Genomic DNA, 202482 nt, shown 5'->3' on the forward strand with positions numbered 1-202482 from the left:
TAATTTAGAAGTTAAGACAGACATATCAGATAGCAGCTAGTAGCAACTAACACTGGAACTAACTTTTCTGGTTTTCCTTGGTTTTGCTTACGTGAGTCTCATTTCTTTCTGATGTATAGGACACACCTTTCGCTCTCCAACAATGCATCACTGACGCATCAATCAGCCTATTCGAACTGCTTTATACGTGGAACCTATTTTAAGACACAAAAAGAGAATCAGATTCTCCATGTAATAAGGATAATGTCTTCTTTTTAAAGGTGTGTCTAAAAGTCAAACTGTCAAAACAGTTTTGTCTGCATTTCCAAAAAGAAAACATATTAAGGGAAATTCTGTTCAAATTATAGAAGAATAATTGCTCCAGATTTATTGTTTATGACCACTGTTTAGAAAGTTCCATCACAATGTCACTTCTATCTCATCTGAAATTCTCTATTACTGTAATAGCACTTTGAGCTGAGATTTGGAAATTATAGTTAGGCTAAATAATATATATTTTTAAATATGTATGAATATTTTTAAATAATATGAACAATAATATCAACACAAATAATTTTCCATGAATAATACACTTTTCCACAATTATTTGCTAAACAGCTTAATTTCAATTTTCTAATCTAGTGGATAATTTTCACAATTGTTGCAACCTGTTGCAAATAATCAGAAAAAAATAAGAAAAAAGTTCTACACTCAAATTATTAACAATAAATCTAATTTTACAAAATAAACATCAATTGATACAAATAGATATTACAAAAAATGTCATTAAACATCTTCTATTCCAACAAAAACATGAAGTAAAACAAATAAACAAACAAATAAACAAAAAAATGTATTGAAAAGGATTATATTTATTTGACTATCCTGTTCCTTTAGATCATAAATATGTTAAACATCCGATAATTCATATTTTTGTAGGCCTTTTTTCACAGTTTAATTGACTGTCTAAAGGTAAAACGATTAAAATAAAACACAGTAGGCCTACAGCATAACAGCTAGTAGACATCTTCATATAAGCCAGTAGGCCTATTTCTTGGAACAAAGCGATTTGAGATGGACATTATTTATTATCATTTGTTGATAAGCATTGTCCTACACATATATTTTAGCTCATATTCGCCTTCATACATCCAAAAGAGCAGGTGTCGCTGTGCTTTCCTCCTCACAGTACTGTTTTGCCCCGCTGTCGATGGTATTTACCGAGCATGCGCAAATCATTCTTTCTTTTCCAGTGCAGCGGAGTCAAAACTCCCTAGTTTGACTCCAGGCTCCGGCTTAGGAGACTGAAAAGTCTACAAAATGGTCAGTACGCGCCGAAATACTTCTGTTATTGTGTTCCGTAAAGGTTAATGGTCTGTGTGGTGCGTTTACGTTACAGTGTGATGACAGTTAATAAAAGGATGGCATGAGATTTTGTCGGATAGACGACTTCAAACGTGGCCTTCTGAATGATTGCAACCCTTTCCCACATGAGTTTCAGAGAGAGCTGCACACTGTAGTGAATATTGACACTATTGCTAATGTTTTTCCGCAACCTTACACGCTCTCAAAAAACATAATATGAAAATTAAATACCTAATCTCGTTCCCGAGGTGTTGAATGTTGGCATGTAGGCTAATGCCTGAATGTTGTTGCAGGCCTTTCACCCTTTTGTAGTCCTATCACTTCAGTTTTCATTGTAGTAGACATTTCGATTTGTTTGCGTCTGCTGATTGATTCTCTGATGTGATTGGCTCTAAAACTGCTTTGTTGTCCTTTAGGGATTTGTTAAAGTAGTGAAGAACAAGGCCTACTTCAAGAGGTACCAGGTGAAGTTCAGGAGAAGGAGAGGTAAATGCAGAACTTAGAATAGTTATATAAAATCATGCAGACAGGTCTGATTGTCATTGCATTCTCCTTTTGCTTTTCAGAGGGAAAAACTGATTACTTTGCCCGAAAGCGCCTGGTTATTCAAGACAAGAACAAGTACAACACACCCAAGTATAGGATGATTGTCCGCTCCTCCAACAGGGACATCATCTGCCAGGTGGGTGTAAAGCTGCTCACCGTTTGCCCCATGACCATATGAAGTGTTCATGAAGCAGGATATCCTATATGCTGAAAATCAGTACTTAAATAGGATGGGAGATTATGGGGGAAAGTTTAATTTTCACTTGACAAACTGTTTTGTTTAGCGCTAAAAGCAATATATGGTCACACTTTGTATTAGATGACCTTATTGAACTATACATTATACTTATTAAACGTTTACATGTAGGTGCCTAGCAGTTACAAATTACGTACTTATTTATGTATTTAATTAACATTTATAACCCATGCTGGCTAAATTTAGTCACAATGGGCAAATTTTCAAAATGAGTTAGTCTGTTTGTGTGAATACTCATACTTGGTATATAGTATATTATATAGTATATTTATCATATTTGAATTAATGTAATTCTGTACGTGTAGACTGGGATAGCGGACTGTCGTTGTGCTCACGCTTTAGATGCGTTGGTCAGTGCAGTGCGATTTAAGATCGTTTTGTTTACATCAGCATGAGTTTGAAATCAGTGAGTTTGAATCAACATGAGTTTGAAAATCGCACTTCATTGATTCAGACTCATGCCAACTGGAATTCGCTTTGAATATTCACAAAGGTGAAATGCTGTGCTTTTTAAAACGATGCCAAACTTGTGCTGAGGGGAAGTGAGCAGAGAAAAATGGCATTTTACATGGACAAAGGACAGTTACTCTTCAGAAAACACACAAATAGATACTTTTTAGATGTTTAATTGAAGAGTTCAGATGCAAAAGCCTCTAAATGCCATTTGAAATTTTCTTCTTTAATGATCATTTTTATCAAGCTTGTATATTTAAGTTCAGTAATTTCACTTAAATGGCAATGATAATTACCTATTAATTGTTATTTAAGTGAAATTACTGAACTTATACAAGTTTGATAAAAATCATCATTAAAGAAGAAAATTTCAAATGGCATTTAGAGGCTTTTGCATCTGAACTCTTCAATTGCTGTTTGGAGCATTGGGGTCGATAGACGTGCAAGCAATCTCAATTTAGTGTTCATCAAATTCATTGACATTTTTCACTTGTTGTGCCTGTAGATCGTTAATAGACCGTGCGCATTCTGACAATCTGACTCATTTTGCCAGTGTTGTATTGGTATTGGCAGCGCAGCGTTTTTCCCATTGAGACGTTTCGTTGCTATGATACAGAATATCCACAGCAGTTTGAATGTTGACAGTTGGTCGGTGTGGTATTAGTCCTGCCCCTCCTCCACTGTGATTGGATGGCTGGGTAAAAAGTGACAGTGATGAGCGCTGCGTTTTATCCAAGGTTGAACATTTTCCAACTCCCAGCGACCAGTAAAAACGCCGGGCGCTTCAGCGTGAAAAAAAAACGCTCAGCGCCTCGGTACGCTCATGGCATTTAAAAAACGCGGCGCTACCATTGAAAACAATTGAAAACATACGCCAGGCGCGTGGAAAAAAGCTTTGGTGGACACACGGCCTATGTGACGTGTTTGTGTATGATTTCACAATAAGGGACAGACTATACAAATCAAAATCGGGCTGACTCCCTTTATGCATTTAATGCCTTGTTCACACTACATGATTTTAACATGATTGATCCACAACAGGAGGTAACTCACTACACAAGTTGACAACGCACTACATAGAGATACAACCACAATTGGATGATAAGAGCAAATCATTTTTGACTCTAATGAGAGCTGTTTCAGTACTATGGTACTGTCTAAAACCTTAAAAAAATAATCAAACAACGAGTTGACAACTCTCTCACCCAACAATTCCATCTTGTCTACAAACCATATTTTGTTTGTTTCAAACTAACAGATTGGCTAGTTTCTAACTAGATAACTAACTAGTTCATCGTTCGCTAATCCCCCGCGATTTGCACGCGATAGCACCCTGACCTGTTGGCGAGCTCAACGATTTGCAAATCGAGCATAAATCGGGTTTAAAATCCTGTAGCGTGAACTTGGCTTAAAAATGTTGGGAGGGGCACGCAACACTTCGTAATCGTAATTCCGTAATTCGAGCCGCGACCATATGGGCATCAACGATTTCCACACAATTTTTCACTTGCGAGCTTGTATGACAACAAAATTCATACAATGTATGCTGGCGTAACCCTTCCTTCAAGCCCCAACCATACCTCAAACTCATTTGCAATAAATGTAAGAATTTTATAGAATGAATGTGTAGTTACACAATAAATCAATAGTCTTGTGGGTGTTCCTTAGCCACTTTTCCACGGTCGGGTCTGTGACTATCAGTTTCTCTGTAGCTGGCTAAGTGTGCTATTTGAGCGACGTAAACAAATTAATAGAATTAAAAGAAATATCTGATCATCCTCCATAACATGGTTGCTATTTACATCTCACATCACCTGTAAACTCTTGCATTACTTAGGCAACAATTGTATTTATATTACATTCCAAAGAGCTCCATTATCTGCCCCACTATGGAAAATGAAATCCGTTATCAGCCCCACAGTGGAAAATGGAACCATATTTGTACCGCCTGGGCCGGATCGGCATGGAACGGAACAAGCAAACAGAACGATTTGGCCCGACTGTGGAAAAGTGGCTAATGTTAGTATAAAGTAGTTATATTTTATGCATTAAATGTAGATTTTGAAAACCGTATTCTAAAAATGTTTGACATTCAAGTTCTCATTATTGTGCATCATGAGATGAATCAAGCTTTCTGAAGAAAAATCACTGAGGAAATATCCCTGTAGTGTCAAATGTGATTTTAATATTTGTTTGTTTTTCCAGATTGCCTATGCAAAAATTGAAGGGGATATGATCGTGTGTGCGGCCTACTCCCATGAGCTCCCCAAGTATGGCATCAGTGTGGGTTTGACAAATTATGCTGCGGCCTACTGCACTGGGCTGTTGCTCGCCCGCAGGGTGAGTCTTGCACTTGCTTCTTATTTTGACTTATTTCCTCATTGAAATTGATTTATGAAACTTTACCTTGCAGATCTGTCTCAAGAACTAGAGTAGTTGCATCAAAGGTATTAACTTATTAAGAAATATGTTTGTAAAGAGTAATTTCAGTTGCAGAAGATCAAATTTATCCAAGATGGATTGTTACTCATAATTGAAACTGCAAAAGGGGTAGCACTCTTATTTGTAGTCCTACATGTACTATTTTTATTAGCCATGAAAAGGGATTGTTCTAGTTTTCATACTTTCCTCATTTGTGTTAAATTAGAAGTGTGACCCAAATTGTAGTGCGTTGAAATGAGTATCCCATGATACCCAAATGGTCTACTGTTTCCAGTGGAAATTTGAAGTACAAATCCACGCACATATCAAACTCTGCTCTTGGAGAGCCACTATCCTGCAGGGTGTAGCTCCAACAAGCTCAAAACACCTGCTGGGAAGTTTCTAGTAATCCCAAAGACCTTGAGTATCTGGTCCAGTAAATGGGTCCTTAAGCAGTTCTTTGTCACTTGAATGAATTTGATTCTGGATAATTGATATGTGGGTGCAGGTACTGGTTCTAACTGGACAATTGTGCTTGCTTCCAGCTGCTGAACAAGTTTGGCCTTGACAAGGTGTATGATGGCCAGGTGGAGATCACCGGTGACGAGTTTAATGTGGAGAGCATTGATGGACAGCCTGGAGCTTTCACCTGCTACCTGGATGCAGGCCTGGCTAGAACCACCACCGGCAATAAGGTATTCGGAGCCCTGAAGGGAGCGGTGGATGGAGGTCTCTCCATTCCTCACAGGTAGATCTCCCTCTTACTGTTTGTTCTAGGTTTTCATATTCTGTCTACTTGATGACAAATCTTGAAACTGAACAGCTTGTTGTTGTGATTGCAATTCAAGACGGGACTGATTTTAAGACATGTTTACATTGGAATCATCAAAACTGCTTGAGCTCTGTTCATTAATACTGTGCATTTTGTCTTAGCACCAAGCGATTCCCAGGCTATGACACTGAGAGCAAGGAGTTCAATGCAGAGGTCCACCGTAAGCACATCCTGGGCCTGAACATCTCCGAGTACATGAGATACTTGATGGAGGAGGATGAGGACGCGTACAAGAAACAGTTCTCTCGCTTTATCAAGAATGGCGTTACCCCTGATTCAGTATGTATTGGTGTTGGAGACACAAACACATGCCTATCTCCATAATTCTAGTTTTGACTTCTGAAGTTTTAACTTTCATTGCCATAATGTGTGCTGGTTAACTAAAATTAAAAAACTCCTAAAAAAACTGTAAAAAACTACAAATAGATGTGTACATGGTAGTGCTACTTAATTTATTTTTCCATTGCAATAGCCAAATATGATGCTAAATCCTACAGAAAAAAAGGGCTTTAATTTGTGACAGGCTGTCTTTGCATTTGAACATTGCACATTTTAAATGGGACACGTTTTAGCTAATTAAACGTTAGCCAATACATGCTTACAGAAAACAGTTGACAATGAGTAGACAGGAGTACTAATGGTGCTTTTAATCCATGAGTAACTAACGCGCTAGTTCATACAAAAATAAATATGTAACCTAATTTGGTACTTTTAGTTATTTAACACTATAACGTAACACATGCAGGCTACGTTTCTCAACACTGAGAATTAATAAATGCTTGTTTCTCCAGACTTGCGCTTTAGTAATCCACAAATCGCAGAACTTTCATAATCACTAAGCAATAGTGATTTATTCTTCAGAATTACTTAAGCATTTTACAATTTGCATGGCCATATGATGTTTTCCCCTTTTCTATGTGACCTTGAATGACGGAGTATTTTAAGATAACCAAATCCAGATTAAGTTAACTAAAAACAATTTCAACTTTCCACATCCACCCCAGCCAGTTAACCTTCAGGAGTCAGAAGTACAGTTACTACTGTATATTACATTCTAAAACGCTTAATGTAAAAAGCTTTTAAAATGTTTAAAAGGCACTTTTACGTGGCTTAATGTATAAATATCATGAAATGAAAAGCTGTTGTACACATTTAAATATAGAAGGATCTTTTTGAAAAGTTACAAAAGGTAGCACATTTAGTCAAGAGCAGTGAGTAATTTATTTTTCCAGTGTTTGATTAACATTAAAACACCGCAAAAGGTTCATTAGACTGCTACCCCCTTAAGACCGAACATGTACTGTCTTACAAATGAATGAATGAATATACTGTCTACGTTCACTTGAGATATAACTGACTTTCTTTACTAGGATACTTGCCAAGACTTGAGTTTTACATAATTTTGTTTTAATTCATCTGTACAAGCGCAATACGTGAAAGAATTCAATTCAGTATTCAATCGCTGTCTGAGACGCTGGTTTTCACGGCAAGCATGCTTTGGATGTTTGTGTTCATGAAACTTTGTGACCTGCAAACATCCTGTAATGTAGGGAAACACTCGTAAGACATAAATCAGGTAACCGTTCTTGTTTTACTTGCGTATACGATTTAATTTTTTAACCAAGTGACACATGTGCTGAATGAACGGTCAGGAGCTTTCAACAGAACTGTGCGCTCTCTCGTCAGTTAACGTTAATAAGCTACATGCCTCATTTTACTCGGCACATCTGTGCTAATGCTCGCTCAATCCACTGCGCATTTCTCTTATCAGCTTGCCCACCACAGCTATATAATCGTTACTATATTTTGTTTAATATTCCACTAATTGGATGAACTTACTTCATAGACAGCCTTTTATATCCCCATTATACCCTCCGTTGTCTGTGTCCAAATAAAAAAACAAAAAAAACACTAACACTGTATACACGCTGCCTGGTATTGGTTGTTGTTGTTATCAGATAATTTTTTATGAGTACAGGAACATGAGGGTACTGCAGTGCAGTATCGGTGCATCCCTAGTTTATAGTTTAAAATTGTATTTTCCCTTGCATACACCCATACGTTTTGGGAGGGAGTTTCCCTTTAAAAATTACAAATCCATGACTTGGTTTCACATTTATGCAAGTTCAGTATTTCATTGACCCAAGATTAATAACATCACTATTCATAAGTTGTGTATCAGCCTGCTTTACTGTAATATCTTGTGACAGTTTTGCTATATTCTAATGTGTCTCTCTTCCTCAGATGGAGGAAATGTACAAAAAGGCACACTCAGCCATCCGGGAGAACCCAGTGCATGAAAAGAAGCCCAAGCGGGAAGTCAAGAAGAAGAGGTACAGATCTTTTGTTTGGTTGCTTCATGTCTTGTGCTCTTTTGTTGTTCATGAGCATATCACAGCCTTACCCTCGGTTTCACAGAAAAGGCTTAAGATGCATGTTTTAACTGAAAGCAACTTGCACTGGCATATCTTAAAATTAGGGCTGTCAAACGATTAATTGCATCCAAAATAAAAGTTTGTTTACATAATATACACTGTGCACTGTGTATAATTATTTTGTGTATATATATAAATACACACATGCATGTATATTTAAGACTGAAATATTATATATAATATAGATTATATATAAATATATATAGATGACTATATATATATATATATATATACACACACACACACACACAAACTTGTATTTTTGATGCGATTAATCGTTTGACAGCCCTACTTAAAATAAATCGGTGCCGTTGTTTTGTCTCGAGATGCACACCAGTAATGTTTTCTTAAGGCACATTTATAAAAGCTACTAAATGTCCTCAATAACTCTTCTGCTGCTTGATGATGATACCCTTTCAGACTGAGCAAGTTGTGGTTGGTCCTACATTTGCACAGTTGATGCATATTTCAAGACGGGGCTGAGAGCAACTTTGTTTAATATTTGGACATTTTATTGTCAGTAGAGCCATTAGAGGAAGTTTCATTGTTTTAAACTCTACTGTGGATTTTTTTTCAGAACAGGCATGAATTGTTAGACTACAAAGAACATTGATGAATTATACTTTGGACTAAAGCCGCGTTTCCACCGCAATAGGGGATTATCACGCTTCCGGGTTTCATGGGCGGGATTTGTCAACTTTGTGCATGTCCACTTCCGACGCAGTTCAACAATGGCTGAGAGGAAGGCTATATATGTCACTGCTCTGTTCCACTTTGTAAATATAACCAACAACGCCACCCCTACTTGAGTTTTCATGGATTCCTGACTGAATTGAGTCTAAGGAAGAAGTGGATTAACACTTTAAAATAAAACAAGGCAGCATGTTTATTTGCAGCCGGCACTTTAGTGAATCAGACTAATTTACCAGGGATGACGTACGCATAATTAAACTTAGTATAGTCTGTCATCAGTTCGCCAGTGAGATCGGTAATTCAACGGAAGTGCCAGTGCACAAAGATCACTGAATCCGGAAGTATCAGCGTGATAATCCCCTATTACCAGGAACTATTTGTCCCAAGAACTTTTTTCACAGGAACTTTTTTTTTTTTTTTTTTTTTTTACCCCAGACTGCCTGCTTACTGCGTTTACACCGCGTACTAAAGTACCGGGGCGGGAAGATTATGTAGTGACGTTGAACTGCGTTCGACTGCTCTTCCTAGCCTGCACATTTGTATGGAGGAGATTGAAGCCTTGCTGCTTTTGTGTGCGATTGGTTTACTAACGATGTAATTAACAAAACGGCAGAAAAGAGACGAGCACCCAAAGCGTATTCAGAAAGCTCGTAATGTTAGATCTAAAAGTAGAGGTTTGTTATCAGCGGACATTGACCGTGAGATGGATGGGACGAACGCATGCCATCGGGCAGAAAGAATAGCGTTGAGAACCAATCAGCATGTTCAGCACACAAATCCCACCCCGAAAGTTCCTGAACTCTGAAAAAGTACTACCTCACCAGCAGGGACTTTCTGGGGGGGGGGGGGATTTTTACCCGGAACTTCATTTAGACCCTGGTTCCTGCGGTGTAAACACACCGAGTACGACCCCAAAGTGCCTAGTTCCTGGGGAAAGTTTGTGCAGTGGAAACGCGGCTTAAGTAAATCAATGATCTTGACTAATGCTTGTCTGGTCAGGGAAAATTGGTTAGTCTCACCTAAATGACTGTTTAATTGAAATGTTGTGCTGTTTTAAAGTTGTTTTTCTGGGAGAAATTGCTTGCTACTTTTCTTTGCTAAGATTGAGTGGTTCTCTTTCTAGATGGAACCGTGCCAAGCTCACACTGGCTCAAAGAAAAGACCGTGTTGCCCAAAAGAAGGCCAGCTTCCTTCGGGCTCAAGCTGCAGAGGAGGACTAAACCACGATCCTTTTTGTCTCCTCATATTTGTGCAGAAATCTTTTGTTCTAATAAATATTTCAGAAAAGACTTTTTTCAGTCTGATTGCTTGTAACATTTAAAGTTGGTGTATTTTCAAATGTTGAATATGGTTTGTGTGTTTCCATGCTTAAACACCTGACTTAATGGAAACCTTTTGCATTTACATAAGGAAATGGCGAACAATGCCAATTTAATCTTTCGCTGTTGTAGTGAACACTTTTCTGAATAAGTGAATAAACTGAAGGCACACTGTCAGACCAGGAGTTCAAAACATGTGACCTGTTCTCAGACAGCGTGTGATCCAGATATACACAGAATTACAATATTACTAAATAACTGTCTTGGCGATTATGCAAGCAAACATTAGATCCTAGTGGTACAGGAATTTAATATATTGGCTGTCTGTTTCATTAATTTTAATTAAAATAATTGTGGTATCATGGGAAAAGTATTTTTTTCATTAGATATTTAGTGTTATTATGCTGGATTTTATGGTATGGCTGCTTGGTGATTTTGTTTTGGGACTTTCAGAAAACCTGGCATTTTTCCAGCTCGAGTCTCGTATACTTAAAAGGTTAGTTCACCCAAAAATGAAAATTAAGTCATTAATTACTCACCCCCATGCTGTACCAACCCCGTAAGACCTTCGTTCGTCTTCGGAACACAAATGAAGATATTTTTGATTAAATTTGAGAGCTGTATAACTACCACATTGGCTCCTAAGGGACTGCCTCTTGACGGCCCAGTAAGTCAATGAAGAAAATGTTTAAATATCCCAAGTGACTACCGTGGCTCAACTATATGTTTATCAAGCGACGCGAATACTTTTTGTGCGAAAAAACAAACAAAAATAACGAGTTTATTCGACTATTTCTTTTCTTCCTTGTAGGCCAGAACGAGAATTCCTTAGATTTCCACGACGCATGCGCGAGATTTGCGATCTGCTTACGCCAGCTTACACTACTTTAGATCGCAATTCTCGCGCATGCGTCGTGGAAATCTATAAGGAAGTCTCGTTCTGGCCTACAAGCCGGAAGAAAAGAAATAGTCGAATAAACTCGTTATTTTTGTTTGTTTTTTCGCACAAAAATTATTCGCGTCGCTTGATAAACATATAGTTGAGCCACGGTAGTCACTTGGGATATTTAAACATTTTCTTCATTGACTTTTTGGGCCATCAAGAGGCAGTCCCTTAGGAGCCAATGTGGTAGTTATACAGCTCTCAAATTTAATCAAAAATATCTTCATTTGTGTTCCGAAGACGAACGAAGGTCTTACGGGGTTGGTACAGCATGGGGGTGAGTAATTAATGACTTAATTTTCATTTTTGGGTGAACTAACCCTTTAATTTTGTGCAGGATTCTGCGTCCTAACTTTATAAGGGTGCTAGCTTATTTACCAATACACATTTAAAACAAAGATGAAATGAAAAGCTTGGCATTTATTAAAATGAAACTAGTTGAAAAATAGTTAAACATTTCTGCACACATCTTGTCTCTAAAATGAATAAGTAAAATTAATTTTGTTTCAGTTTGACTTTTAAGAAAATGAGCAACAACATAATCGTTCTATTGTATTGAGTTATTATTCAGTCTGAAAATTATGAATCATGCAAATAATTTCAGATATTTAGTAGTTAAAATTGGAGTCATGGAAATGTTCTGAAATTTAAATGTTTTGTCTTCGGCAGATTTGAACAGGGGTTCCGCAATTTCTGATGCCAAGGCCCCCTTAAAGGGTTAGTTCACCCATAAATGAAAAGTCTGTCATTAATTACTCCAGAAAAGTCTGTTGTTCCAAATCCCACAAGATTTTCGTTCGTTTTTGGAACATGTAGATCTTTTTGATGAAATCTGAGAGCTTTCTGTACTCTCCATTGACGGCTACGCAACCGCTTTGATGCTTCAAAAAGTTCATAAAGAGATTGTAGAACTAATCCATATGATTCAAATGGTTAGGTTTAAATGTTCTGAAGAGAATTGCTTTATATGATGAACAGATTTATTCTAGGCTTTTATTCACATTTAAACAAACAAGCTCAAACGAACCTGCTTGACAGGAGAACGAACCGCTTGCTGTGTAACATGAGAATGAACTTGATTTGTTTTTGTTGAAGCTCAAAACGTGCTGTCTAACACATGAAAAATGACCTCATTGGTTCTTGTATGTCAAGCGAACATGCTTGAGCTTATGTTTACCACAACTGATGAGTAAGTTGATGTTTATTTGTGAACAAAAGCCTAAAGTCAATCTGTTCATCATATTAAGTGCATGTGTGTCTTCTTGAATCATCAAAGTGTCAGTTGCATAGTTGTCAATGGAGGGACAGAAATCTCTGATTTAATCAAAAAGATCTTCATTTGTGTTCCAAAGATGAACAAAACTCTTATGGGTTTGGAACGACATGGGGGTGAGTAAATTACTTTTTTTAATTATCCCTGAGATAAAGTAATAAGGTCTATTATAGTACTCACCTGAAGGATTATTAGGAACACCTGTTCAATTTCTCATTAATGCAATTATCTAATCAACCAATCACATGGCAGCTGCTTCAATGAATTTAGGGGTGTGGCTCTGGTCAAGACAATCTCCCGAACTCCAAACTGAATGTCAGAATGGGAAAGAAAGGTGATTTAAGCAATGCTTAAAAAAAAGCGTGGCATGGTTGTTGGTGCCAGATGGGCAGGTCTGAGTATTTCACGATCTGCTCAGTTACTGGCATTTTTACACACCACCATTTCTAGGGTTTACAAAGAATGGTGTGAAAAGGGAAAAACATCCAGTATGCGGCAGTCCTGTGGGTGAAAATGCCTTGTTGATGCTAGAGGTCAGAGGAAAATGGGCCGACTGATTCAAGCTGATAGAAGAGCAACTTTGACTGAAATAACCACTTGTTACAACCGAGGTATGCAGCAAAGCATTTGTGAAGCCACAACACGCACAACCTTGAGGCGGATGGGCTACAGCAGCAGAATACCCCACCGGGTACCACTCTCCACTACAAATAGGAAAAAGAGGCTATAATTTGCAAGTGCTCACCAAAATTGGACAGATGAGTCTCGATTTCTGTTGAGTCATTTCTACCCTATCTCACGACCAATTCGTACGAATTCGTACGAGTGATTAAAAAGTGGCTAATTCGTACGACCTCACTCGTACGAATTCATACGATTTGTCTAAACCCACGTGACGGTTATGTTTAGGGGCGGGGTCAGGGGTAGGTCATTCGTACGAATTCATACGAATTGGCCAATTCGTAAAATATGTACGATTTAGCAAAAATCGTACTAATTTGTACGACTGAGGTCGTATGAATTGTTACGAATTAGCCACCTCGTAAAATTCGTACGAATTCCCGTGAGATCGGGTTGGTCATTCAGATGGTAGAGTCAGAATTTGGCGTAAACAGAATGAGAACATGGATCCATCATCCCTTGTTACTACTGTGCAGGCTGGTGGTGGTGGTGTAATGGTGTGGGGGATGTTTTCTTGCCACACTTTAGGCCCCTTAGTGCCAATTGGGCATCGTTTAAATGCCACATCCTACCTGAGCATTGTTTCTGACTTTACTAGACTTTAAATTAGGTGAACTGCTATCTTATTTTTACCCACTATACCTTTAGTAAAACCCAGATTTGAATCCAGAGCTGTCACTATAATACAATTATTTATCTTTAATCAGAAATAAAAGATTAATTCAAAATTTTTAATTTGTAATATATATATATATATATATACATATATATATATATATATATATATATATATTAATTGTAACCCATTTATGTTAACAAGGTAACTTTGTCTGCAATAAAATTATCTTTTTTTTTCTGTAAAATGGGGTGCACCGGCCTCAGTTTGAAAACCCCTGAACAAGACAGATTGTCACAGTTTTTCTGAACAGGAATCTGCAGTAAGATTAACAATTTGGCTTTTTCACTTTGCACTGGAGAGGGCATGCATTAGCAGAAGAATTTCTATGCTGCCTACACTTTTAGAATTTGAGACCGAGTCAAGACTGAGTTATGTAACAAAACAAGGTGCCATGAAGAGTATATTGACAGTACTCCACAAATCCAGGCTAAAAATAAAATATGTAATTATATTAGGCAAAATATGGTTGGTCGATATCATTCAGACAGTCCCAGTCTGTTGTTCATAAATTCTGTGTTCTGTATATAAGACCAATAACTTAGTAGTATGTATTATTATGAGTCTTTAGTGTGAGATATCTTCTTCCAGAGCAGAGTTTTGAGGTTGTTGAGAATCAGGGAGTGCTCCATTTCCATCTGTTCGCTGGCGCCTTTGAGAGCAATGCAGGCGTACAACTGTTTCTCCAGTTCGTCTTTAATGTCTGATGGCGCACCATACAGAAGATAGTCCTTCAGTGTGCTACATACTTTAGCCAGATTCGGCCTTGTGACCTCCGTAGTGCAGCGGCGTTTAGTGAGATCACAGGAAGTGAGACAGTCCCTTCCGTACACACAGTCACTGTCCTCTTCACACCGCCTGTCACGCATTGCTTCCTGAAAAGCACCTTCGGGCACAATACGCTTTGCGTCTACCACCTTTATATCATGGCGCTCTGTGTAACCAAACCCCGTGACACTAACATCACACATGAGGAAGCTTCCGAACGTGCCGTGGAAGACATCCTCGATGAACTCGAGCAGACCGATTGCTATCTTAGCCTTGCGGGGCCAGGAGGGAGCAGCCCATTGGTCGATGCTTCGCCGCAGGCTGGCTGGAATCCACAGCTCTACCATCCATGGTAGGTTGATGCCATAGAGTGGTACGTAAGGAACCTTCTCCATCACATACAAGTCCCCACAGAAGCCCATCAATCTGGGGGTGTGCTCTCGGTCCTGCAGCACGACGGACAGCAGGAATTCATTCAGCTGCAGTAAAGCCCAGGCTGAATGTGCTTCTGACAGGGAGATCTGGCCATCCTTGTTGCTGTCAGCGACTCCAAGCACAAGGGTCACCAAATCTGCTAAGTTGGCTTGGTCTCCTACTTTTGCCTGTCAGGGGAAAAGTGTCTTTGAAAAGGGGTAATAACAGCTGTCTGTCAGCTGTCAAAGAGTAAAAATATCGCTTTTTATTTTACTAAACAGGCATATTCATGGAGTATTCAAGTAATGTATTCATAAATTTGTAAAAAATAGGGGTAGCTGAAAGTAAATGAGGGGTTCAATAGGGGGTTAAGTATAACAGTTTCAGTCAAGTCCTTCAGTGCACTATAGCACAGAGGTTTTCGTTCATTTATTTATTTACAGAGAAATCATACTGTTAATAAATATAATTATTATTATTACTTCCATTAATATTATATTAGGCTCAAAACAGTGACATCTGATGAGTGGTTTGGAGAATGGATGGTTATAAATGTCACAAGTTTACTAGTTCAATCATTAAAACTACAATGCTGAAAATGTTAAAGAGCAGAATGAATAAGTATGTTCAATTTATGTTACAAAACTGCATGGGATTTGGGACCTTTAGATGGCTGAAGACCATTTCTTTGAACTTCTCCATTGATGTCCCTCTGGTCGGCCTGTTAAAGGATGCAGACTCTTTCCGGGGCTCCAGTTCTGCACCCAGATCATAATGAGGGTCCTCCTCCATCTGGCACTTTATGATCCCTTCCAAATCCCCCCAACTCCCAGAATATACCTAAACAAGACGGTGTCAAGTGTGAGAGCACAAGTAAATTGAAAGTTTTATTTTTATCTTTCATAAGTCTTGTATTCATTAGCCACACTTGTCCCAGTTGTCTTTAAATACAATGTTAGTCGTCAAAGCAATTATAGATACCATTACAATGGCGAGCAGCACACACTCAGTATTAGATAATACAGTATTAGAAAAAGTGAATGGATGCATTTTGGATGGATCCATCCTTACTTTATAACTTTGCCAGCAAACTCATACCCGTGCAGATCCAGATCACCAAAAACACGCACTCAATGAAAGATCAGGATAAGAATTACTGTTATATTAAGGAGCAACTAGTTTGATGTGCCTGACCTGATTGCTGGGTTTGGCAGAGAGACATTTTCCCAAGTAAAGATTGTCCTTTTCACACAAGCTGTTGCAGGCTGAACCATCAATCACCCCCTTCCGGAATTTATCGCACTGGAAAGACATGGAGATACACATACGTCAGAGTCTACACTGCATTATTCATTTTATTCCATTACATTGTACTCCCCAAAGATTGCCTGATCCATTTAATAAGTCAGTATCTTTACAACTACTCTCCTCTAGATGGCTCCCTTTTGTATAAAATGTTTGCAAAACATCTGTGGAGGTGCACTTATCCCTTATTTAATAAAACCATAAAACTTGATCTATATAATTTAACAGTACATTTTTGCAGTGGTATCAGTATTGAAACATTTTACTTTTGCATCAAACTATTGCTTTTGTTTTACTGCATCCAATCTGCTAGGTGTCAGTGGAAGTACTGTCTAGTATAGAATGATTACCATATTGGTCAGCAAATATTTCATGTAAGAACTGAAAACTCACAATAGAGTTCTTGCACTCATGTCCACGACACAGCTCTGTGTATGAAGAGTATTCTACATACACCACCCAGCTTCCCACGAAAACAGCCAACCAGGAGAAAAAAAGGTACTTCATGTGTAGGTAGGAGAACCGGGCCTGTGCACCAACAGAGAGGGACAAAGAAACACCTTTGATAACATCTCACAAAATGAAAACTGAACTGTTTTGGACTGTAATTAAGCTTTGATTTCAGCTCTAGGCAGTTTTGAAGACATTTGTGTGCTGATGTACGCTGATTATGAGCTGATATAATTTGCTGGAGATTGTACTGCAGTGGTAGCGATAAGTGCCAGGACTGGACCAAATCACAGCTCATCCAAAAAGAAATGGGAAAGATTTGATTCTTTCTCGAATAGAGGATGAAATTATTAGCATTATTAGGTTTTATACTTAGAAGAAATGGTTATTTAGAACCAGAAATGGTTCTATCCCCCACTTTATATATGGAACTCCAAAATGGTTCTATATAGAACCATTTTTTTTTTTACATTTTTTGGTAAAAGGTTCTATTGGCCAAGTACGGAACCCCATGGTTCTATATAGAACCCAGAGGAACCCTTTTTTAAGAGTGTAGAACCTTTTAGGGGTTCCAAATACGTAGCGCTGATAGAACCGTTCCTTCTAAGTGTGTGTGTGTGTATATATATATATATATATATATATATGAAGAGTTCAGATGCAAAAGCCTCTAAATGTCATTTGAAATTTTCTTCTTGAATGATGATTTTTATCAAGCTTGTATATTTAAGTTCAGTAATTTCACTTAAATGGCAATGAAGATTACCTATTAATTGTCATTTAAGTGAAATTACTGAACTTAAATATACAAGCTTGATAAAAATGGTCATTTTAGAAGAAAATTTCAAATGGCATTTAGAGGCTTTTGCATCTGAACTCTTCATATATAAGAACATTTATTTTCAACTATTTTATTATTATTATTATTATTATTATTATTATTATTATTTATTAGCTTTCTAGTTTCATACACTTAAAATGTACTGCTAAAATGAATGTATTACTTATGAGGACAAACAATTGGACAAACAATATCCTTAATTTCGTCCATCATTTAACCGTTTAACCATGATAGAGGTATTAAACCCAGAAAAAATCCTCTCATCTTTTATTTATGTGTGACCTTTTAAAGCTCAGAGCAGTGGGAAACTATCTTCCTGACAGCCACACAGGATGTGTGATCCATTATAAATAGATCTGACATCCACTGAACGCACTTCCTTCATGAAATATCATTTTTATCTAGATTACTAAAAACAAAAGAGGTCAGAATTGATCTCAAATGCAACAGGGAAATGTTTCAAATCAAAATCATTTAGAACATTTCCGTGTTCCTCAGACAGATTTCTTGAGTCTTATACGGTCAATTTACTATATTTTCCTCTAGGTAGAATTTCCTTATAGGACATGAGGAGCAAAGTGTATCTAATGTATGTTACAGCTTCATCTTCCTTCAATATATTTACAGGTGCTTGAGAGAGATCGACTGTCAGGACGTAGAAAGAGAGATTTCAAATGAGGAGCTGGAGGCAAAGCTCGCCTGAATCTACAAGCAAACGTTTGAGTGAGCGGGGTAGCACACAGATGGCTAATTTCAGCACCATTTCCTTATCTGCAAAATCTGAGCTGACACAACTTCTCCTGCAGCATGAGGAGGAATGGCCTCGTGGCTGAAAGTGTGTAGATCTGGTGTCTGTATTTTTTTTTTTTTTTTTTTTGTATTTTGTATTTTAAGAGGAACTTTGTGTGGTAGCAGTGGTTTGCTGAGTACTTTACCTCCTGTATGCAGAGTTTGTTTAAAGGGATACTCCCCTTTTTTTGGAAATAGGCTGATTTTACAACTTCCCCAGAGTTAAACTGTTTAACCTTGGAGAAGTTGTAAAATCAGCCTATTTCCAAAAAAAAAAAAAAATGGAGTATCCCTTTAAGCTGATCATCATGCAAACACATCCACAGATATAGCAAAAGTAGCAAAAAGAAATAACTAAAGAAAGTGGAAGTATGTGATAACATGACAGTTGTGAAATGTGTCGGAAATCGCACTTTATACGGTGTTTTGTTTGGAACTTTGTGAGCGCAAAAAATTCTGCCTGTCCTTCGGATGAGACGTTAAACCGAGGTACTGACTCTCTGTGGTCAATAAAAATCCCATTGCCCATTGGCTTCTGTCCTTCATGGACTCTATCAGACTCCATACCCCCCTGAATGTGTGTAGTATGAATGAAATGACAATGTTGTCACTGTCATGTGATGTAGTAAAGTGTCCATTGGATGTACACTTCAAAGTCTCATCAGAAATAGGTCATACAGGAACTATTCGCATATACTATGAATTCAAACATACTGCTTGACTCACATACTCTTTTTGTCTACTATATGGAAGTATTCGGATGCAAGGATAATCTGCACAAACAGATCAGATCTATAGAAAATACTGTAGTTTATAATAATATGTTGTTGTTTTTGACATGTACCAAAATGAAGTGCAATGTTAATGGTTTTAATAAACCAAGTATGAAAGTGCAATTACTAAAGTGAAAATGAGTATAGTGAAGGTGGTGGAGTGATATAAAAAAAATATTTAAAGGAGATTTCTAAATCTTATTTGTTGTAACAGGAAAGCACACATTGTTTTTCAGTGCAAATCAAACCTCAGAGGAACAGTTTTCTGAACTTGACAAGTGCAAACTGCTTACAAAATTTATAAGAAATGCTGAATTATTAATTACAACGATTGCAGCCTTGCAATCTCTATATCAAAGTAGCTAGTGTTTAAATGTTGTGAGTATGATAGCCCTGACCGGCAAAATAAAATGAAGTAGAGAGGGTCGCATGATGAGTTTTTTTTTAGATTTAATCCCAAATAGAGATGTTCTGCTTGATGCAACATTTAAACAGTTTTTACCATAAAATCATTCATTATTTATTCTGCCTGCGTGTGAATGAGGCCAAGCATACGAAAAGCGTTTGCTTATGAGTTTTCTAAAACAGCATATTACACCATACTGGTGGTACTTTGAGTATAGGATAGAGTTCAACATTGTATTATTCACCTACAAAGCTTTTAACAATCTGGCACCGCAATACTTAACTGATCTCTTGGTCCCGTATGCCCCATCTAGAAACCTAAGATCCAGTGACCATGGCCTTCTGAATTTATTTCACTGTCCCAAAAGTAAAATTTAAAAAAAACATGGTGACTGCGCCTTTGTCGCCGCTGTGTGTGTGTGTGTGTGTGTGTTTTAATCTTTGTAAAGTACTTTGGTCAACCTTGGTTGTGTCGTAAATGTGCTCTATAAATAAATGATTGATTGATTGATTACTTTGGGATTTAATCCAGTGTAAACATCAAATTGCAAAACTTATAATGAACAATAAATTATGAGCCAAATGTTGGCCATTTTGAGATGATCAGCATTAGTCGGTAACAATGCTGACCGACATAAGTGTTAGCACTATCTTTTCTCAGTTCCAAAGTCTAAGCATATTTTCTGTTATAAATTCTGGCATGAAACTCTACAGGCTGGTGGGTCCTTAATGCAACCTGATGACATTTACATTGTTTACTACATGGCACTAGCTGATTGACTCGTGTCACTCATGCCAATGAGCTTGCAGCTTTACATTTAAATACCTGCTTAGCATTTGCTATAGCAGTTCCTCTGAAACCCTCCAACTTCCCCAGCTCCATATAAATCTGGGATGGGTAATATTATATATGCTCTTTGTGCAGCAGCAGTATGTCGTAGATGCCACAGCAGCATATCAATGTTTGTATTGGCAGTAGCAAGTCCCTCTACTTGCTATGCTGAGGCAGCATCTGCTGAGACCAAATACATTTACATTGTCATACTAAATAAGTCAAATGAATGCTGCATAAGTATCCATTTGCCCTGCAATCTTTAAATACTCCAGAGTGAATGATCTCATTACATATTCAAAGATAGTTGCCTATTATACATACTGCAAGAGATTAGCAGACAAATAACAGACCTGATGGAGCCTCTTCTCTCTATTAATGATGAAGGGACGTCAGTTGGACAGTGATGGACTTTCTTCTTCTTCAGTCTATTTTGCTTATGACTCAGTGCTTATGGCTCAGCTTTCTAGTTTCTCTCTCACAATGACATTTTATCTCAGAGAACATCCCCATTTCTAACTGACAGTAAGCTTCTTTTAATCAGCCTCCTATTTCATGGTACAAGCCTGAGTAAGAATTTATCTGTACTCTATTTTGTTAAAGCAAATCCAGTTATTTTCAGAGCCTGGAGATACAAACCAATATCCTAGACCAAGCTGATCTAAACCAATAACCAAAATGCCAATAATGTAAAGTAGATTGATTTCAAGCCCCAACTGATTGGACTAAACCTCACAATCTGAACTACCCATCCAGTTTCCAATGCTAAAATTGGTCAGGTCCAGAGAGCCTGGTCTACAGTCAACAGAAGTGAGATGATATGTGTTTTTCTAGACATATTTTGAAAGGAGGTTTTAGTCACCCTCTCATTGGACTCATATTTTAGTTTGTCTACAATTTAATTCTCTTACACTGTTTCTTTCTTCAGTGGCTTCCCTAATGACAGGCCATCACTCCCTCTCCTCAACGGACACTTCTTACAATTCTGCCATTTCCATCTGAGCATCCATCTTACTCTACTCTTTAAATCTCAGGCCCTTCAGGGTCTCTCCCCCCACGTCTCATACTCACTGCCTCACTAAGTCAGGATGACAGGCGTTGGAGAGTTGTGGCAGGCTAGCGTCCTGTACAGCCTTTCATACCTCACAAGGCCCAGAGGAGCTGTCGCCATGGCAATGGGGTGACAGAATGCTCAGTTTTGTAGGCAGACGTCTCCCTGGGTCCAAAGTCAAGGTTTGGGAGAAGAGGTTCATTCATCAATCCTAAATCAGTTTTCTGAATTCCGCCCACTGTCATCCTCTCCTTCCTGTTCAGCTTATGTCTGCGGGCTTAAATGTTCTAAATGATTTAAAAAAAACTTTACAATTCTAATACCTAAACCATATCTTGGGCATTCTGATGAAATGGTGCTATTTGTCTGCTATGAACGTCTCCATGACATACTCCGGGTAATTAAAAGATATATACTAATATTTAGCAGAAGATTGAACACCGGAAGTATGTGATAACATGAGTTCATACTTACAAATAATCAGATAAGAATGTGTATTTGGCGTTCTGTCCGAGGGGAGGGCTCCGAATTTGGCCCGAACCCAGAGTACTCCCCCCATATCTCTGGCTAGGATAGTAACTATGAAAGACCGGGTGGTGGAGCGATACATAAAACTGACATGATCATTTGACGTAAATAATCCAGCAGCTGCAGACTGATCTCATGAAGTAGCGTGTGAATGACACGACAATTCGTATTTCCATTTTTGGCGTGCTATCAAGACGCATATTTTCAGAGTGTTTATGAACGCAGTTGACTTAACGTTATTACTGTATATATAAATATATGACTTACCTCAATCCCGTACCTAAACCTACCCGTCACTGGAGTTAATGGCATTTATGACTGTTCCCTTGCTATCCTAGGGAAAAAAAAAGATCGCTCCCCAGATGTAGATCTACATTTTTCTTCGTTTCGCGCGGACATTTGACGGCGTGTTCAGACACGCGGAATCACTCGGACGTTAATGGCGTAGACATACACGCATACACGCGGATACACGCAGATAGCTCAAAATGCGTATAGATAACACACCACTTGACTCGAAAGTGGCGCGTATGTTTACGCAAAAGTCATGATGTCATGTTGGCAGCTGTATCATGTTGACATCCCAACGTACAGCATAGGTGGTGGTATTCCACCTTAACTCTGGTTGACACCGTGCGCAGCTGCTACTGCCGCGTAATGTTGTCAGATATGACAGACAAGACAACTCTACCCACACTCCAAGAAAGTTAGCTTGCCAGTGCGGAAGTTTTTTGGATTCCAAAACAACCAGTGTTGTTTGGATTTTAGATTTGAAAAATGACTCGTTAATCACCCCAGTCTGCAGGACTTGCTGATCAACAGTGAGAGCAAAGGGGCAACACCACTGATTCGTTCACCCGCCTCCGTCTCTGTTACCTTGCAGATTTGGACAATGTACAGAGAGTAAATTGCAATAGAGCGGTGCAGGGAGGATGTACATTTGTAGGCTAACCTGGATATTAGCATCACATACCTCTTTTCGACCAAAAAAGAACTGGCTCGGAACTGGTGCTGGTTCAAAGTTGGTTCAACTTGTAACCCCTTCTCAGAACCTGTTTGTTTTTCCACTGACTATAGCAGAGTGAATGAAGTTGTTACATCACCATACGTCTTAGCTTTCCCTGAAATGCTTGCGACAACTTTAAGCAGCACAATTACATTGGAAATACAATACATTACAAATACAATACTACATCATCTTTCTGCAAATATTTCTCCTGGCTTTGCTATCCAACATTTGGGTCAGACTGTCTTTCTACTTGCACTTTGTTTTTAGCAATGGCGGTCAAAACCTTTCCCATAGTGTTGTTGGTGACCCAGCCCCCGATGTAAGGGTGATGTGGTAAAAGAACAGTTCTCTGGTTCTAGTCCAGCAAAGAGTTGGTGCCGCTTTGGTACCAATTTTCCTGGCCGAGAACTAGTTCTTTGGCTGTCAAAACACAAAGAACTGGTTTGTGAGTAGGCACTGGCTCCAAATTGGCTCTCATAATGCTTTGGGGAGAAAAAGGGTAATAGTGGTTCCGTCAACTGGTTCCTTCAACAAAAACCTAAATTCCGTTTTTGGATTATTGCAGAAAATAAGCTTTGTGATCAACAAAAGTGTACGATACTAACACATTTTTTCTATCAAGATCATTTTCACCAATGGATAGAAATTTAATGAATTTTGAAGCCTAAATACAATCAGCATAAGTAAACATTTAAAGGTAGACAATAGACGAAGTAACAAACTACACCACGGTCCCACGTCTTCAACGTCACCACCACTAAGCATCCAACAATTCTTTCAGTTTTATCTAAAAACATTTTCCCTGAAAGTTTGAGTTTGAATAGTTTGTAATAGTGCGATTATACGTGCAATGAGACTGTAAAAGTGGACTGAGCTTACTGTTTAATCTTCCCGACAGCAACTGTTTCAAGACATGCAACTTTAAAAAACGACGTGTGGGGTAACACACTCTATTGCTCTATTGCTGCGTCCCAATTCAGGGTCTGGAATTCATGCCAGTGACGACAGTTTTGTTTTGAGAGAAATTGCTAAATTACAATTTTAAACGCAAGTATTGGGTTTCAATTTGCTTAAATATCTAAAGATACAAACCTTTAAAGTTCAAATCTTGACTTACCTTACCAAGATGTGATTATATATTTTATACTCTTTATATTATACAGAAATTGACATATTTGGTCATTGACATTATGTTCACCATAAATATGGTGAACATATTTAGACAGTTTGTACAGTTTGTGAACCCTGTTTTGTTTTCAGACAGTTCAACATAACTTTCAAAAAAGTCCAGTACAAATGTTACTCCCACTCATCAATGGTAGCAGTCACAGTTGCTAGGCAACAAGCTCAATCCTCCGTGGGCTAGACCTAGATTTAACATCGCTCGGTCCGATCTTTGTGGACTTCGAAGGTGTTTCCTATCCAGTCTGAGTCCTTCAAAGGATGCGGCCTCTGAATTGGGACACAGCTAATTACTTTGCCTAAACGAGGAAATATTGCATTAACTTGTTAACTGTTGTGTTTTATTAAATTGACATCCCTCCACTGGTTTCTAGTCCAAAAGTATGCTTATTCAGATAAAAAACATGTATGGATTGTCTTATGTTTACTTCAAATATCTTTAGAGATCAGTATTTTTATCTATTATTATTCAAAATAGGGTGATGAGAGCATTGTGGAATGTAAACTCTCTCATGTAATTTATGTTTCATTCATACTCGACACCGGAGTGCACAATAAGATCAGGAAAATTCTCTAATATGGACAAAGATATCGCTGCAGCTGAAATAAATTCAGAAAGAGACATTTTGACTGAATAAACAGTATATTATGACGCGCCGCATAGAATTTAAATCAAACTTCGCTTAGCAATACATACATAACACACGTGCATATACACCTGTAAATTATATACATGTATACTATTGGATGTTCAAAATACATATTTGAAATACACGTGCACACTAATATGAAATCCATACCAATACATATTATGTCAGTAATGAATGTATATAAACTTATCTCGCGTTCACTACAGCGAAGATGGCGAGTCTGCATCGTCAACTTTATCAATTTATCAACAATTCAAATGTTTAATGCATAATCATTACTTTCGCCAGTTCTTTGCATAAAAGAAAGGTTCTTTGTGGCAAGCTTTATTTCAGTTGTTGTGTGATATCTCTGCGCCCCCTGTGTTGATGCTTCACACTCCTGGCCAGTTGGTGGCGGTAAATGCACCTTTTAGCTGGTGTGCCAACTGCCATAAAACTCCAAAAGAAGAAGAAGAATAAATGACTTCCTTTTAAACTGAAACGACTTCCTTTTGCACTGAAAAGTTCACACACATCCACATATGAAATCACTCACATATACATACATACATACACAACTAAAGCATGCATCCACATTTTATTTTGTATGTATGCGAGAGTGTTTTATGGATGTGTATGTGTGCATCGGGTTTATATGTATGTGCGAGTGTTTATAGGTGTATATGCATGGAAGTTTATATGTATATGCGATTGTGTATAGTCTGTCTGCGTGCAGCAAGTGTATTATGTGCGAGTGTTTATAGGTGTATGTGCATGGAAGTTTATGTATATGCGAGTATTTATAGGTGTATGCGTGCATCAAGTTTATATGTATATGCAAGTTATTTACAAGTTTATATGCATTCATTACTAACATAATATGTATTGGTATAGATTTCATATTAGTGTGCACGTGTATTTCATATATGTATTTTGAACATCCAATAGTATACATGTATATGCAAGTAATTTATAGGTGTATATGCACGTGTGTTAATTATGTATTGATAAGTGAAGGTTGATTTAAACCCTACTTTTTAAGTTTTTAAGATTATATATAAGAAATTTTAAGATTTTTAAACGTTTTTGAAAAATCTCTTATGCTCACCTGCATTTATTTGATCAAAAATACAGTAAAAACAATAATATAATTAAATATTATAGCAAATAAAATGTTTTGTATTTTTTTGAATAAACTTGGAAAATCTAATGGCAAAGCTGAATTTGAATGAACAGGACCCATTACAGAGACACTATTTCCTCGGTATGACCCATCTCTCTCCAGGATGATTCACAAAACTCAGCTGCAGCTGCAAGTAATTCATTTAATGTTTCCAGCTAGCACTGGGCATATTTCTAATGATTTCACGTGATCACTGTTTTCGCATACATAACTGTAAAATGTGAATGCATACTCGCATCTTGCATAATGAGAGAGGAGCTGAGAAAGCCTAACAAAGACTTTCCAAAGATAAAAAGATGGAGAGGATCAAATCAGTCAGTCCACAAACAAAATTACCACAATTAATCTGATCAAGTCTTATCATCCAGGAATCCATAACCTTGTTGCTACGACAGACAGGCATTACCCATAATGCTTGGAATGCATGTAAACCATTTCATTGTTTTTAAACAAGACAACACGAACAGCAACGCTCTGCTTCTTGGGTATCAAGCAGTCGCTCATGAATCAAATAGAGTGAGTTTGACTTCAATAGCTTTGTAGTTTGTCACTCGGGATGACGGGTCCCCCCCTTGTGACAGGAAGTGTTTCCATGGCAGCACTTTGAATTAACAGAGGATTGCAGTGTCAGTGCAGCTCTCATCGTTTAGTACACTGGGATCATGCTGGTCAGTGGACCGTCTGTATGTATGTGTCAAACAGCATTTAGATGTTCCGCTGCTGTGAATACAATGTGACAACAGACAGTGTGAAAAATTCAGCAGCGGCCCCCACATCACTCTCGGCTCTCAGCCGAACTGAAGACTGCCGTGTGGAATTTCAATCACAACTCGGAGAGAAAAGTCCACACAAGACTCCGTACCACATGCGCCTGTGGCTTGGCCTTTCATGGGGGTATAGAAAAGGCATAGAGGGGCAAATAGTTTTGGGAGTTTTTGCAAGACTTTATTAAGCGAGCCAAGAATGAAAGCCGCATTTTGGAAAATGCACTTCATAAGAACTTTATTTATTTTTTATTTTTTTTTTGAGAGCTCTATCAGCTCCTCTTACAATTATGGGCTTTAAGGACAGGGTCTGTCTGTCAGCACTTTGATATGAACTGTCTTTAGGCGGTGCTTAGTCTTGTGTAGCCAGACCTTCAGACTAACTTTATCGCTGCTTTCAATTGGCTAAGGGCCGCCCAGAAGTCACCTGACTGGCATGTAAAGCAACCAATTACAATTTGTTTAGTTCAGTATCATGTTTACGGGTGTGAAAAAAATAATGCCAATGTCCCTACAATAACAGATCGGCGTATAAAACTCTTGGACGTATTTTAGTCTATGCTGCAAATTTCACATACTTCACATACTTTTGAAAATCCTGCATTTAGATGATCCTGACAAGCACTTCCCAGGTGGACCTATTAAGAACGCAATACATGTGTCTCCTGGAATTCAACCAATCGGATGAAGATTTTTAAACTACAGAAGTGTTTCCAATTCTGTGTGCCATATGCATCGTATTTAACCAATGGTCCGTGGTCATGACGTCTGATGCTAAGACTAGCTGGAGCTCTGAGCAATAGAGTCTTAACAGGTTTATATTTTGATGATTTGTTAGTGGGACATCATCACAGAAATCGGTAAATGGCAAATAAGTGTGTCCAATAATAAAAAAAGCAAAAATCTTTCCTAAAAATTAAAAAATTTTAATCATGTTTTGCAACAATTTCAAAATATCAAAAAAAAAAATAAAAATAAAAATTTTGCACCATATGTCCTTTCAACTCATTCTCATCCTAGGGCACCATATAGAGATGCTTTTGACAATGCGTATACATCCAACGCACATGGCAGCCTTTAGCGTCAATATAATGCCTGGTTCAGATTACACAATATTTTTTTTCTGTTACGATAGTCACTGTGTCAGATTGCGCGATTTTAACTCCTAAAATCTTGTCCTGTCGTGGACAAGACACATGATTAATCGTATTTATGTTAAAACATTTTGTTAAAATAAATAGTATCGGCAAACGATAGCACGCAATTAAAATTCACCATGTCTATTTTCTAAATGCGTGTTATTGATTTTGAATTGATCATTAATGATTAATCCATCCAAGTTTTGGTTACTGGACTTCTGGACCTCCGACTCCTGACAGAATTTGCATTTTAGGTGAACTATCCCATAATGTATTAATTGTAATATGGACTCATGCACTTTCTGTAAAGCTGCTTTGAAATGATGTGTATTGTGAAAAGCACTATACAAATAAACGTCAATTGAATTAATGGCTACTCATAGCTGTCTCTGCATATTTAAATGCACAGCTTTACATTAAATACAAATGAAAGCCTACCATCTGCATGTGATTTATCTTCTTTGCTGCCCTCCCATGAGGTTAAATCTGTTTGCACTCAAGCATGTATGCATACTAGTCGGTTTAAACTAATAAGTACTTCGCTTGGCTCACTGAGACATGCTGTAATGCTCATTGCCATGGTGTCTCAGATCGATCCTTGCTCCATTACAAGTGCAGTTCTCCACAAACAAAGCAAACCCACACCTGACCTTTTCAATCAATGCACAGAGACATTAATTTCAACTCAGCTAATGTGGCATGTTCATCCTCAGGACAACATCGTTCCTCACTACAGGCAAAGCCAAACAGAAGTATATAATGAGAGGTTATTGATTGAGGCTTTGTGTCCGCTTTTCATTAGTGGCTGAGTGAGTGAAGAGCAGTGGCTGTGGAAAAGGTGGGCAGAAACAGTGGTATCCCAATGACCCTCAAAGGCTTTCATCTAACGTTTTAATCAAAACTGATCTAAAGACATACAGGCAAAAGGGAGTGTGTGTGTTAACTGTTAAGTGAGGTGGTCTGCATCTTAAAAGATCTTCCGCTATTCTCAAAGCTACATTTAACCTGCTGCTGCTGACCAGCCTGTGAAGAAGTGCATGAAAGAGATCTTCACTTTTTTTTCTTAATGTTTCGTATAATGTTATACAATGTTATTGTAGTTTTTTTCTTTATATACACCACCGTTCATAAGTTTGATTTAGAGTCTCTTATGCTAACCAATGCTGCATTTACTTGATCAAAATACAGAAAAATTACAATATTATTACAATTTTAAAAAACTAATTTATTGGAATACATTTTAAATGGAATTCAGTCCTGTAATGGCAAAGCTGAATTTTCAGCAGTCATTATTCCAGTCTTTAGTGTCACATATAGTGCCATTTTAATATACTTTTCATGAATTTAATGCATCCTTATTAAATACAAGTGTTAATTTATTTTCTTTTTTTAAATATATAACACTGAAATAACAATATTATTTTTTTATTTTAACTAAAAAATATTATTCGCATGACCTCATTTTGCTCCACGCGTAAATCTATCTTTTTTGTCACATATTTTTATTAATAAACAAACCAACAATATTGGGAAGAAAAAAATAGGCCTTCTGAAAAGAAAAAAAAAATTCCGCTTCTTCCTCCTTAGCGCTTCATTGTGACCATGCAGGACATGTTTGCAAATACCAGGCATCACTACATGCAAATGTGGGCAGACATATGTTAATGTATTCCTCTACATTAGATGAAAGTTATTAAAGTTACGAGCCATTCTTGCAGCTTAGTTTCAATAGACATTCTAAATTAACAGTGAGACATTTGAGTTCTAAAACTATACCTTCAAAAGCAGAACAAGGAAAATTCATGATCTGAAGTGTCCCTTTAAACCATTTTTATTACAAGATATAAAACAAAATGGACTTACTATCAATTTCTTAAACCCTCTAAATAAGAATAAAACATTTGGTTTCTGTAATATGACTGGAAATTCTATCTGCCGAAGGCATAAATCTAAACGAAAAGGTAAAATATTGCACTCCCTTAGGCTGTGACAGTTTGTTAGGTATGACAGCAGTGTCTCTATTGAGATAAACTGCAGACAGACAGCTATCTTAAAAGGTCCGCAAAAGCTTACAATTTATTCAACCTCCTAGTGCCGACAGCTTCGATCACAAGCTTTACTCTTTGCTCTTTCAAAGCCTAGCCTTCGATTTCAGGTACTCTGCGGGAAAAAAAATGTCCATACATATAGGAATATGGAGCATTATAATCCTCAAACCCCTCAGTGGCTCGGTGAAAGATGATCGGATAGAAGAAGCGGATCAAGTGGGGGAGAATTTTTGCACTGACACTTGTTTTCAAGCTTGCCCTCAACTCATCCATAATTCATGTTCATAAAGCGATTTCTTGCTGCTTCTCCCTAATGCCCCCCTCCCCTTCAGACAAATGAGCGACGGATGGAGAAAGCAACAAAAAGAGCAAGGAAATGTGACAATGACACGCATGAACTCAAAAACAAAAGGGTTTTTAGTGTCCTGGACTGTAGAGAAAACAAGAATATTCTCTCGCTAAAAGAAATATAAGGCAGAAGGAACAAGAAAAAGCTTCTCTGGTGCATTATAAGTGTGATGGATGGGAGATAGTGTTAGTAGTTCCCACTCTCTCTCTCTCTTCCTCCCTGTTTCTCTGGTCCCAAGCGGCGGCGTTCTGATGGAAGCAGACGTCACACAGGCACTGCAGGTCTAATTTGACTCATCTCTGTGAGAACAACCAGCAATCAGGCTCCCCAGCCCGTTTCTCTCACTCCTGTTTCCCCATGGGACACATCCATCTACACACTGACTCAATGCTGCAACAGTCCAAAGTGTTTACATAAACCTAACCACTGAAGCTCAGGAAGGTTGCGATTCAGGAAGGTTGTGATTCAACACATATTCACATGAAAAAAAGCACATGATTAATGAGGAATGACAATCAGTTGCTCCTTGTTCCACATGCGGTGATGTGTGTGACTCCAACAGCAACAAATAATGTAGTCATAGCCACATCTTGTTCGCTGTTTCACAAATGTCATTTCAAAAAGCATGCTATATAAAGACTTACGTCACAAAAGAATTTTCACAAGACATTGTGCCTAGGGCCCTCTGAATTCTTAATCCGGCCTTGTATGTGTATTAAAAGATTACTTCTCTGAGAGAATCCGAGATTTGGTATATTTAGCTACTTTTATCTAAAATTTTCAAGATGATTTTATCTTAATAAAAACCCTAAAATAACACACTATATTCTAGACTCGATCCAGCTTCCTGCTGTCCTCATGATATATATTTGATATATTTAAATGTGCACCATATAACCTCATTTAGCATGTGACACAGTTATTCTGGGCTGCACTGGAAGCAAAGAGGGCCAACCTGACACTCATAGTAAATAGGAGACCTGGTTTTTTTATTCCCACAGGGACAAAATAGAGGAGATTGGTCGTCTGACTGTGACAGATCCCTAAACTACGCTGAAATATGGCTGAAATGAGAATCAAGTTTTTTTTAATTCTAATTCTAAACTCTAAACATACTGGACAGTAGTTTAGCCACACAAGACGCAGGACAATAACTAGGACAACAGAAGAATTAAAACAGTGATCATGCTTTTTATAAGCATCCAGATTTAGTTTCATTGAATGATAGAGATAAAGCATTCCTGTGCTATCACACGGTTTTAAACAAAATAATTGAATGCTTTTGGCTGAAAGAGGACTGTATGGATTTTGAGTCATAGTGAGTCAGCCAAATAAGAAACATAGACATATCTTCAAGCATTTTTTTCTGCTGTGGCTTGATAAAACTGCTTCACCAAATCTCTGCTTAATTGGAATTCATGGAACAGCATTGCAGTATATTTGGACTCTTATGACTAACACCAAAACAGCTGATACTTGTCATACACTTGCATATGAAAAGTGTAATGGAACCTATATAGGGTGAGAATTGCGTGAAGAAATGTACCGACCTATGGGACCAGAAACAATACACTGCACTGGGGTAACTGTGTCATTTTGTATTTGGCTGCTTATATTACCTTCCCTTTTGTCCTTGATAACTGAAAGTTTGTCTGGACTTGTTTTCTGAAGGTTCCCTGTGGAATTTTTTTTTTTCTTCTTTGGAATGCCCTCTTTCCCTCATGGGCGGATGGTCACAGTGTTTTGGTCCCCAACATTTGCAAAAAAGAGGAACCTTAAAACGAACCTCTGGAACCTGGCCCAGGAGGAGCCTATTAAAGAAGAGTTTAGACATCTGGGTTTATGACAAATAAGAGTGTGCAAAGAAGGGGAAAATAATTTAATAATTGTTTGATATTTCATCCTTATATACAAGTTGGTTTCATGTGGTTTTGAAAAGCTATTTTCAACAAAAGTCTAAATCGAATCCAAGTCTGATAATGTCTTATAACTACAAAGTACATTTTTTTATAATATAAATCATAAAGACAAAAAAAAAATATTTAATGATTTTTTAATGGTTACATTTTTTTACAAATACCATGAATTAATATTGCCATGTCATTAAAAGTTGAAATTATCTGATATTTTATACATTTATGAAGGTCTTCAGGGATCCTCTCTATGATATAATTTCCTTATTTATGATTATTTAAATTAATGTTATTTGAATGAATTTATGATTTATTTACTCAGTAACAAAAATATCAAGACATGAACTGTCAGAACTGTCTGAACTGTGCTCGTTATAGAAAAGATGTATCCAAGTCATCAGATGCACTGGAGTCACCTATTGTATCCGTTGGCATTCCAACTCTTCTTCTGCTCTGGAAGTCTATGGCAGCCCATAGAACCGCTTAAGAGAAAGTTATGAAATTTGACACACAGACAGAATCCAGTCTTTTTTTTTTCAGCCAATTTTCAGCAAAAAAAAAAACAAAAAAAAACGTACTTTTTCTAACTCCTCCTATAGGCCATTGCTCTGGTTTTCAAGAAAATTCAACCAGATCATCTTCAGACCAATGCCGACAAAGATATGGAAATTGATTAGTCAAACCATTCGCGAATAATATGCAAACAAATTTGATGAAGAGCATGCCAAAATGTACGTATAGTGTGGGAATTAAAGATTGGATTTTTATTCATTTTAGTTATATTTATATATATATATTACTTAATTACACGACAAAAAAAATGACCGTTCAGGTCATATCAGACAGATCATTTTTAAGTTGAATGCACATGAATGCCAACAAATAAACTTTTATTTTGCCTAAAATAGTAATATGTTTTTAATTGCTCATTGTTGCAGTTGGTCTGATGCGCCCAGCCGTGATGGCATGACTTATCGTGCCTTCTTTGTGCTTGGCACCTTCATCGCTGCTTGCAGCTGGGTTTTTTTTTATTATTATTATTATTAAATGTATTTCTGAATAAATTAATAAATTTCGACAAATAGCATCAAGTCCCTGACCTATCTATTTCAGTAAAAATGCAGATGTCTATATTTAATTAACTTGAGAATCCTAATAAACACAGCCAAAAATGTGTTCACTTATATTATATTCAGCTGTTATCACTACGGCTTTGTACAAATGCTGTATCTGAAATATGTGAATCATGCCTCTGGCTGAGAGAATTGTAGAACATTACAGAGAAACTCACCTCCTGAACAAGCCTACTATTGTGTCCTGAAGCATTTAGTCTCAGTAACCTTGTGAATTTTATGAGGCAAGTTCTACTAATTCCTTCCATATAATGTTTAAGAGCATAAAGCTGATATTTTATAATAAAGTCTCTGAGTACATGACCTCTAAACAGAATGCGTTATGTAGATAAAATGATGATTTCTAGTTTGTCCATTTAGAGAGAATAGTGGCTCCAGAGGTCTAAGTATTACATCAGATCCTTTGGGCATATGAACAGATTTATAATATAATATGGCTCTTACATTTTCCAAAAAAATTAAATCTGCCCCTGCAGAGTAAAGAAGAAAATGTAGGTGAAGTCTTGTTCACAGGGGACAGCCACCTTTCCTTCAAACTAAAATAGTGTACAAGGACCAGTGCAAAGTGGTTAATATCTACTTCTAAGATTCACTTTGCTCACTAAAAAGCACATATCTCACATTCATGTTCTCTCCATCAATCTTTTACTTTGAGCAAGCAAACACCAGACAGTAAGCCAGACTTCGAAGCATGCAGGATTACAGTCTTCAGAAAATAAACAAAATGCTCAAAGTAGAGCTGCCGTCAGTCTGAACCACTCATCCCTCCAACCACAACACTGATGCCATTGCCTTCATTTTGAGGAATGTACAGTAAAAGAACTAAATCAAGGATTAGCCTACCTGCCACCACAGGTTTCACCTTATAGACCTTATGCGCCAGAGAAACAAGCGTGCAGACATCTTTAGAATATTGTCTTTGAACTTCCGTTTTTGTGGTCGCTCTGTAGGCTATATCTCTATATGGCATTGCTGTCCAGGAGTAATTAAGTGGATTTACTTAATGAAATTAATTAAGAAAAAAAAATGGATTTAGTTAACGAAAGTTATTGTGAGGATTGTAATGTTTAAAGCAGATATCTTAACAAATGTCAGTAGACTGGAAAGATTTTAAAATGATCGCTGTAAAAATACAGACTGGAAGATAAAAGACAACGAGCGCAGCGCTGAAAATGGGCGGAGCTACAAGACTTCTTAACTTATTTCACACAAACAAAACAGAATTTGTCTGCGTTATGAGCTATTCGCACACTGAAGTGTGAGGTAACCAAGGAATGAGAAAGAAAACCCCAAAAATAAAATGTGTTAAAGTTTGTGTTCATTTTTTTCTGATTAGTAATGACGACACTCATAGTGCCACACTGTGTTCTCCAAACAAAGGATCTACATGATTTAAAAGACTTTGCTGTCAATAAAAGAAATAAAGAAAAAAAATCTAACTTAATGAAGCAAAAATAAGTTGGTTTTATGATGCAGTGAAAGCGATACCATTTCTTAAGTAAAATACTTAACACAGCCAACTCTGCTCATTTTAAATCTGTGGTATTGGTCCAATTTATGTAGGCCTACAATTCTGCATTGGTGTACAATGCATAAAAAGCTCTTAGCTTATAGGCACATGGGCCTATATGGGAACAGCTCTGTATTATCAAATATAAAAAGAATGCTTTGAATGTTTTGGATCACAGACTTAAGTTTGGTCTCTTTTTAAAGAAAACACATGGCTGATTATTGCTGATGTGAATGAAATTTATTATGATGAAAAATGCATAAAAAATAATTTAAAAAAATATATGAAATTTAATTGTATATATCAAATTAAAACAAGTTTTACTCTAAAACTGTGAGAAAATCAAAGCCATTTTCTAAACAAGTTCCACAGTTTCACAGACAAGGCTTAAGCTTAGAGACTAAAATGCATGTTTGAGCTATTTTAACTGAAAGCTAACTGACAATATTGAAATATGTCAGTGCCATTGTTTTGGCTCAAGATGCACATATAATGTTTCTCTACCTTAGGCATGTTTATAAAAGCTATTATATAAACTCGGGCCTGGCTTAATCTAAGCCGCCCTGTTTGTGAAAGCTGTTGTGTTCCAAATAGAGGTTGATATCTCAAAAATATTAGCTTTCAGTAAGATTTTGTTTGGGTGCAGTAACGTTTCCATTTATGAATTCACTTGGCATTCGTTTCCACTGTGGTTGTTTTTTACAAGTGCAAGCCTAAGAGTGACTGTTTTGTGACCTTTACCAAGTTTTATACCACTGAAGTAAAAAATTGGTGGAAAATGACCGAACAGCACCAGTGTGTTATTTATTTTTAATAGTCTATTTCAGGGGAACATAACTTTGCAGAAGCATTGAAGACTCCCAAATAAAAATAAAAAATCCCTGAAAAAGTCTGTAGTAATGAAACTAGGTTTATTATTCTCTTGAGTTGAATATATATGAGCTTGTATCGACGTTGCTCATTATTAATAGAAGTGTAAAATGAGGTCGTCAATCTTTGACGCATGGCGCTCAATGAGTTTGGGAATTCATGGTTTAGCTATATTTTGAATTACGTTTCTGACAGGTAGGAGAAATGTTTTCAGCAGGACTATAAAAATGTTATACAGCAGCACGGTTGCTACAGCAACGACCGACCAGATGATGAATAAAACGCAGCAACATCCGTTTAATCCATCATTTTCATTAAATCACAGGAGAAAACGCAACGGATTCAGTTGCGGAAATTCCATTTCGCTGTTTTAGTAAGATATTACAGTGAGGTTAATGGATAAAGGTCGAAGAAAATGGTTGAAAAGAGTCGCGGATGTGCCGCTCGATTAGTCGCTAGATTAAAGCTAGTTCGATAGAGTGACGCTTAAGAGATGAAACTTCAGAGTCCAAACGGGATAACAGCGTCCACCTCGTCCCTTCAAATCTCTCACACACTATTTATTCCAAGTACACAAATGGCTAGTAAAACAAAACACTCGGTACGATTTATAAACAAGTTACATGCGATGCTTATTTGTCGTCTTACCTGGATATAGACGGGTCGCTTCAGCCAGATCCATGGTATCAGACCCCTTGCCATGATTGAAACACCACATCTCACAGCGCTAACCTACGACATACATCATTAGTGCACGGTCAAAGCCATTTAAATTATACAAAGCACAAATTAAAACGACAAATATCCTTTACCAAGCCAAGGTCTTTCTCGCCATGAAGGAAAGAGGATGGTGAAGAGTATGTGATGCTCCTCACTCACTCAGGCGCCGCACCTCACGCGCGATGAGCAACATGCGCGCACATCAACTGGACGAGCTCGCGTTCATCAACAACTATTCTGTTATTTTATCACAACAATCTGTTGAAGCCTGAGGAAGTTTGTGGACATCTAGATTGGTGCTTAGGTGATTTCAGTGTCGTTTCCCTTATCTCCGGATAATGTGCACGCATGTGGACTCGTGATTAGAAACAGACCAGTGTGTGAAACTCTGTTTGCTGCACTAAAAGCTCGGTTTTCTAAACATTTTACAATGGATAAACACGAGCTGGTATGACACTAAATAGAATAGGCTACTCTTGGGAATTTACTTTTGGGGCTTGTCACCGACTGTAATAAAAAATAAATTCAAATATCTAATCCTAATTAGAACCATAGTAATCATTTAATTGTGGCATTGGTTAACCAATTGTAGTAACCAACCTCTTACCATAAAAAGTTGTGATTTTTTTTTATAAAATATATTTTTAGATGTAAAAAGTATGAATTAGCTTGTTTTATATTTCAAATTATTAACACTGGATTATATATATTAAAATTGAAACAAATTTGTTAACATCATCTCATACATCTTCATCATCATCTCCCAACACTCAACTGTGTTATTTGTATAGAGTAACAAAGATAGCTCCAGTTAGTACATTAACATTCTAATGACAGACAATTAAAATGATTGAACTCAGACTGAAGTTCAGGCCATAGTATTTACTTGTAAATTAAAAAAAATTAATAAAATCAGAGTGCAAAGTTAAAACCATGTCTGACTAAAGCAATATTACTATAGCTTCTAATGCAATGTTGCATGTTAAGAAAAGTGGTAACCAGAACACATTTAGAAACTTGAACTAAAATACCAATAGATTTAATCTCAATATGAAGCATCCACACATATTCTAACAATTCTAATAATAGTACATTTTTACAAGGGCAGATCTCACCAATCTTGGGATGCTCATACTCGTGGTGCATACGGACTTTACACATTTTCATTTTCACTTCCATGACAGAGAAAAAATGAAAAAAAAAGAGAAAAGAGAAAAGAAATAGAGCACATGGTGAATCCCTGTAGACAGAGTTTTTTTATTTGGTTGTCATTTCTGCTGCTATATACACAGTACTCGGCTGAGACCGAGAGGCACCGCATTACCACAGACAGAACCTATGGCCCTTTTGCTAAGACTGTTAGAGCTTATATATATATATATTATGTACAAATTATCAAAGAGAAAGAAAAACAAAGCCTTAATAATAAGAAAAACGTAACCTAGTTCCAAAAAAAGTCAAACATTTATTCTGGGATCTATCTGCTTGTTGTATGCTTGATAATAACTATTACAATGCAAATTATTCTGTTTATGTACAAGTGTATACAGAAGCTTACATATCATGTAAATCAAGCATATTCACACATACACAGCATGCACTGACTCTCACACTCACACATACACAGACAGACACCTGTAAGAAGGGGGATGTCAGCAAACTCGAGAGTCTTTTAAGCTTATTTTAATTTACATTTTACATCAAAAATAAATGAGCACTTTTTACATCATCACACAAGGTGCATTTGACAACACAAAAGAATAAGCCTGCCCTTATTCATATTCCTTTTACTGCCAAGTCACTATGATGCAGTCGACAGATCTGAGAAATTGTGTCTCATTCCACCTCTGCCACATGGGCCACCTCCACTTCCATGGTCTGGATGATCTCTGGTGCATCTTCCACCTTGACTGTAGCTTGCTGTGCCAGGACGTAGTTCACCACCTGCATTATACTCTGATCGGACAACGTGGCCACGGAGCCGTCACTCACAGCCTGCACGGCCTCCACGGTTTCCTCAGTGATGAGCACGGTCTCTATCTCCTCTGTGGCAGGAGGCTGTGGAGGCTGGAGTTCAGGGGGCAGCTCAGAGCTGAGGATGCTGACGGCGTGCTCCACCTGCGTGCCCTGGTTGTGGAACTGCAGAGTGTCCTTCTCCAGCATGATCTTGCCGGGCAACTGATCTCCGTGGAACTTGGTTATGTGCTTCCGTAGTGTTCTGGCGTCTATGTGGGCCTCCTGGCACAACGGGCACACGTAAGGGCGCTCGCCTGTGTGAGTGCGAACGTGCCGCTTCAGTGAACGAGCATCAGCCCATGCGACGCCACAGGTCAGACACTCAAAGGGCTTCACTCCTGAAAAAAAAAAAAAAAGACCAGCATGACATCTGTTTTACTCAGCTATTTATATGCAGTTGCCTGTAAAACCAAATACAAGCATGAAAATGTGTAGGATGTCTTTTAGGCTGAACATATCAACAAGACTGACATGCAGCACCACCTACAGCCACATTGCAGATGTGCAGATTAGAGAAATCTTTTCAAAACTGAGCCTATACCATGATGGTAGTTGAACAAACCGGATTAAAGGGTTACAGGATTCATTTCAAGTTGACAAAACTATACCAATTCAATCAGGAGTAGAATCTTGAGTTCACCTAAACCGGCTTAATGGTATAGGCTACAGGTTTCACAGATAACGCTTAGATTATTTACTTAGGACATTTTAGTGGCTTTTAGTGCTTTTGAAGAAAACATTGGTGTGCATCTTGAGACACAAAAATGGCACTGATTTTAAGATACGTTAGCGCAAGTTGCTTTCAATTTCAAAGTCTGGGACTATAGGCTTGTTTTTGTTTTTTGACAAAAATAAATTTGTTATAAAAGAAGAATCCTTTTTTATCTTCCTGAAGTAGCTATGCATGCACACACACACGGATATATAAGTATGTATGTGTGTATGTCACAGCGTGACATATTAGTATTACAAATAGTGGAGAAATGAATGTTATATTTGTGGTGGGGAACTAAGAAAACCAATGAAGTCATGCTTCATTATGCCACGCCCCTTCCCGCACCCAAAACAAGGCTTCTGTGGATGAGAGTCTGAAACAAGAACTGGTGAGATGCTGTCCTGATCCACTTCACAGACAACGAGTGGAAGGAGAATTTTAGAATGACACGACAGTCATTTATGACACAACTACAAGAGCTCGTTCCTCCCATCATACGTCTCTACGTTTCAGTTTTAAATCAGATGCATGTCCTCTCAATCAGATTAGAAAAGATTTAAACCCCTCTCACAGTCCGAATGAAATTTTATTCGGATTTGGGTAATTCATTCCGACTTACATGTGACTATTTTATTCCGACTGTGCTAATAATCTGATCACAATGAGATTATTAGGGTCCATGTAATCGCAGCTATCGATAAAGTCATACTGTTGCCAGAGTTATTGTGGTGAAACTACATTTCTGTTTTGGGTGAAACAGTTCCTGAATCTGCATATAAATGATTTATTATCACTCTAGGTGTTTTTATGTACGAGTCTCCACTAACCCTGGTGATTATTCATGTGGCGGCGGTACTCTCTGAGCTGTGTGAACTTCCTCCCACAGTGTTCACACTCTCTCTCCAAGTTCTGCTTCACTCTGCCCTTCTTTCCATGAGTGGCTTTCTTGACATGCCGTCTGAAAAGCGCCTTCTCAAAGAACTCCTTCCCACACACATTACACCTGCCAAAAGGTCAAAACACACAATATAGTTCACCGTCTACTTCTAACAAGTGCTTGAGCCACAGAGTACAGATATCATATAATAGATTAATATAATTACTATAACAGGCCCTTTTTGCAGTGTAGAAACTAGATCAGAGATATTTGTTGAGCAATTTTTTAAATACGTTTCTTCAAAAAGCACAAAAAACCCTCACCTGAAGGGCTCTGCAACAGTGTGCGATTTGACGTGCGAGTACCAGTCTTTCTTCCAGCTGTAACATTTCCCACAGACCTGACACTGGAAGGGCTTTAGGCCTAAGTGCTTATTCATGTGCTGCTGCAGGTCTTTCGCTTCAAAGAAACTCTTATCACAGCTATAATGAAAGAACAAAAGGTGTCAAACCATTATGTGGGAAGATACGTGAATAAAAGTTTAATCAGGGGTTCACAGAAAGCAGTTGTGTGCATGCATCGAGGGAAAAGGCACTCACTGAGTACAGTGGAATGAGCGGACATCAGGTTTGGGTTGATGTTTCTTGAGGTGTTTGCTCAGTCCGGATGCACGGTGAAAAGATGCTCCACAGGTTGTGCATAAGTACTTTGATTCACCTGTCAAACAAACTGCTATTATGGACTGTTCATTTAGCACTATCATAATGTTAATGACAACATTAATACTAAAACAGTAAATATTTGCTTAGAGAATTTACAATAGTCAAAAAAAGAAGTGGATCAAAACCTTTTATCAAAGTTATACATTATCTTAGGACAACTTTGATTACTTTTTTTTATATACTTCAAATGTTGACTACTGAATCCACTAATTCGATTCATACTATCAAAACCACACAGACCAGTAATTGGACCAAATGAAAGTGTTTATGCTGGAATCTAGATTTAGTAGACTTTTACAAAAAAAAAAATATGTAAAAAATATATATCTTACTATAAGAACATTTATTATATATATATATATATATATATGGTAAATGGACAGCATTTATATAGCATGCAATGTATATAGCAAATAAATAAATAGCAGAATTTTCTCTCTCTCTCTCTCTCTCTCTCTCTCTCTCTCTATATATATATATATAGCAGAATTTTCTAAAGCAACTTGAGCTTTGGATTTGATATCTGTACTTGTGTGGCTAGACCATATTTTACCACCAGACATTAGTCCAAATTACCAACTTTTTTCCTAGTAAAACATTATTCTTTAAACGCTATTTCTGTAACACAGGCGGTTATCAATTATTACATCAGAAAATAATTTTATAATGCAAATGCTTCATCATAACTCCTATAGTTAATACTAATCACATAATACCAGTTTAAATGCCTGCATATTTAAGGATTCGTCTTGGCCTGGCACAAGCAAAATGTGTGTGTACCTGTGTGAATGCTTGTATGCTCCTCTAGGCTTCTTTTGGTGACAAAAGACTTTTCACACACAGTGCACTGAAATCTCTTGAGGGAGTCGTGCAGCGCCCTGTGCATCTTCAGGCTGTGCTTGGTGGCAAAGCTTTTCCCACAAACCTTACAGGTGTGCGGCCTCACCCCTGTATGGTTCAGCATGTGAATGCGGAGGGAGTACAATTTGGGCAGAGTCTTGCCACAGATATCGCACACAAACTCCCGTTTGGTGCGGTACTTCGCCTGTTCTTCGGACCCCTGAGAATCTTCTGTGGCAATGGCCCGTGTCATGCTGACTCTCTGACTCTTCTGATGCTTGTGACGGGCCAAATGTGCACGGAGTGAGGCTGCGTACTGGAACTCCTTATTACAAATCTGCGAGGACAAAAGAAAGGTAAGGAAAAATAACCAAAATGCATAAAGATCAGGCAAGAATTCCTTTTTATTTAGCCCAAGGATACATACACTGCACTTGAAGCTGCGAGCCTTCTCATGTTTCAGAGCGTGCATGATGAGGGCGTACCGCCTCTGGAACACCATGCCACACTCATTACACGCATGTTCACCTTCCACAACATCTCCTGGGTCTCCCGGCAGTGTGCCCTCCTCCTCCAGAGTCTCTGGCTGGTCGACAACAGGCTCCAGTTCCTCTGCTAAAGGTGCTACGCCATCAGGAGCAGCCTCTGTGTTTGACTCTGAAATCTCATCAGGATTTTTCTTCACAGACTGAACCGGTCGACCTCTCCTGGCAAGTCTCTGAGGTGTCTGGGGATACAGTACGATTTTAATAAGACAATCAGGGTGAATTTTATTTTGTATCCAATCGTTGGCTCATTGAACAATTACAGCATATTGGCTGTCAATGACAAATAATAGTGTGCATGATTTTTTTAAAATCTAGTTTAAAATGCATGTGCCAACATTTTGGCTGTACTCTTCCATTTTTAATGTATTCATGCTGATTTTATGGGATTTTGAAAAATATTTATACCATTTTTAAGTAAGGTTTACATTTGTGGTGTAAATGTAATGTGTAAAAAGTACTAACATTTTACTTCTATGAACATGATATCAAGAAACCAATACATGCTTCACACAAGGGTGCATCAAGGCCACATAGTAGGCACACTTTTGAGCCAGATGGGCGACCCTGTGGTGGGTGGGCCTTACAAATGTGCCATGTTCAAAAGGGCATCATCTGGGACAAGGCCATCGTCACATTTACAGATGAATTATGTGGAGTGAATGGGAGTGCCTACCTTTGCAGGGGGTGAGGTGCTTCTCTCTTCCTCCTCGGTCTCAAGCCCCATATGAAGACGAATGTACCCTCCTTCTTTCACGGATCGTTTTCTGAGGTATCTCTTGTTGGGATCTTTGCATTCCTCTTCTTTTCTCTCTTCATCTGCACCGGATCCATCCTCAACCCCCTCCATCTCTATGGGCTCCTCCTCTGAAGGAAGAGGTGGTGGTGGTTCCGGCTGCTTCACTTTAGGGGGTCTTCCTGGCCTCCTCCTGACCGGAGCAGGGGCTGGCTGTGGTGCTGCTGCGGCCGGCTCAGGTTGGCATGTGGGCTCAGTAGCTTGGGGCTCATCCTGCACAGCAGGTGGCGCTGCCGCTGCTAGATGCACAATATCAGAAGCCTCCAATTTGCCAGGATCCACACTAATTAGATAGGCTCCCGTTTGAATACACTCTGCAACAGGAGTGTCACCAACCAGTGGCTCCTCTACAGACCAACAAGCCTGTACTACAGCCAGGGACTCACCTGAACCCGCTTGCCCGGAGTGAGTGACCAAAGTCATGGTCTCACCTTCCTCTGTCTGGCCGCTGTGAGCCACCATGGCGAGAGACTCAGCTGAGCCAGCCTGTCCACTATGAGTAACTACAGTCATTGTTTCGCCATCGATGGTCGCGCCAGCAAGCAAAGCCAGCGATTCAGCTGTCCCGATTTCACTTGCAAGTACAGCTAGAGACTGTCCTGCTTCAGGTGTGTCATCACTCTGCATAGTTACCACATAAGTTTCGGAAGCGGTGGGTGTGACTGGCTGAGGGGGCGCAGGCGGGCTGGCCACCACAGTGTGGATGTCTCCTCTCTGATAGACCATCAGCTTCTGTTCTTCTACTTTCTTATGCACAGATTCACAGATCTGAAGCACTTCAGCCATCAGTAAGTGCCGTGCCAGTGTGGCTACCTCTGCCATCACACAAAAGTTAAAGGTCAGATTGGAGGTGTAGGCAAAATCCATTAAGGGAAGAAAACTGGCCTTGCTGAAGCCTGGTAGGTAAAACAACACAAAAGAAACCATTACGATTTGAATAAATAAAATATGCATATATATTCAGTCAATACATCATCAATCCTTCTTCCAAAACATGTTTTTGTCTTATCCTGATTGACTATAATAAGTGTTTATAGTTAACCAACTTGACATGGTTGTTAAGGAAAATTGCATGCATGTGTTTTGAAATACGATGTTTTGAGTAAATGCGATGCCGAGATTACGTTTTTATTTCTCAACAGGCAAGTAAGTTATTTATTAAACAGATAAATTGCCATTCGCAGAGTTCATTGTAAAAGGTGATATTCATCCGCAGTCACACAGAGCCGAAGCACAAACAAAAACAATGTTCTTCAAGTTACAAACTAGTAGGAAGCTGCCTATCTAGGCAACAGTTTAGACATTAGCGCTTGACTGAAATATATTTTTTTGATTCTAAATATATCTTATCTTAGAGAGTATTATCTTAGAGAGCAAGGTGGGTGATGGATGATATAAAGCCGAAATATATAATATCATATAATTTAATTTAAGGATAGTAAATTACACACGTGCTTCAATCAAATGCATTTCATTTTACATAATTTTCTAAATTTAGAAAATAAATTGAAGATCAATTAATACAAAAAAAAAAAGATTTATACTTTAGACAGCAACTTATTATTTATATAACCATCATTACAGTATTTTTCACAAATAAAAAAATGGTTAAAACAAGGAATAAATAATACAAAGGATTTGGTATTTGATCTGGATTCAACAGAGGATTTGTTATTATCTGTGAGGTTTATGGAATTAAAAACTTTTTTATATTATTAGATATTAAAATAACTTATTTAAATGATATGAATGAGTATTTGCTGATTTCTAGCTGTATTTGTTTAACAGTTCTGTAAAATAATTTATTTGCTATGACAGGCGATATATGATATATATATATATATATATATATTATTATTATTTGCATTTATTGTTAATTACTAAAAAGAATTTGCAAGAATTTATGGTGTTTTTTTATTTTGGGAGTATTTTTGAATGTATTTACTTTAAGTTTTTTTTTTTAATTTTTAACTACATTAAAATATCATTCCAATACGTATTTAGAGCTAAAGATGAAGTGACTTTGCTGTCACCTGATGTCTTATTTTGGCTTATTTTAGAATGCTCTAAATTACAGTTTTTTCCCATTCATTTCTATGGGTGCCCATTTTTGACCCAAATACAAGATTGAGGATTTTTTTTTCACCCACTTAACATTGTAGAATTGAGTCAAAAAAATTGTGTGTTCAGGGGGAAAACTTAGGAAAAGTAGCCAAGTCTTGTACCACTCAGATCAAGGGAAGTATTTTTAAAAAAATAAATCAAAACTACTTTTAAGGTTACATTTTGGTTTGGATGCTGTCTATGGAGACAGGACTGTGAAAATAGCCCACTAGGGTTTGGGACAGAGAATAAAATGAAACCTCAATAAATTGTTCATGTTTTTAGGGGTGGCACGGTACATGAAAAAACACCCGAACCGTTCGGTTCGCTTGTCTCGGTTCGGAGCGTGTGTGCGTCTCACGGTTCGACGCATGCGCAATGTAACCTCGTGCCCGTATGTGACGTGTGTTTTCTTTTCGCGCGACATAAACTTGTTCGACGTGGACCGGCGCTGCACAGAGCGACCGGTGAATAACATCAATCTAGCGTGAGTCGGCTCCGTATGCATTCATCACTTTCGCGGTATTTGATGTCATTACCGATCGCTCTGTGCAGCGCCGGTTCAAGTTAGTAAACAAGCCAGTAAAAGTGGAGTATGGAGCGCTGCAGGTCACGGCACGCGGAGAAATGGCAAGTGGGAGAGATGAGGGAGTTGGAGGATGCGCCAGCGTCGTATAAGTCTATGGTATAAGTCCAGTGTGTGGGAACATTTTGGATTTCATGTTATGATATTTTAATTTAACTACAGTGGCACTTTATGTATAGATAAGAGCTTCAGTCATACGTTTCCAAACCCTGCACTTTAATTTTAAGTTGAAAAAAGTACCCTCACATTTTGGGAATAGAAGCATTGTTGATAGTACTGTTTTTGTGTTGAGGTTGAACTTAAATTTCACTTTATGTTTATGGCCTTTGCTATAGCTAAATTATCTATAGGCAATGAGGTTTCATGTATATTGACATTTAAAAGACAGTGTTTTAAGAGTTCCTCTCTTTTTCTTTTAAAAGATAGAATTTTGGTAAGAGCTACAAAAGTTAGCAGTTGATACATGAAAGTTAATTTCTTTGTGTAAATAAGATTTATGTGATAAAAATGCACAAGTTCTTGTAGAGATAGTGATACACATTCTCCTTTTTTTTGCCAAATAAACAAAAAGCATGTCAATTTCTTCTCTCTTGCTGTATCTAAATCTCACCTAGCTTTCCTCTGAGATAGTCCAAAAATGTGCTTAAAGTTAAAGAGTCAAATTCAGTTTGTGCATGATTGCATGAATATAATATATATATATATATTAATACTGTATCCTAAAGTGTGGATAATTAAGCTATATATCACATGCTGAAGTACATTTCTGGAGTGTTAAAGATTAAAAGAAAAAATAACAAGAACCGTACAGAACCGAAAACCGTGACCCTAAAACCGTGATACAAACCGAACCGTGGGTTTTGTGAACCGTGCCACCCCTATGTTTCATCATTTCAATCAACAGCATCCTGCATTCTTCTCACCAGAGAGGTCAACGACAGCTTCATGACTGGTCACAGCACCCTTTTCCACAAAGAGCTCGTAGAAATAATCACTGCAGGAGGCCAGTACAGCTTTATGTGCCCGATGCTCCTCACCCTCAATGATCAGGGTGATATCACAAAACTCATTTCTCAGTCGCTGCTGGTTCAACCTGTCCAGCATCGTCTGCCCATGCTTTGGTAAGAACTGCTTGACAACTCCCTTACTATCCACCTATAACCATGCATGAAAGAATATATCCATCAACTTATCTACAAATATATTTATAAATAATTGTATAGATATATTCAGTGACACAAATGGCATTCTGTACTTACAAACACCAGTTCGTGTTTATCAGCTGAATTGGACTGTTCCTCATCCAAATCATCATTTGCCTCATCATCCTCTTCCTCGCTGGCATAGACAGAGGTCTTTCGTCTAACTTGTCGGACAGCTTGTTTCGTGGCATCTTCAGCATTGCCTCTCCCCTTCTCCTGCTTGCTTTGGCAGTGACTGCACTCTTTTATGCAATCCTTCACTTGCTTCAGTACACCTGTGATAAGAAGACTAGGTTTAGGCTACATATAATAACAGAATTTGTCTCAAAGATCTTATTAATCTTGTTAAAGTCTTATTAATATCTAAACATACAAGGATTCTTAAAGTTGGCATTAAACAGAAGTTGCAATTTGTCCTTCCCTATTATGAAGTACATCTGAGTGAAACTGCAGCTTAAACAAGGAAATATGTACAAATGTATACAACTCTGTTAACAACTACAACATAAAAAAGTGACAAAAGTAAAAAATAAAGAAAATAAGAATAATATATATATATATATATATATATGGTGGGAGATGATTTTGTTTATCGGGAACTGTTTGGATTGTTTGATCATTGTGGTTTAGCCTGCTATGGCTGTTTGATGTAATGAGTGAGTTTGTCCATCCCTCGCGCCAGTAAACACGTCATAAAATATAATCTTTTCTATGATGTTTATTATTGACACTTATCCACTGTATCCAGCTGTAGCGTCCTTTCCTGTCACCTGCTGTGACAGACTAACAAGAAACATTTAAGCGATACCAGCTGTCACACAGCATCACAGAGTTGGAAAGCTTTGCGGTCATTAAAGTTGTGATTAGTGTACCTCTCCACCAGTATTTCTGGGAGATGATCTCCCATGTCTGCTGCTGGTTGAGGTGTTCCCCTCCGGACGTGATGTGCGCCTCAGTGATGAGTTCCTTCCGCCTCTCGGCCTGCAGCACCACTTCCAGCTCCGTGAATTCATCCAGACCTTTCTGTCGCCTCTGGTAATAAAGAATCCCATTGCGCACTATGTAACAAGTAGCTGCTTTTCGGATCTTTCTCTTGGTGTTGCCGTGCGTGCCCGGTGCGTAAGGCTCCCGTTCATCAGTCAAGTAGCGCTGGATGGCTAGATAACTCTCCTCGCTCGACATAACCCCGATTAATGACGCTCACTCAAAAAAAACAAGACACATCAGCCTTCGAGAGGTATTCTCGAGCGTAGAATTCAATAAGGTATTTTTTCAGCCCGTTTCCACTTCCGTATATAACATGGAAAAGTGTCGGCTGTGATATTTCTGAAATATTTTCCAAGGGGGAACGTCAGTTCTTGACCGTGTGGGGTGGACTTGCCTGAACAGACAAAATGGCTGCTGCACAACCGGATGTTGCGTTTGAAATGGCGGAAGCAGCACCGAGCACTTCACATGTAGGATTGTCTTGAAACCAGCTGATGGCGCTGTTCACCAGAAAATAATTTCACCAAACATTCTGCGTTTTACATACCTTTATTGTTGACCTTTATTGCATCGTATTAAATCATTGGCACTCTAAACATAGTGCATGATAAATATTTGGAGGAAATATATTATATACTCTAAGAAACACTATAATTTGGTTTTAATCATTAATCAATCAACACATATTCACTAACATTTGTTGTTTTCTTTATCTCTTATTTAAGTCCCTCATGCAGGCGACACACCTACTAAAGATAAAGCAAAAGTGTTGAAGGTAAATGCTATCAAAGGTACAAATAACAACTAGTTTGCAAAATACAAATTGTCTAATTATAGATGCTATTCACAATTGAAAAGCAATGTGTTATTTGTACTAGCATAGGAGTAAGGTAAAATGTAGTAGGCCAGTGGACGGTTGGCTATTTGCATTTGATGTAAATGCACATTGAATCTCAACCTACTGGTCTGTAATAATCTTACAGGTGGTTGCATTGATGTAATTAAAGAGCAAAGCTTTAATCACCCCCGGGCATTCATGATGGGTCTCTTTCCCTCCTAAGAAGAGCTGGAAACATGGGGCTGGATCGCCATTTGTTCACAATATATGATTTTTTTTAACTATTTATTTGAAAGGGCTACAGGGAAATTGCCAAGCAGCTTGGTGAAAAAAGGTCCACTTGTTGGAGCAATCATTAGAAAATGGAAGAAGCTAAACTGTCAATCTCCCTCAGACTGGGGCTCCATGCAAGATCTCACCTCGTGGGGTCTCAATGATCATAACAAAGTTGAGAAATCAGCCATTTTTAAATCAGACACTGTCAGAAAAGCCTCATGGGCTGCAAATGTGATGAAGATTGGACACTTAAAAAGATTTTTAAAAAGTTGGATAAGCCCCAAAAATGTTGCTTTAAAACTTTGAATAAAATATGTCTTTTAAGATACCTTATGTGGCCGCCTTTGGAGACACTGATATGAAAGCCATTTACGCTATGTGTGTGAAAGTGTGGCATCTTAACACACTGCAGAGTGTCAGTGAGTCCAAATAGATGGAGGTTCTGGGGCCAGGTGAATCCCCTAAAGGATGCCGGAGGTCCCTGTATAAGCTACCCATTGAGCTAAAGATTATAGCTGATTATAGCTAAAGACACAGAGCACACCTTGATCCAGAGGTAGGGGTGGGTTGTCCATTTTGCAGTGAGGATGACATTTGTTTTTAAAGTGTGAAAGACTTAAATCCTTATTTGGAATCTTAGAGTGGGTTCAAAAGTTAGGGGGAGTTTTTACGTCAGTATGGACCAACGTATATTAAAGTAGGAGGGAAGAACATGTTAAACTTTCTTTTGCAGGCAAAATTGGCGATATGGCTGTCAAGAAAACATCGCTTGATCGATGCTGGGTCAACTGATGTTGTGTCTGTTTTAAAAGGGTTATTAAAGTCCTGTATTGAAATTGAGTTTATATTATAAATTGGTCAATGATATGGAGAAATCATTGTATTGGTGATGTTGATGTTGAGTGTTTACTGTTCATTTTCTAAAGAGAAAAAAAACACCAGCAATAACATATGTAATGTATAATGTATAAGTAGGCTCATATGTTTTTTTTTCTGTTTTTTTTTTTTTATGAGGCTTTTCTGTATTTATTGATTGATTAAAGAAGACCTAAAAGTCAAACTATCTCTCTCTCTGCCTCTCTCTCTTTCTGCTTCTCTCTCTCTCACTCTCTCTCTGCCCCCCTGTCTCTCTCTCTGCTGGAACATCATCTGACAGAGATAACTGAAAAGCCTGCACCTCTATAGCCAGGCAACCAAAATGACTCATCACATACTCTTCTGTGAAGGCTTGGGTTGTTCACAGCATCAGTTTGTCCGCACAGCCGAGTCCATCCTTATCATTGATACATTCCTTCCACTGAGAAGACCCATTTAGTCCCCTGCACACTTCTGACCTGCTGCACTGATAAAGTCACTCTTCATAATGGCTGATACATGCACAATCACAGATGGAAAGCTGTTTGCTAGTAATCATGTACATTATAAGAGTCAATTTTAGAAAATAATATTAGGCTATGAATTCAAATGTCTATGAATATACAGTTCTTTTAATTTGTGGATTTTTTTCATGCCAATAAAGCTATCTGAATAGAGAGAGAGAGAGAGAGAGAGAGAGAGAGAGAGAGAGAGAGAGAGAGAGAGAGAGAGAGAGAGAGAGAGAGAGAGAGAGAGAGAGATCAGCTCATCCTTCTTGTCTTCCTGTTGTCTGCAGAAGGGGGGCGCTGTTATAGCGCATGCCAGGACCTACAGTCCGTCCTTGTTCAGGGATAAATTACCAAAAAAGGAAAATTCTGTCATGAATTACACACCCTCAAGTCTCTCCGAACAAATAATCCATAATAATCCATAAATAATCCAATCCATCTATCTACCTAGATGACCCTGCATAGCAACATCAGCAACGTAGCAACACTTCCATCCATATAGCAGCATAACCACCTAGCTATGGTACAAGCAACCGCCTAACAGTTTCTCTTTTAAACTGTTCAATCTAGTTTAAAAAGATAATTTTCCACCATTAATAGAAACAATGAAAAGTAATAGTAAACATAGTAGCCTATGCTGTAAAATTGTATAGGCTACACATGGATAGTGGGTAGTACATTCACTCAAAGTGAGCATTAATACAGTTTGATGTGGTGGTGGTTGAATGCTCTGCTAAAAACAATATTCGACTGATGCATACCTATCTAGCCTAAGTCAAGGTGTGTTACAATTTAAAATGACACTAATTTTATATTCTCTCTCTATCTCAATAACATTTACTTTTAATGCTTTGCGAAACATATGCACTGCAAAATATGACAAGACTATCTTTCACCACCAGCTTCTTGTTAAAGATGCATTTTCTCATTTTTTTTATTACCGTTTATTCAAAACAGGGCATAATTTCAGATTTTATGGACCTTGAAAGGTCATTCCAGTAATATACAGGTCTATGAAACAGACCAGCATCTTTGCTCTGGATTAATAATACCGCTGTGCTGACATAAACAGTCAAACCTGAAGTGCAAATACAGAGCAGAGATGAGCCTGAAGAAAAAGAACAGAACTGACTCTGAAACATGAGAGAGGGGAGGTAAAGAAAGAAAGAGAGCAGAAATGGCTCACTTGTGTCAGCACAGTGTGACGGCACCTGGAAGTCAACGCACAATGGATGTTCCCCAAATTCAGGGATTTGTTTTGTATTTAATATTCTGAGATTTGTGTATTAATACATATTGAATTGTGCGTAAAACACACACAAGGCCAAAGCAATCACAATAGTTAGGTGTAGTTGTAGTTGATCCCCTGTGTTTTCTCTTAAAGAACAGAGGGTTCTTTGTCAATCTGGCCCCAAATTAACAATAATTAGCAATAATTGAGAGCTGGGAACATTTTTGTCTGCCGTTCTCACACCCAATCTTTTGGAATGGAAAGTGATTCTGATGGTAAAAAAAAAAAAAGTGTGTAAAAAAAAAAAATTAAAGACTTTCTCCTATCAGCGTAATATCCTGGAGAAACTTAGTTGCTTTAGGTGAGCTTCACAGAAATTAAAGATTGCATCTTTAAATTAGCCAAAGCCAAAGCTTTTTTATTTGTTTGTCAAGTGAGGTGGCTTGCAATAATTACCGGGTATGTGACTAACACTTCCTTTCACTGGAATGAACTGGTTTTCTGAGATCAGACTTTTATGTTTCCTCAGCTTTAACACAATGTCAGCTTGACAATACAGGCATAAGAAGAGAAGAGCTGCATTAAACACAAAGACTGCACTGACAGGGATTTAGAAATGGGAAGAAGTACTTCATATTTCTAGAGTTGCAGTTTCATTGTAATAATGAAATATGCCTAGATGAAGGACAAAGTAGTAGAAGAAGGGAAGTAAAGGGAAACAAAGAAAGGGACCCTAAAGGAAAATGTTGGTTACAAGTTGTTCTTTAAGATTGAATGGAATTAAATTTACTTTAAAGGGATAGTTCGCACAAAAGTGGAAATTCTCTCATCATTTAATCACATGTGACTCAACCTCCAAACATTATTTACTCACCCTCATGTCATTCCAAACCTGTAAGACCTTCATTCATAATTGCAACACAATGATGATAGCCTATTTTTGATGAAACCGAGAGCTTTCTGACCCCCCTAGACAGCAACATTGTAAGGCCCAGAAAGGCAGTAAAGACATTGTTAAAATAGTCCATATGACTAATGGTTCAACCTTATTGTTATAAAGCGACGGGAATACTGTTTGTGCTGAAAAAAAAGACTTTATTCAACAATTTCTTCTCTGACACAGTTCACATAGTAAACACACTGCAGCGCTTCTGGGTATATTTGGGCAGAAGGCACCCCCTAGTGGTCTAACCCTTACCCTACACCATACCTAAACTTAACCATAACCGAAGCGTCTCATTAGACGTTAAAGGGTGCCATGTGCGTTGGATATTTACGCTTTTGCAAAAGCGTTGTATATGGCGCATTGGGATGAGAATGCGTTGAAATATCTTAATTTGTGTTCCAAAGATGAATGAAGGTCATCTTTGGAGCGACTTGAGAGTGAATAATTACTGACAGAAATGTCCTTCTTCGTGAACAAACCCTTTAGGTTCCAACTTTGTCTCCAATATTTCTAAAATTATCTAGAAATAAAAAAAGACGCCAAAGAAACTACTCATGTGAGATTATTGGCGCATGGTTTTACAGGAGAAAAATCAGAAAAGCAGAATACCTCAGCTAAAATCTCCATTATTTCCCATTGCAGCTAAAGAGATCACATTTGTCACACTTGATTCTATGGGTATGTCTGACTGAGCAGACATAGTTTTCCATCAGGGGTCACCTGTGAAAGAGTGAGTGCATCTGCCAAGATATCTCTCTTCTTTTTCTTTTTTCCTGCGGTACAGTCAGACTTATGCCACAAACACTGTAAATTGACTTTAACTTTTATACTGAATTAGGAAAGTTCCTTTAATTCAAGGCACAATAGATGATAATTTGGTTTCTGTTTTCCTGTGGGGAAGTAAGAGGATATGGGGGTTCTGTGAGGTCGAACAGGAAGACAAACTGTTTTAACTGCTTCAGAGGAAGTACAGACTGAACTGGGGTCTTGAATCAACACAGATCACCCTGATGTTCACCAGAAGTTCCTGATAATGTGGACCCATCTTATAAAAGGTAGACTTTTTAAACTATACAGCTGTCCGGATATGTCAAATGATCCAAAAGTTTTTGCACATGCAGCATGTTGATAGAAGACATTAACATCATATGTCTCTCTCAGGCTACCCTGTGTTTAAAGGGTTACATAAGGCTACAAAAGGTCACATGAAGCAGTTTTGAGCATTAAAGAGAACATAATGTCCAAGTGCCCTATTCAAACTGTGTCCAGGAGAGGACGATGCATGCTACAAGGTGACTTTCTTTATTCTACTGCTGGAAAAATCCCAGAGGCACAAGGAGTTTACGAGCCTGTAAGTGACCTTGAAACACCAGCAAGACCTCCCGAAAGCATATTCAACCTATACAAACTAATTAAAACCTAATCATTAACACAAATCATTTTTGAGCTTTGCTTTAAAAGTCAGTTTTATATTGGAATATGAACTGCTCATGTGTAACCTAAAATTTCCAGATTTAATATAGGATACATGGACTTGATTGGTTGTTTGGTCAGGAAAATTTCATGTTGCTTTGGAAAACGTAGAGGGATGAGTTTAGTTTAAGAACATGCTGGGAAAATGGAGATGCTGTCTTTCCATGGGCTCATAGCCAAAGCATAGGATTAGTAACACCCTGAAATTCCCCCACACCCCCCTACTCCATTACGCAAGCCAGTCATGCCTTGAGAGTGAAGTTTTAATAAAGTGTTGCACGATCTACAGCAAGTATTTCCACTGTTTCCATTGACTTCACCGGCTCTCACACCTAACACAAGTGTTTTCAAACTGGAGTCTGCGGATCCCAATAGGATCCAGAGGAAGAAATAAGAACTGAGAAATCAACCACAGTTTTGTGGTTAAACATTAATCAAAATGTTGGATGATGTATCTATATGGAGCTTTGCATCATTAATGTGATCATTTTGCCCAATGATTGTATTATGAAAATCAGTACACTGATAAAACACAACCGTTCAAAAGTTTGGGGTGCAAGGTTGGATTGAATAAAAAAACTGAAAAGATTTATGCTCAAAATAAATGCTGTTATTTCTATTCATCAAACAATATAGAAAAAAAATGTATCATGTTTTTTTTTTTTTTTAGAAATATTAAACGGCACGCGGCGTTTTTAACATTTTAATGATTTCTAAAGTATCACTGATGACTGGAGTAATGATGCTGAAAATTCAACCTTTGCCATCAGAGGAATAAATGACCACTTCCAATAAATTAAAATAGAAAACTGATATTTTAAAGTGTAATAAAATGTCACAATATTACTGTTTTTACTATATTTTGGATCAAATAAATGCAGCCTTGGTGAGAAAAAGGCATTTGAATGGATGTCTTTAATATTTACATTAATGGGTATGATTCTGTATAAGAAAAAAAACACTCAATATAGTGTTAATTTTTCCCACAAATAATTTAATTATTTGTATTGGCTTTAGTACAATGTTGACATAAAAGCCATTTATATACTGTAATTTTGCTGTCTTTAGATAATAAAACGCTTCCTATTTTTCGCAGACAGTATAACTAAATTTTAAAATAGAATATTGATAGAATGTTATACATTCACGCTGATTAAAAATATATATTGTATTAAAATGCGGTTTAAATTCTTACCTGACAGCATAAATAAATCAGGAGGTTATAACTGTTTTTCTTTAGTGACAACACAATACCTAAAGTGGGGTAATGAGGATTTGTTTAGTCACAGCATCTCATTTGGTTATATCACAGGCTGTAAAACTGTGATTCATGCACTTCAAACTAGCAGCCATGCAGTCACTACTACACAATGTAGCCCCTAATAATAAGCCCTTTGTCAGATGACTCTCAAATCACACTGAAGCAAACAGGCGGCACTGGTTCATCTTATAACTAGGGGCCTCTCTGTTTCCCAGAATGCAACAGCAGGCTGCTTCCCGAAGGACCACAATAGACGTGACCCAATGTTGACATTGCTTGGATAGATGCGATGGGGAATGAAACATTCACAAACCACTCATTTGGAAACAACCCATTGATATGCAAAGCTCCATCAAAGGACCGAAATCAGCATACTTTACGCGTTCTGTTCCCTTTAAAACATCGTAAATAGGCTGCAATAAAATTCAAATATGCCGTTCACAGAAAATAACCTTGCATTCAAGGGGAAAGCAATTCCTGGAGACTCCCAGTGTATCCACGTGCTCCTATAGTAATTATGAAAAGAATTGTGGACAGATTTCTCAGAAAAGGTTCAGTTACCTGCAGTCCTGCCTACTCTCGTGAACACGCTCCTTGAATTACAGAACATTTCTTAAAGTCAGTGAACTTTGTCAAGGTCTCAGCTCACTTATATGATCAAAAATGAACATTTAAAGGAAGAATTAGCACAGTGTAGGAGGAGAAATGACAAAGAGCAAAGATCAGAAACGTTGTTTCTTGTGTCCATTTGAAATTTGACCTTGAAGCGTAGAGGTCGCAGTCTGGTGTGTGGCGTTTTCTTGTGTACTCAGCATGTACCTTGCGTTGTTGTACAGGTATGAGCGTAAGGCAATGAAAACTCGATGACAGCTTGGAAATGAAACATTATTAGGCAGGATTCTGGCTTTCACCTTTCCTGTACTACTGATGTGTCTTGTGACTGGACACAAAGAACAATGGAGTAAGGAGGTGAGGGAGGAAGGAGGGTGTAATGGAGGAAAAAGGAGGGAACAAGCAGGTTGTGGAGTATGTAAGGTCAGCAGAGTCAGGTTTCCTGGTTGAGCTTAAATCTGCTCTATAACTGTTAACACAACAGACTCAGGCATCCAGCTTTCTCCCACTTCTAAACACAGAGGTTACCAAAGAGGTCACGAAGGTCGATTCTCAGGGCCCAGCAGATCTCAACAATGCTATATCTGTTTTATTTTTTATTTTAATTTATTAGTGAAATATTATCATTGTCCTGACAGAGGTCATTGGCAAAACTTTGGAATGGAAGCTGCTACACTTCAGGAGTATGTGTGTTTATGCAAGTGTTCACACATTGAAGTGGTTAGGGGTGTAGTATTTTTGAGAGGTAACCTAGACCCTTAGAGTTGAAAGTGGATATATACTCCTGCAGAAAGAATGGTACGGTGGTATTTACACTGACCTATACCACAGTAGGAGCTTGGAAAGGTCCTGTTTCCTTTTCAGCCATTTAGATCTTCATTTTGTCCGGCTGAACAACAGAGAGAAAAGAATCCAGATCAACCTGTGCTCAGCTAATGCATACTGTACACGGTTACTGTAAAGGGATAGTTCACATTCTGTCATTGTTTGCTCACCCTCGTGTGATGGCCCAAACCCGCAGTTGTGCTTCTTACATCGAACACACAAACTGAATATTTCTATCTACAGTACTTCAACTGCCAAAATCTACAGAACTGCCAAAATTTACCGATAACAACCAAGAGGTAAAACAGAAAGCCACATGATATATACAATTGTCCGTAAACCATGGCTATTACTTCATTTAATGATATATATTTTATTTAAATTGTTTTGTTTCTTATCTGTTATCAGTAATGTACATGCACGTTGACCTAATTTTGTTTATGTCCCTGTGCAACATCTATATATATATAAGTAATAGCCATGATTTACGGAAAATTGTTATGTGTTGCTCAGTCTGGAAATGTCTTTTTACTGTTTTTCACCATAAATGATATGGTCGTTCATAGATTTCACCACATATGATGTATTTTACAATACAATTACATATAATGTGACGTTTAATGTTCAATATGTGATACATATAATGAAAACATGTACTATTTTTTCGCTGAATATTGAATATTAACTTAGTCTTCCGTAAAAATTACAAACATCTTCACATGTATGCAGACCAGGGGCTGTGCTTTATTTATACAAATACAAAGACATTTTTAGTGTTCATTTTTTAAAATTATTGGTTAATGTTTTATAAACCAACAATGACTAAATAATTGTGTTTTTGTTGTTGTTTATTGTTAATTCACCTATTGCTCCAATGCTAACAATTCTTTTGCAAAATGTTAAATGTTTGTTATTATTACTGTTATATTTTATTTTATATTGATTGTACTGGTGTTGGATAATTGGCACAACTACATATAATTTTACATGAATTAATTTAAGAAATATTTTGAGACACTAAATGTATCTTTTCTTTTCTTCTTTTTATTTATCAGTGATATTTAACCAAAAAATAGCTCCAATCAACCATTGGCTCCCCTATGTGGCTTCATGTTTTGTTTGCTTTTTTTGGATGATATTATTGTCACGCTCGCCAGAGTAATGTCCTGCATCACTACTTCAATCAAGGACTGTATAAACTCATCCTCAAATCACCCCTATTGTCTTGTCTCGTCTGAGTATGACCCGCATGCTTCGCATGCAGTCCTTTTCTTCTTTTAAGAGATCGGCAAGGAAAGATTATTATTAGAGGAGTTGTTCATAGCTTAATGTTACTGTGATCTACTCTCCTTCTTCATCAACAACCTTTGAATGTATTACATCTGATTCTAATAAAGCGCATTCACTGCAACTGGCCCCATCATCTTGCTTATTACATTATGAAGTTATTATGAAGTTTATGACCTAATAAAAAGAAAGACAGAGAGTTCCTTTCATTGTCTTTTTAAAATCCATTTTAAACATGTAATTTACAGTACACAAATGCAAATCAATCTAAATGTCAACCTCTTCTGGAACATCCTATTGGCTAAATCTGTTTGTCTTAAAAGTAAACCCTCAGTCTCCTTTTTTCTCAAAGCTTTCATCGGATTTAGCGTCTGTTTATTTTCGCCTGCTCTTAAATCTGGCGTCTCATCGAATTTATCCCATAATTACAGCTGAGCGTAAGTTCCAAAACCCATCACCACTCTAACAAAGTTTTATTCTCGTTCCTGCAAACAACCATAATTACAACATTGCCATTCAAGCAGAATTTGGCTATTGATAATGCATGCATGTAACCCTGTGTAATTAAAACTCAGGAAGAGGCCGAGCGAAAACAGCAAAGCAGCCTGAATGAAAGTGTGGCCTGACTTGCTGAACCCTCTGCATTGGTCTGGTCCTGTAGAAGTGCACAGTAAGTCACAGACAGTGTCGGCTGTCCCCAAAGAGAAGGCTTGACTTTGGTACAGCCATGTCATTTTGTGATGCTTGGCTCCATGCCTGAAGTCGGCAGCTGCCATAAATAAACAGTGTTGAGAGCCACTGGCTTACACCCAACCACGTCTACAGTAGAGGGGAGTAGAAAGACTGCTGCACAGAATCTGGCTCAGTGACCCTCTCCTTAACCCTGCAAGTGCTCAACCAAAATGGCTGAGAAATGTGTGTATATACAGTGGGGAGAACAAGTAATTGATACACTGTAGATTTTGCAGGTTTTCCAACTTACAAAGCATGTAGAAGTCTGTAATTTGTATCATAGGTAGCCTATCTTCAACTGTGAATGACGGGATCTAAAAAAAATCAAGAAAATCACATTGTATGTTTTTTGAGTACTTAATTAGCATTGTATTGCATGACACAAGTATTTGATACATCAGAAAAGCAGACCTTTGGTAAAGAAACCTTTATTTGCAGTTACAGAGATCGTACATTTCCAGTAGTTCTTGACCAGGTTTGCTCACACACTGCAGCAGGGATTTTGGCCCACTCCTCCAGACCCTCTCCAGATTCTTCAGGTTTCGGGGCTGTCGCTGGGCAATACGGACTATCAGCTCCCTCCAAAGATTTTCTATTGGGTTCAGGTCTGGTGACTGGCTAGGCCACTCCAGGACCTTGAGATGCTTCTTACATAGCCACTCCATAGTTGCCTTGGCTGTGTGTTTCGGGTCGTTGTCATGCTGGAAGACCCAACCACGACCCATTATCAATGCTCTTACTGAGGGAAGGAGGTTATTGGGATCATCTATCGCAAGATCTTGGCCATCCATCCTCACCACAATACGGCGCAGTCGTCTTGTCTCTGCCCTGTCCCCCTCACAGTTGAAATGGTGTTCTTGGGGTTGTACTCATCCTTCTTCCTCTTCTAGAATATTCTAGAATGATATTTTAATAAGCTTGTATATTTATGTTCAGTAATTTCACTTAAATGACAATAAAAGTTACCTATTAATTGTATACAGTATATACAGTATGTATATGTGTGTACATGCATGCAAAGTTTCAACACACTGATTTGACATGTACACACTACACACATAATTACTATTATGCTTGTAATGTTGCAGCTTCATGGGTCAATTCCACCCATATATTTTAATGTTCTAAGGCAACTGTACAGACCCAAAATAATAACATTTCTTGGGATTTCTCCTTTTGTAAAATATATATTTTACAAAACATGTTCAACTCTAAAACTTCAAGGCTATCAAAGCATTTGAACAAGTTCCGGGTCGAATTTTAGGTTGATATCTCAATAAATGAGCTTTCAGTAAATTTTTTTAGGTGAAGTACCAAACTTTTCCAGACACCATTGGTGACCATATAAGTACTCTTCCATTTCCAAATATAATTTTCTAAACATTTATGAAGTTGGCATTCTATTTAGAAGTAGTTTTGGCAGTAATGTTAATGTTTTATATAAATTTAACCTCTAAAACCCACATAAACAAAAATAAAACTACAAATGGACAAGCATGCTATGTATGCTCCAGCATTTCTTTTGAAAATCAGTTACCAAATATGAAATTTAGAGTCTGAAAGCTTTCAATTGATATGTAGTTTGTCAAGATTACTATATAGTTTAAAATACCCAGAAATCGAAATTGTCTCGGGTACAATCTCAATCCCCAACACGCTTATCCAACATTAATTTTCTCACTCATTAAGAAAGACACACCCAGGCCAAGCACAAAGACACATCACAAACACACAGTGTTACCTGAACCTCCTTTAAGCATCGAGGGATCTTCAGTAAAAGACACATGATATTTGTCTTTAGTTGTGAATGTGAGTGCCATATTTATTGGATGTGATGCAATTGCGTACTGTGCCAAAATGGTAGCAAATTTACTGAGATGACCTTGCGGGCTCCACGCAAAACACATACAGTGTGGTCAGTGTTCTCCGATTCATGAACAAATTATTCTTATGAGCTGGTGTTTTTTAGTGAATCAAAAACATAGCTGGACAAGAGTAGTCCGATTCCTGAACGAATGACTCTTATGAGTTGGTTCTTTTATGAATAGTTCAAAAAGACGAATTGTCTGCTTGAATCAGTCAAACAAATCCTTGAATGAACTGAATTAACATCTGACTCAATTAATGAACTACGCTATTGTTATTTTTAGTGATGTCTGCTTCGAAAATATTATACGCATTACCATTCCAAAGAATGTGCTCAGTAAGATTGTTTTTTTAAAAGTACCAAAAATACAGATTTGATCTTTGGAACATTATATATATACACAAAGAAATGCAAAAACATCATTCTGTAGGGATTACTGCAGGAAATTCTCAAATACTCTCTTTGCTCAATAAGAGACAGATGATGAATTAAGTAGGCTGTTTATAAACACCTACAAATACATCTGTGCACATTTATACACAGAGATCCAATGTAATCTGGCCACATCCGCTAGAGAATTAAGTAATTTGTTCAAGGAAAGCAGAAAACAGACGTCATGAGAGTTGCACAAGAATGCAGGAAAAAAAAAAAAAAAAAACAAGCAGAACATGGGAGAAACCTGTGCTTTATTTGTTTTTTTGTTTTTTGTTTTTAAAAAATTCAGTATGTTATAGGCTTCATCTGAGTGGTTGAGAGACCTTGATTTAAAAGTTTAATAAAATAGTCAACCATTCAACAACCATTCAAAAATACATTGCAAATTTTATAGCAACATTTTTAATTGTCAGCAAAGGTGTTTTTAGTGTGGTAAGGTGATGTAAATGGTCACACTGTTATATAATAGTGTTGATCGATATACTCAAAGTGTTAAAACTCTTACCTTCATGCAGTTTTTATAATATGGTTGCATAAATGTATGTATGTATGCAGCTTATTCATAAAACACAACAATATAAAAATGTTTTTGTTCCTTTTTGCTGGATATTTTATATTTTAAAAGGATTACAAATTATTTGTAAACATAGAAATAACCGCAAAATATGAGAAAATGGCAGTCCATGCTCACTTACAGACAGATTAAAACAATAATTTGTAAACTGGTAAGCTAATAAAAAAAAATGTCATATGTTTTCTGTGAGTGCTATTAAATGCTCTTGTGGTGACGTTCATGTGGTCGTGTCGATAAGAACATTAAGCGATAAATGCAGTTTAGAAGTTTTCAAACTGACAATCAAAGTCTGTCATTCGGCACAAGATGTACTTCCACTGCCGATCTCTGCAAAGAATTGGAAAAAATAAAATGAATTAACAACCAATAAATGATGCATGCATCTGGTATAAAATGGATGTTTTTTTGACATAAAGGCATTACAGACAAAACCTCCAGCTCCAAGTCCAAAATAAAATCATGTGTTCACAAACCTCAGCACACCACTGAAAGTAGTTTGAGCCCCCCTTATGAAGTAGCCGTAACTGGGAATTACCATCTCTCCCTCTTCTCTGTGGTACTCTGGAACATCAGATGTCTTCCTGTGCATAAACCATAAAAATGCAATTAAAAGGAAGTTTGTAAAAGACAATTTAGACTAATTACCAAAGAACACATAATCTTAATATCTGTAGTGAATAACCTAAGGTGTGTACGTGTAGAGTTATTTTAGTAACCATGATTTTGCCTGTCCTGTAAATCTTGTTCTGGATCAACATATTTTGTTGATCCTGGAACAATTTGTCCGAAAATTGAGTCTTGAAAAATTGAGTTGAAAATTGAGTCCATACGTCAACATCCGCCTTTTTAGGGTACCCTTAAACGTCGGTTAGATGACGTTATCGGATCCTAACCCTACCCCAGACCTAAACCTACCCCTAAACCTACCCCGTCACCTAACCGACGTTAAAGGTAAAGCGTCAGTTGTATGACGGCCCGGGATCGTCATGTAACCGACGTTTAGTACCCTAAAAAGGCGGATGTTGACGTATGGTCAAAACACGTCCCAAGACGTCAGTTATATGACTTCTTGGGATGAGACTGTGTTACAGCATCTTATCCCTACCCCTAAACCTAACCATACCCATAACTTATCCCTACAACCAGAGGGAAATGATTGGTGAATAACACTGATGTAGAAATATCTGGTTGTAAGCCTAAACTTGACATAAACTGTAAAAAAAAAAAAAAAAAAAAAATCTGATTGGTTGACTGGAAAGTTGTTCCAACAGGGATTTGATCCATGAACATGCTGTATTTGGTGAAATCACATTCACCTTACTTATATGATCAGATCACCATTTGAATTAGATCACTCACCAGCAGGAATACGGGCATCTGCGGGCATATCGACAGCAGTAGAACTGCCATTCTCGATCCAGAACCGCTTCAAAGTACTGACTTTGAATGCCAGCAACAAGCCCATTGTTAGTGCAAACTGAGGACCTGTAGACAGTACAAATATGGATTTTACTGTATATATAGAGAAAAGGCAGAACAATAGACGTTTTTGATCCTTTAAAACAAATCTTTGGAATACTTGTGTATTCCGTAGATTCAAATAAACTGTCTCACATGTGGCATGTGGTCTTGTGAGGTGTGCCTGCTGTTATATTGACCTTGTATTGTGTGCATCTTCCTGTTTATACCAAAGGGCTGACTAAAACAGCAAGAGCAACATGCGCCTGACAAACATGCATGTAGTTATGCCTTTTGTCTCCATTTGTTCCATTTTGCCATTGCAGGGTTTTTAAATGAGGATCTTAAAATGAATATGAAGTTATTTGACTGCAGGCCATGCAGATATTCGGGGGGGAGGGGGACAGCACGACTGCAAGTGAGATATTACTATTGAACAATGGTTAAATAATTGGAAAGTTAATTGCAAGTAATCTTTGCTAATGAAATTAATGAAAAATCCCATTAGTGATCAACACACTCCTCATGCATTGCATCAAATCGTTAGAGTGAATGACTTAATGACTCATTCATAGAAACAATTCACTTGTTTCATTCCAGAAAGAATCAGCATTGTTGATTGTCACTCTGCTGAATCACCCATCCATCCATTTTCCAAACCACTGGTCCAATGTGGCTACAGCATAATATCATACCAGGTAAAAATTCTTTTTTATTGATTATTAAATTGTTTAATTAAGATTTAAACATGCTAGTTTCAATGACAGTTTAAGATGAATATTTTCATTACTACTGGATTTAAAATGATTATTGAACAGCAAGCTCAAATGCAAAAGTGGGATTTCTTACATACATACTGTTTTATACTATATTACCCTATTACATACTACTCAAGGGAGTATGTGATTTTGAACGCAGCCCCAGTCTATCGGGGTCCTATATCAGCACTTATTAATTGTCCGTGAATCTACTGTGTCCTTCTTATCTCGTGTCATTGTTATTGTGTGTCTGTGCGTGGTCACTGATCACTATCAGTGGCGCCAGCTGCACATCATCTGCATCTGATCAGCAGTGCCTGGCTACTCACTGTTTGTGTCTTTGTCAGATTGTTGTGATATGTTCCGGTGTTGTTCCTGTTGTTTGTTGGATTGTTCGTCGTGTTTTCCCACCTGTTTCATCATCTGCATTCTCTGGATCTGGATCCGTCTCATCATCACTCATCGCCTTCAGTCCGGTTCCATCGAAGTCCCTGCGTCACTTGCCTGTCCATGTGTTTGTCATTCTTGGTGTGGACCTGACCTGGATTGTTTATTATTTAATAAACGGGATTATACCTGGTCTTGCCTTCTCTCTATTTCGACAGAATGATCTGAGCAGGTGGATTCAAGATCAGTCTCAATGATTTCATCCCCCGCTGTACAGTCGAATAGATTTGCAGGAGAAATGCGTCGCAAACAAAGGATGGCACTGGAGGGAAAGGTGGTGTGGGAGAACCAGGCACTCACCGAAAAAATTAAGCGAGTATTCGATTCATGTGTGTGGCCCCTCAAATAAAGTGGTGACTAGGTCCTTTGAAACACTGATGAACAATGTGCTATTAATGATGGCATAAATGTGAACAAAGAAAACATCATACTCATGCGTGATAAATCATAATTCATGATGATGTGCCCATCTTAGTTAATGTTTTAATCAATTTTGTTCATCCATGAAGTCATGAATGAAAAATGTTGAAGTTGTGTTAGTTTGAAGAAATTAAGCGATTATTGGATCGGTCGATGGCGGGATGTGAGGCGGCCAGAGTTCTCGCCAATTTGCACCATGGGGATCGATCAGTTTCAGACTATTCCATTGACCTGGCTCTCAGGGTGTACGCACGTCTTGCCATGATAGAACATTGTGTTCTTCCAGTCTTTTTTCCAGGAGGCACAGGGGATCCCAAAACTAGCGACAGGGACACGGTCAGCCCTGCATTTGGTCACGAGCCCATGCAGATGGGTAGGGCTCGGCTTTCCTGGGAGGAGCAGGAGAGGCGGAGATCCTTCAGACTCTGCCTTTACTGTGGGGAGGGGGCCTTTTGCTACACCCATGTTCAAACCCATGACATTCATCACATCAGGCAATCATTCTGAAACTTTGTCATTTCTTCTCTTGGACTCACCTTTTGGCACCCGTAGTCCTTGGTCATCCCTGGCTCACTTTACATAATCCCAGAGTAGACTGGCGCCAACACTCCATCACCGAGTGGACCACTCAGTGTTATGAGTCTTTTCTTACTGTTCGTTCCTTTTTCTGTGTTTCAGGAGGAGACAGTTGATTTACTTAACGTGCCGGTTGAGTACCTGGACCTGAATGAAGTGTTCAGTAAGTCCCGCACTGCTTCTCTCCCTCCGCACCGTCCCTACAACTGCTATAGATTTACTGCCAGGTAAGTCTCCGCCTAAGGGAAAACTTTATTCGCTTTCTGTACCAGAAAGGGAGGCTATGGAGAAATAAATTTCTGATTCTCTAGCTTCCAAATTCATCCAGACTTCCTCTTCACCTGACGGGGTGGGGTTCTTTTTTGTTGGCATGAAGGATGGTTCTCTACGACTATGCATTGATTACCGGGGGTTGAACAACATCACAGTAAAGAAAATTTATCCTTTGCTGTTGATTTCTTCCGCCTTCAAGGGGTTACAGGAAACATCAATCTGCACAAAACTGGATTAACGTAATGCCTATGATTTGGTTCACATTAGGGAGGGGGATGAATGGAAAACCACTTTTAACACCCCCAGGGGGCACTTTGAATATTTGGTTATGCTGTTTTGGCTGTCCAACTCCCCAGCGGTTTTCCAGGCACTCATCAACGACGTGCTGAGAGATATGATAGATCAGTTACATGTCTACCTGGATGACATATTGATTTTTTTATCCTCTCTCCAGGAACACATGGACTTTTGTCAAGGCGGAGACATGCGATTTTCATGCAAAGTCTGTTTCTAGGATATATATCGCCTCAAATGAGGGAGTGCATATGGATCCTGATAAGGTTAAGGCTATGGTAGAGTGGCCAGGTCTAGATTCCCATAAAGCCCTACAGAGGTTTCTGGGGTTTGCTAACTTCTACTGGCGTTTCATTAGCAATTTCCGCCAACTAGCTGTTCCTCTGACTACCTTGACCTCCCCCAAAACTACTATTCACCAATCTGAAAAGTCGCTTCTTTTTGTCTCCCATCTTGATATACATTTTATCGTCTGAACCGATCACAAGAATTTACAATACATCAGCACTGCCAAAAGACTCACCTCCAGACAGGCTCGGTGGGCTCTTTTTTTCAGTAGTTTTGATTTTTCTCAATCGTTCTTCCCGTGTTCCAAAAACATCAAACCTGATTCTTTATCTCAGTTTTTGACCATTCCAAACGCCCGTCCACTCCCGAATGCATTTTACCAGAGAACCTATTCATCTCTACACATGGGAGATCGAGTCGAAGGTCAAGACGACCTTAGAAGGGGTAACGCCTCTGCCCGGTAGCCTACCGAATCAATTAGTTGTGCCGGAGGGATTACGGTCAGACGTTATTCGATGGGGGCTTTGTTCTAACGTGTCTTGTCATCCAGGGGTTAATCACACCAGTTTTTTGATTAAGCAACGATTCTGGTGGCCATTAATGGCTCACGACATTCGCACTTTTATCGTGGCTTGCTCAGTTTGTGCCACTGGTAAGACTCAACCTCCAGATGGGTTACTCCAACCGCTGTCTGTCCCTTAGAGACCCTGGTACCACATTGCGCTAGATTTTATCACCACCCACCTACCTTCCCAGGGCAAGACAGTCGTTTGACCATAGTGGGCATAGTGGTTCTCAAAGGGGGCTCATTGATGTGGTCTCCAACAGGAGAACTTTGGCAAGAATTTTTTTTTAATTACTGGGAGCGACTGTCAGTCTATCCTCTGGGTTTCATCCCCAGAGCAATGGCCAAACCGAGAGAGCCAACCAGGATGTGGAAAGAACGTTGCAATGTTTGGTATCCAAGAATCCTTCCTCCTGGAGTTAGCAGCTCTCAATGGTTGAGTACGCTCATAACTCACTACCAGTGTCATCCACGGGCCACCCATCTCCGTTTGAGGGTAGTTTAGGTTACCAGCCACCAATTTTTCCTAGTCTGGAATCTGAAGTCGCGGTCCCCTCCGCTCACGCCTTCGTCCAGAGGTGCCACCGCACTTAGACCAGAGCCCAAGAGACTCCACTCCAGGTGGGGGTGTGCACCAAGGCTAAGGCCAATCGCCAATGGTCAAGGCCTCCCATATACATTGTTGGTCAAAAAAGTGTGGCTTTCAACCAAGAACATTCCACTCCACTTCGTTTCTAATAAATTAGCTTCTAAATTTATCGGCCCACTTACTGTCTCCAAGGTCATTAGTACGACTGAAACTTCCTCCTGTGTACAGGATAATTCATCCCGCCTTTCATGTGTCTAAATTAAAAGTGCTTCATTCTCACTTTAATCCGCATACCCCGGTTCCTTCCCTGCTGCGACTCGTGGATAGGGAACCTACATATTCGGTTAATCACATTCTGGACTCTAGGTGGGGGGGATGCAGATACCAGTATCTAGTGGACTGGGAGGGTTACGGTCCAGAGGAGAGAAGTTAGAGTACCTGCTAGGGACATCCTGGACCACTCCCTTATCAATGATTACAGTCGACTGGTGAGGACGTCTGGTAACGCCAGGAGGCATTCCTAGGAGGGAGCGTACTGTCACGGTTCATGAATCTACAGTGTCCTTCTTATCTCGTTTCATTGTTATTGTGTGTGTGTGTGTGGGCGTAGTCACTGATCACTACCGCTGATCAGTGGCACCAGCTGCACATCATCCACAGAGCTAGCTGCATCTTATCAGCAGTGCCTATATACTCACTGTTTGCATCTTTTCTATGTCAGATCGTTGTTATAGTTCCGGTGTTGTTCCTGTCTGGTCTTCGCTTGTGGTCTCCGTTTCCGTCTTGGATTGTTTGTTGTGTCTTCCCACCTGTTTCATCATCTTAATTGTCTGGATCTGGATTCGTCTCGTCATCACTCATCACCTTCAGTCCGGTTCCATCGAAGTCCCTGCGTCACTTGCCCGTCCCTGTGTTTGTCATTCTTGGTGTGGACCTGACCTGGATTGTTGATTTTTTAATAAACTTGATTATACCTGCTCTTTCCTTCTCTATTTCTCCGCGTGCCGTAATACTCTCGTCTAATCTTATTCAAGGACCGGAACTAACCATTTTTATAACTTTTCATGCATCAGCCATCATTTTGCAGCCCGTTCTCATCCTTTAGCGTCATATGTGACGCTTTATGACAAAACGGCGAAATACTACGCACATGGCACCCTTTATCGTTAATATAACACGCGAACCCAAGGCGTCATAAATCCTTTAGTGTAATATGAGACTACCCTACCCTACCCCACACCTAAACCAACCCATCACAGCACGTGTTATATTAACGATAATGGGTGCCATGTGCGTAGTATAGCGCCGTTTTGTCATATGACGCTAAAGGATGAGAATGCGTTGCATATTGTTATAGCACATTTAACCTTTGTAATTAAACTTCCACAGGTATGATACACTTTGAGTATTGACTATATGAATAGCAAATTAAATAGCACTTTTTTTTGTTACAGTAGATGATTACCTGTCATGGCTAGTGAGTGAGCTAAAGGAGTTTTTACATATAATTACAAGCAATTCTAAATTGATTTAACCAATCAATAATTAGAAGACTTAAGTTGATTTTCGTTTCAAGTTTGTTAACTCAGCAAACGTCACCCCTGAATAGACAGCAAGATTTTAAGGTTGAAAATACAGGTTTGTAAATACTACTTGTTTGTGGTTCATAAAAACTGTTGTCATCACAACAGGGACACAATCATGAGCTCTGCACTGTTTCCCAGCCACCAGCAGTGCCAGACTTTTGTCATAGCAACACTAATGCAATGGGCAACCGTTCCACCAATAAGAAGTAGGCCAGAGCATTCTCCCTGTAGTGCAAATCAGATGTGAAGAGGGAGAAAGGAAAGAAGATACTCTTAAAGGGCAGTACTTGATTTAGAGGCATACAGTATGTCCAAATGATGTAATGTAAACAACTGATTCTCCATTCAGACAAATGTCTAAGTTACAGGGTAATGCCTGCTAAAACTTTGTATATAGCAAAAATAAATATTTTATTTAATTTATATTTTGTAAACTGTGCAGCATATATACTGTATATATATATATATTGTCAAAATTTACTTTTTTATATATATTTTGGGCAACATAAATATATTTATATATTTTTAATTGTAAACTATATTTAAAATAGCCAAAAGATATCAATAAATATAGGTAGCCTAACTAAAGCTTATTGAAAGTAAATGCATGTAAACATATTTTATCTTTATCACTGCCTAATACGATTTCTTGATTGTAAATTCCCAGCATGCAGTAAGACTGGCAGACAGTATTCCCTCACAAAATGCTAGCAGTGAGCAGCAGACACACTGCTGAGGGAGCTGAGGTCACTGGCACTGGCTCTAAGGAAATCTCACAAGGTGGGCAGTATCAGGGAAAACGTCTCGGGTTATGACTATAACCCTTGTTCCCTGAGAAGGGAACGAGACACTGCGTCGATAAAATCGACTCTTTGGGGACGCTCCCTAAGCGTGCGCCTCTGAAGTATGAATGAAACTAATCCAATCCTGATTGGTGTTGCGTCGTGACGTAACATGTGACGGCATACCCGGAAGTATAAAAGTGACGCTGTCACAACACACACTAGCCTCGCGATGAAGCAAGACGCTCAAGGGTCTGAAAAGGGGGCGTGGCAACACGACGCAGTGTCTCGTTCCCTTCTCAGGGAACAAGGGTTATAGTCATAACCCGAGACGTTCCCTATCGAGGGAACTCAACACTGCGTCGATAAAATCGACTCTTTGGGGAACGAGTACCCACTAGGCCACGCACCGAACAGACCCGCCCCAGAGTGAAACTGATTAGGCACTCAGCAAGGGCCGAGTACGTGTGCACCGGGCGTACTGGGAAGGCTGAGACTGTAAAACCTGATGAAAGTATGCGGGGTAGCCCAGCCGGCTGCCTCACAAATCTCCTGCAGAGGTACTCCCGACAGAAGGGCCCTAGAGGAAGCCATGCCTCTAGTCGAGTGAGCCCTTAAGGCCAAAGGTGAAGGAACCCCACGCACCTTGTAAGCCTCAGTAATAGCCTGGACAATCCAGTTACTTAAAGTTTGTTTGGTCGCCGGGAGCCCCCTCTTAGGTGACCCAAAGCATACTAACAACTGGTCAGATCTTCTCCAAAAAGCAGACTTTTCCAAGTATACACTCAAAGCTCTGACGGGGCAGAGCAAGTGAAGCCTCTCTTCTCCCGCCGACACATGAGGTGGAGGATGGAATGCCTGAAGGACTACAGAGCGAGCCGTACTCGAAGGAACTTTAGGCACGTAGCCCGGACTCGGGTGCAAAAAGGCCTTTACTTTGCCAGGGGCAAACTCCAAGCAAGCTGGCGTTACCGCCAGGGCCTGGAGATCTCCCACCCTCTTAAGAGAGGTAATCGCTAAGAGAAAGACCATTTTCAGCGTTAAGTCCTTAGGCGAAGCCGACTCTAAAGGTTCGAAGGGAGCGAGGGACAACCCTTCCAGAACTATTGCCAGATCCCAGGCAGGCACCCTGGACCTGATCGCCGGCCTCATCCTCCAAGCACCACGGAGAAACCTAATGACCAATTGGTGCCTCCCCAGAGGTCCACCATCTACTGGCGCGTGGAAAGCCGAAACGGCAGCCACGTACACCTTAAGAGTGGACGGGGAGAGACCCGCAGAGAAACGATCCTGAAGGAATTCCAGAACTGAAGCCACTGGGCAGTTTACTGGATCCAACCTTCGTTCTCCACACCAAGTGTGAAACACCTTCCACTTGAGGCCATATAATCTCCTGGTAGATGGGGCCCTAGAGCTAAGTATGGTTTCAACCACCTCAGCTGATAAGCCAGCATTTAGATACTGAACCCCCTCAGAGGCCAGACCCACAGCTTCCACAACTCTGGGCGAGGGTGGAAGATTGTGCCCTCCGCCTGAGACAATAGATCCCTCCTCAGAGGAATCGGCCATGGCGGAGCTATGAGGAGTGATATTATATCGGAGAACCATACTCGTGTCGGCCATCTCGGGGCAACCAGAAGTAGACTGATGCCCTCTTGACGGACCCTCTCCAGGACCCCTGGGAGCAGAGCGATCGGGGGGGAAGCATACAGGCGAAGCCTCGGCCAAGCCTGTACCATGGCATCCAACCCCAGCAGGGCTGGATGTGAGAGGGAGAACCAAAGTGGACAGTGGGACGTCTCTCGAGACGCAACAGATCCACTTCCATCGGTCCGAACCTCTCCCATATTGACTTCACCACATCCGGATGAAGTCTCCATTCCCCGGGCCTCAGCCCCTGCCTCGACAGGATGTCTGCTCCCCGATTCTGAACCCCTGGGATATACATTGCCCTTATTGACAATATCTTTCCCTGGGACCAAAGGATAATCTGATGCGCCAGTTTGCACAGAGGGCGCGATCTGAGTCCCCCCTGTCGGTTCAGATAGGCCACCACTGACGTATTGTCCGTCCGTATAAGGACGTGGCGACCCTCGATGTCTGGGAGGAAGCTCCTCAAAGCCTTGAATACCGCCATCATCTCCAGGCAATTTATATGCCAAGTGCGATGATGGTCCTGCCACAGACCCCTGGTAAAGCGGCCGTCCATGACCGCGCCCCAGCCCGTAAGGGAGGCGTCTGTCGAAACGGTTTCCCGGCGACATGACACCCCCAACACTGGCCCTTGGGATAGGAACCAAGGCTTCTTCCATATTTGCAGAGACTGAAGGCACTTGCGCGTTACTCTGATCATACGGAACGGATTTCCTTTGGGTGAGAACCCCTTGGTCTTCAACCACCACTGGAGGGGCCTCATGTGAAGGAGGCCCAGAGGAATAATGTTGGATGCCGCTGCCATGAGGCCCAGCATCCTTTGAAAGTGTTTCACTGTGACGGCCTGACCTAGCCTCACCCTGGACACCATCACCAGAATTGACTCGATACGTGCGGGAGACATACGTGCCTGCATTGTAATCGAGTTCCACACGACTCCCAAAAAGGTCGTGCCCTGGGACGGTTCTAGCACACTCTTCTTCAAATTGAGTCTTAACCCCAATTTTTGAATATGGCCAAGAACGACATCTCGATGCCGAACTGCCATCTCCCGAGACTGGGCCAAAATAAGCCAGTCGTCGAGATAATTCAATACGCGAATCCCCTGAAGTCTCAGTGGAGCAAGGGCCACGTCCATACACTTGGTAAATGTGCGGGGAGAGAGTGCTAGGCCGAACGGAAGAACCCGATATTGGTATGCTTCGCCCCCGAAAGCGAACCTCAGGTACCTCCTGTGACAAGGAAGGATGGAGATGTGAAAATAGGCGTCTTTCAGATCTATCGTGACAAACCAGTCCTCGGATCTGATTTGACTCACGATTGTTGGAATGGTCAACATTCTGAATTTGAACCTTCTCAGAGACCGGTTCAACACCCTGAGATCCAAAATTGGCCTTAACCCCCCATCCTTCTTTGGAACTATAAAGTACCGGCTGTAAAACCCGGACTCCCTGTCTACCGGAAGAACACGTTCTATGGCTCCTTTCGACAGCAGAGTCTGTACTTCTTGTTCCAACACCTGAGCCTGCTCTGGGACCACCGCAGTGAGCACCACCCCAGAGAACTTGGGGGGGCGGTGCGCGAACTGCAGTCTGTACCCAACTCGTATTATCTGCAGGACCCATGGAGATATGTTGGGAAGATGATACCATCCCTCTACAAAATCTGCTAAGGGTACCAGCCTCTCGAGGCTGGCCTCTGGTGTCTTTTCGCTGGAAATTGATGCGGCCCGAAGCGCTGTTAACGGCGGACCTGCATCTTTTCCTAGAGGGCCCCGTTGTGAGAACAACCTCGGTTGTCTCACTGCGGAGGGGGCAGCCCTCTGAAGTCCTGCCTTGGCTAGGACCTCTTTTCCGAAGTCCTCTTAGCCTGAATGACGTCCCTCAGGTCGCCCCTCTGGCTGGAGGACTTCGGTTTTTGGGAGCGTTTCCTCTGTTGCCAAGACCCCGGAGGGGGGGCTCTAGAGGAAACGCTCTCCTTCTGCTCTGCCCTGTGGGAGGAGCTGGCTGATGGCTGGGGCTGATTGCTTTGCCCCCCCCTACTAGATTTGGCCTTCGCTTTCCGGGGGAGGTACTGCTGGAACGCCGCAGATTGTTTTCTCGACTCCTGAAACCTGTCGAAAACCGAATTAACGGCGTCGCCGAACAGGCCAGAAGCCGAAAGCGGCGCATCCAGCAGGAAGGACCTATCCTTTTCTTTAATACCGGATAAGTTCAGCCACAGATGCCTCTCCGTGGCCACCATGGCCGCGACATCTTCAGGAGTAGGCCCCTCCCCCTCATCCAAATCTTTCAGGAGGTCGGCCTGGTATGCCTGCAAAATCGCCATTGAGTGCAGACACGAACCAGCCCGACCCGCCGCCATGTAAGCCCTGCCCACCAATGCAGATGTCTCTCTGCAGGGCTTACTAGGCAACACCGGGGTCTTTAGGGAAGACGCCGATTCGGGAGAGAGATAGCTCGCTAAAGCCTCCTCCACCTTCGGCATCTTCCCATATCCCATATCTCGAGCCCCCATAACATTGCTGTAATCTATTACATTGGGACTCGAAATACGGGACGAATGCGGTCTTTCCCACGTTCTCGAGATCTCTTTATGGAGATCAGGGAAAAACGGCAGACCCCGGCGGTGAGGCTGTGACCTGCGCTGCAGGTAACGCTCGTCCATTTTACTGGTGACTTGCGTTTCCTGCTCATGTTGTGGCCAGCTGATGTTTAGTCTGGCCACAGCGCGTGTCACAACCTCCACCAGCTCCTCATAACCCAGGCCGCGTGATGGCGTGCTGAGATCACGGTCGTCCGCATCGATGCTGAGCACGCCCCCTTCCTCAGAAGTAGACAGCTCAAGCACCGGGACCTGATCGCGGGTAGGAGAAACCGCAGCGCGGGCTCCCACACCACTCTCAGAGGCTGCGGGATCAGCCGATGGCGAGCGAGAAAATGCCTCAGCATTCTCACTCTCCTCCGCCAGATCCCGCTGCGAACCCCAGGATCTCAGTCGCCGCATCGCCTCGACATATGCGGGACCGGAACCCTGGGGAACGCGAGCCTGACCGTGCTCGTCAAAGCACGCCAGCCGGGAGCGCAGCACTCTAATAGGCAAAGCCTCACACATTTCACAAGCAGCCCCCTCGAGAGCTGCCCGTGCGTGCTGCACTCCCAAACAATACACACAGAGAGAGTGTGCGTCCCCACCCGTGATGAAACGAGGGCAGGGATGCACACACCTCTTGAATTGTTCACTGGCCATACTTTCTTTCAATAATAAGACAAACAACACCAAATAAGACAGACAGTTTCAACATAAAGCGCTTGCTGAAGAGCGAAAGCTAGTGTGTGTTGTGACAGCGTCACTTTTATACTTCCGGGTATGCCGTCACATGTTACGTCACGACGCAACACCAATCAGGATTGGATTAGTTTCATTCATACTTCAGAGGCGCACGCTTAGGGAGCGTCCCCAAAGAGTCGATTTTATCGACGCAGTGTTGAGTTCCCTCGATAGGGAACTATACTGATTAATTAACCTACTGGAAAAAATTATCCCATTGCTTTTGGAGTAGGGAGAGAGAACTTGGAACACTGAATGGCCCTTGGCACTGTTTCCCCCAGATGCCCTCAAAGACTGATCGCAGTAACCACACTTTTATAACAAGCTGGAGAAGTGGTAAAATAAGGTCACCTTTGTTATGAGAATCACATGGATTGTAAGTAGTAAGGGTCTTTCTAGCCATGATATGAAGTTAGGTACTGTGAAATTTATGGTGTTACACCATACATCACATAATTAGAACAAAATAGAGAAAGAAATAAAGCAACCATCTCACATCAAGACATTATGCTTATTGTATTAGAGGGGAAAACATGAGAGGGCTCTGAATCATTTTTCTGGGCAAACATTCACGTTCCTTTGGCCAACCAGAGTCTAGATGCAGGAAAGACTATTGGCATTGTCAAACATATGAGTCAGCTTTAGACAAAAATATCTTTTCTTAATAGTTATTGTTTCAAAGCAGCATGTCAAAGGTGTGTGACAAGGAAAGTAGTCACTATAATGTTTAAACTACTGCACAACATGCTGTTGTTTGTGTTTACCTTCTGTTTGAGCTTTATGTTTTTAAATCAAGGCAGCAGCTATTAAATATCAAAATATCCATTCAGTGTCCTGGCATTGCAGCACAGTGAGTACAGAATGAGCTTATTATTTCAGGAAAAGTTCAATCCTAAATCTGTTCAAAACAACAAAGCTACTGTTCAGTACCGTTCAAGCAACAGGGTGAAATAATTGGTCATACTTCAACCCGAGAAGTAAACGAGAGAATACTGCATCGGGCGTTTCGTTGCTGTAATCGACGGTCAGAACTGCACGTACTACGAGAGACCGTGATGTTGTAATGTTTGCGATATCCTGAATATTATTTTGACGTCAATGTGACAGCTGTCTAGCTTTAATGGCAAGATGTGACAAGAACATCAAAATTACAGTTTATCATCGCAATTACTTTTTATTATGGCTGTGCTCATGTGCATTTAGTCTAATTTCTCCATTTCAAGTGTTTGTGCTTCCTGGATGAAAGCTGGCTGAAGACATTTTGTTGTTTCATTTATATGATCAAGTTAAATGACAATTCAACATTCATATTCCTTTGGAATGCTTTTGTGTCTGTCTGTATAGTTTATCTCAGAAAGGTGTCAGATATTGGCACTATAATTGAGATAGCGTGTTTGTTTGGACCCCACGAGAAGAGAAGAAGAAATAATAACATGCCAGATCTGGATGAGTCCAAGATGTTCTGCTATGATGGGAACAGAAAACCCAACTTACAACATTTAATACAACATATACAGTACCACAACTTAAATTTGGTGATTTTATAAATAAGATGTTAGTACTGAAGTGATTCCTAAATGTGCATTCAAACATTTGTGGCAGATTGTTATAAGTTTCATTTTGGTAGTAAACAAGGCTCTTAAACTTAAGTGTTGCCATTATATCTCTTCTGTGGCTCGTGGTTTTTTGAGAACAGCTGACCCGAGGCAAGGATTAAATGATACTTATGAAATCTGGATTTGCCCAAACATCGACTTGTCTCTTTCCAGTCCTATTTAAGAAACTTTCATTGTTTCCTCCTTGACAAACAAATTATCATGATGTTGTCAAAGCAAACACTCAACACTGAAAGCTAGCATTAGCTAGTGCTTTCAGTAAACATTCACATCTGAGTCTAATCATACATGCAAGTGTAACGGTTACCAGCTGGAGTGCCCTATTTATCCACCAGAGGGCACTCCAGATAAGACTAGGTTTCACACAAACTCCATTTCCCATAAGCCCCGTACCTAGCACTGATCACCGGCACAGGTGTTCCTCATTTACCTCTCCATATAAGCTGCTCTCTGACTCTCTATCAGTGCGAAGTCTTGTTTTGCCCCGGCGACATTACTGAGCGTTTTCCCTGTGTTTATCTGGATTCTCTGTGTATCGACCCTCGACTGTTCCTGGACTTTATTCTCTGTTTGCTGCCTGCCCTGACCCTTGCCTGTCTCCTCTGGATTACGATTGTTGCCGCCTGTCCTGACCTCTGCCTGGTATTGTTTATGCCCTGGATTACCTGCTCTACATTGTATGCCGATCGTTGACTTCTGCCTGTCTGATTACTCTTAATAAATATAACTGCACATGGATCTGCACGCTTCTGACTCTTCATGACAGAAGACTTCGCCGACACAAGATCCAGCAGCCATCATCGTCATGAATCCAGCAGTCAAGCTTATGCGTCTCCGTCAAGGAGATCATTCCATTGAGAATTATGTTGCTGACTTTTTAGAGCTGGCTCACCTGACCTGCCTAGATGAGGTATGCTTAATGATCTTTTTTCGTGGAGGACTATCTGAACCGCTCAGTTCGTTCATGCCCTTGCATGATCCTCACGGGACTTTAGAGCAATACATTGACCTGGCTCTTCTGTTGAGCGGATCATCATTTACTGTGGGCTTTGAGGAGAAGGCCGAGGGGGCGTTCCCAGAGACCGTCCAGCCAGAGACCGTCCAGCCAGAGACCGTCCAGACAGAGACCGTCCAACCAGTGACCGTCCAGCCAGTGACCGTCCAGCCAGTGACCGTCCAGCCAGAGACCGTCCAGCCAGAGACCGTCCAGTCCGAGACCGTCAGCCCTGCCGAGCCTGCACTTCACTCAAGCCTCGCGAGTGATGAATCTCCAGTTCAAGTGAGTCATCATGAGTCTTCAGTTCATGTGATTGAATCTTCAGTTCAAGTGAAACGCCGCCGCAGGAGGAGAAGGAGGGTTCGTTCAGTTCGCCAGGCTTCGGTGAGCTTACCAGGACTCCTCGCCCTGCCGGTCCCGCCTCTGCGCTTCGCCCTGCCGGCCCCGCCTCTGCGCCTCGCCCTGCCGGCCCCGCCTCTGCGCCTCGCCCTGCCGGCCCCGCCTCTGCGCCTCGCCCTGCCGGCCCCGCCTCTGCGCCTCGCCCTGCCGGCCCCGCCTCTGCGCCTCGCCCTGCCGGCCCCGCCTCTGCGCCTCGCCCTGCCGGCCCCGCCTCTGCGCCTCGCCCTGCCGGCCCCGCCTCTGCGCCTCGCCCTGCCGGCCCCGCCTCTGCGCCTCGCCCTGCCGACCCCGCCTCTGCGCCTCACCCTGCCGGTGTCCTTCAAGCTCTGTTCAAGCTGTGCCCTTCAACTCCCTGTGGACTTCTCCAAGTATTTTTTGGGGGGGGGCAGTAGGTACCTTGTGAGGGCCATGGAGGCGATACAGACATGGCCTTTATCTCATCCTGCTCCGCCGTGGGCAGCCGAGGGGTTCTCACCGCCGTGGGCAGCCGAGGGGTTCTCACCGCCGTGGGCAGCCGAGGGGTCTTCACCGCCGTGGCCGCCTGAGGGGTCTTCACCGCCGTGGCCGCCTGAGGGGTCTTCACCGCCGTGGCCGCCTGAGGGGTCTTCACCGCCGTGGCCGCCTGAGGGGTCTTCACCGCCGTGGCCGCCTGAGGGGTCTTCACCGCCGTGGCCGCCTGAGGGGTCTTCACCGCCGGGGACGCCCGAGGGTCCCACAACTCCGCCCTGGTCACGTCCACAGCCTGCTCTGCCCTGGCCATGCTCACATTTTGCTTCGCCTTGGAAGCTCGAGGGTCCGACAGCGCCGCCCTGGTCTTCGACTGCTCCGACCTGGTCGTCTCCACAGCCAGCTCCGCCACAGTCTCCAGGTCCTCTTCCGCTCCACGGGCCTGGTCCTCCAGATCTCTCCTGGACATTGTAAGGAGCGTCTGGAATCCGCTCCTTAAAGGGGGGGCTATGTAACGGTTACCAGCTGGAGTGCCCTATTTATCCACCAGAGGGCACTCCAGATAAGACTAGGTTTCACACAAACTCCATTTCCCATAAGCCCCGTACCTAGCACTGATCACCGGCACAGGTGTTCCTCATTTACCTCTCCATATAAGCTGCTCTCTGACTCTCTATCAGTGCGAAGTCTTGTTTTGCCCCGGCGACATTACTGAGCGTTTTCCCTGTGTTTATCTGGATTCTCTGTGTATCGACCCTCGACTGTTCCTGGACTTTATTCTCTGTTTGCTGCCTGCCCTGACCCTTGCCTGTCTCCTCTGGATTACGATTGTTGCCGCCTGTCCTGACCTCTGCCTGGTATTGTTTATGCCCTGGATTACCTGCTCTACATTGTATGCCGATCGTTGACTTCTGCCTGTCTGATTACTCTTAATAAATATAACTGCACATGGATCTGCACGCTTCTGACTCTTCATGACAGCAAGAGAGCTCTCCACTTTATAAACCAAGCATACAAAACAAAACTTTTTTAGGAGTCATCAGAAAAATATTTGCAAAACAAGGAATATCTGTGTAGCGTAATTTTTTTTTTCCAAATAACTGTCCAAAAACTGATTTCTCATTAATCCATCTTTCATTCATTTATGTTTACTCATACTTGAAACTGGACACTGTGCAGAAAAAAAACTACATTAAATTAAACACATTTTAAATTTTTAAATTATATTAACTGACCACATCATTTCATTGTCTTTTCTAAATGTTATTATACACGAAACAACATATTTGAGATATCTGTGTAGCAGAATATCAAAAATGGTTACAATCAAAAACTAAAATAAACTGCTTAACTGATACACTGTTCCTTAAAGTCTTTCATTCATTTATAAGTTTTGACTGGGACAATTGAAACTGTGCAAAGTTCTAAAATAATCATTTTAATTCATAAAGATGCATTTTTGCATTATTACAGTTTTTTTTTTTTGCAAACACGCAAAAAAAAATTCTGTTTAGTTTCATGTACTTTATATATGTAACACATTTTAAAAATGAAACTGACTGGTGAATGTTATTAAAACATACTCACAAATGTTTGTACAATGGCATTCAAATGCATATAGAAGTACATAGACCTGTGTTTGACAGAACACTGGTATCCAAATACATATACATACCATTCCATCCCGGCTCTGTTGATATCGTCCCACCAGCATTCGCTAGGCTCTCCCCAGTCGTAGGGAGTTCTCTGGCACTCAAAGTTCCACAGGCGGTCCGAGCCTTCTTTCTCACTGAAGTAACTCTTGATTGCCACTAAGAGCTCACCATGGGGACACTGAAAGTTGAAGCCCTGGCGCCAGGTATTCACCCAATCCTCACCGGTTTCATACATGTAGCCCTGCTGAGAATTGACCGTGGAGAAAAGCATCAGCAGGCACAGAGCCTTCAGAACATGTGCTGAAGTCATCCTGAAGTGAAACTCTGTGGAAGCTCTCAACGCTTCCTCGGTTTTTAAGGCTCTTTGGGATGTGCTGTCCAGATGTTCTATGTCCGGATCCAGCGGTGATAATTTTCAAAATGAGCAGACAGTTATGGTCAGGGATTGAATGTTTCAAGCCTCCTCCCAAACTCTGCTGTAGACCCTGAGCTGTCTTAAAGTAGTAAAATCGTACTTTATGGCCAAATGATGGTAAAACCAAATGATGTTTTTTTCCCCCAAACTATTATTCGTTGTGTTAAACAGTGTGATGGAATGAGGAACTTTTCCATTAAATTTGGACTAAGAAAATTAGTTATTTTCAATGATATATATTGTAAAAAGTAAATATATGGATAGCTTACCCAAATAACTATTTCTGATCTGAATCTTAAAGAATTACTTCATTATAGGCTATAACCAAATTTATTCAGATTCATGTATCATTTTAAATAATATATTTGACCAGTTAATTTAATTTAAAGGCATTAACGCATTTTATAATTTTTTTAACAAAATTTATTTCACACTCACAAACTGTAACCACAACTGTAACAATATGGTTACAACCATAGGGTTACAGTTACAAAATTGAATTGAGAATTATCTTCGCCCGACCTGAACCCGAGTGGTGTTCAGTTATTGGACTTCTGTGCTAGTTACAGTTTGTCCATAACGAACACCATGTTCAAGCATAAGGGTGTCCACCAGTGCACGTGGCACCAGGACACCCTAGGGCGTAAGTCGATGATCGACTTTGTGGTCGTTTCATCTGACCTGTGGCCGTATGTCTTGGACACTCGGGTGAAGAGAGGGGCGGAGCTGTCAACTGATCACCACCTGGTGGTGAGTTGGATCCGATGGCGGGGGAGGAGGCTGGACAGACTCGGCAGACCCAAGTGTACTGTAAGGATTTGCTGGGAACGTTTGGCCAAATCTCCTGTCAGAGAGATCTTCAACTCTCACCTCCGGCAGAGCTACGACCAAATCCCGAGGGAGGCTGGAGATATTGAGTCTGAGTGGACCATGTTCTCCACCTCCATTGTCGAAGCGGCTGCTCGGAGCTGTGGCCGTAAGGTCTCCGGTGCCTGTCGAGGCGGCAATCCGGTACAGTTTTTAGCGGTACAGTTCTGGCAACCACAGCTGCCGTTTTTTTTACCGTAAAATTTACGGTTTATTTTTTACAGTGTATGCAGTTGTACTATATCCATTATAAAATATCACTGAGTAATAATGTCAGATTTTGCGATGATATAATAAATCAAGAAAGTTAAGTAAAGTAGAAGACCCACAGGAACCATATTCAACATGACTTATAAAGTTGTATATCATGAATATGATTTAAAGATTTTATCAGTCCTTAAAGTATAAGTAAGAATTGCAGGTTATAGGTTTTAGGTTATCTAGCAAAACACTTATACAAAGTATGCTCATATTAAATAGCAATAACCCTTCAGAATGGGGAATACTGGTAGTGGCATACCTCACAAGTTACTCAAGGTCACTAATATCAGAGGAACTTTTTTCAGCTCAGTCGACTGCAGAGCAGTCCAGTTCATCCTCTCCTTATTTCAAAATCCACCATATTGCTGTAAGTATTATTTAGTAACAATAAAGTAATATTTAGTGACAATAAAAACAGATTATTTAGTATGTCAGGCCACATAAGTTGCTGTAAGCCTTTGATCCCCTAAAACTTTATCTAAGAGATAAGTCTTGGGCACAATCTTGTAAAACACAAACATGTATCTCTGGAGCTCAGATAATGATCAGTGTTTAGGGCTTCTGCAGAGTTTTTTAAGCTATCATAGTGTTCTGTTTAAACATTAACTTGTCTTATCAATGATTGGATGCAAAGCAAACTTTGAACTAGCATAGCGACTAACAGAGCTACAAAGCCATGGCTGGTTGGATTGTTGAACATTCGAAGACCTAAGCCAAAGTCAAAGTCAATATATTTACATTGTACATGAGGAAACTACATAGGGGTTTTTGTTTCACATAAACCAATGTGCAAACATGTAACACTACACCTAAAGCAGAAATGTAACATTAAACAGTCCAGGCATGGCAGTAGTTATTACAACAAATATTGACAGTATAAGTTAACACTGTTGGAGTATTGCTTACTTTGGGCCTGATAAAAAAAAAGAATATATATATATATATATATATATATATATATATATAATGTAGTTTGAATGTATCTAGTATGAATGAAAATCAAATGTACTACATCTACCATGTTGTTACTCATGTGACCATATGGCATCAGTTGGGTTGCTTCACTGCCATTCACAAATCCTCTCCCATGGCCTCGTGGGATAAAGTGTCTAGTGGATGCACACTTCACAATCTCGATGGAAGCTGAAGGTCAGTTTTAGCAGGTCATCCATTCAGTTCTCCAAGTGTTGTTATTTTTGTATTAATAAAAGTATTGCTTGTGGTTAGACCCTCTACTCTCCCTGTGTGAATCAAGCTGTGACAATTCTATAATGCAAAAGACCAATAATGACAGTTTAGATTTTAATTTTAGTATAAGCAGCAGAATTTACGTAGGCCCTTATTTGCACCTCATCCATTCCCTGAAGTTTCCAGTGACAGAAGATGTAAACTTCCCCCACATGGACAGTCAAAATAATAAAATAAGTCTTATTAGCCTGAAAATCATAACTGTATAGTAATGTAATCTCACTATCATAGATGCCTTAACATTTGCAGAAATCAGCTAAAGTACATTTTGAGTAAGCACATGATAAATGACTTCTGATCTGTAATGTGGGGCTGCAGTGGTAGAGCACAAGGACATGTGTTCAAGCCTGGCAACTGATGTAGAGTACATTTCAAATAGCAAATAATGCGATATACATTGCAAGTGCTGTGTATTAGGCCTTTCACCAAAATGCAAACAAATCATTAATAGCCCATAATACTCTGAAACAAGAGTATATCAGGCTAGTTCCTGTATTAATGCACAATAAAAGTATCCCAAAATGTTTGCAGGTATAGACCATTTTGCAAGATGTAAACAACACTGGTCCAGAAACACTTCCTGTTTCTGTTTGTAACTGTTTTCTTTATTTCTCATGTAAAGAAAAAATCTTAAAGATGTTTGTTTAACTTTTTGATTCAGTTTAATATGTTCTGTTGGTTGTATTTTATTCCAGCTTTCATGTAGTGTTAAAAAACTGAAACAGGAAGTGCTTCTGGACCAGTTTTGTTTTCGTTTTGCAAAATGGTCTGTGATTTAATCGGTGTATATATTATAATTTATCTTTACTTGCAAAAAACAACATATTACTGTAAAATTACATTCAACGTTCTGGTTTTATTTCAATTACAATTACAAAAATCACAATGAGAAACGTTGAGACATCTGGATGAAAAAACATGAATATCAATAAGTGTTTCTCCACATTTTGGTCTTCAAATCTGTGTTACAGATTAATTTTGCCTGTCCTCATCTGGCACAGTGACTTTGATCTGTTTGGAGAAGCGCCACTCAAAAATAAATAACTTCACATGTTCAGAAATAGTGTGAGTCACTTCTGGGGTTTCATATCAGTTTAAATGGGGCATATCACAGAGATGTGTATTTTTAGATGGATCATTCCATTAAAAGCACCTTTATTTGGGACAGTTGGATTCAAACTTGTGTGTTCATTCACTCATTCATTATCTCCTGTTCTTTTGTCCTGTAGTTTTACTGGGCACCATGTAAGTAATGTTTCAAGCTCAAGGCACGAATAAAAAACTCAAAAAACAACATCAACTGCCATTTCCCCTGTTATAGTAAAGGAAGCCATTGTTCACCTCTGCTTTGGACATCACTGAAGCAACATGGATTTGTACTAGACTTCCTTATAGTTTACATTGGGCACAAAATGTTTTGTCAGAAAGCAAATGTGTTTGAGAACTGTACATCTGTAGACAAGAGGGAACACTCTTAGAAGAAATAGTTCTATTTAGAACCAAATTGTTCCATCCCCTGCTTCATATATGGAACTTCTATAGAACCTTTTTTTTGGTAAAAGTTTCTATTGGCCAAGTATGGAACCCCGGGGTTCTATATAGAACCCAGAGGAACCCTTTTTAAAGAACCTTTTACCAAAAAATGGTTCTATATAGAACCATTTTGGAGTTCCAAATACGTAGCGCTGATAGAACCTTTTAAGGTTCTATATAGAACCTTTTCTTCTAAGAGTGAATGATCTAATTTAAACTCTTGCAGCACAGACATTTTGTATTAAATGTAGTTTAGAACTGATCAGTCTTTGTACAAGTATGTTCAAACTTTCAAAAAATTTGATTTCCCCAATGTTCCATAATGGAGAATGACTGATCACTCGATTTGCAAAGCTGCATTTTTTCTTTTACAGTGGATTGGTGAGAGAAATTGGGGACTCAGAAAAGGTACTGAATGCAACGGTAACCTAAAAAGTTGTTAATGGCCAAACATTTACCCCTAATCATCTTCACAACTGAGCCATCTCATTTACAAACCATAACACCAAAACTGCTCTACAATTGAGGAGATTTGAGTGAACAATAAGAGAAGAATAAAGAAAGAAACGGTGATAACGGTTATGATTTTGCACCATAAAGTGGCAATGTAAGGTGTCAGAGTTTAAATATTTGGGTCAAATATGGACAAACCCAACCAAAAATGTAATTCATACATTTAAACTTCCAGTTGTTTGACCCTTGTTTTTACACTGTTTTTGATTTGTTTTTTGTTTTGCATCTGTGATTCATTTATTGTCTTCATGATGAAATTGTGTGTGTCCTGTTCTTGCAAAAAAATAGAATGGAAATGTGCAAACAAAAGAAATGCACACTGATACGTGCTCTTTCATTAATTTGTTTTCTATATCATTTTTTACTCACAACAAAGCTGCACATCACTCAAGAGATGCATTTACATCGCTGCAAATGATAATCTCCACCACAACAAAACTGAATTCTTATTTCTCTTTTCAATGATTGTCATGTGTCCCTGATGACAATTGTCAAACGTCTGCTATTGCAGCATTTGAAACCTGACCAATAGTTGCAAATAAGGTATATGTGGCTGCGGAAACCCATTTTGCAGAGTGTCTGTGGTTATGATTACACTGTCTCTGCAGCGCACGCTTTCAGGAAGAGAATAAACGGCAGCTTCTCCCTATTGTGTGGCTTTATCTACACAACCATCACCACCCCTTTGACCCAAATACACACCAGCACTGCTCCTGCTTGCCTAGTTTATCTTGTTTTGTATACATAGTAAGATTTAAGAAAAAGAAGAAAATAAATGAATACTTTAAATTGACATCATAACAGTTTTCAAAGTTGATAAAACACCAATGCATTAAATTAGAATGATTTCTGAGGATCATGTGCACTGAAGACTGGGGTAAAAAAAAAAACAGCTTTTCCATTGCAGGAATAAATAACATTTTAAAATATGCAATGAAAACCAGTTAGCCTATTTTAAATTGTAATATTTTTCACAATATTACTGTTTTTACTGTACACTCTTAGAAAAAATGGTTAATTGCGGTTTTATATATGAAGCATAGGGTTCTTTACTCAACTCCAAAGAACCTTTTGCTAAAAAAAAAAAAGGTTCTATAATAACAAGAAAGAACCCGTTTGGCACAAAGTTTCTTTGTAGGCTATGATTCATTCATATATATTACATTATTCTGCAACATTTTGTAGTTGTAATTAAATTATTGTTTAATAACCTGTTGTAGTAACTTAATATCACATTTTAATTATGCTGATTTTTGGAGGAGAAAAACTGAAATGGCACTCTTCGTGTGATATTGATAAACTGCATAAAATGATATAACCCATCTTGAATTTTGTGATCATTCACATGCATTCATAAATACATTTTAGGGTTTGATGTGTGTCAATAATATGAAATATTTAATCCGGAAAGGACAAAACAAATGATAATATATGTACCCAAAAGGTTCCATATAGAACCTTTTTCCTGGTTACAAAGAGTGCTAAAGGGTTCTTATTATTGAACCCAAAAAAGGCTTTTGTATAGAACCTTTTAGGGGTTCCAAATAAGTAGCGCTGATACACTCTTAGAAGAAAAGCTTCTATATAGAACCTTAAAATGTTCTATCAGCGCTGCGTATTTGGAACCCCTAAAAGGTTCTGTACACTATTAAAAAATGGGTTCCTCTGGGTTCTATATATAACCCTGGGGTTCCATACTTGGTCAATATACCTTTTACCAAAAAAAAAGGAGTTCCATATATGAAGTGGGGGATGGGACCATTTCTGGTTCTAAATAGAACCATTTCTTCTAAGAGTGTAGAACCTTTTAAGGTTCCATATAGAACCTTTTTTTAAGAGTGTATCTTTCAAATGCCTTGTGGTGAGCATAAGAGACTTCTTTCAAAACTTAACAGGGCTTCATCCACTCATCACACACCTGATGCTCCCATGATCCAGCTTTAAATGTTAGCTATTTCTGCAACATCTTACCAATTGCGCAGAGCTTTTCTGATAGCTTCATTAAAAAACAAACACTTATTTGGTTTTCAATATCCATCATGTACAATAGCTTGTTTAAGAAGGAGTGGCTGACTTCATGAATATAAGTACTGTAAATAATCTGATATCTGCCATTGCAACAGGCACATTTAAATGTTTCCGTAACTTCAGTCTTGTGTTTATGAATACTCAACTCATTGCATAATACGGGAAATTACTCTAGTGTCATGTGAAATAATGTCACGTCACTGAGGAAATTTTTCAGAAATTAATGTATATCTTTCATGTGATGTAGAAGTTGGCCTAGAATTTTTACTAAATCATATTTAATATTTATAATATAATCTAGCAAATAACAATTAAATCTCAAGAGTTTTTTAGGTACACAAAATTCACTGTAAGAATTTAGTGTGTCAGTACCGTACAAATAGTTCAGTGCAGTTTAATAGAGCAAGGGCTTGTTTTTCTTAGATGTGTTTTGATCAAGAGAGATTCACTGATGTATTAAAAGAAAAGAGTTAAAAGGCCACCATGCATTAAAGGGTTCTTAAAAAAAAAGAGGCACTTGCCTGACTCCAGGGCACCCACCTCATTAGAGCAATGGATCACGGTTTCTTGGAAGAAGTGTCAAGAGCCTTTGTGAAGGCGGTGGGCATTTTACTGTAAGCTGCCTTGACAGGGGAATAAAGGGAGAGAAGAGCATGATGGGTTAGAAACTAATCACATCTCAGAAGACTTTTAGAAGGCTCTCGCCATTTCTCTTTCTCTTTTGTTAAAACTAAAACCTATTTGCAAATAAAGAGTCATCAACCTCAAGATCACCACCTCTTGAAGACATCCTGCACTCAAAAACCTCAAACCAAAGGCACTCACTATAGAAAATATGAGTATTGCTGGTTCTGTGATGAAATTACTTTTAAAAGTTCCTCATAAGTCACATGGGGGGAAATGACTGCTGATGAATAAATGTAAATGTTCCTACCATCCACATGAAGTCACATGCAGCTATTGTGAATCAGGAGCCCTGATATCCAGCTATATTTCTTATTTTGACTTTCAGTACAGTACTCCTTCTCTTTTTATGGACATTAAAGGTGCACCCAGTCACCCATATTATTGTTGTTCTGACAGATATGTCATCTTGGTGTGGATACAGCATCATTCAAAATGCACTAGTCAAACATGATTATTTTATTTTTGTGTATGGTGCTGAATTCGGAATAGCAAACTAATCTAATTATTTTCGCAATCATAACTAGGTAGAATTCATGTGAACATATCTGATAATAGAGGTCTTATAAAATGAGTAGTATTCGACTGGTCATGTGACCCCAACATGGCTGCCACCATGCGGCGTCAGGATGCAAACCAGCTTTTATGACAACAGCTTCTAGGCCGCTGATATGACTGGATGCCATCTAACGTAAGTGTACACAATTTTAATTACACTACATCCACTACCATTTGGGGTTTGTACGATAGCTAATATAATATAATGGTAAACAACCATTTTATTCAGCAAGGACTCAATAAATTGTTTAAAAGTCAGTAAAGACATAAAGATGTAACAATATTCATAAAATCAATAATCGCTGTTCTTTCGAACACTCAAAGAAATCACAGTTAGTACAAAACTATTAGGCAGCACAAAGCTTTCAACATTACTAATTATAAGAAATGTTTCTTAAGCTCCAAATCAGCCTATTAGAATGATTTCTGAAAGATCATGTGACACTGGAGACTGGAGTAATGACTCCGCTTTGCCATCACACAGTAATACATTTTCTTTTAAGTTTAAAACAGAAAACCCTTCATTTCAATTGCATTAATATTTCACAATTGTACTGTATTTTTTTTTCTCCAAAACCTTACAGAATGTCAGTATAAAGTATATTAATAGCATAAAGTATATATTTATAAATGTTTGTAGTGTGCCAATATATTTGATGGCATTTCAAATACACACAATTCACTCTTCTCCATTGATTACTATGACCTTGTGACATCCTCTGTCTCACTGACCTTTAGTGAGCACATAATAACCACTAGGGTTCTCACATGGCTTGCTGAATAGAAAGCTTCATTAAAACAGCAACCACTCAAGGGCGGAGTCTAAGTGTTCTCCACCTATCGTTGGCTTTCACCACAGAGGGGTGTGGGTTATCTTCATGTCAAGACCAATTGTAGTACTTTCTCTTTTGAAAGCACAATATTGACTTTTGTTTCTCTCACATGTCACAGTGGAGCAGTCTACGAGCCTGTTATGTTAAGTGAGCCTATCTGCCATAGCAGAGGATTTTTTGTTTAGGCTCCAGTGATGTCTGTGTTCTGTTAACGAATACGATAGGGTGATGCACCCTTGATTAAGTTAGCGTTGTATGAATTACTCTCTTCGCTGACACACAGTACATCAGATGGTGGATGATCTATGAGAGACAAGGAGTGCCTGTATTTTCCATTGCACTCATTTCATTATGCTCTGAATGGATATCTTCAAAAACAGATTATTAAACTGGCAACAGTGTAATCTATGCATTTACTAATATAGTGGGCACAATGTATTCCCATAACAGAGGGTTAATCACATCAGGATCAACTGCAAACTCACATAATATTTGAATATATACAGTAAGTAATGGTAAATCAGCGCATAAAGTAAATAGCGTGCCATTTTTTTCAGAGCAGGAGGGTTATTGATTTTGCTGTCAGTCTGGCCCATGCTTCCCTCAGGCTGTGTCCCACACTGTGTTGGCTGTCTCTTCAACGCTTCCTAGATAGCTCGTCTAATTGTGTGTGGGGAGATGAGTTCAGGCACCCCGCTGACCTGCTGGCTCCAGTAAGACCTGACAGAAACATGAGGCGAGAGAGAAGAATAAACGTACGTGATGGAAACTACATCTTAGTAGCATCTAACAGCTTCCTGCTATGCTCAGCTTGCACAACATCGAGTTGTGTTGTTATAGCAGTGAGAATACTGATATACACTGCCGTTCAAAAGTTTTGGACCGTTAAGATTTTTAATGTTTTCAAAAGAAATTTCTTCTGCTCACCATCTATTTCATTAAAAAGACCCCCCCCCCCCCCACCAGTAATATTAGGAAATATTTACTCCAGTCTTATATGATAAGATATGATGCTCAAAAACAACATTCATTATTGTTATCAATATTGAAAACAGCTGTGCTGAGAAATGCTTTTCTTATAAATATTTCAGATAAATGTTGTTCTTTTGAACTTTCTGTTCATGAAAAAATCCTTAACAAAATGTAAATGCCTGTTTTCAACATTGATAATAATGAAAAATGTTTCTTGAGTTCTGAAGAATCATGAGACACTGAAGTGAAGACTGGAGTAATGATGCTAAAAAATTCAGCTTTGATCACAATAAATTACACATAATCACACAGGAAATAGGTGTTTTAAATTGTAATGCTATTTCACAATGGGGTTTTTTGTTTTGTTTTTTTCCTTCTCTTCTTCTCTCCCCACACCTGTTGTTTCTCATTATAAAGGCCATGACTGTAGGGCTGTACTCATACACAACAATAAATGCTGTTCTTTTTAACATTCATCAAAGAATCCTGAGGGGGGAAAATGCATATTAGTTTCCTTAAAAATAATATTATGCAGCACAACTGTTTTTAACTTATTAACAAATGTTTCTTAAACACCATAAGGATTTCTGAGAACAAAATAGCTTTGTTATTTTAATATGGTTTGTAAACCACATTAAAATAAAAGATAAAATAGTTATTAGGTAGCTGAATCACTGCCAGGATCTTCATATAACCCTACTGACATTAATAATGAGAACTTGTAAAAATAGCTTTACAAAAATAAGGTCCTTGACCTTTTTTAATGTAAATGTAAATTTAACATATCATTGTAAATAATTGTGAATAAATAATTTTAACCATGCTCTGTTGCTTATCATGTGTTGAGAAAATACCCTCACTGTTTTACCCTGGACACAAATGTTTTTCAGCTCACTTGGATGAACCCTACTCATCCGTGAAGCAAGAAGTGGCCTAAACACTACAGATGTGTAACTCTGTTTACACTGAGAGGACAAAATGTGGTCATTTTATTATTCTTAGTCATTAAAATGGCCCACCTTCCACCCAGAAGTTGCATTCCAGAGCAAAGGCTCTATGTAAATATGACACAGAGGTGGCATGAGAAGTACAGCTCCACCAAAATCATGATGCAACGTTTTACACGAAGAAATTTTCAAAGTACAAGTAAAAAGTATGCTAAATTCAGAAGTTGTTGAGACAGTAATTAACCAATTATGCAAATGAATACCTTTATCATTTCATTTAGAAACATCACAATGTTCTGTCACCCTCTCTTTTGTTATTTAGAGTAGCTTTTATACACATCTACACTGCATTTTGACACTGCTGTCACTGCAGCGCACACTGCTGTCAGCTGAGGTTGAGAGATATCCATCCCACGGCACATTAGAGGCCAGGGGGAAAACCCCTTATCACCATCCATACTCTCTACTGGCAATGTGAGCCAGTGTCATTAAGATAAACACAAAAGAGGCCACGAACTTCATGCTTTCTAAAACGTCTAGAGCTCCAGGCATTCTTTGAAACTATCAGGCTAGATTTATTTAATTGGATCACAACTGTGTTCCACACAGATCAAGAAAACACTGTTGATACTCGACAATGCACTGGCTAGGAGGGAAAGGGCACCGAAAAAAGCCACCTCTAAGAATAGTTCAGGCATCAAAGGGCTCAACACACTATCTACAGTTCAGCTTGTCAGCTAAAGAGTTGTTTTGAAGCTGAAAGTAATGGCAGAGTTTACTTAGTGTCAAAGGAAGGGGGAACAGACGAGTGTGTTCAAGAAGATGCCGTGTTTCCGTGCCATTGCACAGGTATGGCATTGTTGATGAACTGGGATCTGGCAGTTCATGCACTTGCCACATTCAATCAGCAAACCTATACTGGAATGCAGAACCTCCCAGAGGAATTGCCAATAGCCTGATCTATGTAAATACTAAGCCCTTGCCTTCTCAGCAGGACTTCAGAAATGTGTTGATGTTTATGTCACATAAATGATCTTCTCACATGAACCTTTGCAGATAGTTTACTCATGTCATTCCAAACCATTGCAAGAAATATGTTGTTTTTCATGTTCCTGCAGAATGGCATCCAGTGTTATTTTGGAGCCAACTGACTTTCATTGTACAGAAAAAAGTCGTAACATTCTTCAAATATCTTATTTTTTTGTTCCACAGAAGGAAACAATGCATAAAATGTTGTTTGTTGATAAGTATGTTGATTGATTTTTTTTTTTGGTGAAATATCACTTTAAAATTACAAATATATGTTTTTTTTAGAAGAATAAGGATTTTAGGCCCCACTTTGGTGTGTTTATTAAGTGTCTTTAACTATGTAGTATATCTGAATTAATATGATACAATACATTGTTTACATGTTTTTACATTGTACTTTTACAAAAAATCCTGCATGTAATTACAGCTGTAATTATTTTTTTGTTATAATTACACTATTGACCCTTCCCTTATGCCTTAACTACACACACCACCAAACCAGTCCCTAACCATACTTACATCCCACCTCAATAGCAGAAATATAGTTTTGCAATGCAACATGAACACAATAAGGTACGTTGTACCCAACATTTTTAATAAAAGTTTTACTGATTTTATATATCAATCCTTTTAGATCATTCACAACATTTACCACTTTAATAGGGATTCATTGATGCATTCATTCATTTCTCAATGAAAGTTCCTTGGGCTTCAAAACAAAAGAAACAAACGTATTGCAGTGGGAGGAATTAAATGGATTATACAGCTCATACTTGGCCTATAGTGGAAGCACCTGTGTGTACATGTTTGAAGCTCCACACCCACAATAACAATCCACGCACCTATTTACTGATAAATTTACTAAGAGATGCAGCAGTTTAAGCATACGGTGTTCTAACATCATGTTCTTGAATCACTCAAATGCCAAACACATTCATATTTACATTTAACTGATTCATTAAATGTAACTGTAATGGACTCTATGGGGCGCTGGGGGGGTCAAACAGACCCCCCACACTTAAAGAAAGAACCAGTAATCCCAGTGTGCAGGAAGGAACTAATACCTGCACTTGTTACACTTGTTAAAGCCTGTGGTTTATGAGAAAGAAAAATGAGTGAAATGAAAAAAAGAAAAAGTAATACCCTATTGAGAGATTGAAACTCATATGGCTCAGTGCATGTGTATACTTCTGCTGCCTCCCACAAATGACCTTGAATGGAGCGTAGATCACATACTTGAACTTGAGTATTCCAAAACAGGTCACTGGAAAAAATGTTTCCTCCCCTTAACAACAGACACATTTTATCTCTGTAATGAAGACAAAGAGGAGAAAGTGTGCTTTGTATCATAGCGCCATCTGTACTTTCATAAATGCCACTTGAGTAAATTATATGATTAGCAAAACATTCCAAATTTTATTCAGCCACTAAATTGTTTTCTAATCAGTTGATCTGCAGCAACAGTCTATCCCCTTTAAAAAAATAAATAGGCAGTAGGCCTACCATGGTACAGTGATCGTATCAGATGGTACAGTGATGGTCAGTACCATGGTATTCTGACATAAAATACTGTATAATGCTATTTATAATATATGGTTGTCTACTCTCCAAGAATAACATGGTACCACCATTATGCATGCCCATAAAACCCTGACAGTAAAAGTACTTCTGATGGGCCTACATGTTCAAAAAAGCACTTTTGTACTTTTTCTGTCGTTCAAAAAATCTAAATATACCTGTGGGTTTACGTAGGACATTTAACATGGGATCAGGAAAGGAGATAATCTATGATTTTGAATAAAGCACACAAGTTTAGAGTTTGAAAGAAACAGCACTGAACTGTTCAAGCGAGTATGAATTCCACCCCCGTTTACGCGTTATTACGCAAAAGCACAGCGGCTTGTGATTGGTCGAAATCTGCCCTCCCTCTTTTGAAGGTAACTTATTAAAAGAGCCGATGGGCGGAGTCTCGCCTCGACTATATATCTAGTGGGTACAACCAAAGGTACCGGGTACGACTTTGTCCTTTTTTACAACATTAAGGAAGGGGACAACATCGCTGTAAAGTCCACAAGGCCCGCTCAAACACCACCAAAAAGGGAACTAAATACCGAAAATGTCTGCAAAAAAAGAAGGTGACGGTGGATGGAAGAGCTTTATCTGGAATTCTGACAAAAAGGAATTTTTGGGACGCACAGGCGGCAGTTGGTGTAAGTGTTCTCAAGACTGTTTCATCAGCGCATCTTCTCTTGGATTAAACTAGTTTTTCTCATTTATTAGATGTTAATATTGATGTGTACCTACGTTAAAGAGAGGAGAATCAGCTACAGCGTGTTTCCAGACTTGGGAAAAGTTCAGCACCTGTTTGATCTGACTGACTGCGTCGTGACTTTCGTTTTCAAAGGGGAAAAACGCCTCGAGATGGCGCCTTGCTGTTAGAACTAGATTATCATATTTGAGGTAACGTTATTCGTATAAACGAAGCTGATAGATGAACAGTGTTCTAGTGCGTTGAGTGTGCCGAAATAATCGCGTTATAGCCATGTAACGACAATAATTGGACTGATCAGTGAATCATGCGCGTGATGAACCACAAGGCGGTGAAATGGCATCGACGGATGAATGGAAAAAATATGAAAACAGTGCTTCACATAATATATTTTTATATTTGTTCAATTGTTTACTTAAATGTTAACGTTTAGGTCCATGATGGGGTTGTTTGAAAAGAAACAATGTTATTTTGAAGGTCGTTACTATATGGATGTTATTACTGTGCAGGAAATATGTCAGTCATCTATATCTGAAATGGCCAGCAAGGACAATTTGCAATTTTCCAACCAATAAAACAGAAAATGTAATTGGATCGTAGGTTTGTAAGCATTAAAATGAGTTCAAAGCTAACGTACAACCTTCAGTGATCAGTTCATTTTGCTTAGGCTATATCAACTACTAAGAAAATCGAGTATTGTGGCATGGATGGAAACAACATTTTCACAGTGAAGAGTAAAAAAAATAGATAATTTCAGTCATAGACAAATGACAAGAGAGTGTTTGTGCTGGTGACTATTTTCTTTCGTCAAGGTGACTCCCAAGTAATTTGGCTTGTTTAGATCATGGCCTACAGTTAGTAATATTGTCATAATAATAATAATAGCTTATTTAGTACTGTTTCTTCTTCCTGCCTTCATTTCATATCAGCTGAGTTTGCCTGTTTTAATATCTCCATGCATTTAAAGCTGGAGACTGTAGTTGACAGTTTATTTTTTATTTTTATCAGTTAACATTTGTGTATCTCTGCCCTCTTGATAGATTGACTTGTGTGTAAGTTACATATGCTGCACTTGTAAATGGCTGTTAAGTTATTAAAAAGTTACTTTATCCACTAACCACGCGTTATAATGAAGAGCTTTTAATATGTAATAAGACTCAATAAGTTGTTTAAAACACATAGTTAACCAATGAAACGGGTGGAAAGATCATGAAACACTGGTTTGAGTTGAGTCTGACACATGTGGGAGTCCGTCACATGTAGCTTAGCCAGCTAGGCTCTCTCGCTGTGTTTTGAAGTTTTATTTAAAAATGAATAGAAATGTCTGCGAAACGTTTCGTAAATTTGTCGTAATATCGTAGACTTTAAATGAACGTGTTTATAATTTGGTTAAATGCATTTGGAAAATGCGATACAAACAAACCGAACGGTTTGAGAGAGCAAGGAGATGCTAGCGGTAGAGGAAGTAACGTTATAACTCATATGTTTTCATTAAAGCCCGTATTATTCATTTAAAGAGGAGTTTTTTTTTTACTTTATTCTATCGATTTAACACCTTTTTTATTCTCTATTGCCATCGGCGATAATTGTTTATGGAAAGTTTTTTCACTCTGGCGGCTGCCCTCAAAATACTGTAACTGGAGACTACATGAAAATAAAAAGTATTGTTACATGATTATTGGTTTTTGTGAAGCCTTAGGGAAACCAATGAGAAGTGTGAGAGACTGAATGACATAGTTAACAGCCAATAGAGGCGTTGCGTTCACTATTTGCATGTGATTACTCTTACTCTTCGTGAAAGTGGTTTAAAATCAGACATCCTATTAAAACAGTAATCCTATTATTTGTACCCTCAGGGACAAGCTTCTATCTCTGCCCACACTGAGAGTATGACACATAAAACTACTGTTTGTGGGACTGGATTCAAACTCGAATGTGTTTCCTGTAACTGTTAGTTTTTTTTTTTGAGGCGGCAAAGGTTTTAGTGCCAGGGCTGAAGGAAAGGAAGTATAACCCCATCATCCACACACAGAAAAAAAACGAACCTTGTGTTTGGTGGTAACTGGTTTGAAGTGGCTGTTGGGGCTCGCTTTCAATGAAGCCCACAGACTGGCACAGTAACTGACAGACAGGAATGCTATTCTGTTGTTGCGTCACACAGACACTGGGATTTCTGTTGTCGCAGTTACAGGAAAGTTTGGTTTGTTTTATGATTACTGGCAACTTTGCATAAAATGGCTGAGCTTAGAAGGCAGCTGGCTACCTTAGTTTGGAAAATTAGAATGGCCCAAGACCCACATTTTTGGCATGTTTGTGTTGGTATTTTGTATATTATTGGAAAAAATATATATTTGTATGATTATTAAAACTGAATTAAAGACTCAATCAATGCAAATCAGATAAATGTTCTAAGAATTCTCAATTATGATAATATTATTTTAAAATAATATCTTAATTTAGCGCTTTTCGAGTCATTTCGGATTTTGTTTCTCTTTATTCTTAATAGTTTAGATACTGTAAAGAAGCCTGTTTCTGTTACAGAATATAAAAAAGGTAATTGTTTGAGTCACAAAAATGTCACAATTCTTACTTTTTCTCGCAATTGTGAGATATAAACTCGCAATTGCAAGTAGGAAAATTATAAAGATTCTATAAAGTCGCAATTGGAGATATTAACTTGTAGGGGGATCTTTTGGTACCTTATGATTCCATTCTTGAAGCCACGATTGAATTAAAAAAAAAACGATTATAGATTTTGACTTAAATTTTGATTTGATATGTGCATGCGTAGACTTGATTTTAGTTTCCCACTAAATTAAATATGAACATGTTTTTCTTCCCATTTTAGTCAACCCAATATTATAAAACCAATGCCATTTAAGCTGACTGCAATCATTACACACATGACTTGCAGTCTCTATAATAAAGCAAGACATTTTATTTTATTTTTATTATTAAAAATAGGATATAGGAACAATGAAGCAAATTACCAAAAATAGGACATATAGGGCTACAATTAAATAAATAAATAAACAAACAAAATCAGACTGCAACAGTTTATGAGGCTGCTGTCCCTTTAATGGAAATCATTAGTTACACATCCAATTTTCTCCTAGCTGTTTACGTTCATGTAGGACACAACAGACTGTGTTTACGTGAATATTCCAAAAGATGTGCATTTTGATATAATTGTGTGTGTGTATTTGACCATGCTCAATAAGCTGTGAAACAAAACTGAATTTGGGATTGTGTCCATCAGCGTGAGCACTGCATTGAGTCCTTTTTCGGGGGTTATTGTGATTAATGACACTCTAACGTATCAATCATTTTAAGTAGTACTGCGAAGTACATAAAGAAATGTCACACTTTAAGAATCAATACAAATCAGTGGAAGATAAAATCACGATTCATATGTGAATCGATTCCCCCCCCCACCCCTATTAACTCGTAATTCTGAGAAAAAGAATCAGAATAGTGGAATATAGACTTGCAAACAGAAATGTGTGATATATAAACTCATATAAACTTTATTTCTTGCAATCGTAAGTTTATATCTTGCGATTCTGACTTTTTTCTCAGTATTGAGAACTCACAGTTGCAAGTTATAAAATCAGAATTGTGTGAGAGAGAAAACTTTCAATTGCGAGAAAAAAAAAGAGCCGGTCAGGGATGCGTTTCCCCGAAAGCATTGTTAGCCAACTATTGTCGCCAACTATGGTAAGTTCCGTCGTTACCAATAAAGTTCAATGGAAATTGCGACCATAGTTGGATAACGATGCTATCGGGAAACGCACCCCAGAATTGTTACCAAGCTTCCATAGTTTAATGCTTGGTGTTTGTCGCTTTAAAGCCACGATGAAATGGAAGTAGCGACAGATCTTATCTTCTGAATGTGAGTTTGCAGTGGCTTAGGCGGTCCAGCATTTCACCGGAAGTTATGGCATTTTGATTTAAAAGTACATGTTCAAAACAAATTTTTAAAAATGCAATGTGTGCATTGATGAGTCATTCACTGAAAAAACTAGAACATGTAAAGAAAATGCTAGATGAGGTGAATTTTTTGTCATGCCAACTTTGAGTGCTCATTTTATGCCTCATCAAGCATTGGGTAAAACTAAATGCTTTGTCAAAATAATGTGGACTGAATGTCGATACATTTTAAACAGACTGTGTTTACATTTGGTTTTGTGTTTGTGGAAACTGGAAACTGAATGTGCTCTACAACATCCTATTGATTTCATGCTATATATTTTTCTTTGCAGTCAAAATCTTCAGCTTCTACGTTATCTTCTATGGCTGCTTGGCTGGAATTTTCATCGGCACCATCCAGGCCATGCTTCTGACTCTCAGCAACTACAAGCCCACATACCAGGACAGGGTTGCACCCCCAGGTAACAAACCAAATTGGTTGATGTTGAATATATGACATGCCCAAAAGTGTTCAGAGGTTGGGTACTATTTGTACATAAAAGCTCTGAGAGTGAATCACCAAACTGAAGAGATACAGAATGATCTATATGTACTTTAACGCTAATAGTTGTTTTGACTGGCATGATTTGATAAGTAAGAATAAGAATGTTGTTGTGTAGTTGATAATTTTGACTAACTTTTGAAAGATGTTTTTATGTCTTGTTCTACATTTCCAGTTTTGTTGTAAATCATTGTATTTTAAAGTAAAAATACCAGAAGCGTTTGTTTGTCACCTGGTTGACAAGATTTTTAAGAGGCCTTTTCGTCACATGCTTTTAAAAGTAACTGAGGCAACAGGGACATTCCTCTTTGTCTTTGTCACTGATATGGAAAAATGTAAAGAACAATCTGTTTTTGGGACATTCTCATGTACACACATTCAAACTGTTCCATAACGCTGGAAGTTAATTTTGCTTCTGTAAACCCTGACATTTCGGCGCCTCTAAAGGTCTGCCTGACCTCGGAGAGAATGAGCGGAGGTGGAGTGTGAGGGAGTAGAAGGAGAGACGCACACAGAAAGCCATTTTGACCTTCACACTCCCGGACAGACTGACGAGGCTTCCCGTTTGGGATCTGACAGCATTGTTGTTCCTCATCCACACACTTAGCATGTCTTTGAACTGGTATGTCTCGTAGTATTTGAGTCGAGGTTGACGTTATCAGCATTTGTGAGTAAACATACTTCACAACAGGCACAAAAAAGATCGTCTTAATATTGAAAATAGGCTGAAAACGGGGAAAAGAAACAGTGGCGAGCATTGTTGTGCAGTTTCCATAATCTCTGTTAGGTGGCCCGTTGCTCCGCTGCCAGCCATTCGCCACACCAGCCATGCCAGTGAATGTTTGCACAGGGGCACACTCCCGCCTTGGCATTATATTTAGCTGTATTCGTGAAGGCTCTGAACATAAATGCCTCTGCCAGGAAGAGCCTTTTCCCCTTTGAGAGAGGCGGCATTTGAACGGCAAAGGAATGAAGTGGAGATCACCATGGTGTGCAGCTATTTGCTGCAAAGAAGGCCGGACATAGAAATGACATGATGCCTGCGTTCAAGTCCCGCCTCCCTCTTAGGGGCTAAAAGTTTCCATTGTGTGACAGGAGCACGTGAAGCAGTGGAGAGGAGGAGGGGGAAGGTTGGGAGACTTTCGCGAGCTCTAACTAAAGTCTTAAAAATGAGTTAAACAATGTCTATGTTACTCTCTCATGTGCAATAAGCCAGAAGCTCCTCTTTTACACCCGAGGCAGCACATGCATGGAAGGGTCATTCATCACCAGGCTGTTGAAACATAAATTTGCATCACAGAAAATATAAGGTTTCCGTTTGCTTGTTCTCGTCTGCTTGCTCTGTTCACGCCACGCCCCGTTGTGGCCGTACGCTCGTGGTGGAAAATTACTGCCAAGCTGGGAATCTGAATAGCAAACTTCAATGACAATGAATGGACCTGGCATTCACTGCTCTCATAGTTGGAGGGAAAATCACTCTTCTAAATGTTCACAACACCAGTTGCTTGGGCCACATTTAACCTCTGTTTTATTTACACTTACAGGCTTATCACACTCCCCACGCCCGGAAAAGGCGGAGCTCAGCTTTTCTATGTCAGATGAAAGTAGTTACTCTGAATATGTGAAAAATATAGACGCCTTGCTGAAATCCTACAATAAAGAGAACCAGGAGGATAATATCAAATTTGAAGACTGTGGAGGTACGATCAGTTTTATACATCTCAATAAACCCAAGCTTTTAGTTCTATTATTAAAGGGTTAGTTCAAATCAAAAAATGAAATTAATGTCATTCATTACTCACACTCATGTCATTTCAAACCTGTAAAACCTTTGTTCATCTAAGGTATTTTTGATGAAATCTGAGAGCTTTCTGATCCCCCACCAAAGACTGCAATGTTATCACCACTTTCAAGGCCCAGAAAGGCAGTAAAGACTGTTAAAATTGTCCATGTGACTTACAGTGGTTCAACCTTATTTTTATGAAACGAAACGACGGCCAACCAGAATACTTTTTGTGTCCAAACCCAACCCCCAAAATAACAACTTTGTTCAACAATTTCTTCTCGGTATTGGCCGGTTCCTGCGTCAGCATCACGCGCATGTGTCGTGGTGCTCACATGAAGAGAAGACATTGTTGAAAAAAGTCATTATCTTTGTTTTTTGTGCACAAAAAGTATTACTGTCGCTTCGTAAACTTAAGGTTGAACCACTGTAGTCACATGGACATTTCAACAATGTCTTTACTACCTTTCTGGGATGTCATTGAAAATAACTTCATTTGTGTGGCGAAGATGAAGGTCCTTACGGGTTTGGATTGACCTGAATGCAGTGCTGTGTAACGCATTACAAAGTAAAAAGTTATATTCTTGTAAAAAATTGTGTAAAAAGTAGCTTCTACTGAAAATTTGGTAACGAAACGTAGTTCCTTTTTCAGTTCGGCGCATCGTTACTTTTCCCAGGGACAAATTTGACAGCGATCTCCGTCATTTGACAGCGGATTCGCCATCTCCGTAGTGAACGCCCACAGAGAGAAATGTATTGTTTCATTTAAAGACATTTCAAGCTTCATATACTGTATATGGATACGCTGCAAACGAGGCATACGTTGAGTTTCGGTTAATTTATGATGAGGTGCTCCAGTTCACACGCAACAAGTGACCGCGCTGGCGCCTCATGTCATAATTATATTTTCTGCTATATTTGCTTCTTATTAAATCCAGGCAATTAGTTGATATAAAAAAATGATTACAATTAAGATACAGTTTATACAAAACGAAATTCACTTCCTTAATAAAGTGGTCAGAATCATGTCTGACCCACTCAATATTGCGCAGCCATCTTACTCATGCTGTTCACTTTTCATAATCAACCTAGATAGAAAAAAAGTGACATAATAATATTTTAACAAATATGAAACTAAATGCGCTTATTTAATGGCTACAACACATATAGTAGGCCTGGACTCTATATTTGTACAAATTGCCGCACATTCTTTTTATTCTAAATTTTGCACACACAAGTTGAAAGGCATTGGTCTACGTGTATAGTAAAACATATCTGCGACATTTATGAAGTTCACGGATAATTGTGCGTGCATTTATTAATCATTATGATACTAAAATCATAATAAACTAGGCTATACTGTGTACAAAAAAATCAGATGAGCCCGCAATATGAACGCAACGCATTGAGTTACACGTTAAGCATTTTCCTCCTATAGAAAACCATTATAAGAAGTGCTTTGGTCTTTCTTGGGGGCTTTCTTTCTAGTGCCGCCCATGTACATGCCTATTCATTAACGGGCATTTCTTCATAAATATCCAAAATTTTTGATAAATACATTATGCATAGTAGAACTTTATGTAGGCCTACACTAGGGGTGTAACGGTACACAAAAATCACGGTTCGGTACGTACCTCGGTTTTTAAAGTCACGGTTTGGTACGTTTTCGATACAGCAAAAAGAAAGAAATGCCAGAGAAATTTCCTATTTGTTTAAAGAAAAAATATATTTTTAAATAAGTGCGAGTTTTCATAGATTGAAACCTTGAAATTTCAGGTTTATAAATGGGGGTCATCTTTGAAGGATGAACAAATAATGTTTTGGTCATCACATTAAAAATAACATTTAAATATATATTTATTTATATAATATTTGAATTTTGAAGTGCTGGAAAAAGATGTGTGAAGTACTTGAAAGCATTTCACCATTCCAGGCAAACTGGTTCCAGTTTGTGTTATTATGTTAAATCCATGGTGAATGTTGCTGGTCTGTGGATGTAGAGTATTGCCAGTTCATTCACGGCACAATGTTTCTCCTGGTTTCCACGACAGCGCTGTTTGATCTTATAGAGATCTACGGTTAATAACGGAGAAAAGTGAACGCTTCTCACTAGAGTGTGTACCGAACCGGAAGCCTCGAACCGAAACGGTTCAATACGAATACATGTACCGTTACACCCTTAGCCCACACATTTAGGAATAGATATTGGGTTCTGCCCAAAGTCAAGCAACATAAATGTAACAAGTAACGTAAAATGTTACTTTATGGGGTAACCAAGTAAAGTAATAAATTACTTTTTTTTTTAAAAAGCAACGAGTAACGAATTACACTATTTTTTAAAAGTAACGTCTCCAACACTGCCTGAGTAATTAATGACAGAATTTCATTTTTGGGTGAACTAATCCTAAAAAAGTAGGTCAGCTAAAAAGGGTTTAGTCCAGGAAGTGACCTCCTACATCACCCTCCAGCTCCAGTTCAGGATTTATTTGACTCATGTTGCTGTCCTGCCCCTGCCTCTGGACTGTTGTAGTAATGCCAAGCAAACACAGTTGTATTATTCACTAATAGGCCTTAATGCGTTTCATGTTCAGGCACACCCCAAACCTATAAGGATCGTGGAGAACTGGAGAGCACTGACGGCATAAGGAAGGCCTGCCGCTTCCATAGAGAACTGCTGAAGGATTGCTCAGGCCAAAATGACAAATGGTATGGCTTCAAAGAAGGCAAGCCCTGCCTCATCGTTAAACTCAATAGGATTGTGTTCTTCAAGCCACGGGTGAGTTATCCAAGATAATGTAGGATGTAGGGGGAAAAAGCATTTTATTTTGTCATTCAAGATTATATTGTCAATATTATTGCTTTTTTTTTTTTAGCCTGAGGCAACATTTACCTTAAAAATTGGGATTGTATCATTCTGCCAATCTCTCTCCTCAGACTCCAGCTTCCAATGACAGTATCCCTGAGGCAGTCCGCCCTAACTTTCAGGACAATCTGATCCCAATCCACTGCTCAAGCAAGGTACGAAACACATCTTGGTAAAATAGCATAATATTTTGGTTAATGATTTTAGAGATTTTATTTTACCATTTACCAAAGAAAATCAGGTTTGGAGGGTGAATAAATGATGACAGAAACTATCCCTTTAAAGCCCATGCCATCAAGGCAACTATAAAGTTTAGATAATCACTCTAATCTGTGAGAAAAGGGAAGTCCGCACTAAAACTATAACGATAATGACTTAATGGAAGAACAACATTGTTGGATTTACTTTTAAAATGATTTTGTCAAGCTGATGATAAAAAACATTGACAGCCAATCAGAATCCAGTCTAAATGGCTGGCACATTTAAAGCAGCAGACGACATAACGCTTATAATAATCCGTTGGTGTGAACGCTACTGTGGTAGTGAATATAGACAATGATGTTAAACTCAATGTGCCATAGCGCTCCAGGTGAATGATCTAACGCAAGTAATGCTTGTCAACAGAGAGAAGAGGAGGCAGATAAGCTCGGACCGATCGAATACTTTGGGCTGGGTACTGGTTTCCCCCTCCAGTATTATCCTTACTACGGCAAGCTGCTACAGCCCCAGTACCTCCAGCCTCTGGTGGGCATCAAGTTCCACAACATCACGAAGGATATGGACATGCGCGTAGAGTGTAAAGTATACGGACAGAACATCGATTACAACGAGAAGGACCGTTCTCAGGGACGTTTTGACATCAAAATCAACATCAAGTCATGACCTTAGCTATGAAAATAGCACTTTTATTCTGCCCATTTCAAAACACAGTAATTTAGATGAATAGACAAAGACGAGTACAAATTTAATTGGAAAAAGCAACGACAACAACTAGTCTTGAACAAACTTTCACAACATACGGGACCTACACTTAATCTGTACGCTTTACACTAGCTTTCTCTGCATGTCTAGGGTTAGATTGTAAATTACAGGAAGAGTAGCAATAGCAAAGATATTTATTCTACTGTAAATGAGAATATTCCATGAGCCATGGGACGTTCATTTATTACTGTAAATTATAATTCCACTACTGATGTAGCGAGCAGTGTTTCTGTCCCCTGAGTATTTCTGCCTAGTGTGGTCTCTTTATATTTTATGGAGTGTGCAGTGCAGTAGTCGCATACAGTGGTCCTTTTCAAGCCATGTTGTACTTTCTGTTGTCTTATGTGAGAAAGACTTAGCGGTCCAAGGTGTGTGTGAGTGTGTATGTATGTGTATGAGAGAGAGGTTGAGTGTGAATGTGCGTATTCGTCTACTTAAAAACTGAAAATACTGGCATGGTACGCTCTGAACTCCCCGGGTCTGTGTGTATGTGTGCGCGTGTAAGTGACTGCACTCCGTTCAAACCTTTTTTCCTTTTTCTTTGCATCTTTTGTTTTTCATTGATTGTGGGGGAATGTTTTTACATCACCTTTGGACTTTTTATTTGATCTTGCAATTTGGGAAATTGGGGCTAATGAAAATTCTGTGTAAGGCTTTTATTTTCCTTTACTATTAAGTGTAGAACTGTGTGTCTAGTGCGGAGGACTGAAGTGGCCAGTGGTCACCATGGCAACTCAGTGCTTTTCATTTTTATTTTTTTTTTGTTCTGGAGACATCACATGCTGTGGTGTTACTTTCTAATGAATGTTTTTGCCATTTTCATGGTGGAAGAATTTTATATTTATGCAGTTGTACAATTTTTTTCAGCAGGAGAGTGTGTAATGTATGAATCGATCCAAATACCAAAGTCACTGGTCAAAGGTTAGACACCTATCAGATGCAAAGCAGTACCCCATGTAATAGGATATTTTGTTTGTGTTTAAAGTTCTTAAAAGTCATTGTTGGACATCAGAACACTTGTCAAGAGTTGCATTTGCTCTTGTAATGTTATTTAAATCTGGGTAAGACCTAAGAAGAAATAAATGGACAGACAACTGAGGCGTTGTTAAAGTGGTCTTTATTTAAATAACAGCCGGACGGACATCTCTCAAAGTTGCTTCACCCATCTAAAATCTTAAAGAAATACTGGACCTGCAAAACACAAATTCCCACAATTCAGTCCAACCTTCCTCAAAAAGACAATAGTTATCCCAAATCACACTATGTACCCTACACTCTTAAAAATATAGGTTCAAAAAGGAGGTTTTCACAGAAATCCCATATAACCATTTGTGGTTCCCCAAAGAACCCTTCAGTGAATTGTTCTTAAAAGTCCCATTTTTTTTTCTTAGTGTGAAGGACATTTAAAGCATCTAAAGAGCGTTTTTTTTCCGTAGAATGTTAAAGGCTCTTTGTGGAACCATAGATGCCAATAAAGAAGCATTTGTAAGTACAATGTACTGGCTAGAGTAGGGATGGGCAATTTATGTCCTGCAGAGTTTAGCTCCAACCCTAATAAAAAAAATCACCTGCCTGTAGGTTTCTTGTAATGTCCTGTAATCAAGACATTGATTATCTGGTTCAGGTGTGTTTGATAAAGGTTGGAGCTAAACTCTGCAGGAGAGTGGACCGACGTTGCCCAACCCTAATCTAGAGTATGAATTTTATTGAAGGTTATTTTGTCATCCAACATAGAAGTCTGAAAGCCCCACTACTACGTAATAAAAAGCTGCGACAGTTGAGTGCCCAACATTCAACAGGCATAGAATAGTGCCTAAGTACGTGAATTTGCACACATCTAAAACATTACAAAGCCCATCATAATAGATGAACCTGCATTAATCTATGATGCACTTTTTAACACTTCATCAGGCCTCGGCATCAGCTCGCCAGCTTGTTTTACTTTCAAACAATTGACTTTCCCTTGAATTGTGCCTGTTACGGCAGCCGGCGTCTGTGCTGGGCCTCTGTGAGGCCTGAGCTCTTAGAATGTCATGGCTGAGTCGGTCAGCAGGCAAATGATTAACAAGGGGCCATTTGTGCTGGGAGGCTGGACAGATCAGGAGTTGTGCACAACAATGACGTCCACCGGGCCAAACCCACTCCCTGGCATAACAAAGCCTTTTTTTTTTTCGCCCTTTCTACCAAACCGACTCTATCCGCCTGCATCCCTTCCTGTGAGACACGCTGGGCTGTAGGTCTGGCTCTGCCCACAGCGGACAGTCATGAGACCTGGATGCCATTTTGTTCTGGGCTTTATTAGCATTTGTGGGATCCAGAAATATTTTTGAAGGCAAACAAACATCCTCAAAGCGAGTAAAACGAGGCCGAACACAAAACGTGACTGTGTCTCTTGCATAACATTGAGTTTGAATGGGATTTGCATGAGCTCACCTCCAGAATCCCATCCTCTGGTAGGTCTGTGCAGTGAAGGCCATTCTGCACTTTGCTTTTGCCATAGAGCGCTCGTAAAGTGGCGGGCCTAAGGTGGCGTGCAATTTCCTGTATGGAAACAAAACACATAACGTGACAACAGCTCTGTGATTGGTTAGTTAGAGCAATGGAGCACATGCTTTGAAACTGTAGTGTTTCCTGTGGATAAAAGAACAGGTGATGATGCATGTGTTGTGATGGTCACTCATGCCCATCGCTGCTGCGAGATCACATAGCATCACATTCTATCCAGGGCATCAGATTACTCGGCATGTGCTTGTTCATGTCACTCAAACAGATTATTACTTCAAAATCAGCTTCCTAAATAGTTCTATGTCAGAGTCACTTCTTTCAACTTATACTTGATTGGACATTTTTAGGCTAGCACGATCGATTAAAATGATCGATATATTGGTGCCATACTGGACATATAATTGTTCTGACTGTTTTTACATTTAGATTATCTTTGCGGTCAAAGTTAGTATGCAATCAAAACAATTCTAATTTTTTATGGAATATTGCTGTATTTGTTATAAACAATTATTCCATGCACTTCTTTATTTTTTAAATTTATGTATGCGACATCTATTTCTTTCTCTGATGACGTGTTTACCGGCATGAGGAAGGGATCAACCTGGGGTGCGTTTCCCGAAAGCATCGTTAGCCAACTATGGTCGCAAGTTCCGTCGTTATCAGCATAGTTCAACGAGTCGGTGTTTCCCGAAACCATCGTTCCAACGAACATTCGCAAACAGCATCGCAAAGTTGTTTGGTTTGAACGATAGCTCTCGACCTATGGTTAGAGGGATCGTTTCTATACTGCATGACATTTGGAGGTAATAAATCCTTATCTTGAGCAAAATAAGCAAGCTGACATTCAGTACAACCGGTGTCTTTTATTTAGAATACATACAAATGTAATTTACGTCTTTTAGTTTGTCAAAAGATTTGAAGTAACGTGTTTGAAGAGTGCGCATGTGCGAACGTGCATAGTATGTAAGAACGAGCCAAATATTGAGTCTGGTAATAAAGAAAAATAACTGAGAACAATTAGAAATAGTCCTCAGATGACATTTCTGTAATTTATATAAAACAAATCTAGCGTTAATTGGATCTCAAACTGTTTCATTAAAGGTAGTTATTACTCCACCACGTGCGAAACCAACGATACTTTGCGACAGTGGGTTTCGGGAAACAGTCGTAACTAGCTAGTTGATTTTTCCAACGATGCATCGTACTAATGAATCAGCGAACTACGTCGTTGTACGGGAAATGCACCCCTGTCTCTCATATGACATCATAGCAATAGCAAACCACAATGATCCAATTCCCCATGGACAAAATCAAGTCCCGCCTTAAATTTTGTTCTTGTTCGCGAAGCTTTTTAATACGTCACAATAGGAAAGAAAAGACTATCGCAGCAACTGTTTCATGCCGACTCTAAACTTTAATAATTTAATAACACTGTTAAATATGATCTTTAGCAAATCTCAAAATGAATATCCATTTTTGTACTGTACATTATAATGCTGCAATGACTAACTTGAATGATTAATGTTAGTTTTTAGTATTTTATTTTTTACTTATATAGACAAAGTACTATATAGATAAACTAAATAAGTATACTAAAATGTTCATATTAGTTCATTAGAATAGTATACTTATTATGTGTACATAGATGATACTATGTTCTACTATAAACCTTTTAGGTGAAAATAAGTTATAACTTTTGCACATTTTTTTCAAAGAGTGAGCCATAATATAAAAATAATTGTGTTTATCTGTATTGGACACAATTTAAATACCAGTGTAATCCAGATTTGTGACATTATTTGTGTGAAACCCAATCAGCTTTTATTTTCTCTGGTCAAGCTCATCTCAACCTGACATTAACACCAGTCTGGCAGAGAACAGGCTGCTCAGCATTCTAGGCATGTTGTCATCTAGTGAAAAAAAAAAAAAAAAAAAAAACGGTAACAGCGGAATACAAGAGATACGAAAGTCCCACATAAAGACCAACACAATAGGACTAATTGAGTGTAACAGTATGAGCGATTTAAAAAATATATGATCACCTTTACAAAGATGGACAAATGTTAAACAAATACTCCTCCCCTGCCATTACAGCGTGACAGAAGTTCAAGGGGTCTTGGCTGAGTTTACTTAGAGTTTATATTTCAATGCCGTTTCAGCAGAACGTTGGACTAATACCAGGTCTTGAGTTTAATTCACGCTCACATGTGCTTCTCATTCAGAGCTCAGCTGGTCAACTGGCTAAGGCTAAAACGAAACGTGATGAAATGAAATATTCCTGAGGACACAAGCCCCGGCGGCTCTACCGTCCTCTGCTAATCTCTACCAGTAGGAAATCTAACTCCCAATCTCTGCCTATGGGGGATGGGTTATCTAAATGTAAATAAATTGGGTTTCCTTAGCCACACCCATCTTGTCACCTCCATTTTGATCTCTGGATTTCCATTTCAGTGGCCTGGAACCTGTTGAAGAGCACACAGTTTAAATAAAGAGCGAGTATTAAGCGACCACACATTGTCATGAGAGAAAGTCTCAGACAAAATGAGTGTTTTGGTTCAAATAAAGACAGCGCTGTAACATGTGATTTCCTTTCTTAAGCTTTGGCATATTTGGAGACTCTTGCTGGTTAGGGTTAGTTATTATCCTTATCTTGTTGACACTGAAAAAGCACACGGAGGCAATCCTTTCTTTAGCTTTATCAAGATATGATGTCTGCTTTGTGATTCAATTCAAACAAGTTTGGGTCGGTATGTAAACGTCTGAAGTGAGAATTTTTTATAAAATAATTGTTTTCGATTTTAATATATTTTAAATTGTAATTTATTCCGGTGATGGCAAAGCTGATATTTTAGCAACCATTACTCTACAGTTGTGCAGCTTATTTTTTTAAACGATTCTTTGTTGAATAGAACACAAAAGAACAGAATTTATTTGGAATAGAAATCTTCAGTAACTTTACAAATGAGTCCGATTGATTTAATCAATAAAAAGATGAATTTCAAAAAAAGATGAAAATTCGGATGCTATCGTAGGTTTCTTCATTTATCTTAACCAAGCTTAATCAGCCGATTTACTTTGTTCTATAGACAAATTATTGTTTAGGTCTGACTGGAATTGGACTTTTAATTCATCAAACACGCATAGATATGCTCCCAGTAAGGCTCATTTTAAGTGCTGAGACAATTTCTGGCAAAACATGTCTCACTATAATTGTGTTTGTTACCCATAAGTGACCTGCAGCAGTTGAGCTTAATGTCACTGTAATGAGTCCTGCCAAGCCCAAACACTGATGATTCTACACAAACTACAGGCTAGGATTAGGAACAAACAAGCTAAGGGAGTTCATTTTCGCTTCTCACTGCCTCTTTGTCTCATGGAACTTCTTTGGGGAAACTGCTTTAATCAGCACGTTTGTATTACCGAGATATCCATGTTGGTGATATCCATTTCTAACGGCCACTGTTTGACGTCAGCATTCATAGTGTGCGTGTGTTCTCATTCTAAAAAGAGCTGCTGCCAGACACACTGCATATACAAACTAAACCTCCCACTACACAGAACATAAAGAGAATGTCAATAGAGAGGACACAATGACGTAACACTACTGTCTATGTAGACCGAGGCGAAAAAATCGTTACCTCACAAACCCTCTTCTCACTGTTCGCTGATAAAATGGGGCCCGTATTCAGAGAGACGTCTCAGTCTTTGAGGCAAGTGACATGACTTAACGTCTCAGTATATGGATATCTGACTCTCGGTGCCATTTAAAAGTATTTGCAATCATCACAAATTACTGAAAAGTAAAACAACTGTAATTTAGATGGGTAAACTAGCCTTCATTGGTCAAATGGGTGAAAGACAATCTGAGTGTATAGCTTGTGTTAGAAGAGCATACCGTTCCAGACTTGAACTCCTCACATTTAACTCTTTATGTGCTTGCTGTTTAGTATGGCATCTGACCCCAATTGGCTCCAAAAGTTAATGAATTTATAATTTGTTAAAAAATTATTATAAATTGTATTATCAGCATAACATCTACATAACATCTAAAATGGATATTTGACTAAAAGAATGTGTTTTACTGTACTTTTTGATTAAATAAATGCAGCCCTGGTTCGCATAAGAGGTTTCTTTCAAACACATTAACTATACCCCATACTTTTGAATAATTTATGAATTTCAGATTTTGTGTGTAGTCTCAGACATTTAATTGACACTGACTGAAGCTGATCACAAGGTCAGAATCACAAGGTTGTTTTTTTGTTTCCTGTGTCCGTCAATGGGCTCTTGCCTGTAAACAGCCATGTTTAATGTATGAGGCTCATTCTTCACACCCCCTCCATCAAAGTCTCTCATTTCATAGCTATCAAAAGTCAAAGGTTAAGATAAATGTTCTGCTAATCTGCCTGGTGTATGTTAATTAACAGCAACAGTTTTAAGCCACATTTATTTATGAGGACCTTTTGTAATCCCAACCCAGCCAAAATGGGTCTTTAGACAAATCATCAATATGTAAATTACAAACCAATTTCTATACCGTAATTAAACATATGTGAACCAATTTAAAATACCAAAAATCATGTAAAATAGCATAAAGGCCAATTTGGTTCCAACACAGTTTTCTCTAATTTTGGTTCAAGCTTGCAAGGCAACCATAAGATCCCATCTTTTTCTCCTACTTCATAATTTCGTCTAGCAAATGTTCAGCTATACAGTAAATGCACACAAGTAGGTACACTTCTCAATGAGCGGCATGAAACGCTGTGGAAAAATTTGACTTGTGCACATTTAAATAGCCTTTAAATAAAATTTACTGTAACCTTTAGTCCCACAAGAGTGACGTAAGACCTAGAGAATTAGTGACACCATGATTGTGCTTTCACCATTGTGTCCTCAAAGAAAACACTTCACCACAGGTGGTGGCAAGGGAATTGTCCATGTAATTAGAATGCTTGAAGTCATTTGAATAAGAAGCATAGGGAAAGGGCAATGCACAAAGTAAGCATTCATCTAAAGGTGAGGCCACATTTAGATTTTTTTTGGAGAATTTTCTTGGGGCGAAATCCTGTCATTTAAATAAGGATCCATGAAATTGACAATTTCATGTGGAAGCGGAAATATTTTCCAACGGGTTCAAGTTAGTCACTCGAATTCATCGCATTGACCAACAGAAAGCTGCTAGGGTTGAAAGTGGCCTAAAGAAGGATTGTTAGCTGAAACACAGGTATTTGGAATTGGTTTTAAATGATTTAAACCATGGGCACTCAGGGTTAAGAAATATCTATATAGTGCCTTGTAGTAATATATTTAGTACCCAAGTGCCTTGGCAGTAAATGTTTGTTTTCTTTTCATGGGTTGAAAATTACTTTTGTGTGAGCCGTGGTGCATACATCGCAATATTATGCGACACATCTTTTTGCCCACAAATTTTTGCCAAACACTTTGCTGATGTGAATGTATCTTAGGCATGACAACAAAGGCAGTGTTAAAGGAGTAGTTCACTTTTAAAAAAAACTTTTGCTGATAATTTACTCACCCCTATGCCATCCAAGATATCCATGTCATTCTTTCTTCAGTCGAAAAGAAATTAAGGTTTTTGATGAAAACATTCCAGGATTTTTCTCCATATAATGCACTTTACTGGTAACCAAACGGTTCAAGGTCCAAAAGACAGTTTCAGTGCAAACTGTTCAAAGGGCTTTAAATGATTCCAGACGATGAATAAGGGTCTTATCAAGCGAAACGATCACTCGTTAAAAAAAGTTTAAGTTTTATAAGTTCAAATGGTCACCTTGCTCTGTTCTGTGATGCGATGCACATTCGTGACTCGCCTGTTCGAACTCGTTTATCAAAATGAACAAATCTTTTTCGTGTCATTTGGTTCATTCAACGAACGAAATGAACGAATTGACTCAGAAAAAAATGTGTTAATTTTACCGTTACCAGTAAAGTGCATTATATGGAGAAAAATCCTGGAATATTTTTCATCAAAAACCTTAATTTCTTTTCGACTGAAGAAAGAATGACATCATATCTTGGATGACATGAGGGTGAGTAAATTATCAGCAAAAGTTTTTTTTTTTAAAGTGAACAATTCCTTTAAGCTAGAGTGAATGTAGGAAAGAAAGTTTGTGTGGTGATATATAGTCTAAACAATATCTTTTGGTCATTTATGATCAAAAACAAACCAAAGCAGACTCTTAACGTTAGGAAAATAGAGGAAGTAGATCTGCACTAATTTGATGCCAGATGACAGGCAGATTGTCCGAGGCAGTTCAGGCCACATGGCTGACTCGCTCACTCACTCCCTGTTCCTGGTGCCACTCTGATGTAAGAGGGGCCTTAATTAAACAGCAATCGATGCTGTGGGACGACACTGGAGCCTCCCAAGAGAGCACCGCCATGGTAACTACAGGTCTCCACGGCCCTGACTTTATGCCCACATACGTACAGCACTGACACATGCAAGCACTTAACACTTTTTGAGATCACAATTAAACCCTGACTGATTGAATAACCTCATTTGTGGATGAACAATTTGCAATAAAACGGGAAATGTACATGGGCAGATGCTGTTCTGGCCAGATTTGTTTTTAAATGCAGCTGCTCACTAGAAACACTACACCCTTATTTAAACAGGCTTTTGCACAAACATAAGAGAACCATCCATAGCGCATTCTGCTATTTGTACTTCAGTGCCTCATGCCTTGTCAAATACTCTAATCCAGGAAAAACCTTATTGTTACTAATTGCCTTTGCTATTTATTGGCAGGCTATAACATGTTGGTCTGTCATATTTCTCACAGACAGATCCAACAGTGCTGTACAGGAGACACGTGAGACAACAGTGTCAATTGTGCTTTGTTTCTTTGTGTAGCAGGCAACACAGAGAACATGACTAACACAGAGCCTTACTAGAAGAAGAACACACTTAGTAACATCTGAGCGCAGGGCACTCAAAAAAGAATTCACAAACTTGACTTTACACTGTAGAGCTGTATTAAAGACATACAGGGTTCCCACACCTTGATTAACTTTAAATTCAAGGACCTTTCAAGGACTTTCCAGGTTCAATACCCTCAAATTCAAGGACTTAATGTGGGACACGTCTCTTGTCCAAAAAATAACATTAGCATTGAGGTTCCATCGTAGTAGTTTTGTGCGCTTGTGAACGTCATGGCAATGTACAACACAAAGTACCTCACGTAGAAAACACTTAACGTAATGCGTAATTGCGCGTAACTAATGTAAATCAAGCAATCTAGTATTGTAAAGGCCATGAAGTGTTAGCAAAATATTAATATTATATAAAATACAAACAATATAGATTTTCTTACAGAAAACTTCTTGCACGAAATAAATTCAAGCACTTTCAAAGACCTGTATCTGTGTATGTTTATTTTTAAAAACTTTCCAAAATTATTATTATTATTTTTTTTCAGATTCAGAAACTTTCAAGGACCTGTGGGAACCCTCCATAAAATTGTGTTTACTTTTGATACATTTGTAGGACATGTATACACAAAATGCTCTTGAGTAAAGTAGGCAAACACTGTGTCCAAACATCTAATACTTCATCTTATCTCCATTGTCTGTGAAAAATCAGGCACGGTTACATTACTGTATAGGTTTACCGTGTTACAAGTTACCCTTCGTTTCCAAGTGGAGGTTCAGTTACGGTATTTTGGAACCTGGAGCTGAAAGCCAGTCAGTCATTGACAGGGATTCAGTTGAACTTTGTCAGTTGATACGATCTGTCGGCACAATACATTATTCATGAACTCCAACACCATATGAGACTTAAGCACAACTAAGAGAACAGGATCTTGGTGCGTTCTCACACCGAAAACAAATGGCTAATGTCTTCTGTACAATCATGGACAGCTTTGGTCAGCCTTGGAGCTTATTAAGTTCAAACAGACTCATACAGAATGTAAATGAATGCAGAACGACAGACAATAACAGCAGGTATTAACACAGAAACTGGAGAATTAATTATTTTGTGAGCTTGGCCTGTTCTAATAACATCGCAGAATGCAACTTCACACTTTTGGGAACAACCTTGCACAAGGAAGTTTTGTCTAGAAAGACATTGTTTCCTTGTGTACACAGACACTTGAGTATGATAATCTGGTTACACTGAATAATACTGTCAAAACAAGGAATAAGAAAGTTAAAATCTGCCACCAATTGACTTGAGTTGACATCTTAAAGCCCACAGGATCCACCATGATGAATTTCACTACCTTCACACAGATCTCCTTGCACTTTTGCACTTCTATCAATATGATAAAGAGATCTGACTGTAATATAAAGGTAAGGGAGAAAAGCAGTGTTCCACAGCTGATATCATTCCTGAATACAGCAATACTAAACAACAAATAGGTCAGAAGACAGAAGTGTTCAGAAACCACATTCTTAAAAAATTACTGGTTAAAAAGATCTTTATGTTGACCTTGACCTAACACTGTCCTAAAATGAGATTAGTCAAGCGAAATGTCCAAAGTTGGGACATTAAAGTCTGATTTATGACCAATGTGAAATCACATAGGGTGCATTGTTAAGGTTTTCAAGTCATTTTAATCGCTATACGTGAATTTAGGCATAAATCATAATGTGCAATAATAAAAAAGGATATTGATTTTGAGACTTGCTAAAGATTACATTAACAGTGTTATTAAATTATTTGTGTTTTTAAAGATCAACATTAAGTAAAGGTTAGATGACAGCAAACGTATGCAAACTGTAGGGAAATAAACATTTAAATATTCAATATCAACTGATGCCAATAATAATAAAAAAATCTATTGGCCAATAGGAGATATGGTACTGAAATACTGTGCATTCTAAACTATTTGTTTTATTTTTTATTTCATTTTAATTAATTTTTTTAGTAGTAGTGTAAATTTGTAATATAGGCCAAAATAACTGGGAATGCATTGGTATTTAAATTATGACCACAACCAATAAACTGATAATTGTTCTAAAGGACAAAACAACAAGGTCTAACTGATCTCATGCTTTCTTTACAGGGGCTGATGCTACACTAGGACACAAAGTGGTCCAAAATTAGCTAAATGAAGCATGTGTCCTCAGGTTAATTTTCAATATTGCGGACATAATGTTAGACACATGTTATATTCTTGTTTCCAACCATACGATGGACCATGCTGTGGTACTGCTGCCTTATAAATAAATTTTACAAGGCAACTCTCATGGTCCTTCTCATTTCACTACCATTTGGTAAGGCATTCCACGACTCTAAAGTGTGTTCGGCAGTGGGAAAAGCTCAGAGGTGTTACCAGAAAAGAAGAGTGTTTAATGAAGCATGTTGAATACAGACTGACTAATCACGTCATCAAACACTGACCCTTACCCCGTAAAATCCATCACAAGGATCTCCAAACTCTGCAACAGAACATGACATTAAAGCTGACTTGCGCTCGGAAAACTTTATGATGCTCTCATAAAACTTTTTTTAACACATTCCAACCCGAATTAATGTAATCTTTGTGTTTGCACAGGATTTTGAAACTTTCAGCTGAAATGAAAGAAAAACACGCCTGCCTTCAGACTCAAACAGTGATGAAGAGTATTATCCTCTCTTTATGAACTACAACTAATCCTTCACAAACAATGCTGAAAATATTTCTCCCCTTCTTTTGTTCCCACAATCCTGGCGTCTCAAAGTGTTAATGGTTTATCCTTATATCCGCCTCAATTTGGTCTTTCTGCATTTTGGTCCAGCAATGTAATCTTAAGGATCGCTGTAGCCAAGGACTGGGGTTCCAAAACTTTTCCATTCCAAGACCCACCTAGACAAGTATAATCTATCTTAAGACCCACTGAAATATTTGGGATGGGGGAGGGGTGTCAGAAGTACTGTAAGCTTAATCTTAATCAAACATTTAATCAAGTATTTAAAAATAATAATTTTATTTTATAGTACAAGCGTAAAATTTCAATACTAATATTTTCATTTCTTCATTTACTGACATCAAAGAGCATATGAAAATATGTCCATAAATATTTAAAATGTAAAAACTATTTTTAAACTCATTGCGGTGTTCAGCACAGTAGTAGCAGTAGTAGTAGTATTTGAGTTTATTGCCATATCATCATAACTGGCTGCATGGCAGATACATATTAAGTATCATAAGTACATACGTGCGTCATTCACTGAAACGCAAATTTAGCTGCTGTGACGCACAGTTTGAAAACCCCTGGTCTAGGAGACACCAGCAAATATATCAGCATGCCCACATCTTTGAAAAACATTTATTTACGTTTGTCGGCACTCGGCACTAGATGCTTGTGATCAAAACGAGATTGCTTCCAATACAATTGATAAAGCGTTCTGTGGTTCAGTTGACACTACCAGCCACTTTATTTTGACTGTTCATCTGAAATAAATCTGCTCATCAACACAAAACATAACTGTGCATATGGCAAGACTATCTAGCAAGCATTCATTGTGCAAACATTCACTGAATCCAAAGAATAAACAGTATAAAGGCCTTGCAGTTAATATGCTAGCTCCAACATATAGCTGCAACACTCTTATGCAGGAAAAATGTGCTCAAATACAGCTCGAGTGATGATGGCACTCCCTCCTCCACCCCTACCACATTTCCTGTCCTCTTTCTAAAGGTGGTGTTATGGTTATCTAAAAATAAAACAATTAAAATAGTTCAAACAAATTTAAAATTAGAAATAATAACATTTTAAATGTACTTTGAATAAAAAGGCAACAAAATACAGTATCTACATACAATGTTACAGTTTTTTTACAATCACTTTGTTACTATTTTCAGAACCTTGATGTAATTTTTCACAACTCTAGATGCACAACTCACAACCAATGATCAAAATGCACATTTTCAAAACTAACCCTTTTCTCAATTGCTTGGATACAATACACATGAAACTTAGATAATTTGTTCATTCAACAAAAATCACCTGTTCAATATGACACAACTTAACATCAAAGTACTACTATTTCAAAAGGCCATTCACACATTACATTTCAAATCAATCGGTCATAGTTGTATCAATTGATACAACTGATCAAAATGATAAGAAATTGTTGCAGAACTCTTAATGCATAGTTGTATGTAAACAGACACACAATCTTCCATGTTTACAGTAAATCATGAAAGTTTCAAGATAACGAGATTGTCACCAATACCCAGTATTCATGGCAGCGCCATCTTTGATTTTTAATGAGAATGAAAGCGAGGCTGTGAGGGATAGACTTGCATCTCTTCAATGGGCTGTACTGTTATTTAATGTGTTTTCGGATTGTTCTGCTCATGAAACACTGGAAAAATATCTTTCAAAGAAATGTCAGTTGACTCCCGACAATGTAAGCTGTGGAAAATTGTAAGTAATCTAGCCGCTTTATTCAGCTTTTTACAGAGGATCCCATTGGAAACACGGCAAGTCTATCCCTCACAGCCTCACTTTCATACCTGTCATGGCGCTGCTCTGAATAAGGTCAATTAGCCTGTACTACATATTTTACAGTATATTTTTGCTTTGATTCCAATAAACGTATGTTGTGAATGTACTGTAGTGTTTTGCATCAATATATGACAGACACACTTTGTTCAATGATTCTATGTGTGTATTCTCTCTACAACTGCAGTTCTTTTACAGAGATATATTACTGTACATGTAGTGCCATAATGAAACGTGGATCACCTATTTTGTTCTACAATATTTAATGGTTGTACGAACAATGACACAATGGTTGCTTGTGTGTGTGTGATCTATAGTTATGCTTCAATGGTATTTAACAGTAAATTTGTTTTTTGAACCAATGATTGTGCAAGATTTCTTTAAAGATGTGAAAGCACAATGCAATGTTTTGAACATTAGACAGCCTGTGTTAAAAGTGATAACCGTTTTGAGTTTTGTGTCTAGAGTTTAGAAAAATGACATCAAGGTTCTGAAAATAGTAGCAAAGTGATTGTAAAAAACTGTAAGTGCTGAGCTTCAGTTTAACATTTATTCATGTTGATGAAGGAAATTAATTGCTAGGCTAAATACAAGGCTTTATAACATTATAAATGGAGGTAAAAGGTGGCTCAGCACATGGTTGTGTAGTATATGTGTTTAGTGTGATTTCGTAAATGGAAAGGAATGGCTGGTAACCCCTTATTTATTCACAGCAACGATCAAAGTGTTTACGGTACATTATCTAGTAGTCTATCTCCCCAAAACACACATAATAACTATGTTTTATGCATCATACTGGCAGTGTTTATAAAGCACAGACATGCAGCCACAGATCCAGCACAAACGGAGGGGGGAAAGCAGGAGAACATGTTCAAAGAACTTGTGAGATATAAGACAATATTGTTGCTGCTGTGACCAGACAATGCTGATATACAGCCTGTCAGAGTGTTTAAAAACCAACCACACACTCTCACGCTCTCTCTCTTTCCCTCTGCACCATGTGTGTGTGTGTGAGAAAGAGAGGGTGGGGGAGGAACCAGGGCGGGTCTGTCAATTGAGAAGTGCGTAGTTCTATCCGGAACCCATGATTGAGCAATCCAGTTTGACCTTGTAAAGGTCACAACACTGGAGCCATGCTCAGAATATCAAAGCCATTTGTGTCAAAGAACACATATCTAGGGGGCAACCATCAGCTTGTGTAAGGTAATAAAAGTAATAAAATGCTAACAACAAGACAGTTTGCACAACTGGAGGTCTAACTCAATCTCAGAAAAGCAGCTATTTTACAAGGTGGGATTTCATATGAATTTGATTTGTACAAAAACATGTGTTTTCTAGGAAAGCAAAATGGTCCAAAGGGGTCCAGATTGTGATCAAATGGTTTTTGTTAGAGTTTATACTGGTGAGACCACAATTTTTCCCAACCGATAAGAGCTTCCATTTCTGTTGCATATGAAAATCACCAAACAGCAAACCAAATTTAAGCGTACTTCTCGTTTGAGCTTTGCAGCGCTGCCAGTATTTCAGCTCAGACCAATATTAGACAGCGCAGTGCAAGCTCAGAACAGGATTAATCGCGGGCTGATCTTGATCACAGGACACATTACTACACAGCTTCAGTTTGAATTTGGTGCAGAATTAATAACATTGCTGAAAGATAGATTATCAGATCAAACAACACTAATGTGGAAAATAGGAGAAACATTGTGCCATAAATGAACAAGTTCTAGAACTTAGGGATCCCAGTCCACAAATAACTAACACTCACCATGGATTTAATGCAATAAAGCTAACTGTAACCATGGTATTGTGGCACGAATAGTCTAATGTTTTTACATTATTCATTTCCGGGTTCCTACAACCTTGAAATTGAAATTTAAGCACTTTGCACAAATTTTCAAGTGATCCAGTTCACACTTTTTCCAGCACTTCAAAGCTCTAAATATTATTCAATTTATAATGTGATGACCAAAAAAAAGAAAAAAAAGTTAATTTTATCTGCATCCTAACTTAAGCTCAGTGCTTTACTGTCAAATGTGATAATTAGCCGTCTGCAGCCCCGTCCACCCATAAACCTAACCATCAATGGGGCGCAAATAGACCGTATGAAAATGTACGAATGAGATTGTAGAACTTCATACGAATTAGCCACCAAGTCGACAAAACTGAAAATAGTTATGATAATTTTGTCAATTTATTTTTAACTTAATATAGGTAACTCAAAGCTAACAAGTAATAAAAGTCACAATATTTCAATTTTGATTTCATGGGGTCTTTAAACAAAAGGCTAAACTCAAGCGCCTATTGTCCACCTTTTTTACCCGTCAAAGGAAACCAAATGGACCATAAGCGAGTGCCATACTGAAAATGACAAAGTCCACATTATTATCAAACCTTTTAGTGCTGTGCGTAAGGCTGATAAACCCTAACCCAAAGACTCCAAGGATTGTAATTCTTATCTAATGGTACATCATGACTGGTACCTGCAGTTTACAAGCTATCTCTGCACATTAGTAGAAGACTTGGCAGAATTGTGGCCACCTAGAGCAGAAACAGTCATCATGCAACATGAGTGGCCAGACTAATCTTTTGTAAAAGACGAAACCCTCATGGCGGTGTACATTTCGACTGGTTGATGCAGACACAAAGCAGGTTTTTACCTGGGGGTGTACAAATGATATGCCTTCAGAGCGCTACAGATAACATGATACATAAGGTAAAAGAGGTCACTGTTTGAAGAACCATTAAGTCTCTGTAATAACTTTCAGAAAACCTTGATATGACCTTGAAGTGACGTTAAAGATGTATGCTTACATACAGTATATAAAAAGACCGGTTTAATGCTATGCTTGTGGGTCCAAGCACATTACGCTGTTTTTGGGAAAGAAACACACTATAACATGGCATGGGATTCAGCAGTCTGGTCACTCACAGGGTCTGCTGGTCCACAGAACTCCCGAAAGACTTTGGCCGCATCAGTAGCATGGATCTCCAGGGCCATACAGGGTCCAGAACAAAGTTCATCCACCATATTCTGCAACACAAGCAGTCAAGAGTTAACGATTCCCCTGGTCTACCTGCGGTGCCTGTACCAATGAAAGAGCTTATTATCTGAACAGACCTTGGGAAGACATTGGAGCAGCTGGAGGACTCAAGTTACCAGTGTGCCTCTTAATAAATATATAAATTAAAGGATGTCGAAGCAAACAATTGTTGCTATTGTTCTAGGAACAGGTTATTTGCAACAAGACTAGTTCTAATTCTCTTTTAACCTGTTAACTGTCACCCCCCCTTTTTTGAATAGACATGAAAATGCACATTTCGAACTTAAATGGTTGTAATTCAAGAATGCTTTGGAATATAGACATATGATTGGTCTTGTTTTAAAGAAGACATTTGGCAGATTTTTGTAGAAGTGAAATAAATTAAGAAAGTGAAACAGAAAAAAAGTTATAGAAGTTAGAGTTTATGGAAATGTACAATGTAAAAATATTAATTATTCATATTTTACATAAAATATATATTTTCAAAACCTGGGCTACTCTAAAATGGTAGAAAGATCAAAGCCAAAAATCTGAACAAGTTGTGTTTCAAATTTTAGGTTGATATCTCAAAAAATGAGCTTTCAGTAAGATTTTGTTTGAGCGCAGTACCCAACTTTTTCACTAGGGCACAATCAGACTCCATTACTGCCCATATAAGGGCGTCTGCATTTCCATTCATGTTTTGAGTGATATGAACCATTATTTTCACAATTTTCATACAATTTCTGAAGTAGAGATCCTATTCAGGAGTAGCATGGGAAGTTTGGCAGATTTTGATATGAATTGAACCTCTAAGAAACACATACAAAGAACACGCATGTAAGTCATAGGTAGCTGCCACGTCACAAATGGTGAATTTATTATTTTTTTCTTGATATTTTAAACTTTTCAGACCTTTTTTTTCCAAAATAATTGAATGGATTCTATCTTTTGAACTTTTGGCATGAAAACAAACTGAGGTATCTACCATTTTTTCATGATTTTTCATGTTTATTGCTATTTTAAAACAAAGGTCTGAACACGCCTTATGAGTATGAAAATATTCTTGTTTTATATTGATAAATTATGGCTCCTCTGTAATATATTTTGAAAATCAGTCACCAAATATGGAAACTAGAGATTGTAAGCTTTCAAATGATATATAGTTTGTCAATATTATTTAAGGTATTTACTAAGATATTATTGTTTTAAAAATATAGTGGCAAACGTCCCACCTGTGGGACGGTGACAGTTAAGTGGTTAATCTGGTTTGATGAGTTGGCCTATGTGTTTGGTATGTATAAGTTTGTGGGATATTTAAAATTATGGGGTGAAAGCCCACCAAGCACAGAGCACTATTTAGCCCATGAGCCATTTTCACATCCTCTGATCTAGTTGTGGTGTCCACAATTGCATCTTTTTAATTTCATATTTCAAAAAGAATAATAAGCACTTAGATCCATTTATGCATGTCATATCTTTCAGATAAACCTATATTAACAACGTACAGGTTACTTTTTGTGACTACATACAAACAAATATTTCAAAATCAAACATTTATGAGATCTACGATAATAATAGAAACAATTATAAAAACTATATAGCCAATAAATTACCATCATAAACCATTTATTACCTGTGTGAGAAACTGTTGTACACTCTTAAAAATAAAGGTTTCAAAAAGGGTTTTCACAACAATGCAAAAAGAGGAACAATTTCAGGTTACCCAGAGAACAGTTCTAAAATGAATATTTTTCCTTTTAATTTGAATAATTAATTGAATAATTGAGTCTTTTTCCACAATAAAGAACTTTTTTTTTTGCAACTGTCGGTTCCATGGATGCTAAAGGTTATATGAAACCATATATGCCACTAAAGAACCATTATTTTTAAGAGTGTAGGTTATCGTTAAACAATGAAGATAGAGAAGCATCAAAGAGCTTCCCTATTTCACAAGAAATCTCCACTCAGTGTCAATGTAACCGCAATTCACTTTGTTAGCAGCCAGAGTAAGACACTGTATTTTCACAGAACAACATCAGTGGCCCCATTCTCTCATGTTGTCTACTTACAGCACACTAGTATAGCTCAAAATTAGTGGCACACTCACTGAAGTGTTTCATAGGCACTTTGCACTGCTTTTACAAAGCTTGTTGTGTTTTGTAAATGTGAGGGAATCAATATGTTGATGAGACAGTTTTCATGGCAACAGACAAGGACCTGTACTCCAAAATGGCTTATTTTTGGTCTAAAAGACTTGTGTGGACGCTATCAAAATAAATTATTGCTTTTCGGCTGAAATACGAATTCTAGAAAGTGATTTATTGGAGCTAAATATCAAGCAGGAATGTGAAGGTTGTTCCTGTGAACCAAAAACACACAGCCCAAAACAGTGAAATTGCCATGAGCGAGCGATTGTCTGTGCCTTTCAGAGAGGTGCTGCTGACTACACCTTCTTCAATCAATGAATAATTAAACAACTGGAATCTCATTTGTACTGGAAAAGGGAGCAGAACTGAACTCCTTAGACTGGACCCTTGAATTAGCATAGAGTTTAAAACAGAAATTAAATTGTATAGTATATAGCAGCTATAACAAGCAAGGTTTTTTTTTTAATGTATTTAAGTTCCACTTTATGTGGTGTCTTCAAATACTATTGTGTGTCAATTAGTGCATTGCATCAAATAATTCATTTAAATGTTATTACATAGTATTTAAAGACATGTAATATAAAGTGAGTCATATTCTTGAAATCATAGTAGAGAGAGAGAAGCAACATATACTTACAGTGTACTCAGCTACAACCCCTTTATAAACCTCTAAAAACTCCTCAGCATTGGCTCGATCCATGTTGAACTGTGGAATGATGGGAAAACCAAGCCACAATTTGAATACCGAATAAAAACAAACTAAAACACTTACAAGGACATTTTTACTTGTATAAATGAGTAAATATAGTCCAAATCAAGGAATATAAGATCTGCATTATATATATATATAAAAAATAAAAACAAATAGACAATAATATTTTATTTTCACAAGCAAAATTGATGTATTAATCACAATTCTGACTATAATGGTGCATTTGAGAGGGTTATCCAACACATTGCAGATACAATCTCCAGACCAACCATTCTATCACACCATTTTTACTGTCTGATATTCTTTTTATTGACCTCCAACTCAGCCATGGACATACATGGTTTCTAATAGTAACAAAACCACCATTGATCCACTCTTGCCCAGGGCCATACTCTGAACACTATTTTCAGCAGGGTCATGTGACAAAGCTGCAGCCCTGTAATTGGTCAGCAGAGGACTCATTTGGAGATGTGGGAGGCTACTGATCTGGTCACAGTATGTATGGTCGATGATGGGGTCAGGTTACACCAAAGGGAAAACATAATTGTGTTTGCCCTTGGTTCATACAGAGATTCTTTTTCTTCGTCTTTGCTTTTTGTTTGATATTTTTTTCTTTTAAAGAAAGGCTGGTCTAATATCCAGAAAATGTGTATATCTTTCATTTCTGAAATTAATAGAACATATTATTTGGACATACTGTTTGAAATTATAGCAATTGTAGGCAAGTTTGCATCTAAACACTGAAATCGAATTTTATTGAACTAACATACTTACCATTTGTAGGGCAGATATCTCAAATCCATTTTCTATGACTGACTTGAGAATCTTTCCTGTCAGCGCTGGGAAAAAATAAGAGAGTCTTAATGAAAGATGCTCATTTAAAATGGCAAAAAATGCAAAAACTACAATGAACGCAATCGCAATCTTACATTTTACAAAAATCTCTCTCGATCATATATACTGTAACTGTTAACGCAAGAATAACCCAGTAAATGTAAAGTTCAAATAAAACTAGATTAAAAAGATTAAAATGATTCTTACATTTAAAGGTCAAGTGTGTAATCCTAAGTGTAAATTTAAACTTTGCAAAAATGACATGTTCTCCTTTAAGAACACAGCAAGTGCAGGGTATATTCGCATGCTATTGGAAACATAACTTGCACTTCTAAGAGCAGACTAATCATTAGAGAGCAGTCTAATGATTAAGGCTTTGAGATGCAAACACAAAGGTTTTATGCTCAATACCAAGTAGCAGTGATCTAGGAACTCATGTGATCCTGCTCTTTCGACTATACGCCCTTGCTCTAGGGTGACTGTCCCTGCAGTTAAAGAACTATATGTTGCATTGGCCACATCAGTTAAGTTGCGAGTAAGACTTTCGACTTTCTGTTTAACCTGATGATGCTGGGTTAAAGGCCAAAAACAGTTCACAAGATCATGAAGGTGTGACTTCAAAGAAGAGACTTTGATCTCAATAACACGAGAGCGAATCTCCAGGTCATCTCCTTTGAACTGTGTGTGCTGAAAGATTATATTAATAAAAGGCACAGCAGGGTATTTATACATTTGAACTGATTTAGGGGGTTGCGGTTTCATTTTCAGTACAATAAATTTTACTGTATGTTTTAAAGGCTAATACCAATTATTCAGCGCATATAACATGTTTAGGGGAATATGTATATATATAAAAACAAAAACAATAATAATAATAGTAATAATTATATATATATATTTATATATTCATTCATGTTGAATTTGTTTCACAGTGCAGTCAGGTATGTTCATGGCTGTCCTTGACAAAAAGCAATTACATTTGCTGTTTTTTTTTTCTTTCTCTCATATCTTTAAGAGAAAGGGCAAATACTGCAAAGCACATATCAAATGTGATTTCAATCTTTTTTTCAGTTCCAGAAAAGGGCAAGGATCAGTTTAATATTTCAGTTTTTAAAATTTCATACCTAAAATTTTCTAAGAAATAAGAAAGAAATGATCATACAGAGCGTAAACATATTAGTTCCCTATGCACAGTAGTAAGTGCCCAGGTGAATTTTCTTTTGTCACATAAATGACATCTTCACACATCCCCAAGCCTCCCTCGGCACCACTGGTGATCCTAAAGGTTCCAATTCTGATAGCAGCTTCCAGACACAATCAGCCCTGTTGCTAGGCAATGGTATCAGTGCTGCCTGGCAACACATTTGTCTATTCCAGTCATGAGTCAGTTCAAAACAAATCAAACTGCTTAATTGGTTGAGGGTTTTTCAGTTTAAAAATGTGGATTAATTGGATGAGATCACCTCAAAACAAATGCTGTAAATTACAGTTTTTTTCAGTCGCTAACAAGCATTTGTCCAAACAGTTGTCACATTTTCAAAACTCTAAACACAATTAGCACAAGATCGATCTTTTGTGGCCATACCATTCACACATTTCATGTTGTTTTCACACAATATGCAGTCAGTGAACACATTTCCACAATGCTTACATTTTCTTAACAGACAAGCTATACAGGTACCTCCCAACAAAATTATGGATTGTTTTTGTAGTATTTACAAATGTTAACACACACCATCCCAAAATAGCAAAAACAATATTTCAAACCTTAGATACAGTATAAAAACCTCTCCTTCTGCAATGATATCAGTTCAAAAACAAAATATCTCAGCTGATAATAAACAAACAATGCAGATGCAGAGATGCAGTGAGATATGCAGTGAGAGATGCATTGAGATATGCAGTGAGAGATGCAGTGATATATGCAGTGAGATATGCAGTGAGAGATGCACTGAGAGATGCACTGAGAGATGCACTGAGAGATACAGTGAGAGATGCAGTGAGAGATACAGTGAGAGATGCAGCGAGAGATGCAGGTGCAGTGAGAGGTGAAAAAAAACCTTGAAAAAATATTAGTTTTTTACTGGAATGCTTTTGAATGTGAACATTACTGTACATGTGGACAGTTCCCAATCAACAAATGTAGTGTAAAAAAGGTCGATTGCATATTTTTCAAGCAAATACCTGTAAAACTGAAACATCAAAGTCTATGCAGTTTTTGTAATGTCAACAATAGCCAGTATTTTGAAACCTGGTGTACTTTGATTGACTGCATATACCTTGTAAAGTGAAAACAAGTGTTATTCTTTGACAGAATAATTTCATTTTGAATAATATTTCCAGTGTTTTGGTAAAGTTAGTGAGTGCAGAGAAAGATGTGTTCTATTTTGAAATGAAGAGTTAGTGTATATTTAACAAAATGTGTTTTTGAGAAGAAAATGATCCATTTGGCCAATTGTGTTTTGTAGGTGTGAGTCTGTGTTAAGAGTTTAGAAAAAGTATCTGAAGTATGGGTAAGCGCTTGTTAGCGATTGAAAAAAACTATAAACCCTTGCTTTGTTAAAGTGACTTTATACCGGCTAATAGTTTTGAAAGGAATAAGGTCTGATATCAATAAGTCAGAAAAATGTTTGCAGCAACTATTAACCTTATTGTTATAGACTTCGGACTATTTGGCGTGAATCTCAGGATACATTAATGAAGGATGCACAAAGTTTAAGCCATTTCACAGTGAAGTAGCATGACCTTGATGACAACATTCACCATCTAAGGAAACTCACTTCACACTGCATACAAGGTTAATCATTGTATTCTATTAAAAGAACAGAGAAAGTTGGCAGGTAAAAATGCACAAGAACTCTGTGATTTGACCCTAACCCTGGACAATAGGATTGAGTAAATCATTACCCATTTATTATGGTATGCTGTTTTATCGAGTATATGCCAAGCACAGACAATTCAGAGAATTATGACCTTTACCCTACCTACAGCTACAGTATGCACTGTCACTACGCGTACTATATAATATAACAAACCAAGGTCACATATGACTTAATTAGCTAATTTTCCACAGTATACACTACAGTTCAAAAGTTTAGGCTTATTATTTTTTTTTAAAAGAAATTAATCTTTTTTATTCAGCAAAGATATACTACATTTATCGAAAGTGACAGTAAAGACACTTATAATATATAAAAAAATATATATCTCACATAGCTCAAGAATCTTGAAGAAAATGAACAATTTGTTTCTAAAAATAATATTTTTCTATAATAATAAGACATGCCTCTTGCATATTAGAATGATTTCTGAAGGATCATGTGACACTGAAGTCTGGAGTAATGGCTGGAGAAAATTAAGCTTTGCAATCACATGAATAAATTACATTTAAAAAATATATATATATATATATATATATATATTAAAAAAAGTAAAAAGTTATTTTAAATTGTAAAAACATTTCATACAACATTGTGAATGTTTTTTATTTGTAGCAGTGCCGCTGCTAAAATTATTAGGGGTTTATACTGGCGGGCCCAATACAACATTCCAGGTTGTTCCTGTTGAGGATGAGATGCTAGCTACAGTAGCAGGCTATATTCATGCAGAGAAAAAAAGTGAAATATATAAAAAGTAAAAATATATAAATAAAGGTAGTAAATATGATAACAGTTTTTTTTAAAGTTTATTGATATTAAAAAAAATCTAAATTAAATCTGGTCCTACTTTTCATAAGAGTCAACTGAAAGAGTCCTAACCGAGTTCAAGCCATCACACCCCATCAAAACATGCTTCAGTGATAAAGGACTCATTAACAAAAACGTATGGGTTAGTCTGTCTGGAATGGTTTATTCGACAGTGACTATAGATAACAGGGTCCCACCAATTTTCTAAACGGACACAGCGTTTTCCACGAACCACAGGATCGATTTTGTAAAGTTTGTTTCAATTACACTGCTCCCATGCGGCTTGCCATTTTTTGAGGATTAAAGTGTTTATAATAGGTTTTAGGTCTAAAGGTGGAGACGAGAAATGCAAAGCATACAATCACACAATCCAATCTTATACAGTAACATTGCACAGTAACTATGACATTGCACAGGGTGAGACTATAGTTTTAAGTTAAAATCAGTGCGAAACCACAGTTTAGGGATGAGAACAACATGCTATTGTAGTCTATAATCCAAATGTAATGTTACAACACAAGGTGAACCAAGCCACATGACTATGCTGAAAAAATTAACAGAGCAGTTGCCGTATAATCTATCTAATTACAGTCATGTAGCAGGGGACTTTCATTACTGGCTATTTTTATTTACTCCTTTTGCAAACCTAGTGGGCTCCAGTTCTCCAATCAAAAGGTAATCAAGGCTGCAATCCTCTTTAAATCAGTGGTTGCCAGCACTTTTGATGGAGTTCTTGAGAACAAACACACTGCAGGAGGTTGGTATAGCTGGAATATGAGTGTGGGTGTGCAATTGGTTGGACAATTGGGTGACTAACAAAGAGTTGACACAATGCTAGGTGAAATGAAGTTAAGAAAAATTGACCATAAGACTCCACTGTAGTGCTTTAGAAACATTTCTGACCATTTTCAACGTCATTTTGATGGGACTGCGAGAATCATTTCAATAATGAGGCGTTATTATAAGTGAAGGATTGAAACCCCTAAAATTGACAAATAAAATGCATCAAAACTGTTTGAAGCACATATCTTTTTGTGTTCATGACTGATTGGGTCTATTGTTGGGGGTCTGTTGTGTGTGTGATTATGTAACATTCCCTCCAGGTTACTCAGCCCACAGCAATGTACAAAATCAACTTGGGGCCTGCTTAGCCCATGGCCACTATGTGAAATATCTACCTCAGCCCTATCGAGAGGATTTGGGATTTCACAGGTCAGTGCCCTGGCGGCATGCTCCATGAACAGGGATCAGGAGATGGATTTGAACAAATCCGGAGCGAAGGCTTGGTTAAGAGTACGAACTGGCTTTGGGGGTTTTATACTCATCAACGTATAACAAGCAAAACAACAATAGGCCAGGAGGGCATGAAGACAGTTTTATAAGCAGAAGACAATCACGAAAGGACTAAAGGACTCTGAAGTAACACCCTCACTTCCACCAAATCCACCACTTTGGTTTCACTTGAAACAAATCTTTTTTTTTTTTTTTTTGAGAAGAAATTAAAAATGAAATTGTTGTTTTTAAAATCCAGCATTGGTCTGGGTGGAGGCCTGTTTCACGTCGCACAAATAACTGCAAAAGCATCAAATAAAACCATAAATGATAGATCGGTTATCAGAATCCATTGATAAATTGCTTAGAAGTTCTTATAATTTTATGTTTGTGATCTATTTTGTGTGAGGTCTTTTCAAAATTCCAACTTACAATAGTAATGAATCTACTTCAAACAGAATGCAAACTTCAGAAGGCAAAATATAAACAGTCTAGATTCAGTCAGATTTACTGAACAGGAAGTGTTGTTTGAATGTCTGTCACTGTGTACCTTTGGATCAAACCTGACAGATGTCTTTTTTCCAACAAGTGTGATGGGGTATGACATATCAGCATTTTCTAATGATAATGTGCAATTATAAACAGAGATGGGTTAATGATAGACTACAAACAGCACATTGCAAATAGCAAATATTTAACTACGCTATATCTCATCTATAATAGGTAATTTCAAAGACGACTGATTAGACATGATATTGGCAGTGTCTGTGTGTGGGTTTACCCTCTGAGATGGCATGCGGTTTGATGATACAGCAGGTGCAGTCTGAGTACTTGGCTGTGTTGGAGGGACCGTGACCAGCAGTGGAGGGGAAGAAGAACTCCAGCTCCTAACAGACAAAAATAGGTATAATTAAAAACACAACCAATCATTTCCTTTGTCCTTATAAGTATATTACTGGAATCATTTGTTTAAGAAAAGACTCTTTTTGACAGCTGCTTATTTGTTACCCGTGCAGCAGATGCCAATGAGTCTGAACCATGTCCTGCATTTTTAGTGCCATCGGTACCAAACTGGGCTCTGAGACTATTCACTGCGTCTTTCTGTGCCACACCAGAATCAGTCGGGCCCAGAACTTTTCTCCAGGTCGACACTGCCTCATCCCCCATCAGCTCCATAGCAATCACGGGACCGGAGCTTACAAACTGCACCAGATTACTGTTGTTGAAGAAGAAGCAACTTTATGCTTGGTGTTTTTGAACGTACTGTATTTGTGGTTAAAAACACGCAAAGTCATGTCAAAGTCACTGTGACAATCTCAATGTTGGTGGTTCAGGTGTCAGAGTCTCCTTCAAAACCAGCCCTTGCATATAAGTCAATCATTGACTCAGGAAAGACTCACTTGAAAAAAGACTTTGACTGATGTTCCATGTAAAAGTCCGCTGCCTGCTTCCTGTAAGAAAGCCATAAAAGTACACAGAGTTAATAAGTGATCTCCAAACCCTACCATCTCTCGGCTGACTCCTATAGTGAAATAGAGTTTTATGTATGAAACTAAGGAGCAAAAAGTGCCATTAAGTTTTTATAAAGTGTGCATTTCATCTTAATACCACTTTTTTTTGTAATAATGTCATATATTAATCTGATGGCACGTGTGAGAAATATGGCTGCACATCTTCATACTCTGACAAGGACTGTCTCTGTCAATGAACAGCTGTTTGCTACTTTGAAGAAAGGTTAAAGCAGCAAAACCTGACCAGGCTAAAACAACACGGTCTATCAGAGAAACTCTCAGAGTCAGCATATTTCGAGAGGAAAAGGAAAGATTAAACATCAGCATTTTCCATTCTCCAAAAAATGTAGTACTAAACCACATGTCTAGTGACATACAGACAAAAACATATACTTTGAGTTCACTGTAGTTTTGGATCATATTTTATGCCAAATACATAAACATAAATATAAAACTGTCAAATGTTTTAGTGCTGATGGGGTGTCTCTGTACAATGCTAGTTTTCAGTTTGGTCATCTGAAAATGTTATTCCCTCTCATACAATCAGGCTGTCCAAGCTTTAAAAAAGCAAATAAGCTCTTATGATTATCTGACTTCTCTTTAATACTGTTGTAGTTTGAGCCAGTGTTGGATAAATCTAATAAATAAAACTAAACTATAACTAAAATTAATGAACTAATAAAAACTAAATACTAATAAACTTAAACTTTTAATTAGCAATTGTAATGAAACTGAAATCAAATATAAATATTAGATGAAAAACATAAACTTAAAAACATTTTAAGCACGAAAAAAGCACTAAAATGACTAAAAATGAAATAAAAATATCTTTAAATATTTAAAAACAACTAAAAATAACAAAGGCACATAACAAAATTACTAAAACAAACTAAATTTAAAGCTAAAACTGAAAAAAAATTTTTACTATATCACTGCATTTACATACTTTGTTATAATGTTTATAAAGCGAATGCATAAAACAATTATTACTTATGTACAGGGTTTATAACATAATATTCCTAATAAATTTTAATGTTGGAGGTACAATAATGCATTCAGTTGATTTTAACCTTGGTTGAAGTTAACTTATCATATTTTGAAGGTCTCTGCTTTGCTAGACTCATTCTGGTTTGTGTCCTTTATTACCTGTCTTTGTGGTTATGAACACGCAAGCTCACAAATCACTTTAAAGCCATTTTACTGTGAAATAACCAGAAATGTCTTCAGATTTACTCGTAACAGCTAATCTGAAGGGCGATTCCAGTAGAGCAATCTGGGCTGATTTGCTCAAGGGCACAATTTTACTTGAAGACAATTGTGATTCAGTAACTCCCCAGTTCTTGGGTCATTTCTCCCTTTGACTGAACACACAGTCTCTGTGCTGGGAGCCCAGACCTATAACTTTTATTTTAACAGTGCCCAAATTACCACCACTTGTAAAATCATAAACTGATTTTAACAAAACAGGCCAAAGAAATCATGTCTGCAGCTTTAAACACTGCTTCTTTTCTCTTACGCTCTCCCTTCTCACAACCTCAGTTAATAATTACTGCATTGTGCTGTGAATATAATCCACTCCTGGTACTATGCAAAGGCAGCCACTAATGAAATACCCCGCTCTTTGCAAGTCTTCTATAGTAAATTGCTTCAGAATATAGAACACAGAGTGTGCAAACATTTTATCTTTCATTCTTGACCTGATCTGTCTGTGCTAAAATCTGTCAGGTGCTCAGAGAAGAACACGTGTACGTCTTTGCCAGGTTAATGTATAGAGCAAGCAGTGCATGATTTTTTTTTGCTGAGATATACTTTTTAACTGGACATGTGACTTTGGCAAATCCACCCATCACTATTTCTCAGAATTCACTCTTGGGTTACTTTAAAACTGAAAAACCTCATTAGAATAATTGGTCTTAAACTGCTTTGAGCACGAATCCTTTTTTGCACCTATTTGTAGGGTGAAATATTGCTGAAGGACTGCTGCCAGTATCATCATTCTTAAAGTCTACATAAATTAACCATAAATGACTTACCATGTAAGCTTGGTCATTTTGGCTTTTGTGACGATAAGGTTAGCATCATAAATCATCTGAATAATGTCGCCAATTTTAGTGACAGCGTCTGGCTTAATCATAGCCAAAGTCCTGAAAAAGACACAAAACAGATACATGACCATAGTAATAAAAATATAGTACCCAAGTAGAAAGCAAATCAGAAAGTAAGATATGTGTCATAATTGAACCAAAGTAGAAAAAGCCTGGGGATTTTACATAATTGGAACCCTAGATTTTATATTTTGTAGCACAAACTATGTTTTGAGATTTATTGAGAAGAAAGTTTTTGAGAAATTTATAAAATGCAAGGCAAAGATGCTATTGTTTTTGCCCAGTACAATAATTAAACACATCAAATTAATCATAACATCTACGTAAAATTTGATTCAGGGTTTACATAATTTATTTAAAAAGGAAATCTTGAATCTTTCAAATTTACCCTAAGCATTAGATAAAGTTGTCGCCACAGTACTAGATATGATGGTCTGGCTAAACAACAGCAGTCAATTGACTCGGTTCAAGTTTACTTTGAAGATTGCATAATATATTGCCTTGATTCTGTCCCTCTGTGATATTTCCCAAATTTATATTCATGGCACACCACCATGAATCTCACAGGAGAGAAAGAGCAGTGGGGAACAGTGTGAGTTATATAACAGGAAGAGCTGATTCATTAGAGTAGTAATCATTGTTCAGTGATTTTTAACAGGAGGAGACACAGCAGCTCATCTACGCCTTTTAAAAAATTACATTAGCAGGTGTTTGAGGAGGAGCCGCCAATATATAAATAACTTTTTCTTGTGACATACAATAAGCTAATCATCACTCTAAATGAAGAAGATGATTAAAATGTCTTGTGACGATGTATTCCCGTCCATGCCGCTCTAAGTCGATATGACTTTCATTATTCATGAATCAGACTGATTCGGTCCAGTTCAACTCAAGAGTGAGTAATTCAATGATTAATGAATGCAGTGGTTAACAGCATAGTAGAGGGGACAAAAAATATAGTATGACTTCATGACTTTCATTTTAACATTTAATCTATTTGGTGTGAACCATTCCTTTAAAGGGATTAGATCACCAAAAATCAAAATCTGCCATCAAATCTGCCATCAACCTCATCATGACAATCCAAACCTTTATGATTTTCTCTGGAACATAAAAGAAAATATTTTGAGAAAAGTCTCACTGTTTTTTATTGTCCAAATAATAGAAGCCAATAGTAACCAAGTTGCCAACTTCCTTCAAAATATCTTCTTTTATGCTCCACAGAAGAAACTTGCCAACTTTGGATCAATATACAAATCTGTTAAATAATATCCTTATATAATATTGGGAGCACAAGTTGTAATCACTGCTTAACACGTTCATTGTGTCTGTTTAACTACAGACCAATTTTCAGAAAAGTTATCTTTAACCTTTATTTAACTGACAAATTTTGATTTTGATGGGTGCAACACATTCCAAAAAAGTTGGGACAGAGACATGTTGTTTACCCCTGAGTCACATCACCTTTCCTTTTAACTAGACTTTTTAATGATTTGGAAATTTAGAATACTAATTGTTGAAGTTTTGCAAGTAGAATTTTTACAAGTCAGCTGCTCAACAGTCTGTGGTGAACGTTGTCTGCTTCTCCTTTTCAACAAGAGACAGCTCTGGAGATCTGTCAAGCACATCCACTCAATGGTGTAGAGTGTCTAGAAACCACTCTGTTTTCGAACATGCAGAATGAGGCCTGGCATGGTCTTGCTTCCCAGGAAAGATGTCATCTTGATGGCAGTATATGTCTCTGTACAATCCCAATATAAGCCTCCACATCAATAGTATCTTCACACACATGCAAGTCATCCATGCTGTTTGTACTGATGCATCCCAATACCATGACAGATGTTTGCTCTTGCACCTCCTTGGAAATGTCCTTTTCATCTTTGGGACTGAGAACTCAACGCCATTTTCCCCCAAAACAAGCTAAAGCGTGGACTCATCCGACCAAAATACACATTTCATTGTATTTTACAAAATATCCCAACTTTTCTGGAACTGGTGTTGTAATGACATGAACTTATCACATAACATGTATTATCTTACAGCTGTATATTACTCCCCCATGGACTTACTTTGACACGCTCAACTCTAGCTGATAACAGAATACATCCTAATTGTAACAATGAAAAATATAATATTCAGTAAAGCTGCTTTGAAACAATATGTATTGAGTCAAACAGTTTTGGAAAGACCTGAGGGTGAGTAAATAGTTTTCATATTTTTTTGTAAACTATAAAAAAGGCCCGTTTTCACCAAGGATGATAACTATGAGGATAAAAATTAACATACAGTTCTAAAAATCTTTATCAAAATGAACAAATAACAAAGTTCACACCACAGCTATGACAATCACGGCAGAGAGAAACGATTTCGTTGAGATCACTTTCAGAATGATCCAGCAGATGAATGATAAAAACATTGACAGCCAATCAGAATCCATCCTGCTGTAACAAGCTTAAGCATTTAAAGTGACAGACAAGTAAGTGCAATGAATAAACAGAACCATATCCGTGGGTGTGGACGCGAATATCGTTATAATTATTGTCCTTGGTGTGAACGGGCCTTAAGGCTGCATTTATGTGCCTTAGCAGGTGTTCAAGAATAAAGTACCTCTCCTTCTTACTGCCCAGTTTGTTGGCTGTGTACTGATCCCCATAACCTATGAGGTTCAGCTGACGTGAAAAGACGTTTACTCGGTTGCCAACAAACAGATCCTCCGGATGAAGCTCATCAAACTTGGTCCTCCGTAGGAAGGTACGCTGATTCTTCATATCAAACTGTATAAGAGAAACATACATGTGAAGGGACAAATCTCAAGCATAGCTGAAGGTCAGGCACTGATATCCGAGAATAGGAACGCACCATCTCCACGGAGCCATCTTTAGGGTAGTAGAGCAGCTGGTATCTTCGCAGCAGAGCAGCGCTGGGGTCCAACCACTCAGCCAGAAAGGCAAAGCGTTCCTCCTGTGCATAACACAACAGACACAACAAAACACACAGTCAAGCCAGGCCCGGCAGGGGAATGTCACTGATCTGACCCTCTTGCTTGGACAGGGAGTCATAACAGCAGCCATGCTCTGACCCTCAATAGAGACGGGCAGCTGGGCCTGTTAACATGCTGAGTCAGAGGTTCAGAACCAGTCCTACGATCCCCTGGGGAGTAATGCTGCAGATGGGGAGCCATAATCCACCTGCTGGAACTACTGCTCCTAAAAACATGCATTACATATTTGTGCAAACATTAGGGCTGCACAAACATAGAAACATATCCATATGATCGCTAATATAATATAAATCCACATGTCGTCATTGGAGGACACAACCCAAAAATGTTGTCGTGGGCCCTGTGATGCGAAGGGGTATTTATGCTATATAGCTTTTACTCATGGAGCCTGAGGGAGATGGAATAAAAATTGTGTTCCAAGAATATTTAGAACGCAATTCTACCAAAATTAATTAAAAACTAACAAAACAAAACAACCCAACTCAAAGCTATAAAGTGACAATCAGTAAAAGCTCTCTTCCATATTAATAGAATTAATTCATTGGGTTTTTGTTTTATCCAGCCGTGTTTGCAAAACAAAACATAAAAATAATAATATAAAATAATAATAAACAAAACAAAAATCCGAAACCCTTTATACAATGACTTAATCCGACAGAAAGCGATAAGCAATAAACACTCTCTTCCATATTAATGGAATAATTCATGGAGATGTTGTTGTATCCAGCCATGTCAGACAAAAAAAAAAAAAAGAAAATAAACAACCGGTAAACAAAAAAGTGGACTTATCATTGTTGTAATTCTTTGTGTAAACACACTACTCACTACACACTACTACAGCAAAATGGCACAGAATAGTGCATTCGTTTGCAAATTAGGGTTGCACCTATACATCTGTGAATTTAGACACCATCTCTCTCTCTCTCTCTCTCTCTCTCTCTCTCTCTCACACACACACACACACACACACACACGGTATGATGGGTAGGTAACTGTTTGTAAATTCTGAGACAGGTAGACACAAAAATAATGCTTTTAAAATAAACTAAAGATAACATAAAACATGTATTTACTAACAACGCATGCAACCATTAATAAATTAATAAATGTTTTCCAAAGCAGGACTCTTTAAGACTTTGCCACTCTCATAAAAAAATATAGTTTCATGAGCATTAAATATAGCACTTAAAAACAAATTATAGCTGTTATTAAAATAGATTAGACTATCAAAATCACAGTGTTACTGTTGTTCCACTTTTAAGTAGTAGTAGTTTAGATTTCACCTTGATTCCAACTCAGAGGTGCCCTTGAACAAAACATGGAGAGCTAGCATGTTGGAGTGATCTCTTTCCCATGCAGAGCGTCACCTTGTGGGGTAACTTCATAAAACAACAGGCACACGTGATTGAGGGGCATGTAACCGACCGCACAAGCTGCATAGTGAGGAGAAAATATCTGCTAATTTACTGTTGATCAGTGGACATCAAAAGTCATGCACTGAGAGTCGGCTTACATGTCAACACTGAGAGCTAACCTGGCATCACATTATCTAATTTGACAACAAATCATAAGTGCATATGCAACATGATCTTATTCATCATTCCTTACACTCAATGAGAACCCCTTTAACATAGCCTAATTGTGCGATCCATCTTAAACCTAACAGGGCCTCTTCCCCAAACAAGAGCTATTTTTACCTCTCAGTCAGCTGTGACAGAGATGATACTGACAATGAACAGCCTTCTTTCTACAAAAAATACACTGAGGCACAGGTCTGAAAAGCCATAAAACATCTCCAGACTCTATTTTGAGTCATATTATTGTAATCTAGAGTGATGTTTTGGGCTGAAGCTAAAAGTTCTCATGTTGTCTGCACTGACACCAGTAGTTATGGCCTTGTAACAATCAACAAGATGTAAATATAAACGTGAAGACAGCTATATATATATATATATATGGCAGCAATAAACATTAAAAAAATGTATGCAAAATAGTTTTTGATTTGTAATCAAGTTTAAAAATCAAGTTTAATTTATTTGAGAAGAAAAATTACTTATGAAAATATCTGTCAATGGAGTAAGTCTAATAATTTATTTTTTCCTTTGAAATAACCTGTGAAATATTTCTTTGAAAAGTCTCCTGTATCATATACACACATTTCTAATTAAGGCCTCTAAATTATCATAATGATCAAAACTTTGCTGAAAAATGTGTCTACTACATGCCTTCTGCACTTTTTTTTTTTAACTAAAAGGCATATTAATAATTCTAAAAACGTCCCCCTTCAGGTCATGATACATTTGTCTTTTTGCACTGATTCATAGAGTAATAATTAAAATTTAAGATGAACACTGGACTGAAGCAACAAGTTTTAGTTGATTAAGGTTTACTTGATTATCCGCATACATCATTTTAGATAAATCATGTTAAAATGTGAGTATCAAATATGATACATAAGGCTTTAAATGTCTCAATGTATATCATTGCATTAGCCTATATGTTTTGCCTTTCACAAATCATTTAATAAACAGTTACTTTTTTGACCCCACTGACAGATATGTTATGACTTAAAGTATACATTTTTGTACCGGAAAATGAGACAAAAGAACTGAGGAATAAAATCAGTTTTTGCAGTGCAGAGCTTTGACAATATGACAAAAACATGTCTTTTTTACAAAAAACACTAGGCTACATTTTTATAATCAAAACTACTGCAGAGTTTTATGGCATTTCACCAATCTAAGTGGGGAAGATTCGGCAGGTAGTCACCCCCTACAGATTTGTGCAAAATGAGAGATATTATATATCCACATTCTGCCTGCAGGGCCAAAGTTACCTGAGGACATCTGTATGTCTAATAAGAAAGATGGAGGGCTTTTCACTCATTTTAGCACCACAAAGTCCACCCCATCTGTTTTTCTTAAAGGAAAGGTCATAAAAACAGAACTGTTTTTTTGTTTGTTTTGTTTTTGTATGCGAGTGTTTACAGCAGGAATGAAAGCAGGTTCAGGGGGCATGGGGATCTAAATGAACATTCCAACACAACAAAAACCCTGTTCTCCTGGTTAATGATCCTGGCCAGATTGAACTAGATAAAGCTGGGCTTATCTGCCACTTCTAACACTATGAAAAATAGGGCTTTCCTCTCAGAGCCTTTCTTGGAAGCTGAGACTTTCTCAGACACCTGCTGCTGCCCTATGCTATCACTGCAAACATTTCACGCTGTCTGCATGGAGATGGATCAATGTACACTACTTAAGGAGACAGAATGCGAATTGGAAAATAAACATAGCGTAGGAGTACAACAGAGCAAGAAAAATGATGGTCAACGTATCCTGTTACCCACAGAATAACAAATTTTAGATTGTTGTGCAAATGACACTAAAAAAGCATATTATTCCACTCAGTGACATAAGACTTTTTGATTGAACTTGGTCTGTAATTTCAACTAAATTTCAACCATCCTTATGTAGGCATATACTGACATCTAGTGGCACATCAAATGAGAGCATTCAGAATAAAAAATAAAAATAAAAATAATAAAAAAACAGAGTTGAAAACGAGTTTAGAGATTTTAATAGCCAAGATGCTAGTGTCAACTTTTACTTGCTCGTAATAGGGTAACTTACTTCATGAATCGCTCTATAACAGACCATTACCTTTACAGTATTTTTATATAGTGAACACAACACGTCTCAGTGGATTAACTTAATTATGTGACTTGTAACGTTATTTCGTTCAGTGGAACAAAATAAACATTGTTAAATAGCAACAACACACACACACGCGCGCAAAAAACAAAACAAAAAAACAAAACAATTACAAACATTCATCATTCACGAGTTCAGTTAAGACTGGACAATATATTCTCACACTTACCATGCCTGAATTAACTTATTAAAGAAAAGATAATGTTTGTTGATTGTTGTTTAACAGACGGTTGATTGTCTTGCTTTAGCCTCGAAGTCCCATCACCATAGCAACAACATCAAACGCCTACCGCCAAATAAAATAGTTAAACATATCTCATGTGAACGCGTAAACACATTACATAGTGTTTAAACATTCGGCTGTCTTCGATATTTAAAGCCTGGTAAATATACATACGCTAGGAACGAATAGTTTGCTTGAACGATTGTCTACTGTAACCCGGAAGTACTGTAGTCCTTTTCTGACCTTTTACCGCCAACTGACACGCACATGGGTTTGTTATGATGTGGACTTTGACACTTGTTTCGCTATTGATAGGAGCTTTTTGACTGAGTTGGTAAGCTAGTATTTCCAACAATTTAACACGATTTTAAAATTCAGCTTAAAATGTTGCAAACCTTTCACAATATAAGACAGGTCTTTTTTAATTTCAAAGTTTTTTTCTTTTCTTTTTTTTAGGTGAGGTTTATAATTTCTACTAACAGCTATTCTACTAAAAATGGATCCCAGTCCACTCATTTTAGATGGAGGTCTTGCAACAGAACTTGAAGCAAGTGGGTTCCAATTACAGGTAGGTACTAATACTATTACACAGACTTATTGTCACTAATCACAAGTTTACTCGTTTTATTGTGTTTGCAGGGAGATCCACTGTGGAGTGCAAGGCTTCTACATACAAACCCACAGGCCATTAAGGACGCACATTACAGGTAATTACAGGCTTCATTATGTTCTGTACTTGGGTCATAGAGTGCACGAAGTGTGAAACATTGTATAATGTAAAAAAAAATATATTGCTTATAATTACTGTATATTTATTATACATGCAGTGTTTTTGTAATTTAGTACTGGTCAAAAGTTTGGAAACATTACTGTTTTAATTTTTTGGAAGAAGCATCTTATGCTCATCAAGCCTGCATTTATTTGATCAAAATAAAGGAGAAAAAAACAGTAATATTGTGAAATATTATTAAAATTTAAAATAATGTTTTTTTTAATATACTTTAAAATACAATTTATTTCTATGATGCAAAGCTGAATTTACTTCAGTCACATGATCTTTCAGAAATCATTCTAATATGTTGATTTATTAACAATATTGTAAACAGTTGTGCTGTGTTATAATTTTTATATAGGTAACTTTTGATACTTTTTTGGGGATTCTTTGACGAATAAAACGTAAAAAAAAGAACAGTATTTATTTAAAATAGAAATATTTTGTAACAATATACACTACAGTTCAAAGATTTTGGGTCAGTCATTTTTTTCTTTCTTTTTGATTATACTTTTATTCAGCAAGAATGTATCAAATTGATAAAAAAGTGATAGCAAAGCTTTATATTATTAGAAAAATGTTCTATTTTGAATAAACGCTGTTCCTTTTAACTTTTTATTCATCAATGAATACTGAAAAAAGTATCACATGTTCCAAAAAAATATTACACAGCACAACTGTTTCCAACAATGATAATAACTGAGTATTAAATCAGCATATTAGAATGATTTCTGAAGGATCATGTGACACTGAAGACACATGATATTTCCCTCACATGAATACAAATAATATTTCACGACATTACTGTTTTTTTCTGTATTTTGATCAAATAAATGCAGGCTTGATAAGCATAAGAGATTTCTTTCAAAAACATTAGAAATAGTAATGACCGGTACTGTATTGTACTTTTATAAAAATGTTATTAAAAAAAATGTAATAGCTATTCTTTTGAACTTTCAATTCATAAAATAAACCTTAAAATTACCAGTTCGCCTTTCCACAAAAAATATTAAGCAGCACAACTGTTTTTAACAATGATAATAATCAGCATATTAAAATGATTTCTGAAGGAAAATGTGACTAAAGACTGGAGTAATGATGCTGAAAATTCAGCTTTGCCATCACATGAATAAAATACATTTGAAAATATTTAATTAGAAAATTGTTAAAATTGCAATACTATTTCACAACTTTACAGTTTTATTTTTATTTAATAAATGCATGTATACGATTCTAAAACATCTTAAACCATAATTTATTAATCTTTCAGTCATTTGGTATTTCTGCATGCCTCTATTCTATGACAAGAATGATTTAATATTTGATAAATGGCTGATCTGACTTTTTAAATAGATTTCTTCAAAGCGGTTCTGATGTCATAACAACGGCCACGTATCAGGCCACCATTGAGGGATTCGTGAAATATCTTGGTCTCCGGCCTGAGGAAGCACAGCAGATGATGATGTCAGGGGTTCAACTGGCAAAAGAGACAGTGCGTGAATTCATGTCTCACTCACCCAAATCAGGTGTGTACAATTCTAACTGCTAAATCATTAATTTGATCAAGTTTCTACAACATAAAATCTAAAATGAATACTGTAAATCCCCAAGAAAACAGAAGAGAGCCTTTGGTTGCAGGCTCAGTGGGTCCATATGGGGCCTTTCTACATGATGGGTCAGAGTACACAGGGGCCTATGAAGACAAGATGACATTGGAGGTAATTAAAAGATAAAGCTTTTTGTCTGCCCAAGCTGCTTCCTCACAAGAATATCAAGTGCATTTTTCCCTTTTGTCTTAGGAGTTGAAAGACTGGCATCGTCCACAGATCCAGAGCTTAGTAAAAGCTGGAGCTGATCTAGTTGCCATGGAGACCATTCCAGGTCTCAAAGAGGCGGAGGCTCTGGTGGAAGTACTCAAAGAATTTCCCGAAATGAAAGCCTGGCTTTCCTTTTCCTGTAAGGTGACTGATATTAATGGATATGCTTTCCTTGAATTACAAACACCGCACATATATTATGATATGTAATGATAAATTGCAATTACACACTTACAATCATTTATGTGAATAATTGATTGTAAGTGTTCTGAATATAAGAATATAATATTTTTCTTGGAAATACCTGTTTAATGCAATAATGTGTTTCAGGATATTCACAATATTTCAAGCGGGAGGAGCTTTTCTGAGGCAGTTCAGGTGGCCTGTAGGTCCACACAGCTGCTTGCTGTGGGGGTGAACTGTTGTCCTGCTTCTTTGGTGAAACCGCTTCTAGAGTCAGCCAAGTCTCACAAGAAAGCAGATTTGAGCTGGGTGGTCTATCCTAACAGTGGAGAGAAATGGGACCCCAAGACCGGGTGAGATTAATCAATATTTTTTCATTTAACTTTTCAGTTATTTAATTAAATTGACAGGGTTCCAACATTCATGAACGATTTAAGGGAGTAGTTCACTTTTAAAAAAAACCTTTGCTGAAAATTTACCATGTCATCCAAGATGTCCATGTCGTTCTTTCTTCAGTCGAAAAGAAATTAAGGTTTTTGATGAAAACATTCCAGGATTTTTTTCCATATAATGCACTTTACTGGTAACCAAACGGTTCAAGGTCCAAAAGACAGTTTCAGTGCAAACTGTTCAAAGGGCTTTAAACGATTCCAGACAATGAATAAGGGTCTTATCAAGCGAAACGATCACTCATTAAAATAAATAATAAATAACAAAGTTTAAGTTTTATAAGCTCAAATGCTCGCCTTGCTCTGTTCTGTGACGCGCGTTCGTGACTCTCCTGTTTGAACTTGTTCTTCAAAATGAACAAATCTTTTTTCGATAAGACCCTTATTCATCGTCTGGAATCGTTTAAAGCCCTTTTCAACCGTTTGCAGTTTGCACTGAAACTGTCTTTTGGACCTTGAACCGTTTGGTCCCCAGTAAAGTGCATTATATGGAGAAAAATCCTGGAATTTATTTATTTTCGACTGAAGAAAGAAAGACATGGACATCTTGGATGACATGGAGGTGAGTAAATTATCAGCAAAAGTTTTTTTTAAAGTGAACTACTCCTTTAGCATTTGGAATGGAACATTTTATTAAAAATGAAATCTATAAATTATCTTTCCAGACATGAAAAAGACATGGACATTAATATTTCATTCCATTTCATCCCGTATATTTCATATATTAAAAAATCACTCTTTGTGAATGTAATATTCATGTAATTTGTTATAAGATTTTTTTTTATTCAGTAAGGATGCATTAACTGATCAAAAGTGACAGTAAAGTCTAATTAAAATAAATGCTGTTATTTTCTATTGCTCAAATATCAAATATATCATGGTTTTCACAAAAATATTGTATTAAAAAATATATTGTATTAAAATATTAAAACAGAAAAGTTATTTTAATTGATCATATTTCACATTATTAATGTTTGTACTGTATTTTGATCAAATAAATGCAGCCTTGGTGAGCATAAGATACTTTTTTCAGAAATATTAAATATTCTTACCAACACCAAACTTTTAAACCGTGTAATTAAATAAAACGTTACATTGAAATTGACTGGTCAAAAAGGTATGGGAAGTGGAACCCTGAATTTATTTACTTAGATTGTATATGACATAATTTGTCTCAATATTTCATTGCGTAAGGCTGTTCCTAATCTATTTCAGATGGATAATGGAAAAACAGACATCATTTGCCAAATTAAGTCTCGACTGGAAAGAACAAGGGGCTTTGTGGATTGGTTGGCATCAAGTTGCACCAGTTAATACTAAGACTTGTTCTTTACTGTTGTGTTGACTCACCAAGATTTCTTTTAACAGGTGGCTGCTGCCGTGTTGGTCCTGCTGATATAACTGCACTGAAGCAACAACTACATGTATAGCAACGACTCATCATGAAACATGACACCGTTCACATCTAGTTACCTATGAAATAATGCACTAATGTGTAAGAAGGTGTATAAATATTTATTCATAAATAAAAATGATAACACTAGATGACTAGACATTGAACATCATACATTAGATGTTGTTGTGTTAAAGGAAAAACACAAATCACAATGCACAAAACATGGAAGCAATCATGCAATCTTAGCTCCCAGCGTTGCGCAAAGAACGTGACTGTAATCCTTCAAGTTAGTATTTACAATAAGATAAAGCGCCATTTTAATGGACTGTCACATCACTATAGCCTGAATCTGATCCACTGACACATTATTAAACAGTCTTAATTTATTCATGATAACTTAGTTTGTATTTTTATTGACTTACAGTAATAAAACCATTTTGTGTCTTTTATGTGATGCTCGGAGTATTCTGCGTACACTTTATGCAGAATGTTCATTTTTTTTAGTCCACACCGTCCTCCAGTTATCTACCATCAGTACCATATATATATATATATATATATATTATCCACCAAATAGCATATAACTGAAATGGAATGAAATGGATATTGATCAGAAAATTAAATGCTCTTGGTACACTTAAGGTGCATGCAGTCACAAATTTTGGCAAAATTTTGCAAACAAAAAAGTTTAGCAATGTATGTCACTTTACTCTTGCTTTAATGCCGCTTTGAAACTAATGTCGCTTTCTGTTGGTCATTGAATCCTCATGACCAAGTTAAACCCGTTTTATCGCTGTACTCTGTCGCATCTTGACCTTTGTTCTGGAGCCAAATTTTGGCAAAGTTTCGCTAGCAAAAAAGGTCCATTGTCTACAGCTCACACAGAAGTCATTCCATGTGACCAACTTAAACCCATTGTGAAAACTGCATGGGGAAATCCTTAGCCTTCATGCAAAATTCCATATTGCATGGATTTTGCACGCAAAAATCACCTACACAATGGTAAATGTAGCCGCACAATTTATTTAACGATTCATTTATTCACAATGCGTTTAGCAAAGCAGCATCAGAAGTGACCAAATCTTAGAGAGCCTAGTATTTTTAATCCCACAATAGGGCAGTCGTGACTGGTAATTGGTAACCCGAAAGTTGTGGGTTTGATTCTCAATACCGCCAGGATACTTACTCAATACCTAACCCTCAATCGTTCCACGGGTGCCATAGCAAAAATGGCTTCCCACTGCTCCTGATGTGTTGTGCGTGTTATCTACTCACTACTAATAATGTGTGTGCACTAACTTGAATGGGTCAAATGCAGAGAACAAATTTTGAGTATGGGTTACCATACCTGGCCTTCACTTTGATTCACATTGCTGTAGAAAGGTAGCATTACAAGAACCTCTCCAACGAGAGGTTATCGTTCCTTCTTAATGGGTATCAAACCAGCATTCTTATAGTTACCAGCCATTCCAGCTACTAAGCAACACCGTTTGGCTTGCAACCGCCTCTATCATATCTAACCTATCACTGTTGCTAACAACCTGGAGAGATAAATATTCTTGTTTATAACTGTCAAAACCCAAAATGGCTCTTCAGGAGGAGGTTTGGAGACTTCAGACTTAGTCAGTTATGTCTTCATCCAGGTCACTGTCTGGAGAGCCTCTGTGCCTGTACTCTGCGGTGTTGGACAAACGCTTCCAGGCATTGTCGGTCTTGTTCCCCGTACTGAGGGACCTACCCAGACGTTTCACCGCTCGCTCCTCAGAAGAGTCCTCTGTCGCAGCTTGACCTTTGTGTTCTGAAGCCTGATGGTGGAGATCATGCCTCAGATTTTCTAGATTCAGTGCCCATGGTCCCAACTTTTGCCAGTTCACTCTCTGGAAGGCCATGATGCAATGCATATTGCCTCCAACCTACAAAAATATTATTGAAATAAATATGTTAAACCATTCTAATGTCCAAATTATTGTACAAGTACCATCACCATACTCAACTAGCTTACCTTCTTGGTTTTGCGATACTGAATGCCTCTCTCTGTATGACGAATGTCCAAGTATTCTGGGTTCTGAGTATTCAGATCCGTCACAATATCTGCCCATCTGATTAAAAATGAGGTTAGAATGTGTGCGTCATATTTATAATTTGACCAAGTACTACAAATCCATAAAATGAACCATACTTTTTACAGTGGATTGCAGGGTGTTTCCTGCTTGGTTCGCCAATGAGAATCCAGTGTTCCATCTCATTAAGCGGCAGTGACCCCCTGTAAAAAAAAATAAAATAAAGAAATTAGCTTTCTTTCGTAATTAGAAGAAAAAGATATTATAACACTTTCATGACGCTTCATATTGGAATACCAATGCTCAATAATAAGGATGGCCCAGGGTCAGTGAGAATTGTTTTTTTTACTTTTGGTGGATTGTCACTTATGGTGCGTGCATGTGCTATGGTAATTATGGTAAATACCAAAAGCCGACGTGGAAAATGCACATGAACACCCCCTCATGTGGTATTTTCCACTGGGCAACGCGTAGAATATTTTGATGGACGAGTTGCCGAGAAGAGATAACCTTTGACCATTTCAAAATAACGGAGAGCACCGCGAGAGTCGTGAATGGTAAAAAATATATACTATTCATGATCTAGAAAATATACAGAATATTATTTACCTTTTGAGTTTTGATAAATCATTTTCTTGCTGTTGCAAATAACTTAATAAATAGTTTTAGCTAAATAACAGGTCTGGATCTCCATCTTTTTACCACGTTAAGACAACAAAAGCACTTGAACGCAATGCACTGGTAAATACCAGTTCACAAGTGGAAAATATCCTATTTTCCATAGCACACAATGCTGGCCTTCATGTGCTTTCGGAATTATTGTAAATACGAGTTTCCTAGTTAAAAATTGGACATGAATACCCTCAAGTCGTATTTACCAGCGGGAAGCTCTGGGATTATTTTGATACCAGAGTTGGGCATGCCATGAACTTTAAACATGGCGAAGGAAAGAACGATTATTGCTGTGACTGTTATTCTTTACTATTTTGTTTTTCATAACAGCTACATCACCATGTCTTATCATTAAAGTAGTGCATATTTACAAAAATTAATAACAATTTAAAGCGTATATGTTATATACACAGCGAAAATAGCCTGCATTTGACTGAAATTCCAGAATTGTCAGCAAGCTAACATCTAGATAGAGCAGTAAATGCTTATATAGTTGTCAATGAATGGGACGTTCAAGATTAGTTTGGCTTTAATAAGTTTTTCCTAATAAATAGGCAAGAATAAACTTAGTGTCCTCTATGATTCCTTGAGTGTGACAAGCTCATAATCACAACTTCAGAAATGGGAACTAGGAAATTTCCGACAGCACCTGAGGGCAGTATAAATCTTATATTCGTTGATCTTGTACGCTACCGTTCAAAAGTTTGGGGTCGGTAAGACTTTTTAATGTTTTTGAGAGAAGTCTCTTATGCTGACCAAGCGTGCATTTATTGGATCAAAATACGGTTTAAAAAAGGTAATATTGTAAAATATTACAAAACTGTGATAGTAGAAAATTTAAAACAACTTTATTTCTGTGATGGTAGCTACATTTTCAGCATCTATTACTTCAGTTAACAATGTCATGTGATCCTTTCACAGATCATTCTAAAATTCTGATTTGGTGCACACGGAACATTTATTATAATTATCAATGTTAAAAACAGTTGTGCTAAATTTATTATTTAGTATAATTATTTAACATAGTATGCAATATTTTATATTTTTGTGGAAACTCTTGATTTGTTTTTGAGATACTATTATTATTTAATTAGTTTATTATAACTTTCTTAAAAACATTTTAACACTAATTTATTAACCCCAAAATTACTGAACACAAACATTTGAACAAGAATGTACATTATGTTTGTTTGGATTAAAAACCTAAATATTTGGCATTCAAAGAATGAAAACAGTATATAAAACATTGATGCAAATATGAAAACATATTTACATATTTTCTGACACACATAAAAGTTTAATACTATATATATATTCATTTATTTATTTGGAGTGGCAAGTAAAAGCCTGAAAAAAAGGGGGCAAAAAATAGGCCAGAATGCATTATTTAAAATTTTCTAACAACCATAATGACCAGAATGTAACAAATTTGAGAATAAAATGAAAACCAAAGTTGCTGTGTGTTGTACCTGTATGCTTTGGCTGCTTTTAGTGGTGTAGCTTCATAGCCCACAGGGCAGAAATAGTGATTCTGACAGTGGTAAATGTAGGCCATGGATTCATCTTTGAGTCCCTGCGTCAGCTTCAGTAGTGCCCCCTCAGCTAGAATGAACAAACATGCTCTATAATATGCTACTCAAATATTTTTAAGACAAAATATCTAGGTCTATATCTAAACCTAAACATAAGATTAAAGGTGCAATGCGTAAAAAAAGATTTGAGTATCTATTAACAGAAATCCATTATGACATCCATAACTACAGTATGTGTTCAGTGGTGTATAAAGAACTTAATAAACCGTAATTTTTTTTTTATAGAATGAGACATTTATATCTACATAACTGTGGGCACCCCCTTCTATGAAGGTCGGCATATTGTGATGTCATGTTTCTACCGTAGCCGAACATGAACAAACAGCGCTACAGAGTGCGTTTCGTCACTACATTGAAAGAAAAGCCGCAGAAACCTATAAGCTAGCTATAGACACCATGAGTAGTGACTTTTCCCTTGTCAGTGGTGTAAAATATGTAGTTGGATTGTTTCATGTAACTTAGTTCTTCTCCCTCACTGTGTTATGGCTTTGCTATGTGGGGATAAATGTGCTGGTGACGTTCATGAGACTGCTGATTAGTACTCTTGTCATTGACCGTAAAACAGTATGTTACAGGAATCACCAAGTCGATCTTGGCAGCATTTTAAGTCGGTCGCGAAGAGTTTTCAAAATCAGAGAAAAAAAGCCTATTTGTGTGTAGTAAATAGTGTCAAGGGGATGCGGAGGCACGCGCTATTACAACAATCATGTCATTTTTGCCGTGTACACCTTTGGGCTCATGCGGACGTGTCGAATTTAAACAAGGCTTTACACTTTAACCAGCTCAGCCACAGTAACAGCTCATATTTAGCTCATATACACTGCACCTTTAAGGAAATATCACATATTACATTTGAACTAATGTTTACTGACTCTGTTTAACAAACTAGATCTCAAGAGAATTTGTAGAACAATAAGGCGTAGCAGCCTCTTTTTGTATGAAAAATGATTCACAATTCACACACCTGTCTCTCCTGCTGTCTTGTGCTTCCCATGAGGTTTGTACAGAATATAAGAGCATCCCCGGACACGAAAATTATCGTTGATTTGTCTGAACCATCTGCACCCATATAAAAACAAAAAATCAAAGTTTGGTGTCAGTACAATATATATATTTAAGAAATTAATCAATCAATGATGCAATTAAATTGATCAAATGTGACAATGACTTTTACATTGTTACAACTTTCAATTTTAAATAATCGAAGAAACCTGAAAAAAATGTATCACCATTTTCAAAAAAGCAGCACAAATGTTCCCTATTGAAACAGTTTACACGCACATTTGCATTTAAAGGGCCAGACACAAAACGGTGCATTTTTGCTAACCCTCAAAAAGTGACAACTTCAACATTCTATATAAAAATATCTGTGGGGTATTTTGAGCTAAAATTTCACATACACACTCTGGGGACATCAGAGATTTTACATCTCGTAAAATTTCGCAGCAAAAAAAAAAAAAAAAAAAAGTGTATGGATGCAGCCCTCTCAAAACAGAAGGGAGCACCCATCCTGAATTACCTCAACGACTTGCTCGTTTTAACACAGTTGGAGCCTGAGTTAGACACTCACAAATCCTTGCTTTCACAGCCATTGGGAATGCCTGGGACTCAGGATCAACTTAGCCAAGAGCTCACTGTCTTACAGCCAGCGAATCGCTTTCCAGGGAGCAGTTCTAGATGCGGCCCAAATGCATCAAACGAATCAGGGAGGAGGACAGACGCACATTCCATCTGGTGGCCCCCCTCTGACGGACCCAGCCTTGGTTCCCTGAGTTGATGTATCTGCTAGCAGCAGCCCCATGGCCAATTTCCCTAAGGAAGGACCTCCTTTGCCAGGCAAAAGGAATGATTTGACACTCCCAAGTCCCAACCCAAATCAATAGAGATCGGCTCTCTGCAGAAAAATCTGCGTATTGTGTAGCTGGCCATGCTATTATGCTACATGACCAGGCGTTCGTCACTTTAGTCGAGTTCTCAATCCTATGGCAAGACAGGACGTTTTATAGACTGATGCTCCACCCATTCTGGCGGGTTGCGCACATTGGTTTGCACAGATTACACTGCTCAGCCAATAGGCTCGTGCTTTGGCTTGTGCAATTTCACTGCGTTATTCAATAACTGTTCAACATTCAGAGAATATTCTGTTTTCCCCACATAGCGTCTATACTCGTTCCTATTATCTCAGGGAACCCAGGTTACGTTAGTAACAGACAGAGTATGTTTTTAACACTGATGATGATATAATAATAATAGGAAGAAGAAAAATGTTTCAAGCACCAAATTAACATATAAAAATGATATCTGAAGTATCATATGACACTTTTGACTGAAGTAATGATGCTAAAAATGAAGCTTTGCCATTTTGTAATATTAAATTGCATTATTATTATAATATTTCTCAATATAAATGTTATAACTCCATTTAAATAAAATAAATGCAACTTGAGCACAAGATACTTTTTTACAGACCCTAAACTTTTAATGGTGCATTAATTGTATAATGGTGTATAATTGAATGTATGTTAACACATTTTGAGAAACTGTTAAAATGCAAAACCCACAGTAAACTCACCGCATCAGAGTGGCATTGCCAGTGAACGGTCCAAACTTGATATCTTCAAACGGAGGCTGGAAACCAAGTATATTCAGGGCTTCTTCTTGGGAAATAGGTGGGAGACTGAACAAATCAATCCTAAAGGTTACTCTTTGGAATATTTCTACCAGACCAGATTAGAAATCTTAAAATAGATCAAGTAAATATGCTGTGTTTTCTCTTTTAAAAAATAAATTTTCCTTGGTATATTTTTGAACCGTGTGCCAAGTCTCATGCATTAAAGGCTTAGTTCGCCCAAGAATGAAAATTATGTCATTAATGACTCACCCTCATGTCATTCCAAGCCCGCAAGGCCTCCGTTAATCTTCGGAACACAGTTTAAGATACCAAATAGACTAAGGTGACTATATAAGTATGGTGTTCCTAATAATCCTTTAGGTGAGTGTATATCGTATCTTAAATATCTTGAATATCATTAAAATATCTTGTTCCGAAGATGAACAGAGGTCCTTTTTATTTTCGGGTGAACTAATGCTTTAAACCAGCAGAGGGCGGTCCAAAAATTATATCATTTACAGCATGAAATTAGCTAGCTGTTGATAGATTTCAGCAAGGAACATACCTGCCTGCTCCTAGAGTACTGTAGAGAAAGTTCCAACAAGAGACAAGTGAAGAGATTCCACACGATGTTTTATACTGGGGTCGGCTGATGCAGTACCTTAAACATCAGAGAGGAGTGGTTAACCGTGCACTTTTTGAGCCTCATTTGTCATTCATTAGTGTATTACCATCTACGGAGGTCCAAGACTTTTCTCTGTTTGATCTCCTCCAGAGAGGCTTGTGGTGGGAGATCTTGCAGGTTTCTGCTGAGCCTGTCAGACGATTTCATTTTCTTTGAGTTGAATTTCTTTAAATTACCTGAGGAAAAACACACTTAATCCTTTAAAATCGTTCTAGGTATAATATATTATTTATTATACTCATTCTGGTTCAAAATTACACTCACTTAAGTAGAAGAATTTGTTTCACTGGAATATATACAGTAAAAGACCCTTAAAATGCATTGAATAATGGCTTAGTTGGAGTTTGGATAAAGTTAACTCAATGTTAAGCTTCATTAAACATATGAAGAGAGCATGATTATCATTCTGAATCTGCCCTGTGTACTTTGTCTCAGCAAAGATTCCTCAGATCAGTAATTCCATACGCCTTATTCACGGCAGCGCCATCTTTGATTTTTAATGAGAATGAAAGCGAGGCTGTGAGGGATAGACTTGCATCTCTTCAATGGGCTGTACTGTTATTTAATGTGTTTTCGGATTGTTCTGCACATGAAACACTGGAAAAATATCTTTCAAAGAAATGTCAGTTGACAAAAAAACTCCCGACAATGTAAGCTGTGGAAAATTGTAAGTAATCTAGCCGCTTTATTCAGCTTTTTACAGCGGATGCCATTGGAAACACGGCAAGTCTATCCCTCACAGCCTCACTTTCATACCTGTCATGGTGCTGCTCTGAATAAGGTCTATAGTCTTACCATTTCTAGACTGTTTAATCAGGCACTGAGTGATGGTACACATCTAATGCACTCTATCTATAAATACTTAATCCGCGAATATTTACAAATTAGTTAAGTGAAATCCATGTGACAGAGTCAACTGTGTCAGTGAAGTCATCACTGATGTTACATAAATCACAGCAGATGGTCAATGAGCTAATTTTCCTGGCATATTTTGCTCAACAGCTTGTGGAATACAATTTTTTTTTAATTTTCACATAAATAAAAGTATTATTATATAAGTGTCTAAAATATTAAATGTTATATCATTAAAACAACTAAATCTAATGTTTCCAAAATTATTGGCAACAATAATTTGGAAACTTTGAAAACCCCTGGTCAACAGTATGTAGATGTCTGTGTCTGTGATCATTTTTTAGAGAGACTCATACTTGTTCTGGTTTTCCGGGTTAAAACCACATCAAAATCAGAGGTGTCGATCTCCCAGGCCAGCACAGGTTTGTTGCTGGATGACACAACCTCCATATCACAATTCCCATCTAAAGACACACTTATTCCCCCCGAGTGACACTGGGAGGGGGTTGCAGTGTTAGTCTTGACTAATGATATCCCAGTGTCTGGATTGGTTGGTGGTGCGTCTTCAGATGTGATGATGGGTCGGGCTCGATTGAGCAGAGCATAGTCCGAGCAGACGGTGTAGAACTTCTCTCGGGAGTGTGTTACAGGACAGGTCCAAGGGAGCTGCAGCTCTGCGCTGGAGGCCCGTCGCACCCGCAGCGCATCACTCGTCAACGGGTTTAGGAAGCTGCGTGCACGCTCATCTTCTTTGCACGGGGCCCGTGATGGGGCCTCTTGATCAGTTCTAGCAGATCCGTTGGCACCTTCACTTTCCACAGTGTTAGGCATTGAATGGAGAACTGGGATGACGGTTAGGAGAATACAAGTGTACTTCAGCTGTGATGGCTTGGTCCCAAAAGAGAGATCAAAGAAAGAATCTCACCCACTGACTACAATTAAGAATAAGACAGAAAGTGCAATAATAAGTATAATAATAATATATATCCATCTATATATCTATATATCTATTTATATATATATATATTAGTGCTGTCAAATTGATTAATATCCGCACACTCGCCTGTGTCTTACCTTAATGCCTTTCCTGTGATAATGCCCCTTACTTTTATCACACTTCTATTCATATTGTATGGCCACTTGTTCTTAATTAAATTAGATCCAAAAGCACACACATCCACAGCAAAACAAAACACTATGTTGCTCAAGTTGGGTGCTCAAAAAAAAAAAAAAAAAAAGTCGGCACAACTTGGCTCCAAAATTTTGAAAAAATGAATGGACTGACACACAGGTGGTAATGTTTCGAGCAGGTAGAATCTTCGTCAAACAGTTGAAAGTTAAACACACCCCACATTTATACTAGTGTGAAATTAAACACTGTTGTTTTCATAAAAGAAACATTTGCACAAAGCAAGCTCCACTTTTCCATGTTGATAAGAGCATTAAAATGAGAAAAAAATAATGGGACAAAAAGAAATCAAGAGACATTTAGAATAAAAATGTGCGATTAATTGCAAGTTATCTATGACATTAAGCGATTAATCGCAATGAAATATTTTACTCGTTTGACAGCGATAGATAGATAGATAGATAGATAGATAGATAGATAGATAGATAGATAGATAGATAGATAGATAGATAGATAGATAGATAGATAGATAGATATGTAAACAAAAACTTGGTGGCTTTTTTTGTAAAATAAGGTGTGGTGTGAGTGACACTGTTGTCTTAATCACCATGATTATAGCCCCTACACTAAGCCAGAGATTGCTATTAATTTCAATTATGAAACTGACAACAGCTTTAAACGAAGTTTAATCTTCTAATGGTAACGTTACAGCATGGTTGACCTACATCATTATCATCGTCAACAACACTACGATCGTTTTAGGTCATAATTTATCGATAATGGTCCATAGGCATCATTTCAGGATTGTAAGATAAATCGCTGCAATGCAAGTTTAACCCACCATAAATAATATAGATATCTGAAAAATAGCTAAACACCATCAATGTAGCATCAATGGGCTCTTCGAAAGATTTTAACCCTTACATAAATGTGGGTTCATAGCGCAAATATTTATCCCTATTTACTTAATTTTAGTTAAAATAATAATGATAAACACCCACCTTGCCAATTCTGCAGGAATAATTTATGTATTCCGCTCTGAGTCTGCGCGAGTTCTCTGTTTGACTGCCTGACTAGCAAGCTGTGTTTTAACGGGCTCTACCAATCTAACAGGGGGTTTTACGACCTAGAGATAGTACATATTTCGTTTATCGGATTTAAACGGTCTACACAACGGTGCACCGTTTTATTGGATATATTTTAAGAATGTTCGTATAAAACATGCAATGTTATGGCAGATAGTTTTGTAAATGAAAAATAGTCGTAAAGATAACCCCACCTCCGTTGTTCTTGAAGTAGAGCGTGCGAGTGCGTGGTTGTCTTGAAAGTGGACCGAACAGGCGGTCAGTGAGGAGAGAAGGGGGTGAAAAAACACAAACAAAGTGAGTTCATGAAGAGAGGCTAAAAACTAAACCATGGCTCCATGTGAAACAATTTATTAAAAATATTTTCCCTGTTAAACACATATGCTTTAGAATACGTATTTTACGATTTAACCTGCAGAAAGTTCCCTGATCAAAACTTAATTGTTGATGCATCATGACCATAGACTGTAAAAAAATACACCATCATGACACCTCAAAGCCTTTTTTTACTATATATTTTTTACTAAAATTTTACTATTATTATTAATAATATTCTAATATTATATATATATATATATATATATATATATATATATATATATGAAGAGTTCAGATGCAAAAGCCTCTAAATGCCATTTGAAATTTTCTTCTTTAATTATGATTTTTATCAAACTTGTATATTTAAGTTCAGTAATTTCACTTAAGTTTCACAGTAATTACTTAATTTTATATACATACACACAAATTATCCTCTCGCCCCCCAAATGTTATAATGTGAACAAAAAAAGTAGACAGTTACTTCAACAGTTAATCAACAGTTCAGTTGAACACAAACAATGTCAAATAGTGACCAAAATGTCCGCAATTAATGTCTGCAGATGTAGAGGTTGCTGCAGCAATTGTTTCTCTAACTGCTGTAAAAGGTGGACTTGTAAGGATTTGAAAAGTCATGGCGGTGTTTCTCCATATATATATATATATATATATATATATATATATATATGAAGAGTTCAGATGCAAAAGCCTCTAAGTGCCATTTGAAATTTTCTTCTAGAATGATCATTTGTATCAAGCTTGTATATTTAAGTTCAGTGATTTCACTTAAATGGCAATGATAATTACCTATTAATCGTTATTTAAGTGAAATTACTGAACTTAAATATACAAGTTTGACAAAAAAGTCATCATTAAAGAAGAAAATTTCAAATGGCATTTAGAGGCTTTTGCATCTGAACTCTTCATATTCATGTTAATCTTTTATCACTTGAAATATTATATAGCGCTATTTCACAATGATTTACAGGAAGCTTATGACGATGCATTACCTTAAAAACAAATGGTGCAATACCAAGTACTGAGTTGGTTACAAATTAACTAGTCTCCATAGATAACATCCCAACCCTGTTGTGTGATCACTTGTCTGATGTTTCTATCTAACCAGCATGGCTTGCAAGCTTCTAATAATCGACACAGACTGTGGCATAGATGATGCTCTGGCTATCATAGTTGCTCTCGCAGCTCCCGGTGTGAAGGTGTTGGGCATCACCTGCTGCTTTGGGAACACTGATGTGGATAATGTATGTCAGAATGTGATACGAGTACTGTCAGTCTGTCAACAAACCCAGGTATGTGCATTTAAAACAGTACCAACACAAATGTCAACTAAGATGAGAAAATTGCATTCTATTGTATTGTTTTCCCTCAGATTCCAGTTTTCAAAGGGTCTGCTGGTTCTCTAGTTAGATCTGACACAGCATGGAAAGATCATTTTGGCACAGATGGACTTGGAGATGTTCTACAGAACTCTGAGAGTTGGAAGAGGCAGATACAGAAAGAGCATGCTGTTCATGCCATGATACGACTGGTGAACGAAAACCAGGGAGAGGTAAGAATTAAACTAATAACCCCATTTAGTTATAGAATATTGATGTAAAAGTTTCAATAGGAACATTAAATAAACATTCAAGCACAATATGTAATATTTTCTATCAACTTGCATATTATTTTGTTATTATAGTTAATAAAACTTCCATTTGAACACAAAGCACACATTTTGAGTCTCTTATGGACCCACTTTGCAGTATTTTTTTTTTAGTTTTGTTGGCCATGCAGTTTAGGAGATTTTTTTTTTTTTTTTTTTTTGGAGATCCTAAAACAGTATATGTCTTACAAAAAATAAATACTTAAAATAAGCTCAAATGTAAGATAATATATATTTTTGATAATTTGTTCCCTTAACTGCTATTTTTATTTAAAAAAACAGGGTTGTAAAATAATCTGATAGAAAAACAAATAAATAAAAACCCTGTAAACACCATCAACTAGAAAAGTCACCTATACACTGTTAATACAAATTATAAGCCCTGTAGTTATTGAAACTTTTAGTTATTTTAACACTCTTGGTTTCCATAAAAAAATAAGTTGAAAAAGAGCAACATTGTCATTAAAGATATATCAAGAAATAACTTGAAGTGCAATCATATATTGTTTTTAACAATGGGGGGTTAAGGTCAAAAAGGTTAAGAACCACTGGGTAAGAATGTTTCAAATGCAGTTAGTGTTCTGACAGTTCTGAATGTTGTGATGCCATCTTGTGGTTGACCATGGAATGTGCTTCCCTGTTTGTTTCCATACACAGGTGTCTCTCATTGCTCTTGGTCCACTCACTAACTTGGCTTTGGCTGTTAATTTAGACCCCACTTTCCCTCAGAAACTCAAGGATCTGTATATTATGGGCGGTAATATGGAAGGTAAGAAAATAAACTACTGTACAGGTACCTCCAAATTGTACTTTTGATATCAGTGATTATGTATAAAATAAAAACCAAGCCAGTGCTGAGAACAGCACAGGTAAAGACACGTTGCCCTAATCGGGTCTCTTTCTGCTAAGCTCCATCTCCCCACACTATCCACTGTTAAATCTTCTAGGTAGGGGAAATCTGACACCAACGGCAGAGTTTAATTTTAGAATGGACGCTGAATCAGCTTACATAGTTTTGGAGGAATATACCTGCTCAACACACATTGCAACCTGGGAGTTCACTTGCAGAAACAAACTATCTTGGGTAAGAGCCTCCCAACATGAGCAAAATCCATTCTTGCGTGAACATTATAGGCCTGACAAACTTCATATTTTTCCAGGAGTGTTTTGATGAGCTGGTCAATCAGGATACATCAGCTGCTCGATTCATGAAGAAGATAACCTCCAAGTGCTCGGCCTTCTCTAGAGAATTTTCCATCAACAAAAACAAAGATGTGCTCTTTGGGCAAGGGTTTGTACCTTACGATGCCTTTGCTGTGGCAGCTTGTGTGGACAGCAGCGTGATTACAGAGAGTGTACAGTGTGCCGTTCGCGTGGAGGTAGAAGGTGTATTGGGACGAGGCATGATGGCTGTGGACCAAGCCAATACTCTGAAGAAAGGCCATCTTGCATTTGTGATGAAGACATGTGACCTTAAAAAGTTCAGCTTGATGCTCAAGGCTTCTTTACAATTAGCATAGAAAATAAGCTTCTTTGCAATGCATTTGTATTAGAGAGAATCCTCTGCAAGTGTCCCTGTTCTTTTAAAGATTTAACAGAAAAACCAAAACTTTGACACTTCAAAAAGTTCATAAAGACATTGTGAAGTAATCCATATGAATCATGCGTTGATCACTGATTAAATGCGAAATAAGTCTCTCTTCAGAAGACTTGAAATAAAGTGTTAATATGGATTGTCTTTATAAGCTTTTTGAAGGATCAATGGACTTTCAATGGAGGGACAGGAATCTCTCAGGTTTTATTAAAACATTTATGTTTAGAAACCTGAGTTTGAAATAACATAAGGACGAGATGACAATTATTGCCCCTTTAAGCAAATTAAAATTTAGCCAGAAATAAAATGAGGAGTCAATATTCCAGCCTGATATGTTTATTTCAACCAATGAGACCAAACGCTCACTTTTGAAGTAACAAATGAATGATGAACAGAACACATTTCAAGTTCTTTAAGCTCCCTCAAATTAAAAGCCAATTTCAGCAAATAAAGCTTTTAGCTTCAAGCTGAGGCCAATTAAAATAAAATAAAATCTCAACTTCTGAATGCTTTTACGATTTGGCTTGGACTTAGAGGGGTTCAAATCAGTGTGGTAATCGTAGTATTAACCACTTTTATCTTCCCAAATGTTAACTCAACCAAGAAGTGTGGCCAGAAAATGCTCAAGAATGAAATCATCAAACCAACATAACAGCATTTTGTTGGAGTGGGGTTTTACACAAAGTGCTTATTTTAAGGTTCAGTAATACTGCATCTTGCATTTTAACACAATAATACTGGATCATATACTTTAATTCCAAACAATGCAGTATTACTTAAAACAGGGGATCTCTAAAATGGTAAAGAAAAATACCCCTACAAGGGCAATAGCATTAAACCAATGTAGTCAATTTTTCGTATACTTTGTCTTTTAAAATTGAACTTAAGGCATTTTTATACCCCACTAAAATAAATAGGTCTGAATTTTGAGGTGAATTGGAATTGCAACACTGCGCTTCCAATGGATATCCGTACCATATTACAATTCAAGATTTTTTCCAATTATTAAAATGATCTTGGTGTACATCATACGATTCATCCAGGAAAAATAAAACAAGATTAGAAACCACTGCATTTTCTGTTGCTCAGCGAGGCTGTTCTGCCTCAGACGCCATTGTTGTCAGGGCTGTTGGGCCAGGGCTCTGAGTTCCAACGATTGAGAGAGGGAGACCACCCCATGTTCCAGGGGTTGTAGGTGCGACCCACGTCGTTTGGGGCAGGTGTGGGCGGTGCGGTGTGGCTGACCAGGTCAGGGAGAGCGGAGGAAGTAGGAGGGTTGAAGGAGTGCAGGGTGGAGTCATTGCCAGTGGACCAGATGGACCTGCTGAAGGACCAGGGACTGCGTGCACTGCCCAAAATGGACTAAACACAAGCAGAAAGAGAAAGACTATCATCTCATAACCTGCAAAACTACATTTATATATAGTCATGGGAAATCTGAAGCATTAAAGGGCACCTATTATGCAAAATTCACTTTTACATGGTGTTTGAACATAAATGTGTGTTGGCAGTGTTTGAGCAAAACCACCCTAGAATGATAAAAATCCACCCAGAACGAGCTGTTCTAAGATTCAGCGCTTTGTGATGTAGAATTGAGCAAAGGGTTTGATTGACAATGTGGTTGTGGCATAGACCCCGCCCTCGGTGATCTGTACACCATCCTCCATTGTTTCAACGACAGCCGGTAATGTCTCTTGGAAACATAAGTGTTCTGTTGTGGAATGGGATGTAATAATGACATACATAGTAGTTTTCACTTACTTCATATAGAGCCACTGAAAACACAGTGGATGTATTGTATTTTGGAAGTTTAAGTGGCGCCTTTCCTTCGTAAATAAGTTTGTTTGAGCGAATCATTTTCTGACTGACTGATTTGTGAACGAGGGTCAATTGAAAGCAGGTCTTGCTTCAAAGTTAATCCTCAAGTGTGGATCGTCGTCTACTGTTTGCGATCCAATGTCACCTCCAGTAAATGTATTTTATGATTTATGAGCAAATTAGTCATTTCAGTCGATGTCAGCCAATTCAACAACAAATGCGTCTAAAGTTGTTGTCGTCGTATGATGTCTGTACATTTGTGTCTTTTCTCTTCTCTCTCTCTGAGTCTCTTCGTCATCTGGGTCTGATCAGAGACTATTTATATATTTCGATTCAAACATGTACGACTGAATGACAGCGGGTCTCTCACTCTCTCAGCCCTTCTGCTTCTATATTACCGACTGCCATAGGTATCAAGTTACGCCCTCATCCAAAGGCAGGGCGGGGATATGAAGCTCATTTGCATTTAAGGTCGTGTAGACCAAAACAGCTCATTTTTAAACAGGCCCCAAAAACAACATTTTCAAATGGTTATAATAAATTAACTGTGGGGTATTTTATGCTGAAACTTCACAAATACATTCTGGGGACACCCTAGACCAATATTACATCTTGTAAAAAGGGGCATAATAGGTGCCCTTTAAGCATAGCTTATTATTGCTATATATATACACACACACACACACACACACACACACACACACACACACACACTACTACTCAAGTTTTGAGATGGTAAGATTTTTTTAAGTCTCTTATGCTCCCAAAGGCTGCATTTATTTGATAAAAAAGTAAAATTGTGAAAAATAGTATACCTATTTATGCAATTTCCTCCTTTTAATGGCAGCTAAATTTTCAGCAGGTATTACTTCAGTATTCAGTGTCAAATGATCTTTCAGAAATAATTATAATGCTAATATAAATGTCTTAATAATATAAATGTCTTTACTGTTACTGATCAATTTAATGCATCACTGCAGAGTAACAAGGAAGAGATATCTTACAGTTGTTGGAGTTGATGGGGATCCAGTGCTGGTAGCCCAGGTGTTAACAGGCTCAGTATCCCAGATGGACGGTGACACTGGAGTGTATTCAGGCCAACTCTGCTGGGGCTCTGAACTCTTGGGAACGGTCATGCCTCTGAAAACTGATAGAGAGAATAACCATAATATTGGATACATTGGCATTCCAAACTGGTTTTTACAGGGATGTGATTTTTCCGTATATGGATTTCCATATTTTCTGCCCTGAAAAGAACCACCTAAGTTGCTAATATCCAAGAAAAAAAATGGTTTTGGGGAAGGGTGGTGGCTACTGTATGATAATTAAAATTGTGAAATGGACTTAAACAATTACTAGAAGTTACCACAAAATGTTACGTTCTCTAATACTTTATCTTTGCAACCGACACAGTGTTTTATTATACAGTAAGTATATAAGTTCACTTACGAGAGGTTCTCTCGTATTGTGCAAGTTAGCTTATATTGATATTGAATATTGATATTGATTAATTTGTGTATCCATTGTCAACGGAGTGTAGCAGCTAGTAGACGAAGAGCAGTGTGTCTAGCGTGCTCATTAGCTGCCCTGCGGCAACTGCAGCAGCCTACCAATGAGCCCAACGTGACATCGCGCACTCATTGCATCACAGCCGCCAGGATGGGCATGGCTTAGCGGATCTAGAGAGGAGCCGCCGCTGCCGTCGATGAGCTTAGGTCAGTGCCTGAAGAAGCCGGACGTCTTCGCCACCTTCAGCCATCAGTGCGAGCTATGCTATCCATTGATGTAAACTTTTCTTTGCAAACTCACTCCTAAAAGAGCAGCCAGAGTCTTTTTCAAGATGCCTCGCACTTCCTGTGGCCCCACTCAGCGACGGAGACCGCCATGTGATCTGCGCTCTCTGCCTGGGCCAGGAACACACAGCTCTCGTCCTCTCGTCAGGGGGTTGCGAGCTCTGCGAAGCACTTTTTGCCGGTTAAGCTTGAAGTGAACAACTCTCACACTCTGCCCTTTGCAGGACCGTGCAAAAAGAAGCACCATTCAAATCCTTGCGCATGTTCGTCCGAGGGACTGGTTTATTTCTCTCGATCTGAAAGATGCATATTTTCAGATTCAAGTAATACCCCATCACAGGCCATTCTTGAGATTCGGCTTCAACAGTCAGGTATATCAATACACTGTCCAACCTGTCTCTAGCACCCCGTAAGTTTAACAAATTGCATGGACGCGGCTCTCGCCCCCATGAGAAATTGGATTTGCGAATTATGAACTATCTGGAGAACTGGCTGATTTTGGCACAGTCAGTGATAGAAATGCTCTCACAGAACTGTATTCCTCAGTCACCTGGAAAGCTTGGGTCTCATGGTCAACTGGACCAAGAGCTCATTACTTCCCAGTCAGTCAATTTCCTTTCTAGGAATAGAACTGGAGTCTGGACTCTGTGGCCATGACGGCTCATTTAGCGACACTGCGCACGTGCCGTGTTCGACATCTAGCTTGTGTCTTTCCAGAAGGGCAGCATCATCCCTCTGAAGACATTCCAGAGGACGCTGGGCAGTATGGCCTCAGCTGCAGCAGTGCTTCAGCTGGGCTTACTGCGCATCCGCCCACTTCAACACTGGCTGAAGGCTCGAGCACCTCGCTGAGCTCGGGCCTCTGGCTTCTAACAAATCAGAGTGACTCAGACCTGTATTACTGCTCTGCAGCCCTGGTTAGTGGCCGACTGGTATCAGCGGGGAGTGATGATTGGAACTGTCTCATATCGAAAGGTCATCTCGATAGATGCGTCCAACTCAGGTTGGGGTGCTCTCTTCGAGGAGATATATCCAGCTGCAGACCCGCAGCACCACCAGTTTCAGAACCCCAGCGCCAGAACCGGAAGTGAGGGAGGGGCGGAAATATTATTATTGCATTATAGTTATTTTTGCAAGAATGTAAGGACAAAATGGGCCTGAGACTGAGTTCCTCATTTGATACATTAAGTTAAATTTATACAGGATTGTTGTGATAAAATGGGCCTAGGGTTGAATTGGTCATTTGTTGTATACATTTTTTTTTGTTTCTTTTAAAACAATGCAGAATTTTCTCTTTATTTTTTAGATTTTGACATTATTTTACACAAGAAAAAAGCATGCTGCACATGTCCTTGTGAAAAACATAAATTGTCTTTCACAAACTGTCTGGAAATGATAGCGGGTGAGAACACGCTGAAGTGCTTCCTCCCTTTCATAGAGGACCACTATGTTCTGGTGTCCTACGTGAACCGTCAGGGCGGTGTCAGATCCAGGAACCTCTGCGTTTTAACAGAGCGCCTCCTCACGTAGTCTCAGAATCACCTGCGCTCGCTGAGAGCTGCACATGTGCCAGGCCACCTGAACGACGGCCGAGACAAATTATCCAGGGACAACGTTGCCCCAGGGGAATGGTCCCTGTACCCCCAAACAGTCCAGAAATTATGGCACCTGTTTAGCAAAGCGGAAGTCGGCCTCTTTGCGTCAAAAGACAACGCTCACTGCCCAATGTTCTTTCCTGCTGCACGCCTTCCCTCCGATCTCTCTGTTCATATATCTCTGACATATATAGCAATTGTAAGTCGCTTTGGATAAAAGAGTCAGCTAAATGAATAAATGTAAAAAGTAAATGTATTATTGCAATATTTCTTGTATCGTTGATAATAATATAATTGCCTTGGGGTCAGGGTGGTTTTCCTTCTTTTATGTTTTTACCTGATCACATGCCAGATTTTTAAATTCAAATTTTAAAAATAGACTGGTTTTTGCATACCTCCAGAGAGGTTAAGTGGGTTGTTGGGTCCAAAAGCAGAGAAAGCGTTTACTGGACCAAAACCAGTGCTGCTGGTGGTGTCTATTGGGCTCCAGAGTCCAGAGCTAAAAGATGCACAATGACATTATAAATATACTTGTAAAAACATTGATTAAGCAGTGCATTAAGCGATGTTTCATTATGAAGGCACTGCACCTGTCAGATCCATCACTCTCCACTGATGTCATGTGAGACAGTGTCACCTTCCCCAGACTGTCAGCTTTACTAGTTGAACCACTGCCACCTGTGAAAACAAGAGCACACAACTTGTTTAACATTTACGCATAAATGTGTTGGCACTTTAAAAATAAATATCAGTTAAAGGTATCAGCCACAAATATTTTGATCGGTGCACAACAACATTCAAGTACAAGCTCACCAGGGCTTTTGTCATAGCCAGCAGCTACAGCTGCAAAAGTTGGATTTCCATTCTGACCAGGCAAAGAGTTCGACTTGGTGAGCTTATTCCCTGGAGCCTTCTTTAAAGCAGCCTCGCTATAAAAAAATACAAGAAAAAAACATCACTCATGGATTTCCATTGATGGCAGTTTCTCAAATGAGTTCTAGTAGTATGTGCACTTTAAACCAGACGCCTGTTAAAGTTACCTGTTGGTGTGGAGCATGCCGCTGTAGCTTCCACGAGGCACCAGGCCAGGGGAGGTTGGGGGTGGGGAACAGGTTCTGGAGATAGCTGAGCTGGGTCCTTTCAGGAAGGGATCTGCATGCATGGTCTGCATAGAGATCTGCTGAAGACTGTCTGCTTCTGATAAGACATGAGACAAATGTTTAAATTTTGGGATAAGAGTAAATAAAATTGCAAACTGACTCATAAATAAGCACAGGTAAAACTTCTGTACTCATTGCTTACGGTTGCCAGTTTTGCTGAGAGGAACATCCCATTCTGGTGGGGGGGACTCTTTCTCTCCTTCTGATCCACTACTATGACCCAGCTCTGACATGGAGCCATTGGAAACAAACTTTCCAAGTGGAGATAGCCGGTCATCACCCATCTTCCCACTGACTACTAGGATAGAGTAAAAATAATTTTAAAATGGTTGCAAGATTCAAAAGTTGGGTGGAATAGCGAACACGTACGTTTGCCCAGAGTTCGTGGTTTGGAGAAGCCGTGAATTCCTGTATTGGCAAGGGTTTTGGTGAAGGTCTTGCGCTGCTTATCCTGTTTTTCCAGCGGTGTGACGTAAGGGAGTTCAAGAGAGCTGTGTAGAAATTATTATTTTTTAAATATGATTTTAAACTGTCAGAGTAATAACAGAGACTGAGTAAGTCTGATGCAAAACATAAAGCCATAATTCTAGAAAATATATATTTATATTCAATATTCTAAGTTACAGATAAAAAGGCTTAGTTGAAACTTTAAGGCCTTCAAGATGAAATATGTAATTTCTGCCCTACTAATAGCACCTTGGGTTGCTCAAATAAAACCTCAGGCCCCTACCTCTAAAGCCCTGATATATTTAAAAGGAAATCGAAGAATAAACGAGTGTAATACCATTTCAAACAAAAGTTGAAGTTAAAACTTCTCACTGGCTGTCAAACACCTACAAAATCCCATTGGTCACGATTACGTTTAGGTGGGTAAATAGGCTTTTTAACATGGAAAGTTTGCACTGTGAATACAGTGGAAAGATGCTTTATAGTTGAAATTGAAGGTGCACTTGTAATTCTGTTGAATTCTGATTCCTGAAACTTACAAACACTGAACCTGACACTACAACTTCTTTTTCCCATTGGTTTTTCAACTGTTAAGCTGCTTTGAAGCAATTCTGCAGACATCCCACCTTTCCCAGTAGTTCAGTGACTCTCTGGCATATTGATAGCGTCTCCTGGACGGCTGCAAATTATATCAAATATCCCAAAAGTTGTTCCTTCCAAATACCCCAACACCAACAAAATCTGAACAAACCTGGATTTTTCCACTTGGTTCTCCTTCTTTGTGGTTGGTTGTTTCTTAGTTTTTAGTTTAGTAGGAAAGGGAGTAATTTCTTCTCTTTCTTTTCCATTGTCCATTGACACAGGTTTTCCTTTCACCTTCACTGGGTCCTGGTTAATAAGACAAATTGCAGTCAAAGATTTCATCTAAAAACAATAGCAAGAAGTTTATAAATTACTCTGTACTATGTCTCGTGTATGTACCTCTTTAATATTGGCCTCCATGTCAGGGTTAGAGGTCTCTGTGGTAGTAGAGGAGCTGTCATCATTGTCTGCCAGTGGCTCTTTTAAATCATCTCCTTGAGCCTTTCCCTTTGTTTTCCTCTCCTTCTCCTCTTTCTTCTTAAGAGCTTTTGTTTTATTCTTCACTTTCCCTTTTGATTCAAGCACTGAAAAACATTCAAGTAAATTTACAAGTTATATTGTACATTTTGCAAATTACACTGACCTCTGGGACAAACAGTTGACATAAGTAGTTGAATATTAATCTATACAGTTATATTTCTATATTACCTTTGTTTTGTGAGAACTGTTGTGAATTGTGATCTAAAGACACATTATTGGCAGAAGACTCAGGCCTGTCAAGGTCTTTATCCATGGCTACCATGAGTCGGTTGTAATCCTGATCTTCTGTACTGTTGGCCCTTGTGCTGTTGGACTGTGAGGGTGTTGAGCTCGGGAGGTCCTCCAGGAGGCCTGATCCCTGCTGCTGTTGTTTGGAACTTCGGGCCTTTCGGTTAGTCAGCTGAGTGAGTCCTTGGCCACTATCTTTATTGAGAGGAAAGGAGGAAGAGGATTGCATAGATCCAGAGCGGCCTGAACCAGATCTGGGCTTGCTGTCTGGCAGAACACCGTTGCTGTTGGAGGTGGAGTGCGGACCACCTTGCCGACCCCCAGTCCGCCCCCCAATGTTTGACCCGTACATTCCTCTTGTTGAGTTCTGGTTTGAGTCAGCAAAATCATTCAAGCTGTAACAGATTAAATGGATTTCGTAAAACTTCTTGCAGAGAAGACAATGCAGAGAAAATCAGAGAGAAAGAAAAATGGCACATCACTTCTTTATAAACTTTATAAAAAAATAAAAAATAAAATAAAAACTCACTTAGCATCACTTTGAATTCGCACAATTTCCCTGAGATCAAAAGGTTTTCCAGTCTCCATGGGAGAGTTGGATTCCACAGACAGCCGTCGTTTGAAGGGCTCCCATATTCCCTGGGCCTCCAGATAGGCAGTAGCAATGACCAGCAGGAACATGGAGCTAAAGAAACATCACACTGTTATTCATTTACGGATATTTATTTTTTATTAATAAATCCAAAGTATTTTATTAATGTGTTAGAATATATAAAAAATATGATACTTTAAACAGAACTGGAAAGAACATACTAATACACTACAAACACAATGCTCAATTTACATAATATAAATAAACCGATCTCTATAGTAAAAATTACTTAAAATGTCAAACATGAATGCCACGGTTTTATATATACTTGAATTTTAGGCATAACCAACTACTTTTTAAGAGTTAAGTATTAATACTGTAGTTTAAATTGCTTTCCATCAAAAAAATATATATCCACAAAAATTTTAAGCAAACAATTGCCATTGTGAACAAAGTCTTAGTTTTTGCTGTGCAATTTTTAGATTATATGACTATGAGTTTAGACTTTCTTAGCTATCAGAAATCAGACCTCATAATGAGGGAGACGATGATGTAGAGCTCAAGCTCCCAGTTGGGTCGGGGAAGGGTCTCGGCACACACTGCCAGCATGTGATATGGCAATGATGCATTCAGCACGAACGCAAACACTGAACCCCCCACAGTCACCAACTTCAGCTCCCGGATCACTCTGGATGATGTGAAATCTGGTGTAAACCTGCACATCACAAGATAGAAAAGAGTTAATCATCTTTGTCCAACTGTTATTTATGATCGAACTATCTAAAATAAGGGAAATTAAATTAATTGGGAATGAAAAGCAGCTAAGTTTTAAAGACATTATTAACACAACATTTATTTTCTGTTAAAAATGGTAACCATGAAACCACTCACAGTATGACGAGGTCTTTTGAAGTGTTTGGTTTGAGTGCAAATTCTTCACAGTTGAGAACTTTGAAGCCATAACCCTCACAGGTGTTGCCACTGATCTCCATAGATCGAATGTGAATCGGGAGAAGACCTGTGTTCTCCAGCCTGAAAGTCCTTCGAAGAGTGAAGTTTGGTTCCTTGGCTTTAACTTAAAGAATTGAGAAACATACACAACTAAACAACAGCATAACAAGTATGTGAATAGAAAAGTACACAATCTCAGTTAACTAGTTGTTAACAATGAAAACTTCAGAATTCTTATTTAAATTTGACACTCACCATCTGAACAGTCTTTGAGGAATGCCTCTGTAAGTTTAAACCTCAGAGAGTTGCCAAGACCTGGGGCTTTACCAGCCAGTCTAAGACTCTCTGTTGTGCCTTGACCATGAACCATGATCAAGTCTACTATCGTCAGGTTGTTCCTGTGCAAATATGACAAGGGTAATGTGCAACAGCACTCTCATAACAAAACACTTTTTTAGAACTCATTTGGCACACTAAACTTACCTGACGACTAGCAGAGAAGAGACACTGTGATTAGTAATGGGTCTGAACCTCACATTGAAGGACTTTACCTCCCCAGGCATAAGGAGCACATTGTATATGTAGGGCCGAATCAAACCTTCAACAAATCCTGTGGAACTCTTCATTACTGAAGACTGACAAACATACACAAGTCATTAGCACCATAGACACCCCAGCCACAATGCAGAAATTCTTTTGAATGGATATCTTTAGAAGAATTTTGCCAAGTAGAAGGATTAAGTTCAATTAAATTCAATTATACAATGACATGCATGTATGGTCACAAAATGTCCTTGTTACTTACATGATTTTTATGGACCTGAAATTCCAGTGTATGCGTGTTAATGTTGATGTTGGACAACTTTCCTAATGGAAACCTTTCAGGAACAACAGGAAATCAGATGAAATCCATTTTAGGGCTGCATGATATTGCGAAATAACTAACATTGCAATATTTATTTTGCACATTTACTGTACATATTGTTCTTTCACTATTAGGAAAAAATACACAATTTAAAAAAGTAAATATATTATCTGGAGATTTAGTTATTATTTTTAAGGCATATTTTGTTTTCAAATAATATCCCACTTGCTAAGATTTTATATATTTCAAAGGAAAGTCAAATATTATCTGGAGATTTATTTATTATTTTTAAGGTATATTTTGTTTTCAAATAATATCCCACTTGCTAAAATTTTTTCAACTGGTTAAAGTATTTACTTGCCCTGCCAAAAATGTCACTGGCATTGCTACAAAAAATAAAATTATTCTAATAAAAAAGGTTATTGCAACACTAAAAAAAATCCCAATTCTCCATTCAAATTTCAATACCACAGCAAAGTTAAAGTTAAAATAATATTAAAGAGAAATAAACTAATAAAATAAGAAAAAAAAACAATAACAAAAACAAAGATACAAGTTAAATCAATAGTGCTATAAGTTTTTTCAGGTGGGTCTAACAGTAGTATTCAGTTAAGAAATGCAACAGAAATTGCATAAAGTTATCAAATCTAAAATGACTGCAGTCTTCACTGTAAAAATTAAACAGATTAATCCTTTAAAATGTACGATCACACTATTGTGTAATGTGATAAAGTCAACAGCTAAATTCAAATGTGCTTTCGCACTTTTGCTGACGCTTGGCTAGAGACATCTATATAGCAACTATTCGGTGTTTTCAACCACATAATGTTTATGTCTCAACCACAATGTTTCAGACATTTTAAATACACATAAGTACAAGCAAAAATACATTTATAGTTTGTTAAATACACACTGACATCTGTATTGGGGGAAGTACCCTGTTTTTGGTGTGTTCTCACTGCAGGAACTAGGAATGATTTTAGTTCTAGGAACTCCTTTTGAAGGAACTAATTTAGCTCCTATTTCAGGGCAGATCTAAAATGTCTAACTCAGCACTATAGGAACTACCAATGACGTTAGTGATCGCTGATTGACCAAACGCACACGAAACACCAGCACCTGCCTTTTTTTAAAAAGCTGTGTAAACACATAGATTATAGCTTATATGTTTACTCCAGAAAGATATCATATACTGTCTACATTCCTTGTATAACAGTTCAATCTAATAACGTATTAGACTGGACTGTAGATTGGACTGTTAGACATATCATAAACAAATGAACACTGAGAATACGAGCACTGTGTGTTCAGACTCTGGCTGGCATTCTCAGCACCGTAAAAAAAAAAAAAAAAAAAAAGGTCCGACGCGCCATCAAAATAAAGTCAAAACAACAAGCGTGGCTTACATCACTACAGAGTGCGAATGCAAAAAGTAAAATTTTCCTAGGGGAACCATTCGTTCTCGGGGAACCACCCTGGTGGCTATTTCTAAGAACCAACTGGTATGAAAGCCCCTTATCAGTGCATTATACTTATTATCTGATATATTATGATAGTCAAATATGTGTAAGTGAATGTGTTTTGACATATTTTGCATTAAAAAAAATAAATAAATAAAAGAAATAAATCTGTCATATTGTGGCTGCGGTGTGTCTCGTGAAAAGCATGACACGACATCATGGAAATAAGATGATATGGTCTGACTAAAACATTAACATTCGCCTTAGAAAAACCTAATGCTAATATGCGACATTTCCAATTCTTCTTCCTGTATCCAAAGACAACAACAGCAGCAGCATGTGGATAATGAATAGTTCGGGGCAGATAGCGATTGCTCAAAAAGTATGGTGCTGTGCTGCGTCTCGCCATGTTTACCTCTACTTCTTTGTTAACTTCCGGTATACCGCACGTGGGTTTTTGTATGTGCCGTCCTCTACTCAAAAGACCAAGATTCCTTGCGAATAGAACTTGCGCAAAACACAAATGAATGTTCCTTTTGATGGGGATATGCCGATACGCGTTTGCATGACCAAATATTCGTGTTAGAAAAGGGGTAACCCAGGGATCATATTCGAGTTTTGAGTGCATTCATAACAATTTTGAGTGCATTTGTCCGTGCAAGTGCGATAAGATGAAAAAGCGAACTCAATTTCGTACGAAAAACTATCTATGAGGCAGCTTGCGGGTACTACTGAATTGAGTTCTCTTTCACATTTTCTTGCACTTTAAAGGCCCCGGGACATCAGGCAGTCCTTATATCAAGCCCTGAATGGTATAAACAGGTCCTCATACATGAAAACGCATAAGACGTGCCTTACCTGTCAGCAAGTTTGCCGGTAAACACTGAAGGATTTGGGTACAGAGCCAGAGGGAGAACCTGGACATAGACCGGGACATCGGCTGGGTTTTCTAGAATCACTTCTTCTTCCTAAAAGGGCAAGTTTAGGTATTGTTCAAAGTTTAAATATATTTGACTACAGTAAAAATACTATAGTGGACTTAATAATTTGTAGCTAAAAAAATGAATACAAAGATATTAATAAATAGGCACACAAAGTGGAAAATGTGTAGAGTTTTGTAAATGATTGGTGTGTTAATACACTCACCGATGAGCTGTTGGTGTTTGTTAGTGAAAAATGGATCTGTTTTGATGAGTTGACCAGCGAGGGCCACGTGAGCTGCGCTAAGATTTTGGCCTGAACATTCTTCTGCAGATCAGTGTTAACTTCGAAGAAAGCTTCAACCCTTCACAAGACAAATCCCAAAGATACAGAAACAATACATTCAAAGTGTGGTTATCTAAATTTGGTTTCAAGCAAGATGTATCGGACTCACTCAAGGCCTGATTGCTCTTTGAGCTCTCGCCATCTTTTCAGGAGCCGCTGATGTAGATCTACATCAGCATCCCACATGTCCTCCTGCATAACTAAACCATGGGGCCTGGACTCCGCTGCAGATAGAAATACACATAGGAGAAATATTCTTTAAAAAAAAGTACAAAAACAACTACTTTTTTTTAAAATAAAGACATAATTTCTTTTAGAAAGAAAGCATACATTTCAATACAAACGGTAATCCCACATAACAGTGATCACCACACTGCAAGCTGGCATCAAAATAAATGTTTGCTATCTGGAAAAGGAGTAAAAAAACAAAAGTAAATTCTTAAGATATAAAACATCTGATTCATCCAAAATGATTCTACATTGTATTATTGTACTTGTAGCACAAAGTAAACTGAGCAAACTGTGGGCAGGTGTATTCTATTTAGTATAGTGTTATAGTGTTGTAATTGGGCCTGGCACCTTGGACTTTCGCCTGGGTTCCAACTCCACTTTGTTACTGCGAAGTCGTTTGAAGTAAAACCGGACATCCTCCGTGAGAGAGCGAATTTGCTGAAGCCTTACTTTCTGTGAGAAAGAACTCTGTATGCTGAAACCCTGGTGAACCACTTTTCCCTAAATAAAAAAAAACACAGAAAAAAAATAACAGCTGATGAAAATCACTTGAAAATGCTCTGAAACCTAATGAATTGTCTCTTGTCTTGTAAAAATAACAGTGGTTTGCAAAACTGTTCATGTTCGCACATGGCACTGGACACAGGGAGTGGTGTTCAAACAGTGCCTGGGGGTGAAAGCAGTGATGAATCACATGCTCACATTACATGTACAATAGAAGTGTCTTTATTATGTTGAGATCTCAATGAACAGGTACTTTTGAACCATTTACAAAAATATCTAGAAACAAAAGGATATGACTACGATTTTGAGAATGTTTTTTAAGACTTACCGGAAATGAAGGGGGAAGAATGATTTGTTTGGGTGAACAGCTTAATGTTCCAACAGCTATGAGAGCCTTTACAGGGATAGTCAATATCTGAAAGAGAGACATATTAGCTGAAGATTTGTTCAATGGCTGCCACTGTGTTGTTAAATATATGCCACTTTTCTACCTATAGTGTGCCTGAGCTGGTGCAGGAGCTTGATCTGAAACGGTTCTAAAACTTTTGCTCCCCTACATAACCCCTTAAAACCTGCTGGTATCAAACCAGGAACCGCTAACATCAGTGGTTGTCAGCCCAGTGTAATATACACACCAAAAAAGAATTTCAGAACAGCTTAAATCTGCAAAGATTGACGGGAAAAATCTAGAAAGTTATAACCATTATAAATGAATGAAAGTAATGTTACAGATCTATTTGTACGTATGTGAATCTCCAAAATAATGCAGAAACAACAAAGGCAGTATATTTTAAATCTTTGTTTAATGGCATCTTTTTACTAGGGCTGGGTATTGAGACAAATTTCACAATTCAATTCGATTTCGATTCTCAAGCTTGCAATTCGATTCGATTTCGATTCGATTCAATATCGATTATTTTGGATATCAGTTACAATAAATGCCCATTTTTATCAAGGGAATCAAATCTCTTAAATGCTGTAAACTATGGGAGTCTAGTTGTAGCCTATAGACTTCATTAGCCTAATATGAAAGTAAAAATGAACTGTTTTGTAGCTATACAAACACTTAAATTACACTTTTATTTATTTTTATAATAAGAAGATTATATGAAATAAACATTTAAATGGTGGCTGTCATAAAAACTTGCCAGATTTATTCAAATGTGCATTAAATATTGAAGAACATTAAGATTATAATGCATATTTAGCAAAATGCTCCTCTCTAGAGTTATTTTTTCTAGCTGAATAACTGAGTTTTAGAGAATAACTGAATAGCTGAGTTTATGTGGGTTTTCTGAGGTAAATATGACGATACATGACATTGACTACAAGCTGTTTAACTGACGTCTTTCCACGGTTGAAGCGCTGATTGAACGAATCAATGTGACATGATACGGATTTCGATAAGTTGTACTCTATCTTTTAACACACTTTCAGATGCTCATTCATGTTTATTTCGTGCTGTGACCGGTATTATTAAGCCGGAAGAGAGATCAGCGCTGTTGCTTCTCCAGAGCGATCTCACGCCACAGCGCCAAAACACTATTTATGTTTTTGAATTTCTAAAGAAAATGGACGCAATTTGAAAATTGAGACTTTTTCATATCAATAGTAACAAAGGACAAAGATTTTTGCGATTTTTTTTTTTTGGATGCGCGCAGCCGCGATACAATGTCCCATTCATTCAAATGAAACAGGATGACTAATCGATTCTTGAGATTTAAGAATCGATATCGGTTCGTAAAAATGAGAATTGATTAATATCGAGAAATCGATATTTATTACCCAGCCCTACTTTTTACTAAGCGCTATGAATGTGTATATATATATATATATATATATATATATATACACACACACACATACATACATACATACACACGCTCAACAAGTGACACATTATTACATATATTTTAGGTTTTTTTTTTTTGCTCTGCCCCCACAGTCTTGAGAGTCTAGCTCCGCCCCTGCCCATCTTACAAACTAGCTGTGAGGTTATTTATTTGGGTAGCATACATATTCTGAATGCCTTTGGCAGAATTCAAATGAGCCATTTGAATCTAGATTAAAAAAAAATGTTATCTATGCATTTATATATTTATTATATATATATATATATATATATATATATGTGTGTGTGTGTGTGTTATACTATATGTGGTGTACTATATATCCTCCTGCCCAAGCATCAGCTTTGGTATGACAGTTTTAGGGAAAAGTTGTAATAGAGACCCACACATTCAGGATGGAACATACCTCATAGTCTGTTGTAATGTGTATGGCTCCATCATAAACTCCCTCTAGAGCTTTAGCCACCAAAGTGACTTTAAACGCTGCATAATAGCCTGAGGCTAAAATTACCTGAGGAAACAGACATGCAATACAGAGTTATTAAGATGAACACCTGTGCATACAAATCCCAGTCCTGTAACCATCCTGCTTTTCTTGCAGGATGCAAATACATACTGGAAAACAGTATGTGTATAACCTTTCTAACCTTTGCTCATTTACTTTTAAAATATGAAAAACATGGCATACATGGCAAATAACTATTAAAAAATGACTTCATAAATCTTCCTTTATTGGACGATACTTGCATCTATACTGATCATTAATGCTGGAATATTGAGTGATGGCCCTATAAATATCATAAAATGGAATAACAAACTTTACATTTAATGGCCCAGTGGCATATTGCATGAAGCTAGCTGAAAAGCGAATTTCAAACATAAGACTATAAAAAGGTTTCAAATAGGTTAAGAGTTGAAAAATCTCGATAAATCCAACCTGCTTTAAATCAGGTTCAACGGGGTCACAACGCTCGGTATAAACGTTGTCTGTCAACTCGGGTTTGATCCAGAGTTTGTGATTAATTCTAAAGCGCATGCATCTAAAAGTGTGACACGTGCGGCAAACGGAACATGGAGAGCGTCAGTTTGATTCACTTTACGCAAGAGATACTGCGCAAATTACTTTTTAGTTCTGTAGATTAAGAGATCATTTTGAAAATTAGTGTTTACAATGCAGGAATAAACACAGATGCTGCAGCCATCTGATTATCTGATTATATCAACGCATGATATGAATCAAAGAAATAAGCCTAATAAGTATAGGTTCACAAATAGCTAAAATGAACGCACGTTGTATAAAAAAAATTATAGATATGAAGAGTTCAGATGCAAAAGCCTCTAAGTGCCATTTGAAATTTTCTTCTAAAATGATCATTTTTATCAAGCTTATTTATTCAAGTTCAGTAATTTCACTTAAATAACAATTAATAGGTAATCCTCATTGCAATTTAAGTGAAATTTCGGAACTTAAATATATAAGCTTGATAAAAATGATCATTCTAGAAGAAAATTTCAAATGGCACTTAGAGGCTTTTGCATCTGAACTCTTCATATATATATAGTGTGTATGAAATAACTTCTGTGCTTGCAATAGCTCCTGTGCTTGCCTCAAAACCACAAATCTTGCGAAATTTCTGCAATTGTACCACAAGTACGGACATGTAAAGATTCCACCGGAAGTCATATGACTGCCTGCAAATTTAATCCATTCTGAGATAGCCATGTACAAAATATCTATGGTCATTTAAAACTTTTAGAGCAGAGAAGGTACAAAAAAATGTTAATCTATATATAGCGTGGGAGAGTGTATCGTTACAGGTGTTAAGTTGATTCTTTGGGGACAATTTATATTTTAAATACAAATATGAACATTTTGAAAACAAAAAAAAATAATTACTAGTGTTATATTGCAGTCTTATTTTGCTGCACAAGTGATACATTTGACCATTCAGAATCTTTGAATGTAGTCAATTCCTTTCAGAATTTTGTAACAGTACTACTTGTAAAAGCACCAATACTTCATAATGGTATTAGTAGCACTTTTACCCCCACTAGCACAGCTTTTGACAATTCCACACTTTACAACACTACCACACAATTCACATTATATATTTATACTGGATAACTCGGCGTATCTGGATTGTAAATACTTTTATCAGATTTTTATTGTCATACCGAGATAATTATCTTAGTTAATGAATATTCGGTAACACTTTACAATAAGGTTCATTAGTTAACTACATTAGTATACATTAACAAAGATTAACAAATGCTGAAGAAGTATTGTTCACTCTTAGTTAATGTTAATTTCAACATTTATTAATACTTCATTAAAATCTTGTGAACATTAGTTAATGCACTGTGAATTAACATGAACTAACAATGAACAGCTGGATTTGTATTAACTAACGTTAACAAAGATGAACAAAACCAGTAACAAATGTATTGATCATGGTTAGTTCATGTTAGTTAATACATTAACTAATGTTTAATAAATGAACCTTATTGTAAAGTGTTACCGAATATTCCAGTAAAGACAACTTTAGCTCTGTGAAATGATGTTTATTACAAAGAAAATTATTCTGGAATGATTTAAACAAAGGTTCTGGTAATGGGCAGTAAAGAAGTAAAGAAGACTGCACTCTTACGGTTTTGTATTGGGCGGCTGATGTGTTCTGCAGCTCTTGAATTCTGCTCAGTGCTATACTTCTGTTCCCTCTTTCTGTGTTAAGCAATTCCAATGACAGACTGTCTCCTGTTACCAACCACGACTTTATCTCCAACTGCAAGTACAGAGAAAAAAAATCCCTGAACATGTATTCATAAAGAAAAAGCCATATCAACATTACTGCTCACTCCAGTAACGTCTTGAAAGTTTAAAAGAGGACTGCTATTCTTATCCAAATGAGAAAAAAATGTGACAAAGTACTGAACATGAGGACCTCGCACCTCAATTGGGTTGCTGTTGACCACCACAAACACCAAACTGCTGGTGTCTGTGGCACTAAGGACACCAAAGTCTAAGATATGCTCTCGTAGACAGGGAGGAAGAACAACGGGCTGTTAAATAAGAAAGCAAAGACAAATCATGGCCATATAATCTTTAAAATTCATTCATAATCTTTAAAATTCAGAATTAGGTTAAATTGGTGACAGTTTGCTCCATGTAAGCTGTTCCTAATGTACCTCCAAGAAGCCTGTGTAGGCCCTGACTGGCAGGTGAAATTTAGAAGCATTGGTGATGAGGAGAATGTTGCTGTCGATGTGAATGGAGGGTCTTACTGGTCGAAACAGAAGGGAGAAAATGTAACGGGACTCATGGGGAGGGATAAGAACTGGTGTGCTGAAATTGTGCACCTGTAAAAAAAACAAAACATATTTTACTTTCATTTTAACATTTTTACTTAAAAAAAGAAGCTTTCCACTGACAAAATTGTGAAGGCTATAAAAATTGCTCACATTGAACATTGTCTTGGCTTCTTCAGGAAGGGACACATTGTGTATGCATATGGCAAAGTTGAAAGTATTAGTGAGGTAGATGGGCCTGTCCACTGGATCTACAGGACTGTCTCTGATGTGGAACAGGGTGGCTGTGTGGTCAAAGCCCAGGTACCTAGAAACGGTGAGCATTAAAGGGTTAGTTGACCCAAAAATGAATGTCATTCCAAGCCCGTAAGACCTCCATTCATCTTCGGAACACAAGTTTAAGATATTTTAGATTTAGTCCGAGAGTTTTCTATCGCTCCATTGAAAATGTACGTACGATATATTGTCCTTGTCCAGAAAGGAAATACAGACATCATCAAAGTAGTTTAAGTGACACCAGTGGGTTAGTTACAATGTTTTCAAGCATCGAAAATACATTTTGGTCCAAAAATAACAAGAAACTATGACTATTAACATTGCATTGCCTTCTGGTTCTGCGTTCACGAGTCCGCAGTGACGCTGCTGAAGTAAGACGCTGCTGACATGTTCTCTGGTTACTGGTTACTAAAGCACGTCATACTTGCCATGTCTTGCGTCAGCAGCGTCACTGCCGACAGAACCAGAAGACAATACAATGTTTAATAAAGTCATAGTTTTTGTTACTTTTGTACCAAAATGTATTTTCGATGCTTGAAAACATTGTAACTAACTCACTAATGTCACATGAACTACTTTGATGCTGTCTTTATTTCCTTTCTGGACAAGGACGGTATATCATGGTACGTACATTTTCAAAGGCGGGACAGAAAGCTCTCAGACTAAATCTAAAATATCTTAAACTGTGTTCCGAAGATGAACGGAGGTCTTACGGGCTTGGAGTGACATGAGGGTGAGTGATTATTGAAAGAATTTTAATTTTTTGGGTGAACAAACCCTTTAATACATTGTACACTAGTTATACAAATCGAAATATATGCTGGTGAACTTAAAGAATTCTTACCCTTCTAAAACTTCAGCTTGGTAAGGGATTTCAAGTTTTGAGTAGCTTTTCTCTTTTGCCTTCACTGTTATTTTTCCAGAAAACTGGTCTGGTCTTCTTGCTTTTGAAGCTGGAAAGTATAAAGACAAAAAACAAACAAACAAACAAACAAAAAAAAACACCAAAAATATTTATGTTGTTAAATCGGACTTTGTTTCATGTAAAACAATGAATACAAATGTTTAAAATAAATAATTTCATGAGAATAAAAAAGCACTGGCAATATTGTAAATAAGCCTTAAACAGACTTTTATTGCTTTGAAGTGATCAGACTAAGTTATTTTTTATCAACTTTTTTTCTAATCAATATCCACATAATCATTACAGATTTCAAACCCCAAATTCTTATTTATGGACTTTTGACTTATGGATAAAAATCTGTTTACTCACTGGGATTATCATCAAATCAATACAGAGATGCATGATGATGTGGACAAAGTACACAACTTCCTTACTTGAATGAAAGTGCAGGTATTACTGGTCAAATATTACTCCATTACTAGTAAAAATTGTAAAGACCGATATTTACTTAAGTACTTTTAAAAATGAGTAATTCTGTACTTTTACTTAAGAATCAAACGTAAAAAGTAAATGTCAATACATTGTTTTATTATTGTTGCATTGTTGTATGTAATACTCATGGCACCTCATGCCTCTAAATCTATGCCTGCCAACCCTCATATCAAAATCAAATTTATTTCCAAAACACAGTTCCAGAAGTAGTGTGGAATTGAATGTGAGATTGAATAAATGCACTCAATAACGTCCACCTAAATGGCTGTTCCCTCAAATAGTGTCCCATTTAAACTTTTTTGGCATTTAGTATGAATATGTTAGCCTTACTCTTTTCTATAAGCTAGTGTGCTCCAAAACAATGACAATTCGCATTTAGAAGACCAAACCCAAAGTTGAAAATGAAAATTAGGTTGATGTCAGAATCCAATGTCAGATTGATGGTAATGTCCAACGTTGAACAGACGTTGTATTTTGGTTGAAAATTAAAATCGGGTTGACAGAAACCAACATCAGTCGGGTTCTGACATAAAGTACAGATACTCAAAAAGTACACTTAAGCACAGTACTAATGTGCTTTGTTACCGTCGACCTCATATGAGGACAAAGGCCAAATCCCCTCCTAATAATACCGCAGTACTTACCATCAAAACTAATGCTTGCAACTTTGGTATATCGGCTCTCTCCAGCTTTTAGTGTAATTTGCTTGAACTCAACTACCACAGCTTCATTCGATGGAGTTGGCCTTACACTCTACACAACACAAACACATTAAGAGCATTAAAATAGATATTTAATTCACCAGTTAAATCAAAAACCTTGCCAGAATTACACTACCATTCAAAGGTTTGAGGTCAGTAAGATTTGTTTTTCTTCCTAAATAAATTATTCCTTTTATTCAGCAAAGGTGCATTACATTTATCAAAATGACAGTAAAATCATGTGTTACAGAATATTTCCATTTCAAATAAATGCGGTTTTGAACATTCAAATCAACAAAGAACCCCCAAAAAGGTGCATCAGTTTTTTCAACTCTGATAATTAGTGATGTTTAAGTGCCAAATGAGCATATTATAATGGAATTTAATGTCATGTATTTTATTACAACTCAAACTTGAATAAAATTTCACTATATTATCGTTTATACTGCTTTTTTTGTGAGCATAAAATACCTTGAAAAAATCTTACCGACCCCACACTTTTGAACGGTAGTGTACAAATAATCCATGTAAATATGCCCTATAAATTACCATGATTGATACATCTTTTGCTCCTGAATTTAACAGATGTAAATTCAGTTGTTTTGGTCGATCTGTAAAGTTGAAAGGACACAAAGAATTGTTACCTTTTTCCCCACAGAATCTACCATACTGCTGTCAAATGTCTTGGAAAAAAAGCACACCTTGCGATCGAAGCGTACCAAAGTCCAGCATCTCTGTGGAAGAGTATATACCAGGTGCTGGAAAAAAAAGCACACAGCATGAGTCGGGCTGAAATAATATTGATCAGATGGTATCAGAAAAGGTGATTCCAACTGACCTGTGGTGACTTCAACCTCCACAGGGAGGATGATAAACTCGTCCTCGTTGGACGCATTAGTTTTAATTCTTATGAAGGCTGTGTGGTTGTCAGCGTCTCGAGACGAGAAGCTGGCTCTCATCACACCCTTTGTCTCGAAAGGAGCGATCTCCTATAAAACATAGAAAATAAAGCACATGAAAATAATAAATTGTTCCACGACAGTGATTTACAATAAGCAGCACACTTAAGTGTGATAAAAAAAAAAGTTATGCTCACCCATAATTTTTTGGTGCCACCCTGTTGTCCAGTAGGCAGTTCTAAATGTAGGTCTCCTCCACTGGTATACATCTCTACAACCTGAAACCATAAACATACCATGTGAAGACAATGATAAAGATAAAGAACCAAAATGGCACACTGGTAAAAGAAAATATGATAGAAGCACAAGCAAAATCCAAATTCACACTACAGAATTTTAAGCCCGAGTCAACGAGCTCGCCGACAGGTCGGGCTGTGATCGAGGGAAAATCAACGGCTGATCAGCGCTCGCCAATCTTTATGAGTGAACTACTCAACAACACATCAAAGAGGCTCGCCAGACAAATATATAGCATGTTAAATATCTGAAGCTGTCGGCTGACTCGACATCCTGTGGCGTCAAGTATCGCGATGAACCACAGCCAATGAGAACATAGGCTTGAGCATCCAAGGAAATGGTCGCCCACGGAAAAGTTATATAATAACAGTTGTCGAGAGCGTGTTATTGTAATGCGAGAACTCATCCATATAACTCTTTCTTTCACTCTTGCACAAAACTGTGCGCACACTCTCAAATATACAGTGGTCGCATGACTCTGCTCTCGCTCAGATTTTACGTGCGCACATTCAAATTTTCTCCTGTTTCAAATTTTCTTTTTTCATCTCTACTTTCTCTTTCTTTAGAATTAAAAAAACCTTCAAGCATCAGACTGATGAAATAACACAGTGTACCTTTAAATTTGTCTTTGTTTCATTGCATTTTCAAAGCTGATTTTAGTCATCTAGAAGCACTTATTGTGAATAGGTATTTAATTATTTTATTAAGTGAACCGCTACTGAACATCTGACATAACCGTGAGTGCGACTGCAACACTCATGGATGGAATGTCTTTTTTTTGGTCATGTATTTGTGCGTTTCACTTCGTGAGACAATAATAACTTCTCTGTAATTAATTCATCAAGTGCATTATCAAAAGGAGAAAAATGAGAAATGTTGAAATATTATAAGGGGCACTTGTTGCGTATGTGTATTCAATTTATTCCAGTTATCATTTGCTCATGGAAATTGAGGTGAATAAAAATGTGTTTTATATTTGGTTGGTAATGTATTTGCAAGTGCATTTCGCATTCCACTTTTCGCGTGTGAATTCGTGACAAAACGTGGTTTGGGGACCAGATAGATTCGTTAGGTGACGGAGTTGTTGTCAGCTCGTATAGTGTGTGACCCCTTGTTGCAGATAATGTATGTAGTGTCACGAAGTGTGAACACCATAATGACTTCAAGACTTGACAGCAAGTCATGTAGTCTGAACAGCACAATGACCTGCAGACGTTTTAAGTCGTGTAGTCTGAACTAGGTATAAACGGAGGAGATTTGCGTACCTGCAGTGGTTCACTGTGTGGGTTGAAGATGCTTATGAGTGGAGAGAAGCTGCTATTTACTGGAACTCTGGCCCCTACGAAGGGTCTGAGTCTGTAAGGATTGGGGATGCCCACACCAAACACCTAAAATCAAACCACAGTCAAATCTTCTGTCCAAAAGATAAACGTAATAGCTGTACAGACACCAAACGCAGAACGTTATGAAGCATATGAAATGTACCTGGTATGTAAACACTCCATGATGTGATGTGTTAATAAATAAGGTATTTTCTACATTCCCTACTACTCGAGCTAGAAACACCACATCAAATGAGGTGTTGCCTCCAGGTGGAATTATCTGTAAGTAAATGACAGAAAGTGTTACATATAGAGTATGCAAGATCCATAAACTTCACCCACTATAGTCAGACTGTTACCCAGTGTTGATAGAGCAAAACATGCAGGAGCAAAAATAATAATATAAATATAATAATTAAAATAATAAATATATAATAGGGACATTATTTTTAGGTTACAATACCTAACATGAAGTGGTCACATGCTTTTTCATGAACTGGCTGAAGTGGATGATTCTTAAAACATTTCTTTCCCAGTTTACACTTGAATCTCCCAATTTCAAATGTTTTACTTGAAATGGATGCTAACACCAAGTGTAATATTTGGTACCCAAGAGTACACCGAGTTTACGGCAGCTGGTCGGCCACAAGTCATTAGCCAGGACAGAGTGTAGCTGATTATGCAGGCATCAGGAACAGGTGGGATGTGTTTAATTTATAACCGCCTGGAGTGTGAGCACACACACACTAAAAGCTTTAAATAGAAGCTTCAGTGAGGTCAGTGTCCTGCTGGTTCACTGACGTGAATGTGTGTATGGGTGACATTCAATGACTCTCTTCACACATCAAAACTATACAAAGGCAAGGTGGTGTCTCCACTGGGGTCTTCAACAAATGAGCTTTGGTGTAAGCTCAGACGTTCATTTATGTCATGTCTTGTGCCACACAATAAGATGAGGCATTGAGATCCAGAAGCTGGCACACAAGCTAAAATAACATATCTTCAGTTCTTTTTTTGCTAGGTTTAAACAGGAAGTCACAGTACTTTGTAGATCACACCTAGGGTTTCTCTGTGATGCATAATACAACACACTATTATTGAAAAGTTTTAGGTCAGTAAGATTTCTGATGTTTATGAAAGAAGTCTCTTAGGCTGCATCTATTTGACCAATAATACCTTAATAAAAAAAAGCAATATTGGGAAAAGCCTAAAATAAATAATCAGCCATTAAAGCAGACTTCAGAAGCCGGGTTTCCATTACAGACTTTCACAATTTTTGCGATATTTTCTAAATGTCGATAAGAAAAACTATTGCGAAACAACAGTGTTCCATTAACCGATACTGTGCTTATGAAACTTTTTTTTTCCTTGCGATAATTCCAAAAATCAAGGCAACTGGTAGATTTATGTACATCTTAGCCACCACCCTAGCCATTGTTTTTAATTGACATCGGCATGTTTTTCCAAGTAATAATGGCAAAGAAAGTCCCTTATACTTTGGAGTGGCCACGTATGAGGTGTTTCTGAGTGTTTCTCCCTCCTATCTGCTTTGAGGTCTTGATAAACTGTGGCATTTCATTGTTCTTCAGAATCCATTATTCCTGTAATTCTTTTATCTTTTATGAGTTTAATAAACAATACCGTCTCATCTTCTGTCCAAACATACCGTTTTGCAAAATATTCCTTTTTCGAATTGACTAAAAAACCACCTCATACAAAAGCAAAAAAATACTTCAGAAATGGTGCTTAAGAAACATTTCTTATTATCAATGTTAAAAACAGTTGTGCTGCTTAATATGTTTGTCAAAACCTTTATATATATATTTTTCAAAATTCTTAGATAGCTCAAAAGAACAGAATTTATTTAATTTATATCAATGAATAGTAATCTTGGTAAATTTAATGCATCTTTGCTAACTAAAGGTATTCATTTCTTTAAAATATATATACATATATCACTGATTCTTGAAACTTTGGCAAAAACATGTCCCACTAAAAAAAGTGCTAATTCTGTTGGAAATTAATAACATTTTCATGAACGAAAAGAATCAAGTTTATAATCAGGGGGTCCTTTGCACATATGTAAGGTTCTTTTATAGGTTTATTTTTCATTTTTATTATTTTAATGATTATATGCTGGCCCATTGCCTACAAAATCAGCTGTCCTCGGATAGGAGATAATCATTTCAACTTGATTAAAAAAACAAAAAGGAATAATTGAATTGAATAATATATTTACCACACAAAAGAGTACATTGTAATATGTATTAAAAACTAAAAACAGTGAGTTTTGAACAATATTTACTATTATTTTGTGGTTGTTCAAAATGTGTCCCACATATTCGTCACCACCGTCAGATATTTATAAAAAGCAATAAAATCAGGCAACTACAAGGTCAACTACATTCCTCCATACCCCATTTTCAAACCTTCAGCTTTACAGCATGCTTCAAGATCACTCAAGCTCCCGTAATTTTGCTATTTTCTCTTAAACTTGTTCATATATTTGGGCACTGCTACTGTCACAACCATAACATGTCAACACCGTCTCTTTTGTATAGAAAATATTAAATTAGATTATGACATAATTGTATACTTTTTAAGAAGAGGTCTGAAGTAGCTAGCAACAGAGGGGAAACAAGATGGCTATAATGTGAACAACTCATGCATATCATGTGAAAGAGTAGGTTTTGTCACCACCGTCAGACGTCACCACCGTCAGGTTTTCTATCTGACGGTGGTGACATACCGTGTGACGGTGGTGACAAAACCCCCCAAATGGTCTATAACAGAGGCTAGAATATAATTGTTGATCACAATAAATACCAATATATTATCCTGTAATGTTCCATTCACCTCTTTAATATTTTTATTTATTTAATTCCCCCTATATTTCTTCCATACAGGCTTACACTGCATGCTACTATTAGCGCGAGTGAGAGTGAGGATGTTTCCTGATATCCTCACGGCTGTGGTTCAGCTGCAGGAATACAGCAGTTCTAATCTGAACACGTTTGATGCGATTAAATTGTGTTTCATGACGTTCATTTAGATTTTTGCCCACACTAAAAAATTTGTTAAAGCCTAGCATGGATAGGAGCAGCAATAACCCCCTTGGGGTAAACAGAACAGAACCAACATGAATGTTTTGCAGATTATTTCAAAATTTAAAGTACAATATAATTCGAGAATTTATTAAGATTCTAGAGGAATCAGAATGTCAAGTCCTGACTGACGAGTGGAGCTGGGGAGGGAGGAGGGTTATGAGCTCCTGAGAAACGTGATAGCTGCTGATAATACTGAAGGAGCTTATATATGTGTACAGTGATAGGCGTCATATTCCTATAGGGGGAGGTGGATCAGCTAATAGTCGGCTGATGCGAGCTTGACTAACGTGACCTGCCAAAACTAACCAGAACTAAGGATGCACATAGTGCAGCTACTGCCTACCTACACAGCACATAGTATGCACTATCCATTCCAGGCTATGCATCTCCAATGACTAAAGCCAAATGAAAATGGCATGACATCATTTAAACAAATCTAACATTCGCTGTAATTACCCCCAATTTCATAGTCATTACACTCAACTTTGACTTTATGTATTTTCGAAAGTTATGGCTAGGCAGGAGCTACCTGTAGAGGAGAGAAGGAGAAGAAACAGGGAATACCAAAAAAAGCTGAGAGAGAAAATACACAGTGAGGCAGAGTTAAATGAGGAATACCTCATAAAAGGAAAAAAATGTTTATCACAGTGCTCAAGATTGTTATTTTTTGGACCAAAGAGTTAAATGAAGTTGTTGAGCAAGAATTGATTGACTTGAGTGGTATACATTGTGGAATTGTATGTTGTAAAGAGGCCACAGTCACCACCGTCAGATTAATGTCACCACCGTCAGTTCTAAAGTCACCACCGTCAGAGGGAGTTTTATTTGTTTTAAATGAATATACTTGAAATATGATTCTTCAGTGCTGTTGAGTTATTAAAGTAATAGTCTCTTTTAATACAAAAATATGTTTGTTAAATAAAACAACATTAATTTTTCTATTTAGGCTTAAAGTAAATGTTGTATGATGTTATATCTTTTAAAGGAGTACACGCAAAACAGTATAAAAAATGAACAAAAGTGAATATTCAACATTTAACAGCATATATGTGTACCAAGAATGCCAGATAATGATTTAAAAACTCTAAATACATATTAGACCAAACAAATAAAAAATTATTTGCTATTTATTTTGTCTGACGGTGTTGACAAAAACAAAGTGATAACTGGAGAAACGCCTATTTTATGAAAAAAATACAAAATCAGGAGGTTGCACCGGTGCATTGCTGAACAGCCAAGACCTTGCTTTATAATGATATACCTTCAGATTTTGTAATTTAACTAACTTTTTATTTTCAAAATTAAAACCTGTTTTATCCAAATTCCCAAGAATCACTGATATATATCTGACTCCACACATTTGAAAGGTAGTGTATGAAATTATATATATATATATATATATATATATATATATATATATATATATATAAACATAACAAATCATACTTACCCTATTCTGGAAAAAGGATGCATGAAAATGTGATGTTGTTGCTGATATTGATATTAAACTTATTTCTTCTGAACTTGGATTGTGTAAGTAAACTTTTTCCATTTTTGGCATTCCAACTGGCCTATGGATAAAGACAAAAGAACATTTAACAACCAGGAAAAGGACAGAAGAGTATGGTAAATACTGACGACTTTGCAGGTAAATTAAAAATAAATTATGTATTCAGCATCTGAGGTAGCTCATTTCTATTCATCAGCTTATGCACAAGTACATATGAACAAAATCAATTTGTTAAAAAATGTGTTTTTGATAGAATCACAGGACAAATATTTGTTTTTAATTCTTAAATAATGAATTACAGAATAATTAAACCGTTTTTCCACACACTATCAGTATGAGATTAAAGCACAAGATACAGGGTGAGCTACAAATTTATCAAAAGTTCTATTGCTTGCTGCAGGCAAAAGATAGACTGGCCTGATCAATGCTGTACAATGACTCCATAGGAAACAAGAGAGACTTCGAACTCAGCATGAAACAATGCAAACAAGGGGGAGTGCAGTAAGGGTTATCTGGTAGCAGAAAATCTCATACACCCATATTTGTAAGGATAATATAAAGGATAATATAAGAAGCTTGTTTTACAACTCATTCCAAACTGCATAAATGATAACCATGTAGGGCATATAGATAGAAAAAAAACAAAGCACTCAAGTATAACTGCTTCAAAAAGGCCGTTTAAAAGTAAACATTTCACAACAGGTTCATTCATAATTCATAATTCTTATGGTGTCATTCATTTATACAGTGAAACAAAACAGGAAAAAGTAATAAATATTTTATTCATAAACTGAAAACTGCTATTCTAAAGTAAAACATTAGAAATCCTCAAACAAATCCTTGTGTAAAAAGTCATAACTTCAAATTGACCAGATTTACTGTCTATAAATGATCATTTATGAATGGAAACATACTTTGTCATAGGGTGTTGGGATCACCTGACCAGCTGGGTAGGGAGCTATTAAACTAATGCATCTAATGAGGCAGGGATGGGCGTTGGCTCCCTTAAATGACACATATACTAAAACAAGACTAATAACACAACCACATTCAAGAGCACACAGCATACTTGAAAATATTCCACTGAATGATGACTAACTTCTGTGGAAAACCACCCATCATTACTTAGATTGGAAATGTTTTAATCAGTGTATCCTAGTAGTCATATATAGCTTGTTATGTTATATATAGCTTGCTATATTATATCTCCAAAACAAGCTACTGAGGAACTAAATGTAAAAAAAAAAAAAAAATCTTTAAAGTTTTGACAAATTGGACATTCTTTTTTAAGCTAGAAAGGTGACGCAAAGTCTGCAGGAAATAATAAATATTTTAAAATATAAACAATTTTTTTTTTCATATAGAATCACCGTTAATATAAATAGTGGGTTATCATTAATATTTATGCATCATAACATAATAAAAAAATGTGTTTTGATGTTTCAATATCACTTGATACTATGGGACAATGTTGTCACAGCTTTAAATGTCATTACAACTATCCAGTTAGAGTTGTCTTACTGTTCATGAAAGTCCAGCATTGGAGGCTCAAAGCGTATGGGTCGGCTGTTCCCCCGCTGTGAGGATGCACTGCAAGAGAAAGGAGATACACTGTAAATGAGGGGGACACAGTGAAAGACACCAGTTTTTGTAATCCAATGTGCTTTTTTTTTTTGTCACACCACAACATGGCCTTGTTGAGGATCAAATGGCAACTCTCTATTTCCCTTTAGGCAAAGAGAAAGATATACACCCACACTTACACCAACACAGTAACAAATAGTCTTTGTCTGGAATGGAAGCATCAGGTTTACACCAAACATTAAAGTTCAAGAACCCACTAAGGTGAAACATCCTTCCACTGGGCAAGCATTGGATTCAGATCTGGATCAAAACCAAAACACATTCACACATAATTTTTCAGAGTTTGAAGTCTACAACAACCCTCCTCCCCAATTGTAACATTTTTTTTTTTCATTTAAAACTACTCTCCTCTCCTTTTTTTGGCAAGATTTTTCAGATGGCAGATTAGAAAATCTGGAAAGTCTAAAATGAATCTATGATCAATTATATGGTCCCTTGAGTCAGATTTTAGGGTGTGCCCCACTAATATGGCCTAAGTCATTATCTTTGTTTTTAACTGAAAGCAGGCATACATTTGTCTTTGAAGATATGGTAGTTAACATGTAATTGTAAACTTGTTTCAAACTTAGCTAAATAAAATTGTCAATTCAAAGATCATGGAAAAGAAATAACAAGAGGGAAGCTGAAGTGAATTAGTTAGAAACTACGAAAAAAAAATGTCTTGAAATGAATAGAAGTCTTTGCTGTTTTTATGGGAGTATAATAATAATATTTATTGTATGATTATTCTTTTATTATTTACTTATTTGATAATGAGGAGTTATTTAATTATCAATTATTATCATCATCAATAATAGACAAAAGATCTTAACAGGATGTCAAACAAATTCTACCAGAACTATTTATTTCATTTACAAGTTACTAACATAAATATTTTCAAGGCAGGGTAACAAGGAAAATCTGATGTAAAACTACTAAAAAAACAACAACAAAAAAAAACAACAACAACTAATTATTGCTCTCAACCCATGAAAGTGACAGACACTCATTTAATTTGACTAAGGACATCGTCTCACTGGGGCAAGACTAGCAGCATATTTGTGGATTAACAAAATGTGACGCATCAAGTTGCACACCAATGTGTTTGAGTGAAATACAGCCTGTATCTTTTAATCTCTCAACTGCAGGGATAACTTATGCCGGGATAAACACGATTTTAAAGCTCGACTCAAATTAACACCGTCATCATGACCTGTGGCTACACAGTTTAGCCAAAATGAGCTAGAAAAGAGCTAAAGGTGAAATAACTACACCAATAGCAGATTAATTTGACACTTTAAGAGACATAAAAAATGTCAATGTGTCATCCAATGTTTCTGTTGGATGAGATCAGAGATATCCTTCAAATATAAAGTCTCAAAAGGCATTAACTAGGCTGACAGGTCTGGCAGCAAAAACCACAGAATGAAAAATAGCTGCGACAAAGTCCCTAACACAGTAGTGTCAACCACTTCCCAACTGCAGTAAGCACGTGTGTTGGTGCACTTTAAAAAAAAAAATTAAATAAAATACCTGCAATAAAAACACCAACACAGTGGACAAAGTTCATAATAGATCTGATAACACAACAGAAAAACTGCCCATTCATAACCATAAGAGAAAAACAGAGTCTATTAGACCACAAAGCTACATTTTTGTACAAAAAAACAAAACAAAACACCAACAGTGTTTGCTTGCTTCCTCATTTTTATGCTTGCATTACACTTGACATGCATGCTAAACTGTATATGTCAAGCTAATGGTGTCGACTGAGGGTGTGTCCTTTTGCAGCTGAGATGACGAGTCATAACAGACAATCAGCCAATGAAAACCAGCCACCGCTAGCAAACAGCAGAGTAGGTTGGCCAAGCCCTCGAGCTGGAAAGCCTTGATTGGTTGAGCAAATGAATAGGCTACCTAGTACACAAAAATTTGATCTACTGGAATTAGTTCAAAAAACACCTGAGTCCTGACATAAAAACATTCAAGGGGGAAGGTGAACATCAAAATTCTCCTGGCGTTTAAGAGAACAATAGCTTTTCCATCTTTGACTCGAACACTTGTTCTTTAACTTTAACACCAGTTCCTCTGCCTACAAACTTAAAAGACGGTGTTGTGTAACTCTTCATAAACTCAATTTAAGAGGTATTCACAAGGGATGGAATTACCTTATAGTTACCTGAACTCTGATCTACAGAGTAAAATCACTGAGGTACTTAAAATGCCACAACATTCAGTCATCCGTTGATTCATTCATTCGCTTCGCTCAGCTGTGTGACAATTTACTGAATGCCAATGAGAGTATCTGAATCTGATTAAATCATTTGAAATGCGAAGGGAGTCCGATGAAATGACAGCTGGTGATGTTTGCATTTTTTGCTCATTAGTTTTTTCCTCAAGGACAGGAATGTCTCATCGTTTAGTGGGAATGTTCAGTTCACATGTCTCATTAAGAACCAAACAAATGTTTATTGGAAAGTCTAATATAAACCACATGCTGGCTCTGGCCAGGCACGTGCAAAGCATGAAGACAATATCTGGATGTATAAAAAAAAAGTTTAACCTTACCTTTTTTGACGATATGAGCTAAGATCAATATCAGACTCTGTCTGTAGGAAGAAAAGAAGCAAAATTAGCATCTAAAAGTAGTACCAATGTGCAGGACAACTAAAGCAGAGACAGGTTATAAAGACAGAAGGTCTAGGTCAAACATGTCCCACCAAAGTGTTAAAGTCAAACTCTTGGACAAGGAGCTTGCTATATGTATGGGCTACTGTTTGTTTACATTGAGTGCGTGTTAGACTCTCAAAAGACGCTTGTGGTGATGTTCTCACTTCTGTAGGGCTAAAATAAAATGGAAACAGCTGATGTTGATGTTGACATTAGACACAAATGATGGGTTGGTTTATTTATAAACTTTAAAATTTCCACTAAAGTCCAAACTCACATGTAGACAAAACCACTAAGATCATAAAGTTCATAATCCCATTCAAGGGACTATTACAGCTGCCCTTTCAAAACCGCTCAGATATTTTATTTTATTAGGGTAAACTTTATTGGGCAATGAAATCTATCTGACACAATTGTTTCTGCTGCCACTGCCACGTCTTTTATTAAAGGGATAGTTGACCCTATAATGAATTCTAGAATATCGAATAATGAAAATTCTGTCATCAATTACTCACCGTCATGTTGTTTAAACCCGAGTTAATTTCTTCTGTTGAACACAAAGGAAGAAATTTTGAAGAACCAAACAGTTGACAGTAGTTATTGACTTCTAATACGTTTTTCCCATTGGCAACTGTTTGATTACCAACATTCTTCAAAATGTCTTTTGTGTTCAACAGAAGGCAAAGTCAAACAAGGTTGGGAAAAAATTGGGTGACCTATCTCTTAAAGGCTAATTAACTATTGCTGCAAAGTATCAAACATACAGTAGTAGAAAAGGATAAAACAGAAGCCTTAAAAAGACACTAGTATTTCGGTTTGCTTGGTTTAGACAAACAAACAAACAAACAAACAAACAAAAAAACATTCAGTCCTGGTCCACTTTTATATTGAATTTTTAACACCGAACCTATAGGATAGGGATACATTCACAACCTGATTGGTCGGCTATTATGAAGTATATTTTGTGAATAACTTACTGAACATCCAAAACAATGCTGTGTGCTGGGCTAAATGTGCTCATTGTATATGCATAGCCAACATAAGATGGGATTTTGACCAGCTGAGAACTCGTGAAGAGCTTATAAAATGTGTAAAGTAGTAAAAACAGCAACATGAATCCCTCTGTCACACACACAAACGAAGATCTACTCCATAGAGATGCGGTTATGATTCCTGTACCGAACTGTGATGGGCCACATTACGACTATGACGAGAAAAAAAAAAACTGGTACGCTTTCTGTCCTTTTTAGGGTTGCATCTCGAGACGACGTTCCGCTTCTGGTTTGTTTACATGTATTTGGTCCGTGTTGCATTCATATTTTTTTTTTTTTTGGAAATAGGCTCATTTTAACTCCCCCAGAGTTAAACTGTTAAGTTTTACCTTTTTTGAATCCATTCAGCTGATCTCACACATCATTGAAGTGCACTAGACCATTAGCATTTCTCCCAAAATAATTACCAAAGTGTTCTGATATTTTTCCTATTTAAAACTTGACTCTTCTATAGTTACATCGTGCACTAAGCCAGACGGAAAATGTAAAGTTGCGATTTTCTAGGCTGATATGCAGGGAACTATACTCTCATTCCTGCGTAATAATCAGGAAACTTCACTGCCGTACCATGAGTGCAGCAGGCGTAATGTTCCAGCACCTGAAAATAGTGGCCAGCTTCCAACGTGACCGGGACTAAGTTTGTGGAGTCATCGCGCCTGCGAAACACTTTGGTAATTGTTTTGGGAGAAATGCTAATGGTCTTGTGCACTTCAATGATGTATGCTAAGCTATGCTAAAAGTGGTACCGCCAGAACCTGAGATCGGCTGAATGGATTCAAAAAAGGTAAAACTCAACAGTTTAACTCTGGGGGAGTTGTAAAATGAGAGTATTTCCAAAAAAAGTGGAGTATCCCTTTTATTCGAACCGCACCAGAGTTCATTTGGAAGTGGACCGATACTCATTTTTCAGTGGTCTCATCTCGCACCAGGGGTTCACACTTATTTAAATGAACCACACTAACAGTCGCACTAGGGTTCGTTTTAATCAAACCAAACATGCCAAGTGTAAAACACACCCTTAATCATATATAAAGTTAGATTAAGCTTTTAAGCAGTTCCCTAAGCTCAAGCTCCCATCCACATTGAGAAAAACTAAATTATGGATAACTGGAGTATCACAAAAAGTGGTATTTCACAATATTCATTCAGCTCAGGCAATTATTTTATGTTTGTGTCAGTCTTTCTTACAGAAGAATGTTGTTGTTTTTTTGTTGTTGTTTTTTTTTTTTACATACGACCGTTAACGAAAGCCATTGATTATAGTTCATAAAGTTAAAATATAGTTTAATATGGATATTTTTCTTATAAAACCCCCATCATTTCAGAAGGCATTTATTAGCCCACTGGAGTCATATGGATTACATTTATGATGCATGGATGTGCTTGTTGGAGCTTCATAATGCATATAATGCCAATTGTGTTCAAGAGAAAGAAGAAAGTCATATACACCTAGGACAGCTTGAGGGTGAGAAAATTTACTGGATGATTTTCATTTTTGGAATTATTCCTGTGACTTTTTGCAACAGCTTCAAAAAACTTCACAGTTGACAGACATACTGGTTAATTTTTTTTTTTTTCACAGTTGTTGCTCTGTGAACAAAACTCACATTTGAGAGACTAGCACTATCCTTTTTTCTTTTTTTTATCAAATCGTTATGTGGATTGTCTCACTACCTTTCCATTTTCATCCACTAATCATGATCAAATTTGTTTGTCATTTATTCACAACATCAGGGCTTGCAGTGTTTAATGTATTCACAGTTCAACCCAAAAAATGATGTTTGAGGAGTTTTCTATGGCCTTTAAACTGCAATGCAAGCTTCATGTTATCAACTATCGCAGCCACAAAAAAACGTACCTGCAAGAGGCCTCCTTCCCCAAAGTGTAGTACCTCCAGGATGTTGTCTGACTGTATGAAAGCTGTAGACAGACAGAGCAAATTCCCATGAGGTTTGAATATCAGCAAACAATGCCCTGCATGTTAATACAGTGTGTGCAAGTTGCTCTCTGGGGGTGTATCAGATTTGGACACAATTACCCATCAGGCAACACAAAGGACTGAAGAGACAGGGAATCATTACAGTCATTTTGCAATCATTCGCTGTCTGGATATGTCTCAAGTGAGCTCTTGATTAAGGAGTGTGGAGAACCATATAGTTTCACCGTCTCATGCGCTACTTTGTAAGAGAAGCTATAGTTGCCCCAGCTTCCTGGAAACAGGTTTTGAGGACAGGAAACAGCAAAAAAGAAATTGAAATGTCAGAAATGTATGTGGTCAACATGAAGTTTACCTCAGTGAGTAATGAGTATCTTCATCACTTTATCAATATATCATCAATTTCCTTCAAAAAGGAAAACAACCACAGCGCTGAAGACAGTAAATGCACAAAAATGGACAGAAAAAAGTTAACCCAAACGTAAAATTGTGAGCGAACACTTACACTGTTAGCTAATAGCTAATGAAATTCTTCTTGTACTTACACTAAAACATGACATTTAAGTTCTTACAGCAGGAGTATATTATTTTTTTTTACAGATTAACAGATGGTAAAAGTAAAGTCCTCCCAGAGCTGCCAAGATCTCATATTCGGCTTCATGTCAGTATACTTGCAGTGCTATTATTAGTCTGCAGTTCAGTAACGAGTGAAGTCTTTAGTGATAGAAGCTAGTCACGCTCATGAAGCTCAAAACATCCCTCGTATACACTTTGAGGGGTACACAAAACATGCATCATTTTCCACACCAGAACATGTTGTGGTGTCCATTCCATCATTCAAACATTAATTTAATCTTGAGTCAAGTGTCCAATTCCCATCACTTTAGATATAGGTAAGAACAAAATCAACTAATTACTTACTAAAACATAAAAAATAGGTATGTCACAATATACCATCAACAACCATGCACAAATCTGATAATGTGACAGCCCTACAGCAAAAAGAGATTTTTTTTTCCATCTTAAAAAGTTTGCCTCTATTAAACAAAACTTTACTTTATGAATCCTTCAAAATCGACTATTGCTGCATTTAGCATTTTGCCAAGATACTGTGATGTCAAGGAGATTTTAAATAGACCACAACAAGATTACATAGTATGTATAACTCAACTCCCAGGGCTTGACAATAAGGACTGCCCAGCATAAATGAAGCTCGGGACAGTTAAAGGAACTGTCCATTATCACAAAAGTTTATCCTTTGCCTATTTAAATATTCAAGTGCCTAATAAATCTGTTACTGACTTTATTTTTAATGTTAATTAAACAGCAAAGGGCAAAAAAATAAAAAATAAATAAATCACACACTGGGGTCGTATTCACAAAACGTCTTTGTTGTTAATGGAGAGAGAGGCGCTGAACAGACGTAGGTATGCATTCTCTCTCTCAATAATTAATTCAAACATACATGCTATAATTTATTCATTCAAAATGTAATCTTACACAATCCTTTATCTCATGCGTCTGGTTCAAAGCGGGCAGAAAGCTAGATCTAACAAGTGATAACTGACAAAAATTAACAGCTTTAATCTTCCGGTAAAATAATGCACCGCTTCACGTCGGCCAGTTCTTTGCCTCCACGTCGTGCATTAAAATTGTTTAATGCAGAGCTGGCTGTGAATTATCCCTTACTTATTTTCAAACTTCAACATTTTTACATTTTAATCTATTCTAGACTTAAACATGACCTATATATTGACTGAAAACTTTCTAATTCTATCTTTATATATTTTTGTGTATTGCTTTATTGTATTTAAATTGTATTTGAGGTTTTTTTTTGTTATAATAAAAAGTTATTAAACCATTTTTGTAACTCAATTCATTACTGTGAAAAAACCATATACTGTGATAAAAGCTTCAGCATTTAATTACATGTATAATATATATAATTTTACTTGCAAATGTCTCATTATACCTTCATTAAAGGGGTCATTAGTGGTACATGCACTTTTTCCAGTTGATTGTACTGAAATATGTGTTGGCAATGCCTGTACACCACATCATATAATGATAAAAAACCATCAGTGTTTGTTTTAATCTCCTTATATGTTTTCTCGTCTCAAATCGAGCAGTTTGACGTCACAAATGGACGTGACTCCGGTATAAACTGATACAGTTGCACAGATGTGTCCTCAGAGCTTCCCGCTGCCATTCTTTCTCCAAAATATAACCCCAACTATTGTCAAGGCAACACTCCATGTGTGTTGTGTCTAGGGTTGGGTATCGAGAATCGAGTATCGATTGGAACCGGGACTAACTTTTCGTTTTTCCCAGAATCGTTCAAAAGTTAAAATTTCAATTCCTAGTTTCGATATTCACAGTCCGCCGAGCAGAAGAAGAAACCGCTGAACAACACCAACGAAGAAGCGTCTACCGGAAGTGTTTGCATAACCGCGCGAGTCAAACATGAGTAGCTTACGTCGGTGGTCCAAAGTGTGGCTTCACTTTTCTAAAAATTAACGAAATCTCTGTAAAATGCTAAATTTGTGACAAGTATTTGTGACAAGAAGGAGTATTTCCTTCAGAAAGGATTATTTCCTTCAGAAAGACCGTTGGTTAGCAAGGTTAGCTAAACTTTTTTGACCCTGCCTCTAAAAAAGAATCGGAATCGAGAATCGTTAGGAACCGGAATCGAAACAAGGAATCGGAATCAGAATCGTTCAAATTCAAATGATACCCAACCCCAGTTGTGTCCAAACCAGTCAAAACGCCCGCAGAACAGAGGGGCGGAGTGAGCGAAGCTCATTATCATTTAAAGACACATACACTTAAACGGTAAGCTGAAAACAGAGCTGTTTTTGACCAGGTAAAATTAGTGTTTTCTTAAAATATTAATGAGAATGTTTAATTAAAGCATATTACAAACTTTTTATTTAGGCCCTAAAGTATCAACTTAACTTGTATGAAAATGGCATTATATGACCCCTTCAAGCTAAAACACATTAGTTGATCAATTTGCATTGTGCCCCTAAATTTGATCTCACAACAAGCACATGCCCTGGGTGCGGCCAGTGAAGGGCAAGTAAAAATGTTAACCACTGGCCTGTTGAGCCCTGATATAGTATACATAGAGCTTGTAGTGGAAGTCCATGGAAATTTCAGTTCTTAATCTGATGCTTGGTTAAACATGCTAACAACACCACACCATTCAAAGGAATGCCAAACAAATGTAGCTAAGGCTTGTGTTCCTTTTCAACAAAGGTGGCGTCAACACATACGTTTAAATGAGAGAAGACAATCATGAATGTTGTATTGTGAGGAATGTGTGTCAGACCCTTCACTATTGGCTTTGTAGAGAGACAGTGGGAGGGAGCAAGCTGCTGCTGAAATAGCAAAAACAACACGCTACTCCGGAAGCTAATTCTTGCTCATGTACACACACCTTTGATGGATTTCTTTTAGCCAAACACAGACAAACCTATGGACAAATTGTAGTTCAGGTCATTGTATAAGACACTGACTGCTATTTTTCTCAATCAGCGCTGGAAAGAAACTGAAGAGAGCGAATCAATGACAGAACATTTAAACATTTCATGCTCAACGAGACTCTAACACCGTGTGAGATCATAGGCCTTGAAAAGTTAGAACACTACGTACTTTTGCAATGCACACAAGAACAGAATTATGCAACAGCAATTGTGCATCTCTAGATAGAGCATCACCATTTCCCTTCTCTCAGGCATCTGTTGAACAGATAAGCCAAGACCTTGAAAGTAAAAATGTTTTATTTTTCACAAACTTCACGTGCTGACATCTGGACACACATTCTGCTACTCTGACAGCTATAACTGCAGAACCCACATGTAACAAGAAGATAAAAGGTCAAGATATAAACCATGTCAAGATACTAACTGAAGTACTGAATATTGCAAGGAGCTTTAAATAAATAAAAATATACAATTATTTATTTGTATTTATATGATATTTATATATAAAATTCATCTGAAAAAATGGGGTCGTATTATATTCGGGGTCTAAACTTTTACGTCAATAATACACCCGCAACAATTAGGGAGTGCCAAATATAAGTAAACGAGTGTTCCACCCAGAACTGATTAACACAATCTCTCATTAAGCAGCAAAGAAATACAGTGTGTCAGAGTGTAATGTTAGACGATGGCGAGCTCAAAAAGACCGTCTTGAAAATGCTAACAGTAACAGAAAAGCTTATTGCGGTAAAAGCGGCAGCTTCAAAGAATATGCAGGCTAGTGTGTCAGGACGTAGCGAAAAAGTAAATGAGAGGTAAATGATAAAGCTGAGGGCATGGATATCGACAAAAAAGCTGAACTTACCCACCATCAAGAGCCATCATTTTTTGTTTTGGCTACTTACTGACACACTTGCGTTCATCTTCATTTAATTTATACAGTGAAGATGCAGTTATTTTACATTTAATTACAATACTTTATTCAATTTCTGCACCTGAAAACAGAAAGGCACTGTTTATTTTATTTGTATCTTTGCTCTGTTGTATTTATTTGTATTCCTTTTAGTTTGATTGTTTTTTGCTCTTATTTTCTTTATTTTTAACTTGACAGTAGTCCTTTTCCCCCCCCCTGAACATAGCACATAATAAACCGTATCAAAACATGACCCTAAAACCATGATGGAAAAAAAAAAAAAAAAAAAAAAATCAAAGCATGAGTAATTTGAACAGTTACACACCTACTAAACACACAATTGTCATTACAAAGATTTACAGTCAGTGCTTTAATGACACATGCCTAGTGTGATGTCACTGGCAACTGGATTCTTATCTCATTGTAAAGATAAAAAGCCAAAGGGTTAACACATTCCTCCTTGAATTAAAAGGAGAGAAAAAAACACACTCCATGTGCTCAGCGAGTCCCTTCAGTCAATAACTGGGTTGACACAGTAAATGAAATAGTGGTGCATTCATTTCCAGGGAAGAGTGAGAACACTTAACTCACACGTGCTTCCCAAAGAGCTCTAACCCATCTGCTCAAGCCTCTGTGTGGTCTGACTGGCCTCTTTGTAGCTATTAGATCCATTTAGAAAATTTCAAAAAGAAAGAACTAAGTAGTGAGTGAGTAGGTTTATTACTCTGTCACTTGGCTTAGACCATAAGTGTTTCACATGTACAACAAAACACTGTACAATCACAACGACTGATAACTGACTTCTTAAGAATTAGATATCTCATTAAACCAGAAAGCTGTAGATTTAGTCTCTTTGCACACTATTTAAAAATTAGCGTCAATATTTTTTGCCTCCGACCCTGTGTCACAAAATCCACAGACAACCTAGTCAATGGTTGGATGATTCTACCCCAAAAAAGCAGCATCTAAGACAACACTATAATAAAGGAAAATGGCTTAAATGTTTTTTGATCAAACTTATTAGTTTCCCACTGTGCATAGCAGAGCCAAACCTGTATCACAGAACAAATCACAGGCCAAGAGACCAATGTCAGTCATAACTTTTAGCCTTTGTAGGGAAATTGCGTGAGTAAGTATTGTGTAAAACAACTAATTATTACATACTGTCCACAAGTTAAAATATTCTATAGACATTGGTGTTGGAAAATGAAAAGGCCACAATGGATGACCACTGACAAGTCCTTCAAAGGAATAGTTGACATAAAAATTCAAATTCTGCCAGTGTCATCCATTATAGATTCTCATGTCACCATCTATGACTTGATTTTTCTTTTTCTTTTTTTCTATACAATGGAAGTCAATGGTTGCCAAAACTATTTGGTTACCAACACCCCTCAAAATATGTATTTAATGTTATACTCACGACAACAGTGCAAGTAAACAATTACATACTTTTCTTTTTGGGGGGTTAACTAACCAATCTCTTTAATTGTCTATTTACATTCAGAGTAATTTCAAAACCGTCACAAAAATTTCATTCATAAATAAATAAATAAAATTAATTAAGTAATAAATAAATAAATAAACAAACAAACAAACAAGCTAATGGGTTGCAGCTCTGGTATTTACTGGACCATCTGATGATTGTGCCAGAGTGCACTGCTCTCCATTTCATTTGCAACCACAGCAAGTGTTTTGCACTTCAATACAGTGTAATTTCTGAGAACCTCTAATTTAATTCAGTATGCTCCAACCATCAAACGCAATCAGACAACTCAATTTCAAAACGACAAACTGCTTAACAACAAATTACTGCACACAACCAGTAACACGCAATAATACTGTATTTAACTTTGAGTGATGCAACAAGAAGATATATCCTAAAAACTTGCATGAACTTGCAGTATGCAGTCAACTCCTCCTCCCTCCCCGAGTTAGTTGACATGTCACTGACAGACTGGGCCTCAGAAATGAAACTCTCACATTAACACTTTATTTGCGACCTTCCGCTATTTTACCCACAGAAAGCTGCTAAATGATCTTTTAAAGTATGAAACATCATGAACGTTGTTTACAGTCGTTTAGTGCCAAACCTGCATTTATTAGCTAAAACGGTCATTACCAATATAGGCTACGGATTCATTAAACGTGTTATTATAAGGGATAAAACCTATCCTAAACAGGTTTGAGTTCTGTAACACATTAGCCATTGTTTTGTTTCGTTTTGCGAGTGAGAGTAACTTCAGACAGGTTTAGTGTGATAGCTAATGTAATATGACCAAGCCTGTTAGCTTTAATACTTAAGCTAAACTAATGTCTCTGAACACTATTATCCGGCAGCTTTACGTAAAGAAAATAAAAAGAGTCAGAACAGTCGCATGTCATCTAACCCAGAACTGAGAATTCAATATTGTGGATAAGACATGACTATACTTTATTTTGTTCTCTGACGCGCTAAGGCTCGAGGCTAACAGTCATTAGCTTGCAGTGTTGAAGCCGCGTATACATACAACCCTTAAACACTGGCGAAAAACAGCTGAAAAACACACGGCGCGTTTCAGGAGGTTACCTTGTTTGTTCGCCTGTGCCACGTGAATAAATGCAATAAATAAAAGGCGCAGATATCCAACACATGATGATTTTGTTCGTGTTGGATGTGGGGAACTCTGTGTTGTGTCCTTGCTCGCCATCCTGCTGCTGTTTCTCTAGCCGTGCGCGCGTCGTGTGCGCGCTCATATAAACAGCGCTCACGAGTTCACTCGAGACAGACACCCAGCGGATATGAGGTGAGCTACACCACATTGTCACTGTGTGGTGCACTCAGTAAAATGTATTTTCTAATGAAAATGAGCATGACGTTTGAGAAGAAAGATTAAAAAGATGTACACTTACATAAAATAAAGATTTCTTCAAGCTATATTCTATATGTAACGAGTAATAGGCTATCTATGGCGGGCGCGTCCATGTTTACTTCACATGACCAGCTGTCATGCATTTGACATTTAATTTAATTTCAATAATTTATAATTAAACAATAAATTATATTATTATTATAGCCTACT

General features: G+C 37.8%; 10 protein-coding genes across 14 annotated transcripts; 4 read left to right on the forward strand and 6 right to left on the reverse strand.

The window, feature by feature from the left end:
• Positions 1-1172: 1172 nt before the first annotated feature.
• Positions 1173-10269, forward strand: rpl5b (ribosomal protein L5b). Its single transcript, XM_039691604.2, has 8 exons — positions 1173-1302; positions 1761-1830; positions 1911-2026; positions 4805-4939; positions 5566-5768; positions 5954-6131; positions 8097-8185; positions 10104-10269. The coding sequence occupies exons 1-8, from the start codon at positions 1300-1302 to the stop codon at positions 10198-10200; spliced, it is 891 nt and encodes a 296-aa protein (XP_039547538.2). The 5' UTR covers positions 1173-1299; the 3' UTR covers positions 10201-10269.
• A 1373-nt stretch (positions 10270-11642) lies between these two features.
• Positions 11643-36797, reverse strand: dipk1ab (divergent protein kinase domain 1Ab). Of its 2 annotated transcripts, XM_039691356.2 has the most exons (6): positions 36570-36797; positions 36406-36489; positions 16753-16887; positions 16249-16356; positions 15718-15894; positions 11643-15242 (listed from the first exon to the last, which is right to left on the reverse strand). In XM_039691356.2, the coding sequence occupies exons 2-6, from the start codon at positions 36457-36459 to the stop codon at positions 14430-14432; spliced, it is 1287 nt and encodes a 428-aa protein (XP_039547290.2). In that variant the 5' UTR covers positions 36460-36489; positions 36570-36797; the 3' UTR covers positions 11643-14429. The 2 variants fall into 2 exon arrangements, with proteins under 2 accessions (XP_039547290.2, XP_088990291.1); XM_089134165.1 differs by lacking the exons at positions 36406-36489; positions 36570-36797 and adding an exon at positions 19902-20047.
• A 917-nt stretch (positions 36798-37714) lies between these two features.
• zbtb11 (zinc finger and BTB domain containing 11) lies at positions 37715-48262 on the reverse strand. The gene is made up of 10 exons (XM_039691631.2): positions 47752-48262; positions 46937-47154; positions 46601-46832; positions 42869-43884; positions 42075-42374; positions 41588-41984; positions 40685-40802; positions 40409-40567; positions 40036-40211; positions 37715-38831 (listed from the first exon to the last, which is right to left on the reverse strand). The coding sequence occupies exons 1-10, from the start codon at positions 48059-48061 to the stop codon at positions 38314-38316; spliced, it is 3444 nt and encodes a 1147-aa protein (XP_039547565.2). The 5' UTR covers positions 48062-48262; the 3' UTR covers positions 37715-38313.
• Positions 48263-61245: 12983 nt separating this feature from the next.
• Positions 61246-80147, reverse strand: dpt (dermatopontin). The gene is made up of 4 exons (XM_039691423.2): positions 79741-80147; positions 62947-63072; positions 62061-62168; positions 61246-61914 (listed from the first exon to the last, which is right to left on the reverse strand). The coding sequence occupies exons 1-4, from the start codon at positions 80028-80030 to the stop codon at positions 61848-61850; spliced, it is 591 nt and encodes a 196-aa protein (XP_039547357.2). The 5' UTR covers positions 80031-80147; the 3' UTR covers positions 61246-61847.
• Positions 80148-89262: 9115 nt separating this feature from the next.
• nme7 (NME/NM23 family member 7) lies at positions 89263-140427 on the reverse strand. 2 transcript variants are annotated; one of them, XM_039691619.2, is made up of 13 exons: positions 140342-140427; positions 140114-140230; positions 136093-136194; positions 135841-136007; positions 133162-133272; positions 131018-131068; positions 130626-130833; positions 130399-130504; positions 124600-124664; positions 123751-123819; positions 120873-120974; positions 106409-106516; positions 104909-105166 (listed from the first exon to the last, which is right to left on the reverse strand). In XM_039691619.2, exons 2-13 carry the CDS (start codon positions 140114-140116, stop codon positions 105134-105136), a joined length of 1125 nt encoding a protein of 374 aa, XP_039547553.2. In that variant the 5' UTR covers positions 140117-140230; positions 140342-140427; the 3' UTR covers positions 104909-105133. The 2 variants fall into 2 exon arrangements, with proteins under 2 accessions (XP_088990292.1, XP_039547553.2); XM_089134166.1 differs by lacking the exons at positions 104909-105166; positions 106409-106516; positions 140342-140427 and adding an exon at positions 89263-89380 and having other exon boundaries at positions 140114-140280.
• Positions 93597-104401, forward strand: atp1b1a (ATPase Na+/K+ transporting subunit beta 1a). The gene is made up of 6 exons (XM_039691624.2): positions 93597-93818; positions 98140-98268; positions 99893-100048; positions 102723-102907; positions 103066-103149; positions 103619-104401. Exons 1-6 carry the CDS (start codon positions 93725-93727, stop codon positions 103874-103876), a joined length of 906 nt encoding a protein of 301 aa, XP_039547558.2. The 5' UTR covers positions 93597-93724; the 3' UTR covers positions 103877-104401.
• On the forward strand, positions 140371-145233 carry LOC120493131 (betaine-homocysteine S-methyltransferase). 2 transcript variants are annotated; one of them, XM_039691622.2, is made up of 9 exons: positions 140371-140501; positions 140624-140735; positions 140807-140874; positions 142293-142465; positions 142551-142657; positions 142739-142900; positions 143087-143292; positions 144604-144677; positions 144757-145233. In XM_039691622.2, the coding sequence occupies exons 2-9, from the start codon at positions 140664-140666 to the stop codon at positions 144816-144818; spliced, it is 924 nt and encodes a 307-aa protein (XP_039547556.2). In that variant the 5' UTR covers positions 140371-140501; positions 140624-140663; the 3' UTR covers positions 144819-145233. The 2 variants fall into 2 exon arrangements, with proteins under 2 accessions (XP_039547556.2, XP_039547557.2); XM_039691623.2 differs by having other exon boundaries at positions 140624-140718.
• Positions 145234-145792: 559 nt separating this feature from the next.
• On the reverse strand, positions 145793-155471 carry LOC120493127 (basic immunoglobulin-like variable motif-containing protein). Its single transcript, XM_039691616.2, has 10 exons — positions 155387-155471; positions 153613-154188; positions 152451-152580; positions 152285-152380; positions 151681-151785; positions 150073-150167; positions 148986-149118; positions 146964-147047; positions 146787-146883; positions 145793-146697 (listed from the first exon to the last, which is right to left on the reverse strand). Exons 2-10 carry the CDS (start codon positions 154085-154087, stop codon positions 146404-146406), a joined length of 1509 nt encoding a protein of 502 aa, XP_039547550.2. The 5' UTR covers positions 154088-154188; positions 155387-155471; the 3' UTR covers positions 145793-146403.
• A 1392-nt stretch (positions 155472-156863) lies between these two features.
• Positions 156864-159368, forward strand: LOC120493129 (uncharacterized). The gene is made up of 5 exons (XM_089134168.1): positions 156864-157095; positions 157176-157355; positions 158109-158220; positions 158399-158535; positions 158612-159368. Exons 1-5 carry the CDS (start codon positions 156913-156915, stop codon positions 158969-158971), a joined length of 972 nt encoding a protein of 323 aa, XP_088990294.1. The 5' UTR covers positions 156864-156912; the 3' UTR covers positions 158972-159368.
• Positions 159366-202149, reverse strand: tmem131 (transmembrane protein 131). 2 transcript variants are annotated; one of them, XM_089134167.1, is made up of 41 exons: positions 201990-202149; positions 194945-195006; positions 191933-191973; positions 189263-189331; positions 187682-187802; positions 183288-183404; positions 183068-183190; positions 181703-181783; positions 181445-181595; positions 181308-181364; positions 181156-181217; positions 180550-180658; positions 179354-179462; positions 178387-178540; positions 178114-178284; positions 177877-177987; positions 177576-177710; positions 175334-175438; positions 173406-173492; positions 172922-173074; positions 172673-172748; positions 172452-172566; positions 172223-172361; positions 171935-172044; positions 169557-169629; positions 169235-169386; positions 169007-169149; positions 168692-168875; positions 168330-168515; positions 167738-167893; positions 167149-167603; positions 166840-167024; positions 166610-166746; positions 165781-165902; positions 165554-165706; positions 165292-165448; positions 165065-165180; positions 164842-164929; positions 164647-164750; positions 161868-162010; positions 159366-160407 (listed from the first exon to the last, which is right to left on the reverse strand). In XM_089134167.1, the coding sequence occupies exons 1-41, from the start codon at positions 202108-202110 to the stop codon at positions 160150-160152; spliced, it is 5391 nt and encodes a 1796-aa protein (XP_088990293.1). In that variant the 5' UTR covers positions 202111-202149; the 3' UTR covers positions 159366-160149. The 2 variants fall into 2 exon arrangements, with proteins under 2 accessions (XP_088990293.1, XP_039547354.2); XM_039691420.2 differs by having other exon boundaries at positions 165554-165709.
• Between the last annotated feature and the right edge of the window lie 333 nt (positions 202150-202482).

This window comes from Pimephales promelas, chromosome 8 (genome assembly GCF_988280905.1).
Source record: "Pimephales promelas chromosome 8, fPimPro1.hap1.1, whole genome shotgun sequence".
Taxonomy (NCBI): Eukaryota; Metazoa; Chordata; class Actinopteri; order Cypriniformes; family Leuciscidae; genus Pimephales; species Pimephales promelas.

Bases quoted from the DNA above. Each gene is read 5' to 3' on its own strand.
- LOC120493131 (XM_039691622.2), top strand. From the start codon at position 140,664: ATGGATCCCAGTCCACTCATTTTAGATGGAGGTCTTGCAACAGAACTT. The intron at 142,901-143,086 runs GTGACTGATATT...AATGTGTTTCAG, and splicing joins GGCTTTCCTTTTCCTGTAAG to GATATTCACAATATTTCAAG. The intron at 144,678-144,756 runs GTTGGCATCAAG...TTCTTTTAACAG, and splicing joins ACAAGGGGCTTTGTGGATTG to GTGGCTGCTGCCGTGTTGGT.
- atp1b1a (XM_039691624.2), top strand. From the start codon at position 93,725: ATGTCTGCAAAAAAAGAAGGTGACGGTGGATGGAAGAGCTTTATCTGG. The intron at 93,819-98,139 runs GTAAGTGTTCTC...TTTTCTTTGCAG, and splicing joins ACGCACAGGCGGCAGTTGGT to TCAAAATCTTCAGCTTCTAC. The intron at 103,150-103,618 runs GTACGAAACACA...GCTTGTCAACAG, and splicing joins CAATCCACTGCTCAAGCAAG to AGAGAAGAGGAGGCAGATAA.
- LOC120493127 (XM_039691616.2), bottom strand. From the start codon at position 154,087: ATGCCTAACACTGTGGAAAGTGAAGGTGCCAACGGATCTGCTAGAACT. The intron at 149,119-150,072 runs GTGTGTGAATTG...TGTTCATTCTAG, and splicing joins CAAGACAGCAGGAGAGACAG to CTGAGGGGGCACTACTGAAG. The intron at 146,884-146,963 runs GTATGGTTCATT...ATTTTTAATCAG, and splicing joins CCTGCAATCCACTGTAAAAA to ATGGGCAGATATTGTGACGG.
- nme7 (XM_039691619.2), bottom strand. The intron at 130,505-130,625 runs GTAACAAATAAG...TTTGTCTGTTAG, and splicing joins CATTGGCATCTGCTGCACGG to GAGCTGGAGTTCTTCTTCCC. The intron at 124,665-130,398 runs GTAAACCCACAC...ATTTTTTCCCAG, and splicing joins ACCGCATGCCATCTCAGAGG to CGCTGACAGGAAAGATTCTC.
- zbtb11 (XM_039691631.2), bottom strand. From the start codon at position 48,061: ATGTCGAGCGAGGAGAGTTATCTAGCCATCCAGCGCTACTTGACTGAT. The intron at 46,833-46,936 runs GTAAGTACAGAA...GCATGGTTATAG, and splicing joins ATAAACACGAACTGGTGTTT to GTGGATAGTAAGGGAGTTGT. The intron at 43,885-46,600 runs GTGAGAAGAATG...TTTACCTACCAG, and splicing joins AGCTGTCGTTGACCTCTCTG to GCTTCAGCAAGGCCAGTTTT.
- dipk1ab (XM_039691356.2), bottom strand. From the start codon at position 36,459: ATGGCAAGGGGTCTGATACCATGGATCTGGCTGAAGCGACCCGTCTAT. The intron at 16,357-16,752 runs GTGAGTTTTCAG...ATGTCTTTCCAG, and splicing joins ATGAGTGCAAGAACTCTATT to TGCGATAAATTCCGGAAGGG. The intron at 15,895-16,248 runs GTCAGGCACATC...CGTCTTGTTTAG, and splicing joins CTGCCAAACCCAGCAATCAG to GTATATTCTGGGAGTTGGGG.
- tmem131 (XM_039691420.2), bottom strand. From the start codon at position 202,110: ATGGCGAGCAAGGACACAACACAGAGTTCCCCACATCCAACACGAACA. The intron at 178,285-178,386 runs GTGAGCAATTTT...TTTTTTTTACAG, and splicing joins AAGCCAAGACAATGTTCAAT to GTGCACAATTTCAGCACACC. The intron at 173,493-175,333 runs GTATGTTCCATC...TCTCTCTTTCAG, and splicing joins ACATTACAACAGACTATGAG to ATATTGACTATCCCTGTAAA.
- dpt (XM_039691423.2), bottom strand. From the start codon at position 80,030: ATGACTTCAGCACATGTTCTGAAGGCTCTGTGCCTGCTGATGCTTTTC. The intron at 63,073-79,740 runs GTATGTATATGT...TACTGTCTACAG, and splicing joins AACAGAGCCGGGATGGAATG to GTCCTCAGTTTGCACTAACA. The intron at 61,915-62,060 runs GTTTGTGAACAC...AATTCTTTGCAG, and splicing joins ACTTTCAGTGGTGTGCTGAG to AGATCGGCAGTGGAAGTACA.
- LOC120493129 (XM_089134168.1), top strand. From the start codon at position 156,913: ATGGCTTGCAAGCTTCTAATAATCGACACAGACTGTGGCATAGATGAT. The intron at 157,356-158,108 runs GTAAGAATTAAA...TTCCATACACAG, and splicing joins TGAACGAAAACCAGGGAGAG to GTGTCTCTCATTGCTCTTGG. The intron at 158,221-158,398 runs GTAAGAAAATAA...TAAATCTTCTAG, and splicing joins TATGGGCGGTAATATGGAAG to GTAGGGGAAATCTGACACCA.
- rpl5b (XM_039691604.2), top strand. The intron at 4,940-5,565 runs GTGAGTCTTGCA...GCTTGCTTCCAG, and splicing joins GGCTGTTGCTCGCCCGCAGG to CTGCTGAACAAGTTTGGCCT. The intron at 6,132-8,096 runs GTATGTATTGGT...TCTCTTCCTCAG, and splicing joins ATGGCGTTACCCCTGATTCA to ATGGAGGAAATGTACAAAAA.